The sequence below is a fragment of the Crocodylus siamensis genome, chromosome 10 (genome assembly GCF_052110815.1).
Source record: "Crocodylus siamensis isolate JL-2025a chromosome 10, ASM5211081v1, whole genome shotgun sequence".
In the NCBI taxonomy this organism is placed as follows: Eukaryota; Metazoa; Chordata; order Crocodylia; family Crocodylidae; genus Crocodylus; species Crocodylus siamensis.
The window spans coordinates 39,415,691-39,704,048 of NC_143404.1; the positions used below are offsets into that span (position 1 = coordinate 39,415,691).

The 288,358-nt window shown below is 49.1% G+C and overlaps 1 protein-coding gene across 3 annotated transcripts; it reads left to right on the top strand.

The window, feature by feature from the left end:
* Nucleotides 1–21,465: 21,465 nt before the first annotated feature.
* On the top strand, nucleotides 21,466–240,587 carry PCDH1 (protocadherin 1). Of its 3 annotated transcripts, none has more exons than XM_090065274.1 (5): nucleotides 21,466–21,732; nucleotides 29,386–30,200; nucleotides 33,591–35,783; nucleotides 105,660–105,879; nucleotides 235,948–240,587. In XM_090065274.1, the coding sequence occupies exons 1-5, from the start codon at nucleotides 21,669–21,671 to the stop codon at nucleotides 236,328–236,330; spliced, it is 3,675 nt and encodes a 1,224-aa protein (XP_089921400.1). In that variant the 5' UTR covers nucleotides 21,466–21,668; the 3' UTR covers nucleotides 236,331–240,587. The 3 variants fall into 3 exon arrangements, with proteins under 3 accessions (XP_089921400.1, XP_089921402.1, XP_089921401.1); XM_090065275.1 differs by lacking the exon at nucleotides 21,466–21,732 and adding an exon at nucleotides 22,483–22,674; XM_090065276.1 differs by lacking the exons at nucleotides 105,660–105,879; nucleotides 235,948–240,587 and having other exon boundaries at nucleotides 33,591–37,500.
* Nucleotides 240,588–288,358: the final 47,771 nt, after the last annotated feature.

Here is a 288,358-nt window from a genome sequence, read left to right on the forward strand (position 1 = left end):
TGGCGCCAAATGCAAACTTATTCCTGATCCTGGGAGCCAAGTATGTTCCTACAGTAGTTCAGGGAAGCCCAAAGCAGGGAACCCGGAACTGCAATTCAAGTTCCAAGTTTATTTATTCTGGCTCTTGGTTGCTGGGCAGACCCACAACAAGCAGCTGCTCCCCACAGCTTTGACAGAAGGTCTTGTGCAATCTCCTGCAGCTCCAGCCTGTGGGTATTTATCACTATTGGGTAACATGACATCTCCCTTGCTTTTTTCTAATGTGACTGGTTTTTGTACGGGAAAAATATTTATTTAGAGGAACATCACAAGGCAAACACAGACCAGATAAATAAAGGCAATATGATCCTTTCAGGCAGCAGAGGTGCAGTTCATGTACCTTTCATTACACTTTGCTAGTTGTCCTTCACTCTGCTGTTCTGGTCCTGGGCTCACACATACATTTGCTGGAGCCCTTCAGGTGCACAGCTGACACCAAACTTCAGTGCTGTCACATGCCACCAGCAGAATAAGGAAAAGGACAGCGCTGTCCTCTGATGCTTCTGCTCTGATACCCTCTGGCAATGATGTCCATAACTACCATCTGTTCAACTAGCTAGTTCCTATGTGGCCCCTGATCCCCTCTGCCCCCTGGAGCCTCTGTGGCACTCTCAACTTTATTATGTTTCTCCAAGCACAGTACTCATGGGGTTTTGGGTTTTTTTGTTTTTTTTTTGTTTTTGTTTTTTTGTTTTTGACTTTTAAGAGATGTTTATTCCAGGGAGGATGACAAATGCAGGGCAGTAGAAATCATGTAGAGATTGGTCCGAGGATCTGGGCCTCGAGGACAAGGCCTGGGCTCATGGCCTGCAAGGCCTGCCCGCACACTCTAGACAAAAAAACAAAAACACAAAGAACAAAAGAGTATTTACATATATACAGTTCTGCCAGTGGAGGTGCCTAGTGGGGCCTCAGGGCATCAGGGGTTGGCCTGCCTGGACAAAGTCCGAGGTCTCAGCTTGCTGGATGTGCCTCTGCACCTTGAGCAGCTGTTGGCGTCACAGGGCAAGGAGCAGGTGTCCCGCCTCAACTCGGCACAGTGCCCAGTGTTCCTCAAAGGTAGACACCGTCTGCTGGAGGACTGCATGCTCGAATTCAAGTGAGAGGCGCGCCTACACCAGCAGGCAGAAGAGCTGCAGGGCATCGTCCATCCTGGTCCCGGTGAGCCAGTTTTGCCGGCTCTTCAGGGTGGCCATCTTGGCCTGGCCCACCAGGAAGTTGTCCAGGCTGACTGTGGCTCACTCGGCCACCCCATATGGCTGAGATGTAGGTGTTCTCTGAGAAGTCTTGGCCCAGTGCCTGAAGCAGCACCCTGAGGGTAGCAAAGAGCAGCCACAGCCGGGGGCAGTCGAGGAAGGCATGGAAAAGGTCCTCTTCCAGCAACCCCAGGCAGAAGGGGCAGGCCTCCGAGGCCACTGGGTCCAGGTGGTGCACAAAGGTGCCAGTAGCCAGGATGCTGTGCAACAATCTCCACTGGAAGTCACCGATCTTGGCAGTGGGTGCCTTGTACAGCGTGTGCCATGCTGGGGTCCCGGGCCATGCCAGGCACTGCTGCCACATGGTGTCAGGGTGGACAGCCAGCACCTGGCCATGCCAGGTGTGCACCACCCATGCATAGAGTCCCTTCTGGGGCAACGTGCCAAAGGAGCAGCCTCTATTGCTGCTGGGGGGCACAGGGAGCCTAAGCAGTGTATTGAGCCAGTCAGCCAGCTCACTGGCCACCACTGGGATGACTGGCAGTGGTGTGAAGGCATCCCTGTGGCCTTCTAGGGTGGTCACTGCTTCTGTCGGGAGGGTGGCCCTAACAGCCTGCAGAAGCCGGCCTACGGTGTGGATGGAGCGCGGTGCCATCCGGGCAGCCAGGGCTTCAGGTGACAGCCAGCCCGGCTGAGCAGGGTCCAGGAGGCACTTCAGGCAGTTAGTGTGGACCTCGATGAGAGCAGCCACGAGGCTGGTGGAGGCCAGACTTGGCACGACAAGCTGCAGGGCTGGGTTGTGGACCAGGGGCTCCTGAAGCAGTTGCAGGAAACGCAGGCACCTGGCTTGGAGACAGAGATGGAAGGCAGCCCGCCAAGCCCGCACCGTGCTGCGCTAGAATGGGGGAAGGACTGCCCCGTTCAGGAAAACTCATGGTTTTTGGGCTTCTCACCTTCTTGTGCCCTTCTGCCTTCTGATGTCTACAGTGTCCTCAGTCCATCCATACCCTTGTGGCCAAACTGTACCTATGTTGCCATCCCCTGGACTCTGCCTTTTGGTGCCTGTGATGCCCTGTCCTGCTCTGCCCTAGGTACTTGTGCTGTTCCTGGACACTACTAAATAGTATTCAAGCTGCCCAGGGCCTTGTAGCAAAACTGTGACTTGCAACAGTGCTGGTATGAGGCTGAATGTTGCTGTCTCGCTGTTCAGGAGTTAGGCTTAAAGTCACCAGATCATACACTAGCACCTGACTTTTTCTTTAATCAAACCCAGAAGAAGAAAGCGAAGAAGATGTAATACTCACCTGTGTCCCTAGCCCAGAGCCCATTCCATGAAGGCCAAGGGATAAGTAGGACTCTCTTCATGTCGGAGTACTGGGAAGAACAGACATCCAGAGCTTTAATGGATCTCCTGCACTTTGCCTACAATGAAACTCTGGAAGAGTCTCCACTGCCTTCCGTGTGATTCCCTCCTGATCCCATAAGTAAGATGATGCCTATCTGGGGAGCAGTGACAGATAATAGTATGGTGAGTGTGAATCATCCTGGTGTCCATATCATTTGGAGATCCAAGCTGTCTATATCTCTTGGCATTACCAAAAGTGCTCCCAGGTACCATATTCCCCTGGGGTTCACTGTGGATATCAGGCCTCTAGTTGCTTATATTGCACTGGGACTCGCCATAGGATAGGTGTGTAGGTAGAAGCTGCCCATTCCTTCCCTGTTTACTGAGAGGAATTTACCTCCATACCCTGTCTAGTCATAATAGGTGAGCTGGAGTGTGAGTTGAACTGGCTGCCTTTTCCTCTCTATCTCCAGTGTGGACAATGCTGGGTAGAGCAGGACAGTTGTTATTCTGTCTCATCTTACTACTGCCTTTAGGATGCACAAAAGACCATGATCTCATGATTAGTGGTCATTCCTACTCCTACAGCCTCCTGCTTCCATTATATAGCAACTGAAGTCTCATTATAAAAGGCAGGGAGGGGGAAATGCTATTTTTTTTGCTAATGCTTTGAATTCATGCTTGCTTCTAGATAATTGTGGTGGGTGATGACAGTAGATACAGGGCTATGCTGGGATATTTCCCTAGGACCTCTCAGCAAGGTCATCTCCACTTAGATCAAGCAGCGGTATCTGAGTACTTCCCAGAAGGAGCAAGGATCTTGTTCACTCAAAAAATTATTTTTGTGGAGACTTCAAGGGGTGGTCTCTGAGCAAGCTCTCTGATGGCTCTGACATACTTGTGGAGTACCCTACCGGCCTAGAATTGCTAAGAAGCCCAAAGGTTGGGGGATGCTGGAATTAAGATGGTGCATCTTGAATGGTATCATGAATCCCACTCTAGGCTAGGGCAGCGGTTCCCAAACTGTGGGTCATGACCCCAAATGGAGTCGCAACATCAGCAGATGGGGTTGTAATAAACATGCCCCCTGAGATTTCTGTGCCTGCAGCACAGTGTAGGGTTGCAGCTGGACTGAACCAGCTCTAGGCTCGGACCCATTCTGGGAGGGAGTGCTGTATCACTATGGCTGCCAAGGTGAGGAACAGCAGCAGTGGCAATGTGGAGTTGTGCCCATGCTGCTGCGGAGTGAGCAGGGGGTGCCTCAGCTTGGCAGTCATGGCAGCGCAGCACTCCCCCACTCCATGGGCTCTGCCCCAGCAGTGCTGCCCAAAGTGGAGGGGAGGTGCAGGGAAAGTTGGGCTCTAAACTCTGCTCTGACTGCAGCAGCTACTGTCTCCTGCAGATGGCAGCCAGGGCTCGGGAGCTTCTGGGGCAGGCAGGGGGCTATGGGCCCTGGCCCTGGGACACCTCAGGGCCTGGGGGGCTGTGGGTGAGGAGTGAGAGGTATCTGGGGTTGTGGGATGGACCCCATGCTGAGGAAATGGGGTCATACTGAGGAAATGGGGTCATAAATGGGCTCACGCTGAGGAAATGTGATCATAAATGGGGTCATGCTGAGGAAAAGTTTAGGAAGCACTGGTTTAGGGGTTCATGGGGTGTCATGAATGTGTTCTTGTTTTTATTTCTTCTTTATATACTGGGATGTATTAGTAGGAGTGTTGCCAGCAGATGGAGAGAAGGCATTCTTTCCCTTTATTCAGCACTGGTGAGGCCACATCTGGAGTACTGTGTCCAGTTTTGAGTCCCCCACTACAGAAAGGATGTAGACAAATTGGAGAGTGTCCAGCGGAGGGCAACAAAAATGGTAAGAGGGCTGGGAAACATGCCTTATGAGGAGAGGCTGAGAAAGCTGGGCTTATTAAGTCTGGAGAAGAAAAGACAGAGAGGATTTAATAATAACCTTCAACTACTTGAAGGGTGGTTCCAAAAAGGATGGAGTTAGACCAGGGACAGGCAAAATATGGCTTGTGGGTCAGACCGCAGAGCACAGGACCACGCTGGTAGGGGGGTGTGTGTGTGTGTGTGTGTGTGTGTGCGCGCGCGTGCGCGCGCAGGCTGAGGAGCAGAGCATGTGTGTGTGCAGGCAGGCACGGGGCAGTGTGTGTATGTACGCGTGTGTGCATGTGATGTGCACGCAGGCTCAAGGGCAGTGTATGTGTGTTCAGGCACAGAGGTAGTGTGTGAAGGTTCACAGGCAGTGTGTGTACGTGTGCAGGCTCAGGGGCACTCTGTGTGTGCACAGGGGCGACACGTAAGGGGTGCTCGGGGCCACTGTCAGGCCATGCTCCCTGTTTAGCAGGCAGGCAGAGGGGCAGGCAGAAGCACCAGTCCCCTATGATTGCTGGCTGGGGATCGGGGTTGCCAGCAAAAGCATGTGTGCCACTTCCAGAAGCAGCCGTGGGAGTTTCGGAAGTGGCATGGCCACTTTTACTGTGAGTAAGATTGGCTGTGGGGCGCCCCCTGGTCTGCGGGATTGGCATACAGATAACTTTGATCTGAAGATTACGAACAAAGGAGCCAACAGAACGGATACACCTGAAAACTTTTACCGTAGGTGGGAAGAGATCAGCGACTGGCCAAATCACTGACTATGTCTCCTGGGCGTGCGTGGAGGTCTCCGCAGAAGGCGGAAATCTTTCCAAAGTTATAGTTTACTGGGTAGCCTATTACAACACACCAGGCTTGAATAATTATAGGACTGCCAATTGTGACTGTGAACAGACTCTGTGTGTTCTTAGGTTTCATGCAAGATTGACTGCGCATGTGTTTTACATTCAAGCTGGGTGGGGGTTTGGATACGGAACTATAATGATGAAATATGATATGTTAGCCTTTTGACCTTTTTGCCATCGGCATCTGAAACCAAAGATTTTTCTTTGACAGAGGGTAGTAAAGCACTGGAACAGGTTATACCCAATGACATTATGGAATCTGTTCCCTTAGAGGTTTTTAAGATGCAGGTAGACAAAGTCTTGGTTGGTATGTTATAGTTGGAGATGGTTCTGCTTTGATCAGGGGTTGAGCTAGATGACCTCCTGAGGTCCCTTCCAACCCTAGTTTTCTATAATTATATGATACTACGTACCATCATACCTCCTGCTCTGATGCTTCAGAGGGTGTGGAAAAAACAACCACAACATGGCTTCCTCAGCCATGACCGGCACATCGTGATGAGAGACATGCTGGGATGGGATGGGCTCCACCTTTCCCCTAAAGGTAAGCGTGTGTTCTCTTCCAGGTTGGTGAACCTCCTTCGGCGGGCTTTAAACTAGGCTCGTCGGGGGAGGGGGAAGATGAGGGCGGAGGAGACGATGAACTACCAGGCCCAGCAACAGCCAGCGAGCCCAGACCAATGGTCCAAAGGGAGAAACAGGTAAGCGATGGGGGACGGGGCATTGCTGAGACTAGGGGGTCAGTGGGCACAACCGTTGGAGGCCTCAAATGCCTCTACACGAATGCTCGAAGTATGGGGAAGAAGCAGGAGGAACTCGCCCTCCTCCTAGCTGTCACCAGCCCTGACATAGTAGGGATCACAGAAACGTGGTGGGACTCATCGCATGACTGGGCGGTGAGTGTCAAGGGCTATAGGCTATACAGGAAGGACAGGATAGGAAGGAAAGGTGGAGGAGTAGCACTCTACATCAAGGAGGAATATACTTCCTCGTTAATTAGCAAGGGGGTAGAGGGGGGGCACTCTGAGGTGCTCTGGGTTAGAGTAAAAGGCAGTCCAGGGGAGAGAGACTTAACGGTGGGAGTCTACTATAGACCTCCCAACCAGGGAGAAGAGCTCGACCAGGAATTCTTAGGTCAGCTTACAGAGGCAGTGAGGGCTAAGGATGTGGTCATCATGGGGGACCTGAACTTCCCAGACATCTGCTGGGAGGAGCAGTCAGCCAAGTCTGATCGCTCACGTCGGTTCTTAGCCAGAGTGCAGGACCTCCATCTAACCCAGGAGGTGCACAGTCCCACCAGGGGAGACGCCTTGTTGGACCTGGTGCTGGCCACGGGTGATGACCTGGTGAGGGGGCTGCGGGTGATGGGCCACCTGGGAGACAGTGATCATCGCTTGCTGGAATTCACCATCCAGCGTAAGGTGGCAAAGGGCTGCAGCAAGGCAACAGCCCTAGACTTTAGGAGGGCTGACTTCAACAAGCTAAGGAGGATCGTTGGGGAAGCGCTGAGGACCCAGAGGGGAAGGGAATCAGATGTCGAAGGTGAGTGGTTGCTCCTTAAGGAGACGATCCTCCATGCCCAAAGGGAGGTAATCCCAACAAGGGTCAAAGGGAGCAGGAGGGCACATAAACCCCCATGGCTCACTAAGAGCATCCGGGAATGTCTCCTTGCTAAAAGGGAGGCATATACCCAATGGATAGATGGGGTCATCACCAAGAAGGACTATGTTACAGTCGCCCGAGGATGTAGGGGGGCAGTCAGGAGGGCCAAGGCAGAGATGGAGATAGGACTAGCTTCCCGGATTAAAGACAATAAGAAGTCCTTCTTCAAATACATAGCGGGTAAAAAGAGGGTCCCGGGTAATGTGGGGCCCCTGCAGGACACGATGGGCAACTTAGTCATCACGCCAGATGACAAAGCTAACATATTTAACGATTTCTTTGCCTCTGTCTTCCTAAGTAGGGACCAGTTCAGCCACCTCCCTGCTGGGCCCCCCTCGGGCCCCGAGAGAGACACGCCTGGGCCAGGGGTTAGCGAGGAGTTAGTTAGGGTACTTCTGGAGAGGCTGGACGTGTTCAAGTCCGCTGGTCCGGACGATCTTCACCCTAGGGTTCTACAGGAACTGGCCGAGGTCATTGCGGGACCCCTGGCGCGGCTCTATGAGCACTCATGGTGCTCTGGCAAGGTACCGGAGGACTGGAAGAGGGCCAATGTGGTCCCTATCTTCAAAAAGGGAAAAAAAGAGGACCCGGGAAATTACAGGCCAGTTAGTCTTACCTCAATCCCGGGTAAGCTCTTTGAAAAAATTATCCTGGCACACATCCAGGAGGGCCTTGCGGGGGAATGCATGCTCAGGGGCAACCAACATGGGTTCATCAGTGGCAGGTCTTGTCAGACAAACCTGGTGGCCTTTTACGATCAGGTCACCAAATCATTAGACGCAGGGGTTGCTGTGGATGTAGTCTTTTTGGACTTCCGGAAGGCTTTCGACACTGTCTCTCACCCTGTCCTCATCAAAAAGCTGGGAGACTGTGGTGTCGATGCCCACACGGTCATATGGGTCGCCAACTGGTTGGAGGGCTGCACCCAGAGGGTGGTAGTGGATGGGTTCTTCTCGACCTGGAAGGATGTGGGCAGTGGGGTTCCGCAGGGCTCGGTCCTCGGGCCCGCACTGTTCAACATCTTCATCAGTGACTTGGATGAGGGGGTAGAAAGCACCCTGTTCAAGTTTGCTGATGACACGAAGATGTGGGGGCACTAGAAGGTGCAATAGGCTACAAGCTGACCTTGACAGGTTGCAACGGTGGGCGGATGAGAATAGGATGGGGTTTAACACTGATAAGTGCAAGGTGTTGCACATGGGGAGGAAGAACCGGCACCACACTTACAGGTTGGGGAACTCCCCTCTTGCCAGCACGGAGACGGAAAAGGATCTTGGAGTCGTCATTGACTCCACGATGAACATGGGCCGGCAGTGTGGGGAGGCAGTCAAGAAGGCCAACCGTACCCTGTCATGCATCCACAGATGCATCTCGAGCAGGTCCAGGGAGGTGATCCTCCCCCTCTATGCGGCACTGGTCAGGCCGCAGCTGGAGTACTGCGTCCAGTTCTGGGTGCCACACTTCAAGAGGGATGTGGACGATATGGAAAGAGTTCAGAGGAGGGCCACTCGTATGATCAGGGGTCAGCAGGGCAGGCCTTATGAGGAGAGGCTACGGGACCTGAACCTGTTTAGCCTCCACAAGAGAAGGTTAAGGGGGGACCTTGTGGCCTGCTACAAACTGGTCAGGGGGGATCAGCAGGTATTGGGGGAGTCCCTGTTCCCCCGTGCGCTGCCAGGAGTGACCAGGAATAACGGTCACAAGCTGGCGGAGGGTAAGTTTAGATTAGATATTAGGAGGCGCTACTTCACAGTCAGAGCGGCTAGGGCCTGGAACCAGCTTCCAGGGGAAGTGGTGCAGGCTCCTAGCCTGGGGATTTTTAAAAGGAAGTTAGATGAGCACCTTGCCGGGGTCATCTGACCCCGGTGCTCTTTCCTGCTAAGGCAGGGGGTCGGACTAGATGATCTACCTAGGTCCCTTCCGACTCTAGCTACTATGAAACTATGAAACAAGAGCACATCTGACCAGTTATGAATGGGGGGAAATTTTCTTCCTAGCTCCAGCAGGCAACAAACACTCTGAAGCATGTGTTTTTATTACAGCTATTGTCTTGGTACGATAGAACTGTTATGGGAATATGGAGGTCACTGGTAATCCTGTTCTATCAAGGCAGGGGATGAAGAGGTGATTCATAGGATGCAGCTACATGTACACTTTAATGTACAGTAGACTATTTTACTGAGCATAAAAGCATCACTTAAAAACCATGACATTACAAGACAGAAGGGACTATCATGACCACTCAGCCCAACCTGTAGAAAGGTTCTCAGAAACCTGATTAAATTATAGTTTTTAGAAATATATCTAATCTCATTTTAAAGACTCCAAATGATTTTGTGAATCTATCACATCCCCCTGAAAAACCATTCCAATGTTTAATCGCTCCCACTGCTAGGAAATTAAATTTTATTAAAAGGTTGAATTTGTCTAACTTCAGCCTTTTGCTACTGGATCTTGTTCTGCTTTTGTCGCAAGATTGAATAACCCTCTGCTTTCAGATTTCTTTTTTTTTGGTGCAAGTACACAGTGACTAAGTCATGTCTCAATACTCTCTTAAGCCTTATATTGTAAGGCTTTTTTTTCTGGCTATTGGATCATTTTTATAGGCTTTCTTTCAGTTCTCTAGTATTTTCACACCATTTGTAAAGTGTGGATACCTGAAGTAAATACAATACTCTGGTAGTGGTTTTACCAGTGCTATACAGAGTTTGGGAGCTGTGTGTAGCTCTGCTGGTTGAGTGACTAGGTACAGACTAAAAAGGCTGGGTTCTGTCTCAGGCAAGGGTGGTAGTCTTTCACTTCTAGCATGCCTGTGAAGCTCCCTCACCTCCTATCCAGCTAATACCAGGTGCTACCAGAAGGTAAAGTGCAGCTAGAGTGTGGTGTTGACTACATCACTTCCTCATCACGCTGAAGTTAAAGAAACAGTGGAGTCATGCTTCTGTGTCCTGTAAATGGGATGCTTTCACCTTTGTTTGTTTATACATAGAGATCACTTCCTGTTTCTGTTTGATACTTTCCTTCCTTTGATATATTTGAGGATCACATTAGCCTTTTTGCCATGGCATTGCTCTGAGGTGTTATGTTGAAGCAATTATCCACTGTGACCCACAATTTTTTTCTTAGGATATATCTACACTGTAGACATTACTAAACATGCCCTGAGTGATGCTTTGAATAAATTACCCATCCTTTAAGTGAAGGCTGTCCAGCTACTAGGTCCCTGCCCACATGGGGTCCCCAGGCTCTCACCCAGCTGCCATGTTTCCCTCTGCCCCTCCAGTTCTAGATGCAACTGCAGCTGGACTCTCCAGGCTCCCCTTCTGTCCTCTGGCTGTTGCTTCCTGCCTCCATCTCAGGAGACAGGGGAATGCAGTGTGTTGCTTAGGGAGCTGAGGGTGAGTCCAGGGCCATGGGGTGAGGGGACAAGCGGTTGCTCAGTGCAGCAGGGGTGTGGTGGGGAGTTTCTATGAGCCTGTGGCTTAGTGGCCCATGGCTCGCCTGGTGCAGTCCCTGCTGATATGACCCTCAAGGTGTTTGGTTCCTTGAGGCTTGGAAGTTGGACGGCCCTTTTATTATTATAGCTTACATTCGCATCAGATGTATTCTTGCATTTAGCTGTATTAAAACAGATTTTATTGGATTATGACTAGCCATTTAACTGGCTGATTGAACAATTATTTGTTATCATTATTTACTATGTTATTAGTCTTTGTATAGTTTATATAGTTGATAAAAATATTAAACAGTTCTGGAGGAAGAGCTGATACTTGGGGAAACTCACCAGAAATGGCTACACTTACAAATATCTCTCCATTAATAACCACCTTTTGAGACATGTCAATGAACCAGTTTTAATCCATCTAATATGTGCCCTTTGAATTCCATATGATGTAAGTTTTAATCAAAATGTCATGTGCTAGTAAATCAAATGCCTTGGAGAAATCCAAATGTACCACATCAACACAGTTGCCTTTAACAACCAGACTTGTAATCTTGTCAAAAAAAGACAACAGGCTTGTTTGACAAGACCTACCTTCCATGAAACCATGCTGACTGGCATATATATTTTTAGCTTCTAATTCTTTGTTTATACAGTCTCAAATTAACTGTTCTGTTATTTTATCTTGGATAAAAATCAGGAGGGAGACATGCCTGAGCTCAGCAAGAACACCATTTGCAGCATCTCCATACCCTTGCTCTTGATTTTAGTTTGATTTTCTCTGGAGTTTTGATTAGTGTCTGCAAATATTGGGGAGCTAGTCCAGAGAGAAAGGGAGTTGATCTCTGAGGAAAGAATGCAAAGGAGACTCATCCCCAGAACTCAGTCGATAATACTGAATGAGCAGTCTCACAATCAAACTGAAGTACAGGAAAAACATTAAAACCAAGAGGAGTGATGAATTTTGGGGTGTTGAGCTTGGGGTGTTGAGCTTGCAGAATCTCTTATTCTCCCATCATTATGAAAGCTGGGCCAGATCTGCATTTGCAGCAGCCAACACAAGCTGCTTCTGTTTTCTTATTTTTGTTATTTTTGAGAGGATATTTTAGCACTGAGCACATTCCCTCCTGTTGCCATGGCAGCCGTGACAGGGGTTATATACCGTGAGAAAAATACCAAAATTAATGAGTAAGTGAAAGTGCAGCCGAGAGAAAAACAAGGTTAAAAAAAGAGTTAAAACAGTAATAAAAACAATCTCTCAATAATTCGGCAGCAGGCATCCTGCAGGCAAGAAAAAGACAGAGAGAAAGAGAACCATTCTAAGAATACACTCCTCAACCTCCATAAAAAACCAGCACAGGGGACTCATGTTTACACCCCACAACCAATATAGTACCTTGCAAGCTACATCCCATAGTCCATGCAACACATTCTCAGTTCTACTGGGAAATTAGTACCACACCTCCTCAGCTACACCCCAGTATCAGTATAGCAATTGCCCTGCTTCCCCTCACAATCAACACAACACCTCCTGAGCTACACACCAGGCATGGCTGAATCTCCCTTGACAGCCAGTTTATTCTTTGAATCCTGGCTGAAGTCTCCAAGTCACCCCATATTTCTGCATGACTTCAATAACCGGAGCTATGCTAAGGATGAGGAAAGAGGTTTTTTTCATGTTGCCTCTTGTGTTTGGTATTTAAAACCTTCAGTTTTTAATTGTAGAAGCAAGTAAATTGTTAGAATGTCTATGTTATTAGCATTTGCTGCCCAGATCTACACTGCTACCTCTCCTGTGGAGCCCAGAGCTAAGGAGAGAGAACAGACGAGTCTTTGAACTCCTTGCAGCAGACGGCAGCCAGCTTTGCTCTGTGTGTGTGTTGGGGAGGGGGTATTTATTCTCTTGTAACGTTCATTTGTTCTCTGTGCTTTCCTTTCATCTTGCTTTCCCAGAGATTTAGCTGGGTGCTAGTCCCTTGCAGGTTTTGTTCTGACAAGGTCCCACCTGAACCAGGAAACAGCTGTTTCTGTGTGATGTCAGAGCAGACCAGCACAAAGTATCCTATACTTTGGGCTTTTTTACTTAGTCCTGTGAAAGGGTACCCCTGCACCCGTTCACAGGACTAAGAGAGCCTGGAAGCTGGTAGATGGGATTGTCATGGATATAACTATGAAAGGCCCTTGGAATTTGGGGGGTGGAGAAGGAGACTGGGTGCCAAGCCCTGGTTTGGTTGATCCCTACACTTCAAACGGATGCAGCTTTTCTAAGGACAGCAGAAGATCCAGGAACAGGGCAAGGGGGCTGCATTCCTCACACTTTCATTCTGTGGTATATATGCAATGAGCTATGAGCTCACCAACTGGTCAGGGTAGGGTCTGGCCAGAGCCCCTGCTTTCTGGCCAGAACCCAAGGGGGTAAATACTGCTGCTGTTTGCCCTTCCCCTCTGCACCTCCTCCACCCTGTAGAATTCAGCAGCAGGGGTGAGAGCTCTGTGCTGGGAACTCATACTGACTCAGCCAAAAGGGGGTGCAACCACACTGCTACACCCTCTCTGGACCACACTGCCACATCTCTGGATACACCTGTGCCTAGAGATAAAGTTGTTGTGACTAAGTACTAAGTTGGGAGGAAGAAGTGAGTGAGAGTGAAGGCAGCAGGCTGTCCTTGTGAGTCAGTTGGAATGGACAACAACCAGCTCTGTGCTTAGATCCATTTTCAAAGACAGTCTGGTAGTTCAGGGAGATGGACAAAAAAATACCACTGCCTCCCAAGCACTCTTACAATGTTACATTCATGGCCCATGTTATGGCATCATCCTGTTGTCTGCCCTGAATTAAGGACTTTGCTTGACAGTTAGCCAGGCTTCATCTCACTGAGCCATAGCTATTGTTTGCTTCTGATGAGCCTCAGTGACTGACATGCTTAACTGTCATTAAATGCCAACCAAAACACTCTTTTAGGTTGTACATATAACCACTCCTGCAAGCTCAGTTAAAGGCTGTACAGGGTAGTACATCTGTGCATAATAACACACCCAGGCAGCTGACAATGCAGTGCAGTTTATAGATTGGCACACAGGGCTCCACAAAACAACTAGCTGCCTTGTAAAACACAGACCAATGCAGTCAGCTGGCCAGTTTGCTTTGTAGGCTAGACTAGAGGAGGTACCCATAACCATGCACCCCGCACAAATCTCTGTACCATGTGACACACGTTCCTTGTGTTGCATACCTACCAAGTCTCTTTGTAGGCTGATGTGTCCATAGATAGCACTGCTGGGCCATGTAAGCCCCAGTAGATGCCTATTCTGTGTGGTGTCATGGTTGGGAGTACTGCTGTTGGTTTAACTAGCTGGTTCCTATCAGAGACTAGAAGCAGACTGCAGTGAGGTGGGACTTGATTCTATCAAAACTTTCCTGTAATGCTTTTATAGGCCAGATCAATGTTTCTAGTATGTTTTCCTGTATAAAAGTTTCAGACCTAGCAAGTGACCATACAAATGGAAGCCTAACAGGGGAGGTCAAACAAATTTCCATGAGTACATGTGCAATTATGGTAACTGTACAGGCAAATTAGCCACACACATTTTTGTAATACTGTCTAGACCTCAAGGTCTTTCTCAGATATTACTCTGTCCTGAGTTGGCAGTTGTGATTCCATAATGTGGCTTAATTTTGAATCTTAAGGACTCTGTTGGGACAGTACTTCAAGCTCTGGAGGATTTTTCCTTTCCTACTTCTAGATCTTGATTTCTTCACTAAAGCAACAGCAGTGTAATACAAATGGCTGCTAGCTTAATCCTTGCATTCTGATTATTGATCATATAGTTCACAACAACAACATAGAAGTGAAGGCAATCTGACACCTCAGAAAGGTGAATGTGGTACAAGTAGTTCTGTCCATAAATGGACTTATATCACGACTGACTTAATAACAATAGAAATGGAGAAAAATGTCCCACCTATTGAAAACATTTCACTCCTTGAGTCAGTAAGAATTACTCAAAGGGTTCTCTCTCTGAACAAGCCAGCATGTGTGTGTGTGTGTATACACACACACACACACACACACACACACACATATATATATATATATATATGGTAGACCAGACAGCAGTAGATCATTTGGAGAACAGACTGTGTTGCTATGCCTCTGGCCTATTTAGAACTCCTACCATGGCTCTGTGCTCTGAACCTCTTTTTGGACTCTCCTGCCTGTTCCTTCTTATTTCTGTTCCTGTCTTGGACTTCCCAGCCTTGATCAACCATGCACCCTTCACTGACCTTGTCTCAACTTGATATCCTGGAGTTGGCTTGATACCAGACTTGACCTTGGCTTCCACTCAGGTAACTGCTGACTTAGCATGATCCACTTAGATGAACCATCTACACCTCAATCAACCTTTATAATCTTTACTTGGGCATTAGGGGTCCTCACTAGTTAACCTTCAGTCTCCCTTTTCTGAACCTTCTGATCTCACCAGCTCCCTTTTCAGATGGCCTTGATCTGGGAGTTTGGTTCCCTCTGATTTTAGTGTCTTGTTCTAATTTGACTGTGGATTCACATACAGGGAAGAAAAACATAATCCAGAGAAATTTAAAGGTCAGAAGAGACAGGAAACTAATTCCTGACAAATTCCTCCTAAATCCCTTCTTCCTACCAACCAGGAAAGAAACTATGCTTGAGTTGCCATGCTTGTCTCTCTGCAAGGACACTGAGACTAGGAAGACCAGACCACACATCCCTAATTGGGTGGGACAGTCCCAGGATGGGATCATCATGACCCAGGCCCAGTCTATATGACTCCAGGACAGCATTTGTCTCAGATTCATAGCATCGTGCAGGGATCTGTGTTTCCCCTTGCAGGTTAGCAGCATTCCAGCCATGAATGGCACATGCCCCCAGCAGCTGTGGGGGGCACAGCTGCACTGGCAGTGGTGGGAGCGTGGCGGCGGTGGAAGCACGGTGGCAGGAAGCTGGGAGCTCCTGCAGACACCACTGGCACTGTTGGTGGCAGAGGGGGTGGGGTGGCAAGCACCAACCAGGGTGTGGCGACCACCCATAGGTGCTGCTGGCAGCAGCGGCAGCAGTCAGCAGCAATTGTGGACTGCCTGCAGATGCCGCCAGCAGTGTTGGTGGCAGGGTGGTGAGCAGCGACCACCCGGAGGCTCCGCTGACACCGGCGGTGGTGCTTTTTGCAGGAGGTCCACTGCCATACTCGGGGGTGCACGTGCACCTGAGTGCACCCCTATGCATCACCCCTGATTCCAGCCTTCAAGGGACTGCCAGGAGCAGACTCAGGGGGTGCCACATGCATGTGCGTGCCCACATTCATGCACGTGGCCCAGAAAGAGCTGGCCATCCTGGAGAGCAGCTCCCAGCAGGTAAATTTATGGGGAGTGGAGGGGGGTGTGGGGAAGGGCAGATGGAGGCCCCCATGGTGACGGGGGAGTGAGGCAGGGGCTGGGGGTGCTGCCCAGGCAAGGCAGTGTATGGACCCTGGGTCTGGGGTAGAGAGAGGGACAGAGCCATGGGCAGCTTATCCAGGGAGTGTGGGGGAAGGCAGTTCCCTGCTGCTGCTTGCCCCCACTGCCAGGAAGCGGGGCATTGAGGGGCATGTGTCGCCCAGACTTGTGCATGGGGCGAGGGCAGATGCGGGCTGCCCACTGTTGGCTCAGGTCTCCCTGTCCTGCTGCCTTTTCCCCAGGAGCCCTGTGCTGCCATGGTGATGCATCCCCTGCCTACCTGGCAGCAGCTGGGGCGGTGGTGCCATAGAATTGTGCTGCCCACTGCTGCTGGGGTCGGACTCATAGATTCATAGATGGTTAGGGGCTGGAAGGGACCTTGCAGATCATCAGGTCCAGCCCCCCTGCTCTAGGCAGGAAGACAACTGGGGTTAGGTCACACCAGCAAGGTGACTGTCCAGTCTCCACTTGAAAACTTCCAAGGTAGGTGACTGCAGCACCTCTGGAGGGAGTTTATTCCACATTCTGGACACCCTGACTGTGAAGGAATTGTTCGTGGTATTAAGCCTGAAGTGTCTTTCCAGGAGTTTGTTTCCACTGGTCCTGGTCTTCCCTGGGGGTGCCCTAGTGTACAGGTGTTCACCGAGCTCCTGATGCACTCCTCTGATATAGCAGTAAGCTGCTATCAAGTCCCCTATCAACCTTCTCTTCTTTAGGCTAAAGAGGCCCAGGTCCCTCAGCCTTTCCTTAGATGACTTGCCTTGCAAGTCCCTGATCATACGGGTGGATCTTCTCTGGACCCTCTCAAGCTTTTCCATGTCTTTACTGAAGTGCAGCACTCAGAGTTGGACGCAGTACTCCAACTGCGGTCTCACCAGTGCTGAGTACACCAAGAGTATCACTTCCTTAGTTTTACACGAGATGCATGTTATTTGCCCTGCTGACCACCGCCTCGCACTGATGCCTCCCATTCATGTGATAGTCAATCATTACTTGTAGGTCCCTTTTGGCTGTGGTGCAAGCCAAGTTGTCACCACTGATCCTCTATGTATGTTGAGGGTTGTTTGCTCCCAGATGGAGTACCTTATACCTGGAAGTGTTAAACTTCATTTGGTTCCAGTCTGCCCAACTCTCTAGCCTGTCCAGATCTGCCTGTATCTGCAACCAGTCTTCTGACGTGACCACACTGTCCCATAATTTGGTGTCGTCCATGAACTTGGCCAGCGTGCTTTTCACTCCCTCATCCAAATCATTGATAAAAATGTTGCAAAGCACCAGTCCAAGCACAGACCCCTGAGGGACATCACTGGCCATTTCGTGCCAGGACAACACAGGTCCATTCATGAGAATTCTCGCACATAGATTCTTTAATGAGTTTTTCCAGGATTTTTCCTGGGATAGAGGTTAGACTGACTGGCTTATAGTTGCTTGGGTCCTCTCTCTTCCCCTTCTTGAAGATGGGCACAATGTTTGCCCTCTTCCAGTCCTCAGGGATTTCCCCGCACGCCACAGATTCTGAAAGAGCTTTGCCGGGGTTCTGCAATGACCTTGGCCAGCTCCTTCAGCACTCTCAGACGGAGTCCAGCTGGTCCTGCTGACTTGTAAATGTCTAGCTTTTCTAGTTGGTATTGCACCCACTCAGTATCCACAGTGGGGAGGCTGTCATTCCTGGCATGCCCCTTTGAGCCTTATCTCACTTGTCTTTCCCCTTGGTCTGGGGAAATACCAAAGCAAAGTGGTCACTCAGGAGTTCAGTTTTTTCCTGAGTGTCGATTACCAGCTGTCGTGAGGTGTTAAGCAGCGGTCCCACACTTCCATTTGTTTTCCTTTTACTGCCTACATACCTAAAGACTTCAATCCTGCTGGCTGATTCGTTGACCTTGTGGTGGACAGTGATTCCCTGGGGAAGGGCAGCAGAGTGGGGAGCGTCAAGCCCAGAGTGGTGCCCCCCACTTTGGTCTGCTTGGCTCTGCTCCAGTCATGCCAGTGGGGGTTGGGGGAGGGGCATAGGCCGGCATATGTCCCACCTTCCCCTTTTGAAAAGGTGGTCACCCTAACTAAGAGAGTCAGGACTGCCAGAGATGGTTCCAGAAAAAGACCTGATCTCCAGCCCCTAGATCAGTGGTGTTCAACTTCTGGCCCACAGGCCAAATCCAGCTTGCAGAGTCATGTCATCCGGCTTGAGGGGCTCCCCATGGGTCCAGAAATCTGGTGTCCAGGGAGTACTAATTGGTAGTACTAATTGCTGCTTCCTTGCTGCCAAATTTCCAGACCCATGAGGAGCCCCATAGGACAGAGAATATGGCTCTGAGTGCTAGATCATTGGTCCATGAGGCAGGGGTGGATTCATGCCCCCTGGGAAAAAATATGGTGTGTGTGTGTGTGTGTGTGTGTGAGAGAGAGAGAGAGAGAGAGAGAACACGGGCTTTGGCTGGGATCCCAACTGCTGTGCTAGGCTCTGGGAGGAATAATCTGGCCTGGATTTTTCTGAATCTTGTTGGTACAGCAGGGTATGGGAGCATGAAGGCCTCTTTTCACCATGGAAGTGTGGTGGGAGTGGTGGCAATAGTGTGAGCTCAGAGGAGGAAGAGGAGAGAGTTAATCCTTGGGGAAACAGGTGAGCCTAGACAGATGAGGAGAGCTCTCCAGTCTACTCTGGTGCCTCTGCCCCACCCTGTCCCTCTCCTGACCTGGGCAGACCTCCTGCTGCTAAAGGTGTCTGGGCAGCTGCTCAGGGAGCAGGGATTCCCAGCAGGTGCTGTCCCTCCCCCATGTCCCCAGGTTGGCTCCAACCCCCCACTGCTGCCACTTTCTCCTGGAGAAGACTCAGCCAGGGCCCACCCCTGGGCTGTGCTGGGCATCAGGCTGAGAAAGCCGTGCCCTCATGGCTGCCGGAGCCTACCTTTAGTTTAGTGCCAGGTACCTGCATCCTCTGCTCCTGCGGGAAGGAAAAGCCTGGCAACATGGAGGGGGCTGCAAGCCACCTGCCCTGGCCGGGGTGCAGCTAGGGACTGAGTGCAGGTGCAGCACTGTGGATCAGGGCCCTTCCCTGTGGGAGACTCTGATTTTCTGTTTGCCCAAGGCTGCAATAAATCTTAATCTACCAATGCATGATGGGCCTGTGGTCACTCCATGGCTGGATCTGGCATTCAGGGCTGGGGTAGCATGCAGCTGGATCCCCTGTGCAGAATCAAGTTGATGCATTGGGTTGGGCTGGAGCATGGATGCATCCAGGCTGCAAAGTAGGCCCGTACCACTCACCCAAACTATGGGGCCAGAACACTGACCACTATTGCTCTAGAGCAGTGGTTCCCAACCTTTTTTTACCACAACCTGCTGCTGGGAGCAGAGTGCAGTGGCAGCGGTGGCCTGGGAGCAGGGAAGCTCCCGGCACACGGTGCAGCTTGCCCTTTGTGTGCAGTGCTGCAGGTATCGCCTCTGTGACCCTCATCTGGGTCACGACCTGAGAGGGTGCAATAGGCCATAAAAGGAGAGATGAACCTGTGTATGGGGCGGGGTAGATTGTGTGCTGCAACAGGTTCATTTAGCTTAGTATGAAGCAGCACTTCTCTCTGTCCATCTCTCCGTGCTGCAGAAGAGCAGAGAAGGCTGTCTGTCACTGTAGCTGTAAATCCATGATGGAGTCTGCTTCCAGAACTGGACTGCATCAGGTTGAAGCGTGAAGAATTGGCTGTCCCTGTCCCACTACACCTGGAGACCAGTCCCCCATATGTGTCCAGAGCCCCATCCTAGGTATTTTGCTCTTGCAATGTAGAGTGCACAACCTCTGTAGACAGCCATTCGTTGCCTAGGATAGGTGCCCTGCAGCTCAGCCTGGAAGTGCCTGGCTGAATGTTAAGAGTGTTCAAACCTTTGGCAAAAAGTCAGAATCTAGTCTGCAAACCCAGGCAATTGGCAAAAAGCTTGCACGCTTATTAAAGGAACAGAAGGGGCTGTTAATGCTGGAGCTGCCTGTGGATGAAGTGCATGATTATCGTAGGGGAACATGCTGTCTTTGGGTAATAGCTCTGACTACTCCCCCCATCAGGCTATAGACAGATCCCAAACAACTGACAACATGTATTGACTTAGTCCTGCTGTAGGGGTGGTGGAAGTTTGCAAAGGGGTTGCAGTGGCAGTGCAGGGGCCTGCAGCTGCTGTCTTCAACCCGAGAGGGGTCTGACCCCATCTTGTAAAACCATGACTCACTTGGATGCTGATAAAAGGGATATGATTTACAGTTCCTAGCCCAATCATCTGGTCGGGTTTGGGGTTTCCACAAGCCATTGCTTGTCATATGGCAGCAAGCCATATTCCCTGACTCTGGTAACAATGAACACAGGGATTTTTGCCTTGGTGTATATCAGGCCAAAGGAAGCCAGAAAGTTATTTATGGAAAACCTCTGGTCACTTCTTGGTTCTGAGGCTACAGTTGGGATCAGAAACTGAAATGAATGAAGGGGAGGCTACTTCAAAACCTGACTGGACTGTGATCTGATGGCCACAATACCTAGCAAAAGAGACCTCCTCTCCCACTCCTCCTGTAGTCCCCCAAGCCTTACATTGGTTACTGAAGCCAAACTGAGGTCCACTTTGCTGCAGACCACATCCGGCTTGGTCTCCTTCAGTGTTCCCGGTGCCCGGGCCAGGCGCTGCGAGGGGCAGGAGCTGCTGGGGCTGGGCCGAGCTGCGCTGCAGCAGGGTTCAGCCCGGAGACCGCATTTCTCGGCAGGCCCCTCTAGCGGCTCTCCCCAGCACTCCGGGTGCGGCTGCAGGACTCCACCTCCTCTGCTCGCACGGCTTCGCGGGGAGCCGCTGTAAATCAACTTTGCCATCAGCTTCAAGGACTGCAAATCTCCCTTTAAAAACCGTTGTGGGAAGAAAAATACGAGACTAATTCCATACGTTTCCAGGCAAGTAAACAGCCCTAATTCATGCGGTTAGAGGGGGAGGGCCTGCCGAGGGATCCATGGTGGGGGCGAGCTTCCGTATAAAATGGGAAGGCAAGAGCTGTACGAGTGGTGGCTTTTCTGCCCTTGCAGGGAGGAATGACGGGGGCCAAGCGCGGGAGCTCAGGAGACAGCCATGGGCAGGCAGCGCTCGCTCGGGGCCTCGGAGGCGCCGCGCCGCGGCCCCGGGCTCGGAGCTGGGGCTTCGGGCTCTGCGTCTCCGTCCAGGATCCCGGGGGCACAGTTTTCGGATCCCGGGAGGATTTAGGGTCGCACCAGGGCTCTTTTCTGGGCATCTCCGCAGGGGCACGGAGATGACTGGACGGGAAGTGGCTGGGGCTGAGGGTTTGGGCCGACTCCCGCGGGCTGCTGAGACGCGCTTCCTCAGGCACGATGCATGTAAAAAGCAGGGGCCGAGCCGGGCGGGGACTCCCTGCCTACTGCCGGGTTAGGAGGCGCGCAGCCTCGCGATCCGCCGGCGCGCTCCGCATCTCGCCCGGTCCCTCGCGCTGCGCGCAGGATCTGATGAGCAGCCGGAGCTCCACCTCCCCGGGCTGGCAGCAGCAAGAGGCGGGGGCAGAGGGAGGAGGCTGTGCCTGCGCTGCGCTTGCCCCGCACATCCTCACACACAGCGAGAGACGGGCAGGAGCGCGGACGCAGGCACCAGCTGGGGCTGCCGCCAGCCCGGGTCGCGGCCGCTGCGCTGGGACGTGGAGTCGCCGCGCCGGAGCCTCGGCACCGGCGGGCACGATTCCCTCTGGATTTCGCCTTCCTGCGGATAACAGTCCCGAGGAGCGGCAGGGGGCCGGGCAGCCGGTCCCGGCGGGGAGGCGGCGATGGAGAAGCCCGAGGAGCGCCGCGCTAGGGGCAGCCGCGGAGCACAGCGCTGTCCGCGCCCAAGTAAGAGCTGCGGCGGGAGCCGGGAGGGTCCCTGAGCCGCGCCGCGCCGCGGAGCCTGCGGGGAAGGAGCTGCGCCCGGTCCCCGGGCTGATGGGAGCGGGGCGCTTCGGGGAGCGCCAGCCTGGAGGAGGCGCTGGGTGCCGGGAAGAGGGACCCGGCGCGGGGGGAGCGGTGCCCGGAGGCGATACGGGGCGGGCTGGACCCGGCGCGGCGGGGGCTGCCCGCACCCCGCTCCCGGGGACAGCCGGCTTGCGGCTCGCGGCCCTGGCGGGGAGCGGGGGACGAATCCGTGGCCGGGCGCATCGCCATATGCAGACCGCGGCTCCGCGGCCGAGCCGCCTCGGTCCTTGCGGGAAGGGCGGGCGCGGGGCTGCCTGCGCCCCCGGCTCCGCCTGGCTGGGCAGCCCCGCTCGGGACCGGCGGCTGGTGCGCGGGGGCGGGGGCGGCACGCCGGTCCTGGACACTTGTTGTGTCGCCGCTCGCCTCCGTCCCTGCCCGGGCGGCGGGAGCCCGTCTCGGCCGCCGAACGGCTCTTGGCTCCCGGTCGCCCGCGGGTCGCTTTCCCTCTTCCTCCGCCGCGCGGCGGGCGTGAGATCCGCCCGTGGGGTCTCGGGGAGACCCGTGCACAATCTTGTGCCTGCGGGAGAGCCCGTGCGCCACCAGAGGGAGCGTGTGCATACGCACGCAGGTCGGGGTGCGCGCGCGTGTGCGTGCACGCGTGTGTGCGCGCGAAGCTGGGGGTGAGCGGCCGCGGCTGTGCCCGCGGGAGGCTCGGGCCGCTCCGCCGGGGCTTGGCCCACGGCTCGGGTCCTGAGCAAAGGGGCGGGAGAAGCTCGAGCTGGCGTTTCCCGTCGGCGTAGCCCAAGCTGTGCCCGGTGGCTCCCCGCGCCGTCCGGGCTCCCGGCCAGCGGCTCTCCTGCGGCGTCTGCCGCGCAGATGCCGGTAGGTCCAGCCGGGCTCGGCTGCGAGCAGCGGGGCCGCCCCGCCCCGCCGGCTCTGGGGACGCGGCAGGCGCTGCAGCTTTGCAAGCAGGCGCCCATGGGTGTTGCAGCTCCCCACCTCTTGCACCCCCCCCCCTTGCCTCGGGAACGTCAGGGCTCGCCTGGAGGTGTTACCTTAGCAAAGACGTTTGCACCTGGGAGCCACGAGCTGCCTCCTGGATATCTCGTGTCATTTTGCCTGCCTAGTTGCAGGCTGTCGGTAGCTCTTTTTGCAGCCGAGCTTGCCCAGCTTCTCTCATTAGAAGACCCTGCTTTCCACTGCTTGGGACTTCACCAAACTCATGCTGTTGGTCTGCAATTTGCACACCAGGCATCTGCCTTCTGCTGACATTTTTGGAGTATCTCAGCCATTTCTGAGAATGAAGCTAGGGGAAAACAGGCTATTTTGCCCATGTTTAATCCCTTGTTACCATTTTACTGAGAAGCCCTGGGGTTTCAGTGCCCTGGAGAAGGGGCTGGAGATTTAGCAGAAGGGTTCATGGTGATGTCATGCAGATGACTTTTGCCAGTCTTTTGACATGTAATCTGCCAATTTAGCTGTTTAACTAGACAGCACTGAGCATGCTCCATTCCCAAGCAGATCCTGTGTGTGACCACGCTGCAGCCTCCAGGCACAGGTTGAGGGACTGAGCAGGGCTCTGTCAGCAGTTGCTGCTTGCTGCTCCTTTTGTCAGGAGCCGTTGTAGAGTTGGGCACTGAAACTGAGAGGGGGAAGCCTGTCCTTCCATTCCTTCCATTACCTCTGGTGGTATCCTGGCAGTTTTGAGGGGGAGGGGAACATCCTGGCTTTAATGGAAGAAAGGAAGGAAGAAAGGAAGGGGCGGCAAGAATGGAAAGATGTTAGGCAGTATAGGAAGGAGCCAAGGAGGCAGAATGGGCAGGAACAGAGTAGGGAGGCAGAAGACAGAGATGGGGGAGAGAGAGACAGGAGCTAGGGATGAGAGGAGCGAAGGAAAGACAGAAAACAATTTCTCTATCCTAATACACTGCCTGTTGCATGTCCTTTTACAGCATCTGATAAAGCAAGCTTAAGCTCACAAAGGCTTGTGCTATCTATCTGTCTACTCTGGTTAGTCTGCAAGGTGCAAATCTTCCCTGCCTTTCTAATAGATTACAGTCAGGGTTGGAGGATAAGGGGGAGGGGACAGGGGAGGAAGGTGTGTGTTTGTATCTGTGTGAGAGAAATAGGAGAAGGGTCCGTAATGTGTAAAGTCAGGATTCCTAGGTCTCCACAATGCTGTTTAGCTATCCTTCTGAAAGCAACTAGAGAAGTTTGTTGCTAACACCTAATAATGACAGTGCATCCGGGCTCCTGTATATGGAGAACAGCCATCTATTGCTGCCGGATAAGACCCCTATCTTGCAGAGCAGAACGCTTGTATAGTGGATTCTAAAAATTCCATCCATGCTGATGACCCGTGTCGGAGAAGCAGAATGTTTCTACATTATTATTTTTTCTTTGTTTTATTTTGGCTTAAAAAATAACAGAGAAAGAAATTAATATTCCTTAAGATTCTAGGATTGATCATTTAAAAGTTAGACAATGTCTGACATAAGGTAGCCCTTGAATTTTGATGCAACAGTTTTATATATGGTATTTTTTTAATTGCATGAGTACCTACTCTGTAAATCAGGGTTGTGTAGCATAGGGGACTGTCTATAGGACTCCTGCCTCAGTCATTGCAGAATGGGGAAGATGTGTAGTAAGTCACAGGACTTCAGTGAGAGAGAGAATGGTTTCTTGGTTAAGGTACTTGAATGTTGCCATAGTGATCTGGACTCTTGTTTTCTCTCCACAATGCCCATGTGGTGCATGGTTAAACCAAACATTTCTCAGGTGATGACTGGGCTTTCTTAATCTTCTGAGTAACCAGCTTGAGACTCCTGAGGGCAAACTTCTATACATTCTGACCTGAAGTCCATGGGAGCTATGCTTTAAACATATGATGTGCTATGCAATGCTCAGTAGTCTGAAAAATCAAGCCCTAGGTGTCTCAAATTGGACATAACAATCAGTGGATATTTTTGATAATTTTGCCTTTAATCTTTCTGTGATAAAATTCTCCATGTATAGAACAGGAAAACTATGCTACTTCATTTTACAGCATTCATTAATATTTGTGAAGCATTCAGTTATTTCTACAGAGATGAACTCAGGATGAAGCTCATGAGAAAATTAAATACTTCTGTATTCAGTACATGGTTTGGATGGTGGCCATAAATAAGATGTGGAGCCACACATTCAATGATGGGGATGGAAATAAGTAATGAATAGCTGCCCATTTGGTGAGTACAGTCTTATCCTGTACACTGGGGTAGACTGGTCCAGGGGAAAAGTAGTTATGATTGTAATTAAAGGCTGTAATTTTAGGTGCATATAGAAGGGGGTTAAATTAAGGCTGCAAAGGCAGCTGCATCAAGGTATGGCCTAACTCTCGACTTTACATTCTTAATATTCCTATAACCTTATTTGGCTGCAACTCTACAGGTTTTTATAGCATATACATTATGACAGTATCCAAGAGCCTTTTAGTCATGCAGTAGTAAGTAATGACATTACCATCTCTTACACAGGGCTCATTCTCATCTTCTTTCTGTGGGGACAATTGTGTGTAGTGGAGTACTTTTGTATTGGAAGAGTTTGTTTATTCTTTTTCTTTCAGTGGTTATGCTACTTTATGCTTCTGTTAGCAAAGGCAGGTGAGAGGAGTGCTTCTGGCACTTAGAGTAGGTTTGTGATGGTTTTTGGAGTCTTTCCAGGTTTGTTCCAGGGTCTCCGTCTAGTCTTTTGACAGATTACTGTCTCTGGTACAGAGAAGTCTTACCTTACGCTTGAGGACCAGTGCTACAGTGGGTGGGGTGGATGGTGAGCATGCTTATAGCTCTGTAATTCCCTTAGGTTCCTGAATGGGAGTTTTAACTCTCCTGAGACTCTGACCCTTAAAGACCATGTTGTAGTTAGTTCAGGGCTGCCACTAGGCCCAGGACTTTCACCTTTGCCCGTGAGCCTCAGCTTTCTGAGTATTAGTAAGAAACAGTACAGGGTCATTGACACACCCAAGCCTAAAGTAAATACAGGTGAGCAAACAACCCTGCAGCAGGATTTCCTTGTTCTGGTTTGACTGTAGCTGAAAGGGCCTTACTAGGAAAGTGAATCACTCCCTACCAATTCATGGAAACTGTCTGTTTTAATCTCCCATTACCACTGATTATATGGTATCTGTCTATTTGTATCTAATATGGCCATTTTCTAAAATAATACTAAGCAATAGGGTAATAGTGAAATAGGCACCCATGCTTATAGTCAAGGCATGTATACGTGCCTACTTGTGGTTCAGGTGCATGTACTGTGAGCAGTGTCCACGTGCCTTTATTTCTTGCCGGGGGGTGCTGCTTCATTTGCCTTTGTTCCCTGTGCATTTGCCTTTTAGAGGCTTGCTGCAGGCATAGCAGGGTTGGACCTTTGTGTTCCTTATTGCTAGGAGGGATTTTTTTCCCCCCTATGACGCTTCGCTAGGACAAATACATCTGCCTTGTGCATATGAAACTCATAAGCTGTTTGTCACTACAGTCTCTGGTACCTCACACTTCATCCTGCCCAGCTCTCTTCTCCTAGCAGTGTTTCAGAGTAGTAGGTAATTTCTCAGCCCTGTGTGAAAAGCATTGAGCAAAGTTAGGCTGAACTCTGGGAGAAGTTTGGATCCAGGGACACTAGGGAAGGTGAGAGTTGGGCTGTGGAGCCATGGGCATGGGTTCAGGAGTAGGGCAGCAGAAGGTGCCCCATGGGTTTTACTTGTGCAGCTGGAAGAAGTTCACTCCTCTGGTAATGAAGAAGGGGTAGATGGGGCTGCCTTTTGACAAAAGGGTCCTGTGACCTGGCCTCAGAGCCAAGAGCTTAAGGAATGTACTTGTGAGTTTCAAGACAGTATCTGCAGAACCTGGTTCCCCCTGCTGCTGTTTATTGCCTTGTTCATTTATTGGGAATAAAACAGGGGTCTGAGGCCCATCAAGTGCCAGAGTGGCAAGGGTAAATGAGTGGGTGCTTTGTTTGTGTTGTAATGTGATGGCAGAGAAGGGACTCAGAGGGTTTCTTATTTGCTTGGAGTTTCAAAGTGTCTGGGGATATGCTGTGTTAGAACTGTGGATGGTACAGGGATGGCTTGGAGGCTTGCAAGGTGCTATGAGGTCATTCTTTGCAGGGAAGGATGACATGAGGGCTTCTATGCACTGTGAGAGGACTCAATTCTCTGGATCCTGCTATGTGTGGATCTGGTAGTGTGGAGGTTGCCTTGTGATGTGCATAGCTAACTGTGTTGGGGGTGCAGTGGGAGAGGTTTATATATGGAAGGGCCAGATTTGTCATGTGGGAGGACGAGGGGACTAGGTGGCTTGCAGTCTGTGTTCATGTGTATGGTACAAGCATTGCAGAGGGATATCTTTGTGTGTTGCAGAGATGATTGTTTATGCCTTGAAGGCCTGGAGAACTGGGCTGACAGAGGCAGACCGTTCCAGTAGGAAGAGTAGCAGCATGGTCATTTCAGTTCCGCTGAAAGAGAAGGTGGTACCCATCTGCCACACCCCCAGCACTGGAGCTGCAGCATTTCTGTTGTTTGCGTTGCTGGTTAAGCAGTTTTGCTAGCTGTAGAGACAAGGCACAGAAAAGAAAAGCTCTAAGGTACCCCCTTGCTGTGTATGCATGAGGCAGGGGGAGGTGTTTCCTTGGGGACCCTAATTCTCGACCCATTGCCACAAAGCCAGACTGTACTCGTGGACAAGCCACAGTGAGAACAGAGGGACAAATCCACACAGCTCATCCTATGTGTGCATGGAACCATACAGCAGTAAATGCTTCCACTCTAAGGGCCAGCTGGGGCGTCCATGGATAGTGCTCGTATGGGCTAGGGTAGGAGATACCATAGGCACCAACTCTGACTGCATGCTGGGCAGGGTCTGGTCTTTTGTTTTGTTGTAGGGCCAGACCTAGTTCTTTTGTTATATGGGCATTTGGGGAGAGGTGGAGAGGGCACATAAGAGATGCATGCAGATTTCTCTGCAGAGGATGCATCTTGCAGTGTTTCTCTGCAATGCAGAGGGGTGAGCAGCGTGTACAGGTGGTAAGCAGTGTTTCTGCAGTGAGAGTATGTGTGCAGTATCTCTGTCTCTACAGTGCATGTTGACAGTGCCTCAATTTCTACAGTGGTTCTGTGTATACACAGTTTTTCTGCATGTGGCTGCAGTGTGAGAAGGATGCACTTTATCTGTGCAGTCTGAAGGGGTGTCTCTGTCACTGTCTCTGAAGTGCAGTGTCTCTGCAAAGTGTCTTGCTTTATCTCTTTAGTGTGGACATATGCAGTGTCTTTTCAACTGGCTCTCTGCAAGCATTGGGATCGGCAGTGTCCCTTTCCGCAGAATTGGGGCATGAAGTATGCAGTGTATATGCAGTGTTAACGTGCATATGCACATGCCAGTGATTCTCAGCCAGGGTACTGCAGCACTGTAGGGTACCTTGAGACTATTTTGAGGGTGCTGGGTGGGGGGCATACAGTGTTAGCACTGTTAGGTGTGCAAACATGATTCATGAGATAAACCCAGAGATTTCAAATAGGGCTCCATAGTGCTAGAACCATTCTGCTCTGTTGTGGTCTTCCTGGTTTTTCTGCGACAAGATTGCTCTGTTACTTCTTGTAGTCAAACAATGAGTGAAAATGAGCTGGCACTACCAAAGGGGTGCCTTTTATCTAATGGGGTGGGGGGGAGGAGGGCACGTGCTTCCCCTAACCAGTTTGAGAACCACTTTGTATACGCAAGTATAGGATCTCTCTTTATGCAGTGCAGGGTGTGTGCAGTGTCTTTCTCTCCTGTGTCTGCCATATGGGTTGCATTTCATGTTTGTGTCTTTACGCTGCAGGAAGATGTGCAGTGTCTCAATCACTGGAGTGTGGAGCATCTACAGTTTCTTAGTATACAGTGTTTCTGTTTGTAGTGTGGATCTATGTGATGCATTTCTTTGTGGCTAGTGCAAGAGGTGTCTCTGTAATATCTGTCTTTAAAGTGTTTTTGAAGGGGCAGTGTTTCTGTCTTTGGGCAGAGGTGTGCAGTATTTGTGTCTGCAATAAAATAGTTCACTGTGTCTATCTACAATGTGAGCCTGTTCCTCTAGCTGGCTCGAATGCAGTGGTGTGGGTGAATTTTTTTCTTCTTCCCGTCTTGTTTGTACGTTTAGCTGGGCATAACAACAGCTTGTACAATGACTAATGTGGTGGACAGTGTCAGTAGTAGGTTCCTGTCAATGACGAGAGCACTGGGCTGGGTTTTGATGGCCGTGGTGCTTATTTAGGCAGGGCGTAGCAAGAACGTTTGCAAGCTGAGATCAGTTCTCCCCGACACCTGTTTCCAGGAAGCTGCTAAAAGATAGCTCTTGTGACTAGCTTGTCAAGGGTGAGCTGTGGAGGCAGGGGCTCTACATTCTATGGGTAATAGCACAGATGCCCTGAGCCAAAGGCTTTGGGACACTCCTGGGAGTACGGGTGGATTGGTGACTTGCCAGCCTGGCTGGACACGGTGCAGCAGTGAGGTGGGGCAGGGTGTGGGGAGCAGTTCTAAAGAATGGCATGTGGGGTCCCTAATCTCTGGTATCTGTGCTTCCTTGCAGTCCCCCTGTGGTGCAGAATGAAGCAGTTGGCATCATGCCTTGGCCTATGGGTCCTCCTTCAGTTCCCTGCCTCAAGTTCTGGGACACGTGTGGTCTACAAGGTACAGGAGGAGCAACCCCCGAACACACTCATTGGGAGCCTGGCTGCTGACTATGGCTTTCCAGATGTGGGGCATCTTTATAAGCTGGAAGTGGGGGCCCCCTATCTGCGTGTGGATGGCAAAACGGGGGACATTTACACCACTGAAACTTCCATAGACCGGGAGAACCTACGTGAGTGCCAGCATCAGTTCCCAGGGGATCCTTGCTTCCTGGAGTTTGAGGTGTCCATCACAGATTTGATAATGAACAGCAGTCCACGCCTTCTAGAGGGTCAGATTGAGGTACTGGATGTCAATGACAACACACCAAACTTTGCCTCGCCTGTTATCACACTGGCCATCCCCGAGAACACCAACATTGGGGCTCTCTTTCCCATCCCACTGGCCATGGACCGTGACTCAGGCCCCAATGGTGTGGCCTCCTATGAGCTCATGGCAGGGCCTGAAGCACAGGAGCTCTTTGGGCTACAAGTGGCCGAGGATCAGGATGAGAAGCAGCCACAGCTAATTGTCATGGGGAACCTGGATCGAGAGCAGTGGGACTCGTATGACCTGACCATCAAAGTGCAAGATGGGGGAAACCCTCCACGGGCAAGCAGTGCCCTTCTGCGCATCACTATCCTGGACATGAATGACAATGCACCCAAGTTTGAAAAGGCCTTGTATGAAGCAGAGCTCTCAGAAAACAGTCCTGTTGGGCATTCTGTCCTTCAGGTAAGTGCACAGGGAGTACCAGGGTAAAACTCTGATGCCAGCAAATGGGTAGCCCCCCTTTAATCAGTGATCACAATCTTCTAGTTTAGGACCTGAAAAAATATAAAGAGCTGGCACAGCAGAGAGTTATGGTTTTGTATTGAGTGACATTGATAGACCTGTGTTGTGTGTCTAGGTTGTGAGGGAGAGGTTGAGATGCATTGTCAGTCCTGTGTTGTGCGTCTAGTCCAGGGCTGAGGTGGCAGGGAGAGATCGAGATTGAGATTGCAGAGTGTCAGCAGAGTCTGTGTGGAGCCCAGGGCTGAGTGGGAAGTGTGGGTCAGGGCTGAGAGTCATTGCTACAGCTGCATATACAAAGCTTACTGAATGTCTCTGTGTTAATGGTAGCTCTAGATGGGAAATTAGACTTTCCTTCAGTAGCCAGCCCCTTTGGCTGCTGCAAGGAAACTTGTGCTTAGCTGGGACCCATGACCAAGGCTTTCCATTTGCCAAGGGGAAAAATGTGGCAAAACACGGATTTTCTCTTTTAAAGGTTTCTCTTATAAGCTGGAACTCTGCCAGCCTGAAGAGGGGCTGCTTGGGATTGTGGGGAATGGGACACAGGGAGCAGGGGTTACCATGTGCTTGTGTGTAGCCCCTGCAAGCAAGACCTGGCACAGGAAGTAGCACCACATCACCATGTTTGCTAAGGTGAGGTGTGGTGGTAGAGACGTGGACTTGTGCCCCCCTCTGCTGCTGGCCATGGTGGTGTGGTGCTTCCTCCCATTCTGAGTCCCATCTTCTGGGCTGCAGATGCAGCTCCTGCCCCGAGCTGGTCTGGCTAGGCTACAGCCCTGCACCCCATGCCTCGCTGTGGATGCAGAAATCTAGAGAGGCATGTGACCACCCCCCCCCACACAGGTCACCTATACCCACCCCACCCCCCTTCCCAACACACCCATCCCATTCCCCAAACTCAGCCCCTTCCTCTCACACTGGGTGGGGGGCAGCAGGTTGGGGGGGAGGGGCACCAACAGGACTTGGGGGTCCAGGGGGCTGTGGGTCAGGAGTGAGGAGCATCAGCAGGACTGGGGGGGAGGTAAGGGGTTTGGGTTGGGGTGAGGGGCACTAGCAGGGCCAGGGGCCTGTAGGTTGGGAGTGAGGGGCAAAGGCAAGGGCAGAGGCAGGGTACTGACATACCAGGGCTGCTCAGCACCACAAAGCAGTGTGGGGGACAGCCACAGCTGGACCTGAGTCCTGGGGAGTGAAGGGGCAGGGGAAGCTCTGATTTTCTGTAATAACCCCCTCCCCCCCCCCCCCCGAATCAAACACCAAAATATATAGGCATCTAGAATGTATTTTATTATAATGATTGAGGCTTCCAAATTGCTTTAAAATTGTAAACATATCTATAAACCTTTGTGTTTAACTGATACCTATATATATTGTGGCATTTCATTTTGATTGCAGAAAAATGTAGATTCTGGGGTTTTAATCAGAATTTTAGATTTTTAAGCAGAGAAAACCAGGACCCCTGCCCATGACACTGCTTAGCCTCTCCTATTGGCATGCCTGGGATTCCTGCCCAGTATGTGCCACCACTAGGCTTCAAGCTCCGTGGCAGCTAGAGGCCTTATTTTCCACAGATTCTGCAGAGAGAATTTCGAGCCCAGCTATAGCATCCTGTTTTCCTCCTGATTGGATGGAAGGAGAATGAGGGGGTGGATCTCTGTGTATATGGCTTGAAGGGGACACTGAGCTGATGGTAGCTGACATCTGTTTATCTGCAGCTGCCATCTTAATAAGTGGAGCATGGCTGGCACTCGTCCGCTTGCTAATTTCAATGTGAATTTTAAGAGTTCATTTTTCACTGTGAAGAGAATGCGAGCTGGAAACAGATAAGGCCATGGTGCAGTTGGGAGGAGAATGGGTCCAGGCGCTGCTGCTGCCATTGCTCAGCTTTTATCTTTCAGGGGGAAAATGACTTCCGCCTTCTTTGTGAGTGGTAGTAAAAGGTGGAATTTACATTAACAACTTTCGTTCTTTATCCAAATCTGCTGAGTGAGATAACAGGCAGAGCAGCAAATGGTGCAGAGAAGAGGCTGCTTGGAGAGATGATTAGGAAAGCAAATGTTAGACAAATGTTATATTCTTTAGAAAGCAAATAATGAACATGGAAATAGGTTTATGGTGAATGCAGGGCTCCTGAAAGTGAGCAGTTTGGGAAAGGGAAGGGTGGGAAGAGCTGTGCAGTGTATGAGAAGGGGTCTGTCCCCTTCTCCCCAAGACCTGTAATTCCAGCCTGCAGTTCCCTCTGGTATTTCAGCCCTGGGCTTCACCCTCATTTCTGCTGCTGTTCCACAATCCTGACCCATCAGCATCTGATAATGCAAGCCCTCTTGTGAAAGCTTATGTTATGCATCTCTGATTTAGTTAGTCTGTAAGGTGAAGATCTACCTTGCCTTCTGCAACAGCCTCTCTGCCATCCCAGCCCCAGTATCCTTGCACAGCATTCCAGCTCTCCTACCACTCTGTAATCCTGACCTGATTCCCCCACCCCACTATACTAGCCCAGGGTTCCCTGCAGCTGTATTGATATGCCTTGCTGCTTATTCTCAGTCCCCTGCTACCTTCCCCAGGAATCGCTAGATCAGATGCTGCTGCCTGTGCTGAAGTGACCCAAATTGGAGCTGGCTTTGGATCAGGATGAACTGGGGGCTAAGAATAGGGCAGTAGGATGCTTTCTCTGCTTTGAAACAGCACCCAGAAGGGTTTGCTGTGGGTCTTGGCATGGCCTTCTGTTTGTATCTCCAGCTCTGGGTAATGAGATTTTTTTTTATTTTTTTATTTTTTTATTTTTTTGATTTTATTTTATTTTTTTTTGGAGTATGTCTGCAGAGCTAAGTCCAGCCTTACCAAGGTGCGTGCAGGGACAGGCTGTGTATTGTTCCCATGTGATGGGAGGGCCCAGCAGGGTGAGGCTTGCTTACCTGGCAGCCAGCCAGGTAGGTGGTTTTCTAGTCTCTGGCAGTTCTTCCCTGTTGTTGAGAGTCAGAGAACTGCTCCTGGATCACTGAGCTGGTTCACCTGGAGGATTCTTTACATACCAGAGCAGGGCTGTCAGCATGCAGGGAGTGGGTGACAAGAGTTTTACCAGTCAGGCCAGTTTCACAGGAATAGCATGGACAGGATGTGACTCACCCCAAGGACAGCCTGCCAAGTCACAAGGCTCTTGCTGCATGGGTCCTGTCCACGGAGGAGAAAGCACTGGTTCTTCTTTGGGCTTCCCTGATTGATGGGGAAAGAATTATTGCTTTGGTTCCTGGGGAGGCTGATGCAAATAGTGTACTGACTCTTAGGGGTGCTCAGTCCTTTCCACTCTTGTTCACCTTCTCTTCCTCCTACTTGCAGGTGAAAGCCAATGACTCGGATCAGGGCGCCAATGCCGAAATTGACTATTCCTTTCACCAGGCCACAGACATGGTACGCCGCTTGCTACGCCTGGATAGAGCCACAGGCCTCATCACTGTACAGGGGCCCATTGATCGGGAGGATGTTAACATCCTCAAGTTCTCTGTCCTGGCAAAGGATAAAGGGGCTAATCCCAAGAGTGCCCGTACTCAGGTAGTGGTGACCATAAAGGATATGAATGATAATGCCCCCTCCATTGAGATCCGAGGCATTGGTCTTGTCACCCACCAGGACGGCATGGCAAACATTTCTGAGGATGTACCTGTGGAGACGGCTGTGGCCCTGGTGCAAGTGTCTGACCGGGATGAAGGAGAAAATGCTGTGGTTACCTGTGTGGTTGCCGGTGATGTTCCATTCCAGCTGCGACAGGCCAGTGAGACGGGCAGTGACAGCAAGAAGAAGTACTTCTTGCAAACCACCACACCACTGGACTATGAGTCAGTGAAGGAGTACACCATTGAGATTGTGGCTGTGGACTCAGGAAACCCACCCCTTTCCAGCACTAACTCCCTTAAAGTGCAGGTGGTGGATGTAAATGACAATGCCCCTGTCTTTAGCCAGAGCTTCACTGAAGTGGCCTTCCCTGAAAACAATGACCTTGATGACCTAGTGATGGAGGTGAGTGCCAGTGATGCTGATAGTGGCTCTAATGCCAAGCTTGTTTACTCATTGGTGATGGATCCTTCCTCCAAGGGTATTTTTTCTATTGATCCTGATTCTGGTGAAATCCGAGTGAAGACGGTGCTGGACCGGGAGCAGAGGGAGCGCTATGAATTCCTGGTGGTGGCAGCTGACAAGGGCAGCCCCAGCCTCAAGGGTACAGCATCTGTGGCCATTAATGTCATGGACAAAAATGACAATGACCCCAAGTTCATGTTAAGTGGCTACAACTTCTCAGTGATGGAGAACATGCCACCTTTGAGCCCAGTAGGTATGGTGACAGTGATTGATGCTGACAAGGGTGACAATGCCCGCATCCAACTTTCAGTAGAACAAGACAATGGGGACTTTGTGATCCAGAATGGCACTGGCACCATCCTCTCCAGTATTTCTTTTGACCGGGAGCAACAGAGCACATACACCTTCCGGCTCAAGGCTGTGGATGCAGGGGACCCTCCCAGATCTGCCTATGTGGGAGTGACCATCAATGTACTGGATGAGAACGACAATGCCCCTTTTATCACCTCCCCTTCCAATGCCTCTTATAAACACATCCTGCCCCACACCAGCCCTGGGCAACAGGTCAGCAAGGTCAAGGCTGAAGACATTGATTCTGGGGTCAATGCAGAGCTGATCTATAGCATTACTGGGGGCAACCCTTTTGAGCTCTTCCAGATTTCACCTAGCAGTGGGGATATCACACTGGAGAAAGAGATCTTGCGCAAGCATCATGGCCTGCACCGCCTAGTTGTGCGTGTCAATGACAAGGGCAAGCCCTCACGCCATGGAACTGCACTAGTGCACTTTTATGTCAATGAGACCCTAGCTAATCGCACTGTGCTGGAGACCTTAGTGGGGCACAGCCTGGACACACCCCTGGACATAGACATTGCTGGGGATCCTGAATATGAGCGCAGCAAGCAACGCAGCAACATCCTCTTTGGAGTCATTGCTGGCATTGTGGCTGTAACGCTTGTCATTGTGCTGGTCATTCTTGTGCGCTATTGTCGGCAGCGGGAGGCCAAGAGTGGTTACCAAGCAGGCAAAAAAGAAACCAAGGACTTGTATGCACCTAAACAGGGCAACAAGAGCAGCAAGAGCAAGAACAAAGTGAAGAAGAGCAAGTCTCCCAAGCCACCCAAGCCAGCAGAGGATGAAGAGGAGACGGGGCTGCAAAAATCCCTCAAGTTCAACCTCATGAATGACTCTGTAAGTGACAGCCCCCGGATCCATCTACCCCTCAACTATCCACCTGGGAGCCCGGACCTGGGGCGCCACTACCGCTCCAATTCACCGCTGCCCTCCATCCAGCTGCAACCTCAGTCTCCATCTGCTTCCAAAAAACACCAAGTGGTACAGGATCTGCCTGCTACAAACACCTTTGTTGGCACTGGGGACAATAACTCAACAGGCTCTGAACAATACTCAGACTACAGCTACCGCACCAATCCCCAGAAATATACCAACAAGCAGGTAGGAGAGCTCTTCCTGAGCCCAGTAGCTGCACCTCCTCTGCACAGGGGTGCCATCTGGACAGAGGTGTGGGAATAAGCACCACCCTAACTCTGCATGAATGGCCTGGGGACTTGTGAAGCCCCTAGCCATGGCATCAAATTTATGGGTCAGAGAAGGGGAGGGACTGAAGTCATTTGACCTGAGAGTTGATGTCTCTGGTAGATAACCCTTGGACTCCTCAGCAGAATGGCAGTAGACACGGGGGGGAATTGGGATCCAACTGCATTGTACTGATGTGAAGGAATCCTGCATGCCCTTGGTTAGGGACAAAGCAGTGATGAAGGGCCCAAGGAACTTGATCTGAAACCCTTGGCCCAAATAGTTCAATAGCTCTGGGCTGGAGACCTACTTTGAGAGCATCAGGGGCAGTGACAGTCCCCTCCACTTGGGCTGGTATGCTTAGGGCCAAGTAATGGGGGAGAAAGGAGTACGGCCTGGCCCCTGCGAGTGCTTTTGGCAGCCGGTTTCCTGCCCTGCCCTGGCTGGGAGTCTTCTGTGCTCAGCCAGGGTTCAGTGATGCTAAAGGCAGCCTTCATCTGGGCCAGCTCTGGGCAGGGGTGGGGCTGAGCCTCTTTCCATCCTTGTGCAAAGCAAATCTGTAACGCCTGCTTTTCTTGCATACTGTGTGGCATCTTGGAGCATGAGGAAAGTTTAGAGGGAGAGGAGCTCTTTCTTTTTCCTAGGCTGCTCTTCCCTAAATGTTGAGCCTTTTGTTTTAGTAGACATGGAGAGCAACAGGGCCTCCTTCAGTGTTAAGTGCCAGGCCATTTGCTCTGAAGCTGCAGAAGCTGCTGCTGTAACCTCTGCCAAGGCTACTGCAGAGGTGAACAGAGCCAGAATTCCCTACTGACAGTGGGAGGCTCTGATGAATCTGTACTGGGGATTGGATAGGGGTACCAGTGACTGCTGGGCCTATGAAGTGGGAGGTGGGGGGAAGAGGAAAGTCATTGCTGGAAGCCTGGGCCAGTAGGGGGATTTGCTATGTGCCAGAGGTTGGGGCCAGTAGAGTCTGTGCTATGTACTGGGGCTGGGCTTTCTGCTGTGAGTCATGCCTGAAAAGCAGGGATCAGCAAGCATGTTTCTGCTTTTTCTTGGGACCGGGGAGAAAAACTGAGCTGGGGTTCTCTGCTGGGGAGCAAGTGTGTTTCTGCCGTGTGTTAAGGCTGCAGTTAGATCTCTGCTGGGTAACAAGGGTGTTTCTGCTGTGTTTTAGGGTTGGGGTTGTGTGCTTGCTGTTTGAGGTTGGGCTGTCTGCTGTGTGACCTACTTCTTGGAGAAGTGTCAGAGGGGGAGCTGCTTGCTGGCTTGCTTTGAAGCTCGGTAGCTGGCCCTGGAGGTTGTGGGAGAGTGAATGGTGCAAGGCTTTGAGGACCTTCTGATGTAGGTTGCCTGGCCAGCTCAGCCAGCTCAAGACTCCTGTTTTGGGCCCCTGGATAGTCTATCACAGCACAGTGGGAGCCTCCCAGCCTAGGGCATTATATCCTTGGTGCCCCATGGAGTTCCAGTTGCACTGTATCCTATGTTCTACAGGGGCCACTCCTTTGCCTCACTGCACTGTATCCTGTGTCTTGTGGAGATACCTTCTCTACTGCATTGTATCTGATATGTTCAATGGGGCTGGACTCCTGCCATGGTAGGACAGACCTACTGAATCTGCCTTCAATAAAGTGTTCTATTTTTGAATGGTGTGCTTTATTTTTCAAAATGGGGCTCTTCCTTCACTCTATCCCCATCTAGCTGAGAACACTTCCTTTGGAGCCCCAGTTGCTTCTCTTCCCTTTCAGTCTCCTAGCTGAGCCCAGAAACAGTGCTAGCAAAGCCCAGTCCTGGCCAAAGAACCTTGCATTTCACCTCATCCTGCCCCAGAGCATGTGAAGGATTGCTCCTCATGGGTTGCCTCCCTTTTTCACCTGTCCTCCTGGTGCCTGGATTGCACCTGAAGAAAATTCATGCCCCCCACCCCACTCTTTGATCTCAGGCTTGTGCCCTTGTTCTTTAAGGAATCAGGGTTGAAGAGAACCGTAATAATAATCTTATCCATTCCCTGGCGTAGATACAGGTGTGTTTATTTTACAGGCATAGTGGGCCTAGGCCCACCAGGAAACTATAAGCTTTTAGTAGTGGTTAAAGCAGGGATGGGCAATTATTTCGGGTGGAGGGCCACTTATTGAGTTTTGGCAAGTCATTGAGGGCTGCATGACAGGCAGCCAGGGGTAAATTAATATTTATTTTCTAAATTTTGTAGAGACCCTGTGGGCCAGACAGAATGGCCTCATGGGCCACATCTGGCCCGTGAGCTGCATTTTGCCCACCCCTGGGTTAAAGGCAGGCCTCCAACTGAGTAACAATTGCTTTCCTGTTTTTCATCCTTTGTTCCAAGAACAGAAGTGCAGGTCAAAGGTTAGTAACTATGGTTCTGAAGGGAGACACCAAGCAGATGACACTGGCTAGAGCCCATCAAACATCTAAGCAGTCTGCAGAAGCCACCCAGTGAAATTCTGCCTGGAGATGTACATGGATAAGTGAAAGGAAAACAGCCCAACAGTCTTCTGGGTTTCTCCAGGCCAGTCCCTCCTTTCTCAACTGATAGATGAAGAGTTTGGCTGGGGCCAGGAGGAGGTTGGCCAGAAGGTCCTGGGACTTAGTGGGGCGTATGAGGAAAAATGCTGTTAGACCCTCAATAAGAAGTTCCTGAGGAGCTGGTAGAGGTGCTGCAGTCTGGTGCACTCAAGGCAGGTCACAGTCTCCTTTTGGATTCACTGTTCCTAAACCAAGCCAGACAATGCCTCTTCTTGAAAACAGCCAGTACAGAATATTCAGCAACGTGCATGTATAATAGAGCCGATGAGCCTTTTCTGCCTGTCCCTTCCCTGTGATTTCCCCTGCCTCCCTTCTTTTTCAGCTGTTGCATTTGTTCCATTGCCTTGAATATAATTCCTCCCATGCCTCTTCAGCCTTGGTCTCTGTTTGGCATGGCAGTTTGTGATGGGAAGATGAGATTTCCCTGATAAGGTAAGCCAGGCCAGCAATTCTGTGACATGCTGCTGGTGAGCAATGCAGAACTATTGCAAAAATACCTGGTTCCTCCCCATTTGTAGCCCTAGATTCAGGACTTTGCTGGCAACAGGGTATTCATCAAATGTACTGCTTTTACTTTCTTAAGGTACCAGTGGGAACCCTTACTAATGGTCACAGGGCTCACTTCCAGAAGGAGCCACATACCGCGGCTGCTGACAAGAGGGACTCAACTACACCTGAAGTTCTGTTTCACTCCACAGAGGGCAGCAAATTTCAGTATTGTGGTCTCCTGGTCTACAGCAGGGGGAGGTGGAGTAAAGTGGCCAGGTCAGGTATGGTGATGTATGAGGAATGCCAGGCCATCACGTGCAGCAGGAAGCAGCACAAGCAGGTTTGATGGGAAGGATTGTGCTGGGCATTCAGATGCATCATTTTATAGTAAGGGGCATGGCTGCCTGGAGAGAATGGTTACAGAGAAGCAGTTTATCATAGTTATCAGACAGCTGCCAAAATATCTGGTGCATCTCCTCTTCCCCACTGGGTAAAGCTGTCCTTTCACTTGGTCCCTCCTCAGCACAGGGCTAGGGTTATGCTCAGTCCCTATTTCCTGCCGAGCAGAACTTATTGTCTCCCTTGCCCCCTTATCCAAGCAGCTGGATCCTGTATCCCCACACCCATGTAAGCATGATAGTGCTTGCTTGGTGCAGGATTTTTGGTGTTTCCTTTTCTTGTGCTATCTTGGTGGGGAATGGCATCATGCTCCCTGGGGGCACCTGTCTTCTTTCCCAGCTCTCCTTGATTTCAGTAGTTACCGGAGGACACTTGCTGCCCAGAAAGTTTGTTTCATGGGAGCCAGAGCTGACCATTTCCTTTGAGCTTCCTGAGGCTGTGAGAGCCACCTTGTTCCTGTCTGAGTTTTTCACTCTCTGGGAATATCTGTCTTATTGCCTAGTTTACCCCATAAGACAAGGGGGATGCTGTGCCATCACGTGCTGGCTTAGAGCCTTTTCATGAGGAAGCATTGACTTACTTTGCCTTCACATTTACAACAGCTAGTGGCAACATCCAGAGCTTTAGTTCATAAAACCCTACTCACATGAGAAGGTTGATTGGGATGTACCTATGGCAGGTGTTGCACATGTTCTAGGCCTAACTGTAGGCCTTCTTTGTGAAGCCCATTCAGTGGAACTTAGGTGAACCTTTGGGCAGCCCAGACTAAGACATAAGCACAATAGTTTGTGTGAAGACCCAAGCTGCTGGAGCCATGGGATGGCTTTGGAATCTCTGCTTCCATGAAAAAGTAAGCATGATGTTTCTAGTCCTCGTATTTGGGAAGAATGGCAGGAAATCATGGTCTTTGCCAAAGATGCAGCTACATTTGCCTTGAGGAGGGAGACGGAGTTGTCCAGCAGATGGAGCCAAGGAGAAAGCTACTTTTATTTAGATGAGGCCAGGGGGAGAGACAGTAAGGGGGCAGGTGGTGGTGGAGCAGGCAGTGTGGGTAGCAGTAGGGATAGGTGGTGAGGAGCAGTGGAGCCAAGTGGGATCAAGCAGCTTTTCCTCTCTTGCCTGTCCCCACACTACTTGCACTCCCTGCTGCCTGCTTCCTACTGCCTGTGTGCCTTTCCCCACTCCTGCAGCTTCAGGCCCCCTTGTCTCCCCTTTCTGCCATCCTCACTGCAGTCTGGGACATGGAGCATAGTCCCAGGCAAGTCCAGTGGCAGCCACTGGAGCTGCAACTGCAACTGCAGCTATCTGCCCCCTGCCTTCCATCCCTGGCTGTCTTGTACTTTATTCCAAGTTGAGGTGCTTTTCCCCCCAGGTTAAATGAGGGAAAAAAACTCACCTTAAAATCAAGTAAATATGTTACAGGTTTCCCATGCCTTATGCATGTTCTGTATGTGTGAATTTGCTCTTATGCGATGACCCTTTTTATACCAAAAATTCATTATATGGGAGGTAAATTCACTCTTATGTGATCGGTGTGGTGGAAGCTCACAGTCAGCTACTTTGGGCGGTGCATTGTGGGAGTGACACACCAAAATATAGTCTCCCGTGTGGATCTGTCCACCTTGCCTGTTGTCTGTGATATGTGTTTCTGTGTTTGCCATCCTCATTGTGGCTTCTAAGTGTCCCACTAGCTAATCTCCTACCCCTCTCCCTGGTCCATCAATGAAGCCTTCACCACCCTCTCTTCACACCAATTAAAAATTCAACACCACCCTGTGCTTGTATGTACTGTCTGCTGTTGGTGAGTACCAAAATTGTCTTGTAAAAGTGGTAGAAATGAGTCTGGGGGTCAGTACAAAGTCTTAGAATGTATCCCTATTTGTTACATTGTAAAGTGGGTTCCCTTTAACCAAATTTGAGTTACGTGCTGTTTTTCAGGAATGCATGTACAGCATAAAGCAAGAGAAACCTGTGTTTGGTACCCTGCTGGACTATGAGATTGGTTTCAGAGGAGTTTGGATGCCACCAGGGCTCTGCCTCTCTCTTTTTAGCATTTTGTCATTATGAGTCGAGACTGAGGGAAAAATTGGTGCAATGAAAATGAGGATCCACTTGCAGAAGGTGAAAAGCTGAGACCTTGTCTTAATACAGCAGGTGGGGTGACATTTATCAGCATTGGGCATTTCATTTATCACCCTCTTAAGCATGCCAAGATATAGTCATTTCTCTCCTGTCCTTTATGCTGCCTCCCCCTCCCCCCCCAGCTCACATTACTTTTAAGTTATGTATTGCTGGGATGTTCACATGGAGGTCATATTTTTTGTAAGAACTGTTACCTTCCTGCTGCCCATTGGAACTGGACTGTGGTGAGTAGTGGACTTCACTGACCTAGGACTTTGTTCATTTCTGGACTCAGTGATGTGTGGAACTGTTTGGAGTGAATGGCTGTGAAGCTGCCCATGGTAGTTGCATCCCTAGAGTGCTAGAGTAACTTCATTGTGGGGCAGTGTCTCATAATGTAGCTGTTGTGTAGCTATGAATGTCTAGATCTGTTTGAGCACAGGGCTTATCTGCATAGGCTCCAGGATTGCTTTCCTAGCAGGGCACGTTGAGACTAGCCTTATGTGGGCACCTCGAGCGTACAGGAGGTGCTGCACCCTGCCACCACACTTCAAATCTAACACTTCATACCTTGCACAGCTGCCAGAATTGCACTCCTGAGAGAGGTGGAGCCACCTGGACGGAAGTGGGAAGGCAGCTTTGGTTAGGTGAAAATTGCTCTCTTCTCGCTTTATCCCCCCTCTTTAATTGGGTGTCTCTCTCCTTCTTTTTTTCTCTTCCATCTCTCCTTCCTCCCTCACTACTTTTCATTTCCTGAGTTTCTGTCTCTAGTTCTTTCTGTAATTATCTCCCTTTCCCATTTCTGACCATATCTTTCCCATCTCATGCAGGTCTCTGGCATACCCATTTGCTGACAATTCCCATACTGTGGCTGGGCTGAGGCCCCTGAAGTACAGTGTTGAGCCCGTACACTGGGCTGAGGCAGTGGGACTGTGGAGGGATTATTTTAATGATAAAAGCCCTTGCTGTTTTTGTGGCCACCCAATTCAAGCTGTGCTGATTGATATTCCCAGCACTGCCTCTCCCTAGCCCGGCTTGCGCATTCTCAGCTGCATTGCTGCTTTTTGGTATTCACAAGTCATTCTGAATAGAGTTCAAGAACTGGGGCCTGGTTAACCATTGCTGGGGCAAAACGAGCTTTATCCCTTCTCTTTTTGGGTGTGTCCAGGACCCTTTCTGTCACAAACCAGGTTTGTTTGAAAGGGTGGCTATATGTGGCTGGGGACAGGGTGGAGAGTTGGGGCAGGATTAGAGCTAGAAATGAGGGTTCTCTGGGGCAGGATAGAGAGTAGTGGATGTAGCGAGATCAGGGTGTTTAGGGGAAGGGTGGGCATGGTGGACAGAATGCTTGGAAACTGGAAGGGGTGGAGAAGAACATGGCTGGGCAAGGTTGGGATGCTCTAAGCAAGATCTTTCTAAAGCAGTAGTTTTTCAACAATTTAACATTTGTGGACCCTTACATTTTTTCAAATGGAGGTGGAGACCCCTTTGAATTGCAAGTGTGTGAGTATTCACATACTTTTGATTGATCATAGTCATCTTTTCTGGACTCCTTAGATAAACCCCAGGGGTCCACAGGCCACAGGTTGAAACCCACTGTTATAGAGCATTAATGAGGTATTCAGGGGCAGGATAGGTGGTAGACAAGATGGGGAAGACTGAAGAAGACAAACAGGGTCCTTGGATATGGGAATAGGAAGATATTAGTTTATTCTGTGAGGAGCTGTATGATCTCAGAATGGGGATGGAACTAGGAAGGCATGTGGCAGGGACTGCTCTTACATGGCACAGTAGAGAAAATGGACTGAATGCTGCCTGCAGGTCTCAGTTTTTCTAGGTGCTGGTGCCATGCTCAGTAGGCACATGTAGGCCAACGTTACTGGCTAGTGTAGTAAGGTGATTGGGTATGACTCCCTCAATCCTGGTGGAGTGGATGCTGGAGTGTGCTTTGTGTGACTACTAAAGTTGGGTACTTGGGGAGTCTAGGCTAACTGAGATAACACATGGCCATGCCAGGCTGGGATGCTTTCTTAGGACATGCATGGTTTGAGTTCTTGATTGTGCCTGAGGGAGGTGAGGCTGTTGAGGGACCACAATGGCAATGGGGAAGCGGGATGAGGCTATTCATTTTCTTCAGAAGCACTCAATTCTTCTTCATGCGTGGATCCCATTTATGTTGTGGGCATGCCTCATACATATGCGGAGGAGGCTTTGGACTATCAGTGTCTACTGGGACCATGACTTTGCCCTGCATGTCTTTGTACAGGGGCAGGCAAACTATGTGCCACAGGCCTGATCCAGCCAGCAGGCAATTTTGTCCAGCCTGTCGGGTCTCTCCGTAAGCTCTCTGTAAACCTGGGCCGTCACTGCCCCACAGCAAGCTGGTGCCTTCATGCAGGAGGTACAGCTCTGGTTGCTAAGTAACCCTCCCCCTTTCCCTCCCTTCCCCCTGCCCCCCCAGCCCCAGGCTAGGGGCACGGAGGCATTTCCCAACTGTCTATCTTCAAGCCAAGCCTATCATGAAATGGGTTTTTCCCCCCAAAATACCCTTTTCTCTATAGATAGGAGCTACAATCCAGACTTGCTCTTCATACTGGTGCTTCCTTCTAGGAATTGCTACTTCAGAGGCAGGTACCCACTTGATGTTCCACCTACTGGAGTCATCCCTGAGAGGAGCACTGGATTGGGGGAGATGACCACAAAAAGCACTCTTTTCTCAGAGATGGCATTCCCAGTGTCCCACCAAGGAAGGAATATGCCCTGAAGGATTTTGGTGACTAAAATAGGACCTGCAGCCTGTTCAGTGAACCTATCCTTGGTCCTCTAGAGTTCAGAACCAGCAGAGTTTAGAACTGAAACCCACTATTGCTTTTTTCTCATTAAGACTTGGTCCAGTGGGAGCACTGGTCAAAGAAGAACTCGCCATTGGTCCTCCTTCCTAGAAGAAAGAGATCGAACAAAATGAAAGCGTTATGGTTTTCTGTTTCTGTTGAACTACATGTCTTGAGGTTTGATTATCCTGGATAGACTAGTGGAGCCAGTACAGAGTGGGACTAAGTCCACTCTAACCTTGGCAACCTATTTCATTCTCATATGAACAGAACTACAATTGTCCCCTGACATTGACCTTGCCACCAATTCTCCTGGCACCAATCAGAATAAACCCTTAGTTCTGGTAGCATCCTACCTTAGCATTGAGCTGCCAGCATTATCTTGAGATCAGGCTTCCTCCTTTTCTTCTCCAAGATCCTGAGGATTCATAAGCAGAACAGTTCCCGGGATACTACCAACAAACTATGTAATTATCCCATTCTTGAGCACTCCTAAATATCCTCTAAGACTAGGATAAGCTGGGGCAGATCTAGTCCCAAGCTCCAGATAGAAGTAAGAAAGGAATTAGGCTGAGTTATCCTTCAAACTGCACAGCTGTGCCCCTGGTCTGCTTGGAGATCCTATCTAACCCTGACTCTGGTGTTTGATTTTAACTTATGACCTCTAGCTCCAAAATACTGGCTTATGGCTTCTAGCTCTTGGACTTCTGACTTATACCCTTGCAGCACAGGTCCAATCACCCGTGCTTTGGTCCATTACAGTATGGTCAGACCCTTAATGCAAGGGGTCCTGGTCTTCAAGCCACATGGGTTCCTCTAAGATCATGGGTGATTAGTGCCTCCCAAGGCTAGAAGGGCTCCAGCAGAGCACAAGACTGTCTGGAAACTGTGGCGGGAGGGGTCCCCCTATGGCCAGTTGCCGAGCACACCAGTAACATGGTGGCAGCGGAAGTGCCAGGACTTCTGCTGCTGGCACTTCTGCTGCCGCTGTCCTGCCAGTGGAACTGATTTCAGTGGGGGGCACCAGCGCTCTCCATACCCCCTAGCAGCTGGAGCGCTCACTGTCAGGGACGGCACTAGCACTCTGAGGATGGGCACATGTCCGTCCCTCCCCTCTCAACCCGTGGTTCCCCTATATGTTGCCTATGTCTAAAATGCTCCTTTTCATGAGGAATGTGGTGGCCAGCCTACAGGAATTGTGCACCCAAATGGATGCCCTGCAGATACAGAACAGGGCCTTACAGATGCAGGTTGTGACTGTATGAGAGGAGAATGCTACCTTGTGACTACAACCAGACCAACCAGCAATGGTTGGGACCCAGCCTGTGGTCACTCCTCAGTACTTCCCCAAGTGTAAGGTCCTCGTGCTAGAATGTTTAGCACAGACCCAAAACATTTCTTTGTATTTGTGAACTAGTGTTGGCTGTTGTTTATTTTGTGCTCCCAAACCTACCCAACAGGGTTCAGGTGGGGTTAGGGGGTCATCCTACTAGTAGGAAATGACTTGGCCTGGGACTTCTTGCTGCTGGAAGGTTCTAGTTTGCTACTGAGTGACCTAGGGGAGTTCCTTAAGGCCATGTCAGTGCTTTACACCAAATCCGTTTGGTCATAAACTGCTGAAATGCCTGCAAACCCTGAGGCAGGGTTGTCAAACTACAATTCAGTATGTGGCCAAGTTCTGCCAACTGGCTGGGTATATAGACTATAAGGAGACTGCACAACTTCACTTCTGCCAAGGATTCATCAAGGATTCAGTAAACCTCTGGGGATTACCTTCTCAATTTCTCCCTTAGTTTCCTACCATGGCCTAACTGGATGATCTGGGACTCCTGGGTTAGCCCCTTCAGGAATGGCTCTTCCTTTTCCACAGATTGCCTGAATGCCTTTCAGCAGTAGACAGATTAGTGATGTCAGTTGATGAGGGGAAGAGAGAAACCAAGGTACAGAGGGTACCAAGACTTAAGAGGAAGAATTAAAAGATAATTATTCTCTCCCAGGTTGACATAAGATTTTTCTTAACTCCCCGCTCATGATTCCTGCTGATCTGTCCTCTCTGACTAGGGAGATCATCTCTTGATGATCTCAAGTCCTTCCACAAGCTGTTGACACTGGATTTATGACCCAGATACCTTGTTCTGGGTGGATGCAAACAGTCAGACTGACCATGACTTCCTCCATTTGATAATAGGCAAATTTTACTGATACACTGTGATAGCAGCTAAGAATAATACAGGCAAAGCAAACAAAATAACCTCCCAATTCTATACCTACTGGTCCTAGGATTTACAGAGGGAAGGTACATCTGGCCAGAACATAAGCTTCCTCTGTGGTTCTTGAATGTAAGCAGTCAGCAGCCTGGAGGTTGAGGGCTGAGGCCCAACCCCCCTTCTCCCATGGCTCCCTCTGCTGTGGGGTTGGCAAGATGGGTTTGGTGGTATGCCCTCTATCCATAGTGGCCTTGGGTTCCATCCTTGGGGACCCTGTGCTGCTCTGAAATCCCTCCTTTTGTAGTTGTCATCTTCTCTGATGACTCTTTATTTCCAGGTATCATTGACTGGTTTCTCTGTGGTCATCATACTGTCCGTGTTCTGTTCTGTCAGCACATTCCTTTGTTTTCCACACCCATCACATGCACACATCTTAATTTGGTCATTTACCAATATCTTAATTTGAGCATACCTTGGCTGCCTAATTTGGTCTATCTACCACAATAGGAAATCCTAAGGGATCTACAGCTGGGCACTGTGACCTCATGCCACCGTATCTCATGTTGTGAGTTTTCAGGAAACAGTGTGATACATGTCTTCAGTTTCCCAGCCTGTCTGTCTGCTGGCTTCAGACACAGTGGGCCTTGAAGGAAACTTTGTCACCTTGCTTTTGAACGTGAAACTTTGTCACCAGGCTTTTTGAAACCAATTAACCTTTGCTGTTGCCCCGGACCATTATTCTAATGCAGTATCTACTTTACCTACAAGTCAGCACCCAAAAGCAAATCTCTAAATATAATTTTCTAGTGACCAAGGTACTGGGGAGAAGAGTAGACACTCCAAACAGTGAATTCTCTGTAGTCCAAATAAATATGTGATATACTGCACTCATCTCTCAGGCACATTGGTAATCAGTGTGAAATCAATAGAACTTCAGCACTTAAATCCCTTTGTGGATCTGGCCCAAAGATCCTAGAAAGCTAGATCATCACTTTCATATTATTTAGTGAGCTGTCAAGCCTCACTCAGTTACTGACCTGGGACAGGCTGTCACTGTTAATTAGCAAGCTCTCACAGAAAGCAAAAGGTCACTTGAGATCTATAGTATCTGACAACTAGTAGGTAGAATTTCCCTCCAATTAGCCTAGGGGCATCTGATACAGGACCCCATTCCCTAGCTAGAGATTATTATTTGTTTACACCCCTCAGGTTTCTTGAGATCCAAATAACCACTGAAGACTCCCATTCAAAAGCCAGACCTATTTAGCTCACATGGATGGTGTGGTACGTATTCTAAAGTAGGAGTGTCAAACATACAGCCTGTGGGCCAAATTTGGTGCATGAGGGTGGGCCATCCACTCCACCCGGCTTCTCATGAGCTGGACCACATACCTCTTCATGCTGGATTCAGTGTGTGGAGCTTGTCACCAAGGCAAATGGAGCTACTTCTGGAGCAGAGTTAATCTCCACTATTTTGGTACAGCCTTGGAAGCCAGGGAGTTATGGTCTCTCATATCCCCACTTCCCTGCCACAGAAATCAAGATTTTTAGTCACCCCTGGCAACTAAGATCAGTGATGGGCAAAAAAGGGGTGGGGTGTGACTGGTAGCAGCTTTAATTCCTTAGGTTCTGGAGCCGCACCAAAACAGTGGCTCTTGCAAATGTTGGGATCAGTGTTGCTGCTGCTTGCAGGTTGTCCAGCCTCTGGGAAGCCCCACAGTCTGGATCCAGGCCTTGAGAAAGTCTGTGGTCTGAGTCCAGCCTATGGGTCCCCGTGAGTTTGAGACCCCGCTCTAAAGTAGTCTTGGAACCAAAAGAATCCTTTTAGCTAACAGAACCAATTCTGACTTCAAACTTAATCTTATTACCAGACCTGTATACTGATCTTCTAAAAAGAAGTCACAGATCTCCAAGACAGCTCCATCCTCTGCTACTGTCACCCATCCTGCATTCTCTTCCCAGCAGCAGATTTGATATTCAGGCATGTGTCATTTTCACACAGGGATTCTTACTTTACTTCTTTTTCTTACTGCACTTCCCAGTTTGCTCAGGCACAAGCAGAGATAACTTTGAATAGTGGGTGTAGGAGCTTATTACTACCCTGCACTCCATTGGATTGTTCCATGAGTGTAGAAAAGCCATGAGTAGATACTGTTAGCAATTTATAAGACCTGTTTCTTCTCTCACTAGTCTTGGCTTTAGTGTATTGTATCTCCATCACCTTCACTAAGGTGAAGCTTGATGAGACCCAGGATGAGAGAGGGGAGTCAGACCTACTGATGGCTCTGCAGAGCTGCAGTTATCCCATGGAGTATTCTTGGTGATTTAATGGGCAGACAATGATGGAGGTGGGATTGGTGTTTTCTGACTGATAGGTATTTTAGATACAATGGAAAACGGTTGTTTGTTACTGAGACTGTAAGCAGGATCATTCCAAGCAATACCGGGGAAATGATTGTTTCTGCAACGTGATTGGAACATACCTTGGGCAGGGTGTTCTCATCATGGGATGAACATGTCTACATAGTCTGTGACAGATGTATATCAGCAGCAATAGGGACTGTGAGGTGACTGCCATCATGCAAAAGTTGTGAGTGCATTCTCAGGGTAGGGGGTGGGAGCACCAGTTTGCTGGTGAAAGGGCTACCTGTCTTGTAGGGCTCCAGCTGGATGGGGCACCACATGCAACACACCTCTCTTATGTCCTCTGACTACAAAAGGCTTGGATTGTACCCTGCCAGATGGCAGCATCAATACATGACAGGGACAAAATTCAGAGTCCAGGGTCCTGGATAGAAGCTGCTGTGGAAGTAGCTCTAGGTTACTGATCCATAGAGGCTCACAGTTACTGGAGCCCACAGGAATCAAGGAAAAGGGAAGGTGGCATGGCATGTGCCCCTGGCTGAGATGGGTGTCCCTGCTCTATCTACCAGCAGCCAACTCTTCTCTGGCTGTCTGTAAGGTGGCAATGGACTTCCCAGGAAATACTCCAAGTAACAGCGTGTGAGTCTGACACAGAAAATTCTTTGGGGGAAGCAGTCAGATGGGAGTGCACTCCTAGTTAATGACCTCCTTTCCTCTCCTTTCCTTCTTTGGCCATAATAAGGGACTCACCTCAAAACAAGTGCTTCCTCTTCATTGCTTCAGGTCTCCCAAAATCTCTGCTATACTCACAATGGCTTCTGCTATTTTCCCCATCCCTATTCTTCTCATCCATAATCCACAATGTTTATATCTCCTCTCCTCCTCCCAGTATATCTGCCTCTCCCCCAATTCAGGTTTCTTCTTGTTTCTGCCTTCCCCTCCTTCTCCTCCTGCTTGTACATTTCCCCCAGTAACTCTGAATTACCCCATCCACATCTAGCTTCTCTACTTTAATCTTCCCTTGTCCTCCTCCATCTTTAGTCCACTGCATCTGCCTGATGACCTTTACCTTCACTTTCTTAAATGTCTAAGCTTTATCTTTTCCATGTCAGCCCCCAACCAGAATAATTTTACCTCTCCTAACCAACACAAGGTTGGGGAATGGAATATCCCAATAGCAACAGTGTAGGCGGGCAGAGTGAGATCTCTCCCATGGGGGCGGTAGAGGTAGGATGGAATGGGATGTTTCAATCAGGAGCAGCGCGTGCACAGATGGGAACTCCTCCTGGCAGCAGGGCAGGAGGAGCAGGATGGAGTCTTTCCAATGGAGATTATGTAGTGGGGCTGGGATGGATTTGTCCCACTGGAGGTAGTGTAGTTGGGGTAGGACAGGATTTCACTGCTTTGGGTAGTATAGGGAACAGGACATGAAATGGTCAGGCAGTAAACATTTGAAGCCTAGCACTGAACCTTTCAAAAGCCTCCAGTGCTTTTTGAGCCTAAATATCTGTGCCTGTGACCCAGATCTCCCTGTATGTCTCCCATGGCCCCACAACCTGCTTTCCTGTTTCTTACAACCCTGTGATTTTATGATTACACAGAGGTCACTGGAAAGTAAGAACTAATGGAACAGCAAGGGAGATCATCATGAAACACAAGCCACAGAAAGTTATAGGTTCCAGGAACATCAGGGAAAGCCATGGTTACAGGCAGGCTACAGAAAGCAACAGGCTTAAGGACTGGCAGAGGCGGCCACAGTTCTTCTCCAAAGGTCATCAGGAAATCCCCCTTATAAGGCTCTCTTAGTAATGAGCTGTAGAAACTGCCTTCAAAATCCATGTTACTGGGGAAACATTTTTACTGGTGATACATGGCCTACTGCATATGCTCAGTCTGCACATGCACTCATATACATTAGGTGTATAGGGGTTATAGAATTGCAAATTGTATGTAAGTGCCAAAAATTACTCTTAAACACTGGAAAGCTGCCACTTTGGTACACAAGGGGAAATAGAGTTTCACCCCTACAGCCTTTTCTAGCTTTTCCTTGTTTATATTCATAGGGTGTAGTGTTACTGTAGTGTTGTAGATAAGTATATCATATTTAATAATCCCATTTCTTTCCCTTTCTTTGTTAACAGAGATCCAACCAGGGACCTAGTAAGATCTGTGCCTAGCTGGAGTTCAGAAGGTGCACATTTTGTCTTTCAATGCTGAATACTAATGGTCACATCCAATGACTCCTATGTCTGGGTAGACTTCACTTAGTTACCTATCACATGGCCCATAGGAAGGAAATGGCACCTCAGACTCCTAGCTGTCTGGCCTCCCTTTGTCTGCAGCCTAATACTATTATGGGCTCAGTCACCATGCATAAGTCTTCAGCTTCAGTGCTAAGGTCTTCTTTGACCAGACACAAGACGTATAAGTTGTTGTTGGCTTTGGTACCACCCTGTATTATGGCCTTAAGCACACATTCTTCTTAACCTCAACTGAAAACTGATCCTATTGGTACTAAATATTGGCACCCACCAATAGCTAGTGGATGCCAGGACTGAACCGACAATTGCATCTAGGCTGGCAAATACAAACACCATTGTCTTGGGTCCAACTATTATTCTAGCGCTAGTCATCATATGGGCATCTGGCACAGACAGGAAAACCTCCAGCTAGAAGGTCCTTAAGAAACAGAAATGGAATAATTTATGTTAAAAAACAAAACAAAACCCAAAACAAAAAAACAAAACCCCAAAACAACAGAAGGCTTCATCAAAGATGTCTTTCTTTCCTACAGAGATTCTCTGAGATCCTCCTATTGGTATTGTTGACCCTCATATCTGACCCCCTCAAAGTCGGTCATTTCACTTTTGACTCAGCTGGATAATCTTGCCACTGAGTATTTAATTTTTTTCTCTCTTCCTTTATGTCTGAGTATGTGCCAGCCAAGGTGGATCTTTTTGATTCCCCCTAAACATTCTGTGGGTCTGTTATCTAGCCCTCTTTTTGTTCCAGGACTAATACATTAGAACTCTTGATACAATGATGAAACTTTGAGGAATTTCTATACTAACCTTGGGACCCAGATCCTTTTCATTGGCCACCAGTTTTATGGACAGATCTCATGCAAGAACATCTCTAGTTACTGATGTGACTAGATATATGACTCTTAGAAGCTGTAAGGTACACCCCATATGTACTGACTCAAAGCTTTGTCTCTTCAAGTCCTCAGCTAGTTGTTGTCTTTTTAGGACCCTAGGCTGTCTCTTATCTCTTAAAAAAAATCAGTCTGACTAGGAAGGCTGGGAAGAGAAAGGAGCCCTGACAACCTATACACCCATACATACACCCAGACTCTATATGTGCCACCTCCCCTAAGGACCATGCTGGAACTTTTGTGTCTTGGTCTGATGAAGAGACAGTGCTAACAATTCCCAAGGAACATGGCACAGACTCTACAAGTATATACAAGGGGCATGGACTTAGAGTCTTCCAGTCCCTTCCCTGCTATCCTAAAGCTGAAGGAGAAGCTAGCTGTGTCCAGACACTTAAACTGAATTAGGATCACTTGGCTGTGTTTGCAACACAGGAGAGATTTAGGTGAACCTTTGGAGAGGGAGGGGCAGAAGTTGGATGTGTTTAGAACAGGGGCGGGTAATTATTTTGGGTGGAGGGCTGCTTACTGAGTTTTGACAAGCTGTTGAGGGCCTCATGGGTAGCCCCACCCCTTGAAAGGTGCCCCACCCCCTGGGACCAGAAGTCCTGCCTCTAACCTCTGACCTTTGGCACTGGAAGTGTCCCCTCCACCCCTGCTCCTGTTCCTTTCTCCACACCCACACCCCCCTTGTCCCTGGAAGTAGTCCTTTGGGGAAGAGGGTTTGCCATCTTAGGGAACCCCCCCCCCAATTATATAATAACAATCAAACACCCATAATAATATAAATTTAATTAAAAAAATATTTTGTCCTGATTTGTGTGTGTTTGTGCTGTATATGTAGAAGTGATTGCACAATAGTTCAAAATGCAGTCTTACTCGTATATTGTGTTGGGTGTGCAGGAGTGTCGGCGGGGTGTGGGTGTGTGGTTTGTGAGGAGCTGTGGGTGGGTGGGAATGGGGGTTTGTGGGGCTGTATGGGTGGGAATGGTATTGTAGGTATGGGAGTCACATGGTGCAGAGAGGCTGGTGGGTGGGCAGGAAAGTGGGGAAAGCGGCAGCGGAGAGAGGGGAAAATGGAAGTCTGTGGAGCGTGGGGCCTGCGTCAGTGTCCTGGAGCCAGCACTGGCAGAGCCCAGAGTGGGGCAGCAGGAGCGCAGGGAGTGGGCTGGGCTGGCAGCAGGGAGAGAAGGGAGCTGGCCAATGGCTTCATGGCTTTGGGCTGGTTGCGGTGCACCTTGGCCTCTTGCTCCTTCCTGCCATGCAAAGCAGAACATGCCCTTGCGGTATCCTTTGGGGCCACTGGCATGTTTGTGGTGGTCACAGGGCTTGGCAGCAGCAGCAGGGGAGGAGGAGGAGGAGGAGGATGACGAGGCAGACTTGGCTGCTGCTTCCTTCTTGTCTGTGCGCTTGCAGTGGTGCTTGTGGTGCTGCTCATGGGAGTGGCCACTGCTGACACGGTGCTCACACTGTGCCTGTCTGCTGTGCTCCACCTCCCTATACGGCTGCTGCTGCCACTCCTGCACTCACTCCTTGTGCTTGGGTTCATTGCAGTGGCAGGGACAGCAGCAACTTGGCGGAAGCTGCCCACTGCTCCAGCAGCACCCATGTTGGGAGGCGGTGCATGGCAGCCGGGCATGGCAGGAATACTGCAGTGGCAGCACCCAGTCCTGCAAACAGCACTGCAGATGTGGCAACAAGGAGTAGATGGTGCCAGTCTAGCCTACCTCATCCTTCTCCTTCGCTGTGGCTGCTACAACCATACTGGCAGCCCCAAGGTATGCCACAAGGGCTGCCCCACCTTGCTGCTGCAGTGGCAAGTGGCTGCTGCTGGGCAATGAAGCTGGGCTGCCCCTGCCACTGCCAAGTCCCTGCCATGAGCTCAAGCACTGCGGCCATTTGTGCTTGGCGCCATCTCTGCAGCAGGCCGAGGCACCTGTGGTGGTCAGGAACAGCAGCGACGGCAGTGGCAGGTGCAGGAGTGGGTGTGGAGCTGGTGGCAGCAGCTGTGTTGGGAGGCAGGGTGCAGCAGCTGGGTGTAGTGGGAGCACCATGGCAGCACCATTAGTACCACTGCAAACGCAGCGAGAAGGAGAAGACGGTGGTGGCCAAGTCCATCTTGTCTTCCTCCTTCTCTGCCACCGCCACCAAGGCCCTGTGGCTGCCACAACCATGCCGGTGGCTGCTCCACCTTGCATGGCAGGAAGAAGTGGGAGGCCAAGGAACACTGCAGCTGGCCTAAAGTTGTGAATCCATTCGTCCGCTCCCCTCTCTCCCTGCTGGCAGCCTAGCCCAGCTCCACAAATCCCTAGTAGCCCATGCCCTGTGTTCCTGCCACTCCACTCTGGGCTCTGCTGGCACTGGCTCTGGGACACCAACACAGGCCCTGTGCTCTGCTCACTTTCACTCTCCCCTCTCCCCATTGCCACTTTCTCCACATTCCTGCCCACCTACCAGCCATTCAGCACCACGTGGCTCCTGGCTGTATGACTGGACCATGGGACTCAGCAGGAGCTGGCCCAACTCTGAAGATGGGTGATCCCCGCAATTCTCCCCTGCCTCCCTGCTTTTACCTGAATTTCCCATGCCAGCTCAGGCACAAACAGTCTCATAGTCCCAAGCCAGAAGCCCCTACTAAGCAGGGGCTTTCTGCTGGTGTGTGTGTGTGGGGAGGGGAGGGGCTGCTGGGCTGGCCCTGCTGTTGCAGGAGCTTGCCGTGGCTTCCCCTGGGTCCTACTGCCCCTGGTTCCTGTCATCTTTGACAGGAGCCAGAGGCAGATAAATATTTATTATTTTTTTGGTGGCCCCACAGCCTGGATAGAATGGTCTGGTGGGCCGAATCTGGCCCATGGGCTGTATTTTGCCCATCCATGGTTTAGAAGAACCTGTACAGCTGGCTTTCTTGGTCTTAGAGTAGCCAGTTATGTGGCCATCATCCTCCTTTACGCTTTTGGCATTACATTATTCCTATTCTCAATTTTTTTCCAAAGATAAGGAAGTAGTCCTTAAGAGCTGCCTAGGAACTAGAACCCTGGTTGTTAGAGTGAGCTGATCAAAAAACTGGAGTGAGCTGATGGAGAGCTGAAGGAGCTAGTCATGTTCAGCTTGCAGAAGAAGCACTTAAGAGGGGCCATGATAGCAGTCTTCAAATACTTGAAGGACTGCCATGCTGCCATTAGGAAGAAGGAAAGCACCTTTTCTTTCTGCAGAGGAAGATGCAGATCAATGGCTTGTACTTTCAACAAAGTAAATTTAGACTGGATATCCAAACAAAAATTCTGCACTGTTAAAATACTGAGACACTGGAATACAACTTCCCTAGGCAGTTTGGTCTGTCTATCACTGGAGGTGTTCAAGAAGACAGCCACTGGTTGGGGAAGATCTAGGTGTATCTATGCCTATTTTATAATATGGGTAGAATCATAGACAATTAGGGTTGTAAGGCATCTCAGGATGTCATCTAGTCCAACCCCTGCTCAAAGCAGGACCATAGATCATCCTAGCCAAGGCTTTGCCTAACTGAATCTTAAAAACCTCCAAAGATGGAGAGTCCACAACCTTTCTGGGTAACCCGTTACAGTTTTTTACTACCCCTTGTACCCATTTGAGCCAAAACAGCTGAGATCTTATGTCTTTGGACAGAGTTGTGTTTTGGCAGCCTTCCACCATCTGTGCCCAGGTACTTTGGGTTACCTGCTCATGGTTAATCTCCCTTAACCCGCCCACCATGTCTTGATCTCAAAAGAATAAAGAAAAGGAAGATTCCTATACTGGTAAAGACTATCGTGAATGTGTTCCTATCAATGGTGTTTCTTGAGGCTCTGCCTCCTATACACACCATCCATTCACCAACTGGGACTTGATGGCTCCAGCTGTTACAGTTGTGCGTAAGCGGTATCTTCATTTACTCTCAGTTCTCTTTGTGTCAGGGTGAGCAGTACATATAAATTAATCTAGGATACCTAGGCACCTGATGGCTTACTTCATCATATGCCCAAAAGTGGTTCTGAATTGCCTGTCATGCTCAATGAATTCATGAGCATGTAGATATAAATACAGGCAATTCATAGCAGATATAATAAATAACAATCCCAATGGAAAATTCAATAATCAATTCGTCAGCTTCCTTGCTTCTGTCACATCAACTTCATTAATCGATTAGTAGGAAACTTCACTCCACATCAAGTATGCACGCAGCTCAGAGTTGTCTCTCTCCTTATCTTCGATCAGTTGTCCCCTCTGTTTAATATAAGAGGTCCTGCTCATCCTGTGAGCTGGTACCTCTACTCTAAATTTTTCCTGTTTTGGGGGGTGGGGGGGGTTACGTTAATGGAACCTTCTTGTGGAATGTTCATCTTCTGGACTTCAGCACAAGGGTTTCCGAGTGTCTTCTGAGATTTTTGTCTTTGGGCATCTGGAAATGGGGTTCCACACAGAGCTTTTTGTTGCCCTGTCCTGTACTGTCAGATGGCATGACTGGTTACCCTGCTCCCTGTTGGAGTGAATGACACAGGTGTATTGTCCTCTCTCCCCCTGCTGACTGGCATTCCTGATCTTTTAAGCTCCAGTGGTGGGCGCGGGCTTGTGATGTCACAACCCACCTGCTTCTTAATACTCAGTGTTCAGGTGTTCATAAACCATGGTGTCAGTGCTGTGTGCTGTGCCACTCTACTCCCTCCAGGTCTGCACCTGCTGGTAAGAACTAGCTCTTTCTTACTCTTGCTGGACAAAACAAGAAGGTGGTTGGTGACTCAGCCGAGCTGCCCAGCTCCAGATCACTACAGGGGCTACGTGTGTACTTTGTCACTTGGCAACACCCTTCTACTGAGAAATTCTTCCTAATAACTAGCCTACACTTCCCTTGCTGCAACTTGAGACCATTGCTCCTTGTTCTGTCATCTGCCACCACTGAGAATAGTCTAGTTCCATCTTTTTAGGAACCCCATTTCAGGTACTTGAAGGCTGCTATTAAATCCCCTCTCAGTCTTCTTTTCTCTAGACTAAATAAGTACAGTTTCCTCAGCTTGTCCTCAGAAATCTTGTGCCCCAGCCCTCCACTAGACACCGTACTCCAGATGTGGCCTCACCAGTGCTGAATAGACGGGAATACTCATTTCCCTTGATCTGCCAGCAACAGTTCTACCAATGCAGCCCAGTATGCTGTTAGCCTTCTTGCCAACAAGAGCACGCTGTTGGATCATATTCAGCTTATTGTTCACTGTAACCCCCAGGTCCTTTTCTGCAGAACTGCTATCTAGATTGTTCCAGGACCTTGCACTTGTTATTATTGAACCTCGTGAGATTTCTTTTGGTCCAGTCCTCCAATTTGTCTAGATCCCTCTGAATCCTAGCCCTACCCTCCACCATATCTACTATTCTCCCTAGCTTGGTGTCATCTGCATACTTGCTGAGGGTATACTCTCTGCCAGTGGTTCTCAACCTTTTTTGTACCAGGACCCATTTGTAAATATTGATGGCCAGTCCTGACCCAGTGCCCCTCACTCCCGACCCACTCCCTGCAGCCCCTAGCCCCCCAGTGTGTGGGGCAGAGGGTGGGAGTGGGGGCTAGGAGGGGTATGTGGGGTGAATGGGGGGCCCCAAGCTGCCCCTTGCAGGCTAGAACTCTGCCAGCCTGCAAAGAAAAGCTATGGTTTCCCACATTTTTCTCCTTTAAAGTAGAATCAATGTTTAAAGTTTGCTCAGGACCCTTTTATATATTCTTGCGACCCACTTTTGGGTTGTGGCCCATGGGTTGAGAATCATTGCGCTATGCCATCTTCCAGGTCATTGATGAAGATATTGAACAAAACTGGCTCTGGGACTGACCCCTGGGGCACTGCCCTTGATACTGGCTGCCAACTAGACATTGAGCCATTGATTACTACCCTCTGAGAAGCGTGGGTATTTCCCATGCTTCTGGCTTTGCTAGTTGCTCCCACCCCACTCCCCCTTTTTTCTGCTATATGTGTGAGGGTGTTTTTAAACCTCCCCAGAGGCATTGGGTATGGGCTACAGCTAAAGTTTGGGACTTCAACTGGGGTCTGCCTTCTGGTGGGCCCTTCCAACACATTTTCTCTGTGATTCTATGAAATGTGCAGTTTGCAACCAATTTTGATCAACCAACTTAAATGTAGCTGGAATTCTATTACCCTTTCTGAACATGTAATTGGAGGCCTTTATAAGAGTAAAGGAATGTCTGAATGTCTCTGGAGGGTAATCCTGTTTCTATAACAGGGGCACTTTTGTGCCCAGAGGGGTTAATGGAACCATTTCTACACTTCAACTGGATAACTCAAGAGTGGGTCATAAGCTGAATTTTGGTCATCCATTATTAGGTGGAATAAAATTCTTCCCTTGGTGTTTTGGTCAGTCACAAAGAAATATATAATTGGATTACCCCATATTAGAATAATGTTCTGGCTATTGTAAGCTTCATGGCCAGCTTGTACTGATCCTTAGATCTGATGAAAAAATTACCTTAATTTTCACCACTGAAAAGTAAAAATAAATGGCATGGCTCTAGTTGTGTTTCATAAGCTAGAGGTAGAAACTCATTCATCCCTGCCTCTTAGCTGAGACCTACACTGCCAATTTTGCCAGGGTATGTATGTTGCAAGTGTATATGTGAGTGTGAAAAAAAAAATCACACACCCAAAGCTGACAAAGTTATATCAGCAAAACCTCTGGTGCAGACAGAATTTCTTTTGGATTACTTCATGTCAAGACTGGAAGCCCACAGGCCACATACGGCCTGAGAGAGGTTAATGTGTGGTACTGGGCTTGGCTACCACTCCCCAAATCATCCTATACAAACCATAATCTAAATTCTGTGTAAGACTGTCATCAACCCTGACACAACACAGACCTAAAATCCTGATCTGCCACAGATAAAGTAAGGGAACCATGACAGCCAATGTCTTGTTTCTGTGAAATGTTGTCATATGTGTAAGAGATCCTGGATAGTGGCTGATGCCCCTACTACAAAGGAAGGCACGAAACCCCCACAGTCCATAAATCTGACCATGGGGTAATATTCCTCCCTGACCCCAGATATGGCAATTGGCCCGACCCTGAGCAGAGGATCAAGACCCTCTAGCCAGGAATGTCTCAGCAGGAACACTGGCACATCCCATTGGCCTTGGCTGTAGCCAACACCCAATGCCTCTGATGAAGGTTTAAAAACACTAGGGGTGCACCGAGAGATTTTTCAGGCTGATGCTGATGGCTGATTATTAACCAGCCATATCAGCTGATACCCATCTAATTGCCGATAAGCAGCCTGGCAACTTGGACAGCAGCTTCCCACCAGTAAGTCAGTGGTGGGGGGAGATTGGGGACCCCACAGTGCGGGAGGGAGTGGGACTGGGGCAGCAGCAGGGACAGGTGCTGCCCAGCCAAGGCAGGGCAGGGTGTGGGAAGGAGCTGCAGGCATCTCACCTGGGGGGTACAGGGGTGGGGTGGGGGCTGCTCCTGCTGCTGTGTGCACCCCCAGAGGAGGCATGGGGAGCATGTGCCCCAAAGATTTGTGCATGGGGTGAAAGTAGGCTGCCTGCTGCAGACTCAGGGCCAGGGACTACACCAGCCTCTTTCTGCATGGGGGCGGGGCTGGTGTGGGGCTGTGCTTACGGTGGGTGGGAGCAGGCTGGGCAGGAGCGGTGCTGGCAGGGGTGGCTATGGTGAATTTTGGGGTGGCTATAGCTCCCCCCCATAACTCCCCCTCCCAGTGCCGCTGCTGCCTGACCCACTCCAAGCACAGTCCTGGCCCAACCATCACTGGGAAGAGGTCACCACAGCTCCTGGCCTCAAGCCCACAGCAGGAAGCCCATCCTCACCCTGGGACAAATCTGGGGGTGCGCATGCCCCCCATGACTCTCCCGGGGCGTATGCAGTGGTGGGAGATGCCCCCTATCCATCCCCTTATGACACCCAGACAAGCCTCCCATGGTTCCATCCCATGTCCTGCCCCCACCCTGGCTGGGCAGCTCCTGCCCCTGTCCTTGCCCCAGTCCCAGCCAGCCCCACTCCATCTCTCACTGTCAGGGCCTTGATCTGCCTTCCCCATGCGCCTTCCCCCCTGACTTACTGGCTGGACACTGCTTGCCAAGCTGCATTTCTGGCTCTGTGCATACTTTTGAAGCCACTGAAATCATAAAATGACAACGGTACATGGAAGACAGATAGAGACATTAAACAAAACAAAACCCCTCTGAGAACTACATCTTGTTCTGTACCTTTTTCTTGGAATGCATCTGTAGGCTCTGACCCATCAGAGATTTTTGGTGAGCAACTTGTCAGCTTGCACCATCATCCTTTTTCTTTGCATACTCTTCTCCTCTCACTTACTCTGTCTAGCTGTGAGAAATACCAGTCTTTGATTAGATTGGGGTGGGCAGCCTGCTTCATGTTCATCAGAAGTGGCATGGGCAGCCTTTACGTGTGGCATGCAGCAGAGCAGGGAGGGGACAGGCAGTACAAATCTGGGGGTGCGCATGCCCCCCATGACAAATGCAGCATTTGTCAGTGGTATTATCAGGGCAGTGGAGCAACTAGCCAAGCTCAGAAGCATGGGAAATATTTACATTATAGGGGCAGGCAAACTAAAGCCCATGGGCTGGATCCAGGCTGTGGAGGGATTTTGTCCATCCCATAGCAGGTCTCTCAGTTCTGGGTAGCCTGGGCTGGGATCTGTGACAGTGCTAGACATGCCTGCCAAGAGAGCAGAGGCAGCTGCTGGCTTCCAAGCCAGAGCCCCTGCATGGAGGTGGCTGCTGCTGCCCGTGGGATCAGTGGGACCCCATTCTGGGTGCCTTGGGAAACAAGCTCAGCAGCAACTGGCTGCATTTGTGGAGCTGCTGCTTCTGATTGCTCCTACTGTGTGGCATCTGCAGCATGACCCCCACTGTGTAGCTCCCACCCGGCATTTGCCGCCCAATGTGATCTGTGTAGCCCTGCCCAATCCATGAACTGCCTCCCTGCAGCTCAGGGCCTCTGCTGATCCCCATATAGCTTCTGGATTTTTAAGGGGATGGTGTATGTGTCTGTTCCACCCCCTCCCCCAACCAAATCTGGAAACCAATACCATAATAGGATCTAAGTCTTGTGTTAATTGGCTAAGGAATCTTCCTCATAAGCCTCTTTCTTAAGTCTCTAAGGATCATTTATGCATAAAAAAGGCCTTGATAGAGATCATATTTTTAGGATGTTGAGTAAGCTTAGCAAATTACGTGACTCTACCTTATATTCAGCTTTATGCTAGCTAGTTTAGCATATATTATGGTCTACAACAAGGGTAAGCAATGTTTTTTGGTCAGAGTGCTGAAAACCCCCACAATGTCTACCTTGGAAGGTGCTGGAGTGCCAGAAAAGCAAAATGAGGGCAGGGGGAAGGGAGGGTGTACATGGCAGGATGCACTGCATAGTGGTATATTTAATAATCATAAATGTTGCCTTTGTTGTTGTGTATTCCTTTTTTGTTGAGCATTTTGCAATGAGAGAGAAAAAAGGACAAATAAGAGAAAAAAAAAGGAGAGCAGAGAGAGAACCAGACACACGCACACAGAGAACCAGAACACACCCAGAGCGGACACATGCACACATACATCCAGAACTAGACACGTGGGTGCGCACACAGACACACAGGACAAGGTAGAGGCAGACAAACAAGCACAACCAGATGTGCGGGCACACGGAGCTGGGCTCCTGGGCCACTGGACAAAGTCTACTCCGAGACGTGCACATGCCGGTAAGGAGGTAATGCTGGAGCCCAGAACAGAAGTTTGCAGCCTCCCAACTGCAGCCAGCCCTGGCTCTGGGTAGCTACTGCCAGCCATGGCAGGACTTGCAGCCACCCAGCTGCAAGCTGGGAGCAGCCCAGGCTTCGTGGCTGGCAGCGGCTGCCTAGAGCCCATGCTGTTGGTGGTGTGCCAAGCAAAATGGCCTTGCGTGCTGTGCTCAGCACACATGCCAGGGGTTGCTGACCCCTGGTCTACAACAACAAAGTGACCATGAGGTCTTCCCCATTTTAATTTACTTTCCTATATTCTTCCCAAAACTTTACTACCACACAGGGAAACACATCTCCAAATACTAAGTGTGTAAAAGTGATCTCTTTTTTTTTGATCTCTTTTTTTTTTTACCTCAGAAAGAGCAGACCTTTTACCAAAGCTAAATACTGTAGCTATTTGGCACCTATGGGAAAGATGCTATAATGTATCCATTACCAAAACAGACTCTTAAAAATAATTAGATGTTTAGACAACTGTCACCTATTAGCTAGCAAACCAGCTGCTCTTGGTTAAATGACTCACTCCATTAAAATTGAAGTGCCATGGCTTATGCAGGTTCTCCTATTGAAGATATACAAAGCAGCAGCATAATGCATTTTTCACTAGGAACTACTCTCTGGATTTAGCATCATACTCCAGTGCCCACTTAGGCAAAGCAGTGCTATAACAAATTGGTCCTACTGTCTGCCTCTAGAACACTGTGCTAATTTCCCAACCTTAGGAATGGACAGAGAACAAAAAACAAGCAAGCAAAAAGAGATTCTCTTTCATGTGTGTCGGTGTGATCCCATTGTAAGCATGCATGTGCCTCATGTGCACAATGTCAGATATATTGAATAGCAAGTGTCCATTGAGGCTGCCAAAGTGTCCTGTCCCTTCATGTGTTTCTGTATGAGGGACTGAAAGGAGAAAGGCTGCTGTTGTCTTTCACCTTCCTGTTAGAGCCTGTGGCAGTGAGGCAGAACCTGACTATTATCTAGTCTCCTTCTCTCTATGAGCTTGTCTACTCCAGCTTTGTGAAAACAATCTTTCATTTCTTCATTTGTATGCTCCAAAGAAATAGAGGGAAAAAAAAGTTTTGCACTCCATATAAGCCACCTACAGCAGGATGAGGTTTAAGCCTTGTGCAGCCTCTTATGGACTCAATGCCCTAGTTAAGGGACAAAGTTAATTTATTTTCTGTTTTGGGGAGGGCCTCATCCTGATAGGTGGTTTGCGTTCAAATTCTTTTTCTTGAGGACTAACAGGTTGAAATACAAGTGACTAAAGTCCTACCTGCTTGGGCAAACTTTGCATATTACCTCAGGCCTGGTGAAGCCAAAGGGTCATCCTAAGTGAATTCCCTTCTGAAATACTCCATGTTAAGGGGTCCAGCATGAGGAAAGAAAGACAATGTCTTTGCATTAGAAAAGTCGTCATCAGAGGTGGCAGCAGCACCTTGACTTGTAACTCATGCCAAAGGAAGTGTTGAGACCTGCTTCAAACATAGATAAGACATCTCCTCACACAGAGGAGAGGAGATATCACTCCTTCAAAGATATCCAGTTCTCTGCCAAAGCAGCAGGGCTATGCAAGCTGATAGTCCCATCACTGGTACTAAAAAAATACATTTGCACTATTGTTGATCAACAGGGATCCTGGTTTTCCCTGATAAAAAAATTGCAAATTCTCTGATAAAACCCCCAAAATCCACGATTAAAATTAAAGCCCCCCCCAACCCCTCTGGCCCTGCTGATGCCCCTCACTCCCTGCCACAATCTCCCCAGCCCTGCTGGTGCCCCTCTCTCCCCCACAACAGCCCCACAGGCACACACATAGGCAGTCACACACCCAAAGGGTAAGTGTGTGTCAGGAGAAGGGAAGGGGCTTGGAGGGGGGGCAGATTGAGAATGGGGGGTGGGGAGGGGAGTTTATATTAGTGCCCACTCACAGGAGCAGGGCCGGGGGGACCACAGCAGTGTTGCCCCTCTGTGGGCCACACACAAGCTGCCAGGGCCAAGGGGGTTCGCACGTGACAGCTGCCACTGCCACCACCTTGCCCGCCACTGCCGCACCGCACGCTGCTTAGCTGTGGAGCTGTGGAACTTGCCCGCGGAGCCGTGTGGCCAGCTGCAGGAAGTTACCATGGGGCATGGTAGTGAGGTGGCAGTGGTTCTGCAGGCAAATGGCACAGCTGGCCAGGAGGGAGGGGGCCTTGCACATGGCAGCCACCACTGCCACTGCACCACCGTGCCCATCCTGCCTTCCTGCACCTGGCTGCACATCTCCACAAGCAAGTGGTGTGGGGTGTGACAGCAGCAGCAGTGGTGTGGTGGCAGCTGCTGTGTGCGAGCCCCCTCCTCCCAGCCACCCTGTGTGTGGCCTGTGGAGTCATGTGGCTGGCTGCAGGAAGGCAGCACAGGGCGCAGCAGTGGTGGTGTGGTGGTGGTAGCAGCTGCCATGTGTGAGGCCCCCTCCCCCCCAGCCAGCTGCACCGCTTGCCTGTGGAGCCACCACCACCTTGCTGCTGCACCCTGCGCTGCCTTCCTGTGGCTGGCTGCACAGCTCTGTGGCCACATGGCTTTGCAGGCAAGTGATGCAGAGTGTGGCAGCAGCAGGTAGGGTGGTGGTGGTGGCAACCACTCCAGGCCTTTCCAGTTTCATGCGCCACTGGTCAGGCAGCCACTCTAGGGCTTCCCCCAACACCTCCCAACTCCCTGCTAGAGTTCCTGGCCAGCTGCACATGGAATGCAAGATGCATGATCGGCCCGACTGGGCTCGGCACCTCCATGTGCAGCTTCCCTTAAGGGCATGGAGGTTCCTAGCCCAGTTGGGTTGATCAAGTTGCTCGTGTTCCACGTTCAGCCAGCTGGGCACTCCAGCAGGGAGAGGGGATGTGTTGGGGAAAGTGCCTGGTTGGCAGCACATGGAATGTGAGTGGCTTGATCAGCCCAACCTGACTTGGTTCTTGTCACACTAGGTTGGAGATGCCCAGGTGTGGCCGGGCCGGTGGGGTAGGCACCGACAAGGACACGGCTTCAGTTATACCAAACTTTATTTCTACTTAACAAAATGCACAAAATACTCTGCTACTACTACTTCCCACGCTAATCTCAAAGACTTACATATATAAACAATTAAAACAATTACTGGGCTTCAGAGTTCCCAGTTTTTCCCTTACCATGTTTAAGCTCTTCAGGGCCTGCTGTTCTTGCTCGGCTATCACCCCGTCTTGTCCCTTCGGTTTCCTTAAGCCCTTCGATTTCTAGTGCCATCTGGTTATTTCTCCCTTGTAGCCTCTCATTATCATCCTTCAGGCTTTGTATCTCCTCCCTCAGAGCCAGCATTTCCGACTGTACTTGACCCTTTTCTACAGTGGTACTTGCTTCTCTGGATTGACTATCCCTTAGGCTGGTCTTAAGTGCCTGGATCTGTTCCCTGAGGGAGTCTCTTCCTGTCTCCAGGTCCTGAATCTGAATTTTTAACCCCTCGTTCTCTTGTTTTCTGGTCTCTAATTCCCCTTCAGGGGAGTGGTATTGATCATGTAAGGTCTCATAGTCCCTTATACACTTCTTTACTATTTCTAGGTCTTGTGCACTCATCGTGCTACTCTCGCCTGCTTGTGTACAGCTCTCCTTCGGATCTTCCTGCAATTGTCTGACCAAATATTCAGCCTGTAAGCATCTCCCTTGCCATTGCTCCAGGTCCTCATGTAAACCCTCTATTTGTGTCACTTGGTTGCGGGCTTCATCTCTTAAAACCCCTATTAGGCTTCTCGCCATATCCAACTTTTGCTGCATCTCCTGCTGTTCCCCTGTTGGAGCTGTGCAGATCTCAGGAGGTTGAGCCATTCATGCCTCCATCCCCTTCTGCATTTCCTGCAGCCTCATCTCCCTCTCCTGGCGCTTCTGAGCCTCCTGAGCAATTAATTGCTCCAGCCTTCTGGTTTTCTCTGCTTCTGCAGCCACTAGGCGCCTAATCTCTTTTGCAACTCCCTCCTTCTTCCCTGGTGATAACTGTCTCTCTAAGGCTACTGATTTAGCCTCCGCTCTTTCCTTCTGGGCTTTGGCTATTTCTAATTCTCATTTTACTCTAGTCAACTTCTCTGTCATTTCTTCGATTTTCAGTTGCCAGGTAAAGTCCCCCTGTCCCTGGCCTTTCGTCACTGCTTTTTGCGCCATGACTGCCCTGACCTTATCGCCCTAGGTCAAGGCCTCAGTCTTACTCTCTGAATTCCCCGCAATGGGTATCCTCCTGCAGCTCCGCCAACAAGCTGTGGTACAACCGTCCGTTTCTATTCTAGCTCCTGGGCTCGTCTCCCTTTTCGGGGACCTGGGGTCTTTCCCCGTGCACGGCCGGTGTTCCTGGCCAATGCACCAGTTATCATGGAGTGGGCCCTAGGAGCGGCCGTGATCTCCCTAGTTCCCCCTTCCATGCCAAGTTAACTGTTTAGCACCCTCAGTCTCGCCCACCACGTCTTGGTGTTATATATCTTTTAAGGGAGGCTGCCTTACTGTTCCCTATGACACGGTACTCTGTTCGTCCTGGCCCCTATCCTATGAGGGGTGACCCGGTGCGCCCCAGCCTTATGGGCTATGCGTGCCTCCAACCTCCCCTTTAGCACGCCCCAAGCCTCGCAGATGTACCAGACGTTGACTGGTCAGTTTACTCTCTGCGCCCTGACTGGCGCTCTTGGGCTTGCCACGCAACTGGCGCCTCCCGCAGGCGCTCTGGCCTTGTCACTCAACTGGCGTCCTGGCTAACGTCCCTGGGCTTGTCACGCAACCAGCACCCTTACTGGCACTCCCGAGCTTGTCACACAACTCGCGCCCTCTTACTGGTTCCCTTGTATTCTCTAGCCCACTCAGGCTGGCTCACTATGCTTGCTCCTTTAAGTTCCTCGCTAAGCTTGCCCCTCTGGGCTTGTCTATACACTCGCCCTGCTGGGCTCCTCAATAAGTTTGCCCCTGCTGGGGCTTCTCCCAGATAGGTAGTTCCCCACTAGGGTCTGTCTCACCATGGTCACCACGGGTCCTCCCCCCCCGTAGGGTTTGTCTCCACGCTCCCCACGTTTTCACCCTGACTGGGCTTCTCCGCAGTCACTGCGTGCTTCCCCACGGGTGCTACCCTGCTGGGGTTTCATCACCCGCCTCCCGCAGTAAGTTCCCCTCACTGGGGTCTTGTGTCCCTTCTGGGGCCTGTCCTGCGCTTCTCGCACTACTCGCCCTCTCTAGGGCCTGTCCCGCGCTCCTTGCACTACTCGCCCGCACTGGGGCCTTGTAAAATACCACCCCACAGGGCTGGGATCACCAGGAACCCCCACACTCTTGGGTAGCTCCCCTGAAATTATCTCACTAGCCACCCCTACTGGGGTTGGGGGTCAGGACACCCCCAAACGCCGTGCTCTCTACCGCGCTAATTATTCCGATAGTCACCCCCACTGGGGTTGGGGTCGGGCCACCCCAAAACGCAGCGCTCTCTACTGTGCTGGGAGCACCCCCACCTTACTGGGGAGCTCCCAATGAGGCCTCCTCCTTCCCCTACAGCCTCACCCGGTCCTCCGATGTAATGATAACAAACTAGCAACATAAAGCCCTGAGCCAACCGGCTACAACCCAAAAGAAGCCGCCTGGCTATAACCTAAACTGTGCGCCACCTAGGCGCTTCCTCACCTCTCTGCCAGGGTTCTCTTCATCCCCTCTCATCATTATACAAATGCTGGAGTGCTCTGGCTGCTCTGCTTAACTCTGGTCCGCTTGGCTCTGCTCTACGGCAGCAGAGCTCCTGCTCCTTGGACTGCCAGAGGGGAACTGCCTCAGGCTTCAGCCTTGTGTGTTTATATAGGCTAGGCCCTGCCCCCTGGCGGTCAGCTGACCCACTCAGTTGCTTAGGCAACCTCTGGCTGTGCTGCCCTATTGATTGGCAGCTAAGCCCGCATCGCCATCACTAGTAACGAGCCCCCTAATGCGCCGCTACACTCCTTCCCCCTTAAGTTCTTAACCTTTATTAGGAGTGGGGAACACAAGTGCCCAGTGACAATTACAAACAGTTAACAATGGGGAATTGTGTCCGTTGGGTCATGAGGTTCAGGCCGAGGCCCCTTGCATTCAAAACCATTCGTGGTTTTGGTGCAGCTGGCCAGGGCCCTAGTCTCAGACCTGGTCAATGGCTCATAGATTTCAAGAGGCTATTTGACAGTTAGACTTGCATGCTTACTACAAAGGCAAACAGGAGTGGCTTCATGGCTGGAGAACACTAGTCTCTTCGCAGAGGCCTCAAAAACCGACTCGAGATGGCGCTTGGGGAGGGGTAGCTCTGACAGGTGATCAGTCCATGGGCCCTTTGACGCTTGAAGTTTTGTTCCGAACTTCCCTCATCAGGGCTTTTCCCGCGACTGCTTTTGTACTGTTAGGCTGTAGCGTTTTATTTCCAGCGACCAATCAGTTGTCTTTTCCCTCAGCAATTTGTTCCTGGTGACCAATTGTGCGCCATATCAAAACTTTGGGCTGCAGCATTTTGTTTCAACTCACGCCAGCTATTGTTACCTTGCTTTTGTTTGTCAGGCAGAGGTCGGTGATCTTCTGCTACGTAAGGGTAGCAGACACCACTCGTCCAGAGACCTTTGCGTCGAGGCCTAGCACACTGCCGACTTGTAACATGGCCTGGCCATTCATCCGAGTGTGCCTGTGACAGTTCTCAGCCCCCTGCCCCCAACAGAAGGCAGGGACTGCTATAGGAGGAGCACCAGTGGCCTTCCCCCCATCCCCCACCGCTGCCTGCCTGCTACAGGCTCCGGCGGGGCTGGCTCCTCGTGGCAGAGTACAATCCTGGGGGGGCAAGGGGGACCCATGCCCCCCAGATCTGGGTGGGGGGAGGATGGGTGTGTGCTACGGGATCATGCTTCCCACCCTGCTGCTCTCCCCCAGGTGCTCCAGAGTGCAGTGTGTGCAACCTAGTGTGGCAGCGGACGGGGGGGATGTGCACAAAAGCTGCCTGCTGCTGCAAGCTCCATGCTGCCCAGCCTATGCTTCCTCTGCAGGTGGGGGCAGCAGCAAGGGGCACAACCCTGCACTTCTCCTGTGCACACAGAAAGCATGGCCAGGGTAGTGCAGAGCTTGCAGCAGCAGCCAGCTTTCGTGTGTGGCCCCACTGTGCCCTGCCATGTCAGTCAGGTACACTGTGCTCCGGAGGGCCTGGGAGAGGGCAGCAGGGCAGGGAACACAGTGTGTATGACTCAGGGTTTGCAGCGGGCTAGGCACTCTGGCCGGGAGAGGGGAGGTTTGCAGTTGGCCAGGAGTGGTGGGGATTTGCAGCCAGCCGAGCACTCTGTCCGGGAGCAGGGAGGATGCAAACCAACTCCCAACTGGAGTGCTCAACCAGTTGCAAAACTCCCCACTCCCTCAGCCCCTAGCTAGCTTCCCCTCCACAGTCCAGCCCGGCAACCCCCAAGCCCCACTTCCAGCAAGAAGAGCGAGCCTGAAGCAGCCTTCTGTAAGTGCCAGTGTCAGGCCCTGCCCTTCCCCCTCTCCCTTCCCTCTGGCCCAGGTTGAGGCTTTCCCACCCTTTTGGAAACAGCTCTTGCAGGCTGGAACTCAGCCAGCCCACAGAGTTCTTTGCAGAAGTGGGAAATCCGCAGATTCTTCTTCTAAAAGTGAAAATCCATGTTTTCTCTGATAAAAATGGGAAATCTGTGGTTTTCTCTGTTTTTCCATGGGAAACAGAAAATCCAGATCCCTGGACATTAGCCCTCAAAATTGCTATTCAAGGAATTGTACTCCTCATCATCATTGCCATATTATTCCTCCTCTCCAATTTCAAATCTGGGAAGGCGGGAACTCTCTGCAACCTCTAGGAAATAACCTCAGCTGTGTAACAGGGCAGTCTGTCCCTTTGAGGGAACAGACAGCTTTGTTTAGAGAGCTCTGCTACAGGTCATTTGGATAGCATTTTCTGTTAGGAGGGGTTCCAGGGACAGGACAGGAGGATTTTGTTTAGCTTGTTTTGTTTGTTTAAAAGACTGTGTTTTATTTTAGTGTACTCAGCTCTTCAGGGAGCAAAGGTTGACTTTAGAAGGAAGCAGGCTAGGCAACCTGCTTAGATATTGTGCAGAATGCTGACAGCTTCAGCCACCAGCCACTAAAAATGGATACCATAGCTGTGCCAAAATGGTTGAAGGGGTTGCATCAGCAACAGGTGCTCCAGAAACAGCAGCAGCTGTTTTATCAGTTCCAGCTTCGATGGCAGAAGTTTCAATAGAAATTGTAGGAGGATCAGCAGCACCTTATGCTTCAACAACTGGACCAGGTAAAGGCCCGCAGAAGTAGGTGGGGTCCTTATACAGATGGGGCCAGAAGATGACCTTGAGGCCTTTCTAGACACTTTTGAGTAGGTGCCTGAAAAGTATCAGTAGCCCTGAAAATAGTAGGCCCTTCAACTGGTGCCTTATCTGACAGGTAAGCATACTGGGCCTGGGACATCGTTCTCCCCTTGTACTCGGCCTTGGTGAGGCTGCAGCTGGAGTACTGAGTTCAGTTTTGGGCTCCACAATTCAAAAAGGATGTGGAGAAGCTTGAGAGAGCCCAGACAAGAGCCATGCGCATGATCAGAGGTCAGGAAAACAGACCTTACGACGACGACAGGCTGAGAGCCATGGGGCTCGTTAGCCTGGAAAAGTGCAGGCTCAGGGGTGCTCTGATGGCCACCTATAAGTTTATCAGGGGTGACCACCAGGATCTGGGGGAACGTTTGATCACCAGAGTGCCCCAAGGGATGATGAGGTTGAAAGTCATAAACTACTACAAAACCGTTTCAGGCTGGACATAAGGAAGAATTTCTTTAGTGTCCGAGCCCCCAAGGTCTGGAACAGCCTGCCATCAGAGGTGGTTCAAGCACCGACACTGAACACCTTCAAGAGTAAATTGGATGCTTATCTTGCTGGGATCCTATGACCCCAGCTGACTTCCTGCCATTTGGGCAGGGGGCTGGACTCGATGATCTTCTGAGGTCCCTTCCAGCCCTAATGTCTATGAAATCTATGAAATCTATGAGATGAGGCCACATGGGATTGTGACACTTTCAAGTCTGCCGTCACAGACTGTGTGGATTACATGGAAGAGATATATCAGCCCAAGTCCCATAAAAAGCCATTAAACTCAGGCTTGTGGCCTTGAATGGTTGCCCTGTGCCTCAAAAACACATGATGGTTGAAACCTGAGTTTCACTTAGCCACAGAGATAGAGTGATGGCCCTGGAGCAGTTTCATTAAGTATTGCCTGGGGGACCCTGACTGTGGGTTTGCAGATAACAGGTTGATGATTTCAAAGAGGCAGTCTGCCTTGTTGGGAACCCCCTTGGGACTGAATTAGATACCCTGGTGGACCAAAGAAATGTGTCCAGCAAGGCATGAATTCAAAATGAGGAAGACCTCCTACAAGTAGAAGGCCTTTTAACTGAGGTCCTGCACCCAATCTGGGAGTCCTGCCCCAGTCCCCAAGCAAACAAGGACAAGCTTAACAGTATTGGGCCACAGACTTCAGAATAGAAGAAGATCCCCTCAGGGACATAGTGCCAGGCCAAGAGAAAGGACAACTCTCAGTCTCCTTTACATGTGCACAGCCAAGTCACTTGCACAGGGATTGTCCACAGATGGACTGCAGCTATATGCAGGCCAGGATTTCTGAAGTTCAGACAGAGAACCCAGAGCAGAGAGGCTATATGGTTGTGGCCTCACACTCAAGGCATTGGGTGCCTTTGGTGGGTACTCCCTTTGAGTGGCTGGGGTAGATATATTCAGGCCCTTGGAACTGACCAAAAGTAGGTTGCGTTTTATCCTTATGCTCAAGTACTATGTTAGCCAGTACCATGAAGTGGTACTCATCTGTAACATGATGGCCCAAACAGTAGCCATAAATTATTAAAAAGTTTATCATGTGTGGGCCTCCCTCAGAAAATATTAACAGGCTAGGACACAATCTTTATGTCCTGACTACTAAAAGAAGTATGGGCTTTTTTGCAAGTCCATCCAATTGGGACCTCCATCTACCAACCTCAGACAGCTGATCTGGTGAAGAGATTCTGTTGGACTTTAAAGGGAATGCTGAGGAAGTTTGTGGCAAGTGAACCCCAGAAGTAGCATCTGCTCCTACCATATTTGCTGTTTGCAATCCAGAAGGATCCCCAGTCCTTTGTGGGGTTCTCTGTTTGAACTTTTCTATGAGAGGCAGCCCTGACGTGTATTAGACCTCATTCATGAGACCTAGCAGGCACAGGGCATGAAATCACAAAATGTCATCCAGTATGTTTTCAGATTGTGGGAATGACTGGATCTAGTGGAAGCATGTATCTGGGAGAAACTCAGGGGTGCATAGCACACCCAAGTACATCTTTATAATAAGAATGCATGACTCTGGCATTGGGTTCTGCTTTTGTTCCTTGCATCAGAGAGCAAATCGCTGGCTAAATGACAGGGACCCTATGAGATCATAAAATGAGTTGGGTTTATAGATTATGAAGTGCACCTGGTGGGGAAATGACATGGGTCCCAAATATATAAGGTAAACCTGATATCCTGCTGAACTCAAACAGCACTGAATGCCTCAACTGCTTTGCCGGCAGATACTGGAAACATGGGAAAAAACAGTGGAAACAATGTGGAAAAAACTCCCAACCAGTGAGGTTGCTCTTGGGGAAAACTTGTCCACAGCTCAACAGGAGAAGGTAACGGCCCTAGTGAAGTAATTTCCAGATGTGTTTACAACTTGATGGGGAAAGACCACCATGATTAATTAATTATAGGGACCTATTTATTATGCAGTGGGGAAACAGTGGGCCAAGCCCATTAAGGAAACTATCACTCCCCTTCCCTCCACCCTTAATGGAGACACCTGAATATATAACAGCTAAGTACTGGAGGCAACTAATGAAATAACAAGGGTAGGAGTGGGGGTCATAGGTTCATAATGAATGTTTCAAGGGGGAACACCAAGCAGACCACACTGGCCAGCACCCACTGGCCCTCAGATGAGTCCAAGGAGCCAGTTGATGCCATCCAGTGAAATTCTGCCTAGAGATATGCATGGATGAAGGACAGGAAGATGGCTCCACAGTCACTGGGGGTCCCCACCCAGCCAGAGCTTCTTTCCCAGTCAGATAAATGGCCATTTTAGCTAAAGTCAGGAGGAGGTTGAGCAGGAGGTCCCAGGACTTGGTGGGGGCAGACAGGGAGTTCATAAATGAAAAGGTATGGGGAGCAGTGCAGCCAGAACCTCATCAGGATATTCTTTAGGAGGTAATGCCTGAAAACAGTATGTCTTGTCTAAAAAGAGTTCTCCTGAATACCCAAGCAACTATGGGAATCAGTAAAGAAGGATACAGGTACTCTGGTTGCACTGAGTGTAACTTGGCCTTTCTTGACTATGTGAAAGCGTTCACAAGTGCCTGGAAGGAACACCTCCAGTGGGTCAGGGCAGTACTACAGTAATTTTAGGCCACAAGCCTAACAGTTAATCCATTAAATTGCTCGCTTGGCTGTTAGGAAACCACATTTTTAGGGCATGCACTAGGCAATTGGGAGATCAGACCCCTTGTGAACAAAAAGCCTTGGCAGAGTCTTGGTAAAGCACCTATACCCAGGACATAAAGGCCTCCCTCCTGGGCATGAGTAACTGATGCCGCCTTAGTCAGGGGGGTGCACATGCCCCCCCCCCGCCCCTCGCACCTGGTCCCCTCATGGCAGATCTCGCTGCCCAGGAGGAGTTCCCCCATGGCCGATTGCTGCAGCCACTTCTGGAAGTGGCTGCGGCCGCTTCTGGGAGAGGCTGCAGCAATTGGCCAGTGCTTGCAGGAGGGGCACTGGCACCCTCCTGCCTCCCTTGCCCATCGCCTAAGCAGCGAGTGTGGCTAGTCTGGGGGTACACCGGTGCTCCCAGGGGGTGCTTATGCACCTTCTATATGTCACCACTGTTTCTGGGATTGGCAAATTATCAGCACTTTATCCCACAGTTCTCATAAATTAATACCCCACTAACATTAGTTTCACAAAAATAGTGCCCAGAGCAGTGCAGTGGTTACCAGCATGTGCTGAGGTACTCAGAAAGAGAAAATGGGTAATGTGTAAGTGTGCACCGATAGAGATTTTGGGGGCCAATAACCATGGGTGACTGGTGCCAGTCGGGGGGGCACCATATTGCTGATGGGCGGGGGGGGGTTGTCCCCTCAGCAGCCGATCACCAAGCTAGCGGCAAAACCAGAAGTGCACTTCTGGTTTTGTGGCTGGTGCTTCCAGGGGGTGCATGTGCACCCCCTACATGTTGCCAGTGCTGGTACTGATAGATGATTTTTAAGGAGGCATATCGGCTGATGCTGATCTGATTTCCGATACAGCTGTGTTCAGCTGGTAACTCTGTTGTGGTGGAAGGGAAGGGTGGAGGGAAGGGGCATTGGGTTTGGCAGATCAACACCCCCCTGCAGTGCGGGAGGAAGCAGGTCAGGGACTGGGGCAGGATGTGGGATGGATCCAAGGCTCATCTGGGGGACACTGGGGGAGGGGTGTGGCTCTGGCTGCTGTGTGCACCTTTGGAGAGCACAGGGGTGGGGGTGCCCCCTAGATCTGCGAAGGGTGTGGTGGGTGGGCTACAGCTGCCACCTGGAGCTGGGGCTGTTCCATGTTCTTCTTGGCTGGCGCTGGAACTGGAGTGAACAGTGGCTCTGGGAGGGGCCTATGGGGGGGCTGCAGCCACCCCAAATTTTGCCGTACCCCCCTCCCAACACCCCCCCCCCCCCAAGTGCTGCTGCCGCCTGCCTGGTACAGCCTCAGATCTTCCCAGTGCATGGGTGGAGCCGGGGCTTGAGCTGGAGCTGCACCAGGCAGGTGGCAGTGGTGCTGGGAAGGGGGGTGGGGGGAGGGCTACAGCAAAATTTGGGGTGGCTGCAGCCTTCCGCGTAGCCCCCTCCCAGAGCCGCCACATGCTTTGAATCCAGCCTTCGCTAACAAGAGCCCAGCACAGCCCCGGCTCCAGCCCGCAGCTGCAACCCACCCATCCCACCCCACCTCATGCAGATCCAGGGGGCACATGCCCCCCGCCCTGTGCCGCTTGGCCAAGCCACAGCTCTGTCCCATGCCCACCCTGGCTGGGCAGTGCCTGCCCAAGCCCCTGCCCCACTTCCTCCCTCACCGTAGGGGATGTTGATTTGCCTTCCCTCCTCCGTCCCCCACAACAGACTTACCAGCTACACGCAACTGTCCAAGCTGCCACGCTGTGCTCCTCACTGCCTGCATGCTATGTTGCAGCTGCGCACATGCACGGGCATTTATCTGCCAAATTATCAGCTGCATTGGGCCGATTTCTGATACAGCCAATTTCTTTATATCAGTGCCGACTTGATATCAGACTGATGTATCGGTGCACCTGTAGTAATGTGTACTACCCCAGGCCTGTGCAGTTCAGATGTTACTCACAGTTTTATTTTACAAATGAATACATCGGGGGAAGCCTTAGGGTTATTCTCACTTCAGGGCTTTGAGGATGGAAAGCATCCCATTCTGTACATGAGTCTAAAGATCCTTCCTCAAGAGCAGAGATATGCTTTAGTCAAGAAGAAACACCTTGCTCTGAAGTGGGTGATTAAGCCCCTTCAGTATTACCTCCTTTGGGCCTCCTTTACTTACAGATCAAGCTGTCCTAATGTGGTTACATGTGATGAGAGAAGCTAAACCTAGACTAACATGTTGGTACCTGGCACTACAACCATGCTCCTTTCACATCTGCCGCTGGCCAGGAGCTGCATATGTCAAAGTGGACTTCTTGTGGGAAGGAGGGTGGCTCAATACAGAGGAGTGGGTCAAAGATTCCACTTTTGGGTGTGCGATGTGTAACTGAACAGAAAGCCCTTTCGAGAGACCCCAGTTTCAGGGCATGTGGATAGGTAGGGAGCGTCCTGCTTGGAACTTTAAAAAGCTCCCAGAACAGTAAGTGGAGGATGGGGAAACAAGCTGGGGACAGAACATGCTTGATACCAAGGAGGAGTCAGGTTGCTGTGCCGAATCCAGAACTGAAAGAGTTCCCCTCCCAGTGTCCAGGAACAAGAGAACAGGGTTTTATTTTCTTTTTTTGTTTGTTTGTATGAAAGGCTATTTTATTTGGAAGGACTGGCTGAGGAGCTTCTCAGGGAACAAAGCCTACATGCAGAAATTAGTAGGTTAAGCAACCCACTTATGAGCTGGTAATGGAGGCCCTTCCCTTAGGACACTGCTTTTCAACCTCTTTAAACTTATGGCACCTCTTGTTAGATTCAAGGCACCCCTTGTTGAACTCGAGGCACTCTTTGAAAAGTACCAGCTCGTTATTTTCACTCATTTTTTTGGACAACAAAAAATAACAAAACAGTCTTCCTGTTGCAAAACTTAGAACACAACAGGGCAGAATGGTTTTAACACAATGGGTTACTGTTTGAAATCTCTGGGTTTGTATCGTGAATCTTATTTGCACGCTTAGCAGAGCTAATATTGTATGGCACCTGACAACATCTATGAAATGGTCTCAAGGCACCCCAGGGTGCTGCAGCACCCCAGTTAAGATTTATGCCTTAGGGCATGAGTATGCACGTGGGTGAGGAGCAAGGGGTGAATCAGCAGCAACAAGGACATTACCCAGTTAATATGACACCATTGTCCTAATGTCTGTAGTGGAACCATCACCTCCTCCTTACAGATCCAGGAATAAAATTTCAGGCTTCCTAGTGGCATCTTTAGTGGCAAGGCTGAAAAATGCTGTGACATGAGGGTGACTGAAAACTTTAGGGATTTATGCACCATCCCTCTACAGCAGGGGTGGACAAAGTCTGGCCTGTGGGCTGGATCTGGCCAGCAGCGGACTCCATTTCCCAGCTGCCCATGACCACATGGCTGGGGCTAGTCTCCATGGAAACCACAGCTGCTGCACTGTGATAGCACAAGACTGCAGTTTCCATGGAGACAGCCCCAGCTACACTGGCAAGGCACCCAGCAGGGCAGGGTAGGGGGCTGCTCTGGAGCCACTGGGATCTTGTTGCAGGGGCAGCTTTGTTCAGGGCCAGGGCAGAGCCACGATCTGCTGCCTGCACACTCTGGGCAGGGGCATGCAGGCAATGGATCACAGCTCTGTCCCAGCTCAGGACCACGCTGTCACTGCTGCAAGGAGCTGGGGCAGAGCCTCAATACGCTCCCTGCACACCCCTACCTGGAGCATGCAGACAGCAGATCATAGTTCTACCCTGGCTCCTGCTGCCACCGCAAGATCCTAGTGGGTCTGGAGCAGCCCCCTGCCCCGCCCTGCCAGTATGGCTGGGGCCAGTCTCCATGGCAACTCCAGCCTTGTGCTATCACAGTGCCTAAAGAGTAAAGCACTGGCATTCTAAACCAGGGATTGTGGGTTTGTTTCATTTGGAGTAAAAATATATATATTCCTAGGTGTACCTGAGATTGGGTGCATCTACACAAGACACTAAATGTACAGTAGACTAATTCGACTGTGCGTTAGTGCCTCATGGCAAATGCTATACTATTGCACTAATGCACAGTAGAATTAATCTACTGTGTGTTGACATCACTAAAAAGGCATGCCCTGGCTCTACTGCGCAGTAGTGCTAGTTACTATGCATTGAACTAGTACCTGTTATTGCAGGTACTGAACTTAATGTGTAGTAACTATGACTCATTAATGCAGGTGTAAACATGCCCACTGGGCATATCTATATATCCATTTACTCCAGCCCAAATTTACTCTGGTGGAAGATCATGAAGGGATTAGGGAGCAGATTTGCACCCAGTTTCCTGCAGCCCTCCAATGGGCCCTGCTGCTAGGAGGAAGCTCCAGGCTCTTCCTGGACTAGCACCCAGGGGCCATAAGGGTCTCCCAGCTTGAGCCCTGTTACCACAGACCTTGGTCTGGGAGAAAAGGATCTCCCAGCCACTGCTCCCCAATCATGATCTGGGAGTAGGGGGCTTAGAGCTCTTTGCTGCTCGGGCAAGGGGCAGAGTCTGCACCTGGGCTCCTGTGGCAGAGCCCATCCTGGGAGCAGGCAGCTCTTTTGCCCCTTGGTGGATGGCTGACTGGGAACAGGGGGTTAGCAAGGAGGGGGCACAAATTAGCAGAGCATTGGGCTGGAGTCTAGGTTGAGGAGGTGGGAGTACAGACTCTAAGTTCCAGGTGGACCAACAGATGAAATCTGAGAGGCATAATCCAAGGGGCAAACCAAGAACAGAAACTAGGGATCAGAGAGCTAATGCCTCATTTTAGGGGAGATCTGAGGTCAGAGTCAGGAAAAGCCAGGACTGAATGTGGAGCCCAAAGGACCAGAAGGACAATGAACATGAAGCTTGTCAAAACAGATTGAAACTGTGTCAAGGCAGCTGCAGGTGTGCTTAAAAGGGGTAACCAGCACTTTCAGCCCCCAATCCAGTTGCTCACCTCTGCAGAAAACTGGAGCAGTCTGATTAGCTAGGGATCAGGGGCAGGTTTGATGGCTCAAGTGTTCGGCCTAGCTAGTTATGCTTGATCAGAGACCCTGACATGAAGGAGTTGTGCTGTTTGCCTGGAGCCTATATTTAAGACGTCACAGGGGGATTGCCAGAGCTCATCCATCCCTCAGACCACTGCTCTTTCCTTCTTGTCCATGCTGGCACCAGTGATATTGCTATGAGACTATATGATGCTTATTGTGGGAGGACTAAACAATTTGGAGCATGGGTTGTTGTAGCAGGACGGTTCCTAGGGGTGCCGTGACCTCCCCTAGTGCCCTTGCCTACCGTGCCAGCCTAGGGCTTGAATGCACCCTCTATCTCGCCCGCCACGTCTTTGATCTTAGTATTGTCAGTGGAGGCTGCCTTCCTACCCTTCTTGGCACAGGGCTGATCTTGCTATACTGCGATTTTCTCTGAGTCCCAGTGCTGGTCCTCTCCCGGGGCCAACTCAATGCACGCACCCCACTCCTGGGGTGGCTCTCTGACTGTGCCCCTTCTCACCCAGCTTGGACTTCTCAATGGACTTACACCCCACTTAGGGCTTCGTAACTTCCAGGAAGCGCCCCGCTCGGGCCTGCTTCCCCTATGTTCCCCGCCCGCACTCGGGCCTGTAGTTGCGCCCCTTGCGCTCCCCACCCGCACTCGGGCTCTTCCCAATTGGGGGCTGTCCCGGTAATGCCCACTCTGGGCTGGGGTCAGGACCCCACCACTGCTTAGACCCACCTTCCTGGGCCCGCGCCCTACTGGGCTTCCACCTCTACTGGACTCTTCCCGAAGTCGCCCCAATGGGCTGGGGTCGGGACAGCCCCACAACACAGCACCCTCCATGGTGCCAGGAACTCCCCCACCTTACTGGGAAGCTCCTGCTGAGGCCTCCTCCACCCCTACAGCCTCACCCGGTCCTCCGGTGTAATAGTCACAACTCAACAAAACTATAAGCCAGCCAGCTATAACGCATCATAAGCCCCTGAGCTTATAATACCAACTTGGCTCTATGCTGGCTCTCTCTCATACCTCCATCAGGGTTCTCTCTACCCCTGCATCATTGCAGCCGGTTAGAGTGGTCAGGCTGCAACTATTGACTTGGGCTACAGCTGCAACTGTCTGGAGGAAACTGTCTCTGGCCTCAGCCTTCCTTCCTTATGAAGGCCAAGCCTGGCCCCCTGGCAGTCAGCTGATTTAATCAGCTCCCATAACAACTGGCACCTGCTGCCTTAATAAATGGCAGCTAACCCATTTTCTATCTTCAGTAGCAGGCAACTCAATAACCCAGCTACAGCTGTGTTCTCATTAATACGTTGCAGATAAAGGTTCAGACAGGGACCCATCATGGAGGTAAATGTCTGGCTAAGAAGGGCATGTCAGTGTGAAAGCTTTGGATTCTTTGATAATGGGCACATGTTCTGGCAAGGAAGATTGCTATTGAGAGACAGGATCCATTTGACTAGGACTGGAAAAAGCAGTTTGGGGAATCATCTGGCTGTCCTACTTAGGGGAGATTTGGTGGGGTGTTGCATAAAAGACTTCCAGCCAGAGCAAGCAATCTAGAGGGAAGAGGACTGGAAGATGCAGTTCAACTCAGAAGAAAGGCCAGAGAGTTCTGGAACCATATAATGCAAGAGGGGAATACTTCAGAGATGTGTATAAAAATATGACTATGGGGAACAAACAAGGTGAGCTAGTAATCATAATACAGGAAAAAAATTATCACCTGATTAGGATTACAGAGATTTGGTGGGGCAACTCTTATAATTGGAATGTAAACTTTGAGGTATACACCCTGTTTTGGAAAGACAGGATAGGGAAAAATGGTGGTGGCAAATATGACAAATATACGGTTTCCCCCTTGTTCAGGAGGAAGGAAGTAGCAGGTCTGAGTGTATCTGGGTAAATATAAGAGTGGAATGGTGCGGAAGTGATATAGTGGCAGGGATTTGTTATAGATTGCCAAGTCAGGAAGAAGAGGTATATGAGGCACTGTTTAAGGAGATGATAAAATTATCCAAGAATTTTGAAATTGTACTGGTGAGGGACTTTAATTTTTTGAATACATGCTGGATGTTGAGCAAGTTCCTAACTTGTGTGGAGGACAGCTATCTGTTCCAAAAAAATTAGGATACAACTAGAGGATCATTTGTGTTGTATTTTGTCTTGACTAAATGGGGAAGAATTGGTTGAGGATGTGAAGGTGATGGGAGACTTGGGAGGAAATGTTCATAGTATGATGGAATTCATGATCTGAAACAGGGCAAGCATGAGGGCAGCGGAACTAAGACCCTGGATTTCAGAAGTGTGGATTTCAATCAGATGAATGAATTAGTGGGCAAGATGCCATGGGAGAATGGATCTGAGGGATAATGGGGCCCAGGAGAGCTGGCACCTTTTAAAGGGCATAGTATTGGAAGCCCAACAAGAAGCTACTATGATTTGATAGAAGCACAAGAACAATGCCAAGTGGATACACTATATCCAAGAGACAAATGTGGCTGCATAAGGATCTTTTTTGGATGCCTCAAAAGTAAAAGGAGAGCATACAGGAAATGGAAAGATAGGGAGGTCCCCAAGGAAGCATGGCATGAAATAGCAAGATCTTGCAGGGACACAGTCTAAGAAGCGAAGGTAAAAAAAAAAAGCTACACCTGTCAAGCAAAGTGAAGGACAAGAAAAGGTTCTATAACTATGTTTAGAAGAAAAGAATGACCAAGGAAGCTGTGGGTCATGCTAAACAGAGTGAGCTCTTCTCAAAGACACAAAGAAGCAGGGCTAACTCGACAGATATGAACAAGGATAACTTGGATAAGGACAGGAACAAACTGAGGGTTGAGGTAATGAAAGAGACACAGAGTTTTTGATTGTTTGAACAAATTTAAGTCAGTGGGGTCTGCTGAACTTCATTCCATGGTACTAAAGGAACAGGCAAAGGCCATTTGTGAGCTCTTGCCAAAATTATTTACCAAATCATGGGAAACAGGCAGGATACCAGAAGAGTGGAAAAGGGCCATTGTCTCCTTTTTAAAAAGGCAAAAAGAATGAGCTATGGAATTATAGACCCATTAGCCTTACTTCAATACTCAAGAAGTTACTGGAACATATAAGAAAGTCCATTCACAAGCATCTGGAACTGATCACAAAAAGCCAGCATAGTTTTGCCTAGAACAAATTATGCAAAATACATTTGATCTCTTTCATCATTAAAGTAACTAACTGGCTATTTGAGGGGAATGCAGTGGCTATAGTGCATCCACTGCAAAAAGTAAAGCTTTTGACAAAGCCCCTTGCGTTCTTTTTATGAATAAATTAGAGAAATATGGGCCAGACAGAAACTACTGCAAGGTGGATAGACAACTGGCCCAGTAGCTACAAGCAAAGGGTAATTACAAATGGTTCCATGTTGGAAAGGTTTTGAGTGGAGTGCCACAGGAGTCAGCATGTTTATTAATTATTTGAATGCTGGAATAGAGAGCTTCTGGAGTAAATACATATACAATATGAAACCAGAAAGGATGCTGAACGCACTGGTGGACAGGTGGTTATTTAGAAGGATCTTAATCGACAAGAAAACTGAACTAGAGGCAACAGGATTATGTCCAATGCTGACAGATGCAATGTACTACACCTCAGAAAGAATAATCAAAAATGAAATACAAAATGGATGAAAACTGGCTTCATGACATCAATGTGGAGAAGGATCTGGGAGTCTTAGTGGATCACAGACTTAAGATAGAATCATAGAAAAGTGGTACTGGAAGAGACTTCCAGAGGCCATCTAGTTCAATCTCCTACCTGAGGCAGGATCATCCCTATCCAAACCATCCTATACAAACCATAATCTAAACTCTGCATAATATTGCCATCAACCCTGACACAACACAGACCTGACACCCTAACCTGCCACAGAGAAAGCAGGGGAACTAGGGAATCCAATGTCTTGCTCCTATGAAATGGTATCAGTGTGTGCTCAAGAGACTCTGGTAGAGGGCCATGCCCTGCACTATAGAGGGAGGCAAAATCCCCAACAATTTGATCATTGGATAAAATACCTCCCAAATATGGTGATCAGTCTGATGCTGAGCAGAGGTGCAAAACTCTGTAGCTAGGAATATCCAGTTTGGTTCCAGCAGGAACATTGACACATCCCAATCAATGTTCCCAGCCTTGGCTGTAGCCAACATCCAATACTTCTGAGCAAGGTTTAAAAACACCCTAACACATATAATAGAAAGTAGGGGATGTGGGGGGGAACCAGTATAACCTAGAAGCATGGGAAATACTCCTAGTAGAACATAGGCATAGCTACACCTAGACCATCCTTTACCAGTGGCTGTCCAACCTCTACTTGAATACCTCCAGTGATGGAGAGTCCACAACGTCCCTATGTAGTCTATTCCACTGCCTCACTATTCTAACAGTGAAGTTTTCCTGGATATGCAATCTAAAATTACTTTACTGCAACTTCAAAACATTGATCCACATCCTCCTCTCTGCAGCAAGAGAGAAAAGGTGCTTTTCCTTTTCTTTATGACAGTCCTTCAAGTGTTTGAAGACAGCTGTCATGTCCCCTTTTAAGCAGCTTTTCCTCAAGCTGAATGTCTCTAGCTCAGGGGTGGGCAAAATACAGCCCGCGAGCCGCATCTGGCCTGTGAGACCATTCTATCTTGCCCATGGGACCCCTAAAAAATTTGGAAAATTAATATTTCTCTGCCCTTAGTTCCTGTCAAAAATGACAGGAACCAAGGGCAGTAGGACCCATGGGAAGCCCAGTGGGCTCCCACAACAGGGGGGCCACCCAGCCCCACCCCCAGCCAGAAGCCCCAGCTCGGGCTTCTAGCCTGGGAGCAAGTGGCTGCCCTGGCGCAGGAAGCTCAGGTAAGTGTGGGGGGGAAGACCCCGGGCAAGAAAGGAGCATGGGAGAGAAGTGCCCCCTCTCCACCCACATCCGGTGCCCTGCACTACAGCTGTTTGCAGCCCACGTGGGGCTGCCTGTACCTGCTCCAGACAGCCCCACAAGGGCTGCGGGCACCTGCAGTGTGGGGCACCGGGCATGGGGTGGGGCTGTTTCTTCTCCCCCTCCCCCCCAGCTTTTCCCTGTGCGGAGAAAAGCAGCCCCTCACCCGCCCCATGGCTGGTGCCCCATGCTGCAAGCGCTTGCAGCCCACGTGGGGCTGTCCAGAGGAGGCACAGGCAAACCCATGTGGGCTTCAAGCAGCTGCAGCGCGGGGCACCGGGTGTGGGTGGGGAGGGGCAAGGGGCCGCTTTCTCCTCCCCCCCTGCACTCAGCACCAGCTTGTAACCCGGCCCTACTGCCAGGCCGGCAGTGGGGTCGGTTACAAGCTGGTGCTGGGTGCGGGAAAAAGCGGTCCCTCACCTGCCCCATGGCCAGTGCCCTGTGCTGTAGTGACTCACAGCCTGCCTGGGGCTGCCTGTGCCTCCTCTGGACAGCCCCATGTGGGCTGCGAGTGCCTGCAGCACGGAGTGCCAACCATGGGACAGGCGAGGGGCCACTTCTCCATGCTCAGCACCAGTTTTTTCCCTGATGGCGAGCAGGGGGTTGGGGCTGTGCACTGCCCCCCACCTGTACTGGGGGGCACTGGGTATGAGAGGGCGGGAAGCCAGTGAGAGCGCAGGGTCTGCACCGTTGTCCCAGGGCCAGTGCCGGTGGGGCCCAGAGCAGGGTGGCGGGGTGGGGTCCCAGCTGGCAGAGGCTGTACGGAGCCGGGCCAGCTCCACCCCCCCTGCTGGTCCAGCCCAGCCCAGCTCCACAGACCCCTGCCAGCATGTGCCCCGCTCTGGGCCCCACTGGTGCTGGCCCTGGGACATTGGTCCCAAGACATTGGGGCGTTGGTCCCAAGATGGTGACCAGGGCATGGGGCACCTGTCAAGGGGCAGGGCTACCCATGCAGCCATCGACAGCCTCCCAAAACTGGGTAAGCAGCCCTCCACTCTAATTGCCTGCCCCTGCTCTAGCTCCTTGAGATGCTCCTTCTATAATTTGCTTCCCAAGTCCTTTATCATCATCTTTGCCTTCCTCTGGTCCTTCTCTAACTTTTTCACATTCTTTTTACAATGCGGATCCCAGAACTGCACACAGTACTCCAAATGAGGCCTAACCAATAGAGTGCAGAGTAAAGAGGCATTATCACCTCCTATGTCTTGGACCTAATGCTTGTATTGACATATGCTAAAACCACATTCATCTTTTATGTGGCTGCATCACACTGCAGAGTTTGTTACCAACCCAGACTCCTGAGTGCTACCATCCAGCCAGGTGACACCCATTTTGTATTTGTGTTTTTGATTATTCCTTCCAAGGTGTAGCACCTTACATTTACTTGTTTTGAACTTCATACTATTAGCTCCAGTCCAGCTTTCCAATCTGTCAAGATCCTTTGAAGTTCATTTGTATCCTCCATGTTTGTAATCCTTCCCAGTTTCATGTCATTTACTTAGTGTCAAGAAGCTTTCTATGCCAACCTCCAAATCATTAATAAACATTTTGAACAGCACTGGGACCAGGACAGACCCCTGTGGGACTCCACTTGAAACTTCCTGCCATTCTGACATAGACCTGTTAATAATTACCCTTTGCTTGTGGTTATTGAGCCAGTTATCTATCCACCTTACAGTAGTTTTATCTAGTTCACATTTCTCCAATTTGTTTATGAGAGGGTTATGTGGGACCATGCAAAAAGCCTTGTTGAAATCCAGCATTCCCACTATCTACCCAAAGGAGGAGATACAGCTTGACACAATTTGTTTTTCATAAATGCATGCTTGCTGCTTGTGATCAGCCTTTCCTCCTCCAGCTGCTTGTAAATGGCCATCCTTAGGATATGTTCCAGTAACTTCCTGCAGGAGGCAAGGGGGGCATGTTTCCCCTGGATTTGTTCACAGGGCAAGGGTGGATACAGTCTGCCTGCTGCAGGCTCAGGGCTCTCTGCCCTGCTGCCATTCCCCCAGGAGCTGCGCACTGGCTGTGTATCACCTGCCTGTTGCTGGATGGGCATGGGACACAGGGTCAACATGCAGCTCCTGGGGCAAAGGCAGGAGGCTGGAGAGTCCCAAGCCCACAGTGGGCAGCCTGCATCTGCCCTTGCCCCTCTCGGCTCTGGTTAGCAGCATCCCCATGCTTAAAAATGGTGGTGGTGGCACTTAAACTACAACTCATTTGGCAAACTTTAGTTCAAGCACCCCCACCACCATTTTTAAGTGCCAGGATGCTGATCCCCTGGCTGAGCCACCCACGGTTCCATCTCGTTGCCCAGCCCAGCCCTGCAGTCCCATTCAGTTCTCTGGCCCTTTCCCATAGTTAAGTTGCTTATTCCAGTCTTTTCTCCTTTGGACTGTGTGTTTTGTTACTGGAGGGTTATTGGATCTCTTCAACAGACTGATGTTGGCATCCTTATCCACAGCTTCTCCCTCAGCAACCCAGACTTCAGCACCTACAGTTTCCCCTAACATTATCAGGCTGGCAAGACCCCGAGCCACAATGCTGCCCAAACTGTTCATATGAGAGGGTTGCAGATAGGTTATTATGTTGTGAAAGTTTGCAGCAAAAATTGCATCTAATAATAATAATTGTTAATTATTAATTATTAATTAATAATAATTAGTTGGTCTAATAAAAGATATCACCCAAAGAACCATCTTTGCTTGTCTGCATTTCAAGGCCAGCTGCTGGGTTTTTTTCAATTCTTTGCTGTTGTTCCTCTGTTAGGGTGGTACTTGAGCAAAAATCAAATTCTTCCCTCACATTTTCAGAAAAAAAAAAATCTAAATCTTCTGGGACCATATTGAGCCAATTACTTTCCTTTCTGGCATCTTCATTACTTGTAAAATCTTCATGCAAAATGGAAAATCAAATCTAATTAATTTTAAGCAGGGTTGAACTTCCTTTTTATTTCCTAAGGTTTCTACTCTATCAGTAAAATCTAGACCTGGGTGCCACATTCCCTGCTTTGCTGACCCAGGCCCCTATCCAAAGATCTGATAGTCTGAGCCTCTGTCCTGCTGACCCCCTAGATGTCCCTCAGGATCCATCCACAGGTTTGGCCACTTGTGTCCTGGCTGAACCCTTGCAGCCACAAGCTAAAGTGGGGGTCCAGAGGCAGGTGAAGGTTTTGGAAAGGAAGTTGTATGAGGACAAGCTGAAAGAAAATGGCATGTTCAGCTTGCAGAAAAGGCATGTGAGAGACATTATAACAGTCTTCAAATATCTGAAGGGCTGGCATACAGATGAGGGTGAACACTTTTTCTCTGTCACTGCAGAAAATAGGACATATAGGTATGGCTTCAAAGAAGTGATCTCCAACTTCCTGGATAACTTCTGTAGACACTTGGCTTTTGTGTTAAAGCACAGACACACCTGCCACTAACTTCCACTAGTAGTGGTTTTTGTCTAGGTAGAATTATCTTGTGCTTTCCCAGGGCAAGCACATATAGAGGAACTGTGTACCTTCCCAGCCAGGGTGCAGTTTATTGCACATGCTCAGTAGCCATGTTGATGCTTAAATTCCACATTGCATGTGGAGAAGGATCACAAACTGCGTGTAAGAGCCAAAAAATGGCAGTTATATAGGCAGATAAGTGCCATCTGAGTGTGTAAAATGAAAAAGGATTTTGACATTACTCTCAGGGCAGGTAACCAAACTATCAATAGTTTGGTCGCAGTTCCATAGGAGACATGCTTCATCCACATCCTTCAGTACATACGCCTACATCACATTTCAGCGGGGCAGCAGATTTGGAAGGATTTTTAGAAGCCACATTAGTTGATCAGAAGCCAGCAACTACTTTCTGAATTCGTCTTATTCCCCTGCACCAGGATTACTGGCTGATCACTGTGGGAAACATTAGCAAGTTAGAACCATGGTCTGTATAACTTGGCTAGGTTTCTTAGTGAACTCTGGAAAATTGACATAGAAATTGTAGGGGAAAGAAGAAAAAACAACAAAACAAACAGAAAAAATATACCAACCCAAGGACAATTTCCACTCACTATGAGGACTCTTATTTCAGCTGACATCAGGACTAGCTGTAATAGTATGAACATGCCTGGCAGTGCTATACCACATCAGTGTGCATATCTGTGACACTTCTTGCCAGACCTAATCTGCCAACTCTGGCTTAGATCAGTCTGTTCTTAGGCAAAATACTTGGTAGACAAGATAGAATTGGCTTGATGGTTAGAACACACAACTGCACAGAAAATGTCCTTTTTTGAATCCACTCTTTGTCAAAGGCACTGATCACAGACACATTGGGATAGCCACGTTGGCTATCTATAGACAAATAAGGATAAGTATGAACGTTTTAGGCCTCTGACAGATCTTAAAATAATGGCACCATGGGGATCTGAGGAATTCTGTATCCCACCCAATAACATCCTGCTATGCGACATGTTTTGCATTAGGCCTAAAACTCCTCATATTCTAATCACACCACAATAGAGCTGCCCCCTGCCTGATCCTGTGGATTGGGCAGCGAGCACTCTTGTCCCATATTCTGTGGCTGCCCCATACCTGATCCTAGAGCTCAGATAAGCATCAGGTTCCAGTTCCAGGCAGAGCTGCCTCTAGCCTGATCCTGTGGTTTGGGCTGGGGGTAACTCCTGGGACCCAGGGGCGTCTGGGGCCAGTGCCAACAATCAGCTGATTGTTGGTACTGGCCCAGGCAGCCCCATGTCCATTTCAAGATCCAGGGCTGTCCCCAGTTGATGCCGACAATCAATTGATTGTTGGCATGGGATGAGACAGCCCCTGTCTGGAATATAACATATGCCACACATTCAATTTAAGGTGCCAGAAAAAACAGCCAGCCACAAAGATGTTTTACAAAGATGTTCTACATCTTTGTGGCTGGGTTATGGCACCATAAATTGGCTGAATATATGTAGTTAATGGCATGAATAATATATTAATCACACCATTAATGTGATGTATTTCAAGGTCTTTAGAGATCAGGACTATTGGACTGGCATATATGGCATCTAAACCTTGATAACACACATTTTCATTTACACCATCATAGCCATGCAAGGGATTTCTTCTGGTTTCTGATGGATTGCTGGTATAAGAACAGGGTGACGCTGATGAATCTTTACCTCCTTGAAATCAAAAACAACTTGGAAAACTTCTTGAGGAGTCTGTTAATGGCCAATTATCCTTCCACAGGTCCATCTCAGAATAACTGTTCTGTCAGCGTAGATTTCCCACGATCTACTTGTTCCCTATCAACAGCATCTTAAAATGTGAAATGTTTGTTCCAGAGGAGGCCTGAGCACAAAGTTCCTATGCCATGACTCTACTGTAGTGGAATCGTGTATACCTTTGCACTACCTTTCCTTATTCTTGGGGTGATTTTCAAAAACCAGGAAGACAAGAATACAATAATTATTTATTGGCTAAGGCAGTTCTTGTTCACAGATCCACTACACATGTTCATTCATCCTCCTGTTCAGCTCTCAGACCTTTTAGACCAGGTCTTATAGAAATATGATCAGAAGTTTTTGAGTTGTGGAGTACCACAGAAAGAAACTTCTTCCTACAGTTTCTAGAAATCCTGTTAAAAAGCAGTATGACACCTACCAGAAAAACAGAGACTTCACCTACAGTGTCTCTATACTATCATCTCAAAGAACCACTGTTACTGTGTCCTAAAAATGTTTATGACTAAGCTATGTTTTTCACCTCTGTGTATTCACACTACCCAAATGGGGTTCCTTCTGTCTCAGAGTTCTGTATAAAACCTGAGCTCTGTGTTGGTGGCAAAGGAACTGATGTGATTGAGTTGTCGTCGGCTGCAGCTGTGTTGATCTAAGGATACAGGCAGGCAAAGTTGTTTGGGTAAATGTGATATCTTTTATTAGACCAACTAATAGTTGGAAAAAAGTTCTTTGTAAGCTTTTGGGCACAAACACCCTTCTTCAGGCATTGGGGAACTCTGCTGGTGTTATGTGTTCTCTCCAAGGTAGAACTTTAGCTTCTTTTCTACCTTGGAGAACTCAGAACAACAGCAGAATCTCCCGGTGCCTGAAGAAGGGTGTTTGTGCCCAAAAGCCTGCAGAGAACTTTTCCCAACTATTTAGTTCGTTTATTAAAAGATACCACATATACCCAAACAACCTTGCTTGATATGGTTGAGGGCCTACCATTCCAATATTTATTTCAGGGCATCTGCTTACCAGAAAGGAGAATTTGGCCAGAGGTGCCAAGTGCCACATATGAAAACATAGTGGCTTGGAATGGTGTTTGGGAGCAATGGCAGTGAAGACTCAGGAAATGGCAGGAAAGGCCAAGATTATATACAGGGTATGAGAACTGGCAGTCTCTTAGAACTGCTGAGAGGGCCACAATGGGATTGAGGGAATGGCAAGGTGGTGATCAGGAGTTACAATTACTCATGGGAACACAGAAAGAAGCAGTCATTGTTCTGAGGCAGCAGGCATTCTGTGGGAGTCATGGGGAAGGCTTTAGAAATTACAGTCACTTGTTTGACATAACCTGCTAACTGGCTGTGCATGGTCACCTTTAACAAAGGACTGTTCGCTAATTTGGGGGGAGATAGTCCTTTTCATAGGCTTAGCAACTTCCTATAAGATAGCCTGGAGTTAATAAGGCACATATTTTTAATACTAAGGGGAATCATACAATCAGAGTTGGAAGTGGTCCCCAGAATTATCTGGTCCACCCTTGAGCACAAATGTAAGCTTCACTATTTCTAAACTCTCCTAGGTAGATTTATATTTAGTCTCTTCTTGAAAGCCTACAATGAAGGAGATTCTGCATTTTCCCAAGGCAGTTTGGTCCGTTGTCCTACTGTTCTTACACTTAGGACATTTTTCCTGAACTCTAATCTAAGTCTGTTTTGCTGCCATTTAGTCCCATCACCTCTTGTCGTGCCTTTTCTGGGAAAGGGAAAACAGTTGTCCAAACTTCTTCTCTCTTCCCCCCCCACCATTTTCTTTATAGCACCCTTTCAGATATTTGAAAACTGCTGTAATTTCCCCACAGTTAGTCTTTCTTTACCCAGGTGGCACACCTGGTTCTCTTGACCTGCCTTGTATGGTTTGCATTCCAATCCCTTTATCTTCTTTGTAGGAGGGTTAGAGTATCTTTTTCACTTGCTTTGGGAACTTTCTACATGATTCCTAAAATACTGTAGTCTAAACTAGACATAATACTCTAGCTGAGGCTTAACCCGCCCCAAGTAGTGTCTTCCATATAATGGTTGTATTAATCCAGCCCCAAATTGAATTTACTACTTTTGTAACATATTACAAAATAGGTAATAGGTGTAGCACTTTACATTTGTCTTTGTTGAATTTCATTTTGTAGTCTGTAGCCCATTTCTTTAGTTTATCAGGATCATTTTGAATTCTAATTCTGTCCTCCAGAGTGTTTGCAGTTCCTCCCAATTTTGTGTCACCTGCAAACTTGATCAGTAAACACTCTGTTTTTTACTCCAAGTTATTAATTAAAATGCTAAGCAGTACCAGACCCTGAACAGATTTGTATGCAATGTTAATGGAGATCTCTTGACATTCTGACATCAATCCAGTTATATAGTTACCCCCTTTTTTTTGTTTATTCAACCAACTGTCCATTCATCTAGTAGTAATACTGTCTAGCTCTATTTCTCCAGTTTACTTACAATAATGTCATGTGGGGCTGTGTCAAAGGTCTTACTAAAAATCCACTGCATTCCCATCATCTACCAAACTAGTTGCTTTGTCAAAGAAGGAAGACAAGTTATCCAAAGCCATGCTGGCTCCTATTGACTATACCTACCTCCTCAAAATGTTTGCAAAACAATGTTTATAATTTGCTCTGGTAACTTCATAGATATTGAAGTAAGGCTGACCAATCTACAATTCCTGGTCTTCCTTCTTTTCTCTTTTTAAAGATGGGAATTATCGTAGCCCTTCTTCAGCCTACTTGAACCTGGCTTGTCACCCATAATGCAAATGTTATTGTCAGCGTATCTGAGATTTTTCCGGAAACTTCCTCAAGCACTCTGGAATAAGACTCTATTTAAATTAATTTTAACTTATCGGGAGCTTGTTGATGCATGTTTTACTTAACATAATTTACAGCCCTTCCCCTTTTGTTTGTATTAATTTTGTTGTTTGTCTGGTCCCAGTTTTTTTCTTGTCATGAAGACTGAGGAAAAACAGTCATGAGCAGCTTTGCCTTCTTTGTGTCTAGCTAAATATTATTACAAAGGATGCTCCATCACAATAGGTATTTAAATGAAAATTGGATGTCTCTTACACCTGCTTCAACCACAAGTTCCTCCTCTAACACTTATTCATGTGAAGTCCACTTCTGGTGTTCATGTGCTCTAAGCACAAAAAAATGGATTCGTTTAAGCAGCAGAAAAGAATAAGTTAAACCATCCTTCGGTTCCTTCTTACCACTCATAGCTGTGAGAATTCCTGGAAGCATTCTCTACTCAGCTTGCCACATAACTAATTGTCTTCTCACAGTAACCAGGAGCCTGGCTCCCACTTTTCCTCAGCTGGCCCCTCTGTCTGCCCTTCCTGCTGTGCCAGGCTCCCGGCATCCTTAAAGAGCATTACAGATAGATACACAGACAGATTTACTAAGCCCTTTATATATAGATGTTTTATATACTTTATCAGTATATAGTTATACTGATATTGATAACATTATACAGTTATACTGGTATGCCTAACTCTATACACACAACACACACACACACATATCTAATTAGACACATCACTATAACCATATGTAACCCAGGTATACCCAAGGGTGTGCCCTATCTTTGATCAGAAGGGATGGGTAGGCAGGAGGAGGTGCTGTGAGAAGGATGGCAGAATTTAGGGCAGATCCATAGTTTCATAGTACCTAGGGTCAGGAGGGACCTGAACAGATCATCTAGCCTGACCCCCTGCCACAGACAGGAATGAATGCTGGGTTCACAAGACCCCAGACAGGTGATCATCCAACCTCCTCTTGAATTTGTCCAAGGTAGGGGCGAGGACCACTTCCCTGGGAAGTTGGTTCTAGATTTTGGCCACCCTAACTGTAAAATATTGCCTTCTGATCTCTAACCTAAACCTATTCTCCACCTCTTATTACCATTGTTCCTTGTCACCCCAGGTGGTGCTGGGGAGAAAAGGCTCTATTTATTTGCTGTTGATCTCCCCTGATGAGTTTGTAGGCAACCACCAGGTCCCCCATCAGCCTCCTCTTGCCAAGGCTGAACAGGTTCAGGTCCCTCAGTCTCTCCTCATAGGGCCTGTCCTACTGCCCTCTCACCAAGCGGGTGGCCCTCCTCTGAACCCTCTCCAGGTTGGCCACATCCGTTTTGAAGTGCGATGCCCAGAACTAGATGCAGTACTCCAACTGTGGCTTGACCAAAGTCGCATAGAAGGGGGGTATCACTTCTTTGGACCAGCTTGAGATGCACCTTTGGATGCGTGACAAGGTATGGCTGGCCTTGCTGGCTGCGGTCTGGCATTGGTGGCTCATGTTCATCTTGGAGTCAATAATGACTCCAAGATCCCATTTCACCTCTGTGCTTTCAAGGAGGGAACTCCCCAGCCTGTATGTATGCTGTGGATTCCTTCTCCCAAGGTGCAGCACCCTGCATTTGTCTACATTGAACCCCATCCTATTCTCATCTGCCCACTTTTGTAGTCTGTCTAAATCTATTTGCAGCGTCTCTCTCCCTTCAAGTGTGTCCACCTCATCCCACATCTTAGTGTCATCAGCAAACTTGGACAGTGTGCTTTACACCCCCTCGTCCAAGTCGCTGATGAAGATGTTAAACACTGCAGGCCTGAGGACTGAGCCCTGGGGTACCTCACTGCTCACATCTCACCAGTTTGAGTACAACCCGTCCACTGCTACTCTCTGGGTGCGCCCCATCAGCCAATTTTTTTAGCCATCCAACTGTTCAGGCATCAATGCCACAGTCACTTAATTTATTGATGAGGATGGGGTGAGAGAGAGTGTCAAAGGCCTTCTAAAAGTCTAGAAAGACTACGTCCACAGCGACACCATCATCCAAGGATTTAGTTGGTCATAAAAGGCAATCAGGTTGGTCAGGCAGGACCTGCCTTTGATGAACCTGTGCTGGTTGCCCCGAGCATGATCTCCGCTGCTGGTCCCCCACAGATGTGCTCCTTAATGATTCTCTCCAAGATCTTCCCGAGCACTGAGGTGAGGCTTACAAACCTACAGTTACCTGGGTCCTCCTTTCTCCCCTTCTTGAAAATTGGGACCACATTAGCCAGTTTCCAATCCCCCGGCATCTGGCCAGATGACCATGAATGCTCATACAGCCGGGCCAAGGGTACCACGATGACCCCTGCCGCTGCCTCAACACCCTTGGGTGGAGGGCATCTGTACCTGCAGATTTAAAAATGTCCAGCCCTTCCAGAAGATCCCTAACTACATCTGTACTGACTGAAGGCCTGACAGAGCTATCCCCAAGATTGTCCCTACCTCTGGTAGGTAGGATATCCTGGCCCCTGTTCAAGAAAACAGAGGCAAAGAAGCTGTTAAAAACATCAGCTTTCTTGTCTGGCGTAGCCACAATATTACCGTATGCATCTTGCGGGGGCCCTACATTGCCTGGTGCCCTCTTCTTGCTCCCAATGTACTTGAAAAAGGACTTTTTGTTGTCCTTAATCGTGGACACTAGCCTGAGTTCCATCTCTGCCTTGGCCTTCCTAATAGCCCTCCTACACTCACGGGCCGAGGAGGAGTACTCCTCCTTGGTGATTGCTCCTCCCTTACACTGGTTATTCGCCCCCCTTTTAGTCTTTAGGCATTCCTGAATGCCCTTACTGAGCCAAGGGGGTTTCTGAGTGCTTCTACCCTGCTTGCTTCTCTCAGGGACTGTTATCCTTTGGGCCTGGAGGATCGCCCCCTTAAGGTATGACCATCCTTCATGGACTCCCATCTCCTCTACCTTCTGGGCCATGAGTTCCTCCCCCACTAGTCTCCTAAGCTCATTGAAGTTGGCCCTTCTGAAGTCAAGGACTTTAGCCTTGGTGTGAGCCCTTGATGCCCTGCATCGGATAATGAAATTCAGCAGGTGATGATCGCTATTGCCCAGGTGGTCAAGGACCTACAGTCCCCTTACCAGGTCATCCCCCGTGGCAGAACCAGGTCCCTTTTTCTTCTATAGAGTTAGCCCAGGCCAAAATTCTTGACTATATACAATGTATTGTATTCCAGACATTTATATATAACACTCTTAAAATGGATACAGGTACAGAAATAGATACAAATATACATATAAAGGTCCATTAGAACAAGGAGGACATTCAGGTGAGTACCCATGCTCCAGGCCCAGAACAGGAGTGGATCCCATGACAGTCAACCCGGCATGTCTGTACCACAAGTGGGTTAACCAATAAAGACACCCTGACAGAGCCCATTATATAGAATTAACATACCCAACTTTATATATCACATTTATGACTATAACCAAACCAACAATAGCAATAGATACAAAATATGAAGCATAACTGTACCAGATATTAGGCGCACTTTATCTGGGTTCCAACCAACTTGGTCCTTCAAGTGGGCTAGGGTCTTCTCCTCCTATGCACCCTTGGGTGTCCCACAGAAACCTCTTCAGTGTGTATTTGGGGTAACCTCCCCTCCTACCCCAGGGAGTGGGGGGGGGTATGGGGCCTTCCCCCCACCCACTCCTCTCAAGGTTCCTTGCCCAGGAGCACCTCCCTTGTGGGACCCAAGTTCTCGGTAACTCACGGTCCTTCCATGGGGGGTCAGTGATCTGGCCTCTGGGTCCCCTGCACCGTCTCAGGCCTCCTGGAGCCATCAGCTTCAAGCTGGGGCCCTTCCCTTCAGGACTTGTGCACCCAGAGAGCTCCTATGGAAGTTGAGCCCTTACTGGCTCTGGTTCCCTAGCCTCACACCGGGGGTTTTTCCCCTTCCGGGCCCTGCTCTGGGCACCGGGGCTCTTTTAGTTTAATGCTGAGCAACACTGTGGGGCTCTGGCTACTTGGCCTAGAAACAGGGCTAACTTGATCAGCCTTGAGCTGATCTCAAGGTCAGCTCTCTATGTGCCAACCTGCACGCTTTGTGGGGCCCAAGCAGCCTCAAGCTGCTCCTAGGGCTGGCTCTCCATGCATCAATCCATGCACTGCCCCACCTGGCTGCTTGCCAGGTTCACAGGCTCACGCTGCCTCGAGTGGCTCCCAGAGCCTGAGCACCATGTGCTGATCTGTGTACCACTGAGCCTCAGGCAGGGTCCCAATGATGGTTTTATCCAGAACTCCTCTCTCTTTGCTGTCCCTCACCGTGTCTGCCTCGTGTGGCTCACACCACTCCTTTTATTCCCTCAGGGGGCTTCACCCCCCGAAGTTCAGTGGACCAGTTGGGTCTGGGAACTTCTCACCTCATCCCAAGGGGTGGTGCCAGATCCTCCCAACTCTTCCCCAATTGGTGGATGGGCTCCACCAATTGGAATTAAGAATTCTCAGTCTGGGACATGGCGGGGCTCGAGCAGGTAAATTCACCACATGTATTATTAGCATAGTCAGTTAGGGTTTCTTCATTTTTTTTTCTTTTGTTCTTTGTCTGCATATATATACATATACTTTTATTAATGTTTGGAATTTCTCCAGTACATTGGCTGGAGTAAAGTCTATGGAATTCAACTTACCTCTCCAGGGATGAATGATGGGCACTCAAGAGTGTCATATCCCTCATAGATGCTCAGTGATCCACTCCATAGCCAAGAAGATATATATGATTAAAAAGGCTCATTTCAAACTTTTTCTTCTGGAGTGCTCAGTGAGAGTGTTCTGAGACCCCAAATAAAACGGGTAATGAAGACTAATGAGTCTTTCTCTATCAGTGTTTTTGTGAGCTAACTCTGAGCTGCCAGGCTCATACTTCAAAGAAACCTTCATCTACAAGTAAAGCAGCTCACTCACCCTTTATCCAGTTGTCTGAAAGGGGTAGAAAAGAGCACTTTGTTTTAATAGTGATTGTATTTCCCAGGTTGCTACCCCTACAACTTCAAAAGAGGAAACAGATCTCTTCAGACTATTAAGTTAATGGGGAGTTCCAATCTGAATGGAGGCTTCTGACAAACTGATAAAACTAGGTCTCCAGGCATATCAGGCAATGGTCTTCATTTTATCTGACCTCTCAGTACTGAAATCAGGGTGTATGGCACCAATGGCACTGACACACTTGGTGCTAACTACTTCAGTACAGGTGCTTTTGCCTCCAACTTTCTTGGCATCAAAGTTATTTTCAAAACTAATAGATGTTATAGTGACTTCACAGTTTATGTCAACATTGCTTCAGCTGCAAGGGTTATTGTGCAACACCAGCTACCAGTATGGTTATGGTATTAATCAGCTCCGCTGATTGGGGAGGCCCAAGATCTCTTTTGGACTCTTGTTAGGATGTCCCTACCATTAGAGGAGATGTATTCTTTTTTCCTTCTCTTCTGAGCACACTAGGAAGGTATCTCTCACCTGTATCCTTGTTCCTATGTGTATCCCTCTTGCTGATTTGACAAATGATCTATGAGTTATCAATAGAGGCACAGATCTGTGGGATCAGAAGAGGAATATTTATGTTGCTATCCAATGACCCCTAACTACTGTATTGTGCAATTTTGGGCCTACTTGTACTTTTGGTATTTTAAACTGATGAGGAAGCCTCCTTCAATAGTCCTCTTAGATCTTCTTCTTTCAGAAAAATTTTAGAGTTGCTCAAAATACAGCTGTGCACAAGAAGTCAAGCAAAGTCTTGGACTGTGCTGGGGATAACTTTTTGACATGGACAGTAGATAAGCCAACTAGGGAAGAAGCTTTTCTTGACTTGCTGTTCATAAACAGGGAGGAATTGTTTGAGAATGCGAAGGTGGAAGGTACTTTGGGTGACAGTTCAAGAGCCTAATGGGAGGAAGGACAAAGAGCAGGAAAATAAAAATACTGGGTGTGCATCTACACATGCACTTGATCCAAGATTAGTTTACTTGCAAGTAAACTACTTGTGAGTAAATGCTCCCAGACAGGTATCAATACATGTTTGGATTTGGCTGTAGATTTGCTGCTTTTAGCACCAAACTGGTACCACTTCCTGCAACCCTGCAATGGGCTTCTGCTGCCATTCAGGGGAGCTCCAGGCTCTAAAAGCAGCTGCCAGCAGCCATCAGCCCTCATAAAAAGGTAGCCCTGGCACTTCCCTGGCCAGGAGCAGTATGCACAGTGCAGGGGCAGCACACAGCAACTCTCCTCACCACTTCTGCTTTCCTGTGCTATGGCTGTTCCAACCCCTGCCCCTGCCAGTGACGGCTAGTGCCGTGGGCTCCTGCTGGCCACCATGCTGGCCCTATGGTTGTTTGGGTTGGCTCCCCCATGTGTAGCAACCGCCTGCCCAGTTGCAGTGCGCTGTCCCAGGGCCATCGCTTCCATGCAGCTGCTGCCTGGACTTCACCCAGCTGGAGGTTCACTCTGTGGTTCTGCAGGCCATTGTGGACCACTGTGGTATCTTTGCATATGTGAGTGCCAGCTAGGCAGGCAGTGCCCACAACATCCACATGTTTCGTAACTCTTCCCTGCCAAGCCTGGTGCAGAGCAGCTGCTTCATGGCAGGGGTGCCAGATCTGCATCTGGGTGCTGTGGTGGTCTCACCCCTCCTCATCAGGTTCTCCACCTACCTGCTCCTGCCCTGGATAATGTGACCCTACAGTAGCCAGGTGGACCCCTGTCAGGCCCACATCAACCATTGCCTGGGCCAGACCCATATCCTGGTGGAGTGCACCTTCAGCTGCCTCAAGGGATGCTGATACACCCTTACCACCCTCCTCAAGTTCACTGAGGACAGGCTCCCCCGGGCCATTGTTGCAGCCTGCATGCTACATAACATCTGCAAGGCCTGGGCAGAGCTGTTCTTCAAGACCTGGGCAGAGGATGTGTGGCGGGTGGAGTCCACCTGGCAAAGAGAATACCACCTGTGTGGCGGGTGGAGTCCACCTGGCAAAGAGAATACCACCTGTGTGGCAGCAACAGTGGCAGCCCCCCCGCCAGCTGAGGCTCCAGCTGAGTTGCACACCCACCACCTGGGGTCAGGGCACCAGGTATGAGGAGCACTGGATGACCACCTCCTCCTCTTGCACTTCCAGCTGTATCTTGCCTGGACCACCCCCCCAATCCAGCCACACACACTGTAGATGCAGGTCACAATATCAAGGTTTTATTTCCCTCACATCAATCAAATTTCCCCTCCCTCTCTTGCCCCTCCTTCCCCCCTACCACAACAAAGCCCCTCCACCATACACCCCAGCCAACAACAATAACCCTCTTCCCTATGCAGACTATGTACAAAGTGCTTTCTGTACTGTCCCAGGGCCAGGGGCTGTGGGGTGGGAGGCCAAGGAGGCAGAGCCCAGGGACAGGTGGCCAGCACCCTGGTCTCTGGCTGTTCCCTGGTGCATATGCCATGGTGAGCCCAGCGGGCAGGGGCTCACTCAAGGGTGAAGACAGCCAGTGGTCCTCTGGTGTGAGCGGCTCCTCCTCCGAGAGCTGGCGTCTGGGGTTAGCAGGGCATACAGTCCTGGCCTTGCTACAGACAGCTCTGGCTCTGTGCCTGCATGGAGCCAGGACAAGAGGTGAGCCTGGGCCCAAGCTGGTGGGGGAGGAGGGGGGTGCTGGGTGGCAGGGGACCTGGGGAAGAGGCTCCTGCCAGCTGGAGGCAATGCAGGACCATAGGGGGGCCTGCTTCTGGGTGGCAGGTGGGGCTAGGGTTGGGGGCTGGGCAGTGGGCAGCATGAAGGAGACAGCCAGGGCCAGAATGGTGTCCAGTCCCCAGCTGTCATCATCCATGTCCTGCACTTCCCTGTATTTCCACAGAGCCTGCACCCACTTGTGCTCCGTGGTCAGGAGCTGCACCTGAAACTCTATCTGTCTGGCCCTGCGCTTCCTTGTGCTGGTCCCACATGTCCTCATGCACCATGTCCTCCACCCACCAGGCCCATGCATCCACCAGCCCTAGCAGAGATCAACAAGAATGATTAGGGATTTGTGAAGCAAGACTTATAGGGAAAGGCTGGAAGATTTAGGGTTTATTTAATCTGAAGAAGTGAATACTTGATTTGATTTCATGACATTCTTCAAATGTAGGATGGAGATGGGCTTTTCCTCTGTGGCCATAGGGGACAGGACTTGAAGAAACAGCCTCAAGCTGCATTAGAGAAAATTTAGGTTGGAAATTAGGAGGAACTTTCTGCCTAAAAGGGTGGTCAGGCATTGGAGCAAGCAGCCTAGACAAACTGTAGACTCTTGAACCTTGGAAATTTTCAAGAGCAGGTTGGACTGGCACTTGGCTGGGATAGTTAAGTCAGGAACAATTCTATCTTGATCAGGGGGCTGGACTTGATGACCTTGCAATGTCCTTTTCAGCTGTATTTTCCTATGATCCCAAGAGAAATCCAGTGCAAAGGCTTCTATTGTATGTTCCTGTGACAGGAGTGCCTCTTCTGGAGTCTGTCTATTGGTGACCCCGCCCTCCTGTTATGGTCCAACCACCTGCCTTCTCTCCTGCCATGCCTTGATCCTAATTAATGGATGTTAATTAGAAGGAGGCTGCCCATTTATTGCCCCCATGCCAGGGGGCACTATCTGCAGCTCCTTTTCCTCCCCTACACCGCAGCCCAAGCCTCGCAGATGATACTGACGTGGTTTGATTTGGGCCTTGCTGTAATTTGGCCCTCCCCTTGTCCTCCCTGGGCTTTCCACAGCCCTATCTCACTCCATCTCACCCTGCACCTTCCTGGTGCTCGGGCTCTCCACAGCCCTGTCTGGCACTGCGCCTTCACTGGCGCTTGGGCTCTCCATGGTCCTGTCTCACATTGTGCCTCACTGGTGCTCACCACCCCCTCTCTCTGGGGCTTCTCACCGCCCCCTCTCTCTGGGGCTGGGGTTCTCATGCTGCTGAGGGTCCCCTATGAGGCCTCCTCCATCCCCTAATAGCATCACCCAAACCACCAGTAAAAAGCAAACACAAAACACAAGCTCCTGGCCTACAACAAAAATCCAAGCCACCCAGCTAAAACGTCATTCAATCCCTACCAGGGAATACTCCATCCCATAACACCATCAGTCGCTACTCATGCAATCAGTCCTCTCCCCTTTGCTTGCTCTAGTAGAGCTCCCTTCCCCCTTGGCTACCAGCAGGGAACTGCCCTCTTGGCCTCAGGCCTGGGATTTATGTGGGAGCCAGACCCTGCCCCTTCCGGTCAGCTGACCTTAACCGGTTGTCCCAGCAACCAGCACCTGGGTTCCTGCCTCTGCTCTGAGAGTAGCAGGCACCTTAGTGTGCTGCTACACTTCCAAAGGAATAACAGAGAGAGAAAGTAAGAACACCTGCAAATGGAAGAACATTTGTTATCAACAGTAGTCTTTTTTTCCTCATCAGAGAAAATAATATCTTCTACTTTAATTCAGTCTGATAATGTCAAAATTTCCATTAACTTCTGCATCACATAGCAGTAAAAATCCCTTTGGAGACAGTGCAGGAGAAATTGAAGATAATCTTCTGGACATTAAGCACTTCTCTGTGTTCGGTCATACAATTAGTAGGGGCCTATTGGAACCAGGAAGAAAATGATGGCCGACACCCTAGGAATTCCTGGGCAGAATCAGTCCACCAAGCCCCTAGAGTGCATGCCTGGTTTTACCCACTTACTGAAACATGCCCCTGGGATCTCAAAGGATGTTTCTGTGTCAGTAGGGAAAGATGAGGTTTCTCTGCTTACTGGAAGCATCCCTGGGATCTCTGAGGATGAATCTGGGTAAGCAGGTGGCTCTGTCTTCCCCTATACCACATCCCATGCCTCATAGGTGTCACTATACTGTCACACTCCTGTTGGGGCTTTGGATTTCTCAGCCTCCACCCCTTTTCTCTAGCTGAGCCTTCTAGCCTGGGCCCAGTGTATTGGACCTTGCTTCTAGGCACCAGCTCTAGTCTTGCCCTTTTAGGCATTGAACCCCTGGCCCCTGCCTTTGTCCCTCTCAGGGCTCTGGTTTCTGCAGCCCCACACTCTGCTCTGCTCTGGGCTCTTGTCATTCTCTCTGCTGTAAGCCTGCCCCCAGCAGGGCTCAAGGCAACTACATTCCCCTTGGACACTAATGGGACCTCCAGGAACCTTGTCACAGTCCTGACCTCAAACCACCAGAATGAACTATAACCAAAAGATAAGCCCCCTGGCTATCACACAAACTCTCCTTCTGGAACCACCAACATCAACAGAACGGGGAAGCAGCACACTGCTATTTAAAAAGGAAAACCTTCTCCTTCCACCTTAAGGCAGGCAGACAAACACTTGTGGCAGTCCTCATTAAGTATCCACATAAATCCCAGCAACTGGATATTCATAGATTGTAAGGCCAGAAGGGATCTCAGAAGACCCCGCACCAAGCGGGAAAAATAACTGGGGGTTAGGTGACCCCAGCAAGGTGACTGTCTAGTCACCTCTAGTTGAGTTTATATATAACCATAAACTCTCTGAGGCTCACTGGTAATCTCAAGGCAGTTCAGTAGTCTGCCAGGCACTTTGCAGCTTTCCTAATCGGGGCTTTTCCCCCTCCAGCTGCTAGGGCCAGACTGCTTCCATGTTGGCACTCTGGAGCTGCATCCCTCCTGCTGCAATGATGTTCCTTCAGCAGCCTCTAGGATCTTACTGCCAGCTCCACTCAGGGCTTATATTAATAGATTCATAGATTCATTGATGTTTGGATCAGAAGGGACCTTAGCAGATCATTAAGCCTGACCCCCTGCCTTGGGCAGGAAAGAGCACTGAGGTCAGATGACGCCAGCCAGGTGTATGTCTAGCCTCCTCTTAAGGTAGGGGGGAGCACCACCTCCCTTGGAAGCCCATTCCAGATTCTGGCAACCCTTACCGTAAAGAAGTTTTTCCTGATGTCTAACTTAAATTTGCTCTCGGTCAGTTCATGGCCATTGTTCCTAGTTATTCCAAGGGGTGCCCTGGTAAACAGAGCATCTCCTATTTCTTGCTTCCCCCCACACCCTACCCCCCGATAAATTAGTAGGCAGCCACAAAATCACCTCTCAGCCTTCTCTTGTGGAGGCTGAATAGATCCAGGGCCTTCAATCTCTCCTTGTAGGGCTTTGCCTGCAGGCCCCTAACCATACGAGTGGCCCTCCTCTGAACCCTCTCTAGGTTGTCCACATCCCTCTTGAAGTGCAGCACCCAAAACTGGACACAATACTCCAACTGTCTAAGCCCTTGCTGTTGCCCTGGGTACATAATTGGTTCATCAATGTCATCCTAGTTCTGTGAAAGGGACAGGGGATATCAGAGGCAGAGAGACTTGAATTGTCCCAGGAACATGTGGGATGTGTTGAGTTGTGTGGGAATGCATGGGGGGGACGTGGTTCTGTGCATGGGGAAGGAGGCAGAGGCACCATGGCTCAACCTACCCTAGGTGTGCCAGGGATTGGTAAAGGTACAAGAAATAGCTTCTCTGTCCCCTGCAGAGTTCTGGGTCACCCTAGTTCTGTGTAGAGGGTGCAGGGAGCATATCCAGCAGGGTCCAGAACATCTGGGACAGGTCAAGCTATGCAAGAATGCCTCCCTCCCCTTGCACAAGTAGGCAGTGACCCAATCATGGGAACTAGTGATGGAGGAGGCATTCCTCCATGCCTTGACCCATTCTGAGTTGAGTTGCATGGGCTGAGCTGTGCAGGAATGCCCTTTGCCCCTTGCACAGATTGGGGTCACCCTGGATCTATGCACGGGGCATGGGGACAAAGGTGCAAATAGACCCTGGACCCTCTGAGAGTGTTGAAGCAGTAAGCAGCAGCAGGGTCCTTGCAGGGCTCCCTGACAGGACACTGGTGGGTGGCCACTGGGGAGCCAATGATCCAAGGGGTGCTCTGGTAAACAGAGCATCTCCTATTCCTTGCTTCCCCACACTTTCCCCTTGGAGCAGGGAAGGGAGAACAGATGACTGTAAGATACTGGGAGGGGAAGAGGGAGGGCTGTTCCTCAAGACCCAGAAAGAAGTGTAAAGCTATCAAGGCAGTGCTATAAAACTTACTGGAAGAGCTTTCTTATTGCTCTCATTTTTTTTCATAAAAGAGCTGGTTTTCTTCTGTGAAAAACCTTTTGAATCCCTTATGCTATCTTTTCCATAGTAGTGTAAGAAGATTACAACATGATGTGGGACAGATTTCCTTCTAGCAGACCCAACCAAGGATGATTGTTCACAAGCACACCCAGGAATAATCTAATCCATCCACCTAGGAGCTTCACTCCTACTTAAGTTCTCTTTTTAATACAAAGCAGTGCTGGGAAGCACATAAACTCCACCTAATTCCTCTCATTTCTTAGGAATGATCTATTAGATATAGTTGAGACCAACTTTTTCCCAATAGCCTACGGTCAAGATTATGTGCCCAGCAAAAGGAGGGCTCTACCAATCTGCCACAGATATTTTTTAACCAATTATTGTCTAATGTACAAGGCACAAACAGGGACCAGGATCAATGATTTTCCCCTGCCATTGGTATTTTGTATTTGCAAGCTTAAATTATTTTCTGCTCAGTTTATTGGCTTTTATGAACCAAATTCATAGGTACCTATCTGTCCTCATGCATTTTATCCAGAGTCTGGGTGCAAGTCTTAGGGCAGTAAATTCTACAGGACTGCTATATTTTTTTAAATTGTGTACCCTGGTTCAATGGCAAAATGAAAGGTAACAATTAGAAATAAACAAGGTAAATGGAAGTAAAAATCAATTAAAAAGGGGGAAATGGATAGCAATTACTATAAATTAGTGGTTATGAAGTGTAGAATATTGGTAAGAGACGTTAAAAGCATCAGGCAAAAATCCATTGTCAGTAAAGGAAGAGGAGCTTTTTCATGTATATCAGGAGCAAAGGAAATCCTAGCAATGGTACATACCAATTAGTAAATAGAGACTGTTAAACTGTTAATAATGGTACAAACAAGGTTGACATGTTCAACACATATTTGTGTTCTATATTTGGAAAGAAGAAGGATAATATGTCTGAATGGTGAAGTACTTTCCAGTCCATTTGCAATGGAAGAATATGCTAAGTAATATAAATTTGGGTTCTTAAATAGCCTAGACTACTGATTGTAAACTTATGGGCAAAAGGTGAGCACCAGTTGCTAGGCATACTCTGATGGTACTTAATGTTTTTAAGTAAATACACCTGGATAACTGATTAACAAATTAAGAACTGACTGACAATTAAAAAACTCAAACACCCATCAGTGGGGAGCCTTCATCAAATGATGTGTCTCTAAGTGGCGTTCCACAGGGATTGATCCTATGCCCAGTACTCCTCACCAGTAATCTGAAAGTAAACATAAAATCATGGTGATAACATTTTTGCAGGACACAAAGTTTGGTGGACTAATAAACAATGATAAGAACACAGAAATCATAGGCAGCAGCCTAGATTGCTTGGTAAATTGGGCCCATCCAAAAATATGCATTTTAATACATTAATATGTAAAATGGACATGAAGTATGGACATGCATAGGTGCTGAGGTGCAAAATAGTGCTAATAGAAGAGACAGGGCATCAAGTAAGCCTGGGGACCTTCTTTACAGGGATACTGCCAGCTGGTCTAGTGAGAGGTGATTAGGTATGGAGGGTGTGGGGACTTTAGTATTAGATGTTGTGTCATTTCATGAGTTGTTATGTAAGAAGACATTTGTGGGAGGTGTTTCTGAGGTGAGAAATGGTGTTGCTTGGGAGAAGTGAGCTGATCATGTCTGTCAGGGAGCATGGCCTCTAAAGTTATTTATTTATTTGTGTCAGTCAATAAGGCTCTGGTGCTGAAAAATGATGGCATCAATCAAGTGAATTTGTAAGGTGAGAAATATGAGTTGGAGAGAGTGTATCAGGGTGTGAAATGATGTCAGCTGTGGAACAGACTTCTGAGCTAAAGGATGATGTCATTCAGAAGTGGGAAGAAGTCTCTGAAGTGAGGTGGAGCAGAGGAAAGCTGTTAGGTGAGACATGGTTTCTGACAGTGATATAAAGAACTATGAGGTACGAGATGAGACAATCTGGGAAGCTCTGAAGCAAAAGACAGTGCTAGAGGGTTTCCTGAGAGAGAGATAGAAGAGAGTCACTTGAAGTGAAGACTGGTATCATTTGGGTGTGTGGTTTGAGGTAAATTATTAGGTCAATTATGTGGACATGAATGGGGTGGATCTGACATTGGAATGGATGCTGATAGGAGAAATGGCAATGGTGAGGGGTCACTGTGAAATGAAAGACATTTCAGTTAGATGGGAAAAGCATGGATTCCTTGTCCCTAAGCATCTATCACAGTAGTCATGTTTTGTGATCGTTCTTCAGTGGGTGATTGATTTAACTGATTCTCTGTTTTCTCTTTGTTACAGTTACCTCATCGCCGAGTGACATTCTCTGCAGCCAATCAGGCACAGGACTTGCAGGACCCCTCCCAACATAGTTATTATGACAGTGGGCTAGAGGAATCGGAGACACCCAGCAGCAAATCATCATCAGGGCCTCGCATTGGGCCTCTGGCTCTGCCTGAAGATCACTATGAGCGCACCACACCTGATGGTAGTATTGGGGAGATGGAGCACCCTGAAAATGGTAAGAGCCAGTGTCAACTCCTTTCTATAGATCCTTTTGGTGCAGCTGTTTCCCAGATACCCAAATCTAAGTCCTGTGGAACAGAGTGGGGAGGTTTGTAGCTGTGTTGGGTCAGACTAAGGCAAGGTAAAGCAGAGAGAAGAGATGGAAAAAGGTTTTGAAGGCAAGTGACTGCCAAGGATGTGGGAGGTTTCAACAAAGGCACAGAAAGGCTAGGGACAGAAGATACACATAAACTGGTATAAGTGAACAGAAACTGGTTCAAATCTATAACACAATAGAAGTTCAGTGCACATAAACTGCTTTCAAAATGGCCAAAACTGGTTTAAGATAAACCTGGATGGATGTAGTATCAGATTTAGCTGATTTAGGTTAAAACAGTCTGTAGAACTTCTGTCCCAGATCCCCTCCAGTTTCAAGTTAATTCACAGTCCCCCAGCATCACAGGATACTTTGCATCTCCCTGGCAACTGCCCCGCCCCCCAAACCTCAGGGTGTGTGAGGGGGCTAGCTGTGACCCAAGCTTTCTACTCCACCCAAGTAGGGATGAATGCTCTAGTGCTCCTCAGCTTCTGTCTTGGGCCACTGCAGGCATGTGGCTGCATTTACAGCATCAAAAGTGAATGTCTGTTCACTTGCTTATCAATTCAGTCTATGCAGCTTTGACTAACTTGAGAAGATTGTATCAATTCAGCCTTGGGCTTTTTGATTGTCTGTACTTAGTCAAAGTAGACAGACAAAACACGGTGGCAATGAGGAGAGAGGATTCAAGAGCACAACTGGGACTGGAAGGAAAGGGGCCAGAAGACTCTACTTTACGATAGCAACAGAACATCCAGAGGAAAATCAGAAGGGAGGTCAGGATGACAGTTTGTGGAGGAACTTTTAGATAAATATGATCTTTAGTGGTCTGGAACTAAAACTAGGGAAGTATCCAGATTAGTATGTATTGAAGTATTTAAGTGCTCTAACCAGATTCCAAATTCTTGCCTGGATCCAAAGGGGCAATTTGAATGGAAATTGGAGCTGAGGGGTCTGGGATCTTATGTAATCCTCAGTATATAGGTGGGCATTGGCACAATGAGTCAGAGAGGGAAGGGAAATTAGTGATATAAAATGTGGGATGATAAGCAACATGAGAAAAATGATGTAGGGCAGAATGATTATGGTAAATCCAAAAGCAGCAGGGTCTCTAATGCGGGCTTAGGTCTCCATTTTAGTTTGTTTTTCATTGCGGCCTAGCTTTTCTTTATGGCCTTGCTGAAGTTGTACTTTCCCATTTCTACTACAAGAGATTTGTTTCTTTGCCCCTTCCACTGCCAGTGATCAGTTTAGCTGTCTCCTTCTCAATTAGCCATCTCCACAATCTATCTATACCATTCATCCTAAATTGCTTCCTCCCACCCAGGCTGTGTCTATGTGCCAAACATCTGCTCTTCTCTGTCTGCTGTCTTCTGAGTTCTCATGCATGGGAGCAGTCTAGAATGATGCTCTCAAGTGGTTTTCAGAGGAGCCTTTTTTGAGGAGAGAAAGAAAGCAAAGTGTTCTTCTAAATGTTCTCCCTAATGGTGGGAGAGTTGAAAATAGCAAAACAGATAATTTATGTCTGGTAGGGCCTATAACTGAGCCTGTGACCTGTGCCTGTGAGTGAATTCAGTTAGCCTATAGCCTAGAGTGCAGGGTTGATTCCCTCTTGGATGTCTCCCCTAGGGAATACTCCTGGTGAAAGTGGTATTCTGTGATGATAAGAATTAGCAGAACCACTCCTCATGGCTCCTTGACAGTTCCCAGGATGGAAGAAATTATAACTGCATCATACTACAGTTATTCCAAGCTGTTGGATGGGCCCACGCCACTCGGTTGCTGGAATGAATCAAAGGAATGCTTATAACTGAAGTAGCCCCAGAATTCAGGAGATACTAAGGTGATATGAAGGTCCCCTTTCTCACTTTTTGTAAATATTATGTAGACCATTTCTCCCTAGGATAAAAATGTTCATCCTGAAAGGAGAGGTAAAGAACAGAAGGCCTGGGGCTAGGTTGTTTTTTGGGGTCTTTCCCATATTTTCTGTCAATGCATTCTACTGAGAACTGAGTGATTGAAAGCCAGTATTGGGGCATTCACTTTGAGTAATGCCACTCACAGTTTCAGGTACCTGAGTATGAGTCCCTGGAATATCCCTATGCTTTAATCCTGTACAACTCCTGTAATTAATCTTATCCAAGTTGGTTTCAGTTTCAATCAGTTTGTCAACATGGTGCTGGAGAAAGACCTCTTGATGGCCTGGCAGGAGGAACATGCTTGGGAGTTTGTAGGTCTTACTGTGTTGCTGCTTTTTCATATATTTAGTTTTTCAAAAAAGGAGTTAACTGTGTAAACTGGGTACACCCAAGGGTGTGCCTTATTCTCAATTGGATGGGATGGGTAGGCAGGAGGGGGTGCTGTGAGAGGGATGCCAGAATTCCAAGCAGATCCCTCTTTCCTCTGTAGAGTTAGCCCAGGCCCAAAGTTCTTAACTATATACAATTTATTGAGTTATAATATACATAATCATAAAACTAAATATAGACCTATTTACACAGTGAACATTAACCAATAGCCAAGGTCAAACCCTAAATAATGTTATTTACCCATCACAATAAAACAATTTCAGCAGCATCAACACAATACAACATCACAATACAACATTTTATTACATAATATAAGGCGCAGACAGGAACAATCTTAATAACACCTATTCCATAATATAGTCCCTGACCCATGGCAAAAGATAGTCCTCCTTCCAATGGGGTCCCTTGGAGGTGGGGGTGTCCAGGAAGCACCAGAGGCCCCTCCCCTTAGGGCCTTGATTAGGCAGGGGGCTGCTCCCTCAGCCCCTTCTCTGGGTTTGCCTGTCCCCAAACAACTTTCCCTTGTGGGACCCAAGGGCCCAATAACTCATGCTGTCTCAGGTGGCAGTGGTTAGGTAGCAGCTCAGTGGGGTCTCCTCTGCTGAAGCACCTCTTCAGGCCTCTCCTGCACCATTGGGTTCCTCCCTACCCTGTGCCCTGCTGTGGGCACTGAGGGCTCAGCTCCTCTCAACTGCTGCACCACTGCTGCTGGCTTCTGGGTGCTGGGCCTCATGCTGTAGCACTGCTATTTCCCCATGCCCTGACTTCAGCACCCAGGGCTCTTTTAGCACAGGCCAGGCCCTTCAGGCTCTGGCCATCCATCCTCACACCAGGTGGCTAACCCAAGCAGGCTCTGCTGCTCCCTGGCTCCCAAGGCTCAGGCCTGTGCATCACCCTGTGCACTGTGGGACCTGGCCACTTGCCAGTAGATGGGACCTGAGCCATCTTACTGCAGCCCCAAGGCCCTTGCCCTGTGCGCTGCCCCATGCACCATAGTTTCATAGTTTCTAGGGTCGGAAGGGACCTGAGCAGATCATCTAGTCCGACCTCCTGCCATGGCAGGAAAGAATACTGGGGGTCAAATGACCCCAGCAAGGTGTTCATCTAACCTCCTCTTAAACGCCCCCAGGGTAGGGGCCAGCACCACTTCTCTTGGAAGCTGGTTGCAGACCCTAGCCGCCCTGACTGTGAAGTACTGCTTCCTGATATCTAACCTAAACCTACCCTCTGCCAGCTTGTGACCATTATTCCTGGTCACTCCTGGCGGTGCTCAGGGGAACAGTGACTCCCCCAATGCCTGCTGATCCCCCCTGACTAGTTTATAACAGGCCACAAGATCCCCCCTCAGCCTTCTCTTTTGGAGGCTGAACAGGTTCAGGTCCCGTAGCCTCTCCTCATAGGGCCTGCCCTGTTGTCCCCTGATCATATGAGTGGCCCTCCTCTGGACCCTCTCCATGCTGTCGACATCCCTCTTGAAGTGCGGCGCCCAGAACTGGATGCAATACTCCAGCTGCGGCCTGACCAGTGCCGCATAGAGGGGGAGGATCACCTCCTTGGACCTGCTCGAGATGCATCTGTGGATGCATGCCAAGGTGTGGGTGGCCTTCCTGACTGCCTCTCCACACTGCCGGCCCATGTTCATCTTGGAGTCAGTGATGACCCCCAGATCCCTTTCCACCTCCGTGCTGACAAGAGGGGAGTTGCCTAACCTGTAGGTATGGTGCCAGTTGTTCCTCCCGAGGTGCATCACCTTGCACTTGTCTGTGTTGAAACCCATCCTATTCTCGTCCGCCCACCCTTGTAACCTGTCTAGGTCTGATATGTACATGGCTTTATGTGGCCCGCTGGCCCTGCTGGGGTTGCAGGCTTGAGCTGCCGCTTGTGGCACCAAACCATGCACTGTGATGGGCCCGAGTAGTCTCACACTGCTCCCAGGTCTGGGTCTCCACACACCATCCCTGTATGCCATCAGCAGCCCAAGTGGTCTTGCACCACTCTCAAGGCTGCTCCTCCAGTGGCAGCTTTAGGAGCCTTGGACCTATTGCGTGCCAGGGGAGACCTCCCCAGCTTTTCTTGGCTCTGCTCTTCTTGAGTCCCTTACCACATCTGCCCCTCACAGCTCCTTTTATATGCTCCAGGGCTCCACCCCTTAAGCCTTCTGGACCTGACACTTTACAGTCTTCAATCAGGTCTGCAAGAGCTCTTCTCCACCTCCTCTAAAGAAAGGGGTGTGACTCTATTTCAATTGCTGCCTCCTGATTGGTGGATGGGCTCCACCAATCAAAACAGCATGATATCAAGCCTGGGACTCAACCCAAGCTCTTAAAGGTGAGCCTACTACAACTGCAAGGAGTGAGTTAGGCCCAAGCAAGAGCAGGGGCATTTGAGTAATGCCACTCACGTCCTGAAGCACTTGATCATGAGTCACCAGAATTTTTCAAATAACAATCCCTGCCTAAAAAAGCAGCAGCTTCCTCTCTTCTTCCTCCCCCCATAACGAGACACCTTCATTCATAGCCAAGGATAGCATCCAGGCACAAACACATAAAGCCATGTACATATCATGGAAACATGTATGAGAGGGTTAAGGAGATAATGAGAGCATCAGCAAGAGATGTTTACTGTGGAGTTGTCTAATTAGCTCCGGAGTAAACATATTGTGTCTATACTTGCAGTGCTGTTAGGCAGCAGGAAACTAATAAACTCTGCTACAGGGTATCATCCCGCAGCATACTTTACTTCACAGCAAAGCGTGTGTAGATGCTGACCCAGGAGTAAATTGCTCCTGGTCAGCCCAGCCAGCAGGGGGCCACACTCCTGTCTGGTGCCTAGCCACCTGGCTCAGCAGCTGTAGGAGCCTCATGATACAGCCAGCTCCTCCACTGCTTGATGCAACCATCCACTGCCTGGGCCTGACCCCTGTCATGCCTCCTGCCAGTCTAGGGTGGCTCCACTGCCTCTACCAGCTGGAGCCTGGGCTGACGTCCATGCCCCCTGCCAGCCCAGGGCTGGCACTCAGATAGCTGTGGCTGGAGCCTGGAGCTCCCCTCTGGCTGCTGCAGGGGGGTAGAACAGGGCAGGAGCAACCCTGGCCTAAACTGCTCCTCCCTAACTCAGTTTGCTCTTGTCCTGGGCACACATGTAGATTCTGTGCCTGGGAGTAGTTTATAGGTATTAATTGCTTGTGTAGATGCGCCTAGGGAGCTCTATATTTTCACCTTGTAACATGGCAGCCATTGGTCAATCAGGCTGGACTGACTCCAGCAGCTGCTGGCATACATGCAAACCTACTATAGAGCAATGGGGATGACTGGTCAGGGCTCTGAGAAATCTACTAGAATAAAGCTGTTTTTTTGTGTTCTTCAAATTATGTAGCAAAGAATATTAACTAGGGGATGATAGTTAATATAATGATTATGATTCTCTGAGTGGTCTATTAAAAGATGCTGGAATGAAGCAAGATGCTCTATAGGTTGAGAATCACTGGTTATGCTTTGGGCCCTGAGAAAATCACAGTTTTGTGGACCACTTGGAAACTGCGAAATTCACCCTGTACTGCAATTTTTAAGGGTTGTGAGCATAGGTGGTAGAAGACTGGAGCTAATGGGCCTTAGCCTCTTCAAATATGGGGCAGTGCAGAGGGCCACAGTGCAGCTCGGGTGTGGGGTCTGAGTGGCTGCAGCAGAGATGGGGAATGGGGGGAAAAGAGGGACAGGGAGCACACGCACACAGACACAGAGCCTGCACACAGCCAGGATTGCAGCCAGATGGCATACAGCACTGCCCACCACAGCAGATAAGCCAGCTTTTGGGGCAGTGGGGTGCAGAGCCCAGAATGCAGAGGGCAGCCTGCCTCCACCCCATGCACAGAGCTGGGGGGCACAGGCCCCCCTGGGCTTCTCCCAAGGTAATTGCAATGGTGGGAGCACCCCCGCACCACTGGACCAGCTTCCCAGGCTCCATATATCTCACAACCCACCCCAGGGCCCCACTCACCCCAGTTAATGCCCCACCCTTATGCTCCTTCCCCTTCCCTGACTAACCTGCTGTGGTAGGCAGTGCTCAGCACACCTTCTGGCTGCAATCATGGCTGTGTGCAGGCTCCGTGTCTGTCTGTGTGTGCCCCTCCCCCCCTCACTGCAGCTGCCCAGAGCCCATGCTGAGGCTGCCTTGTGGTCCTCAGTGTTGCCCTGTGTTTGAGGGGATTAGTCCCGGCCTTCTGCTGTCTATGGCTGTATGCGTGCCTGCCACATGTACACAGGTAAAGTATCTTTTTTCACAAAACATTCATGGAACTACCAGGAACCATTTGCCAAGATCAATGGCAGTTCCATGAATATTCCATGAAAAAAGTTACTTTACTCATGCACATGCCACTCATTTTTTACAATAAATCCATGATTCTCTCAGGGCCGTAGTTATACTGGATCATTTTATCAGAAATTTTTCTGCCATTTTTTGCCTCCTCTTCATGCCTACATGAATCCCAAGGTAGAAAAGAACTTTGCTTCACTAAGGACATTTGTAGCCTCCCTACAAGGGTAAGAGACTAAACATCACAGGTAGTATTTTCATACAGCAGTTTACAGATTTGGACAGACCTATTCTTTTTTCATTGCTACTACAGTGGAGTGACAGAGGAATTGCTGCTTGGCTGAATGCTCCAATATCCATCACGGTTCTGCCCTACTTCTTGGGAATTAGCTGGAGGATCTTCTGATGAACCTGATATATTAGGGTGAGCTCCATTAGGGATTATATAATTTACAACAGTAGTATGCCTCAAACCAAGGGTTACCAGAGGGGAGAAAACATGCCTTTGCTCTAATTCCGTCAATTTTTCCATCTAGTCCTCTAGCACTACCATCCCAAGAAAGGCCACCTTAAGGGAATATGATTTTGTTTCTGTTAGGCTTGGATGTATAAGCCTTTCTTGACCTCAGAATGAGAAAATACAGCTGGAAAGATAAGTTATTAGATCCCACACAGCCTACCTCCTGGGATACTGTGGAGCATTGAAACTATTGTATGTTTTTGAGCATTTTTTTTGTTCACTTATTTGTTCATTTCTTCTACGGCAGTGGTTCCCAAACTCTGACAGATTGTGCACCACCAGTTTAAAATGATACAACCTTAAGTACCACCAGCAAATTTTTGTCATATAAAGTAATTATATCTGTTAACGTGTACCACTGACAAGTTGTCTGAGTACGACTGGTGGTACCCATACCACAAATCGGGAACCACCGTTCTACGGGAAGACAGAGTCCATGGTAGCTAAAAATCTGTCTAGTTTCCAGAAATTTCTCAATATATAGGTCTTTATAGATCACAATCAAGCATCTTCTTTAATATGTTATTTGATAAGTTAAATAGATTGGGTTCTTTAAGCTGTCACTGTGAACTGTATTTTCCAGCCTTTGCACCTTTCTTGTGGTTTTTCTTGGAATCTTTTTGAAGTTTTCAACATCTTTTATGGAGTGTGCATACCTCTAACTGTACCTTGGTACTCCAATAACAACCCTGTCAGTGCTGTGTACAGACATAAGATAACTTTTTGTATCATTTACCCATAAAAATCTCACTAGCTGTGTACATACCTGTGTATTAGCTCAGATTCTTTTGGCTAAAAAATATCTAATGAGGCTGTGCACTCATACTGCATGACCTTAACTGTCCCCCATCAAAACAGGGAGCACAGAATGGGTCCACCCATCAGTGCCACCTGTAACAAGGAGATGGAACGCCTAAAGTGTGTAGTTGCTACTTCAGGGGTGTAGGTTGTAGCTGTGTTGGTCTAAAAACATAGGCAGACAAGGTTCTTTGGGTAAATCAGATATCTTTTATTAGACCACCTCAAATAGTTGGAAAAGTTCTTCTTAGTGAGCTTTCGGGCACAAATACCCTTTGTCAGGTTAAAGAAGTGTCTGCAGATGGTCTGTGCTCTTCCTGGATGGAGTGGTAAAGCAGCCAGAGGCCAGTACCTATGCAAGAAAGTCAGTCAGTTAAAACGTGAATTGAGGTGGCCAGTAGGTCAGAGACAGAAAGGGGATAGGGGGTTCAGGGGGAGGGGGAAGGGGGAATGAATGTAGTTGTAGTCAAATGATGAGAGACAGGAGGGTGAGGTGGGGAAGGGAATGAGAATAGCTGGGAAAAAGTGGAGAGTTTACCTGGGGAGTCAGATGTTAGGCAGGTTATAATGTGTCATAAATCCAATGTCTATATTTAGTCCATGATTTTTTGTATCCAGTAGATACAAAAAAGATTTTAAAAAGTAGTTGCTTCTTCATAATTTCTTTCTTTCTTTAAATCTAATATTGTTTTGACTAGTTTTAGCTTCTTGCTGTCATTGTTACTTTATTTTTCTCCAGTCAACCTATGGGGAAGAAATGTTACTTAGTGCCTTTCCCCTACAGGAGGCACATCTACATGTGCATTAATGTGCAGTAACCAATGCTACTGCGCAGTAGCACCAACGCAAACATTTTTAGTGATGTTAATGTGCAGTAGACTAATTCTGCTGTGCACTAGCACATTACATGGCTTTTGACATGATGTACTAACGTAAACCAGAATTAGTCTCATGTAGATGTGCCCCGGTCTGATGAAACTGAATCTTTGGGTTTTAAAATCTGTCTTTCTGGGAGGCAGCTTTACTTTGAAATCATGGGCATATTAAAAAACACTTTAGTTTTGGAAAAAAACATTTTCCAGACAAATATTCAGTAATAACTACACAATCCACCGCATGTAGACACAGCCTCTGAGTGTGGTTTAGCATTTGAAGAGGCTACCTAGAGAGGTTATGGAACCTCCATCCCTGGATATGTTCAGAAGCAGGTTAGACAGACATTTTAACTGGAATGGTTTAGTCAGGGATGATCCTGCCTTGAGCAGGGGGATGGAGTAAATGAGCTCAGGGACTACAAAGAGAGAGGCTTGGACGTGCAGTATGTGGTGCTGCAGACCTGTCTGCAGTGCCACACACCACACATACAGACATTCCCTGCACTGCTACCTTGCAGTGCTGGGACTTCATAAGATCATAGACAAGTCAAGGCATGTTAAAAAGCAGGGAGGCCCATGTGGTGGCAGTGCACACAGCACAAAACCAAAGCCTGGACAGCTAGAGCCATATTTTGGCAGCTGCAGCCTTGGGAGGCTCCCAGGACCCCAGGTAAAGCTGCTGAGGCCAGCACAGTTGCTGGCCCTAGACTTCTCTACCCCACCCAAGGTAACCTGCCCTGCCAGCAGAGTGCGTGTGGCATGGGCATTCCCCAGGGACAAGTGGCAGTGGCACAAGGTGTGCTGCTGGTACTTGTCCCTGGGGAAGCAAACATCCTCACTCTTCTGGATGCAGCCTCAAGTTCCTTTCCAGCCCTACTTGCCTATGATCTTATGAAGTCCTAGCTAATATTCTAGTAACCTGAGATGTTACCACTGTGGCTCAAACCTCTTTCCTGAAGTTTGAGCACCAGGGACCTCACATCTTGGTTTAATAGGTCCAAGGCATACACATAAGCTTATTGCTTTGGAGTTTTTTTGCTTCTGGATGCACCACTTGAATGTGTGCCTGGGAACAAAAAACTCCAGAGCACGTTGCCCCAGTCTGGGCTTATAGGAGATCCAGGGGGTAAGCCTACCAGCCCAGAGCTGTCAGATCAGGCTACATGTGCTGTGAGGGGGCTGGCTGGAGCATAGAGTGCCTCAGCTTAGGGGCTGCCTGCTGGCTAGCCCCCATGTTGAGGCACCTTGCACCCCAGCCATGTGAGGCAATGTCTATGTGTGCACTGCTGCATATGAAAAAACTGCAGGAGGAGGGTAGTACTTGTATTTTACAAGACTACCTTGCTGCAGAGTTTATTAGTTTCATGTGCCCTAATAGAGGTGCATGTGTAGACACTAAGACGTTTGCTGCACAGTTAATTAGTCAACTGCTCAAGTATACAACTTGTGTAGATGTGCCCACAGTATAGTAGAAGGCATAATTATTTTAACCTTACAGACTAATCAAAGTAAAATATATGTGTATACCATGATATTTTGAGGGCTAAAGCTCGCTTTGTCACATGCTGTGAAAGGATGTGCATGAAGAAGTGTATAAGGAGAGAGGAATTTGGGGCCAAGCTTGAAAATCTTGTCAGCAACAACAAAAAAGTCACTAGAGACTGAAACTCTCTCTCCAGTGCCCCTCATGGGGCTGCACATGTAGGACCCACTGTCAATCTTCCACCTTCCAGAATGCCCCCTCAGTGGCCCAGCATGATTCACATTTGAATTTGGACACTTCATGTTGCAACCAAATGTGACACATGCCTGGACCAAGAAGCAGAAGAGTTGATGGGTGTTGTTGGAGTCAGCCTCTGTGAGCCAGGAGAGAGGAGACAAGAAAGGAGAGAGGGGCCATGCTAGAAGATGCAAACAAGCAAGCAATAAATCCAGAGGAACAGAAGGATTTACAAAAGCTAATCCAGGTAATGAGATAAAAATCCATAGTCTCTGTTAAAACCATAATTAACACAATCCAGACTGTGAATGATTTCTTGTTCCACGATTTCCTGTTCAAATTGATTTCTGCCTTGGAATAGCTATCCTCAGGTCAGTGATGGAATGTCCAGGGATTTTAAAATGTTCTGCCACAGGCCTCTGCATCTTTCTGCAGCTGATATCAGATCCATTTTCATTTTTTTTTTTTTTTTTTTCATGTTGGGATCACCTCATCTGTCCCATGTAGATAGCAGAGGGGCACTTTGAACAGGTGATGGCATATATGATGTTGGTAGGCTTGCAAGTGAATAAACTTCATATGTTATAGTCGGTGTTATTCAGCCCAGTGATTATATGGTCTGTACTGATGTTGGGGCACAACAGGTATCTGGGTCCATTGCAAGGCCTGGTGCCTCAGTGAAACTAGGAGTTAAGTAACTTGTTCCTTGAGAGATGCCATTTAAGATTTAGGGGCTTGCCTACACACCAGGACAAGTGTGCCCCCCTTGACTACTTTGAGATGGACTACTTTTCCAGGAGGTTTGAAGGTCATTAATGATGTGACTAAAGTGTTTAAACTGAGAGCAGCATGTGACAACCAGAGGGACTCTATTGTCCTTGTCCCAAGCCTGGTATTGTAGCAGGTTGGAATGAGGCTTGAGTCTGGCTTTGTTGATTTGAATGGCTACAGTTTGGGGATTGTATTGTAGTTCTAGAAATTCCTGCTCGAGATCCTTAAATCTGTTCTGATGCAGGTTGGTGGGATCAGAGCAGATATGGTTATAATGCAGAGCTTGGCTGTAGACAGTGGCTTTAGTGGTGTGCTTAGGATGAAATCTGGTGGCAAAGGTAGCTGTGGTTCACTTGATTTTTTTTTTTTTTTTTTTTCTTATATACAATGTGGTGGCAATGTGTCCACTGCAAACCTTCAAACCCTGGCTTGGCACGATCCTCCTCCTTCTGGTTCCACACTCCCCCCTCTTGCCTGTTCCGGGCTCCTCTTTATACCAGAATTGGAGTTCCCAGCCCCTCTCCTCCAGAAACAACTGGGTAAGGAGGGTTTCTGCTGGGTCCTTTGGGGCTGTTAGTCTGGGGCCACTGACCCTATGTTTAGCCCTTGTTCTTTTGTGCCCTGTGACTCTCTCTCTTTCTCACAGGGTGTCAGTGTATGAGAGATCCATGGTAACAAATATGGCATCAGCTGGAAGCTTGTCAATGAATGCCAGTTTCTTTAAGAAATCTGTGGTGTTTTTCAAATAGCTGGCAACTTCAGTGGCATACAGGAATAGTATAGAGTCTATGTAGCCAGAGACTCATTTCATGATGGTGTCAGTGTCAGACAGTGGGGTGGCCTGGGTTACCAGGTTTGTAGATCTTGAGTAATAAGTAAGGGTTGCCTGACTTGGGCTCCTAGGAGGCAGAAGCAGCAATCCTCTCCTTTGTTTCCTGAGGCTGATCCTGTAAGAGTTTATCCAGTTCTAAGAAGAAATTGGTATGTCAACACTGACTTATTAAATCCTGTTTGTTCCAATTGTCTGACAGACATATTTTTTCAGCTCTAGTACCTCCATATCTCAGTTATCAGTGTCTGATTTCTGCATTCAGGAACATCAGTGCTGTGGTGTGAAAAATGACTTCAGGCTGTGACAGTAGCCCCACCTGTACTGTACCGTCATACTTTCCCATTGGTAAACAGCCTTTTCCTCTACAGCCATCTTCAACATTGGTCGCATTTGTAATGCATGGTGATCTAGTCTAACACAACGATTGGAAACTGTCTCATGATTATCACTGTTTTTACTTGGTACTTACAGTGCCAATAATGAAGATATTTCCATTAATATCTATCTGCAAAAATGGAACCTAGATCTCTTCAACACCTTTCAACAGAAACATCTGGACAAATACAGATTTTTTTTAAAGAGTTTTATTTCTCTGCCTCTTCCTCACTGCTGTTGTAAGAAGTCCTTCTCTAGCACAACCTCTCATTATGTAAAGGAGGCACAAAAATAATTACTTCTCATCACATGAAACATATCAGATTACAATCTGTATGGATTCTATCATTTTGGAATCATGTACCATTTTCTTATGGACTACAATCTTGGCTCTACTAGGCCACATGGAGTCCCTATCTTTCAGTTCCATTATGACTGGATACTGGGGTGTGCCTGTCCCTTTAAGAGGGCAAGCAGCCTGAGAGAGGTTTGCAGATAGCAAAATGGGTGGTTAAGGATTCACCTGACCAACACAGGGCTGGGCTTGAGCCATATAAACTCAGCGCCTGAGCCAGTCTGACAGTCCAGCCCTGAGAGCTTTGAAGGCAGGAGCTCCTGGCAGCAGAGCAGCAAGGCTGCTGAACAGACAGTGAAACTTAGTAAGAAACTCTGCTGGTCTGGGAACAGGAAGTTGCTTGGGCAAAGAGGGGCTTTTGATGCAGGCAAGTAGCCTTGTTTTGGGTTTAACTCAGAGAGAAGTTGGGGGGAGGGGGTGATTACAGAGTGCTGAGATGCTTTGTATTTAGGTTGCACCAGTGGTTTAGCCTTGAGCCTTACTGAGGACAGCTCAAGGCAGACTCAGAGAACTGGTACTCCAGGAATTGCCTGGGGAGGCCCTGAGGGCCCAGGAGCTCAGGAGGGGACCAAGGTCCAGGAGGAACTGTAGCCAGGGACTGCCAGAACCACTGAGTCTGATCGTGATTGACCTGAGAGTGGGTACAGGGCCCAGGGGGGGCCATAGGTACAAGGGGCCAGTGCTTGGACCTGTAGTCAAGGAGGCTGGAGCCTAGAAGTCAGGTCTGGTACTGTGGGCCTGTGCTAAAAGGCCCCAGTGACAGCAAGAGCGGAGGATGCTGACAAGGCTGAGATCCCTACAATGGAGTGTGATGGTGCAATAACACCTATGAGGCTTGGGGCATGGTGTAGGGGTGGAACAGAGCCATGCAATTAGTCCTTAAGGCTACAAGTGCCTTGCAGAGGAGCAGTTAGGCCGAGAAGGCCTATTGAGCCTGAGGTCATAGCTGAGAAAAGTAGGGTGCAGGGGAATCCTGCTGGAGATTTAGTAGGACCAGCGCTCACACTAAGGCCCAAGGGTAAGCCTCCCTTATTCAGTCTTTAACAAGATCAAGTCATTGTGGGCAAACAACTAAGGAAGGGCAATATTGGAGTCAGAGCTGGGCAGGAGCCGCACGGCCACCACGGGCTGTCATGGCTGTCTCTGGGGCTCAGACCTGCCATATCCATAACTTAAAGAAACCACAGCTAGGACTAAATCGCCTCACAGCTGAACCATCCAAGTTGGTACAGCCACCTTGGCAAGGTCACCTTCATGACTTGAATCCAGAACTTCTGAATAAAGGTGATGTTCCTATGGAGGAAAACCATATCAGATTCCCCCTCTGGGAATTATGTCTTTCCCAGAGAAAGCAGTAAATCCATTAATGCTAGCTACAATAGATACTGTTTGTGACCTGCTTAAGAGGAGGCTGATAGGGAACCCTTTAACAGTTGTCCAGAATCTTTAATAAATTACTGTTTCATTAATGACCCATTTGGTGATGAGGCCATCCTTAAGCTGTCCAAAGATCTTGGCAGATTTCTGCCACACGTAGAAAAACCAACAAGAAGCAGGTTTCACTGATAAATATGAGGGTTTTTTTGTTTTTTTTTTACTCGGGCAGAATTTTGTTCCCTTCCTGCCCATGTAATTGTCCAGATTTGATCATCTACATTAATTTTTGGTTCATCTAAGTGCTAAAAATGCCACTTATGCACATATTGAAACTGTATTTCTTAGAGGGGCACCCATACATTGGTCTCATACTGGATCAGCACCAGTATAAGGAAAATTGATGGTATCAGCAGTCACCCTTTTCTTGGCTGATATGGCCAATTAATGTGGTTGATAAATGGCACATGCAGCCACAGCACAGTGTGCAGGCAGCCAGGAGTGCATCCCAGCAACATGGAGAACAGCTGGGTCCTCCTGGTAAGTCTTTTGGTGTTGTGGGGGGGAGGGCAGACCGAGGCCCCTGTGGTGAGGGAGAAAGAGGGGCTGGGCCAGTGGCAGGTGCTACCCAGCCAGGGCGGGACGCAGGACTGAGCCACACATGGGGAGAGGGCGTGGCTCCCACTGTTACATGCACCCCTGGGGGAGGCAGGGGGAGCAAGTGCTCCCGGATCTGCATGTGAGGTGAGGGTGGGCTGCCACTACAAGCTGGGGCTGGGGCTGTGCTGGGCTCTTACGGGGGTGGGGTTGGGCCAGGGCTGAACTCAGGGCAGGCAGCAGTGCTGCCTGGGGGCTACAGGGGTGGGGATAGTGCTGCAGCCACTCCAAAATTTGCCATAGTCCCCCAGCACTGCTGTCACCCACCCTGCATGCAGCCTGGGTCCCAGCCTGCAGTGGCAGTCTGCCCTCATCCTGTGCACAGATCTGGGGGCACACCCCCCACCGATGCCTCCCCCAGGGGTGTGTGCAGTGGTGGGAGCCAGTCTCCCTTCTCCTCTCCCCTCCCCCCAACAAACCTATCGCAGTTCTGCCCCAGCCCCACTCCCTCCCTTTCTGTGGGGGCCTCGATCTGCCCTCCCCCCATGCCCATTCTGTCCTTTCACACCTTCACCCCCAACAGACTTACCAGCCAGATGTTGCAATAGGATCGGTATCAGTCAGTATGGCTTGTTAAAAATTGGCATCGTTATTGGCCCAAAAAATCTCTTATCATTGCACCCTCTACTATTCCTGGGTACATAGACATTCATGTGCACAGGGCTTTGTATGATCATGTAGGCATGCAGCCTGGGCATACAAACTAGCAGCTGAGGCCATATGCACACTCCTTGTGAATGCCAAGAAGTCTTAGATGCTCAGAAATAGAGCTGGCCAGAACATACAATCAGACTTAGCCCTGGGAACAGGAAACTGGGATGGATCTCTTTTGCACTCATAGCTCAGTGTCTAAGGCACTCAAGTGAGAAGGTCCCAGAGAAGGTTTGAATCTGACTGTCTTAGACTTTGCAGTACACTTCATGAACCACCATACTGCAGGTCATCCATCATCTAGTTCCTTCTACAGAGCTCCTTTTGAAGCTGATCCACTAAAGTATTCATTGAAAAAGAATGGATAAGGGGCAGTGCAGAGGGGAAAAGGTTTTGCCTCATTAGGAGCAAGGGTCTCAACTATAACCCAGTGTCCTCCTTTCCAGGCAAGCGTCCACCTTACTGAGCCACAGAGTCTCACACAGAATCCCAGTTGCTTTTTAATTTCTGGTTCCAGATCCTCCCTCCTATGGAACTTCAAAAGGAATGCAGAGCTAGCAGTTGACCTGTGACATGGTAACTATCCTGCTGTGCTGCAAAGTCAGAAATACACATCCCCCTGAGTGAGAACACTCAGGAACTTTAGTTTCCCAAGTGAGTGCCCTGATACTTCCTCTTTCCAAAGAAAGGAGACCTGAGGAGACTACTCGAATACATATATCATTTTTATATTCAGGTAATGCTTTTCTCCATCATTACATCTTACCAAGCTTGGTAATGGTCCATATTTTGTGACATAGCAGTCTACATAAACTTATAGAGAAGTCAGGTTAGAAAAGACCGCCTTAGGTTCAACCCCCTGAGGCAAGATCATCTCTGTACAAACCGTCCTCTACAAATCCATTGTCTATCTTCTTAGCAAAACTATACAGTCAACCCTGACACAAGGCATTACTCCCTAAACTGACACAGGTAGACTGGGGGGACCAGTGTCAATGTCAGTGCTTCTATAAATGTTGTTTATATATGCTGAAGAGATCTCATGAAGAGGGCCATGTCCCACATGACAGAAGAAGGCAAAACCCCACAGTCCATACCAATCTGACCATTGGGTAAAATTCCTTCCTGATACCAAGTATGACAGTTGGCCTGACCCTGAGTAAAAGGGCAAGATCCTCTAGCTGGGAACTTCTAGGCTTAAGTCCCTGCAAGAACATAAGCACAATCCAGTTAAACTCCTTAGCCTTGGCAGAATCCTGAGGAAGGTGTAAAAACCCAATGCCTGAGGAAGGCTTAACCCCTCTCCCCCGCTCAAAAAACCCCAACAAAACCCAACACCCTGACACATATATCAGCAGAGAGGTGGGGCTGTGGGGAGGGAGGGTTGGAATTGTCCTGGGCCCATGTAGCAACCAGCAAAGCCCAGCAGCATGGAAAATACCCATAGTAGAACATAGGCAAAGCTAGGCCTAGATCATCCCTGACCAGTGGCTGTCCAACCTCTCTTGAACACCTCCAGTGACAGAGTCCATAATTTCCCAACACAGTTTGTTCCACTGCCTCACTGTTCTAACAGTGAAGAAACTCTTCTTTATATCCAATCTAGATGTATTTTGCTGCAGCTTCAAGCCATTGGTGTGTCCTGCTCTGTAACAAGAGAGAAAAGATGTTTTTCCTTCTCTTTATGGCAGCCCTTCAAGTATTTGAAAACTACTGTCATTGAATCATAGAAAATTAGGGTTGGAAGGGACCGCTAGTCCAACTGCATGCTCAAAGCAGGACCAATCCCCAGCCAAGGGTCTGCCCGGGTCTTAAAAACCCCTAAGGACCAAGATCCCCAACCTCTATGGGTAACCTGTTTCAGTGTTTTACTGGCCTCTTAGTGAGAGAGTTTTTCTTAATATCTAACCTAAACTTCTTTGGCTGCAGCTTTACAGCATTGCTTTTTGATTCTGTTATCTGCCACCACTGAGAACAGTCTAGCTCAGGGGCAGGCCTTTGCCACCTAATCCCTGGTTTTTGCCCCTCGAAGTCCCTCCCTTTGGGGTTGCCATCTGTGCCCGTTTCTGCTCGATGATTCGGGCAGCTGGTCTTGCTTGCCAAGGAACCTTGTGTAGACTCCGGAGGGTTCCTCGATTACCTTCAGAGTATCCCCCAAACTTACTTGCCACAACTTCGGATGGTCCTTCACTGAGGATGCCTCCAGAGTTGTCACGTGTCCTGGCAGATGTTCACGGGGCTCCAACCTCTCCTACATCCCGGCCACATGCCAACCAGTGAGACGAGCCTCAGGATCTTTTGCGGCTAGCCCCTGTTGAAGTTTTCCTTGGTTCCCATGTGTCCTCTCTCATGGATGGGTGCCTCGGGCTCTGGCCAGACCCGGAGGGTGTGGTGATGCTCTGCCTTCGGAGTTGTTTCTCTCGATGCCCTGCGCATTCTACAACGGGTGTTGTTTCATTGCTGCGTTCTCACGTGGTCTTTCATCTCCAAATGGGGTCTCTTAATTCCCCAAACCTGGTGTGGTGTGCTAGGTTAACTTGCTCTAGGGCAGGGAACTAAAATAGATCAGGCTAAGAAAGAAAAACATAAACAGAACACTCACCACCAGAAAACCCCATGCCATGAGAACAATCCAATATGAAAGAAGAAGGAATTAAAAACAAGACTACAAGAGGAATGAGACAAAAAGAAGAGGAGCAACCATGGGGAGAGTCCCGTGCCTCCTTCGCCCCTAATGCCCCTAGACCCATGCCTTCACCCCAGCCAGGGTTTCTCTTATCCCCTCTGGGATCTGCCTCCGCCCTGGGGTTGCGGCACCCGCTGTCTCCGGCAGGAGCTCCCTTGCTGGCTCTTGCCATTGCCGCTGCCAGCCTCACTGCTGGCTCCTTTGATCCCCACTGGTCTTCCCCAGCATGGGGATCTCCCACAGCCTTTGCTGCCACTGCTGCCGGCCTCACTGCTGGTTCCTGCTGCCGCCACCACTGCTGTCTGCAGTGGCAGGGTGCAGTCCACCCAGTGGTTCCCCGCTGCTCCTCTGGCACTTGGCATCCTCCTTCCTGTGCCCTCAGGGCCGGTTTTTATCTTCGCCAGGTGACATCTCTTCATGATGTCACCCAGCTCCAGGTGGAGATGGGCGTGGCTGATAAACTGCTGGGGCGGTTTTCCCTGGTGTGCCTCCTAGCTTCTCTGGACCCCTGCAACAGATAGGTTTTTTCCTTCTTTTATTTTCACCTGGGGTCTGCCTCTGGATGAGGCTTCTCCCTTGCCCACTCCTGCATCCCTGGGACACCATCTTAGAAACAGAAAAAAACAAATCATACACTAACAGTCAAACACCTACTATAACATATTTAAATTTTGTTACAAAAATATTTTTGTCGTGATTTGTGTTTGTGTAGTGTATATAGAGGTGATTACATAATAAGTCAAAAACAAATTTTTAGTTTTGTATATTGTGGGGGGGTGTATGGTGGGGTGTGGGTATGTGTGGTGGGTGTATATGTGGTAGGATGTGGGTGTGTGTAGGGGGGTTGTTAGGGGGTGTGGCTTCATGGGGGGCATAGTGTATGTTGGGGGGTTATGTATATGTGAGGGGTTGTGGAGGCATAGGGACCTCCCCTCCACACTCCCCTCATGGTGTAGCAGCAGGCAGGGTACTCAGGACTCAGGTGCCCGATGGGGCATGGTTCCAGCCAGCACTGCACATTGCAGCGAGGGGTGCGACCTCCCCCAGGCCACCTGTATCACTGGTGCTCCCTGGCATTCATGTGCAGCCCCTGCTCTTGCACAGCAGGGAGGGAAGCCCTGCATGCTGGAGCCAACTGCCTTCCCCACCGGGGCTGCACTGCAGGGGACAGAAGCCCCAGGCACCTTCCCCTGGAGGGGCAGGAAAGGCAGCCAGCTCTAGCATGTGGGGCTTCTGTCCTGTGCTGCACAGCCTTGGTGGGGAAGGCAGCTGGATCCAGCATGTGGGACTTCCGTCTTGTGCTGTGTGAGTTTAGGGGCTGTGCGTGAATAGCAAGGAGCACTGGTGATACAGAGGCCTGGGGGAGGCTGCGCCCCTCGCTGTGATGTGTAGTGCTGGCCAGAGCTGCACCCTGCCAGACACCTGCTCCCTGAGCACCCCACCTGCTGCTGCTGCCGCCTGCTGGGGCTGCACATGATGGGGGGAGTGTGTGGGGAGGGGTCCCCAAACCCCGGGGGGGGTCCCCAAACCCCTCATCTTCCCTTACACCCACACACTGCTCACCCCAGTCCTGTCCTGCCACCATCCCCACCCGCTGTGTGCAGGCTCCACGCTGCTTGTGCTTCCTCCAGGTCACCTACTTCCCCATTTGCCTCAGGGTTTTGGTTTCCATTCCACAGCAAATTATGTCCCCACTTAAGTTTCTTTTCTGCAAGCTGAACATAAAAATCAGAGTGAAATAGGGCTGGAAAGGACTTCCATAGGTCATCTGGTCCATCCTTCTGCCTGAGGCAGGATCATCCTTAGCCAAACCATCTATATGAATCCATATTCTAACCTCTTAGTTAAATTACCATCAGCTTAGTAAAATTGCCAAATGTCTAGCCCCTCAACCTCTCCTCATATGACTTTCTCTCCAAACCCTTTAGCAGTTTTATCAACTGCCTCTGGACCCTCTCTTACTTCTCCATGTTCTTTTTAAAATGGGGATCCCATAACTTCACACAATACTTTAGATGAGGCCTAACCAGTGCTGAGTAGAGAGGCACTACCACCTCCCATGTCTTGCACCTAATGCTTCTACTAATGTATCCAAAACTGCATTCACCTTTTTGTGTGGCTGCATCACATTACAGACTAATTGTGCCTGTGATCTACCAAAAATCCCAGATCCTTCTTCATAGTGGTTCCATCTATCCAGGTGTCATCCATTTTGTGTTTGTATTTTTGATTATTTTTCCCAGAGTATAGCACTTTGCATTTCTCAGTACTGAACTTCAGACTGTTAGCTTCAGCCCAGCTTTCCAATCTATCAAGATCCCTCTGAATTGTGTCATGCCCTTTCACATTTTCATAGTCCTTCCCAGTTTTGTATCGTCTACAAACTTTACCAAGAAGTTTCCTGTGCCAGCATCCAAATTATTAATAAATGTTCACAGCCCATAGGAATTCCTAAGGTAAACTGTTCACAGAAAAAATAGGATTTTTGTCATCCAGAAACAAATGGCAAGTTCAAGTCAGATTTGGCTAATGATTTGGATGGAATGTTTTTAGATTTTTCCACAACTACCCAAGAACACTGCTGTATTGCCCTCCCAGCAGATGTCATAGTGATTGAAGTCCCCTATGAGAACCAGTTCCTGTGACCAGGAAACTTCTGCTAGCAGCCTCATCCACCACTTCTTCCAGGTTTGGTGGTCTATAGTAGACCCCCACCAAGACATCACCCTTGTTGCTCTCCCCTCTGACCGTAACCCAGAGACTCTTAACAGGCCTATCTCCAGTTTCATACTGGAGCTCTGAGCAATCATATGGCTCTTTTACATAAAGTGCAACTCTTCCATCTCTTCTCTCCTGCCTGCCCTTCCTGAACAGTTTATACCCATCCATGACAGTGCTCCAGTCATGCAAGTTATCCCACCAAGTCTCTGTTATTCCAATCACATCATAGTTGCATGACTGTGTGAGGGCTTCCAGTTCTTCCTGCTTGTTTCCCAGGCTCCATGCATTTGTGTACAGGCACCTGAGGTAACTAGTTGATTGCCTTGATTTCTCAGGAAGTATAAGAGCAGCTTCCTTGCTGCCCCTCCTCCTTGCTCTTCCTCCAGATCTCTCACTTCCCCACTTACCTCAGGGCTTTGGACACTCACCTCAGGGCTTTTAATGCTGCTGCCACTCAACTACTTTCCTTTGCTGCTGATGTCAGCCAGGGGCAAATAAGTACCCTGATTACAGCACTGGGTAAGTAGAGGTGAGGAGGCAAGAAGTATTAATTCCCTGGATTCCAGAGCCTCACCCAAACAGCTGGAATTAACGCTGTCGTAGAGGTTCTGGCAGCATCAGTCTTGAGCCCCAGAAGCTGAATCCTGCCCACAGGCCATATATTTGTTATTCCTGTTTTGTGTCTGTGTAGATGCACACAGTAGCTGTGGGGACAGGAGGTTTGGGTGATGGTGTAGAAGAAAACTGCCATAAATGCACTGCTGTTGGGGATCTGTACCCAAAAATATTGACACTGTAAGGAAGCTGCATCTCAGCTGTGCTGCAGTATAGGGAAGTAGTGTGCAAAGAGAATGGTGTTGTAAGGAAGAACCATTCTTGGGGCATAATGCTCTTAGTGACTGGAAGGGATCATACCCGAAGGGAACTGGAGGCTGGACTTGATGATCTTTGAGGTCCCTTCCAGCCCTAATGTCTATCTGTGTAACATAAGACTATAAGCAGCTTTTAGGGAATTGCACTCAGTCCCCTGCTTTCACTTGCAACCATTTACCCAAAAATTCCTCAAAATCACCACTTCAAACCAAGATCACCACTTCAGGTAATACCAGGCACAATACCAGAAACACCAAAAACAGCAAATGAAGTGGACAGCTACCTACGGCCCTCAAGCCACATCCAGCCCACAGAGCCATTTGATCCACCCCATGGGGCTTTAGTTTTAGCAGTGGAAGACTTCAGCAGTATTCACTTTCCGTTGCTACCATGGGGAGAAATGCTTGTTGCGGGCACCTTGCCTGCAAAAGTTGGGGCCTAATGCCTACCCAGCTGGATCCTAATGCCTACCCACCTTGGACCTGAATCAGATCACTAGCTTGCAGCCTAAAAATGTTGTTGACCACTGCTGTATAGCATGCCAAAAGGAAAAGCAGTGGAGACAAGGGCACTGCAAAAACAAGTAGTTGTTGAATATATGCTCAGAGGATCCTTGATGAGTAATGTGCCCCATAATACAGTTCAAAGCGAAAGCCCTCATTGGCTTGGCATAGGGGAAGAATACTTTCCTGATCCAAAATTTGATTATCAGTATGATTATAATAGGGGCCCCTGAACCCTGTTACTTTGTAAAGAGGTAGAAGAGCTAAAGGGCAGTGCTGCTGGAGACAGACCACAAAGCAGTGCAGAGTGCAGGCTATAGGAAGGCCTGCAGATCTCATGGAAAACTCTTTGGCTCTGTCAGAAAAGTAAGGCAGACGACCAGAAGCAGAAAGAGCCAAGGTGCTTTATGAGCCTGGCTCTGGAGCTAGGGATTCATTCTGGCCCAGTTACTGAAGGGAAAAGGAGTTCTTCAGAGGGGCTTACCTAGAGATAAATGTATGTTGTATGTTATATTTATCTTTGACCCACAAGGAATAGGGTGGATAGAAAGGGAGTGTGGACACCACAAAAGGGTGCTGTTGAATGTTCTACAGAGGATAGTATCTTTGCAAAGTCACTGCAGGTGCCTAGGGAAGGCACTGCAGACTTAGTTTAGTGGAATTGGGCAAAGACTGCAGGTCCAAGGGAAACAGGTCAAGGGTGCAGACGGCAGGCCCAAGAGTGAGAGAGAGAGGGTGGTGGTAACTATGGCAAACAAGAGAGCCCTAATGGAAGATCAATAACCAGAGGCCAGAAAGAGATACCTGATCAGGATTATGATTGAAGAACTTGGCCAATTGGCAGGCCAGTGATGATCAGGGCTGAGTATGGTACCTCGAAACTCTCTGGTATTCTGAGGACAGCCTCCCAAGATTTGTTTATTTTCTATCAAGGCATAGTAGGCAAAGACAAAGCAGTACTCTGGGGAGACAGAATGAGGAGCAGGATTAGTGTGGCCACCAGAGGGCAACACAGCCACAGTTTGAAGTGGATCCTGTTGCAATGACACTGACCACAAGAGGAGGAACTTCTAGCAATGAACCTCTGAGTTTTCTAAGTACTTGCATCCCATTACTTCAGAGGAAGGTCCAAAGAACAACCCCACCCCTGCCGCCCTTGAAGTCAGCATTCTTAAGGGGTGGTGAAAGGGGAATCTGCCCTGATTCATACTGTTGACTACTGCTGTGCAAACTTTTGCTGAGTGTTTCGTTTCAAAGCTGTTTCAACGTGTTTTGAGCTCAAAACAGCAAAATTGAAATGAAACAAAAAGCGTCAAAACAGCTTTGAAATGAAATAAGGGCACTCAAAACATTTTGAAATGTTTGAGTTTTGAAGCAGCCCAGTGGTGGAAGGCAGGGGAGAGCCAGGGCTGTGCTCTGAGCGGCTCCGCAGCCCCATGGAACTCAGCCTGGCAGCAGGAGGTGGAGCGCAGCCTTGGCTCTCCCCACCTCCCACCGCCAGGCTGAGCTCTGTGGGGCTGGTGGAGCCAATCAGAGCACAGCCCTGGCTCTGTCTGCCTCCTGCCATCGGGCCGCACTCTGGGCAGCTCCACAGCCCCAAGGAGCTCAGCCAGGTGGCGAGAGGTGGAGCACGGCCCTGGCTCTCCCTGCCTCCCACCACCAGGCTGAGCTCTGTGGGGCTGGCGGAGCTGATTGGAGTGCAGCTCTGGCTCTGCCCAGCTCCTGCTGCCGGGCTGAGCACCAGAAGCCCTGTATAATGCATTTACTAGACCCCTACCATACTACAAAAGAAGTACAGGAGATTGCAAAAATATGATTACACATCACATGCTGATGACTGAAACAAAACCCGTATCTTATCATACCATCCCTTCCATAAATTTATCCAATCCAATCTTTAAAAAAACCCAAAAAAACCCCGATACACGCAGCAATTTATGCTCTTTTATATTCTTTACTTGGCTTGGGAGACCTTTCCAAACTTTACTCTTCTGATAATTGGAAATCTTCTATTTTCCAATCTAAATATGTTCATAGACAGTTTGTAACTATTTGGTGTTTTTCAAATTAAAATGGTCTCCTCTCTCCAAAATACTCACTTCACTAATAGATTTGTAAAAAAACCCCCAAAAAAACAAAACAACCCCCCAACCTTGCAGTCTTCTTTTTCTTAAGCTAAAGAAGGCAAAACTCTTCAATCTCCCTCATAAGAAAAGTTCTCCATTCACTTAACTCTTTCAGTAGTCCTTCTTTATACAAGGATCCATTTAAGTTGATTAGTTTTTAACATTGGTGTCCAGAACAGCATTCTTCTAAAAAGAATCTTACCAATGCCTTTTATACCAATGCCTACTTTTCTGTAATAAATACACCCCACCTAACATACCCTAGAATTGTATTGGCTTTTTTGACAGGCACATAGCACTGATGATGACTCATGACCCTCCTATAACTGACCAATATACCCATGACCCTCTAAGACTGCATAAATTAAGTATATCTGAGGAACAAAGTCCTTGTTACTTCATATCCATAAACCCTATACCATTTCTGATTCTATATTCTACAATATTATCTAAATCTTCCTGAATAATAATACAGCCCTCTGCTTTATTGACTATGCCTCATAGTTTAGTGTCATCTTCAGATTTAATGAATATACTTCTAGGTCTAATGCCAGGGTCACTAAGTTTTAAATAGGATAGGTCATAAGCAGGGGTCTAGGTGTTCCATTTGCTGTGGAAAAATGAGGCAAAATATAGATTTTCTCCTTTAAAGTAGAAGAACACAGATTTCCTCCTTGAAAGGAGAAAAACCGAGGAAACCGTGAGTTTTTCCTTGCAGGCTAACAGAGTTCCAGCTGCAAGGGCCTGCTTGGGGCTATGGGGAGTGGGACATGGTGGGGAGGGGGGGCAGGGGACTGTGGGTTGGGGTGAGGGGCACTAGTAACGTTGGGAGGAGGGGCTGTGGGTTGGAAATGAAGTGCGCTGGCAGGGCCAGAGGACTGCAGGTCAGGAGTGAGGGAGTGGGGTGGGTAGGAGGCTGTGGTTTGGGAATGAGTAGCAACAGCATGGGTAGGGGCAGAGTACCGAGATATCAGGGCTGTTCAGTGACACAAAACAACGGGGCGGGACAACCACAGCTGGATCTATGTCCTGGTGAGCAAAGGGGGCAGGGGAAGAGCTGATATTCTATGATTAAAAAACGAAACTCAGAAGCCAAAATATATAGGTGTCTAGAATTTATTTTATTACAATGACTCAGGCACTGGTAGGATTCCAAATTGCTTTAAAATTGTAAATATATCAATAAAATATTGTGCTTAACTGGTACCTATATATAGTGGTGTTTCATTTTAATCTCAGAAAAAATGTGGATTTGGGGTTTTTGCATCAGAGAATCTTGGAATTTTTATCAGAGAATTTTGGATTTTTAGACAGAGAAAACCAGGATTCCTGAAGACTAAGCCCTAAGGAACACCATGGGTAACTGCTCTCCAGCTAGGAAACTAAGCTTTCGATATAAGTCAGTGTCATGTCCCTTTGAGCCAGCTCCTTATCCAATTTAATATTATGATATTGATCCCTGTCTTCTCCTGCTTGACCAGTATTTTCCCCTGAGGCCCTGGGAAAAAAAAACAACAACTTTGCTTACATCCAGATAAATTAGGTCCCCTGCTCTGCCCTTATCTAATAAGTCTGTTACCCTGTTACAGAAGGAGATTAAATTAGTCTGACACAATCTTCCTCTGATAAACCAAGTAGTGTTTTGTCTCATTTTTTGTTTACCACCATATCTTTGATTATTCTTTCCTTCAGTATGTGTTCTAAGACATTACCTACTATGGGAGTGAAACTAACAGTCTGTAATTGCCTGTGACACTCTCTGTCCCTTTTTTAAAAATAGGCTCATTGCTGTTCTCCAGTCATGGAGAAAAATCCCCAAAAAACTTTCATTATTTCTTCCTTTTATAATTTTAAACACCAATTCGGGGGGCGGGGGTTGTTTTTTTTTGGGGGGGGGGGTTGTCATCACATTTTACTTCCCTGCAATTTACTAATTTATTAATATACAATGCTACCCCACCAGCCTTACTTATAACATTCCTAAATACCATAGTTTCTCACATACAATACATGCAAGAATATAAAACATACTGTATTTTTGAAATCAGAAGGAAGATTTTTTTCCCCCCAGTTATGGCTGCATAGAGCAGGGACAGAACCTAGTTCTCAGCTGACTCATCTTCCTGCTTAACTAAATCTGAAACCTGAGCTGTTGATAAAGACTGGTTTCCATGGATGACTATGATTCTGAAAAGAGCTAAAGAATTTCTTAGACTGTGAAATATGAAGACAGAGACCAGAAGTAACTAGTAGACAGCTGTAAAAATCTTAGCTAGATTAGTGGAATACTAAAACTATTAACAAGGAGAGATGATAATTAACACCATTGGAATAACGAACAGTGAACCTTTAAGTCCATTGACTTCCTCAGATGCTTGAATAGTAATGCAGCAGTTCCTGCACTGCAGACCAGGATTCAAATAGGGTGCTTCTGAGCTGGACAGAAAATCAGCTTCTCTACTTAATACATGAATCCAAATTTGGGGAGGGGGGATGATTTTTTGGGGAAAAGGAACCACGTGTACATGAGAAAATATGGTATTTCATACCTTTCAATACCTGCATTCTAACTGTGGTTATTCTATAATGTTTCTGTTAGTACTATAAGCCCACTTTTGGATCAAATACTAGGCATTCCAGTTCCTCCATTTTATTATCAAAACTCCTTTTATTAGTGTACAAACTTATATCTTTGTGGCTCAACAGTGGTGGGGAGGTTAGACTAGCCAAGAAAAAAGAGAGCAACACATAGCTAACACAGCTGGTAACTTTGTTCTGAACAGGAACCCAAAAAAGCAAACAGGGTGCTGAGGGAGCACACAAAGTAACCACATTTAAGGAAACAGTACCACATACAGTGACAAACAATATATCACACAAACATGTACGTTTTATGCATTTATCCTTCCCAAGCTTCCTAGTCGGTATATGTATGACCAACTTATTTCCACCCATAACATGCTGTTTCCTTCTATTCCGTGGCCTGAGGCTCTCTGTTACTTTAAGGGAGAAAGAGCCCAGGAAAATCCCCCAGTGGGGGAAGCTGTGAGGGAGAAGCTGGAGGACAGCAGGCCCAGGGAAGTAGGGACTGTGAGTGTCTTACTGCAGAGCGCTCATACCACTCTACCACAAGTTCTGGGGGCTGAGGAAGTGAGGATGTGTTGGGGGAAGACATCCCTGACTAGCCTTATGGCACAGCTGTCCTTGCCCCGCTGGCCCTGCTCTGGACAAGCAGTGTGGGGCGTGGTGGTGGCACTGTAGTGGTGCTGGTGGCTGCCTCATGTGAGTGGTGGCCGCCACCGACACCACACCCCTGCCATACCACCACCCACCACTGCACTGCTGCCGGTGGCTGCCCCCACACCACACCTCTGCTGACACGTGGTGGCCACCAGCACCACTGCATTGCCATGCCCCGCACCACTTGCCCAGCAGAAGGTTAAAAAATTACTTATAGCCACAGTGAATATATATATATATTTTTTGTTTTAGTTTTAACCAGTAGTTTTGGACTCTCTGGGGAAGGTAGAGGTCCCAATAGTGCCCAAGGGCATGGGAGTATCTTGTGGCCTGCCAGGAGCTAGAGGATCAAAGCACAGGGCAGGCTTAGATAGAGGACTGAATTTTGGAGGAAGTGACTGAAGCCTAGCAAGGGTTAAAGCAAGACTAGGCCAGGGGGCCCAGCCCGAGAAAGGTGAAACCAGGGCCAGGGACCCAGCAGCTCAGGAGGGGCAGAGACCAGGGCTAGGGTCCCAGTGTCCAGAGAAGGGTGAGATTAGGCCCAAGAGGCCAACACAATAGACACTGGACCCAAATCTGCAAGCCAGGATGGAGGCTTGCAGCCCAAGGAAAGGGGCAGAGGCTGAGAAGGTTGAGGTCCCAACAGGGGAGTGATTGTACAGTAACACCTATTAGGCATGAGCATGACTCTAGGGGAGGTCGGACGCCGTGAATAGCCCTTAAGGTAGGGGCAGGCAATTATTTTGGGTGCTGGAGTCATCTGCCTTCCCTCCCGGGGCTGTGCAGCACTGGAGAGAAGCCTGACACACTGGAGAGGGCTATGCTTGCCACCGGGGCTGCATGGCAGGGGAGAGAAGCCCCAGGTGCCTTCCCCGGGGGGGCTGGGGAAGGCAGCCAACTGCAGCATCTGAGGCTTCCCTCCTGTGCTGTGCAAGTACAGGTGCTGTGCATGAGTGGCGGGATGCAGATGACCCAGTGGAGTTTGTGCCCTTCACTGTGATGTGCAGCACTAGTCAGATGACCTGGTGAGGGGGCTGTGGGTGCTCGACCACCTGGGCAATAGTGATCATCGCCTGCTGGAATTCACCATCCAGTGCAAGGTGGCAAAGGCATGCAGCAAGGCAGCGGCCCTAGATTTTAGGAGGGCAGACTTCAGTGAGCTAAGGAGGATAGTTGGAGAAGCGCTGAGGTCCCAGAGGGGAGGGGAGCCAGGTGTCCAAGGAGAGTGGTCGCTCCTTAAGGAGGCAATCCTCCAAGCCCAAAGGAAGGTAATCCCAATGAGGATCAAAGGGAGCAGGAGAGCACACAAGCCTCCGTGGCTCACCAAAAGCATCCAGGAGTGTCTCCTTGCTAAAAAGGAGGCTTACACCCAATGGAAGGAAGGGGTCATCACCAGGGAGGGCTATTCTGTAGTTGCTCGGGGATGTAGGGGGAGAGATGGAACTGGGGCTAGCTTCCCAGATTAAGGACAATAAGAAGTCCTTTTTTAAATACATAGGGGGTAAAAAGAAGGTCCCGGGTAATGTGGGGCCCTTGCAGGACGCCATGGGAAACTTGGTCGTCACACCAGACGGCAAAGCTAACATGTTTAACGATTTCTTTGCCTCCGTCTTCCTAAGTAGGGACCAGAACAGCCACCTCCCTGCTGGGCCCCCCCTCGGGCCCTGGGGGAGGCACACCTGGGCCACGGGTTAGCGAGGATTTAGTTAGGGAGCTTCTGGAGAGGTTGGACGTATTCAAGCCAGCCGACCTGGATGATCTCCACCCTAGAGTTCTAAAGGAACTGGCCGGGGTCATTGCAAGTCCCCTGGCACAACTTTATGAGCACTCGTGGTGCCCTGGTGAGGTACCGGAGGACTGGAAGAGGGCCAGCGTGGTCCCCATCTTCAAAAAAGGCAGGAAGGAGGACCCGGGAAACTATAGGCCAGTTAGTCTCACCTCAATCCTAGGCAAGCTGTTTGAGAAAATTATGCTGGCACACATCCAGGAGGGGCCAGCAGGGGACTGCATGCTTAGGGGCAACCAACATGGGTTCATCAGTGGCAGGTCCTGTCAGACCAACCTGGTGGCCTTTTATGATTAGATCACCAGATCGTTAGACGCAGGGGTAGCAGTAGATATAATCTTCCTGGACTTCCGGAAGGCTTTTGACACTGTCTCTCACCCTGTTCTCATTAAGAAACTGGGGGGCTGTGTGTAGACACCCACACAGTCAAATAGGTCGCCAAGTGGCTGGTGGGTGGTAGTGGATGGGTCCTTCTCAACCTGGAGGGATGTGGGCAGTGGGGTTCCGCAGGGCTCGGTCCTCGGGCCCGCACTGTTCAACATCATCAGGGACTTGGATGAGGGGGTAAAAAGCACCCTGTTCAAATTTGCTGATGACACTAAGATGTGGGGGGATGTGGGCACATTGGAGGGATGCAACAGGCTACAATCAGACCTAGACAGGTTACAAGGGTGGGTGGATGAGAATAGGATGGGCTTCAACACAGACAAGTGCAAGGTGATGCACCTCAGGAGGAACAGCCGGCACCATACCTACAGGTTGGGGAACTCCCCTCTTGTCAGCACGGAGGCGGAAAGGGATCTGGGGGTCATCATTGACTCCAAGATGAACATGGGCCGGCAGTGTGGAGAGGCAGTAAGGAAGGCCAACTGCACCTTGGCATGCATCCACAGATGCATCTCGAGCAGGTCCAAGGAGGTGATCCTCCCCCTCTATGCGGCACTGGTCAGGCAGCTGGAGTACTGCATCCAGTTCTGGGTGCCACACTTCAAGAGGGATATGGACAGCATGGAGAGGGTCCAGAGGAGGGCCACCCATATGATCAGGGGACAGCAGGGCAGGCCCTATGAGGACAGGCTGTGGGACCTGAACCTGTTCAGCCTCCAAAAGAGAAGGCTGAGGGGGGATCTTGTGGCCTGTTACAAACTATTCAGGGGGGATCAGCAGGCATTGGGGAAGTCACTGTTTCCCCGAGCACCGCCAGGAGTGACCAGGAATAACGGTCACAAGCTGGCAGAGGGTAGGTTTAAGCTAGACATCAGGAGGCGCTACTTCACCGTCAGGGTCTGCAACCAGCTTCCAAGAGAAGTGGTGCAGGCTCCTACCCTGGGAGTATTTAAGAGGAGGTTAGATGAACACCTTGCTGGGGTCATTTGACCCCAGTATTCTTTCCTGCCATGGCAGGGGGTCGGACTTGATGATCTGCTTAGGTCCCTTCCAACCCTAGAAACTATGAAACTATGAGCCACACCCTGCCAGGCACCTGTGCCCTGAGCACCTTGCCTGCTGCTGCTGCCACCAGCTGCTGGGGCTGCGCACCATGGGCTTCTGAGATTTTTTTGGATTTTCCCGAGCTTTCCTTGATGAGTTCCTATGTTAAAGCTTGTTTTCTTAGTTGGACCAGTATTAATCATGGAGGTCTATTTCCTCACTTATTAAAGTGGAGCTCAAACACTAAGTCATCAATCTGTTGATGTCTGGCAGTGATCACCACCACCTTCCTTGTAGCCCTAGTACATTAATCTTCATTTTCTTGCCCCACCCTTTTCCTTCTCCTCTTGGCGATGGGAAAAGTTCCAGTGAGGATTACTTCAGTTTTTAGAATGATTAATGGATGCTTCCCTATATCCACTGGAATTCTCTTCAATGTTAGTTCCCATATATATTTCAGTAGACAGTACATCGTTCTGTTTTCTGTCTTTCCCTTATACTTGATTATTTATTCTCCTTAGAAGCAAGTTCTCAGTAGAATAATCCTGTCTCTTATTGCAGCTCATATCTCTCTCTGGTCTTTTTTTTCTTTCAGTCTTTCAGCTGTTCTTTGCCTTTTGATTGTCTTTCATGTTTCCTCTATTCTTTGTGGGCTGATATCACCTGCAAACTGTATTTTATCTTTTGGGATGTAGCAGGTCTGAAGGTGATCATTCAGCCACCAGGGGGAACCAGTCCACCTGCCCGATTCCAACTCCTCAGGGTACCTCCCTTTTCTGGCTCACCTGCCACACCATGATGGAGGTTTTATGTTGATTAGGGAGGCTACTCCAGGATCCCAGAGCAAGCCTCAGTCTACCTCAGTTTACTGCAATGGATTCTAAGTCCACTAGCTAAAGCATTCTTTGCCTGACTAACCTCATGGCCACTAGCCATGGCCTCTAGCTCACACACATAGCTATGTCCATGCCTCACAGGTCTGCTCTGTTTCATGTACCCAGCCATATTCATAACCACTTACTTCATAGCTACTCAGTCCAGTCCTCTGGGCTCCTGGACCTGACAGGACTGCTCCAGCTCATCAGGTTCCAAATGCTGGCAAAGCTACCACCTCTCCATCCCAGCCCTTGCAAGGTTTCTGTCCACTCATCCCACAGGGACCCTGCAGGGCTCTATCCTGGCATCCACCCTTATAGCATGGAGTGCCTCTGAGGCACCCACCATGATATCTGCCACCCCTATAGCAGGGGTCCCAACCCCCAGGCCATGGCCCAGTACCAGGCTGCAAAGGGTTGGCTGCCGGTCTGCAGGAGGGTTGGCTGCTGCGGACCAGAAGTGACTGCGGACCAGCAAACTGCAGACTGCAAGTGACAGCATACTGTGGACTGGCAGCCAACCCTTTTTTATACTGAGTATACTGAGTATAAAAAAGGGTTGGCTGCCTGCCCACAGTATGCCGGTCACTTCCGGTCCACGGTTTGCCGGTCTTCAGCATAAAAACAGTGGGAGCCCCTGTCCTATAGCCACAACCTAAACCTCCAACTAAAAAGACATAAATACAGACCAACCAATCTGTAATTTAAACTCAAATCCCATCTTGGGTTTTGATACTGCTGCAAATATCTACTGATATCTACTGGCTCCCTCCCAGCCTGCAGCTTCTTCCCACTAACAGCTTGGTTTGACTGGGATACCAATCATTCCTGAGCTCAGAGCCAGGCTGCTTGCTCTGGATCAGGGTCTAGCTTTATGTTTCCCAGGAGTATAACCTCTTCTGGTCATATTTCCTACCCCCTTTCTGAGGTTTCTCCTTAGTCTTAATCATCTTGCTTCTCTTGTAGTGCAGTCCCTACTCAACTACCTATCCAGAGTTCTGTCTTACTGAATTACAACTTGTTCCCAAGTCTGTAGGCTCATATCTCAGCCACTTAATTTCTAGCTGCTAGCTCTGCTCTAGCTGCCCACTAATTGCATTCCACCATTACATGCAATCCCTTGTTAAATGGGACTAGGTGCTCTTCTCTTCTTCCATGCCACCCCATTTGATATGATCTTGTCTGTTTCTTCTCTTCATCTAGTGACACACTAAACCAGTTCCTTAATTCTGCTCCACCTCCAATAGTCTGTTTCCTTTGCCTTGTTCTTACAATCACATCTCTTGTGGTTCCTCCTCTTCTTCTGAATGTTTCCCATGAAACTATATATTTTTCTTATCTGTATATACAACTTTACCTTTTCTTTCATCCATCACCTACTCAGAATTCTGTTTGAACTTCAAAAGTGTCTTTAGCTGTACTTCCAGCAACTTGATCATCTCCTCCTCTCCATGTAACTCATCACTACATTGGCATAGTGTCAACAGGCACAAACAATGACATCAATACTACTGTGCAGTAGTGTTAGAAATGACCCGTGCACTGCCGGGACTGGGTAGTAACAGTAGACGTGCCCCATGAGTACTATCAAGCTATACTTCATGCGTATATAGATAGCATTAGGAACTTCTGCAAAGATGATATAGATCCTACACCTTTCTGTTGTGGATTTTCCAGGGGAGCATTTGCAGTACTTTTGGAATGCTCCCTTAAGCCAGCCCAGGTGTAGCTCCATCAGCCAAGGTTATCCCCTGACTCCTTAGACTCTGGGATCAATACTTTTGGTTCCTGACTCCCTGATTATCTGTGGCCCCCACAGAAACCTACCTTTTGGCTGAGTCCCTAAAATAAGACTTTGCCTTTTTAAGGGGACAGAGTGCACCTAAAGTCACATGCAGCAAAGCAAACAACTTTTCTTGAATAAAAGAAAGCTTTATTGGTCAATGGGAAACCAACAGGTAGAGTCCTTGCATTCTGAAGCTGAGGCTAACTCATAGGTACGATTTCTTAGTGAATTACAAAAAATGACTTTTTACCCCATGGGAATCATACAATTCATAAAATCAAGTCCAGGTTAAAAGAAGGTTTCCTCTTTCAGGAAGGATCCCTATTTATAAACAAGTTTAGGAATGTTGGACCTCTGTACATATCCATGTACCTTTTACTTCTTCTGTGCTTCACCTGAGACCCATGCAGCTCTGCTCCGGCCTGTGCACTTTTTGATGAGATACCAGATGAGCAAAAAAATCTTGGCACCATCCGGTATCTTTGCAACATACCCATGGTAGGTAGAACTTGAAACATGGCCTGATCAGGTTTGACTGCTAGACCTTGGAGAGATGGATACTTAGCTGGCAATCATGTTTTTGATTCCAGATTTCATAATACCATGGTCAGATACTCCATATGTGCTCAAAGTCCCTGTACGGGACATTCTAGATTTTTGCTGGTTGAAATCCATGGTCAGGGACTGCTTTAGACAAGATATCCTAGGAGGGTCTGGATCCTATATAGATTATAACACTGCAAATCCATAAATATTTCCTGCATATGAAACATTCTGGCTTTTGTTCAGTTCCAGTAAAGTCCAGTTGATAGTAAGTACAGCATACTATCCACCTATATAGACATTTATTTTTTTTCTCACCCAGGGGCATCAAATATTGTCAAAAGCCTTCTAAACACCAATCAGAAACTTTGCTCCTACTTAGTACACCAATACCTTCCTTTCAAGACCCACATCTACTTCAGAATACTTCTTACTTTACCTCCCCCTGAAGTGACCTTCCTGTGGTTATCACTGTGGACAGGAGAAGGAGTAAGCTACAGGTCTCGTATCTGATTCTTCCTACCTGATATTCTATATGGACAATGTATAGAAACCTACAGTCAGCTTGCCTATTTTCCTCCTAAAACTTGACTCCTCATTGGAGGAAAGATGTATACACTAGAGGATTCCAGATTTTTATTCCAGATTTTTATGTTAGAAGAGCTAAACTATTCAGTTTGTCTTCCTGTTAGTTGTCTTAGCTCTTCCAAGGACCAGCTCACAAAGTGTGTGATGTCAAAATGGATAATACAGCATATCTTGCTGTGTTGCTAACTGGGTGAGGCACCTCTTTCAACAAACATCAAGATTCACTGTACCAGAGTTCAAGTGGCATTCTCTACTTTATTTATAAATATACCAGTTTCAAAGATCTGTAAAGTGCTGGCATGGAGTTTTGCTAAGCAGTGAGCACTGGATTTAGCATTACAGAAGATGCCAAGTTTAGGAGAGCAGTAGTACAGTTGTTGTTTGAATGATGTAGCTCAAGAGTGGCCAACCTGCAGTACATGTGCCACAAGTGTCATGTGCAGCCACTGTGTGTGGCATGTGAGGGGTGGGGCAGGGCTGTGAGTAAAGAAGGGAGGAGAGGGGCAGGTTGGCATCTGGGGCTATAGGGGTACATTACTTTTCACTGGGCCTATGCAGCTCTAACTGGAAAGCCGGTAGGGTCCAAGGTGGCAGAGCTCATCCTGCCTACTGCACTCTACTCACTTAGCTGGTCACTTAGCTGCTACAGTGCAAACTTGGTCGAGATGGAGGGGAAGGGCAGAAATAGCCACATGCAGCCAAGCAGGTTCTTTCAGGGAAGTTGCCCAACTGGAGGGATGGGGACAAGGGGAGGGAGGAACACTTCCATGTTGCATGTAGAGAAGGGGTGCGTACTGTTTGGAGGGGTGGGGAGAAGAACTCCATGCCACTTAGACAGAATAGGGAGGGAAAGGGAAAGAGCCCTGTACCACCCAGCCATAGGACCCAAGTGCAGAGGACAGAAACAGTAGCACCCTCCATGATGGGTGTCCTAATTAAATGGGTTTCCTCCATAATGGGTGTCCCAATTAAACCTAGCCCAAGGCTTCCAACGTCACTTCCCCACAAGGAGTCAGTAACTCTGCTAAACAACACCATGACACTAAGATCCCATGGGGTGACACTGCCTTAGAGCCAGCCCTCAGGGACACCTTAGAATTACTCAGACCCTGAGGGTGCTGCCCATCTAGGTCCTGAGCTGGTGGTGTCTAGGGGCAACCCCACTGAGAGGACTTCAACTGAGGGGGGGGTGCAGGCTATTCCAGGAGACTGCAGTGACACCTGCATACAGTTTATGTCTATGGCATACAGTTTCCTAAGGATACTTCTAAGAAAATACTTTTATTTTGTTTTTCTTTGTAATTCTCAGCCCAAGAGGTGCAAAACAATAAAATGTGTGGGTAACCCAGGGCACATATGCCACAAGCAGCTTCTGTGTGTCGCATGTGAGCCTTAGGCAGTCAGTGAAAGGGCTGTGGGATGAAGGTAGGGGCCTTAAGCCTCTGGCCACATGGAATGGAGAAGTGGCAAAAAGTTTGCAGGAAGGGCTGTCATTGCCAAAAGACAGGTTAAGACAGGTGGGCAAAATGCATCCTGTGGGCCAGATCTGGCCCACCAAGGGATTCTGTCTGGCCCACCATGAGTCCCTCAGGCCCACCCCAGCTCAGATGCAGGGGGTAGCCTGAGGCTGTGGTGTATGTGGCCAGTCCCACTGTTTCTGGGTATATGGCAGGGCAGGAGTGGCCCCACAGGCAGATTCAGCTTCCTGGCAGACTCCAGGGGCTACCAACCTTGTGGTTTTGACCCCACTGTGGCTTAACACATACACATGACATGAGTTTTGCTCTCAAGATTTTGGGGTGCCATTTCTCTGAACCCCCTGCACCTATTTCCTTGAAACATGGCAGGTTTTGTGGCTTCAGCAGGGGCTAGCATCCCTGCACTTTTGACCCCACTGTAGCTTAACACATACATGTGACATGAGCTTTGCTCTCAAGATTTTGGTGTGCAGTTTCTCTAAACCCCCTACACGTATCTTCCTGAAACTTGGCACACTTTATGCCCTCAGACGGGGATACCATTTCTGCAAGTTTATCCAAATCTGGTCAGAAATGACAAAGTTATACACTGTTTTGACCTTCCCCATTATAGCCTATGGGTGAAACATTGAAACAGCATTGAAACAGCAAAACTTTTCGACTTGCCTCGTTTCATTTCGAGGCTATTTCAACCATATCTGCTTCATTTTAATTTTGCTGTTTCAACCTCAAAACAGGTTGAAGCAGCGTAGAAACAAAAATGGTAGCAAAATTTTGCACAGCCCTACTAGACAGAGTGAGTGGGCAGTATGGCAGGTCAGTAGGGGGTGCTCCTGTGCTGAGCTACCTGCTTCACTGCACCTGACCCAAAAACCAAGCTCCGAGTGCCTACCCTGGGGTGCATACCTCTGGCTGACCCCCTCCCTGGAGCACACCCTGGGGCTGTGCTGCCACCACTCAGGTCTTTGTCTGGGCCCTGTGTTACCCGGAATACATGGACCCTGTAGACTTAAGGGTTGCTTAACAGCAGCAGGTTATATCTGGGTGCTTCTATTAGCCGAAGCATTCACCAGCAGCCTCCCACCTTAGCAGGTCCCTTCCCTCCTAAGCACACACAGTGAGGTGTGCTGAAACATAGATTTATTGATCAATGAGGGATGGGGCGGAGGGAAAGCAGGGGGAGGAAGGAATACCAATAGCAAAATACAGAAAGAAAACAAACCTTGAGCAAATCTGAGTGGCTTGTCAGCCTTTTGATATGCAACTAGATTACAGTCAACTAAGTTCCTTGTTAGGTTTCTGATAAGTTATTCACTTCTGCATCCAGAGAATGAGAGAGAGCTGCGGAGGTCCATGTTCCTATGTCAGTGCTTTAAAAATGTCTTCCTGTCTTATTCCTGGAGGGACCCTCTTAAATAGCCCTTTTGAGCTCACCACCTGGACCCAGCCAACATCAGTTATTTTCTCAGCATCACTGATGCTGACCAGTGGGTTTGAGTAAGGTCAGTTCTCACCTTGAGGAAGGACTTAGGACTGCCGTCCCAGTCCAGAAGTGGGAAGTTTAACAATAAACCTGTCCACAGGGAGAGGATAATCCCCCCTCCCTAGGGGATCCCCTAGGCAACCAGGTGGTTGCATAGCAACCAGTTTATAGACACATGGGCAGGGGAAAGAGTAAAGGGGAACAAACAACCTAAAAAGTGAGGTGGCTGGGAGGGAGTTCTTTCACAGGTGGGCAGACTCTCTATGGATACCAGCCTCAGACCCCTGCAGGCAGGGTGCATGTGGCTGGGCAGATGGACTGGGGCCATGGGCGCGTGAGGAGCAGTGTCTGGCAGTGGGACAAGCAGGCAGAGGTAGGGCCAGGATCATGGGACAGTGACAGTATGGGGCTGGGATCCAGGTCAGAGATCCACTTCCCATACATCCCTGCTTATGGAACCGGGACATGTCATACGGATGTGTGGGGAGCAGATTACAGCTCTGCCGCCAAGCCCTGGCCCCATGCTATCACCACCCTCTGATCCCAGCCCTGCCTGCTCTGCCTCAGTGTCCAGGAATCTGACTCCAGCTCCTGGTTGCCTTCCATTTGCTCTGTCTACCTGGCACAATGAGCAGCTACCTGTAGACAGGTGGAGGGGTGGGAAGCAGCCAGGAGCTGGAGCTAGAGCCCTGCATGAAGGGGCAGGAGTACCCTGCTGAAGCTTCTCTCCCTGCTTGCCTGCCCGGAGCAGCACAGCAGAGGCAAGACCAGGAGGAGGAGCCACTGCTGGAGGCAAGGGCAGCAGAACACCCCTGCTGGCCTGGGCCCCAGCTAGCACACACAGATTCCGGCAGGGCTGTTCCCAGTGTGGCTGCAGCTGGCTGGGTGCTGCTCTGGTCCTCACACCTCTAGCGGCATCTCATCATGCCAGGTGGGCAGAGTGGGTGGAAGGAAGCTAGGAGCTACAGCCGGAGCCCTGCACGCTGCAGCAGGAGCCACCTGACTGAAGCACTCCCCTGCTTGGAGCACCATGGCAGGAGCAGGAGAGGGAGCTGCTGTTAGAGGTGAAAGGAGTAGAGCAGCACCTGGCTGGCTGCAGCTGCACTGGGAACAGCCCCACCAGAAGCTGTGTGCTGGCTGGGGTTGGGGCCAGGTTGGCAGGTGCAGGCAGAAGCATTGCACAGGCTGCCCTGGGTGGGAGTGGGCAGGGCTCGGCCCCAGGTACAATGCTGCAGGACCAACTGCAGACTGCACTACTATATAGAGACTCTCAAGGAAGAAAGGAAGAGTTCCTTCCTACTTCCTATTGCCTTCCCCTAGAGTTCTTCTGTTATGCCTTAGTGGTTCAGGAAAGGACACACACTGATGAGAGCTAAATTTAAATGCTTACAGTTATACAGGTATTAAGCCCTCTGTAGACCTTCTTATTCCATTAAAAGCATGAACAGCGTATGTCCCCAGCGGCTTGTGGTGCATGGCAAGCTCCAGCAGGCAGTGGTGGCATGGTTGGTAGTGTTAAGCATGGAGCTGCCACAGACAGCCGTGGCGCTGTTGGTGGCAGGGGTGAGGGGGGTGGTGAGCACCGACCAGTGGTTGACGACCACTTGCAGATGCTCTCGGCAGTGGCCAGTGGCAATTGTGAACTGCCTGCAGACACTTCCAGCAGTGTCAGTGGCAGGGGGAAAGAGTGGCGAGTGGCAACCACTCATAGGTGCCACCAGCAGTGTCAGCAGTGCTTTTTCGTAAGGCATGCATCACTAAGCTCAGGGGGTGCACTTGCACCTGCATGCACCCCCTACGCATTGCCAATGCTTAAAAGCATGGCTTTTTCTTTTTTAGCTTGCATTTCTTTGGTTTAAAATAAACTGAGAAACTCCAGAATAAGTATGTCCAAATAACAGAAGAGGCATGTGATACTGCAGCAAAACTGTAGAAATGTAACTATTCTAATATAAAAGCCTTAATCTGTCTGTCAGTCTGTTCATAATGCTTTATTCGCACTCTGATTGGCTGATTGAAACAACCAGTCAGAGTGCAAATATAGCATTGGGACAGGAGGTGGCGGCGCAGTGGAGCACTGCCATGATGACAGGGACACAGGGGAGGCGGGGTGGGCAAGGCCACCATAGCACTGGAGCTGCACTGGCCTTGCCCCCCCCCCCGCTTCCTGGAGGTGGCGGCAGCGGAGTGGAGGGAACGGGGACTGGCTTCACCCCCCTGCCCTGCTCCCTGCAGGCAGAGAGGATGGAGCAGAAGAGGGGGCAAGGCCACCGGAGCTAGCCTTGCGCCCCCTCCCCCCCCGGCTTGCTCCATGGAGGTAGCAGCGGCAGTGAGGGTGGGAAGTGGGGTCAGGAGACTGCAGGGAACATCATCACCACCTGCAGGGCTGACACGGGCTGACACTCCTTCCCTCTCACGCCTCGCATCTGGCCTGTATTGGCTAGTATTGGTATAATTATAAAGGTATAAGTGTTAAAAAAATTTCCTTTGTAAGTCCTAACTTGTGAATAGTTACAGTACTTGGGAAGAAAAGCTATTAGATCATGGAATTTTATGAATTTGTAGTGCAAAAAAGAAAGTTCCAAGTCCAAACATTTACATTGAGGCGGACAATTATTTCAGGCGGGGGGGGTGCTTACTGAACTTTGGCAAGCCATCAAGAGCTGCATGGATAGCTCTGCCCCTTGACCAGTGCCTGATCCCCTGGTCACCATCTTGTTACCGGAACTCCCACCCCCTAACCCCTGACCTTTCCCACCAGAAGTCCCTCCCCTTGTCCCTGGGAATTACTCCTTCCAGCAAGGGATTTTGTCATCTCTGAAGCAGAAAAATGCCAAATTATATTATAAAAATCCAACACGCACTACAACATTCATTAATTTCATTTCAAAAAATATTTTTGTCCTGATTTACATGCGTTTGTTTAGTGTATATAGAGGTGATAGTATAATAGCTTAAAATGGAGTCTTACTCTTGTGTATTGTTGGAGGGTGGGGTTGGGAGGGTGTGTATAGGTTTGTGGGTATGTGGGGTATGGGGGAGGGTGTGTGTGGGGAGGGATTTGTTGGGGGTGGATAGGTGTGGGGGTGTGGGTATATGTGGAGTATAAGTGGGTATGGTTTTTGTGGGGGCTGTGAGTGTGTGGGAGGGGTGTGGTTGGGGAGGGTTGTGGCTTGTGTGGAGGGGCGGGGTTTGTCCACAGACTGCCTTGCCTCCTACCCTCCCCCACATGGCAGGCAGAGCCCCCACCAGCACTCCTACAAGCCCAGGCTCTGTGCTTCTACCACTCCTGGCCCTAGGGCACTGGCACAGGCTCCATGTTCCGGCTTGCTGCCGCTTGCTCCCTGTCTGCCACTGTTGCCTTTCTCCTGCCATTTCCTCCTCCCAGGGTGGGAGTTCCGGTAACAAGATGGCGACCAGGGGATCAGGCACTGGTCAAGGGGTAGAGCTATCCATGCAGCCCTTGTGCTACAACTGGGAACCACAGGATGCTGTAGTGTGGGGGGAGGCAAGTGGGGAAATGGCGGTGGCAGGTAGGGGGAAGGGGCAGCAAGTGGGTACATGGAGCGCAGTGACAGCCAGGCAGGAGTGTAAGGCCCACACTTGTGCCAGTGCTGCTGGGGCCCACAGCGAGGTGACAGGAGCGCGGGGACAGGGCTGCCAGGGGGTCTATGGAGCTGGGCTGCACTGCACAAGCAGGGAGAGGAGGGAGCCAGTCCAGCTCCATAGAATCCCTGCCAGCCTAGGCCCTGAGCTCGTGCCGCCTCACTCTGGGCCTCACCAGTGCTGTTCCTGGTGCACCAGTGCGGGCCCTGTGCTCCCGCTGCGCTCCACATGCTTGCTTACTACTCCTTCTCCACTCCTGGCACTGCCATTTCCCCACCAGCCAGCACCATGTAGTTCCCGGCTGCAGTGCCAGGACCGCAGGAGCTGGCCCGGCAAGCCTTGAGAACTGGGGTGATCACCCATGGTCTTCCCTTGCCTCCCTCCCCCCCTCCTTCTTATCTGTATTTCCCTTGGCACAGGGAGGCAGGAACAGTCCCAAGCCAGAAGCCTCCAGAAGCCCCTGCTAGACAGAGGCTTCTGTCTGGGGCTTGGGGTTGTGGAGGGCTTGGGGGGGGAGGGGAGTGGGGGTTTTGGGGTCAGGCCAAACTTGCTGCTGTGGCTGTTTAGTTCTGCCCCTGGCTTCCCCTGGGTCCTACTGCCCTTGTCCCCTGTCATCTTTAACAGGCAGACAGGAGAAGATAAATATTAATTTTCTAAAATTTTTAGGGGTGTGCGGGCCAGGTGGAATGGCCTGGTGGGCTGGATCTGGCCCGCGGGCCATATTTTGCCCACCCCTGATTTACATGCTCATGTTAACTTTACAATAAATATCAGCAGTGGTCTTTAATCCTCTGCAACACCACTCACATAGATGTGTGATAGGTGGGGGTGGGATAGCTGAAAGATGTGTGACAAAAGTAGATGCCTGTTTTTTTCTGGGAGAGACAGGATATGATTTTGTTGGGGGAGACCCTGTTGTGTGATTTTTATGGGTGAGGAAAGAGACCATGTATGAGACATTTTAGGGGAGGAGATGGCAGGGTAAATGAGGACATCAGTATGAAGAACATGAAAAACAGTACACCAAAGAGATTTTTGCTGCAAAATTATTGTGTTAATTAGGACAATATCAGTTAGAAATAACTACATACTGGTAATTCTTTTTCACTTTTTCTTCCATTTTAGAAGTTTTTATTTTAATGTTTCCAACTGAACCTGACATATTAAACCCAGTCCTTAAAATTAGCCTTCATAGCAGTTGCTATCAGGTGTTGTTTGCATAGAAAGACTTTTGCAGATAATTTTTTGTTTGCAACTGGTACAAACTCGTACCAAGTGCCTCTATAGCCTGGAGAATAACAAACTGACCTGGGATTCATCTGTGCTGAGCCAGTTTCTTTATTGTGCTTTTGAATAGACAAAATGACACTTTCCTCCATACAGTTAAAAAACAAATACATGCTCATTTTCCATTGTTATAAAGTATGATTGAGGAAGAGAGCATGCATCATAGCAGCCTCCCAGAACTTCCCTATTGTCAAATATATCCTGGTCCTGTCACTTGCTTTTGCATTTGTCTCCTGGAGGCTGTGAGCTATAGCAAATTCCTCAGCATCAGTGTACTGATCTCAGGTATGTTATGATTATGAGTTCAGCTAGCTTAATCTCAATTTTTTTTCAAGCTCTTTGAAGTGCTTGACTTTCTTTAAAGCTCACAATAACCATGCTGTATACCACTGGCAGGTAGTAAGGAGTTTAGTGCCATTTGAGTGTAATATAAACTCAGACTGTTTGCGCAACCACATCCAGAGTAAGTCCTGGGATTATACATTCTTCCTTCACCCCTTCTGGTCATGTCTGCTGCCTCCTTCCTACCGCATGTAAGAGAAGAGGTTTATTGCTGGAACAGAGAAAAGTGCTTCTGTACCTCCATCCCTCTGCCCTGCATTCCTAATAACTATTCTAGAATGCAACAGTAGTATTACAGTTGATTATGGCTTTTCCCAGGTTACTTGCAAGCTTTAACAGCCTGAGGGTGAATGGGATATTTTTTCTCCCCCTTCCCAACCCCCCTTCAATTTCATTTTCACTTACAGGCTCATGTATTCTTGCTTTTACACAAAAAGGTGTTTCTGCCCCAAGCCAAAACCTAACTCTTCTCATACTTCTGCTATTATTAAGCACTCTTACTGCAGAAGGTGAATCCTTCCCAAGCCTGATCACCAGGGATACAGGTTTTCTGTTTCCCATGGAAAAACAGAGAAAACCAGGGATTTCCTGTTCTTATCAGAGAAAAAATGGATTTTACCTTTTAATAGAGAAACCACAGTTCCATCCTGCAAGAGCTAATTGCAAAAGAGGCGAGAAACCCCCAGCCCTATCGAGAGGGGGAGGGAGAGGGGGAAGGGCGGGGCCTGAGGCTCTCACTCACCCAAGGCTTGCCTCAGACTCCCTTTCCTTCCTGGAGCCTGTGAGATAAGTGGGACCTGGTTGTTGCAGGGCAGGGCTGGGGGGGAAGCTGGCTGGGGGCTGAGTTGGCCATGGGGAAAGCTGGCTGCAGGAAGCTGGCTGGGGGCTGAGGGAATGGGAAAGTGTTGAGGGGAAGACATGAAGTGCCCACAGGTGTGGACCCAGAGCGGCGCAGTATTGGCTCTTCAGGGAAGCTGCACATGGAGGTGTAGAGCCCCCTCGGGTCAAGAGCGCCACTCCAGGTCCATGTGCTGCCGGCTGGGGAAGCATTCCATGTGTGGTTTTCCCCAACACCTCCCCCTCCTATCCCCCCTCCCTCAGCCCCCAGCTAGCTTCCCGCAGGAGTTTCTCTGACAGACACACACACATACTCACACGTGCAGGCATAGACACAGAAACAGTCACACACACCCCAGAAGGTAAGCGTGTGTGGGGGGAAGGGGCAGGGTGAGAGAACAGGAATGGGCTGGAGGGAGCCAGATCAAGAATGGTGGGGGGGTATGTACTGCTCCCAGGAGCAGGGCTGGGGGGATGAGAGCAGCAGTGCCCCTCTGCGGGCTGCGCACATGCCGCTTGGACAGGCAAATGGACAGGGGTTCATGTGTGGTGGCTGCCACCGCCCCACAACAGCACTGCCCCACCCTGTGCTACTTTGTTGTGGGCAGTTGTAGCTCTGTGGGCAAGTGGCCCGAGGCATGTGAGCCCCCTCCCCCATCGGTGCCCTCTGCAGGCTGCACACATGCCACCCGGCTGGACAGGGAGGCAAGCGTCGCACACTGCAGCCGCCAGAGCCCCATGCTGCTGCTGCTGCACCCCACACTGCTTGCCCACAGAGCTGCATGTGCAAGTGGCCACAGCAAAGCACCACAGGGCATGGCAGTGGTGGCAGTGTGGGGCGATGGTGGCTGCCATGTGTGAACTCCCACCCTCCTCCCGGCCGGCCAGCCAGCCAGGCAGCGTGTGTGCAGCCTGCAGGGGAGCACTGCTGCCCTCACTCCCCCAGCTTTGCTCCTGGGAGCAGGCACAGAGACACACTGCCCCCCCACTCCCTTCTTGATCTGGCTCTCCCCAGCCCCTTCCCCCCACACACATTTATCTGCTGGGGTATGTGTGTCTGTGTCTGTGCCTGCATGTCTGTGCATGCCTGTGTCTGTGTCAGTGCCTGTGTGTGTGCGGCTGTTGTGGGGGTAGTGAGGGACATGAGCAGGGCTGGGGATCTGGGGGTGGGGAGTGAGGGGCACCAGCAGGCCTGGCAAGGCTGTGGGGGGGGAGTGACAGGCACCAGCAGGGCTGGGGGTGGGGGGCGGGCTGTGGGGGGCCTTTAATTTTAATCACAGATTGGGGGGGGGTATCAGAGTATTTGCATTTTTTTTTATCAGGGAAAACCAGGATCCCTACTGATTACCAACATCCCAAAGCATTCCTGTGTCTTTGCAGTGATTCTCATAAAAAAAAAAAAGGTTGTTTTACTCAACATCTGCTTTGCTTGCACAAGGGGTTTTACAAGTGAGTGTGCTGTGCCTTTTTCATACCATCCTGGAAGCATTGCCCTATTAATTTTTACCTCCTACTTTCACTGTCTATTCCAGGGCTGTCCAAATGGCAGCCCATGGGCTACATGTGGCCCAGAAGGGGTTAAAGTGCCCTGCTGGGCACCACTTCCCCCATTGTTTGGTTGTTGCTGCCTCTGGAGCCTCCTGGCTTCCCCTGCCTCCTCCAACTTGTGCTTCCTGTCCTTGCTGCTGGGGGTGGGGTGGCATGCCTTGTCAGCCCAGAGCACTGGGATCCAAGTGCCCCTGTAAGTCAGGGCAGTCAGTATGGCAACAGGAGCTTGAGGCGGCATGTGAACGGTAGTGTGGGGGAGACCATAGAGCAGCTGCAGGGGAGATGCAGGGAAACCCACTTAATGGAGAGAGCATGTGGCAGGTGGGGGAGACTATGTTGAAGGGGGCATGTAGGAAAGCCCATGTGGTGGGGGGAGTATAGGGGAGACTGGGGCAGTGGTGTGGGAGGTGCATGAGGTATGTGGCAAGGGAAGTGTTGGAAAGATAGTGTGATGTGGGGTGTGCAGCAGGAAATGTGCAATTGGAGAACTGTGGGGAAGCCTGTGGCAGCAGCAGGGTGTGCAGTTGGAGAACTTGCACATTGTGCAGCCCAGGGGACCTGTGACCCACACATCTGTCCCTACAGCATGCAGGACCAGCCCTTGAAAAGTTGGTCTATTTCATTGTCTGAGCCTGTCACTGTGCACTAGTATCTAAGGAGTGAATTTAGTGAACTTTTCAGCTGGACCTTGTGTCTGATCTTTCCCCTCCAGAGGAAAACTGATACTTTTTATTTCAGTGGTGCTCAAACTTTTTGCCCCATGGACCTGGCCAGTGGGCTTGATCCAGTGATCGAGGTGGGTGCAGTGGGGCCTGATCCAGCCATATGGGGCGGTGTAGGGGAGCATCTTGGCCCTGATTCAGCTGTGTGCGGGGAGGAGATGTGGACCAGTTTCAACCTAGCTTCGTGGGGAAGGAGGAATAGCATTTGAATTTCCAGTTGATAAATTCTGGGTGTTCCCTGTTGGGTGTTCACTAGACTTCTAAAGTGGAACCAGTTTTGGGTCCTTGGTGTGCTTAGCTTCCTGTGATTAGGCAAAGTTTAAGGAGTTATGTCTCTCTGAATCTGTTTTTTAGGCACACACCCTATGTCCAGACCTCATATCTGATACCACTCTTGTCTGTAAGGGCACTCAGGCCTGAGTGCATCAGCCCTGATACTAGTTCCTTTTTTCTCAGTTCTCACCAGAAGCTGTTGCCTGTTCCAAAAGTTCCACTGAAACTGTGGATGCTCTACTTTAATATTTTCCCCTTCTGGGATGATGTAACAATGTAATAAAAATGCAGAGAATAGGTTCCTTTATACACAAAATAGTTTATTTGTAGGCAGGAAAAGATATATTGGCAAAGCAATAAAGCCATCAGACAAGCCCCCTCCCTCAGTTTCCTCACCCCTCCAAGATCTCTTTGGGATTTGTTAATATACTTTCAGGGGTCCAGGACTCCTCCTTTCTATTTTCTCCTCCTACACAGCCTTGTCAGCTTCTGGTCCTGATCTGTTCCCCTTTGTTTTGATGAAGCTAAATCCTTTGATACAGCTTAAGTCTTTTTTCTCTAGTAACCACTCTGATAACTTAAAGTTGGTTGTCAGGTGGTATGTTGCTTGGATACAAGTGCATCTGTGAAAAAGAATTCCTGTGATGAGTTCAGGAAATCTGTGAGAATTCAGGGCTTTTGGGGTTATATCTTTTATTGGACGAAGTATAAAGATAGGAAAGATGATAGACAAGCTTTAAGGCACAAACTTTCACAGAGTTATAGAAAAGTAGGGTTGGAAGGGACCTTAGGGACCTTATCTAAATTATAAGTACTTGTCTAACCAGTTCATAAAAACTTCACAAACAACACTCATGCACAAATACAAGGAGCAATGCCCAAAACATTAAAAACATGCTAGCTTGCCATAGGTGAAGCAAGGAGACATGGGCACTGTGAATGCCCTGCCCCGCAAGGTGCTTGTTAAATATACTCAAGAGATCCAAAGAAAATGTCAACCCCTGCCAGACAGGAGGGCAACACAGCCCACAGTCCATGTCAGTCTGAGAGTTGGGTAAAAGTCCTTCCTGATCCCAAGTGTGGTGATTGGTCTGACCCTGAATGGAGGAGCAAGAATTTTCAGATATTTTAGTCCAAGCAGGAGTATCAGCACACTCCAAAATCCCCAGCCTTGGCTGCGGCCAAGCTTCTGAGGAAGGTGAGAAACAAATCTGACACCTGTAGCAGTAGGAGGGGAAAAATCCTTCCTGGGTGCATGTAGAAATCAGTAAAACCCAGAAGCATGAGCAAAACCAAACACCCTTCATTCTACTTTGAAACCTAGGAACCACAAATACAATTCCATGCATTATATACCCTAACTAGAAAGCCAGAACTCCTTTTGCTGTCATCCTTTCCCCTCCATAAACTTATCCCACCTTCTTTAATCTTCTTTCTTAACTAAGTCAGTTGTGTGTGTGGAAGTTTTCTGAGCTTTCAACTGTTACTCTTTACAGCTCACCCCAGGCATAGCTATTTGTAGATAATCCTTGACCCATGCTTATCTAGTTTCATCTTAGAAACTCCAAAGAAGTTTCTTTTGGCAACTTCCCTAGGCAGTCTGTTCCACTGCTTCATTATTTTAACAGTGAAGAAGTTTTTCTGGATATCCAATCTACACTTACTTTGCTGCAACTAAAATCCGTTGGTCCATGTCCTCCTCTCTGCAGCAAGAGAGGACAAGTGCTTTCTTTCTTCTTTATGACAATCCTTCATGTATTTGAAGACTGCTATCACGGCCCCTCATAAGCACCTTCTTCACAAACTGAACAACCCTAGCTTCTTCAGCTTTTCCTCATACGATTTGCTTTCCAAGCCCTTTCTCATCTTAGTTGCCTGCCTCTGATCCTTCTCTAACTTCTCCATATCCCTTAAAAAATGTAGAGCCCAAACCTGAACAAAATATTCTGCATGCAGTTTAACCAGTGGTGAGTGAAGAGGCACTATCACCTCACATGTCTTGTACTTAATTATCCTATTGATACAGCCGAAAACTACATTCACCTTTTGTGCAGGTTCATTACACTGCAGACTCTCTATATAGAATCTGTAATCCATCAAGACTTCTAGATCCTTCTCTATAGTGCTGCCATCCAGCAGTTATCACCCATTTTATATGTGTGTTTTTGGTTATTCTTAGGGTGCAGCATCTTGCATTTGTCATCATTGAATCAGATCCTGTTAGCTCCAGCCCAGCCTTACAATCAATGAAGATCTTTTTGAATTGCACCCCTGTCCTCCAATGTGTTTGTAGTCCATCCCAGTTTTGTGTTATCTGCAGATTTCCCCCAAAGCTTTCTGTTTCAGTATCGAAATCATTGAACAGCACTGGGCCCAGGACAGACTCCTGTTGGACTCTACTTTAAACCTCTTGCCCTTGTGACATGGCTGTTTATGATTACCTTTTACTTGTGGCTGTTGAGCCAATTATTTGTTGGTCTTACTATCATTTTATCTAGCTCACTTTTTCAGTTTGCTTATGAGAATGTCATATGGAACTTTGTCAAAAGGCTTGCTGAAGTCCAGATCCACCATATCCCCTCTGTTCGCTCCATCCACCCAACTAGTTATCTTGTTTAGGAAGGAGATCAAGTTTGCGTGGCATGATTTCATAGATTTCATACATTTCATAGACATTAGGGCTGGAAGGGACCTCGGAAGATCATCGAGTCCAGCCCCCCACCCGAAGGGCAGGAAGTCAGCTGGGGTCATAGGATCACGGGAAGATAAGCATCCAATTTACTCTTGAAGGTGTTCAATGTAGGTGCTTGAACCACCTCCGATGGGAGGCTGTTCCGGACCTTGGGGGCTCGGACAGTAAAGAAATTCTTCCTTGTGTCCAGCGTGAAATGGTCTTGCAGTAGTTAATAACTGTTCGACCTCGTCATCCTTTGGGGCGCTCTGGTGAACAGATGTTCTCCCAGATCCTGGTGATCACCCCTTATAAACTTAAAGGTGGCCATCAGATCACCCCTGAGCCTGCGCTTTTCCAGGCTAAGGAGTCCCATAGTTCTCAGCCTGTCGTTGTAAGGTCTGTTTTCCTGACCTCTGATCATGCACGTGGCTCTTCTCTGGACTCTCTCAAGCTTCTCCACATCCTGTTTGAACTGAGGAGCCCAAAACTGGACGCAGTACTCCAGCTGCGGCCTCACCAAGGCCGAGTACAAGGGGAGAATGACGTCCCGGGATCTGCTTGAGAAGCATCTATGGATGCAAGTCAGTGTTTTGCTCACTTTACTAGCCACAGCATCACACTGAAAGCTCATATTCATCTTGTGATCAATCATGAACCCAAAGTCCCTTTAATCTGTAGTGCTAACCAGCGTAGCACTCCTGAACCTATAAGGGTGCTACAGGTTTTTCCTCCCAAGGTGGAGAAACTTGCATTTTTTGGTGTTAAACACCATCAGGTTCTCGTCCACCCATTTCCTGAGCCTGTCAAGGTCAGCCTGAATCACCCTCCATTCCTCAGGTGTGGATGCTTTACCCCAGAGTTTGGTGTCCTTGGCGAACTTGGCCAGTCCGCTTCTGACTCCAATGTCCACATCATTAATGAAGATGTTGAACAATATGGGTCCAAGGACAGAGCCTTGACGGACCCCACTGGTCACAGGGCACCAAGACGATTGACTTCTATCAACCACTACCCTCTGGGTCTGACCACGGAGCCAATTTCCCAGCCAGTGGATTGTGATGGACCCAAGGCCACAATTGGCCAGTTTCGCCAAGAGGTGATCATGGAATACCCACTCTTTGAGGTGCCCCAAGCCACATGCCCAGTATGTTAAAATGTGCCCTGCACTGCAAATTTGCAGCACGGGGCAAAATTTGCTACCAGGAAATCCTGGTAGTAAAAAAAAAAAAAAAAAAAAATCCTGAGAGAATGAGGCACAGCTGACACCACAGGAGTGTGCGCTAGCAGACATGGACACGCAGTTTTCCCTGGAGACACTCTGGCCAGAACATCTTACCTCCTCTAGTTCTGCTCCAGCATGCCAGGAGTCATTTCCCCAAAGCAGGGCATTTTGCCCCGAACCAAAGCACATATGTAGGGGTGTGTGAAGCAGCAAAAAGTAGAGGCACAAATTTGTGCTGCTACTTCTTTTCCCACTGCAGTTGTACATCCCTGCATATGGGGACGCACCCCATGAGGCCATATATTCCAACCCCCTGCTCAAGGCGGGATCATCCCTCACTAAGCCATCCCAGCCAAGTTTCTATTGAACCTGCTGTTGAAAATGTCCAGGGATGGAGATTCCACAACTTCTCTAGGTAGCCTGTTCCAATGCTTGACCACCAGCAGAGTAAGAAAGTTCCTTTTAATCCCCAGTCTAAACTTCTGTTGCTGCACCTTGAGGCCATTAATCCTAGTCATGTCCCTTACAGCCACAGAGAAGAGTCTGTTTCCATCCTCTCTATAATCACCCATCAGATATTAGAAGAATTATCAAATCCCCCCCCCATTCTTCTCTTCTTCACAGTAAGTAGACTTAGTTCTTTCAACCTTTCCTCATAAATTATACTTCCCTGGCCTCTAATAATTTTTGTCAATCTCCACTAGTTTTTCTAATCTGTCCACATGCTTCTTGAGGTGTGGGGCCCAAAACTGAATGCAGAAACTCCAGGGTTCCTGCATCATCACTGTTGCCTCACCATTCCAGTCTCACCACTGTTGAAAGAGTGGAATAATCACTTTGCTTGATTTGCAAGTGACACTCCTGTTAATACAGCATTGTATACTCAGCATGCTGTTAGCTTTTTTTGCAACAAGAGCACGCTGTTGGTTCACATTCAGTTTATAGCCCACTGTAACTCCTGTAACTGCAGCCTAGCCAGTCATTCATATTTCATAGAGAAGTAAAGCTGGAAGGGCTCTCAAGAGATTATCTAGTCCAACCATGGATCAAACTTGTAACTTTGGTGTTATTAGCATTCCCCAGTCTTTATTTGTGCATGCCATTATTCTGTCCCAAGTGCAGGAATTTTCACTTGTCTGTGTTGAATGTCCTCTGATTGACTGCAGACTGTTTTTCCAGGTCTTTCTGGATCCTGTCCCTACCTTCCAGAGTGTCTGCAACTCCATCTGACTAGGTGTCATCTACAAATTTGCTAAACATGCACGCAATCTCATTCTCCAAATCATTGCTGAAGATGTTAAATGAGGGGTGCTCAATCCCTGCCTCATAGGCCAGAACTGGCCCACAGAGACAAGTGGAATCAGTTCACAAGATCCCCCAAGGGCATGGAAATTTGGCAAGGGGGAAGCATGGCAATTAATGTGACCACAACACTCCCATCACCAAATTTCCAAGCCTTGTGGGCCAAATGACATACCTCAGCACAAAGAATCCTGCCAGCATATGCAGAGCTGGGGACAAAGCTGGGACAGTGAAGCCTGATTTGGCATGCACAGGGCTGGAGCATGCAGGGCCAGCAGGGTCCAGTCCAGTGAACAAGGCCAAGACTAGGGCAGTGGGGCCTGATGCAGCACACACAGAACTATGGCTGCTGCTATGGCAAATCAGTTGAGAACCACTGATCTAGTCTGATCTTCTCTAAAATATGACCCTTAACATTCCTTCTAGTTACCAATGTCCTGATTTCAATACTTTTATGTTCGCAGAAAATCTTTCAGGAATATCTCCAATGCTGATCTAAAGATACCAAGAGGTGAAGAATCCACTTGTTTCTTTGATACTTTCTTCTGATGCTTACCAACGCACCTGTTAAAAAAGTGTGCCTTATCAGACTTTGTCTGGCTTCAGCTTCCAGTCATTCATTTTTGTTGTCTTTTTCTGCTGGACTAAAGAGTTTTTTGGTACTGATCTTTTTCTCTCTCTGAAGACACTTGTGAAAAGTAATCAAGTCATCTCTCAGCCTTTTTTTCATAAGATTAACAGACTGAGCTCCTTAAGTCTCTTAAGTCATTAATGCATTTTCTTCAGCACTTGGAATAAGTGCAGTGGGGTGGAGTGGGATGAACTGTGTAGTAAAGCATGAAAGCACAGCTTTGAAGGCAGGATGGGGTAGTTTACTTCTAACCATTTCTAAAATGCCTCTCTTTATGGTATATGGTGCCTTCCTTTATGGTGTATGGTCCTGATCCAGTACATGATGGTCCAGCCCTATGCGTGTCAGACTGGGGACACAGACTGGACCCAAACCCACCCCGTACCATGTATCTGGTCTGTGCTGATTAAAGGTATGGCAATACTGTGTCAAACAATACAGGACTAAGGACAGACCCCCAGGGAACCCCACTAACTCCTCCCAATTAGACATTGAAACATGGATGACTACTCGTTGAACATGGTAATTCAACTCTTAGCTATCCATCCACCTTACAGTACTTTAATTTAGTCTCCATCTCCTTCTCTTGCTACTGAGAATGTTGTGGGAAACAATGTCGAAAGCCTTGCTAAAGTCAAGGCATATCACATCCACTGCTCTCCCACAGAGTACTCTCCCACTACCACATCCACAGACCCTGTCACCTTATCATACAAGAAAATTGTCAAACTCAATTGTCAACAAATGAAGTAGGGGTCCTGTACTGCATATGCATGACTCATGGCCAGGGCAGCTCTATCTTATGCATTGAATGAGGTGAGAGCTTTGTGGCAAAAAAAAGAATATGACCGTGTAATTAAAGGCTGTATTGTAATCAGGGATCCTGGTTTTTTATGATAAAAAACGGTAAATTCTCTGATAAATATTGTAAAATCCCTAATCAAAATGAAAGGCCCCTCACTTCTGACCCCAACCCCCCAGTTCTGCTGGTGCCCCTCACCCACCCTCAGCTCTAGCTGCCAGGGCTATGGGGTCGGGGACTCGGGTCCACAGCCCCCTGCCCCTGTTAGGAGGTGGAGGCTGCTGCAGCAAAGTGAAGCCCGGCTCCCCCCCTACTGTCTGCCTGCTGCAGGCTCCAAGGGTGGGACCGGCTCCTTGCCGCTGCACGCACTCTGGGAGGGGTAGTGGGGACCCATGTCCCACAGATCTATACTTAGGGCAGGGGCAGGCTGAGGGCTGCCTGCTGTAAGCCTCTGCCCTGCTGCCCTCCCCTGGGGCTGCAGCAGCCCAGCAAATGCAACCCAGCACTGCAGGAAACAGCGGAGTTGCATGAAGAAGCTGCTTCCTGCTACGAGCTCTGCACTGCTTTGGCGAGGCATCCCCTGCGCATGTGGCAGCATCAGGGGCAGTGTCGGGGGTTGTGCCCCTCAATTCCGCCATGCGGACAGGAGACTCCTCACCAGGGCAGCATGGAGCTTGCAGCAGCAAGCAGGTTCTCTATGTGGATCTGCTGTTCCCTGTAGTGCTGGGTTGTACCCACTAGGCTGCAGAGGCCCCAGAGGAGGGCAGCAGGGCAGGAAGCCTGAGCCCACAATGGGCAGCCCATGCCCACCCACATCCTGATCTGGGGGGCACGGGTCCCCCTTGGGAGAGCATGCAGTTGTGGGCAGCTGGCCCCATGCCCCTGCCCTGCAGATGAGCTGCCCCGTCCCACTCCCCGCTAGAGCTGTGTGGCCATGCATTGCGTCCCCAGGCCCCAAACCCCACACACTGCCCAGCTGGGCAGCATCCCAGATCCAGACCTGTCCAACTCCCTCCCTCCTTCTCTCCCTATGGGGGCCTCAATCCCCCCTGTCACTTACCTGTGGGAGATACTCTCCAGCCCGCCTAGTGGCCATGTGCATGTATATCCACATAGCACTCCCTGCCTGACCACCCTCCTTCTGCTCTGTCTCAGGCCTTTGCAAACTGGAACTCTGCCAGCCTGCAGAGAGCACTTTGCAAAACTGCAAAATCCATGGATTGCTCTACTAAAAATGAAAAATCTGAGGTTTTCCTCTGTTTTTTTTGTTTTCCTGTGGAAAACAGAAAACCCAGATCTCTGATCATAATGCATAGATATGGTGGGCTGTATTAAGTCTTCATGGGAAATTATAATTGGTATTTCCTGACTTAGAAGTGCTTGATTTTGCATCCCTAACAGTGGTTCTGCAGCCTAGTTTTGATAATATAATTATTATTTAAAACTGGGAGAGTTTTGAGTACTTTAAGTACTGATAACTGGTTTGGATTAGATTTCTGTCTTAGTGGTAATGTATCCGTGACCACCTCTGTGCATTGGAATGACTATGCAAGTGCAGTACAGCTAACTTTAGTTTGGATCTGTAACAACAGTAGTTAAGATATTGGTGGCATAGACTTCAGTGCAGGCTAACAACCCGCATAGTTCCCACACGGTATTGCAAAAGCTGTATACTCTAAGGAGCACTTTTGATGTATTTGGATGTTTGGGCATTGTATAAGCCATTTATTCTCTCTGGGTGCTTTTGGTGCCAATTGTTGGTGCTAGGGGATTCTTCTGGGCTAAGGACAGACATTCAGAAAGCTGACATTCAGCTTTGGCAGGTTAGTCTAACCTGCCTAGGTTGAACCAGTTTGTAACAATACAGATGTCCCCCTGGACTGAGGAAATGCAGGCACGTGCCTGCAGTTGTTCATGCCAGGAGCTGGGGGGCACTAGAGCATACCCTCGGCTGCAGAGGAGCTGTGCTGGGGAAGGGGGATGGCCAGTTTGGGCTGAAATGACCAGAAAGGGACTTAATTCCCCATTCCCTGTCCCACTGGCAGGGACCTGAACCGGGTCTGCCAGGTGCTCCCCCACTGCTGCTCCTGCCACACTGTGCAGCACTGCCAGGGACTGGGCTGAAGGAAGCTCCCCTAGCTCTGAGAGGCACTGCACAGTGCAGCAGGAGCCACAATTGGGGGCAAGGGGAGAAAAACACCCCTGCTGGGCCAAGCCAACTTCCCCTCACCTGCAGCAGTTACTCCCCCTTCCATTTCTGCTGCTCCTGAGCTGCTCCGAGAGGCAGCAGGGGCGGGGGGCGGGGAGTTTCAGCCCAGTGGCTTCTGCCCCACATATGGAGCTCCAGCTGCAGCCTCCAGATGCCTTCCACCTCCCAAGGTGTCTGGGAGCTGGAGCCAGAGCTCCACATGTGGGGCAGAAGCTTCACATGCACCTCCCTCTAGAGTGGCATGATGCGGCCGTGGAAGTGGCAGCTAAGAACAGAACAGCCCCCTGCCCCAGCCGGTCCATAGCTGCGTGTGCTGCACAGGGCAGGGTGTGTGGTGGTAGCGGCTGCTGGGCTTAGGGCCCGCCGGCACCTCTGAGCTGGCCCAGGAAGTGTGCTTCCCAGCCAGCCCTCACCTGGTGGGGCCAGATACCAGTCTGCAGGGTCCCTTGGGGCAGGGGTGGGGGTTATTCCCCTTCCCTCTGGCATCTGGCGGAGGGGGCTTATTCCTCTGCTCTCTGCCGCTCTGCGGTGGTAGTGGTCAGGGCGGGCAGACCTAGCTGCAGTCTCCATGGGGCATTGTCGGTAGAGGGGAGAATAATCCCTCCCACCCTCTGCCTCAGATGCCATGCTGGCCTGTTGCTGCAGCAATGAGGAGATAGTGCCCAGCAGACCCAGCTCTGGTCCCTGCCAGTAGGAGAGGGAGGGGGGAATTAAAGCCCTCTCTGGCCAGATCCCCACCCCTACCTATCCCTGCTTGGGCTGGGGAGCAGAGAGGCAGGGCCAGCCCTACTGGGATGGAGCAAGAGAACCCAGGGATGCTGTGGGACTCTAAGTTAAACCAGGAAGGGGTCTGGGATAGACATTGCATAAACCAGTTTGAGCCAAATCAGTTAAGTCTGATACTACATTCAACCAGATTTATCTCAAACCAGTTTCAGCCATTTTGAAGCTGGTTTATGTGCAATGAATGTCTGTACTGTTACAGGTTTAAACCATTTTCTGATCACTTAAACCAGTTTATGTCCCTAGCCCTGGTATTGTAAGTCTTATTGTTTATTCTAGGGAGTTGTTTTTATGTGTGTTTTGCTGCAGGTGTGAAGCCAGATAGAAATCTGTCTGCATTGTCAGAGTCAGTGTCCTTTGTAGATGTTATAAAATCTGGTATTGCCTCCTAGGTGCCCATATAGTTGAAGGTATGGCACTGAGTCCCCAGAACCATCTTCATAGACATCAGCATAAGTTTTGGTTTCCAGATCTGTTTGTCTGGTGTTGAACTGATGGTGTTAGGTCCCAGAAGCCATATGTTTGGGTGTTGTAGTGACAGTGTTAAGTTTGGAAAGCCATCTGTCTGGATAATGTACTGATGGTACTGAGTTCAGAAAACCATCTGTCTGGATGCTGTAGTGATATTATTGGGCCCAGTAGCCATCTGGTTGGGTGTTATAGTGATATTTTTGAAGCCACTTGTCTGGGCCTTTAACAGTAGAGCCATGTCTTTTAAGAGTTGTTGAAATGTTTGTGTTAGGGTCCTGAAAGTTCTCTTTGGGTGCTCTAGTGACTGATATAGACCCTGGGGAGCATTTTGTGTCATTGTGCTTTCAACCTCTAGATTTCTTTATTTATGTACCTGCTGTAGCACTTTGCTTCATCCTGTAAAATTAGATCCCTGTTTAGAAGCTTGTCCCAAGAACTGGAGAGTGAAATTAGTACTCTGCTATGCTGTTCTGCATACAGAGCTGTCTGACCTCTATCTATCTGCAGTTCATAGGAGCTGGGATGGTAAACTGAAGGAAGACAGCCTTGAGGCTTCTCCTTCCTTGGCTAGTAACTTTTTTATTCCTCCTGGCAATATGTGGCCCAGGTTTGCCTTCTAAATGAGGCTGTGGGTCAGGTGAACAGGCTGATTTCTGGACGGTTCAAAATGAGGGTCTGGGAATCACAAAAAGGAAATTTTCAAAAAAGACTCAGCATGGAAAGTGTTGAGAGGGGGCTTCTGAGCTCTTGGTAAACCATGCTGAATATGCCTTCCAGGTGGATCGATTTGCTGTTAGAAAGGCACATCAGTCATCAGCCTCTTACTGGAAACCCAAGGGAGAGTCCTTTAGCCCAGGAATATCAAACTCACTGGGCCTGCATCTGGACTGTTGGGTTTGTCATGGATTAGAACTGGACAATGTGATTTTCCATGGGCAGAACAGCCTGTGAGTGGTGACATTAATTCCCATGGCTGCCAGAGCCACTATTTTGGCATAGCTCTGGATCCCAGGGAGTTAATCATAGAATCACAGAAAGTTAGGGTTGGACAGGATCTCAGGAGGTCATCTAATCCAACAACCTGCTCAAAACAGGACCATCCCCAACTAGATCATCCCAGCCAAAGCTTTGACTAGCCTGGTTTTAAAAACTTCTGATGATTGAGCTTCCACCAGCAATCTGGGTAACCTGTTCCAGTATTTTATTACCCTCCTAGTGAGAAAATTCTTCCTAATATCTAACCTAAACTTCCCTTGCTGCAACTTCAGATAGTTGAAGGCTGCTATTAAATCCCCTCTCAGTCTCCTCTTCTCTAAACTAAATAAGCCCAGTTCCCTCAGTCTTTCCTCATAAGTCATGTGCCCCATCCCCCTCATCATTTTTGTTACCCTTTGCTGGACTCTCTCCAATTTGTCCACATCCTTTTTGTACTGGGGAGGCCAAAACTGAACACAGTACTCCAGATGTGGCCTCACCAGTGTTGAATAGAAGGGAATAATCACTTCCCTTGACCTACTGGCAGTACACCTACCAATGCAGCCCAGTGTGCTGTTAGTCTTCTTGGCAGCAAGGGCACACTGCTGGCTTATATTCAGCTTCTTGTCCGCTCTAACTCCCAGGTCCTTTTCTGTAGAGCTGCTGCCCAGCCAGTCAGTCCCCAGCGGGTACTGGTGCATGGGATTCTTCTGTCCTACGTGCAGGACTTTGCATTTGTCTTTGTTGAACCTGACAAGATTCTTTTTCCCCAATCCTCCAGTTTGTCTAGGTCACTCTAAATTCTAGCCCTACCCTCCAGCATATCTACTGCCCCCCCAGCTTGGTGTCATCTTCAGAGTTACCGAGGATGCACTTTATGCCATCTTCCAGGTCATTGATGAAGACATTGAACAAAACTGGCCCCAGGACTGAACCCTGGGGCTCTCCACTTGATACTGGCTGCCAACTAGACATCAAGCCATTGATTTCCCTCTGAGCCCGATCCTCCAGCCAGTTTTCATTCAGCCCATATTTCCTTAGCTTGCCTATGAGAGTGCTGTGGGAGACCATATCAAAACCCTTGCTAAGGACATGACATCCACTGGTCTCCCTGCATCCACAGACCTAGTCACCTTATCAGAGAAGGCAATCAGGTTGGTCAGGCATGACTTGTGAATCCATGGTGACTCTTTCTAATCACCTTTTTCTCCTCCGAGTGCTTAAAAATGGATTCCTTGAAGACCTGCTCCATGACTGTTTCAGGAACTGAGGTGCGGCTAACTGGTCTGTAGTTTTCTAGATCCTCCTTTTTCCCTTTCTTAAATATGTTTGCCCTTTTCCAATCATCTGGGACCTCTCCTGATTGCCATGAGGTTTCAAAGATGATGGCCGGTGGCTCTGCAATCACATCAGCCAACTCCCTCAGCATCATCAGGTGCATCCCATCCAGACCCATGGATTTGTACGTGTCTAGCTTTTCTAAATAGTCCCTAACCTGTTCTTTCACCACTGAAGGCTGCTCACCTCCTCCCCAAACTGTGCTGCCTGGTATGGCAATCTGGGAGCTGACCTTGCCTGTGAAGACTGAGGCAAAAATGGCATTGAGCACTTCAGCCTTTTCTGCATCCTCCGTCACAATGTTGCCTCCCCCATTCCTAAGGGACCTACACTTTCTCTGATCCTCCTCTTGCTACTGACATACTTAACCTTTCTTGTTATCCTTCACATCCCTTGCCAGCTGCAACTCCAGTTGTGTTTTGACCTTCCTGACTTCATCCCTGCATGCCCGAGCAATGCTCTTATATTCTTCCCTCATTATTTGTCTAATTTTTCACTTACAAACTTCCTTTTTGTGATTTATTTTACTAAAGATTTCCCTGCTAAGTCAAGCTGGTCTTCTGCTACACTTTCTAATCTTCCTGCACTCTCAGTAAGGCTTCTTTGAAATACAGCCAGCTCTCCTGGACTCCTCTCCCACTCAGCCTGGTTTCCCAGGGGATCCTGCTCATGAATTCCCTGAATAAGCCAAAATCTGCTTTTCTGAAGTCCAGGGTCCTTATTCTGCTGTTCTCTATCCTTCCTTCCCTCAGGATCCTGTACTGTATCATCTCATGGTCACTGCTGCCCAAGTTATCATCTACTAGTCCGTTCCCCACCAATTCTTCCCTGTTCATGAGCAGCAGGTCAAGAAGAGCATGGGCTCTAGTTAGCTGCTACAGCACTTGCACCAGGAAGTTGTCCACAATTCTCTCCAAAAACTTCTTGGATTGCCCGTACACTGCTGTATTGCCCTCCCAGAAAATGTCATAGTGATTGAAGTCCCCTATGAGAACCAGGGGAGTTCAATCACCATGAAGTGACCAGGAAACTTCTGCTAGCTGTCTGAAGACAGCCTCATCCACTGCTTCCAGGTTTGGTGGTCTATAGTAGACCCCCACCAAGACATCACCCTTGTTGCTCTCCCCTCTGACCGTAACCCAGAGACTCTCAACAGGCCTATCTCCAGTTTCATACTGGAGCTCTGAGCAATCATATGGCTCTTTTACATAAAGTGCAACTCTTCCATCTCTTCTCTCCTGCCTGCCCTTCCTGAACAGTTTATACCCATCCATGACAGTGCTCCAGTCATGCAAGTTATCCCACCAAGTCTCTGTTATTCCAATCACATCATAGTTGCATGACTGTGCGAGGGCTTCCAGTTCTTCCTGCTTGTTTCCCAGGCTCCATGCATTTGTGTACAGGCACCTGAGGTAACTAGTTGATTGCCTTGATTTCTCAGGAAGTATAAGAGCAGCTTCCCTGCTGCCCCTCCTCCTTGCTCTTCCTCCAGATCTCTCACTTCCCCACTTACCTCAGGGCTTTGGACACTCACCTCAGGGCTTTTAATGCTGTTGCCACTCAACTACTTTCCTTTGCTGCTGATGTCAGCCAGGGGCAAATAAGTACCCTGATTACAGCCCTGGGTAAGTAGAGGTGAGGAGGCAAGAAGTATTAATTCCCTGGATTCCAGAGCCTCACACAAACAGCTGGAATTAATGCTGTCATAGAGGTTCTGGCAGCATCAGTCTTGAGCCCCAGAAGCTGAATCTTGCCCACAGGCCATATATTTGTTATTCCTGTTTTGTGTCTGTGTAGATGCACACAGTAGCTGTGGGGACAGGAGGTTTGGGTGATGGTGTAGAAGAAAACTGCCATAAATGCACTGCTGTTGGGGATCTGTACCCAAAAAATTGACACTGTAGGGAAGCTGCATCTCAGCTGTGCTGCAGTATAGGAAAGTAGTGTGCAAAGAGAATGGTGTTGTAAGGAAAAACCATTCTTGAGGCATAATGCTCTTAGTGACTGGATACCCGAAGGGAACTGGAGGCTGGACTTGATCTTCGAGGTCCCTTCCAGCCCTAATGTCTATGTAACATCTATAACATCTATGGAATGGTACTGGAGAGGAGTAGTGCCCAGGAGTCCACTACTATGAGGAAGCAGTGCCATGAAAGTTCATTAAGATAGGCAAGCAATTCCCAGGGGCAGCAGTGCTGTAGGCAACCAATGCAGTGATTACACTGCACTGTCACTATCAGAGGAGCTGTGTCCCAGGGGCATTTCTGCAGTAGATTACAGGGTTGAGTTGGCTGCATTGTAAAGGGAGGCATACATCTTACACCATAAAGGGAGGCATTTTAGAAATGGTTAGAAGTAAACTACCCCATCCGGCCTTGCTGTGATTCTATGCCTTACTACACAGTTCATCTCACTTTACCCCACTGCACTTACTCCAAGTGCTGAAGAACATGCATTAATGAAAGACTTAAGGAACTCAGTGTTAATTTTATGAAAAACAGGCTGAGAGATGACTTGATTACTGTTCACAAGTGTCTTGAGAGAGAGAAAATAGGTACTAAAAAGTCTCTTTAGTTCAGCAGAGAAAGACAACAAAAATGAATGACTGGAAGCTGAAGCCAAACAAAGTCTGAAAAGGCACAGTTTTTAACAGGTGGGTTAGTAAGCATTGGAAGAAAGTATCAAAGGAAGGAGTGGATTCTTCACCTCTTGGTATGTTCAGACCAGCATTGGAAATATTCCTGAAAGATTTTCTGTGAACATAAAGTATTGAAATCAGGACAATGGTAACTAGGAGGACTGTTAAGGGTCATATTTTAGAGAAGATCCAACTAGATCAGTGGTTCTCAACCTATTTGCTATAGTGGGCCACACTTGAAGCTCTCAGTGTGTTATGTGGTCTTCACCCCATGGCTGAAGGGGCCCCCAGCTGTCAGAATTACAGGACCAGGGCCAGGCCCTCAGCCCCCTGACTCCCTCAGCAGCACCTGAGCCCTGGATTCACCCATGAGAGGTGAGGGTTGCTGCAGCCACAGCGTGTCAGCTTATTACCTCGGGCAGCAGAAAGCACTCTTCTTAACATACAACTGTCTAGCTGAAGAATAAGTATAAAACCCTGGCATTGGAGAAGGATTATACTCCAGTTGCAGAAATGGCTATGCCATGTACCCCAAGAGATGGGAGGATTGAGACCACTGACACCAAGAGGAAGTGATGCATGATGGAGATTGTTGATGTCCACTTACTAGGGATGGAAGCATCCATCTAACAGCCTGAGATGTTGGCTCTAGAGGTTTGCTGCATGCCAGGAGCCTTCATCTAAGATGTTATGGGAAGACTGAGGAGACATCTCCCCCTTTAGCTACTACCCTGTGCTGCTTATCCATGTGGGCACTAATGATACTGCCAGGGGTGACCTTAATCCCAGAGACAGGTTTGGAGACCCTATATATGTGGGCTTGTAGCCCAGAATGGGGTGGAGCCCCAAGGTGTGGGGGTGGGGCCCCAAGAGTGTGTGTAGGCTTGGAGCCCAGTGTGTGGGGCCTGGGGCCCAGTATGTGTTTGTGTAAAGACCCCCGTCACATGCACAAGCAGCCTATATTAGCAAGTACTAAATAACTATGCAGTAACAGGAGTTACTGTGCAGTAGCACCAGCAAATGTCTTTTAGGTGATACTACTGTGCAGTAACCTAATATTGCCAAGTAGTTTATTAGCACTGTCAGTACTGTGACACACTACTGCACAGTATTTTTCAGCTACTGTACATTGGCTCATGTAGACGCACCCACTGACAACAAAATAACAAAAGTTCATTATAATAAAGGAAGGAAGGAGAGCAGTGGAATAAAGGCAATGGACTTCAGAAAATCAGACTTTAACAAACTCATGGAAATGGTAGGCAGGATCCCCTGGGAGGAAAGTCTTAAAGGAAATGCAGTCCCAGAGAACCGACTATACTTTTGAGGTCATCTTAAGGGCATAGAAGTAGGCTACCATGATGTAACAGAAGCATGCAACAGGAGACCAGCAACAGGAAAATGCAACAGGACACCAGCCTGGTTAAACAGCCATCTTTTCAATGAGTTGAAACTCAAAAGTGAATCCAATAAAACTTTAAAAACTTGGTCATATTATTAGGAAAGAATATAAGGATATTGCATGGTCACATAAGAAAAAAACATCAGGAATGCCAAGTTACAATTAGAGATGCAATTGGTAAGGGACATATAACACAATAAAAGGATTCTACAAGCATGTCAAAAGTAAAAGGAAGACAAAGAAAATGGTCTTCCACTTAATGCAGAAGACAGTAGTTACAGGTGATGTGGACAAAGCTGAAGTTTTATTGCCTTACTTCAGTTTTCACAAATAAAGTCGGCTACCAGATCATGAGTGCAGTTGCCAGCAAAGGTGGGGAGGAGACAAGCAAGCCTAAAGTAGAGGAAGAACAAATTAAGGATTATTTAGAAAAGCTATATGCTTTTAAGGTGGCAAGGCCAGAAAGGATGCATCTTAGAGAACTGAAGGATTTAGCTGAAGTAATCTTTGTGAATTTGTGCTGTTCATCTAAGATTCTGAATGACTGGAAAAGGGGCAAATACAGCTTCCCTCTTTAACAAAGGGAAGAAGGAGGATCTGGGGAAGTACAGACCAAATCTGTCTGACCTCAATATCTGGAAAGATTATGGAGCAGATCATCAAGGATTCTGTTTCAAAGCACCTTGAGGAGTACAAGGTGATTAGCAGGGAACCTGATGTTCTCTATTTAAAAATCACAAATTGTCTGATCAAAACTCCCCAAATCCACATTTTTCTGTGATTAAAATGAAACACCACTATATATAGTGAATACAATAGTTGAATACAATGTTTTATTGATATATTTACAATTTTAAAGCAGTTTGGAAGCCTACCAGTGCCTCAATCACTATAATAAATTCTAAATGCCTATCAGTATTGGCATTTGATTTTGGTTTTTTTATCACCGAAAATCAGAGCTCCTCCTACCCCCTTCCCCCAGGAGGAGGTGGGTCCAATTGCAGCTGTCCCTGCCCTACACTGCTTTGTGGTGCAGATAAGCCCTGATATGCCAGTACCCTGCCCATGCCATTGCCCCTCACTCCCTACCCTGGTGCCCCTCTCTTCTGGCTCCCAGCCCACAGCTCCCTGCCTCCCAGCCCTGCTGGTGCCCCTGACTCCCCACCCACAGCTCCCTGCCTCCCCAGCCCTGCCAGAGGAAGACCCCAGCTGCCCAGGCTACAAGACCAGGGACCTGGTTCTGCAGCCCCCTGCCCCTTGCAGCAGTTCCTGAGTCCTGGCTGCTGCCCGTGGGAGGCAGTAGTTGCTGTGGCAGAGCAAAGTGCAGAGTCCAACTCCCCCTCCCCAGTGGGCAGCATGACTGGACCAGAGCCCATGGTGGAGGAGGGGGAGTGATGCAGGCTGCCCACTGCATGCTCGGGGCTTCCTAGCCTGCTTCCCTGTCCCCATGGCCTCTGTGGCCCAGTAGGTAAGACCTGGCATGGCAGGCCAGAGCTGGACTGGATAGGGAAGCTTGATGGTGCCACTGCGAGCCCCACACCGCTATGGCGAGGTGCCCCCTGCCTGCCCAGCAGCAGGGAGGGCCACAACTCTGTGCCCCCCACCCCACTGTTGCTGTTGGGCAGGCAGGAGGTGCCTCACCATGGCAACACAGGGCTCGTGGTGACAGCCCCGAGCTTCCATGCCTTGCTCTTCCTTGCTGTGCTAGGTCCTGCCTTCTGGGCTGCAGAGGTCCTGGAAAGAGAACAACAGGGTGGAGAGGCCTGAGCCTGCAGTGGGCAGCCTGTCCCTGACCCATGCCCATATCTGTGGGGCATATGCCCCCATGCCCCCCCAGGAGTGTGTGTAGCAGTGGAGAGAGTGCTCCCCCCACCTCCCACTGTCCCCTGACAAGCCGCCTTTGGCTCCATCCAACTCCCTGCTTGGGCCCTGCAGCCACGCATTCCAGCTGCAGGCCCCAAGCCCCACACACTGCCCCAGCTGGGCAGCAGCCCCAGCCACAGCCTTGCCCACTTCCTTCCCTCACTTGGGGGGCCTTAATCCTTCCCCCCTCCCCCTCCAGACTTACCTGTATGATGCTGCTCTCCAGGCTGCCTGGCTGCCATGTGCATGTGTAAGTGTGCATGTGCGTATGGCACCCTCTGCCTGACTGCCCTCTTCCCAATCCCCCCAGCCCCTTGCAGACTGGAACTCTGCTAGTCTGCAAAGGGAAACCCATCCTTTCCTGTGTTTTTCTCCTTTAAAGGAGAAAATATGGGTTTTTCTCTTTAAAATGAGAAAATCAGGGTTTTACCATGTTTTTCCATGGTGAATGGAAAGCCCGGATCTCTGGTAATCAGAAACCACCAGCATAGATGCATCAAGACTTGACTTTCGTAAGACTTTTGACACTGGACTTCCACATTATTCTTGTTAACAAGCTAAAGAAACACAGACTAAATTAAACTACTGTAAGGCAGGTACATGATTGGTGGGGTGCATCTACACATGGTATTAGCACAGAACAATAAATTCTGGCACGTATCATGCTAGAGTTTGTTGCTCCTGCGTGCTGTGTCTTCACGTGCATCTGGGACCGCAGCACATTGAGTTTGGTTGGAGCAGTCCCAGCTGGCAGGGGATCCAGGGGGTCAGCCTGCCAGTTTGGGGCTGCTTTGGCTTGGCTCAATGTGCTCCAGTATGGGGCTCGTCAGCAGGCAGCCCCATACTGAAGTACTCTCATGCTCCAGCCAGCCCCGTCAGCATCTACACATGCATTGCTGCACACTAAAAAACACTGCCACAGGATACTACTTGTATTTACAAATACTAATCTTCAGTGGAATTCATTAGTTTCCTATGGCCTAACAGGGCCACACATGTAGATCTTGAGACTTCACTGCAGAGTTAATTAGGCACCTCTGCAGTAAATGTCTCATGTCGATGTACCCAATGAGTCATCAATGGCTCAATGTCTAGTTGGGATGTGGTATCAAATGGGATTCCTTAGGTATGCGTCCTGAGCCCCCATATTGTTTAACATCTCCATTAATAATTTGGATGATGGGAATGAGGGCAGATTTAGCAAATATGGAGATAACATCAAGTTGGGTGCTTGCGGACACTCTGGAGGGTAGGATTAGAATTCAAAGTGACCTCAGACCAAAGAAATGGTCCATCATCACTCAGATGGAATTTAGCAAAGACAAGTGCAATGACCTGCACGGAGGATGCAAAAATTGCATGTACAAATATCAACTGGGTAAAGATTGGCTAAGCTTCAGTACTTCAGAAAAGGACCTAGGTGTTATAGTGGATCACAAGCTGAATAAGCCAACAATGTGATCTTATTGAAAAAAGAAGCAACACTATACTGGGTTATATTAACAAAAGTATCACTTGCAAATCAAGGAAAGTGATCCTTTTGTTTTATCTGGCACTGCTGAGGTAGTCTGGAGTACTATGTCCAGTTTTGGGTCCCACACTTCAAGCAAGATGTGAACAGATTATAAAGTATTCAGTGGAGAGTGACAAAAATTATTAGAAGCTGGGGAAACAGTGTTCATTAGCAAAGACTAAAAAAACTTGGATTATTAAGTCACATGCTTCCTAGAGGCTGAAATTCTCCCCCAGCAAGAATTGGGGCCCATTTCTCAAGTTGCTGTTAGCTTGGTGTCATCTTGAACTTGAATACTTGTGTTATTTAGGCTGGAGAGCAGACAACTGAGGAAGAATTCGATAACAGTCTTCAAATACCTGAAGGGCTATTGCAAAGAGGATGGAAATAGACCTCTTTCTAATGGCCCACAGAGGACAGGACTACCAACAGTGCCCTCAAACTGCAGCAGAGGTTTTTAAATTGGAAATTAAGAAGAACTTTCTCACTATGAAGGTGGTATTGGAACAGACTATGAAGGGAGGTTATGGAATCTCCATCACTGTAAATTTTCAAGGAGGATTAGATGCTTGACTGGGATGATTTAGTCAGAGATGATTTTGCCTTGAGCAGGAGACTGGACTAGATGACCTCATTAAGTCCCTGCCAGCCCTAATATTGTGTGATTTTATGGTTTTGAGACTCGTATTCCCCAATTTTGTATTCACAGATATCACTCCCTGGGCAGAATATCATTCATTTAAACTTTGAGCCCCGTTACCCCTTGTGCAAATGAATATAGCCAATCAGAAAAATAACAAATCAAAAAATGCAAGAAGAAATGCTTATTTCTTCCAGGATGTTTTCAAGGCAGGGTGGAATTTTGGGTCAGAATGAAATCACATACAAGACCTACGTAATGTACAAAATAATTGTAAAATTGTGAAATATTGTGCATTATAATGCACACAGAGAAATGAACAAATAATCCCATGTCAAACAAACTTCCAGTTAGGTGTCACTATCACTAAGATCACCCAAGTCACTTTTAAAACACCAGATCAACCCAAAGAATCCAGGTTACAAACCAGTTTGCAAAAGGCATAATCAGTCCACAACCAAGCCATGAGCAGTATTCACAGCTTCAGTCCATCCCATTCCTTTTCCTCTGACACTTTACCCTTCTGGGATTTCAAAATAATTTTACTTGGTCTGACTCAAATGGGCACCATATTCCATTCCATGAATGCACAGAACTCTGCAAAACAGTCCCAAATAATTGTTTTTGTTTCTCTGCCTGTAGTATGGGAGAAAGAAGGAAGAAAGAGAAAAAAGAAAAAAAAGTTGCTTTGGATTGAATGAAATGTTCCATTTTCAGGGCTCTATTTTTACAATTAATTTAATTAATTGAACTTTAAAACCAAACATTAATTAAAATGAAAACCCAAATTTTCAAATCTTTTCTGATTTTTAAGTAATTTTTTTTTGGTTGAAACAAAAAAATTGACATGAGTTTGCAAATAGTTTTGGTAAACCCAAGTATGCATTTTTAACCAAATAAAATATTTAGCTCAAATTTTTGCTCATCTCTATCCCAGTTTACTGAAAAGTTGCCTTACAAGTGCATGCACATACATATGCATATATAGGAAGTGGACAGACATAACATTTGACCATTCCAAGGATGTCACTGACTGGAAACCAGTTCACAGTTGTCCTGGATCAAAGATGCCTGCATGTAAACTGTGAAGGGCAAGTTAGAGGTACAGGGTCACCTTTAAGTATTGCAGTGCCATTGAAGTGCTACTAGATGGTGGTAGTGAATACCTAGCCCAATAGCAATTTTCTGCTTCCCAGGCCTGTCTACACATGCAAATGGAATTTATTGCTCTGGGCTTGCTGTTTGCCATTTGATTGTGTGCCCAGGACTGCAGCACATTGAGCAGGGTTGGAGCGGCCCTGCCTGGCAGAAGGACTGGAGGGGTCAGCATGCCAGCCCAGGGCTGCTCACCCTGGCTCAGTGTGCTGCAGATGGACTGGCTGGGGCACAAGGGTATTTCCACATGGGGCTAGCCAGCAGGCAGCCCCTGCACTGAAGCACCATCATGCCCCAACCAACCAGGGCAGTGTCTACACGTATGCTGCTGCAGAGTAATTTTTTTCACTCCACAGCAGGATAATATCTGTATATCCTGTTGCAGAGTTCGTACATTTCATAGACATTAGGGCTGGAAGGGACCTCGGAAGATCATCGAGTCCAGCCCCCTGCCCAAGGGGAGGAAGTCAGCTGGGGTCATAGGATCCCAGCAAGGGAAGCATCCAATTTACTCTTGAAGGTGTTCAGTGTAGGTGCTTGAACCACCACCGATCGCAGGCTGTTCCAGACCTTAGGGACTCAGACAGTAAAGACGTTCTTCCTTCTGTCCAGCCTGAAATGGTCTTCCAGGAGTTTATAACCATTCAACCTTGTCATCTCTTTGGGCGCTCTGGTGAACAATTGTTCCCCTAGATCCTGGTGAACACCCCTGATAAACTTATAAGTGGCCATCAGATCACCCCTGAGCCTGCGCTTTTCCAGGCTAAGGAGTCCCGTAGCGCTCAGCCTCTTATTGTAAGGTCTGTTTTCCTGACCTCTGATCATGCAAAGGGCTCTTCTCTGGACTCTCTCAAGCTTCTCCACATCCTGTTTGAACTGAGGAACCCAAAACTGGATGCAGTACTCCAGCTATGGCCTCACCAAGGCCAAGTACAGCGGGAGAATGACGTCTCGGGATCTACTTGGGAAGCATCTACGGATGCAAGTCAGCGTTTTGCTCACTTTACTAGCTGCAGCATCACACTGAAGGCTCATATTCATCTTGTGATCAATCATGACCCCAAAGTCCCTTTAATCTGTAGTGCTAACCAGCGTAGCACTGCTGAGCCTATAAGGGTGCTGCAAGTTTTTCCTCCCAAGGTGCAGACCCTTGCATTTTTTTGGTGTTAAATACCATCAGGTTCTCATCCACCCATTTCCAGAGCCTGTCCAGGTCAGCCTGGATCACCCTCCTGTCCTCAGGTGTGGATGCTTTACCCCAGAGTTTGGTATCATCAGCAAACTAGGTCAGTCTGCTTCTGACTCAAATGTCCACATAATTAACGAACGTGTTGAACAATATAGGTCCAAGGACAGAGCCTTGGGGAGACCCCACTGGTCACAGGGCACCATGATGATTCATTTCTGTCAACCACCACCCTCTGGGTCCAACCACAGAGCCAATTCCCCAGCCAGTGGATCGTGGTGAAGCCAAGGCCACAGTTGGCCAGTTTTGCCAAGAGGTGATCATGGGATACCATATCAAAGGCTTTTTTAAAGTCAAGATATATGACATCAATCTATTCTCCCTTGTTCAGGTGATAGGTCACCTGGTCATAAAAGGAAATAAGATTTGTCAAGCAAGACCTACCTGCAACAAACCCGTGCTGGCTATCCCTCAGGATGTTGCTGTCAGCCAGTGTGTTAAGAATGGCCTCTTTAATAAACTTTTCCAAGACCTTCCCTGGGATGGAGGTCAGGCTGATGGGCCTGTAGTTAGCCGGATCCACTTTCCTCCCTTTCTTGAAGATAGGCACGACATTGGCCTTCTTCCAATCTTTGGGCACTTCACCAGAGTGCCAGGAGTTCTCAAAGATCCATGCCAGGGGCTGGGCTATAATGCCCATGCCAGGGGCAGGCTCCTTGTGCCTGGGGTGTAGATTGTCAGGGCCAGCTGACTTGAAGGTGTCCAGCCTCTCAAGGTGTTACTTCACGAGGTCAGCATTAATAGAGGGCAGGGGATCTCCCTCACTTAGGTCTCCCTGTCCCGTAGTGGGCAGGGGCATCCTGTGGGACTGATGAAAGATCAACACAAAGTACCCATTTAATTTTTCTTTTTCCTGGGTGCCAGTTGTCCCATCTGGTTTAGCAGGGGTCCAATGTTGCCCTTGCTTTTCCTCTGGCTCCCCACATATCTGAAAAAGAACTTTTGATTGCCCTTGATACTTGTAGCTAGTTGGAGTTCTGTTGCAGCCTTGGCTTTCCTGGTTCGCTCCCTGCAGTTCCAGATCAGTGTGGAATATTCCTCCTTGGAGGTGGATCCCATCCTCCATCCTTTGTAGGCCTTGCTTTTTAGCTGCAGGAGGTCTGCTAGTTCCCTGGAGAGCCAAGGGGGCTGCTGTGCCCTTTTGCTGCCTTTCCTCTGAGATGGAATAGAATTAGTTTGTGCATCGAAGATCGCTCCCTTGAGGAGCAACCACTCTTCCTGAACTCCCCTCCTCTTGGGGTCATGGTCCCTTAGGGCTTCACCAACAAGCCTCCTGAGCTTGTCAAAGTTGGCTTTCCTGAAGTCAAGGACTTCTGTATTACTGACTGACTTGCCAGCTTTACAGCAGATGGTGAAGGTGATCAGCTCATTGTCTCTGTCACCCAGCTTCCCTTCGATCATTAGGTCACTGATTAGGTCGTCCCCAGTTGCCAGTACCAGGTTGAGCAGCGCTTTACCCCTCATTGGCCCGTAGACCTCTTGTGTCAGATACAGATCATCCACACATGAGACGAAGTTTTGCAACAGCTTGGATTTAGCTGAGCACTGAGTTAATTGGTTTACTCCAGCCTAATAGGGGTGCATGTGTAGATGCCGAGATGTTTACTGTGCAGCTAGTCTACCGTGCAGTAAACATCTTATGTAGATGTGTCCCCCTTTCTCATTAACATTGTGACCAAGATGTATTACTGCATATTACTTAAATAAACTCCTTCCACTGGTGGCAGTGGCGTCTTTTTGTAGTTGGGGTCCAAGCAGAACCCTGTCCCCTCTGCCCTGCAACTTGATAACCTCCCACTCCAAATAATTTTCAGTGTGCAGAACCCTGGTTAGCTGCCATCAGTGGAAGTTGAATATCTCTTTAGAAGTGGCAGAGAGCCCCCAGTGAGGGACACTGCAGGCAATAGAGATTGAGGCAGTACAGTTCTGGCTGCAAACCAGAACAAGTTGTTATGTGGGGGAGGGGTGGGAGGTTGCTAAGAAGCAGTGCACTGTGGGATGCTTGAAAGAACAAACAGACACTAATCACAGAAAGCTTGGCATCTATACATAACACTGAACTGGTTCACTGAGAACCAGTTCAAAATAATATTTGATTATCCAGGGATACTTTTGAAATAGTTCAGGATATTTAAACTATTATAAACTGTCTTGTATGTCTGGACACTTGCAGTTTAAACCACATTTTAAGTGGTCTAAGTGTTATGTCTGTCTACACTCACAGAGAATTTCAGTTGAGGGAAAGAAAGAACTAAACACTATGTCTGAGGCCAGTCAGAAGGGGCGGGGCCTTGCAGACAGCTTGCCAACTATGGGTATGTCTACACGTTTATTAATGCACTGTAGTTACTGCATAAATAAGTACTGAATATGCAGCAGCATCAGTGCATGGCTTTTTAGTGACATTAACTGCACAGTACCCTCATATTGCTGCACAGTAGCATATCAGCATGGTTTTTGGCATGACACACTACTGTGCAACAGTATGAGGCTACTGAGCAGTTTGCATCTCGTGTAGACCTGCACTGTGTGGCCCAAAAGGCAGGTGGTCAGTAAACCTGTGTGAGTTGGCAGTGATCCGATCCGGCTTCAGATCTGGCCGCTTCGGATGGCTGTGATCCAATCCAGAGCTCCGGACTGGATTTCCACCTTGATCCGGCCAAAGCAAGTCCAAAGCTTTGGAGCTGCCTCGGACATCTGGCCATAGGGTATTATGGGGGAATCAATGAAATATCTATAACGTTGTTTTTTGTCTGATTTGGATGAAATGGTAGCCTCTGCTGAGAGCATGAAACCTGCCAAGTTTCAAGATCAGTGCAGGGGTTTTGGAGGAACTGTACTCCAAATTCTTGAAGGCAAAACTCCTGCCATGTCTATGCATTACACCACAGGGGGGTCAAAACTGCAGGGGTGGTAGCTCTTACTAAGGCCATACAGCCTGCCAAGTTTCAAGACGATGAGTGAAGGGGTTTGGGGGGAACTGCACCTCAAGCTGCAGACAAGCAAAGCTCATGACATGGGAGACGCTGTGCGTGTTAAGGCGCAGCAGGGTGACAGCTGCAGGGATGGTGGCCCCTCCTGCGACCACGAAGCCTGCCAGCTGTCGAGGAGATTGGTGCAGGGGGGTTCTGGGGCCCTGCACCCCTAGCTGCTGACAGGCAAAACTCGTGCCATGGGTGCTTGTGCGACTGACTGTGTCTGTCTTGGGGCAGTTGATTGTCTGTATTGATTCTTTCCTCTCCTTAGTTTGGTTTTGTAGGTGCTAATTGACGGCAATTAACTGGCTACATTAGCTAGGTCCTGTGTATTGAGCTGATCCCTCAGTGAATCATAATTGATTGGTAGGTGGTAACACAGTAACTTAGCAGCCAGGCCTGCAGTAGTGTCTCCCATGCCCCAAGACAGAGACAGTCAGTCCCACAAGCACCCATGTCACGAGTTTTGCCTGTTAGCAGCTAGGGGTGCAGGGCCCCAGAACCCCCCTGAAGTGATCTTCTCAACAGCTGGCAGGCATCGTGGCTGCAGCAGGGGCCACCATCCCTGCAGCTGTCACCCTGCTGTGCCTTAACACACGCAATGTCACCCATGGCATGAGTTTTGCTTGTCACAAACAAGTAGTGTGTCTGTCCACAGCTTGAGGGGCAGTTCCCCCCAAACCTCTGCACCGATCTTCTTGAAGCTTGGCAGGCTTCGTGGCTTCAGCAAAAGCTACAACCCCTGCAGTTTTTACCCCACTACATTGTAACTCCTAGATATGACAGGAGTTTTGCTTTCAAGAATTTGGGATGCAGTTCCCCACAAGCCCCTGCACTGATCTTCTTGAGGCTTGGCAGGCTTCATGCTCTCTACAGAGTCTACCACCACTGAAAATTACATCCAAATTGGACAAAAAACAACAAAGTTATATATATTTTATTGTTTCCCCATTATACCCTATGGCTGGATTTCCGAGGCGTGGTCAGGTGTGGTTAGGCTCCGAAGCCTAATGAGGCCAGCGCTTCAACCGCGACGTGCTGCTTTGGACCCTGAAGCATCCAAAGCTTCTCCAGATCCACAGCTCTGTCTGAAGCCTCGCACAGCCCTAGTGCCACGTGAGAGTTACCACTGCAAGCCATGTTCATAGAAACAAGAAACTCATTCAAGGTCCTTCAGGTGCTGGACAGAATCAACCACACACGGAGGCTGCATGCACCCTGGCCATCTGCTCCCTCACCCACTCCCTGCAGCCTCTATCACAGAGGTGGGCAATTATTTTGGGCAGAGGGCTACTTACTGAGTTTCGGCGAGCCATCGAGGGCTGCATGACAGGCAGCCCAGTTCAGACTAATATTAATTTTCTTTATTTTTTAGGGGCCCCATGGTCCGAGTAGGATGGCCTGGTGGGCCGCATCTGGCCCCAGGCCACATTTTGCCCACCCCTGCTCTACCACCTGCAGCCTGCCTCCTGCAGGCAGAGGCTGCCGGGGCAGGAGGAGGGAGGGTGCAGACAGCTGCTGTAGCTCTGACTCTGGCCCCAACCTAGGCTTGGGGCTGGATTCAGAGCCACAGCAGCCACCTGGCTCCCCTCCACCTTGTACTTGAAACCAAGATGAGGGGCTTCCCACCCCACTTTTCCATGTTGAAGGGGGGGGGGAATCATCATCTTGGATTTGAGTAAGATGAAGAAAGCAGTTTCTTGTGACACCCTAGTTAAGAATCACTGCACCAGTGGCTAGGCAGGGATTCAAGCAGGAGTTAGACAATAAAACAAGCAGGATATGGAGATTAGGGTTCAGAGAGGAGCTAGAAGATAGCTACAGAGAGAGGTATCTATGGAGTGGTTAAGGAGCCAAAGAATACTGGGAAGGTAACTGCTTGTATCTAGACCATTGCACCTGTGCTGGCCATTGGGAACATCTGGAGATAGTGAAGCAGCCTGGAGTCAGACCCACATGAGTAATTAGAGCAAGCTGAGGACTAATCAGTCTGCCTGTTTCTTCAATTCCTAAGAAAAGCAGCCCATTCTGTTAGGGTAGACCAGGATGTAAGTGGTCAGTCTAGAGTAGTGGCTTTCAACCTATGGTCTGCAGACCCCTGGGGGCCCACAGACTATATGTAAGGGAGTGGTTCTCAAACTGTGGGTTGTGACCCCGAATGGGGTCACAACATCAGTGGATGGGATTGCTGGGGTGGGGAGCTGTAGGTTGGGAGTGAGGGGCCATACTAAGGAAATGGGGTCATAAATGGGGTCTTGCTGAGGAAAAATGTGGGAAGCACTGGTCTAAGGGTCTATGAAAGATGACTATCAGCAACCAAACATATGTGAATATCCACACTTACAGTTCAAAGGGGTCTCCATAGTAGCTCAGGTCAGGAGGGACCTGAACAGATCATCTAGCCTGAACCCCTGCCACAGGCAGGAATGAATGCTGGGTTCACAAGACCCCAGACAGGTGATCATCTAACCTCTTTTTGAATTTACCCAAGGTAGGGGCAAGGACCACTTCGCTGGGAAGTTGGTTCCAGATTCTGGCCACCCTAACTGTAAAATATTGCCTCCTGATCTGTAACCTAAACCTCTTCTCCATCAGCTTATTACCATTGTTCCTTGTCACCCCAGGTGGTGCTGGGAGGAATAGGGCTCTTCCTACTTGCTGATGATCTCCCCTGATGAGTCTGTAGACAGCCACCAGGTCCTCCCTCAGCCTCCTCTTGCCGAGGCTGAACAGGTTCAGGTCCCTCAGTCTCTCCTCACAGGGCCTGTCCTGCTGCCTTCTCACCAAACGGGTGGCCCTCCTCTGAACTCTCTCCAGGCTGGACACATCCTTTTTAAAGTGCAGCGCCCAGTACTGGATACAGTACTCCAACTGCAGCCTGACCAATGTCACCTAGAGAGGGAGGATCACCTCTCTGAACCAGCTTGAGATGCATCTTTGGATTCATGACAAGGTATGGCTGGCCTTGCTGGCTGCAGTCTGGCATTGGTGGCTCATGCTCATCTTGGAGTCAATAATGACTCCAAGATCCCATTTCGCCTCTGTGTTTTCAAGGAGGGAACTCCCCAGCCTGTATGTATGCTGTGGATTCCTTCTCCCAAGGTGCAGCACCCTGCATTTGTCTACATTGAACCCCATCCTATTCTCATAAGCCCACTTTTGTAGTCTGTCTAAATCTAGTTGCAGCGTCTCTCTCCCTTCAAGTGTGTCCACCTCACCCCACATCTTAGTGTCATCAGCAAAAATGGACAATGTGCTTTCAACCCCCTTGTCCAAGTAGCTGATGAAAATGTTAAACAGTGTGGGCCTGAGGACTGAGCCCTGGGGGACCCCACTGCTCACATCTCACCAGGTTGAGTATGACCTGTCCACCACTACTCTCTGGGTGCACTCCATCAGCCAGTTTTTTACCCATCCAACTGTGTAGGCATCAATGCCACAGTCGCTTAATTTATTGATGAGAATGGGATGAGAGACAGTGTCAAAGGCCTTCTTAAAGTCTAGAAAGACTACGTCCATGGCGACACCATCTTCCAAGGATTTAGTTACCTGGTCATAAAAGGCAATCAGGTTGGTCAAGCAGGACCTGCCTTTGATGAACCCATGCTGGTTGCCCCTGAGCATGATCTCCCCTGCTGGCCCCCCACAGATGTGCTCCTTAATGAGTCTCTCCAAGATTTTCCCAAGGACTGAACTGAGGCTTACAGGCCTATAGTTACTTCGGTCCTCCTTCCTCCCTTTCTTAAAAACGGGGACCACATTAGCTAGTTTCCAATCCCCCGGCACTTGGCCAGATGACCACGAATGCTCATACAGCTGTGCCAAGGGCCCCGTGATGACCCCTGCCAGCTCCCTCAACACCCTTGGGTGGAGGGCATCTGGACCTGCAGATTTAAAATGTCCAGCCCTTCCAGAAGATTTCTAACTATATCTGTGCTGACCCAAGGCCTGGCAGAGCCATCCCTGAGATTGTCCCTACCTTTGGTAGGAAGGATGTCCCAGCCCCTGTTCAAGAAAACACAGGCAAAGAAACTGTTAAAAATATCGGCTTTCTCGTCTGGTGTAGCCACAAGGTTGCCATTTGAGTCTTGCAGGGGCCCTACATTGCCTGGTGCCCTCTTCTTGCTCCCAATGTACTTGAAGAAGGATTTTTTGTTATCCTTAATCCTGGATGCTAACCTGAGTTCCATCTCTGCCTTGGCCTTCCTAATAGCCCTCCTACACTCATGGGCCAAGGAGGAGTACTCCTCGGTGATAGCCCCTCCCTTCCACTGGTTGTTCTTAGGCATTCCACCCTTTTAGTTCTTAGGCATTCCACCTCCATTCAAAATTTTTTAGGGGTCAACATATGAAAAAAAAGTTGAAAACTACTGGTCTAGGGCAGTGAGGGCCAAGTTTTTGGAGGCGTACCACAAATTAGCCCTGCACTCTCCCCAAGTGCCACTCCAATACCTTTCCTCCTCAAACTACTGCTCTGTTTTCTGTTTCTTACTCTGTGTTCTCTGCCCAGTTTCATCTGTTTTCCACTCCCTGCCATATTTGCTGCTCTGATATTTACCCCCTCCCTGATCTGCTGCGTGTCACACACAAGCTGGCCGTGACACTTGTGCTGTGGATTAGCCACTCTTGGTTTAGGAGGCTGTGGCAGGTTAGGGGGCAGGAACAGTAGCAGTCTTGGAGAAAGAGCAAACAGGACAGGAAAGGGGCAGGAACAGGGACAAACAGGAACAGGCAAGAGGGAATTTCAGAGCTGGAGGTCTCAAACAAAGATTACAGAGCCAAAGCCAGTTTAGAAGAGTTGCAACCAGACCGGGGCATGGTAAGGCAGTTTGTTGCACCAGCTTACTGCTGTCTGTTCTGAGTTTATAAAGCCTAAATAGGCAGGGCCCTTGAGGATTTAGGCAGATCTAGGCTTTTGAAAAGCAGGATGCAGGTGTGTATAGTACATCATTCCACAACACAATGCATATTTTTCTCCAGTTAAAAGGAATTAGAAGCTTTACTAATATGTTAGGGGCCTAGGGCTGTGCCAGTATTATTCAGTTTATGATCCAAGCAAAAACAACTGCCAGCTCCAGGGTGAGGCAGGTGCCAGGTGGAGGGTGCAGGGAAGGGACAGGCAGAGATAGCCCCCAGCCTGGTCATGGACAAACCTTCCCACTGCACACCCACCTAGGTCCCCAAGACACTCCACCATGGTCCCAAATTGTCCCTCACTACTCTTTATGCAGGAGGTTAGCAAAAATCAAAATGCCCCTGCCACCTCAAATGCCCGCATTTCCACTCTGTCCCCTATTATCCCACATATACCAGTCCTCGGCAGCAGCCCCACCCTATCATATCCCCAACCCATCAGACCCTGCCATGCCCTTCATCCCCCACTGAATCCTACCTTGCCACTTTACAGATTCATCCTAACCATTTACTTGACCAGGGTGGGACCCCAGTGACTGTGAGACTATTTTCCTGTCCCTCATCTGCTCGATTGTCCAAGCAGAATTTCACTGGGCAGCACCAGCTAGCTCTTTGCACTTGTTCAGTGGCTGGTGGGAGCTTGCTGGTATACTCTGCTCAATGTTTCCCCACCTTGCAGTGCTTGTTATTAACCTTTGACCTCCATCCCCATTCCCATTTTCTCTTTAGTTGTCTCCAGCATTCAGTTGCATCCATAATTTAGGAAGGCTCACAGTTTCCTTGGTGGACATAAGCCTGCTGTTTCACTGCATAACAAATAGGCTTCACAAATTCATCCCCTTCACATTCCAGCCCCGCTAATCCCTCACCATCCCCCTCATACCCCACTGAGCCCTCCCCTACCTCTGAGGACATTCAAACCTCAATGCAGCCCCTCATACCCCCAGGCCCTTCTCATCCACAATCTCTCTTGCTCCCACCCTGCCCCCACAGCCCAGTTCACCCCCACAGACTCCAGTACCCTCTGAGCCCCAAACTCCATCCACCCATCATACCACCTCACCCTCATAATGCCCCAGCTCCTCCTTACCCCACACCCCTCTACCCTACAGGCTCCCTGCCTGCAAAAGGACCCTTGGTGCCCATGACCCCACATCCAGCCAGTCATGGCCTCTGGGAGCCCCTTCCCCTTCAAAACCTCTCTCAAACAGTCCCATTCCCCCTCACCCCCCCTTACAGCTCTTGATTATGGGGCAGATGGAGAAAGGGTTCTAACTGACCCTCCCCCCACAAAAAATACACACATGCTGCTCTCCTCTCCACACAGCAAACCCATATCTGGCCTCTACCCTTATTGGGAAAGAAGCCACTAGCAGTAACCCTATCTGGAGAGGCCAACTACTCTCACCTACTCATGCCTGGCTTTATGCCATGCTGGTTGCACCTCTGGTTCAGCCTCCATCATCTGCTGCAACAAATAACCCAGGAAAAGATCACTACAGTAACTTATCTCTTCACCTCACCTTTGCAACTCTGTCTTACCTCTGACTACTGCACAGCTCAGCCTACTTTTAGACCTGTCCTTCCCTGTCTCTGATTTGTTGTGGGTCCAATCCCCTAGAGACAAAAACAGTACAGGTTTCTAAGTAGCAAGCAGCACACCCCTATTAGACATGCTGAGGGGTGGGCAGAGTAACATTACCAGGTGTAGATAACAAGCAGGATAATTGTAGAAGAAAGGCTAACTTGATTAGAAGAATATCAAGGGTTATTAACTCCCATGATTACCAGAAATGAAGTGGATAATAATGAGCCCGAAGTCAGTTACCATCTCAGCTCTACCTGAATATGTATGTGGCTGTCCTTGCTGGGTAACTTGTTTTAAACTTTCAGTGGAGCAGAAATCAAAGCTGGGGAGTGTCCCATTCCTCCCTTCCCTTCTGTCCATGCTTGTGAATGACTTGGCCTAGTTTCTGATTACTTCCTACTGGGACCTAGAACTAGATAAGATTCAACTGGGCCTAGGGGCATTAATTTCTAGCCTATATGGTCAGAAGCAGAATTCAGACCAACAGTGAAGTAACAGAACGTAGAAGATGGCGATCAGACAAAGGCACAGTTGGAAAAGACCTCACAGGGTCATCCAGTCCCTTTGCTCAAGGCAGGATCATTCTGCTTGCTTTACTTGTGACAGGTCAGGGATGCTACTGGTATTTTGGGGGCAATATGCATTGTAGTTGTGTGATGAAGTTGATTGTGTAGTTTGAAGAAAAGGTTAGACAAGCACTTGTATACAAGGATCTGGATAGGCATAATCCTGCCACAAGCAGGGAATTAACCTAAATGATCTCCTGAGGTCCCTTCCAGCCCTACTTTTCTATTATTCTACTCTCTACTTTGCACTGCAGTTTGGGAACCACAAACACAATTCCACATAACACATCCTGACTAGAGAGTAAGAATTCTCCTTTCTGTCTTCATATCCCCTCCATAAACTTTATCCCAGTTTCTTTAATCTTCTTTCTGAAATACACTAGTTGTAGAGATCTGCTTCTAAGCATGGTCCTTTCCCATTTCCACCTCTCTGGACAGCAGAGCTTTTCTCATGATCTTCAGGCTATGTATATGTGGGAGTCTTATGGGCTTTCAGTTGTTGTTTTCAACTGACTCCCAGCATTGCTACTTCTTGATTCATCCTTGACCAAGGCTTTTGCAACCTCTTCTTGGAAACCTCCAATGAAAGAGATTCTACAACTTCCCTAGGCAGTCTATTCTACTTAGGCCTCGCTGTTTTAACAGTGAAGGAGAGATCACAGAAATCCCTGGCTGAAAGAGGACTTGCCTTATCATGTTTCTGGGTCTTCAGGTAAAATACTTCTGAGAGTACAGTTGAAATTTCCTTCCCAAGAACAATAACAGTGTCAGGATTTACAGACAAACAAGACCTGAACAAGTTTCTGTAAGGACCAAGGGATATAAAAATAATTAAGCAGAGGATCCTTTGTACCCCAGAGGAAGGAAACAGCCGCTTCATCATTGACAATAAAACAATAGTTCAATAAGGTTGCTTTTTCCTATTTTTTCAGGCAGATCCACTGGTTATCAGGGTCCGAAAGCATCTTACCAAAAAACCCAGCACTGGTCCAATTTTGCCGATGTCTTCAAAAGGTTGTGCCATTTTGTGACCATCCCAGCAGCTATTAATATTAAAAAGGCCAAGGCTGAGTTGTAATATGTCAGCAAGAGGGAGAATCCAAAATGCAGAGAAAAAATTAGGAGGCAGGGGCACACATGGAGACATGATTTTTGGGGGAACAATGTATACATTTTTTTCCTGACCTTACACAACAGCTTTTTTAGATGAAAATGATTCCTGCAGTTAAAATGAAATACCCCCCCAAACTAAAGCAAATTAGTGGACAAGGCACTACAAACTGGGGAAACAGCCATGAACTTAGTCTTGTCTCCCCCTTTTCCTTGAGTGCGATGTAAAAAAACCAAAAACACTAAACTCCCTTCATCCAACCTTCTTATCTAGGTCAGGATGTTTGGATTCAGTGGGGAGTTCAGATAGTCATCATTGTCTGCTTCATCACCTTGGGGATGTCTACATCAGGGCACTCAATCCCCTACCCAAATCTGGTCCACAACACCATGTCATCCAGCCCATGGGACCCCTCACAGGTCTGTAAATTTAGTGGCAAAAAGGCAATGGCACCTCTTCCCCACTGCCAAATTTCCAGACCCATGGGGAGCCCTGGGCCCTGCACACTGAGCTATGCAGGGATGGCGTTGGGCCCCAGAACCCAGTCCCAGCATGTGGGACACTGACAGCATATGGCACCAGGTCCCAATTCTGGTATAGGGGACCAGGAGGGGGCGGTGTCAGGCCCCTGGGATCCAATCTTGGCATGTTGGGTTGAAAGGGGTGGTGTCAAACCCCTGGGGACAAATCCCAGCAGGAGGGGACAGTGCCAGGCCCCTAGTGACCAATCCTGGTGCTTGGGGCAGAGATAGAGCCGTTCTGGGTTCCAGAGCCCAATCCCGGTGCATGGGACTCAATCTAGCTGCAAACCATCTCTACCTTACATAGCTGGCCTGTGGAGACAAAAGTTTGGGCACTGCTGATCTAAACCATATCCCTGGTGCTCCCCTTGAATATGACTTTTGAGAATGCCCTGCCCACCTCTGCCTGCCCTGATAAGCCAGTCCTAGAAATGAAGCAGTAACACTGCTCTTGGGGGTGCCTCCCACCATTGGTCTCAATCACACTGAAGAGAGCTCAAGAACAGTGGCAGGATCATTCCCAGAGTGTTTTCACTGGCTCATCTCTGAGTTTAATAAACGTGAATGGGAGAAGATGAGTTGTCTGTGAGAGAGCAGTGCACCATGGGAGCACTGAGGATGTGGTTTAAACATAACCTCCCAATCAGCACAGTAGAATATGGGTTCTGGCTGCAGCATCCCCATCACTCATGGAAACAGACTCAGTTAGGTGTGGCTTGTCAATTATTCACGTTTACCCTCTCGGGAGGGAGAGTCAGCGCATTCCTGCATCGAGACCTTAGGTTGTCATGGTGGGTATGAAGGTTCCAAAGTCACGTGGCCCCACTTCCAGGCGAGGCAGGGCTCAGCTGGGAAGCCTGAGCACAGAGCCACTGACCAACACTGCAAACCTGTTCCTTAGAAGCCTGAACATCTCCACTCCTAGTCACACTCAGCAGCTCAGGGGTTTGCAAAGTTCTTTTCCTTTCAATAACAGTCACAAGCAGATCTACCTCATCAGCCTGGCTCACTTCCGCATATCCTGCACCTATTTTTGCTTACTTTACAAGATGATCCTGAGACTCCAGGACTTATTTTTGCCCAGGTACAGGCAACAGAGACATCTTTAAGGGGACTGATGGCTGAACAACTGCATATCTTCTGTAGCAAAGGGGGAATGCAGATCACAATTGCACAGGTGTAGGCTGTCTCCTGCTGGCCATGCAATTTTGCTGCACCATCCCCCCTCCCTTCTTACTAGGACACCTAGAGTCAGCAGCTTGTAAGATCCCCTCAGGTGACTGATTTCATCACATAAGAAACATGTCACAATCTCAGAGGTGGTAAATACTGTATATGCCATCCAATCTATATAGTACTTTGGACAATGATCAAGGGTTGCTAGTGTTATTTAAAGCCACATAAACCTTGTGTCTGAATAGTATGGCCCACTTGTTTCCTGCTCTTAAAGCTTAGGAGGATTGGTCTCACAGAAGAAAATATCTTTCCATAAAAAGGGCACAGATTTCAGGATCTGAATGGAAATAAAAGAGGTACATTGGTGGGGAGGGAGGGAGGGAGAGAGCCATTTTAAAATAAACAAGAGGAAAACTGGAACAAAAAGTCCTTGATCCAGAGCCCCGTCTGGACCAAACAATTTACAAACTGTTTCTGGGCCCAGGAAAATCACTATTGATTTGCTCATTTGAGAAGGAGGTTATGTTACCACAGTCAATAACATCATGCCCCTTCCCCCACCCCCCAACTAAATAAAACATTTTCTACTGAAGCAGGAGACACAAAACAGATATCAAATCCTGATTGAGGAGCAGAGTACTGAACCCTCAGAGAAAGGGAGGAGGGAAAAATAATATTTCAATGGATCTAAAATAAATAAAAATAATACATCTCCAAACTGAGAAAGACAGCTACCACATATACAAGCACAGCCTTTCTCTCATAAACTAATGCTCTCCAAAAAGAGAGGAGGACCGACGCACACAGCTGCTGCTAGACCACTTATTAGTGAACTCACCTGGAGTGTGGAAGACCTAGCTCAGAGCCCTGCTCTGAGCCAGGCAGAGCACAGACTTGAACGTGGTTGTCCCATATCTGTTCTCAGATGGGTTTCTCTCTATTTTTTCACAAAACTAATTCCAGAGGTCTAGTTTTCAGCCTGATGTATAAGGAAAAGAAATGCAGAAACCTTAAAAATATTCACAGAATGGAATTCTTGTTTTCCAGCCATCCCTACAAATGAAGCCCCCAGGCCTGCACTGGCAAGCCAGGTGCTTCCATAGTGGTACGTGCAATATATCTTGGCACTAGCACCTGTCATGTGTGAGCTCCTGCTTTTGCACCTCTAAAAAACTGGATATAACTATGATGTATGTAGGGGTGCACCGATAAAGATTTTCATAGCTGATAATGATAGCTGATGATTAACCAACCTTGTTGGCTGATACTGATCCAATAACAGATACTTAGTAATAGTGCAAGGCTTTTTAAACTAGTGACATAAATAAACCTTTTTATTCAGAGCTCCACAGAGCAACTCAAAGCATCATATCAGGCATCCTGCAGACCAGAAGCCACCTCCTGCCTACTCCAACCCTCAGTGAGGAAAGCAGTGACCGCCTTATTTCCATGCACATCGCCCCCTCACCCGCAGCTCCTATCTGCAGCCCCAGTCCCTATGTAGTCCATGCTGCCATCCTGGGTGGACAGGGCAGACCCTCATGTGGACAATGGTGCCAGGCACTTTTAGAGCCCCAGACCACACCTCTGCCTCAGCACCAGAAGGCCCCATGCAGCTGAGTTCCCACAACCACCAGGGAAAAGCCACTTTTGCAAAGATGCCCAGTGCCCAGCGGAGTGGAATGTCCCTTATATGGTGCCTTACCTCGCATGAGCACAGCCCAACATCTCTGTAGCAGCCCTGGCATGCAGGCCCCTGCTGCATGAGCGGTGTTGCCATGGCAGCAGCAGGAGAGGTAATGGTCCCTTTGTTGCTGAGCGTGGTGCTCTGTGACCACTCCTTGGCGTCCCTTCCCCCTCCTACTGTTTGCACGGACCTGTAGTCTGCCACAGGCTCAGACCGCAGGTGGAGCATGAGGACCAGATCATGCTCACCAGGGTGCTCTAGATATACGGCTATAATTATTGGCTACAATGACCAAAAAAAGTTGATAGCCAATAACGTAATTTCTCCTTTTATCGGTGCTGATCTGATAGTCAACCGATATATCGGTGCACCCCTAGATGTATGCATGTGTCCATTTATGTGTGCGTGTGTACATCAGTATACATCCAAGTGTGTCTGCATACAAATGTCCATGTGCATGATATATGTGAGCTTGTGTGTGGGTGTGCATCTATGTGGGAGTGCGAGCATGTAATCATGTAAATCTGTGTGTTTATGTCCATTTGCAATGCATGAGTGCTTGTGGCTATGGATGAGGAGCTTTGTGTTCCACTCTTTGGTTAGCCTCCTGCCCTATTCTAACTCTAATGGTAAATTCTGCTAAGAATGTAGTTTTAGCTGGAGGACAGCAGGCATAGGGAGAAGCTGAGTAATGGAGAGAGGAAAGAAATGATAGCAAAGGAGAAGAGCAGAAGAACTAAGAGCTGGCATGGATAGCATCATAGAGCCCAGGAGGATAATGGAAGGTTGAGGCAAGTGGTATTGGCTGGGGTACGGTAGATGCTAAAGGAGGTGTGTACAGGCTATCAGAGTTGTGAAGAGCTTAGAATGAGAGGGTAGTGGGAACTTTCAATGTGCAGTGTTGTTTGAAATAGTCGTGTGAAGCCTGGGTGAAGGCTAAATAGGGCCAAAAGAGGCAGATGTCTGGTGAAAGCAGGAGGTATCAGAGGAAATCTGGGGGGCAACATGCAGAGCAGGAATAGCTGAGAGGGCCAATACAGACTGGAGGGGTCACCAAAGACCACTGAAGAATGCAGAAACTGTGGGGTGAGTGGAGGACACATGCAGGACTCGTGTATCATGCACATGGACATTCTTACAGACACACACATGGACATACACTGATGTACATGCTCATCCCTGGCCTGTGTACCCTCCAGTGATCATTCGTACCTTGCATGTGTCATCCACTTTAATCCTTTTCTTTCCCCATTAGAGTCCCCTGAGATTAACAAGTTCATGGTTTTGAAGTTAACATGTATCCCTGAGGATGTAATATAAGAGAAGTCTCCAAGCAAGGGGTGACCAGTATGGGAGACCCAGCTACTAGGGTGGAGAAACCAATGGAAATGACAAAAATGCTCCAGGAGCTGTGCGGAATCAAGATGTGCTACAGGCATTCCAGGAGCTGGGAAAGCCCACTGGGGTGTAGCAACTGCCTCAGGTACCAAGGGAAACCAGTATGGGTGACATGCCTCTTGCAGGAATTGAGAAATAAGACTATTTATTGTGCAGAGGGACAGTGGGCCACCAAGAAAGCTGTAAGCCTCCCTCAGTCAGGGAAGCCACTGAAAATGCAACAGCAAATTCCAGGGGACAAGGAAAGTGAAAACAGGCACAGGAGCATTGGTCAAAAGTTAGTATCAAGTACTCCAAGGGGGTACATTGAGTAGAGAGCATACTGGCCAGTGTCCACTGGTGCTCAAACAGGAGTCAAGAAACAGGAACCACTGAGGTGTGATGCAGCTGTCAATGGCAGTGGTGCAGCCAGTGTAAGAGCCAGGGAGGGAAACCAGTGATGGTAACTGAAGCTGTACCAGTCCCTGAGAGCAGCCATGGTGCCCCCACTGGCCAAATATATCCTGTCCCACCTACTCTGGCCTCTCAAGGCTACTGCTTCATCTTCACTTGCCATACTTGTTGTACAGCCTATGTCTGTTTGGGCTTGGGGTGCTCCCTTTATAATTGGTCTGAGTCATTTGTCTTTCTAACTGCTAAATTTCTCTCTCAGCTCTAGGCCCAAGCCTCTTGTGAAACTGCCATGTCTTGTGGGCCCTAATCTTGGCTCTACAGGCTCTAAACATGCCCTGAATAAGCTGCTTTTTGGGCACCTACCCTCTTATGCAGCTCTCTGGTCCTTTGTGTTAATCTCTGCCTCCAGCCTTTACAACAGTCATGCCCATGTCTCAAAGGCCCTCCTCACTTTCACTAGGCTCTTTGGTGCTATCCTTACTTCAGTTCACCAGGTCTCTGACCCTTGCAGGGCTGCTCAGCCCACCAGGTCCCCAACAGTTGCAGGTAGGCAGGGCTGTTCCACCTATTCACGGGGCGCATCTACATGAAATTACTGCTCCGTAAACAGACACTTACTACGCAGTAATTTGTTCTAATTGCAAATAAATTTGCTACCTGTAAATACAAGTAACAAATTTACTGTGGAGTAATTATTGCACAGTGTGGCATGTGTAGACAGCTAACCAGGAGCAAATGTGCTCCTGGTTAGCTGGGCAGCAGGCGGTACAAAATTGCTTCCTGACCCAGGGAGCTGCTGCTGGCAGGGCAGACTCCGCTGCAGAGACACCTCCTTGCCCCAGCAGCAGGGATCTCCCATCCCCCACTATGATTGCAGAGCAGGAGCTGGGAGACAAGAATATCCCAGCCCCCATTCCCCAATCACAGAGTTTGGGCTTGGAGGTAAGAATCTCCCATCCCTCAATCAACATTTTCCCTGCCCCTGCCCCTGCCCCTGCCCCTGCCCCAGGCAGCAGGCAGCTCCTGGGGGCAGAGAGCAATCTCCCAGCTGTCTCCTAGCCCCATGCTCCCTGGCAGCTCCTGGGCTAGCACCCAGGGTAAGTCTAGAGCTCCCCCTGGCTGCTGCAGAGGGACAGTGCAGGGCCAGCAGGGGTGGGAGCAAGCTGCTGTCATAAGCAGCAAATCTGCTCCTGTTTCCCTGCACATGTAGACATCTGCCCAGGATGGGTTTACTTTAGAGTAAATTCCTATAGAATAAACCCATCCCAGGCATTTGTGTAGATGCACCCACTGGGTCCCTGACCTTGTCGCAGCTTCAGCCCACTAAACCCCAGATCCTTGCAGGTACTCTGGCTTCAGCTGGCACCCCTCCATGGCTTCCTCCTCTCCTTTAAGCCACCTGGAACCTCAAAGTTAAACAAAACACAAACACAAACTAATCAGTTTCTTATTCAAACCTAAAACCCTACCTTAGGTCTCTACCCTTTTCCAAATCGGTGGGCTCGCTTCCAGCCTTTAGGCTACTTTTTTAGAATGGGTGTGTGGTACCTCTTGAGTTGGGGGGGCAAATGACCCCCCTGACACCAGTCAGTGACCAGGGGGTGTGGGTCCCCTGGTGGCCAATTCTGCTAGCTGGTGGGGTGGGGTCCCTGGCAGCTGATCCCACTGACTGCGGGGGTATCATAGTTTCATAGTTTCTAGGGTCGGAAGGGACCTGAGCAGATCATCTAGTCCGACCCCCTGCCATGGCAGGAAGAATACTGGGGTCAAATGACCCCAGCAAGGTATTCATCTAACCTCCTCTTAAACACCCCCAGGGTAGGAGCCTGCACCACTTCTCTTGGAAGCTGGTTCCAGACTCTAGCTGCCCTGACTGTGAAGTAGCGCCTCCTGATATCTAACCTAAACCTACCCTCTGGCAGCTTGTGACCGTTATTCCTGGTCACTCCTGGCGGTGCTCGGGGGAACAGTGACTCCCCCAATGCCTGCTGATCCCCCCTGACTAGTTTATAACAGGCCACAAGATCCCCCCTCAGCCTTCTCTTTTGGAGGCTGAACAGGTTCAGGTCCCGTAGCCTCTCCTCATAGGGCCTGCCCTGTTGTCCCCTGATCATATGAGTGGCCCTCCTCTGGACCCTCTCCATGCTGTTGACATCCCTCTTGAAGTGTGGTGCCCAGAACTGGACGCAATACTCCAGCTGCAGCCTGACCAGTGCCGCACAGAGGGGGAGGATCACCTCCTTGGACCTGCTCGAGATGCATCTGTGGATGCATGCCAAGGTGTGGTTGACCTTCCTGACTGCGTCCCCACACTGCCAGCCCATGTTCATCTTGGAGTCAATGATGACCCCAAGATCCTTTTCCACCTCTGTGCTGACAAGAGGAGAGTTCCCTAACCTGTAGGTATGGTGCCGGTTGTTCCTCCCGAGGTGCATCACCTTGTACTTGTCTGTGTTGAAGCCCATCGTATTCTCATCTGCCCACCCTTGTAACCTGATTGTAGCCTGTTGCATCCTTCCAGTGTGCCCACATCCCCCCACATCTTAGTGTCATCAGCAAATTTGAACAGGGTGCTTTTTACCCCCTCATCCAAGTCCCTGATGAAGATGTTGAACAGTGCGGGCCCGAGGACCGAGCCCTGCGGAACCCCACTGCCCACGTCCTTCCAGGTTGAGAAGGACCCATCCACTACCACCCTCTGGGTGCGGCCCACCAGCCAGTTGGTGACCCATTTGACTGTGTGGGTGTCTACACCACAGCCCCCCAGTTTCTTAATGAGAACGGGGTGAGAGACAGTGTCAAAAGCCTTCCGGAAGTCCAGGAAGACTATATCCACTGCTACCCCTGCGTCTAATGATCTGGTGATCTGATCATAAAAGGCCACCAGGTTGGTCTGACAGGACCTGCCACTGATGAACCCGTGTTGGTTGCCCCTAAGCATGCAGTCCCCTGCTGGCCCCTCCTGGATGTGTGCCAGCATAATTTTCTCAAACAGCTTGCCTAGGATCGAGGTAAGACTAACTGGCCTACAGTTTCCTGGGTCCTCCTTTCTCCCTTTTTTGAAGATGGGGACCACGTTGGCCCTCTTCCAGTCCTTCAGTACCTCACCAGAGCACCACAAGTGCTCGTAAAGTTGTGCCAGGGGACTTTCAATGACCTGGGCCAGTTCCTTTAGAACTCTAGGGTGGAGATCATCCGGGCCGGCTGACTTGAATACGTCCAACCTCTCCAGAAGCTCCCTAACTAAATCCTCGCTAACCCGTGGCCCAGGTGTGCCTCCCCCGGGGCCCGAGGGGGGCCCAGCAGGGAGGTGGCTGTTCTGGTCCCTACTTAGGAAGACGGAGGCAAAGAAATCATTAAACATGTTAGCTTTGCCGTCCGGTGTGACGACCAAGTTTCCCAATGCGTCCTGCAGGGCCCCACATTACCCGGGACCTTCTTTTTACCCCCTACATATTTAAAAAAGGACTTCTTATTGTCCTTAATCTGGGAAGCTAGCCCCACTTCCATCTCTGCCTTGGCCTTCCTAACTACCCCCCTACATCCCTGAGCAACTATAGAATAGTCCTCCCTGGTGATGACCCCTTCTTTCCATTGGGTGTAAGCTTCCTTTCTAGCAAGGAGACATTCCCGGATGCTTTTGGTGAGCCATGGACACTTGTGTGCTCTCCTGCTCCCTTTGATCCTCGTTGGGATTACCTTCCTTTGGGCTTGGAGGATCGTCTCCTTAAGGAGCAACCACTCTCCTTGGAGATCTGACTCCCCTCCCCTCTGGGACCTCAGCGCTTCTCCAACTATCCTCCTTACCTCATTGAAGTCTGCCCTCCTAACTGCATGCCTTTGCCACCTTGCGGTGGATGGTGAATTCCAGCAGGCAATGATCGCTGTCGCCCAGGTGGTTGAGGACCCGCAGCCCCCTCACCAGGTCATCACCCGTGGCCAGCAGTAGGTCCAACAAGGCGTCCCCCCTGGTGGGCTGTGCACCTCCTGGGTTAGATGGAGGTCCTGCACTCTGGCCAAGAACCTACATGAGCATTCAGACCTGGCTGACTGCTCTTCCCAGCAGATGTCTGGGAAATTCAGGTCCCCCATGACTACCACATCCTTAGCCTTCACTACCTCTGTGAGCTGACCCAAGAATTCCTGGTCAAGCTCTTCTCCCTGGTTGGGAGGTCTGTAGTAGACTCCCACGGTTAAGTCCCTTTCTCCTCGACTGCCTTGTACTCTAACCCAAAGCACTTCAGAGTGCCCCTCCCCTGACTCCTTGCTAATTAACGAGGATGTGTATTCCTCCTTAATATAGAGCGCCACGCCCCCAACTCTCTTTCCTATCCTGTCCCTCCTGTACAGCCTATAGCCCTTGACATTCACTGCCCAATCATGCATTGCGTCCCACTACGTTTCCGTAATCCCCACTATGTCCGGGCTGGTGTCAGCCAGCAGGAGGGTGAGTTCCTCCTGCTTGTTGCCCATACTACGAGCGTTTGTGTAGAGGCATTTGAGACCTCCTGTGGGTGTGTGTACTGACCCCCTAGTCCCAGCGTTACCCTGGCCCCTCTCTCTTACCTGTTTGTTCACTTCGCTCGTTGGTCTGGGCTGGGCTGTAGTTGTGGGTGCTGTTTGGTCTGGCAGTCTGATGTTTCCTCCGCCCTCATCTTCCCCTTCCCCCGACAAACCTAGTTTAAAGCCCGCCGGAGGAGGTCCGCCAACCTAGAAGAGAACACATGCTTACCTTTAGGGGAAAGGTGGAGCCCGTCCCATCCCAGCATGTCTCTCGTCGTGATGTGCCAATCGTGGCTGAGGAAGCCAAAGCCCTCCTCGAAGCACCATTCCTGTAGCCGCCAGTTGGTCTCCGCGATGCACGTTTCATGCCGTCTGCCTTGTCCACTCACTGGCAGGATAGAAGAGAAAACGACCTGTGCGCCCATCTCCTTCAGCACGCACCCCAGAGCGTGGTAGTCCTCCATCAGGCGATGCCGGGGTGCCGGACTCACTCACAGTAAAAGAAGCCACGCCACTTCCAGAGCTCTGCGCCTGCTTCTGGAAGTGGTGTGGCCACTTCTGCTGGCGGCCCCACTCCCTGGCTGGTGCTCGCAGGGGGGGCACTGGTGCTCCTGCTTGCCCCCCCACCTGCTGGCTACACAGACAGCATGCCCTGTCAGGGGGTGCACCAAAGGCTCTCAGGGAGTACACGTGCACCCCCGTGGACCCTCTATGCATCACTCCTGCTTTCTAGGTCTGCAGCTACCTCTTTATCAGTTTAAACTGACAGGAACTCCTTTCTTTCAAAGGTTGGGGCTAGACTGAGCTCTTCAGATTGGAGGCCAAGCTTCTAGTCTGCTGGGGCTCCACCCCTGCTGGTCATATAGCCTCTAAATCATGGGTTCCCAGACCGCGGCCCGGTGCCAGGTCACAAAAGGGGTGGCTGACGGTCCTCAGGATGGCTGGCTGCCAGACGGGAAGTGACTGCAGACGGGTGAACCATGAATCGGCAAACTGCCGACTGGAAATGACCAGCATACTGTGGACCGGGAAACAACCTGCCTGCCTGCCTGCCTGCCTGCAGTATGTTGGTCACTGCTGGTCTGCAGTCTTCCACTTTGCAGTCACTTCCAGTCTTTGGTTTGCCAGTCCTCAGCATAAAAAGTTTGGGAACCCCTGCTCTAAATGACCCAGAAGTTTCTGCTTAGCTCAGTGGTGCTCAACTTTTCAGGACAAATGAGTGCACAGTGCTGAGCTGCAGGCCAGGTCAGGCCCTCATGCACCAGGATCAGGCCTGAATGCCCAGATCTGGACAACGCCACCCCTTGCCCAGCCCCACATACCAGGATCAGCGTGCTGCCCCCATATATCAGGAGGGCCCCAGGATGCTGTGCTGTTCCTGGTTGGCCCTTTGCACTGGGATCAGGGTCCTTGGACCCTGTGCCTCTGCCAGTCTCTGCATGCTAGAATTGGGCCCCATACCACTTCTACCCAACCCCAAGAGGTGCAGGCATCTGGGCCCTGAGACCTTACATCACCGCTGCCTGGCCCCTTGTACAGGGGTTGGAGCCCCAGGACCCTATGCTGCCTCTGCCCAAACCCACTGGCTGGTGTTCTCTGGTCAGTGTCCCCCCTTGGAATCCTTGTTATCAACCTGTGACCTTCACTCCCATCCCTGGTCTTTCATTTATGTCTGAAGGGATCGATTAGTATACATCTAGCGGCTTCCCTGTAATCAAGGGAGGTTTACAGTTCCCTTGCATGCATAGGAAATAGAACAGTCTTTGCATCTTGACCATGAACCCCCAGTTCCCAACTTATGGCACCAACCCCTGATTCCCAACACCCATTTTTTTAGATTTGGCCCTGATTTTATGTCATTTATTTACCTATATTGAAAGAGCCCTCTGTGAAAGCTCTATGTTCTAGATCTCAGAGCTGTGGTCAGGAAAGCAAGACAAGTAAGGAAACTGCCGATGTGGGCAAGGGGCACTGGAGCACAGAGGCATTCTGGGAAAGAGGCATTCTGTGAAGTGCCATGGGACCCTGTCTTACTAACACACACCTCTGGAGTTGTATCCTCACTAGATGCTAGACAGGGGATGTGGGAGCTGTTGTTTTTGCACTGATATAGTATAGTGTCTTTGTGTGTATGAGTACTATGTATATGTTTGTGCTTGGTCTTGCATGTGTGAATCATTGTTTGGGGGAAATACTGGTACTTTGTTTGCAGTTGTAATGGTACACTGTGTCCTCAGGATGGGAAGTATTTTAGGCAAACCCTGTCTACTGTAGTACTTCTGTGTGTGGCAAGCACTCCTTTTGTGTGTGTGCGTGTGTGTAATGTGATATAAAATGCTTTTTAAGCAGATGGAATAGAATTTTTCCCTATGTGTCTGAGTATTAGGAGGCAGGGTTTTATGTGATCATATGATATTGTGGCAGAATGTGTATATATAGGAAATATGTATGCATGTATAGTTTGGTATTGTTTTGGGCTAGATCTTATTCTAACTATGGAGTACCTAGATGGACCTAGATGCCCAAATGCAATCTTATTCCACCATGCTTGAATTCTGGTAAAAAAATGTTAATGCAAAAAATGGATGAGTCCTCCTCCTCACCGTTTTTTTTATAACTTTATCTTAGAATAAATGGTCAGCATGTTACAAAAGTAGATTGTTAATGGTTTTTCAGATACCCAAGCTGGGTGGAAGAGGAGTGTGCTTAGGCACTTAAAGTCCACCTAGGTCCATGATAAGTGAAATGAGATCTAAGTTTGTCTTTTTTAGAAGAGATTTTGTATGTGATATCAATGTGCTGTCAATGGCAGCATTTCAGAGTGGTATATTCTGTGTGGCATAGTGTATGTATATGTAGAGGTTTCATATATGTAATACTGTGTATGGGTGGGGTCTGTATTACATGTAGTATACTTTGAGTGGGGTGTGTATGAAGAGACAGGTCTGTGGCTTAGTGAAGAGAGGGTTGTACATGGAGCAGTGTATGGCTGTTGATTATTATTTATGTAGAGGTTTGTATTGGGTGTGATGTAGTGTGTATCTGATATTATGTGTGTGCGTGTGTATGTGTATGTATATGTATAACCCTGAGATATCTCTCTCTCTCTCTCAGGTTTATATATTATGGATTATTATATAAGGCCAGATTCTATTTTAGATGGACCTCACTGCTTAACTTTGAATCTTTCCTATCCTGTTCAAGTCACTGAACATTAATTAACGCATCTACTTTTGTAACTCATTGCTGTCTTATCCTTAAAACTGAATCACAATAAAGCAGTGAGAAAAAAGAGGAAGAGGAAGATGACGCAGTCATGTGTTGTGTTAACTGCTTTTCAGGTACATGAGCAGGGTGGAACACAATTGCACTTAGGCACTAGGGCTGTGTGAGGCTTCGGACAGAGCTCTGGATCCGGAGAAGCTTCAGACGTGTTGGGGTCCAAAACAGCATGTCTGGGTCAAAGTGCTGGCCTCATTAGGCTTCCCAAAGTAGTTCAGAGCTTCCGAAGTACTTCGGAGCTGCCTTGGAGATCCGGCCACAGGGTATAATGGGGAAACAATAAAATATCCATAACTTTGAGTTTTTTGTCTGATTTGGATGACATTTTCAGGGATGGTAGACTCTGCAGGGAGCATGAAGCCTGCCAAGCTTCAAGAAGATCAGTGCAGGGAGTTTGGGGGAAAGGCACCCCAAATTCTTGAAAGCAAAACACATGTCATGTCTAGGTGTTAAAACATAGAGGGGTGAAAACTGCAGGGGTGGTAGCCTGTGCTGAGGCCACAAAGCCTGCCATGTTTCAAGAAGATTGGTCCAGGGGTTTGGGAGGAAATGCACCCCAAATTCTTGAAAGCAAAACTGTCATGTCTATGTGTTACAACACAGGGGGTTCAAAACTGCAGGGCTGGTAGCCCTTCCTGAGGCCACAAATCCTGCCAAGTTTTAAAAAGATCAGTGTAGGGGTTTGGGGGGAACTGCCCCTCAAGCTGTGGACAAGCAAAACTCATGCCATGGGTGACACTGCGTGTGGTAGGGCGCAGCAGGGTGACAGCTGCAGGGATGGTGACCCCTGCTGCAGCCACAATGCCTGCCAGCTGTCGAGGAGATCAGTTCAGGGGGGTTTTGGGATCCTGCTAACAGGCAAAACTCGTGACATGGGTGCTTGTGGGACTGACTGTCTCTGTCTTGGGGCGTGGGAGACACTCCTGCAGGCCTGGCTGCTAAGCTGCTGTGTTACCAGCTACCAATCACGATTCACTCAGGGATCAGCTCAATACACAGGACCTAGCTAAAGTAGCCAGTTAATTGCCGTCAATTAGCACCTACAAAACCAGACTAAGGAGAGGAAAGAATCAATACAGACAATCAACTGCCCCAAGACAGACACAGTCAGTCGCACAAGCACCCTCAGACTAGATGATCTACCTAGGTCCCTTCCGACTCTAGCTACTATGATACTACTATGATACCCATGGCACGAGTTTTGCCTGTCAGCAGCTAGGGGTGCAGGGCCCCAGAACCCCCCCTGCACCGATCTCCTCAACAGCTGGCAGGCTTCATGGCCTCAGCAGGGGCCACCAACCCTGCAGCTGTCACCCTGCTATGCCTTAACACACACGGAGTCACTCATGGCATGAGTTTTTGCTTGTCCACAGCTTGAGGTGGAGTTCCCCCAAAACCCCTACACTAATCTTATTGTAACTTGGCAGGCTTTGTGGCCTCAGTAGGAGCTACCACCCCTGCAGTTTTGACCCCCCTGTGGTGTAACACATAGACGTGACAGGAGTATTGCTTTCAAGGATTTGGGGTACAGTTCCTCCAAAGCCCCTGCACTGATCTTCTTGAAACTTGGCAGGCTTTGTGGCCTCAGCCAAGGCCATCATACCTGCAGATTTCACCCCTCTGTGGTGTAAGACACAGCTGTGACCTGAGTTTGGCTTTCAAGAATTTGGGGTACAGTTTCCCCCAAATCTCTGCAATCATCCTGAAACTTTCCAAATTTCATGCTCTCAGTAGGGGCTACCATGCCTGCAAGTTTCATCCAAGTTGGACAAGAAACAGCAGAGGTATAGCTATTTCATTGATTCCCCCATTACACCCTATGGCTGGATCTCTGAGGCAGCTCTGAAGCTCTGGAGCCCCTTCGGCCAGATGGAGGCAGAAACCCAGTCTGGAGTTCCCAACTGTATTGGATTGGATCTTTGCCATCCAAAGCGGCCAGATCCGAAGCCAGATCGGATCACTGCCGACTTGCACAGGCCTATTAGGCACATAAGTCTACTTGCTTGCCTAATGGGTATAATAGAATCTGGCCCTTAGCATGCTGAAGTGTGTTTTATACTGTATGTACTAAGTTTGAATTGAATTTAGGGTATATGTGTGTAATATACTGAAAATGTGTGAACATTGTAGTTTTGGTGTAATGTGGGGGTGCATTTTGTATAGGGAGGTCGTATGCAGTCTCTGTGGCTAAAATGATGTACTATAGTACTGTACAGGTGGCAACCATCAATTCTTCTGGATCATGGTGTATGCATGAGAGGTCACCAGGACCATTGGCACATATGCCTATGCAGGAGCATGGAGGAATGGAGGCTGCCCAGACCTTCCACCTCCACCTTTAGACAATTGAGATAGAATCCAAAGGCCAGAACAAGTCCCAATGCTTGGTGCCTCAGTAATCCCAGTTACATGCACATCCAGAATCAAACCCAGGTCTCCACTATGATAGACAAAGATTCTGCCACTGAATCATAATAGCAGGTCATCATGGTATACAACGTATATGGTATACTCTTTACTGCAATGCATATTTCTTATTGTGATGCTACATATGACTACCAACAAGCGTCCAGTTGGAGTGGAGCTAAACTACCAAATGGATGGTAAACTGTTTAATCTCTAGTCCAAAACCAAGACTACGCCAACCTCAATCATCAAGCTCCAGTATGCTAATGATACTGTAGAGCATGCTCACTTGGCTACAGACCTTCAGGCAATCATCAAGGCATAAGAAAATGGGACTCATGCTTAACATTCAGAAGACCAAGAACCTCCATCAGGAAGCTCTTAATGAGTTTCCCCCAGCCCCAGTAATTCAGATTTATGGTGAGATTCTGGAAAATGTTGAGTATTTCCCATTCTTTGGAAGCCATCACTTGCAGAAGGCTGACATTGATGAAGAAAACTAACATCACCTCAAATGTGCAAGTTCAGCCTTCAGATACCTGTAGAAATGGGTGTTTGAAGATCATGACATAAGATTTGAAACCAATCTCATAATTTGTCAAGCAGTAGTGATCCCTACCTTACTGTACCAAACTGAGATGTGGACAAGGTACAGGAGACACCTTAAGTCCCTGGAGTAATACCATCAGCGTTGCCTATGGAAGATTTTTTGAATCCAGTGGGAAGACAAACACACCAACATTAGTATCCTCTCACAAGCAAATTCCGAGAGCATTGAGCCGATGATCATTCAGCATCAACTTCACTGAGTCAGCCATGTCATCCAGATGTCTGATTCCAGACTTCCAAAGCAAGTTTTATTCTCCCAGCTCAGCCAAGGTGTACACTCAAGAGGAGGGGAGGGAAAGTGCTTCAAGGACGTCCTCAAGGCCAACTTGAAACAAATGCAACATCACCATCAACTCATGGGAAGCTATCACCTAGGACTTCCCCAAATGGAGGAGGTCTGCTGTGAGGATCTCAGTACATTGAAACCTTGCAAGGACATCAGGAGAAGGAAAAATGGGAGTGGCAGAAACAGTGTGTTGCAAGCCAAATCAAGAATCTAGAGCCATCCACTCTGTATGGAAACATGTGCCTGATTTGCAATACTTGGATGGCCTTATCAACCATCTTTGGACCCACAAATAAGGCAGTCATTGGAAGACAATCATCCTTGAGTGCAATGGATTGCCAATGAGGATGGTATAGAGTGTGAGTGGTATAGTGTATAGCTGTGTGCTGCTCATGATATGGCATATATGGTATAAAGAGTTGTGGTGCATGGGAGGCTGATTGCATCTGTAGGGAGTAGTGTGTTTGGTTGGTGTGTATGTGGCATTTTGTATGGGAGTTTATGAGGTGGAGTGTGTGTATACGGTATAGCATGGAAGGGTACATTACATATGGGGTAGTATGCATGTGCAGTATGCGCATGGTAAAGTATGTAGGTCTTGCACATGGGGTTTATTTTGTGTGCTGTATATTGTATATAGTATAACCGTAAGTGTGGATGAGTGTACTGTGGGTGTTTCGTATGACGTTCATGTGCATATGACCAGGCATGCATGTGGTACAGTGCAATGATTAGCAGCCTTTTCAGGGTATGGGCCAGAATGACCCAGTTTAGATCACAGGTGGGAGGACAGATGGGTACTAGGAGCTGGCTGCTGCTGTCGCTGCTTCTACTCTCCATGGCAGTAGAGAAAGGGGTGCCATGCCAACATGGGCAGAACTCCTGCAGCTGTTGCTTCTCTCCATGGTGGTACGGGAAGAGTGACCATTACTGAACCCCCATGTTCCATGTCTTCCAGCTGGATTAATGGGATAGCCTGGTGGTGTTTAACTGCTGGTCAGAACCAAAACTGCAGGACAGCGCAGGCCTAATTCTGGTGCACAGGGCTGGGCAAAGGCAGCATGGGGGATGTAGGATACGGCAGAGGCAGTGCAAGGTCCTGGGGCCCAGGTCTCAGGCAGATGGGTCCAGGCAGAGGCAGCATGGGGCCCTGGTCCTGGCATGCACAGTGGTGGCACAAGGTCCTGGGGCCCAATTCCAGTGCACAGGGGGCTGCCAAGGCAGTGTGGGATCCAACCCAAGCATACAAGCCCAATCCTGGTATGCAAGAGCCAATCCAGCTTACAAAATGACCCCATGCCACTCATTTGGCCCATGAAGTCAAAAGGTTGAGCACCACTGACATAGTATGCAGGGTACTTTATGTATGGTGGAATGTCTTGTATGCTATAGTCTAATGTATCACTTCTCGGCCTCTTGAAGGCTTAGTTCAAGTGTTTATCTGTTATATTGTGAACGATATTGTGCATAGGGTTGTACTGTGTGTATACTGTATAGAGTGTCTGTGATACATCAGCTGGAGGTTTAATAATGTATGAGTGTGGTTGTGACTGCCCTCAAGTTGTAGTCCTTGGACATACTACTGCCCTCTTGTGAAGAGAGACTTGATTTTCTCTTCCAACTGTCATCTTTCCTGCCACACCGTGTTCTTCCAATGGTTACAAGCCTTCAGTACAGTTGGGAAGAAGGGTGACTAATATTTGCTCTCTGCACAGCAGTTCCTGGGTCCTGGATCATCTGCACAGTGGTCGCTGGGGCCTTGCTGGCCCACACTGCAGCCCCTTAGGCCTACTGCATCCACACCGCAGTCTCCCAGGGTCTGGCTTACCTACAGGGTTTACCTGCTTGTAGCTGTGCATATACTGGATGCATTTACATGTGACACTTACTGTGGAGCTGCCTAATTAACTCTGCAGTAAAGTCTCAGGGTCTATACTTGCAGCTGTATTAGGCAGCAGTAAATGAATTGACTCTGCTGTAGTACTTATAAACACAAGTACTATTCTACAGAGGCATTTTGTAGTGCACAGCAACACACAGGTAAACACTGATGGAGCTAGCTGTGGCACAAGGGTGCTCCAGTATGGGGCTAGCCAGCAGGCAGTTCCCACATTGAAGCACCCTCATGCCTCAGCTAGCCCCTTTGCAGCATATTGAACTGGGTTGGAGTAGCCCTGGGCTGGCAGGCTAACCCTTTGGGTTCTCCTACCAACTGGGGCTCCTCCAACTCTGCTCAGCTTGCTGGATACACATGCAAACACGGCACTTGGGAACAATAAACTCTGTCACATTAATTTCACATGTAGATGTTCCCACTGACTGGTATTTCCACTAGCAGAGCTCCTACCTCTAGGCTTCTTTCTCCTACACTGACTAGCCCCTGTGGTCCTTCACCCTGGGCTGGCATCTTTAATGGTACAGAGCCCTCTTTATAAATAATAGGGGTATTATTACACACCCCCACCCCTTTTTCTGACCCAGGAAAGCCACCCTCATCTACTTCTTCTTCTTTTGGTCTAAAGAAAAAGTCAGCATTTACATGATTTTTTTCCTGTTCTATGCTCTACTTTGAACGTATGCAGCTGCAGACTTAAATACCACCTAGTTAAACGGGGGTTATCTGCCTTCATTTGCTTCAGACACTTCAAGGCTCATGGTCAGTTATGATTGTAAACAGACTTCCTACCAAGTAATATCTTAAGGTGCCTGTAGACATTCTGTGGGAGCAGAGTAATCTAGTCTGCTGGAGTGTAGTAATTACCGTGCTCCAGCCAGCCTCTGTGTCTGGCGTATTAGCTCGATTAATCAAGTCTGCCGGAGTGTGGTAATTACCATGCTCCAGCCAGTCTCTATATCTGGTGTATTAGTGTCCCCACATTTCAAAATGGTGGCAGGGGTGCTTAAATTAATGCTCATTGAATGCATGGGGACACTAATACATAAGGTGGTGCAGCACTTTAATTAGAGCAGCTCTTGGAACTACTGTAATTAAAGTGCCCCCCTCACTCTACCCCCAAAGCATGTGTAAAAGTCCCCTTCAAGTCTCAGTGGCCCACTTTATGGCTAGGCTTTCTTTTTCTATTGTTGCATAGTCCAACTCATATTATATGCGATTTATGACTAAGTAGCCAAATGACCATCATGAATGATGGATTTCAAAGGAGTGTTTACATCGCCAGACCCAAAGGGTGGCCCTGCCCCTGCCCAGAGCTGTGTGAAGCTTCAAGAGCTGATTCAGTTTGGAGGAGATTCGGCCCAATTTGGTGGCCAAATCTCCAAATCTGAATCGATTTGGGATACCCATTAAAAGGTACGAATCGATTCAGAAGCCTCCGAATCAATTCAGAGAGATTCAGAAATTCGGAAGGTTTGCAGGAAACAGAAACTGAGAAGAGGGATGGGAATGGGGCGATCTGCCATATATGGAAATGGCCGGGAGGCGGGGAGGCGCTGCTCTGATATTGACATTTGTAGCTGGCCAGTGACTGTGATCTTTCTCTGAGTTCCCTTCCAATCACAGTGCTCTGGGGGAGAGATGTAGAAACAACATATCAAGCTGTGTCTGAAGTGATCTGTGCCTTTTGTGAGCTTTGTCTCTCTTGCACCAGCAGCATCTGACAGGCTCAGTCTTGCTATCTAGTCTGTTGGTAGCTAGTCTCTCTTGAAAATTGTATCCAATCCTTTCCTACTTACCCTTGCCTACAATCCCTTTTGTTATCCTTATCCATTCATTTCAACTTATTCTTTCCCAAAAATTCTCTTATTTGTTCTTGTTAGTCTGTGTTGATTATTTCCCCCCACAACAAGAAATCTGTGTTTTACCTGACAGTGTGTCATTACTGTGCAGGAAAGCACAAAATCTCTCTCTCTCTCTCTCTCTCACACACATTGCAGCACATCAAGGCAGGTGCCAGGTCTTCTTCCATGGGAGGGAGAGGGGACGGAGGGAGAGTTGCAAGTTCCCCCCACCCCAAACATAGATGCACCCTCTTTCCTGGTAGTGATGAGTCTTCTGCTGCTAGTGGGAGCAAGGAGGTTGGTAGCAGTACCTGCACCACCACTAACCAGCAGCAGCATGACATTTTCCACCCCAATGTCAATTCCCAGTGCAAGCCTTCCAGTGCCAGAGGAGGAGCTGGATCTGGAAGCAGAGGGGCTGAGGGCCATAGCAAAGGAAATTCTGGGGAAGTAAGAGGAATCTGAGTTTGTGCTACACACACCTCAAAGTTCGCCTAACCCCAGGTCTCCTCTAGAAGGCACTTCAGAGGAGGTTGCGGGAGCAGGTGGCTCAGCTCCTCCTCAGTGCCTCTGCGTGGGAAGGAGGGGGATAAGACAGGATCCCTACCCTCAACCCAGAAATGGTGGAGTAGTGCCATATGGGATCATTCTGAGGCAGCAGATGATCCCAGGTATGCTACCTGCTAACACTGCTGAAGGCAGATTAGCCGGGGCAAGGGCATGAAACACTTCATCACTATGGTGATGCTGCTGCATCTCAGGAGGCATCACCTCCCTGCCCTTGTTCCTCCTCAGCCTGACACCAGTGGGAACATGCCTAAAGAGAAGTCCCCCTCCCACACCAAAGCCCTAGTCCTCAAGAAGCAGAGGTAGGCCACCCTGGACCAGTGGGGAAAAGGTGAAGACAAAGGGGGGGCATGTTCCAAAGGTGAACGAGGTCACCCAGAGCGTTGGGGAGATGTTTTCTCTGGATAGCCAGCCCTTCTCCTTTGTTAAGCATCCAGGGTTCAGGGGACCCATGGTGCTCATGGCCCTATCGTACCAAGTGCCCACACACACCACCCTTAGCAAGACGGTGGTGCTCTCCCTGTATGATGCATACAGGGAATACTTGATGGAGGAGCTGTGGAAGGCAGGTCCGCAGGTAGCCTTGCACTTCACCTCAGACATCTGGAGCAGCCAGGGAGGAGATCATGCCTACCTCTCCCTCACAGGGCACTAGTGTGATCAGTCAGGGTATCAGTGGGCTCTCCTTCAAGCGGAGGTGATGGATGGATCCCATACAGCAAGTGAAGTCATGGTCGCCATGAACCGCATGGTGCAGGGGTGGCTCATTAGGCAGGGCGAGCTCACCCACAGGTTCTTGGTCACTGACAATGGGGCCAATATGGTCAAGGTGGTGCACAATGCCAACTTTGTTTCCATCCACTGTGTGGCACACAAATTCCACCTCATAGGGGTGCCTGGGAGGGGGATAGTGCACCATCACTACCAGCCAGCTTATTTGGAAATGCAAGAAGGTGGCAGGCTAAAGGAGGGCAAGATTCTGTGAGAGAAACGGGCAGAGCTGAGTATACTGCAGCACGAAATCATGCAGGATGTGGAGACTCAGTGAAACTCTACATACCTGATGCTGGAAAGGCTGGTAGAACAACAGAAGGCCATCCACTAGATGGCCTTGGTTGGGGAGATTGGGATCAGTGGCCCCCTTAACAGAACTGAGTGGGATACTATTTCTCAGAACTTGGTGGTCCTCAAGCCATTCGTCTTGGCCACTGAGAGCCTCAGTGTTGGCAATGCCCTCTTGGACTCCATAATGATCCCCTTTTATATCATCTTTCTTATATCTGCTGTCACTGGGTCCTGTAGTTTCTGTGATATCGATCTCCAGCCTTCTCTCATTACTTTTCTTGGAGGTGTCTCAGTGTTATGGGTCCCAACCCCAGCACATCCAGGCTCTTTCATAAAGGCATTACTATACTCCCTCACCAAAGATTTGGCTTATTTCCTTTGAGAGATTGTTAATTTGTCCCCCAGTGTTCCTGTAGGTTTGTTCTCGATCTTATCCAGGTTGGGGCCTAGCTCAGGGTCCTCCCAATATGGAGTAACCAACAATGCCTCCCTTTCTTTCCATGTAATAATATGTTCATTTGGTATATTTGTCTTTGCTTTTTCCTCTCTGGTTGTCTGATTTCATAATGCACAAGTCCTAAACTTCCAATAGCTTTACAAGGCCCTTGCCATTGGGCTGTTAACTTTGATTCCTGATCAGGGAGTAGCACTAAAATCTTATCCCCAATTTCAAACTGCCGGTCCCAGACTCGTCTATTGTAGGAGCCTTCTTGCCTTCCTTGAGCTTCTCGCAAATTCTCTTTTGCTGCGTCTGGCCCAGGCCCCCCCATCTTTGGGGCTAGGCCCGCTCCAACTCTGCCTCCCTGCCACTTTGGGGCCAGGGCCAAGCTGTCCCCCTGTCCATCTGCTGGCCCCGCCCCCCCATCTGCTGTATCACCACCACCTGTCAGCGGGGTGGGGGTGGAGACAGAGGCCCCAAGACCAGGCTTGGTCCCCCCACCCTCGCCCTTACCACTTTGGGCCTGGGGCTGGAGCCACTCCCCCCACCCCCACCTGGGTGGCCAGTAAGGATGGAGTCCAGCATCTGGCCCTGTGCCCCTGTTCTCCTCGTCTGGCTCCACCCTCCCCCAATTCGGACCTGACCCTGTTCCCCTGCCCCCCCACCATTGTTTTGGGCGTGACCCCATTCCCCCCCTGACAGTTCGGGTTTGGGGCCATTCCCCCTGTCCCCACCTTGCTGAGGTGACCCCAACCATGTTCTCCAGCCCCACGCTGCTGCCGCCTCCTCCATGGAGAAGATGGGGCCACTCACCGTTTCTCCCACTCTGCTGTGGGGCTGGGCCTGGTCCCTCTACCTCCCTGCCACTGTTTTGGTGCCGGGCCCGCCCCCTCCAATCTCCTCACTGCCATTTCTGGGTTGGGCAGAGCCAGGCTCCCTCTCCAGACCCTCGATTTTGGGGACAGGCTGGGCCCTGTGTGCTCCCCCCACCCTCCTCGCAACTGTTGTGGGCTCGGCGCTGGTCCCCCCATCCACCCCTCCCACCACCGTTTCGGGGCCAGCCCTGGCCACTCCCCCGCTACCCTCTATTTCAGGACTGGGCCAGGCCCGGTGCATCCCCCACCCTCGCTGCTGCCATTTTAGGGCCGGGCCCACTCCTCTTATCCCCACAACCCCCACATTGGCCTGGGCCTGCTGCTCCACCCCCCATGTCGGGAGAGAGCAGCACTGGCCTCAGCCCCCTCCCCCTTCTGTATTCACTGCCTGCAGGGGGGGGCGGTGAGGCCAGCACTGCTGGCCTTGTTCCCCCGCAGCGTCCCAGTCCTGCTCCCCCCTGCGCCACCACCACTACTTCCAAGGAGCAAAGGGGGGTGGAGGCAAGGCCACCTCTGGTGACTTCAACCCCTGTTCCATCCACTCTGTTGCCACTGCCTCCAGGGACCAGGTTAGGGAGGGAGAGGCCAACTGCTCTGGCCATGCCCTCACCTCTGCTCCATCCCGTGTCCCCACCATCATGGCGGTGCTCCACCATGCTGCCACCTCCTGTCCGAACACTGGATTCACACTCAGATTGGTTGTTTCCTTCAGCCAATCAGAGTACAACTAAAGTGTTATGGACAGATAGACGGATAGACAGACAGACAGACTACGGCTTTTATAATTTTAGAATATCCATAATTCCCCAGGGTTGTTGCCCATATAGAAGCTCAAAGGGCATAAATCCCATTGAAGTCTGTGGGGTCTCTTCCGATTGCAAACATTAAAAGTAGGATCAACAGGTCCCAGTGCCAGGGATCCTTCCTTATAAACGTCTTTATTATCCCTTTGACAGTGCAGTTAAACTGTTCCAATAAACCATCAGTTTGTGGATGGTACTCTAAGGTACATATTTATTTTAGCCTGAGGGTATCGCAGATCTCCTACTTCACCCTTGACATAAAATCCTGCCCTGATTGGACAGTATTTCATTTGGTAAGTCAACCTAGCAAAAATTCTTAGCAGTTCCCTTGAAATTTTAGAAGCTGTAACTGCTCACACAGGAACCACTTCCAAAAACCTTGCTGCATTGTCCAGTAGGTCTAGGATATATTGGTACCTGTGGCGCTCTTTTCTATGAAACCCGCTGCAACCTGCTCAAAGGGTACTTTTATGACTGGTGTTGGAATCAGTGGGGACACGACATTTCCCAGTGGCTACTACCTGACAGTCTGGGCAGGAATTGCAAAATCTGGCTACATCTGTGTGAATGCCAGGCCAGAAAAACCTTAGTACCAACCATTTTTTAGTCTTGTTCCATCCTAGGTGTCCCTTCATGGGCAGTATCCTGTACATTTCTGGGTTTTGGAGTTGTTCTAACTCTTCCCCAGGAACTGACAGTATATCACATCCTTGTGTACCTTTAACTGGGGGTAGTTCCTCATCAAGTCCAGAAGTAACACCTCCCCATTAACTTTTGCCAAGTGCTCCTTGTAGAGTTTGCTGAAGTTGTCCTCCCTTGATTGTTGAACCCTTAATTGGCTCTGATTGATGATATTTCCAACTTCCATCACCTCTGGGTCCTCTTTTTCTTTGGTTAGATGGGTTAGCCCCTGCTTCCTCTGATTCTCCTCCTCCTCCTCTCTTAGCCCCTCTGACTTGTCTAATAGTTTGCACCCTATGAGGCTTTCAGTCAGTGGCAGACACCTACCATTGGGCTTCATTTTGGGGTGATTTATCATTCCCCCCTTGCTTGGAAGTGTCTCTGGTGGTCTTCTCACAGGATCCTACAGGATTCCTTAAAACTGGGCCAGTTTCTGCCAAACAAGAGTGGGTAGGGCAGCCCATCTACTAATTATGCTAATATCTCATGGATACTCCCCTCCAAGGTAATCTTCAGCTTTATTTGAGCATAGGTCCTGGTTTTTCCATGTAAGCACAGGATCATGCATCATCCTTCTATTTCCTGTTTTTCCTCTGGGATTAATTCCATATTTACCAGGGCTTGCTCACACCCTGAGTCTATGAGGGCTGTTACCTCTTTCTTACCTATTTTTACCTTGTTGTTAACCTCTTGAGCCCCAGCTCTTCCATGCTGATCCTTCCCATCTCACATGCTCTCTAATTGCAGTCCTTTTTTTCATTGCCTAATTTTCTTTGCTCTTAGTGCTTGAGGGGGCTTCATTGGAGCTAATGAGGGTCTGCTATATCTCCAGAGACACCATCTTGCAAAATGCCCTGTGTGGCCACAGCAGAAGCAGTCTCCCGTGCTTCTACTGAGATGGGTGTGGGGGGTGTTGTCTTCCTTCCCTCATTTGGACACCCCTTCTTCCTTCTGATTCTTCCCCTATCCACTGTTAGATTTCATAGACATTAGGGCTGGAAGGGACCTCAGAAGATCATCGAGTCCAGCCCCCTGCCCAAAGGGCAGGAAGTCAGCTGGGTTCATAGGATCCCAGCAAGATAAGCATCAAATTGATGAGTGGCTTCCATCAATTACCACCCTCTGGGTCTGACCACGGAGCCAATTTCCCAACTAGTGGATCATGGTGGACCCAAGGCCACAATTGGCCAGTTTCAGCAAGAGGTGATAATGGGATACCAGATCGAAGGCTTTTTTGAAGTCAAGATATATGACATCAATCTCTTCTCCCTTGTCCAGGTGATAGGTCACCTGGTCATAGAAGGAAATGAGATTGGTCAAGCAAGACCTACCCACAACAAACGCATGCTGGCTATCCCTTAGGATGCTGGTGTCAGCCAGTCCATTAAGGATGGCCTCTTTAATAAACTTTTCTAAGATCTTCCCCAGGATAGAAGTCAGGCTGATGGGCCTATAGTTAGTCGGATCCACTTTCCTAGCTTTCTTGAAGATAGGCACCACATTGGCCTTCTTCCAGTCTTTGGGCACTACACCAGAGCGCCAGGAGTTTTCAAAGATCTGTGCCAGGGGCTGGGCTATGATGCTCGCCAGCTCCTTGAGTACCCTGGGGTGTAGATTGTCAGGGCCGGCTGACTTGAAGGTATCCAGCTTCTCAAGATGTTCCTTCAGGAGGTCAGCATTAATGGAGGGCAGGGGATCTCCCTCACCTGGACCTCCCTGTCCCATGGTGGGCATGGGCATCCCATGGGACTAATGAAAGCCTGACACAAAGTACCCATTTAATAGGTTGGCTTTTTCCTGGGCATCAGTTGTCAGCTTCCCCATCTGGTTCAGCAGGGGTCCAATGTTGTACTTGCTTTTCCTCCGTCTCCCCACATATCTGAAAAAGGACTTTTTATTGTCCTTGATGCTCGAAGCTAGTTGGAGTTCAGTTGCAGCCTTGGCTTTCCTGGTTTGCTGGCTGCAGGACCAGACCAGTGCAGAATAATCCTCCTTGGAGGTCAATCTAGTCCTCTATCCTTTGTAGGCCTTTCTTTTTAGCCTTAGCAGATCTGCTAGGTCCCTGGAGAGCCAGGGGGGCTGCTGTGCCCTCTTGCTGCCTTTTCTCTGAGATAGAATAGCCTTAGCTTGTGCATTGAGGATCGTTCCCTTGAGGAGCAACCACTCTTCTTGAACTCCGCTCTCCCTGGGGTCATGGTGCCTTAGGGCGTGAATGACAAGCCTCCTGAGCTTGTCACAGTTGGCTTTTCTGAAGTCAAGGACTTCCATGTTGCTGACTTGCCAGCTTTATGGCAGATGGTGAAGGTGATCAGCTAGTGGTCGCTGTCACCCAGCTTCCCATTGATCACTAGGTCACTGATTAGGTCATCCCTAGTAGCCAGTACCAGGTTGAGCAGCGCTTTACCTCTCATTGGCCCATAGACTTCTTGAGTCAGGTAGAGGTCATCCACTCATGATAGGAAGCTTTGCAATCGCTCAGATTTTGCTGAGTGATCCTCCTACGAGATGTCCAGGTAATTGAAGTCACCCATGACGACCATAGTCCTGGAGCATGCGGCCTTAGCCAGTTCCTGGGCGAACTCCTAGTCAAGCTCAGGACTTTGAGTGGGAGGTCTGTAGTAGAATCCCACCGTTGTGTCCCCTGTGCCGTGTTTTTAACCCAGAGGGTCTCCACTTGTCCACCCTGGTCGCCAATATCAGCTTGCAGGGACATGTAGCTTTCCTTAATATAGAGAGCTACACTCCTGCCCCTTTTATCCACACTATCCCTTCTGTACAAGGTATAGCCATCTATACCTGAGGTCCAGTTATGGGTGGAGTCCCACCAGGTCTTCGTTATCCCTATGACATCATAATTATTTGCATTGAGCAGGAGGATGAGCTCCTCCTGTTTCTTCCCCAAGCTCCTGGCATTTGTGTACAGGCAGGCAAGTGTCCCCTTGGGGACTCTTGCCTTGCCCACAGATTGTACCAGGGCTGGGGCGGGGGTGAGCTCCCTTAAGTGCCTTGGCCCACTGGCTTTTCACAGGTTGCTCAAAGGGCCAGCAGTGGCAGTAATCCCCCCATCCCCCAGCGGGCTTAATTTAAAGACTGGTGGAGCAGGTCAGCCAGTCTGGCTGAGAAGAGCTTCCTTTCCAGGGGAGAGAGACGGAGGCCATCTCTTCCCAGCAGCTCGCTGCCTCTCTCGCCAAAGAGCGGGCTGTGGTCATGGAAGTCAAAGCCTTCCCGATGACACCAGCGCCACAGTCTTTGGTTGACTACGTGGATACTCCTCTCCCTCCTCAGCCCATACCCAATACTGGGAGGATCGACGAGAACACCACCTGTGCCCCCAGATCTTTTAGCCCCGTTGCCAAATCCCTGTAGCTCCTCATGACCCGGCTGGGAGCGCTTCAAGTCATGTGCTTGATTTTGTCTTGGGGAGAGTGGGGCAGTAGCTGCAGTTGAGCCTGTGTTGCCTGTGGGAGCTGGCAACTCAGTAGGCTCTGTTGGAGCAGCAAGAGGTGTGTACCTGTTGCTAAGCTCCGGCAGGGCAGGGGCCTTGGTGCGGCAGGCTTTAGGGCCCTTGATCACCTTGGTTCATGCCCCTGACCGGACACAGTGGGAGGTCCCGGAGTCCTTCTTTGTCCTGGAGGGAGACGGTGGTCTACCCTCCGGCTCCTGGGGGAGAAGGGCCTGGCAGTAGGAGTCAATTTCCTGCTCACAGACCCTGATGGCACGCAGTCTCTGGACTGTGGCTTGGAGCTCCTCCAGCTGGCATGCCAGAGACCCCAAAAGGGAGCAGACCCCACACGGGGAGGTGGCCATGCTCCCAGCTGCCAGAGCCTGAAAAAGGGACAGACAACCCATGCAGCCGAGAGCCAGGGGCTCCGTCTGTGTGGAGCCCAGAAGGATGCACCCTGTCTGGGTGGCATTTTCTGAGGTGCCTGGGGAGTGGGCCCGCAGAGCCCGAGGGGACCCTCGGGGTGTGACACATGCCCATCCGTGTCATGCCTCTGGTAGGCTGGCTATGGCTGGGACTGTCTGCCCTGGGGGGTTCACAGGCAGGGTCTCTGGCCCTCCCGTGCACCCTTCTGTGTGAACTCTGCACTAACTCACGCGCCAGGAGGCAAGCGTGCCTGTTTGTACAGCCTGGTCGTGTGGCTCCAGTCATGTGGCTCCCTGGCGGGGCTGGGCAAAGTAGGGGCATGGGCGGGGCTTGACCCGGCCCAGCTCCACTCAGCCGCCTCCTCCCACTCAGTGTGGGGTTAACGCCCTCCCACCACAGGTCCCGCTTGCCTCCGGCTGTGCTGGGGGTCAGCGGGGGGGGGGGCTCTGTGGCTTCTGGGGGGTATCTGGAGGGCTTTGGGGGAGCGGGGGTATGGCAGTCTTCCACCTGTGCGTCTCTCGCTGCTCCAGAGCCTAACTGGAAGAAACTGGATAGGCTCTGTCTACCTTCCTCCCCCTTTACGTTTTACCTTACTACCATTGCTTGCTGTCACAAAATCCTCAGCCAATCTTACAGCCTCTTGTAAGGTGGCTGGACAGTGCCTTCTCACCCATTCTGTAGTGGCACTTCCCAAACTGTAAATGAATTGCTCTATCACTATCTTCTCTACCACCCCTTTAGCTGTCCTTGCTTCTGGGCAGAGCCACTTCTGGGCGTTGTTTTGGAGCATTTAGCTGAATAGCTTGGGGTTTTATGGTCCCTGGGTTTTGGGGACCATAAATCATTGCAAGTATGTTCTGAAATCTCCAGCCAGGCCAACAAGCCTGTTTTCATGTTTCCATAGTCCTTGGCTTTGCCACAAGTTAGTGCTCTGTACACTGGCTGGGGTTCCCCTGTCTGTAGCATCCCCATTCAGGGGGCCCAGGTGTCTTTACTCCACTGGGCAGCCATTGCTACCCATTCAAAGGCCTCAAGGAAAACTTCCAGATCATCTTCACAGGTTTCTTTTCAGGTGTAAAATTACTAAGCTCTTTCCATGCATGATCCTCTGGTGCTGCCCCCTCTAGTTTCTAAGTTATGATTTGTTCAAGTAGCTTCTGCTCTTGTATCAGTAGTGTATGTTGTGTTTCTGTTTGGTGTAGTTCCATCTTCACAATCTCTTTTGTCCTGACCTGTTGCCCCTGTTCTACCTGCAACTACCATTCTTGATTTTTTGGGGATTCCTTCATTTCCCACTGCTGTTGTTCCAGCATATCAGCCTTCAGCTGGGCCAGCATCCTTAATATAGCTTCTACATAAGGAGGAGGCCAGATGGAATGCACCCAAGGGTGCTGAAGGAGTTGGCTGATGTGGTTGCAGAGCCACTGGCCATTATCTTTGAAAACTCATGACTATGAGGAGAGGTCCCAGATGATTGGAAGAGGGCAAACATAGTGCCAGTATTTAAGAAAGGGAAAAAGAAGGATCCAGGGAACTACAGAGCAGTTAGTCTCACCTAATTATCTGCAAAAATTATCAAGATATTTATGTCTAAGCACTTGGAAGAGAAGAATGTGATTAGGAACAGTCAGCATGGATTCAACAAGGGCAAGTCATGCCTGACCAACCTGATTGCCTTCTATGATAAGATGACTGGCTCTGTGGATGCAGAAAGACCAGTGGATGTGGTATACCTTGATTTTGGCAAGGCTTTTGCTATGGTCTGCCACAGTGCTTTTACAGGCAAGCTAAGGAACTACCTGCTGGCTGAATGGAGTATGGATGAATGGTAAGGCGGATAGAAAACTGGCTAGAGTATTGGGCTCAGAGGGTAGTAATCAATGGGTCTATGTCTAGTTGGCAGCGGTATCAGGTGAAGAGCCCCAGGGGTCAGTTCTGGGCCCAGTTTTCTTCAGTATGTTCATTAATGACCTGGAAGGCGCCCTAGATTGCACCCTCAGAAAGTGTGCAGATGACACTAAGCTGGGGGGAGCAGTAGATATGCTGGAGGGTAGGGCTCAGATTCAGAGTGACTTATATAGATTGGAGGATTGGGCCAAAAGGAATCTCATGAGGTTCAAGAAGGACAACTGCAAAGTCCCGCACTTAGGACAGAAGAACCCCATGCACCAGTACAGGCTGGGGCTGACTGGCTGGGCAGCAGCTCTGCAGAAAAAGACCTGGGGGTTACAGTGGACAATAAGCTGATTATGAGCCAACAGTGTGCCCTTGTTGCCAAGAAGGCTAATGGCATACTGGGCTGCATAGGCCCAGAAGTGTTGTCACCAGGGCAAGGGAAATGATTATTCCCCTCTATTCAGCACTGGTGAGGCCACATCTGGAGTACTGTATTAAGTTTTGGGCCCTCCACTACAGAAAGGATGTGGACAAATTGGAGAGAATCCAGCAGAGGGCAACAAAAAGGAGAGGGGGCTGGGGTTCATGACTTCTTAGGAGAACCTGAGGGAACTGGGCTTATTTAGTTTAGAGAAGAGAAGACTGAGAGGGGATTTAATAGCAGCTTTCAGCTACCTGAAGGCTAGTTTCAAAGAGGATCATGCTAGGCTGATCTCTGTGTTGGCAGATGACAAAACAAGGAAGAGCAGTCTCAAGTTGCAGGAAGGAAAGTTTAGGTTAGGTATTAGGAAGAATTTTATCACTAGGAGGGTAGTAAAAACTGTAACAGGTTACTTAGGTGGTGGAATCGCCATCCTTGGAGATTTTTAAGACCTGGTTAGGCATAGCTTTGGCTGGGATGATCTAGTTGGGGATGGTTCTACTTTGAGCTGAGGGTTGGTCTAGATGACCTCCTGAAGTTCCTTCCAACCCTAATTTTCTATGATTCTATTTCTCTGGCCACAGAGTCCTTGTCCTCCAAGAGGGGATTGTTCCCCTGACCTTTTCCCAACTAATGCTCCAAACAGCAACCACCTTTGAGCTGTAGACCTTGGGCGTGGTACTGCACTCTGGTGGAGAGGGTCTAGGCTTGCTCTTCCAACTATCTGATAGCACAGTTGTGGAGAGGGGTGACTAATATTTGCTGTCTGCACAGTGGTTCCTGGGGCTTTGCTTTTCTGCACTGCAGTCCCTGAGGCTGGTCTTGCCTGCACTATGGTCTCTGGGGCTGGGCTTTCCCATACTGTGGTCACTAGGGCTGAGCTTACCCGCACTATGGTCCCTGGTGTCAGGTTTGCCCACACTGCTGTTCTTTGGGCTTGGCTCACTCACACTGTGGTCCCTTGCCTGCGCTGTGATCCCTTGGGCCTGGCTCACCTGCACTGCAGTCTGTGAAGCCATGTTAACCTGCACAGCGGTCCCTTGGGTTTGACCCACTTGTGGCTCCACACATACTGACTGCTATTTCTACTAGCAGAGCTCTTACCCCTTGGACAGGCATCCTTGAAGATACAAGGCTTTCTTTGCAGGTCTGGCCCATCCTATCTTGTGGAACCTGCAGCCACAGGGGGACCTGCAGGCAAGGGGCCCTGCAGAGCTGGGCGGAGGGGCCGTGGCCCCTCCCATGTTTGGCAGTGGCTTCCGCATTTGTGGTGTAGCCCACCCACTTGTGCAACAGGTTGGATGTTTGTTTAACTGTTCCAGCCAAAAATTCTGGCCTCCACCCCTCCCTCCATGTCCAGTGTACCAGGACAGTCATTTACTCATGTAAGTGTCCCATCGCACAGGAAAGGGGGCCCCGCACAGACTGATTTGCCCTGGGCCCTGCACCCTTCTATGGTCATCTCTGCTGATGGATCAGGTGGCCTCAAAACTGTATCTTTCAGGGGACCCCCTAAAACTGGACTGGTCCTGCCTCTTTGTACATAATAAGGATAGGAGTCCCCTATTGCAGTGGTAAATTTATGTAATTTATATGTTGCCCTTTCCAAAAAAAGCTCAGGACAGCTTACAGTAGGAGAATAGAACAACTTAGAAGGTGAACTAGAATATCATACTTAAAACAGAGACCCACTAAAAAATAGCTTGGCCTAGCTTTGTTTGCTAAATTCCTATCCAGACAGGAAGATCTTACATTGCTTCCAAAAGATAGTCAGGCTTGGATGCTAGCAGGCCGAAAGATGCTAGAGTCTCAGAGCTAAGGAGCAGCTGCTGAAAATGACATCCTACATCTTTTCATAAAGTGGATTTGGTGTACTGATGGTACTTCAGGAGGCTGCTCTTGGCTGATCCTAGGGCTTGCAATAGGGCATAAGGGAGAAAGAAGGTGGTCTGTTATGTATATAGAGTTCAGACCACTTAGGACCTTATAGGTAGGGACCTACCTGATTCATGGAAGCTGCCCCTGGATTTTGCAGTCTTGGTGCAGCATCAGGCACCATTTTCACACCTCTGATTGGCTAAGGGAACCTGGAAGTCCTGTCCCTCCGCAGAGATTGACAGATGGCCACCTATCAATCTCTGAGGAGGGGCAGGACTTCCAGGGCCCCTCAGCCTATCTCTCCCCATCCCCTCTCTACCTCCCCCTATGCTCTAAGACACCATGGCTTCCCTCCCTTTTCTGTTTGCAGCTGTCCTCTCCCTCCCCCTCCCCCCCAGCCTCACTGCTGGTTTCTCATTTTTTCATGGTCCCAGAGCTTTTTTGAGGGGACTGGCATTTTTCATGGAGGACCTACCAAATTTGAAATATCTGCAAAAACCACAAAATTGTGAATTTGGTAGGTCCCTACTTATAGGTTAAAACCAACACCTTGAATTGCACCTGGAAAGCTGTTGGGAGCCATTTTAGATGCTGGAGTACTGGAGTTATGTGCTTCTGTGATCTGAACCAGCTGCATCTTCCAGACGGTTTTCAAAGGCAGTGCTATGCAAAGTGCATTGCAGTAGTCTAGCCTTGAGGGTTACATAGGAATGGATGATGGTGGCCTGATCAAAGTCTGAAGGAAAGGATCACAACTTTCTCACCAGATGGAGTTGGTGAAAGGTGGTTTTAGTTATGTTCGCCACCTAAAGTTCCAAGTCCAGCAGAGAATCCATGAGCATCCTATGGCTGCAGACCTGAGTGACAAGAGGGGGTTGAACCCCATAAATGATAGGTGACCCAATCCTAAGTCTAGCAGCTTACATACCAACATCACCTCTATTTTGTCTGGATTCAGTTTCAATTTCTTTATCAGCATCTAGTCCCCAACTGCAACCAGGCACTGGGAAAAGACTGAGATGCCAGGGCTGGGGTCAAAAGAGAAGAAGAGACAGAGTAGGTGTCATCAGCATACTGATGAAACCTCACTATATCACTGCACAGTCTTGCCCACTGGCCTAATATATATATTGAACAGGAAGGGCAAAAAAATGGATCCCTGGGAGAAAGGTTCTGAGGGGATGATGAGCACTTGTCATCAGTAACATCTGGGACCATCTTGCTAAGAAAAAGTTGAACCCATTTAGAGCAGTCCCATGAATACCCACCAGGTTCTGTAAATGCTTATCAACACCTCATGGGCAACTGTTTTAAAGGCTGCTGAAAGGTTGAGTAAGGTCAATTGCCCCAGTCAATTTTCAGGCAAAGATAATTGACCAAAGCAACAACTGCAGTCTTTGTGCTATATGCATTATGAAATAATGGAAAAAATGGACTGAGAAGGGTCCGAGAAATCAATGCCACCAGAACTGGTCTGAAGCTTCTGGGCAATCTCCCATTCAATGACCTTCCCAAAAAGGAGAGGTTGGAGACAGGGCAATAACTCACTGGGAAGTCAATGTCAAGTGATTGTTTCTTGAGTAGGGATTGGACTATCACAGACTTAAGAATTTCTGGCACCCTACCCTCCTGAAAGGAAGTGTTGACAAGCCCTGCCAGCAGTGGCCCCAGCTTCTTCTGGCTGGCTTTTACAGGTGAGGATGGCCATGGGTCCAGTTCATAACTGGTCACAATCATACATTTAAAATGTTCCATATAAATAGGACAAGACTAGGTTTCTTCAATGCCAAACTCTGACTGTACAGAAAAGGTGGTAATCCTTAAGTCATGCCAAATGCAGGAGATTTTGACTGTAAAGCAGGTGGAAAATTCATCATAGTGGATTCAAGATGACTCCATTTTCAGGCAGAGACAAACTGGCTTAGCCAGGCCATTCACCACCCAGAACAGTTTCACTGGATGATACTTTGCGGATGAAATAGCAATGAAGTAGAAAAGCTTCTTCACCTCTGTCACTGCTATGCCATAATCCTTTAAAAAAGATCTATGCTACAGTTGGTCAGCTTCAGCACAGGTCAAGAGTCACCTGCACTCTAACTGCCTCCTTTCCCACTTAAGCTACCTCAGCTCCTCATATACCAGGGAACCTGTGCCACCACAATGGTGGGGGCAGGCATTTGTCTGTGGCCAGGTCAATGTGCTATTCCACAGAACAACCAGGCCATCAACAGAGAAGCTGTCAAAGTCAGTGGGAATGTCCTCCAGTAAGTTCTGGAATCCCACTGGCTCGAGTCTCTGGGGGAGACCAGCCTAGCTTGTCCACCACCCTGACAGGGATGATGGAGGACAGAGACCTGTGCCTCAAGCAAACCATGACAAGGTTTCTTCAAAACATACTTGTTGTATCTATCTAGTGTTTTATCTACTTAGGTACAAACTAGTAGGTCCAGCATGTGCTCCATCTCATGGGTCAGCCCAATTACTATCCAGCTCCGTGGTTAACAGAGAAGCCCTGAAGTTCCATTCCATCACTGAAGAGCTGGCCTCAGCATAGATGTTGAAGTCCTCCAAGATAATAATTCTGAGCGTCTTCAACACCATCTCTGGGTTTAGCAGACATTTTGTCTGCTAAAGTCAACATGCATGATATAGTGTGTTTGTATACTGTGAATGACCTTTGCTTTTTGTTGTGTAGTGTGTAAGTATTTACATGTGTATCTTGTAAGTGTGGCGGTATATATTCTGTGGTATTGTAAGTATGTGCCATAACTGGGGTTAATATGTTCAATATAATTTGTGTGTGGAATAAAGTGTTGCCCGTAGTATATGTACAGAATAATATATGAAGATATGCATTTGGTATGCATTTGGAAGACATGCATTAGGTATATTGTGTGGAGGGAGTACTATCTGTATATTTTGCAAGTATAGCGTGTGTGGTATACTGTAAGGGTGTATTTGTGTGGTGGAGTCTTCATGTACGTTGTATACTGTGAAGGGTGGTTGTATACTGTGTAGGGTGTGTAAATGGATATATTATGGGGGCATGATAAAGTATCTGTGAGTTAAAGCATGTGCAGGAGGTATTCTTGGTGATGTGATGCGTATGTGGCATACTCGGCTGGGGTTCTAATGTGTGTGTTGTTTAAGGTATACAGGTTTACCTCATTTTATGCAGGTTCTGTATATGCAATTTTGCTCTTATGCAATGAGCCTTTTTACACCCAAAATTCATTAAATGCAAGGTAAATTCATTATATGCAAGGTAAGTCTGTAAGGGAAGGGGCAGGGGGAGGGGTGCAGCATACCCCAGTGGCTGCAGGCAGGTGGCGTCAGCTGCTCCCGGGCAGCTGCAGCAGGGAGCAAAGCGTAGGGAACTGTCAGTGGGTGCAGGGCGCAAGACAGGGAAGCATGGGTCTTGCTGCTACGCGCACCCCAGGACGACTGCGGGCTGGGGGGCTGCATCTCCCTACCCCATGCAACCCCTTCCCAGCCCCACTCACCACCATGGGAATATATCCCTATTTGTTACCTTATAAACTAGGTTCCCTTTATGCAAATCTGAGTTATGTACAGTTTTCCAGAAATGCATCTACTGCATAAAGCAAAGAAAACCTGTATATGCAATATTGTGTACTTCAGTGGTGCTCAACCCCCAGGTTGCAGGCCAGTTCTGGCCCTTGGAATTGTTTCATCCAGCATGCAGGACTCTCCACAGTCTGAAAATTTGGTGACAGGGGAGCAGAAGCCCCTACTACCAAATTTATGGACCTGTGGGAAGCCTTCTGGGCCAGATAGCATGGCCCTGTGTCCAGGGAAATTTGATTCCAATCCTAGCAGGCAGAGCTGGGAAGAGATGGCATGGTGCCCCAGTTCTGATCGTAGGGCATGGGGCCAAGTGGGAGTGGCACAGGGATCCAGGGCCTGATCCTGGAATATGGGGCTGGGTGGAGGCAGTGTGGGGTCCATTCTCTGTGTGTGGGGATGGTATGGGGTCCCAGGGCCCCAGGGCAGAATAGAGGTGGTGCATGGTGCTAGAGCCCAATTGTAGCCCATGGGGCCAGGCAGCGGTAGTACAGGGTTCTAAGGCCTGATCCCAGCACTCAGAACCGGGTGGGGGCATCATGCAGCCCCAGGGCCCAATTCTAGTGCACAGGAGCCAGCTGAGCCAATGTGGAGCCCCATTTCCAAATGTGGGGCCAGGCAGGGGCAGCATGGGGCCTGCTCCTGGCACACAGGGCCAAGAAGGGGTGGCATAGGGCCCCAGGGCCAGAATCCAGCATATGGAGTCCAGTCAAGGCAGAACATGGCCTGATCTAGGCATGCAGGGCCACGCAGAGGGAGTGTTTATCTCAGTCCTGGCACGCAGGGCCCAATCTTACCCACAGACTAATCCCATGCCATTCATCTGGCCCATTGGCTTGGAAAATTGAGCACCACTGGTGCAGTGGAAATTACTGTGCGTGGCAGTTTGTGTATGGTTGTGGGTACATCAGGGGTACGTGCCCAGGCCTGAGTTCTACCCTAACTAGGATTGTCCTATAGCTACTGCTGCCTCTTGTCTTTCTTGCCCACCTTGACTTGCTGTAAGTTTAATTCACATAACAGGAGGCAGTTCACCATTATTACACGTAATTCTCCCGCAGGTAGGATTTATCACTTGCAGTAGTCACCATCAAAATTGGGGTCTGTCCCTTTAAGGTCTGGCCAGACTCACTCGTTCCAGTGCCTGGGAACTCCACCACCCCTGCACTCCCTCCACACCCACTAGTAATTAACAGAAAAGCTTGGGACCATTTGCCCCTCTTACCCATGCCTAGGTGCACTACAGCCGGGAGCATCCACTCCCTCTCGGCTCCTTCCAGTCAGCAACAGCTTCCTTTCATTCTCTGTCCAGACAATTGACAACCAATCTGCTGGCCTCTCACCCCCAGGTGAGTTCATTTGTGTGTGGGGTTTCCCCATAATCTAGTCTAGGCCGGGTTTTCTGTAAACCCAGCAACCGGCAGTTTCTGTGTTTGCTCCATGCTGCAGGGCATGGAGGGGTCTGAGGGAGGGGTACATTCCCCCCATGCTAAATTTTGCAACCCCTCACTCACCATTGTAATGTCCATCTTTTGTCATCTTCTCTCTTTCTGTCTTTGGAAAATCCTCACACGTTGTGGTTTTGCTGCTCTTCTTCATGGATACATGAGAAGAAGTTAGTGACTATATGTTCCATCCCTGGCCTGTGCTCTACCTGGAATTTATAAGGCTGTAGAACCAAGGACCACCACATTAGGTGAGCATTATCTGACTTTGTCATTTGTAGCCATTTTAAGGGCTCATGGTCTAGCTTGAACTCTCTTCCTAGAAGATAATATTGGAGCACTTCAATACCCCCCGTTTGATCACTAAACATTCTCAGTCAGTGCTGGAATACTTTTGCAACTCATTCTTTTGCAACTTTCAGCTGGTATATGCTATTGGTAAAATCCCTGCCTTGGCACCTCTGTGCTAAGATGGCCCCAAGGGCTATTTCTAAGGCATCCGTCTGTAAGGAGAAAGGCCTACTAGAGTCTGGTGTGAAGTTAGTGAGCTCTTTGTATAAAGCCACTTCGACTTTCTCAAATGTTCGTTGCATTTCTTGAGTCCACACCACAGGCTTGGTTCCTTGTCCCTTCATCAGGTCCATCAAGGGAGCTATCAGCTCAGAGAAATGGCGTATAACCTTATGATAGTAGTTTGCCAGCCCCAAAAAAGACTTTACCTGTTTCCTTGTCTAAGGGACTTTATATGTTCTTAGGGCCTCCATCTTATCCATAAGGGGCTTTATCTTGCCTTGTCCTACCAGACATCCCAGGTACTTCATTTCCTCCTGTCCTAGGGCACACTTGCAAAGATTGTCAGTAAGGCCAGCCACTCCTAGTTCACCCAATTTAACCCTCAGGTGTTCTGGATGTTATTGCCAGTGATTTAAGAATTGAATAACATAATCAACGTAAGCCGTGGCCCTTGATTGGTGTGCGATCAGGATCTGGTCCATGAAACATTGGAACATTGCTGCTGCTCTATGGAAGCCAAATGGCATTATCTGAAACCCAAACAAACCCCACGGAGTCCTGAAGGCCTTCTTTTCACAATCCTCCAGTGCCATGGGTATTTGCCAGTGGCCTCTGGTTAGGTCTAACTTGGATATAATTGGCCATGCCTATCTTCTTGAGCATTTCATTGTCCCATGACATGGGAAAAGCATCAAATTGGGCCATTGCATTTACCTTCCTGAAATCCACATATAGCATCAGGGACCCATCCTGCTTTGCCACTACCACTAATGGGCTTTACCATTGACTTCTTGAATCCCTAATAATTCTCTTTACCAACATCTGTTCAATCTTGCTTTTTATCTTGTTGTGGAGACCCTGGAACAATTATTCCCAGTGCTCCCATACCATACTACCTGGCCCACCAGGGACTTGATCTTGTGTACGGCTCCCCTAGCCAAGCCAGGCTAAATACATCATTGAACATCCTTACCAACTGTCTTAACTGCCCCTACTGCTCCTATGTAAGGTGTGCCCTCATGAGTACACAAGGACACTCCTTTTTCCCCACTGTCCACTCCTCCAGAGACTCCAGCTCCAGGGAATCTGGATACAGAGCCATCAGCCATCCTTCTTAATTTTTCAATTTCTTCAGAAGGTTAATGTGGTAGACCTGGAGCTCCTTCTTTCTATGCCAGATGACACACCTTATAGTCCATGGGACCCACCTTACAAATCACTTCAGATGGGCCTTGCCATCAGCAGAATAGCTTGCTTCCCTTGTCTGGGAGTATCGCAAGCTCCTGCTCACCCACCACTAGATCTCACTCTTGTGTCCTGCGATCATAGTTTTCCCTTTGTCTTGGGATTTTCATAAATTATCTTGTGCCAGCTGCTGCGCGTTGTGTATATTTTCCCATAACTGTACCACATAGTTTGGAATCGTGGTCACCCCACTTGCCTGACTCTTTCAGCCTTCCCTGATTATATCTAGGAAGCCTCAGGGCTGGTAACCATACACTAATTCAAATGGAGAAAACCAAATTGAAGCTTGTGGGGCTTCCCTTACTGTGAACAATAATGGGACCAGAACCTAATTCCAGTTGCAGGGGTCACCCTGAATGGTAGCCCTTATCATCCCCTTAAGAGTCTGTTAAATCTCTATATTAGGCCATCTGTTTGAGGGTGATATCTGGTGGTACACAACTGCTTGATATGGAGCATAGTACACAAGCCCAGCATTATGCTGGACATAAAATTAGTCCCCTGATCCATTCAAGTCTCTTGGGGCAGTCCTAGTAAGGAGATCCACTTAATCAATTCTGAGGCTACCTAAGAGGTCACCACTGATCATATTGGTATCACTTCTGGGTACTTTGTAGCATAATCCATGATCACTAAAACATATTGATACCCTGCTGTGCATCTGGGGACTGGCCCTGTAATGTTGAGTCTGATCCTTTCAAATGGCTTTCCAATTATTGGCATTGAGATAATTGGCGCTTGAGGAGGTTGCACTGACAATACTTTTTGGCAGGCTGGGCACCCCTCACAAACTGTTCTACTTCCTTGTATACCTGGCTGAAAGAACTGTTTTAGCAGGTGAGCTCCATCCTGTCTCTTCCCAAGTGCCCTCCCAATGGTAGGGTATGGGCTACATGTAACAATGACTTCATATAACTTCTCCACCAGGGGATGACCTGGTGAGGAATCTGCAGGTTCAAGGTAACCTAGGGGATAGTGACCATTGATTCATTGAATTCACTATCTGGCAAAGGGTGGGTAAACTAACTAGCAGGGCTGAAGTGTTAGACTTCAGAAAGGCTAACTCCAGTGTGCTCAGGAGATTAGTTAGTGAGGTGTTAAGGCTCAAGAGCGTTGGTGAAATGGGGGTCCAGGAAGGGTGGTCGTTCCTCAAGGGAGCGATCCAATGGGCACAGGAGACAATCCCATTGCAAATAAAAGGGGGCAAAGGGGCCAAGAAGTCCTTTTGGCTGAACAGGGAAGTCCAGGAAAGCCTAAGGGCAAAGGAAGAGGTATACAGGCTGTGGAAACGGGGTAGCTACCAAGGAGGAGTATACCTCCCTGGCTCACACTTGCAGGGAATCAGTTAGGAAGGCCAAAGCAGGATTAGAACTTAGGCTGGTGACAAAAATTAAGGACAACAAAAAGTCCTTCTTCAGGTATATAGGGAGCAAAAAGAAGGCCCAGGGTAGCATAGGACCCCTACAGGACAAACTAGGGCAATTGGTGACAGAGAAGGGGGACAAAGCTGAGATCTTCAGTGAGTTCTTTGCAGCTGTATTTCTAGACCCAGACCAAGACAAATCTCCCAGTTGGATCACAGATAGACACAGGAGGGACACCAGCCCACCAACTGTTAGTGCAGACTTAGTGAAGGGGCAGTTGGAGGGGTTGGATGTGTTTACATCAGTGGGCCTAGATGAAATTCATCCAAGGGTAAAAGAATTGGCCAGTGTCTTGCTGGCATGGCTGCTCAAGCACTCATGGTGCTCCGGTCAGGTCCCAAAGGACTGGAAAGAATTAGTGTGGTTTCTATTTTCAAGAAGGGGAGGAGGGAAGACCCGGGAAACTATAGGCCAGCTAGTCTCATCTCTATCCTTGGAAAAACTGGGAAAAATCATTAAGGATCACATTTGTGTGAGCCCAGTAGGGGAAATAATGCTGAAAGGAAATAAGCATGGATTCATTGCAGGTAGATCCTGCCTGACTAATCTTGTTTCTTTTTATGACCAGGTCACAATATGCTTAGATGCAGGAGTCAAGGTAGATGTCATCTACCTAGACTTTAAGAAGGCCTTTGATATGGTATCTCATTCTGTTCTCATAAATAGACTGACAGACTGTGATGCAGATGATTACATGGTAAGGTGGGTGGCAAATTGACTTAGGGGGTCATACCCAGAGGGTGGTAGTGGATGGGTTGAAATCGACCTGGAAAGATGTGGGTAGTGCAGTCCTGCAAAGCTCAGTCCTTGGCCTGGTGCTGTTCAGTGTCTTCATCAGTGACTTGGACAAGGCCGTGGAGAGCACTCTGTTCAAGTTTGCAGATGATACCAAATTATGGGGCAAAGTTAACACACCAGAGGACAGGAAATGGATCCAGGCAGATCTGGACAGGTTGGAAAAATGGGGAAGATGAAATAGGATGCAGTTCAACCAAGGCAAGTGGAAAAAGAACCACCAACACACTTACAGGCTGGAGGATGACCTTCTCAGCAGCACAGCAGCAGAAAAGGATCTTGGAAGCATAGTTGACTCCAAGATGAACTTGAGTTGTCAATGTGACAAAGTGATGAACAAGGCTAACTGCACTTTATCATGCCTTAGCAGACGCATGACTAACAGATCCAAGGAGTTTATGCTTCCCCTCTATGCAGCACTGGTCAGGCTGGAGTTGGAGTACTGCGTCCACTTTTGGGTACCAGACTTCAAGGGGGATGCGGAGAATCTTGAGAGGGTTCAGAGGAAGGTCAGAGGCCTGCAGACAAGGCTCTACAAGGAGAGGCTGAGGGACCTAGATCTCTTCAGCCTTTGCAAGAGAGGGCTGAGAGGTGATTTTGTGGCTGCCTATAAATTCATTGGAGGGGGGGCAGCAGGAAATAGGAGATGCTCTATTTACTAGGGCATCCCCTGGAGTAACTAGGAACAATGGCCACAAATTGACAGACAGCAGATTTAGGCTGGACTTTAAAAAGAAATTCTACACCGTAAGGGTTGCCAGAATCTGGCATGGGCTTTCAAGGGAGGTGGCGCTCTCCCCTATGCTGGGGGTCTTCAAGAGGAGACTGGACAAGCACCTAGCTGGGGTCATCTAACTCCAGTGCTCTTTGCTACTCAGGACAGGGGTTGGACTTGATGATCTACTGAGGTCCCTTCCAATGCTAACATCTATGTATCTATCAATTTTGGGGTACTAATGTCTGAGTCATCTCATTTCCTCCTTGTCAGTCTTATACAGGATGTCATTCCTTACCTCGAACTGTGGCTTCTGCTCCATAAGCTCTGGTTGCAGGACTTCTACATTCCAGCTGGCCACATTGCTTTCATAAACATGCCAAAATGCATCTTCCTGCCACTGGTTCACCCAGATCTGTCCCAGCCCAATCAGGTACTGGATATCCAGGGGCTCCTTGGCATTTTCCCCTAAACCCTCTGCTTCTTCTTTCTGTTCTGTCAGCCCCTCATCTGGCCAGCAACAAGGCTGTATGATTTTCAATACTTTTGGTTTGGCAGCTGTCTCTTGGAGGTTCTTTCATAAATGGCCAATCACTTCCTCATATCATGGGATTTGGCAAACACATGAAAAACCCTACTGGCAGGTTGTGGGTCTTCCCCTGCACTGTTAAATGGAGTCTCCACCACTTGTAGGCTGTGGTGTCCCCATGTAAGCATATCATTGTTATTGCCCCACTTGGTTCCCTGATGCCAGCCAGGATTAGGGAGGTTTGCACCATGGTCTGGGTACAACCAGTAGGACTGTGCAAAACAGCACCATTCTGCTTTGACTTGCATTTCAATGTTTCATTTCAAGTTTCATTTCTTTTCAAAAGTACTGTTGCGGTTCATTTTGTCGAAACTGTTTCACTGTTTTAATACTGTTTCAACGTTTAGCCCATAGACTATAATGAGGAAGCATGAAACTGTCTATAATTTTATCATTTCTTGCCTCATTCAGATGAGACTTGCAGGGATGGTAGCTCCTTCTGAGGAAATGAAGCCTGCCAAGTTTCAAGGTGCAGAGGTTTTTGGGAAACCGCACCTCAAGGTGTTGACAAGCAAAACTGTCACTTGCTGTCGGTGGCAGCCTCCTGCCATCCAGCAGGCAGATTGGGGGCCTGCACCCCCAAGAGGAGTCCAGCAGAACCCCACAGCCCTCCCGAGGGTGTAGGCAGACCGTCCATCTGCCTGTCGGATGACAGGAGGCTTCTGCTGCCAGCTGGGACCGGCACTGGGCGCAGCCCACACCCAGCATGGAGAAGATTGGTGCTGCTGGCCCTAGCCGGCAGCAGCAACCTCCTGTCATCCAGCAGGCAGATCAGGGGTCCACCCGCAGCCCTGGGAGGGCTGCAGGGGCTGTGCCAGACTCCTCCTAGGGGTATAGGCAGCCCCGAGTCTGCCTGCTGAATGTCAGGAGGCTGGTTCTGCCACCTGGGGCCAGCAGCAGCACAAATCTTCCCCTCCGCTGGGTGCAGGCTGCGCCTAGTGCCAGTCCTAGGTGACAGGAACAGCCTCCTGTCATCTGGCAGCCAGATCAGGGGCCTGCACCCCTGTGAGGAGTCCAGCACAGCCCTGCAGCCCTCCCAGGGGGGCGGGCAGACCCCCAATCTGCCTGCCAGATGAAAGGAGGCTGCCAGCACTGGGTGCAGCCCGTACCCAGCACTGGGAAGATCAGTGTTGCCACTAGCCCCAGTCAGCAACAACAGCATGCTGTCATCCAGCGCATAGATTCGGGGGCCTGCACCACTGGAACGGCCCCTGGATCTGCACCAGGTGACAGGCTGCTGCTGCAAGCTGGGACCAGTGCTGAAGTGAAATAAGTCCAGCTTTAAAACTCAAAATGTTTCAAAACGTTTGAAATGTTTTGCATGCCCTTGTTTCGTTTCAAAGCTGTTTCGAAGGCTTTTGGTTTGTTTCAGTTTCACTGTTTTGAGCTCAAAATGCATTGAAATGAAACACCTGAAGAAGTTTCACACAACCCTAGCAACCAGTGTCAACTACTGCATGGAGAATTTGTGCTCCTAACTACTTGCACTTCAGGTCTTAGTGGGCCTCAGTGGCCCTCCTTACAAAAACTACAGTCCATCTGCTCTGGCTTCTTGAAAGCCTTTTTGTCATTATTATTAGCATACAGTATCTCCTTTAGAGGCCAATGTTCCCCTTTTGCCTGGGGGCAGTGACTTGCTCTGTGGCCAAGTTCTCCACAACTATAGCATCTATCCTGCCTTCCCTCACCACGACCTCATCCTTCTTTTACTCCACCGGGTCCTCCGGCTATTCCTCTTCCTATGGCTAATAAAGCTTTATGCTTTTGTCTCTCTCTGTGCTCTTTTCTGCTTCTGCATAGGCCTCCATTAATCTTCAGGGCCTGCATCTCTGTCTGCAGTTGCACTCACTTCTGGGTTCTCTTCTCCTGGTCCCCAATAAATTGCTTGAGAACTATCAAGTTGAGTATCTCTTCTACATTATGTTTTTCAGGTCTCACCACTTCCATGCCAGGTGCCAAAGCAGCTGTAGTAAAGTTCAAGGTTTTTTCTCCTCCGGCATCTTTCTCTGGTGAAATTTCAACCTGTAGTTCTCTGTGGATACCTCCAACTGATACAAAATTGCTGCTTTCATCTTCTGGTAGTCCCCATCTTCTCGAGAAAGAGCCCTTTAAGTTGCCTGAGCTTTGTCTGTCAGGAGAGAACCCGGCTGATAGCCCTACTTGCCTCTATCACATACTGCTGCTGTTGCCATTCTCTTGAAAGCCTTAAGGTATGCCTCCAGGTCTTCCTAGGGCATGCAAAATTCCTCTGTCCTGGCTCCTGGTGTCCCAGTGGCATCTATGGTCTACTCATTCAAGGCCAGCTGCTGAGTAAACAGCAGTTTGTGGGTCTCATTCTCTTCCCATCTGGACTGTATCGGCTTGTCTATCTGCTCAGGCCACCCCTGCAGGAGGCATAGCAAACCCTCCTCCATCTGCCACCAGGTATCCATGTTTTCTGTGGTGGTTGGCATTCCCTCCATCTAAGCTGGGTCACTGTTTGCTGGCCAGTGTACCAAACTGTGGACGCATTACGGGTAGGTGCCTAGGCCTGGCTACCACCCTGACCCAGGATTGTCCTATGGGTGCTGCTGCCTCCTGTCTTTCTCACCCGACATGACTTGCTGTAAGTTTAATTCATTTAACAGGAGGCAGTTCACCGTTATTAAAATTAATCCTCCCACAGGTATGATTTATCACTTGCAGTAGTTGCCATCCAAATCGGCACGTGTCCCTTTAAGGGTTGCCCAGGCTTAATGGTTTGGTTGCCCTGTGTGTTTAAACTAAAAAGAGCACCTCTGGCTGGGAGCTCCACCATCCCTACACTCCTACACCCACTAGTAATTAACAGAAATATACAATAACAGAAAAGGCTGGGGCCATCTCACCCATGCCTGGGAGTGCTGCAGCTGGGAGCCTCTGCTCCCTCTCACTTCCTCCTTCTGGTTGACAACAGCTGCCTTTCATTCTCTGCCCAGACAGCGGGCCCCTCAGCCTGCTGCCACTTAGCCACACCCTCAGGTGAGTGCATTTATATGTGGAGTTTCCCCATGATCTAGTCTGGGCTGGGTTTTCCCTCCAACCCAACAACCAGCAGTTTCTGTGTTCCCTGCTCTGCCAGGGGGCATGGAAGGAGCACAGAGCTTTACTCTTCAGTCTGCTACAATTGTATAATTTGTTTATTATGTAGCATGTAGGTATATTTATATGGCACAATTTGAGTCTGGGACAAGGTGTATAAGGGATAGTTGTTTAGGGTTATATTTTGTGAGTCATGTTGTATGTATGTGGTATAGTGTGTGGTAGACTTATACATGGCTGAGTATACTTACAGTATATGTATCAGTGCTTTAATGCATCAGGAAGGATGATAAATGGGGTAGTATATTGCAGGTGTGCTTGTGTATACGTGGTTTACCGTGTAGAAGAGTTTTAGGTGTGGCAAAATAGGTGTGTCTGGTACACTGTTTGTGGTATGTGTGTTGGGCATATTGGGGGCCACTGTATGTAGGGGATCATGTATATGTTTGCTCTCATCTGTAGGTGTTAGGGGGCATAGTGTTTGTATTTGTTAAATTCTATGAGGTATTATGGGCATGAGCTACATTGATGTCCCAGTAAATCGTGGAGGGGATTTATTTATTTATTTTGTTTAGCATATGGAGTTTAGGCCAGTGTGAAGAGCTTGAAAGCCACCATGTAGCACTGTAAATGGACATGAGTCCACCATGTGTTTGAACTTGTCCACAAGGGCAAATGTTGTCATTGCAAAGGCCCAGTTGGTATAGGTTTGAGGCACAGTGACCTCGTCCAGTTCGAAAACAGTTGAGAAGTACCCAATAACAGCATGGCCAGTTATATCCTGGTTGACTGACTGTAGGGTCAGAGATAATGTGGTGACTGATTAGCATTTGTGCTGACCGTTTTTCATCGAGGGGATAATCAAGGGACAAAAGAATATGTGTCATGGTGGTTCTGGCTCTGCAAATCAGGGCAGACTTAGAACAGAATTCTGTTTCACTTCATGTACCCAAATGGCGTTTTCAGGCTGTGATTCTGTTACCCATACGATGTGCACTTGCAAATATCCATGCAGGTACTGAGCATGCACTGGAGACTATGTAGTGGCTGAGCAAGTACATGGAAATCCCCAAGGGGAGGGGGCGCATTTTTAGACCCAATAGCAGAGTGTTTTTGGCACTTACCCAGGATATAGCCCCCTCCGCCACCCTCCACTACGAGGCAGTTTGAAATTTTATTCCACACACTGACTTCTTAGTGTAGTGCTTTGGTCACAGGCCAGGCATTATCCAGTATTCTTTATAGCTCTCCTCTTGAAGCTGAGCCCCTGCACCTTGTATTTAATAATCATTGGATTAAATTGATGGAGAATAGAGAAACTTCTGCCCCAGTGAGAGGACAGCCTCAAACCTGTCATTTCTTTCCTAGCTCATGTAGTTTCCTTTCTTGACTGCCCAGAGAGGTGATTTCAAGAGGGGAACTGGAGAAAAGTATTCATAATGCCTGACATGGTGTTGTGGTTAAAGCAGTGTTCTTTGAAGTTCAAGTGAAGTTTATTAAGGAGGCCATCCTTGATGGACTGGCCCAGGCTAACTTCCTAAGGGATAGCCAGCACGGGTTTGTTGCGGGTAGGTCTTGTTTAACCAATCTCATTTCCTTCTATGACCAGGTGACCTATCACCTGGACGAGGGAGAAGAGATTGATGTCATATATCTTGACTTCAGAAAAGCTTTTGATCTGGTATCCCATGATCACCTCTTGGCCAAACTGCCCAGTTGTGGCCTTGGCTCCACCACGATCCACTGGCTGGGAAATTGGCTCCGTGGTCAGACCCAGAGGGTTGTAATTGATGGCAGTCATTCATCGTGGTGCCCTGTGACCAGTGGGGTCCCTCAAGGCTCTGTCCTGGGACCCATACTGTTCAACATCTTCATTAATGATGTGGACATTGGAATCAGGAGTGGACTGGACAAGTTCGCCAATGACACCAAACTTTGGGGCAAAGCATCCACGCCAGAAGATAGGCGGGTGATCCAGGCTGACCTGGACAAGCTCAGCAAATGGGTGGACGAGAACCTGATGGTGTTTAACACCGAAAAATGCAAGGTTCTCCACCTTGGGAGGAAAAACCTGCAGCATCCTTATAGGCTCGGCAGTGCTACGTTGGATAGCACTACAGATGAAAGAGACTTGGGGGTCATCATTGACCGCAAAATGAACATGAGCCTGAAATGCAATGCTGCGGCTAATAAAAACGACCAAAATGCTGGCTTGCATCCACAGATGCTTCTCGAGCAAATCCCGGGACGTCATTCTCCCCTTGTACTCGGCCTTGGTGAGGCCGCAGCTGGAGTACTGCATCCAGTTTTGGGCTCCACAATTCAAAAAGGATTTGGAGAAGCTTGAGAGAGTCCACAGGAGAGCCACATGCATGATCAGAGGTCTGGAAAACAGATCTTACGATGATAGGCTGAGAGACATGGGACTCTTTAGCCTGGAAAAGCGTAGGCTCAGGGGTGATCTGATGGCCACCTATAAGTTTATCAGGGGTGACCACCAGGATCTGGGGGAACGTTTGTTCACCAGAGCGCCCCAAGGGATGACAAGGTCGAATGGTCACAAACTCCTGCAAGACCGTTTCAGGCTGGACATAAGGAAGAATTTCTTTACTGTCTGAGCCCCCATGGTCTGGAACAGTCTGCCAGCGGAGGTGGTTCAAGCACCTACATTGAACACCTTCAAGAGTAAATTGGATGCTTATCTTGCTGGGATCCTATGACCCCAGCTGACTTCCTGCCCTTTGGGCAGGGGGCTGGACTCGATGATCTCTTGAGGTCCTTTCCAGCCCTGATGTCTATGAAATCTATGAAATCTATGAAGTGGAGCAGGGTCAAATCCTCTCAAGGGAAAGGAAAGAGGGGGGCCTAGACTCTGTGTCTCCCATTTCCTGGGAAAGTATACTAGACTGTTGGGGCTAAAGCAGGGTTGGACAATTACTTTGGTTGGTTAAAGAGTTTTGGTGAGCTATCAAGGGCCACATACGCAAAATCTTTTAGAAGATATCATTTAACAAATTATAGATTAAAAACAAATCACATGCTAAAATATCTACTATAACATATTTTAATTTTATTGAAAAAATATTATTTGTCCTGATTTGGGGGTTTTTTTTGAGTAGCTTATATAGAGACGATTGCATAATAGCTCAAAATAAAGTCTTACTCTTGTATATTGTATGTGGGGTGTGGATGTAGGGGGTGTACACATGTGGGGGGTGCTGCTTAGGCGCTAGGTCCCAGGAGCCAGCATGGGGGGCAGAGTGTGCACAGCAGAGCTTACCTGGGTGGTGCAGTGCAGGTACAGTCCACAGCTGTGGAGCCAATTGATCCTGGACAATGGGGCTGTTGGGGCAGTGAGCTTGAAGAGGGGGGGCTGGGATTCAGGATTCCCAAATTGTATTCCTCCCTGAGGCAGTGACTCCCTGCATGGCATTGGACCTACCTTGACCACAGTTCTCATTTTTTCCAGGCATGGAAGGATATTTTTCAGCTAAGCTTCTGGGTGATCTTCCTTAGTATGATTATCCAATCCACCAGGGCAGCATGGCTGTGAACGCTTGGGAGTATTGTTGTTACTCTCTGTGACTGGGGGCTGGGAGCGAGATGGGAAGGGTCCATAAGATACCCATGGCAGTCCATACTTTCCACCATGTGAGAGGTTCCCACAGAAACCCTACCAGTGAAGCGGTCCAAGAGTATCATGGGCTTACCTTTGGTGAGGGTAGGACAGTACAGTGCCTTGGGGGACTGTTCCAACAGCAGCTTTCTATCCTGTGGACCTTGTGCTCATTTAAGTTTGCTTTAACTTCCATTCTCCACAGATCTCCGGCCTCTGCCTGATGTAGCCATGACTGGGACCTGTACTCGAGAATGCACAGAGTTCGGCCACTCTGACACCTGCTGGATGCCTGGCCAATCCTCCCCAAACCGCAGGCCCAAGAACGCCCTCAAACTCTCTACCTTTGTGCCTTACCAAGACCGAGGGAGTCAAGAGCAAGTTGGGAATGGCAGCCCCAGACTCTCAGAAGAGCGCAGCACCAAAATGGCCAACCTCCGTCTGCTCCCCACGTACAGTGCCTTCAACAGTAGCCATGAGCCCTGCAAGGACTCCCCCATGGAGGAAATTCCTCTCACCCAGACCTCGGACTTCCAACCAGCCACCACCCCCTCATCCCAAACCACCAAGAGGGAGATCTACCTGTGAGGCTGAGCCTGAGGGGCAGGGAACAAACACATTTCTGAGGCCAGTGTCCAGAGGAACATTTGAAACTTTAATGCTTTATCGCTCCTGCAGCCGGTTCTCCAGGTTGTTCCCCAATTCCTACCCCACTGAGCAAGAAGCCCTAACTGGGTTCTGAGAATAGAGGGCAGGGCAGGGCAGGGGAAGAAGACCACCATTTTAACTCGGTTGTTTTTTTGGGGGGTGGGAGGGAAGGTAAACAGATAAAAACCTAAGGAATTTCTGAGCACTTGAGAGTGCATCTCTGAATTGCTGTGTCAGGGATGGCTGGGTGGGCTCCCAGTGCAGTGGACATGGCTGAGGTGAAGGGCTTAGTTACCAAAGGTCCATGCAGAGCTGGTGGAGTTCCTGGGGCACAGGACAGAGGTGTGTCTCCACGCACAGGGAGCAAGCTGCCTGTCTCTTTACTGTAGACTCCTGTAAATATAAATCTTAGGAATGACATTCAAGTCTGCCTGATTTAAACTTTTATTGTCCTTGAAACAAAAGACATTTGAATAAAACAAACCACAGGGAGCAAGTTCCAGCTTTGAATGGTTTGCCACATGGAAGAGCACATGGGAGCACAGCTTCCAGCCCACACTCTTGTTCTATATTGTAAATAGAGATGTGATTAGTCCCTGAAACAGCAACTGAGGAGCAAGAGAAGGGCAGCAGCCATGTCCTATCTGTGGAATTGTGAGAGCTTGACATTTTTTTCAGCTGAGACTTCTTTCTGGACATTGTCACTGTGCCCACAGATTTTAAGGTCCCCAGGTACTGTGTAGAGCCAGAATTCAGGGTCTGTATTGAGTGGTCTCTTTTGGCTCTATACCCTATGAATGCTTAAGCTGAAAGAGCTAGGAGCAGGCAATGGGAGCCCCATTCAATATTTACATCATTGTCTGTAGAAGCCCTTTGCATAGCTCTTCTGGTGGGGAAATGTCACAGGCCATCGCACCTCAGCCTGTCATCTTGCACCTCCTTTGGGGCAAGAAACTTCCACTGGGGACATCTGTGCCATGAATCTGACCGTTGACATGTCTGCCTGTAAGCCACCATTGCCTTTGTGAAGAGGAGCTTTGTCTCAGGGTCACGCTGGGGGCTGTTGGGTCCCTGGGCACTGGAATCCCATTGCCCTTAGGCCATAGGGCCACTCTCAAGGCCTTCCGCTTTCTCTTCCAGTGTCAAAGGCTGGCCAGTCTCACTGGCATGGCATCCTACTGCCCGTCCCCAGGCTCTGCCCGGTCAAGTGCCAACATCATTTGAACTTCCTTCTGCAGGGTACCAAATCCAGTGAGACATTATACAGTAGAGGGACAGAATGATAACAGCTCCAACAGGTACCCAGAAAGGTGGTCTTTAGTTTGGTCAGCTCTAGCAGGGTATGCCAATAGACCTCATTTTTGAGCTCCCATCCTCTGGAGCCTTAGGAGCTGTTCTGCTAATTTGGTCTCTGTCCCATTCATAACTGCTCCAACTCTGGCCTGATCCCAGTTCCAGATAACTGGGAAGTTCTGTCTAGGGTGGTGGTAATTCATTCTTTATTTTCCTTTAAGTAATCCTTCTTCCTTTTCTATTGGGGAAGCTGGGACAGGGCGTGCTGCATCATTGTTCTTCCCTTTCTCTTCAGCAGTTTTCATTGTTAGGATCTTCCTTAGGGAGTTAATCCAATGGTAGCAGCCTCCTTTCTTCATTGTTAGTCTCTATTTGATCTTTAAACATAGGGAGAGAGGAAGGAGGAGGGATCCCTGTGTACCCTTGTTGGGACATTGTGTATATGGGCAGTGGCCTGCAGGCATATTTTCTAATGTGATACTTGTGGTTAGCTCTACAGGCTTTACTGGCACAGTGTGAGGGCATTGTAATACTTGTCTCATCAGTCAGTGAGAATCTGAGACTCCCATGAAATTTCTGCAGTTATCTTTGAGGGGCTAAGAGCCATGGCATCAAGGGCCTTTCCCTTCCAGCACCTTCTTTTCCCTACTGATTATCCAGTATGTCTCTCACTAAATCGTTCTTCCCTTTTTGCTTTGGGCATGGGTGGTAGGAATGTGGTCAGTTCCTTGATGTAGCCACCCTCAGGACTTTGGGAACAGAGGGATACAAGCTGAGCCAAGGTTTTTCCCAAGGAGATTATGACCCAAAAGTAAAAAAACTACATGGAAGGGTGGCAGCAGGACTGGTTCCCAATCACCCTGCCCTGCTTGCTCCCCCAGTGTCCTGGTTCTCAACTCTTTTCTTTCCCCAGGTGATGTGACAAGGGACCATACTGTTCAGCATTGAAATGTACAGAGGTGCCACTTGGAGGAGGCAGGACCTTCCTCCTAGCCTCTCCTCTAATTACTCTTCTCTATTCAGGACACATGTTCCCATGGTCCCATGGGGAAAATAGGTGGCCTCCACATGGCCATCAAGGCATTCCTGTTTTACCCTTCCCCGTGGTGGTAGTATTTGAGGGCCCATGCTCTCTCTGGCCTGGCTGCTTGAGCATGTCACTTAAACTTGTTCTTGTTTTAGCTCTGTAGTTTCAGAGCCTAACTGGGCAGAATGTGCAATTTGGCCATGTAGGCCAGGATCTTTGATTCCTCTGCCAACTCAGCTGCTCACTCCTCCCACCTGGACTGGGATTAGTGGCAGCAATCCCCTCTGAAGAGGGACTCCTCGGGAGACTACCTAGTGCAGAGCTGAGGAACATTAGCCTTCAAGACAGATAAAATGGAGCCTGGGGTTCCTCTGGACCTGGCTTGCATGATGGCTGTAGTTCTGAAGGAGCCTTGGAGCTTAGGGCTCTTCAGTTTGATTTGGGAACCAGGGGTTGCCTGAGGCATCATTACAACTCCCTCAGTCTGAACCATTGTGCGTCTCAGGCTAGTTTGGGAATGAGGAATTTGCCCTGAAAAGTCAAGGCAGAGGTATTACTAGGGATTTGTCCCTGATGGTGAGGCTGAAAACAGATGATGTTGGGAGTCGCCCCCTGGCAAGGTGTAAGGGACTGACTCCCAAGCTGAGAGCAGAAATGTTACTAGGGCAAGAACAGAGATCATTTTGGAGATTAGTCTGAGAGACAAGGGTGGAGATGGTGTTGGGGATCAGCATGGGGGAATAAGCTCTGGAAATTAGCTTCAGAGATCAGGGCAGAGCTGTCACTAAAACTCAGGTCCCAGGATGAGGTAAGGAATTGGTGCTGGGGATCAGTTCCTGGGACAAGGGTGGACCTGCCACTAAGGATCAGTTCTGGGGATGAAGGCAGAGATAAAGGTGACACCTATTTTCCAGGGCATAGGATGTGTTGGGAACTGGCCCCCATGGCAAGAGCAGAAATGACACTTGCCAGGATTCCTGAGGGGAACATAGAAATGGTAAGAGGCATCAGTCCCCTGGATCAGGTCACAGGTGTAAGTGGAGATCTGTCTGTGGGGCAAGAACAGAGATGGCACTGGTGACTGGCATCATGGTGAAGGGATCAGGTCCTGGGATTAGGACAAAAATGGTGCTGGGAGTCAGTCCAGAGGCAAAGGTGGTGTTCATGCTGAGGATTGCAGCCCTGCTAGAGGGTGGAGATGCTGGCAGGGAGAAGCTCATTTGCACAACTATAAGAATGAAAGATAGCGCCTCTGTGCATGTGGGGGAGAGAAAGCTCCAGTCTAGACAAGCACAGTGAAGGAGGAATCTGGGGGTACCAGAGCCTCTGAGGAGGGGGTTCACTGTATCTATACTGCACTAGGACAAGCCAAGGGGTAAAACCAAAGGTGGGAGCCAGGGAGCAGATGGGCTGCTTAGGAAGAATCCAAGTGACCCCTTTGTAGCTCTTCGGTGTTGGTTCTATTTATACAAGATTTAATTTCCTTGCTTGTGATGCCTTGTTTTTTGTACAGTTTTATGTACATGCAGGTGTAGCTTTTCTAAAGGAGAAATCCTATGGCAAAGTAAATTACCCAACTATTTTTCAGATGGTGACCTATGTCTAAGGCAATGCCTCTTGCTAAGGTTGTATTGCTCTCAATGTGTGATGCATTTCCCTGTGCAGGGAAGGCTTTGGGCCTTGGGTTTGATTTTCCCCAGGCGCTGTGAGCACAATTGATTCCCTTGTATTTCTTTCTGTTTGGAGCAGTGAGCATGACACCGTTGTGAGCCCCTTTTTGTTCTCTCCTGTTCTGTTTGTTTGCTGAGCTGTCAGATGATCAACTCCCTTGTAATTAACCCTTCCCAAAGCTTTACAATAAAAGTGTGAAAACCTGGGTGCCTGTGCCTGGATTTTTCTGGCATGTTTGTGTCTTGTCGTGTCTTACCCTATGTTCTAAAGGTTCTTGGAGAAGAAACTCTCCAGTAGCTTAGGGCTCCGAAGAAAAAATAAATTCCCCTAGACTCTTCCCTGGACTGAGTAGAGGATCTCACCCCTGGCCCAGGCCATGAACCTTTCAGTACTTACAAAAATGAGTTAGCCAAAGGTATAATATGATGCTTTGCAGAGAATGCAAAAAAGGGACTCAAGCAATGTCATTTGGCAGATTGGGTAATTTCCACATGCTTGGCAGTCCTGGGGTGCATTCATTGCTCACATGTCCAACTGGGCAGCAAGAAACCCCCTGAAGTGCTAGGACATTGCCATTGTGCCTTTCCACAACTTACACACAGTTGGCAATTCTATTTCCCCAGAAGTGTAGACATGTAAACATGCACATGGCTGAGCATATGCAATTGTGAAGTTTGTGCAGTATTGAGAGAAGGATCACAGAGTTGTAAGTCAGGGCCTATTCCAGTCCAGGCCAGCATCTATCTTGCTGACCCACACACCCTGTAGCTTGCTCTTTTCTTCCTGGCCCCTCATATAGAGTCATAGAGAAGTAGGGCTGGAAGGGACCTCCAGAGGTCATCTAGTCCAACCTCCTGCCTGGGCTAGGATCGTCCCTACCCAAACCAGCTTATACAAACTCTACATAAGACTGGTTTCAACACTGACACATCTGAAACATAACACCCTAACCCAAGGGTGGGCAAGTACTTTGGCTGCTTAAAGAGTTTTGGCGAGCTGTTGAGAGCCGCAAGGGTAGCCCTGCCCCTTGACAGTTGCTCTGCCCCCTGGTCACCATCTTGGGCCTGGAAGTCCCCCCCAACCCCTGACCTTTGCCATCAACAGTCCACCCCCACCCCTTGCCTCTAGAAGTACTGCTTTTGGGAATAGGGGATGCCATCTTGGAACCAGGAAAAAAGCAAATCCTGTAGTAAAAATCAAATATCTACTATAATGTATTTTAATTTTATTTTAAAATATTTTTGTCCTGATTTGTATGCATTTGCCTAGTGTATATAGAGATGATTACATAATAGCTCAAAAATAAAGTCTTACTCTTATAGATTGCTGGGGGGGCAGTGTGTGGGAGTGTGGCATGTGGTTAGGAATGTGTATTTGTGTGTATGATGGGGGATGGTGTGTGTGTGTGTGTGTGTGTGTGTGTGTGTGTGGGGATTTGTGAGGAAGTGTGGCTGTATGTGTGGGGTGTAGAGTATGTTGGGGGCTATGGGTGTGTATATATGTGGGAGGGTTGTGGGGGTGGGGTTTGTGAAGGAGTGTGGTTGTGTGTGGGGGTATAGGGTATGTTGGGGCTGTAGGTATGTGTATATGTAGGAAGGTTGTGGGGGAGCTGGGCAGGGTGTGGGTGTGGTTTGTGGGGTGTGAGGAAGGGTGGGGGGTGTGGGGACCCCCCACATGTCCCCCCCATGGAAAATAGTCCCTGCTACTAGTGGCAGCAGCTGCAGGCCCTTGGGATACCTGTGGCCTGTGTAAGCACTGCCTCCTGGCAGCATGCAGCTCTGGCCATATCCAGGATCTGTACATGGTGGCAAGGAGAGGGGCCAGTCTGGCCCACCAATATCTCATGCTCATATCCAGCTCCCAGGATGTGTATGCCACCAGGAGGAAGCCCTGCATGATGGAGCCAGCTGCTTTTCTCCCTCCTTGCAGTAACATGCAGTTCATGCAACTCTACCAGGAAGCAGGAGGGAAGGCTCCCCAACACTTCCGGTGGAGTCCCGTGAGCTTAACATGGTGACAGCAGGTGACTTCATCATGCAGGGCTTCTCCCTGGTGGCATGCATGTCCCAGTAACTGCACATGAGCCCCACATGATAGAGGTTGGGCAGCCTAACTCCATTCCTTGCCGCAACATGCAGCTTCCAGAACTGGCTGGAGCCATGCGCTGCCCAGCAGCTGTGCTATTTAGGCCATGAGCACCCCAAGGGCCTGTTGTCTGCTACAGCTGCCACTGCTGGCAATGGCAGGGCTGTGCGCCATAGGGAAGGCATGTAGGGAGGTTCCCCCTCCCCTCTTCACACCCCACAAACCACACCCACTCCCTGCCCACCCAAGCATTACCACCACCCTGCTGGGCATGGGCACAGGGCTCCGTGCTCCTGCCAGCTTCATGCCTCACATTCCCACCCAGGTGCAGCTTCCATACCTGGTGCCCAGAGCAACTACTGCAGCAGAGACACAGGACGAGCTGCTGGAGTCCAGGGAAACTAAGCAGGTCCTGTGGCAGCTGCAGCAGTGGCAGCAGCAGCCCCACTTGGAAGCTGTACATGCTTGCCAGGGCTGGGGCCCTCCACAGGAGGGTGGGGATGAACCCTGTGGATTGGGCAGGGTTCAATTAATTGGTGGGCACCCATAGGCTGGATAAAACTGCTAGCAAGCCAAGTCCAGACTGTGGGCCATATTTTGCCTGCCCCTGCCTTAACCCGCCACAGGTAAAGCAAGGGAACCATGGCAGCCAAAGTGCTGCTTCTATTAAATGTTTTCAGTATATGCTAAAGAGGTCCCAGGTAGAAGGGCACACCCTCTGCTCTGGACAAAGGCAAAAACCCCCACAGTCCATACCAATCTGACTATTGGGAAAATGTCTTCCTGACCCCAAATATGGCAATAGGTCTGACCTTGAGCAGAGGGACAAGACCCTCTAGTCAGGAACCTCTAACTTGGTCCCAGCAGGAGCACTGGCACACCCTAGTCAGAGTCCCCAGCCTTATAGTTTTATAGTAGCTAGGCTCAGGAGGGATATGAACAGATCATCCAGCCTGACCCCCTGCCACAGGCAGGAATGAATCCTGGGTTCACAAGACCCCAGGTGATCATCCAACCTCCTCTTGAATTTGCCCAAGGTAGGGGCAAGGACCACTTCCCTGGGAAGTTGGTTCCAGATTTTGGCCACCCAAACTGTAAAATATTGCCTTCTGTTCTCTCCAGATGAGCAGGGCCATGAAGTTTGTGGTGCCACATACTTCTTTGATGTCCCAGTAGCAAAACCCCCCCCAAAAAGTATGAGGGAAAAAAACAGCATGGAGCATGCTACAATAGCATGTACCAGAACAAATGGAAGTCTGGTCCTCCAGGGAGATGCTCTGGCTGCCAGCCAGAGCATCTCTATTTCTCTTGTGCCCTGGCTGCTCCAGCACACCAGGAGCTGGAAGGAGGTGGGAAAAGACAGTTTGCCCAATGTGGGACAATTTGTTCCTCAACAGAGTGCACGTGCAGGGGTGTGCACTGTGGCACAAAGTAGCGGCATAATTTTGTGCTGCTATTATTTTTCCTGTTGCAAGCACACACCCCTGCTTATCTGGATGTGGCCTTTCTGGCCATCTACATCTTCATAACTTAGAAGCAAGTAAAATTAAAATGCGTACATATGCATAGCAGCCTGCCAGTGTGTAGCCTATTACACTTGCTTAGTCTATGTATACACACTTATCCATCCACACTGCAGGGGAAAAAGAAATGCAGCCTGTGCATAAGGAGCAAAAACATGACTTACACAGCTGGAAAAGTACCATTTTAATGCACAAAGGGAAATAGAATTCCATTTCAGGGGACTAAATTGATTTCTCTGCTAACACCCCAAACAACAGTAAGGAGAGAGCAGCTCCCAGGAAAGGGGAAGGTGCAAGGGAGAATAGAATGGGAGACAGGAACAAAAACAAAGGGGTCGGCATCTCCACCGCTGGTGCAAAGATAACCCCAAAGGCTCAAACTGGAGGTCACCATTCTAGACAAGGGTTGTCAACCGGGTGGGGGGAGGTATGTGTACCCCTGGGTGTACTTGGGAAGATCCTAGGGGGTATGCAGCACTGGCACAGAGAAGTGTGTGGCGAGGCTGCCAACACTTTTTGCTTTTGTTTTCACTGGCACTGTGCACCACCGGTGTTTCTGCTCCCATGCACCGCTGGCACTTTTGATTTTGCCATTGCACACTGCATGGGTGACATGCTCCCCCCGCCCCCATGATAGATTTCATAGACATTAGGGCTGGAAGGGACCTCAGAAGATCATCAAGTCCAGCCCCCTGCCCAAAGGGCAGGAAGTCAGCTGGGGTCATAGGATCCCAGCAAGATAAGCATCCAATTTTCTCTTGAAGGTGTTCAGCGTATGTGCTTGAACCACCTCTGATGGTAGGCTGTTCCAGACCTTGGGGGCTCAGACAGTAAAGAAATTCTTCCTTATGTTCAGCCTGAAATGGTCTTGTAGTAGTTTATAACCGTTCAACCTAGTCATCCCTTGGGGCGCTCTGGTGAACAAACGTTCCCCCAGATCCTGGTGGTCACCCCTGATAAACTTATAGGTGGCCATCAGATCACCCCTGAGCCTACGCTTTTCCAGGCTAAAGAGTCCCATGTCTCTCAGCCTATCATCGTAAGATCTGTTTTCCAGACCTCTGATCATGCGTGTGGCTCTCCTCTGGACTCTCTCAAGCTTCTCCAAATCCTTTTTGAATTGTGGAGCCCAAAACTGGATGCAGTACTCCAGCTACGGCCTCACCAAGGCTCAGTACAAGGGGAGAATGACGTCCCGGGATTTGCTTGAGAAGCATCTGTGGATGCAAGTCAGCATTTTGGTCACTTTACTAGCCACAGAATCATATTGCAGGCTTATGTTCATCTTGTGGTCAATGATGACCCCCAAGTCTCTTTCTTCCATAGTGCTAGCCAGTGTAGCACTGTCGAGCCTATAAGGATGCTACAAGTTTTTCCTCCCAAGGTGGAGAACCTTGGATTTTTCGGTGTTAAACACCATCAGGTCCTCTTCTGTCCATTTGCTGAGCCTGTCCGTGTCAGCCTGGATCACCCGCCTGTCTTCTGGTGTGGATCCTTTGCCTCAAAGATTGGTGTCATCGGCGAACTTGGCCAGTCCACTCCTGACTCCAATGTCCACATCATTAATGAAGATGTTGAACAGTATGGGTCCCAGGACAGAGCCTTGAGGGACCCCACTGGTCACAGGGCACCACGATGAGTGACTGCCATCAATTACAACCCTCTGGGTCTGACCACGGAGCCAATTTCCCAGCCAGTGGATCGTGGTGGACCTAAGGCCCCAATTGGCCAGTTTTGCCAAGAGGTGATCATGGGATACCAGATTGAAGGCTTTTCTGAAGTCAAGATATACGACATCAATCGTTTCTCCCTTGTCCAGGTGATAGGTCACCTGGTCGTAGAAGGGAATGAGATTAGTCAAGCTGGTCTGGTCCTGCAGGGAGCAAACCAGGAAAGCCAAGGCTGCAGCTGAACTCCAACTAGCTTCAGGCATCAAGGACAACAAAAAGTCCTTTTTCAGATATGTGGGGAGCCGGAGGAAAAGCAAGGGCAATGTTGGACCCCTGCTAAACCAGATGGGGCAACTGACAACTGACGCCCAGGAAAAAGCCAACCTATTAAATAGGTACTTTGCGTCAGTCTTTCATCAATCCCATGGGATGCCCATGCCTGCTATGGGACAGGGAGATCCGGGTGATGGGGATCCCCTACCCTCCATCAATGCTGACCTCATGAAGGAACACCTTGAGAAGCTGGATACCTTCAAGTCAGCCGGCCCTGACAACCTGCACCCCAGGGTACTCAAAGAGCTGGCGAGCGTCATAGCCCAGCCCCTGGCACAGATCTTTGAAAACTCCTGGCGCTCTGGTGTAGTGCCCGAAGACTGGAAGAAGGCCAATGTGGTGCCGATCTTCAAGAAAGGGAGGAGAGTGGATCCGCCTAACTACAGGCTCATTAGCCTGACTTCTATCCTGGGGAAGATCTTAGAAAAGTTTATTAAGGAGGCCATCCTTGATGGACTGGCCCAGGCTAACATTCTAAGGGATAGCCAGCATGGGTTTGTTGCGGGTAGGTCTTGTTTAACCAATCTCATTTCCTTCTATGACCAGGTGACCTATCACCTGGACGAGGGAGAAGAGATTGATGTCATATATCTTGACTTCAAAAAAGCTTTTGATCTGGTATCCCATGATCACCTCTTGGCCAAACTGCCCAGTTGTGGCCTTGGCTCCACCACAATCCGCTGGCTGGGAAACTGGCTCTGTGGTCAGACCCAGAGGGTTGTAATTGATGGCAGTCATTCATCGTGGTGCCCTGTGACCAGTGGGATCCCTCAAGGCTCTGTCCTGGGACCCATCCTGTTCAACATCTTCATTAATGATGTGGACATTGGAGTCAGGAGTGGACTGGACAAGTTCGCCGATGACACCAAACTTTGGGGCAAAGCATCCACGCCAGAAGATAGGCGGGTGATCCAGGCTGACCTGGACAAGCTCAGCAAATGGGCGGACGAGAACCTGATGGTGTTTAAAACCAAAAAATGCAAGGTTCTCCACCTTGGGAGGAAAAACCTGCAGCATCCTTATAGGCTCGGCAGTGCTATGTTGGATAGCACTACAGAAGAAAGAGACTTGGGGGTCATCATTGACCACAAGATGAACATGGTTGATGGAGGGCAGGTGATCTCCCTCACCCAGACCTTCCTGTCCCATAGCGGGCATGGGCATCCCATGGGACTGATGAAAGCCTGACACAACGTACCCATTTAATAGGTTGGCTTTTTCCTGGGCGTTAGTTGTCAGCTGTCCCACCTGATCCAGCAGGAGTCCAATGTTGCTCTTGCTTTTCCTCTGGCTCCCCACATAACTGAAAAAGAACTTTTTGTTGTCCTTGATGCTCGAAGCTAGTTAGAGTTCAGTTGCAGCCTTGGCTTTCTTCGTTTGCTCCCTGAAGGACTGGACCAGCGCAGAATAATCCTCCTTGAAGGTGAATCCCATTCTCCATCTTTGTAGGCCTTTCTTTTTAGCCTCAGGAGGTCTGCTAGATCCCTGGAGAGCCATGGGGGCTGCTATGCCCTCTTGCTGCCTTTCCTCTGAGATGGAATAGAATTAGCTTGTGTATTGAGGATTGCTCCCTTGAGGAGCAACCACTCTTCCTGAACTCCCCTTCCCCTGGGTCGTGGTCCCTTAGGGCCACACTGACAAGCCTCCTGAGCTTGTCAAAGTCAGCTTTCCTGAAGTCAAGGACTTCAGTGTTGCTGACCAACTTGCCAGCTATATCCAGCTTCCCATCAATCACTAAGTCACCAATTAGGTCATCCCCAGTAGCCAGTACCAGGTTGAGCAGCGCTTTACCTCTCATTGGCCCGTAGACTTCTTGAGTCAGGTAGAGGTCATCCATGCATGATAGGAAGCTTTGCAACCACTTGGATTTTACTGAGTGATCCTCTCACGAGATGTCCGGGTAATTGAAGTCACCCATGACAACCATGGTCCAGGAGCATGCAGCCTCAGCCGTTTCCCGGGTGAACTCCTGGTCAAGCTCTTGACCTTGGATGGGAGGTCTGTAATAGACTCCCACCATTGACTCCCCTGTGCCATGTTCCCCACGGATTTTAACCCAGAAGGTCTCCAGTCATCCACCCTGGTCACCATCAGCTTGCAGGGATGCTTAGCTTTCCTTAACATAGAGAGCTATACCCCCACTCCTTTTATCTACTCAGTCCAATCCCTCCTGTATGGGGTATAGCCATCTATACCCGTGGTCCAGTCATGGGTGGAGTCCCACCAGGTCTCTGTTATCCCTATGACATTGTAATTATTTGCATTAAGTAGGAGGATGGGTTCCTCCTGCTTCTTCCCCAAGCTCCTGGCATTTGTGTACAGGCAGGCAAGTGTCCCCTTGGGGGCTCTTGCCTTGCCCACAGATTGTACCAGGGCTGGGGTGGGGGTGGGCTCCCTTAAGTGCCTTGGCCCGCTGGCTTTTCAAGGGTTGCTAAGAGGGCCAGCAGCGGCGGTAGTCCCCCCCCCGTCCCCAAGCGGGCTTAGTTTAAAGCCCGGTGGAGCAGGTCAGCCAGTCTGGCTGAGAAGAGCTTGCTCCCCAGGGGAGAGAGGTGGAGGCCATCTCTTCCCAGCAGCTCGCTGCCTCTCTCGCCAAAGAGTGGGCTGTGATCATGGAAGCCAAAGCCTTCCTAATAACACCAGCACCGCAGTCTTTGGTTGACTACGTGGATATTCCTCTCCCTCCTCAGCCCATAGCCCGAGACTGGGAGGATCGACAAGAACACCACCTGTGCCCCCAGACCCTTTATCCCCACTCCCAAATCCCTGTAGTTCCTCATGACCCGGCTGGGAGTGCTCCGACCTGTGCCACTGGTGCCCACATGAATAAGAAGCACGGGATAGTGGTCTGTGGGCTGGAGAAGCTTAGGGATCTTCTCCACAATGTCTCAGATGCGAGCCCCTGGGAAGCAGCAGACTTCCCAGGCTAAGGGCTTGGGGCAGCAGATTACGCCCTCAGTCCCCCTCAGGATGGAGTCTCCCACAACAAACACCTTACACTTTGTCTTGGGGAGAGCAGGGGCAGTAGCTGCAGTAGTGCCTGTGTTGCCTGTGGGAGCTGGCAACTCAACAGGGTCTGCTGGGGCTGCAAGAGTTTCATACCTATTGCTATACTGTGGCGGGGCAGGGGCCTTGGTGTGGCAGGCCTTAGGGCCCTTGACCACTTTGGTCCATGCCCCTGACTGGACAGAATGGGAGGTCCCGGAATCCTCCGTTGTCCTGGAGGGAGACCCTGGTCTGCCCTCCGTCTCCCGGGGGAGAAGGGCCTGGCAGTAGGAGTCAATCTCCTGCTCACAGTCCCTGATGGCATGCAGTCTCTGGACTGTGGCCTGGAGCTGCTCCAGCTGGTGCACCAGAGACCCCAGTAGGGTCTGCTCCTCTTAGAGAGATGCATCCAGCATACTCCCCCCTTCATTGATTGGCCTTCTGTTTGTTGACCATGTGCTGGGGCTACCCCAACCATAAAAGGTTGAAAACCCCTGTTCTAGGCCATCTACTTGGCTATGGGCAAAACTCTGGGTTGGATTTCAGTGACTGGAGGTCCAGAGATCCCCCAAGGATCAGCCTCATGGACAAACTTGTACAGGGAACTCCTTTCACAGTCATTCTCTCCATCAGGAGCCACAGGAATTCTTCATGCTCAACCTTTAAAACTGTCAGGCAAAAGGATACATAATTACAAACCTCATCAGCAGGCAACAGGGGGCACTGATCTCCCAGTATCAGCCTCACTACACCTCCACACCCATTACACAAGCCCTTGTGTTGTTATCCTCCTCTTCACACTTCATCAATTCCTCCCTCATTCCCTTGCCCTCTCCCTTCTGCCTTCTTTGTTCTTACCCTCCTTTATCCTTTCCACCTTTCCCACACTATCCCCTCAGTTTGCTCTCATGGTCTCTCTCTCCCCACACACATCCAGCCATCCCTTTCTCCCCTTCATTTTTCCCACATTCTGCATTTCATCCTCATCTCTGCATCTTTTTTCACCCACTTCCTCCCTTAGCCTCTCTCTCCCATTGTTCTGCCTCTCTTCCCTTGATTATCCCTCCCCACACAATTTGCCCATACTACCATATTCTCCTACCTTCTCTGTTTTTAAGTAAACCCCACTCCTCCACACTCCCCTTCCACTTCCCCTAGCCCCAAAAAGTGTCCCTCTGACAATCAACCCCAGGACTGCACTCTCCTCCACTTGTTTATCCTTTTCCTTCCACAATTCCTTGTGCCACTCCTTCCCCTGCATTCTTTCTCCCCACTCCCTAGTCTCTCTCTTGCCCCATATTCTCTTTCCACTCCACTCCCTGTAATTTCCCCTCCCCGACACTCTTCACTGAGAGGAAGGACAGGACTCTCTCTGACTCAGCTCCCCCAGCTCACAGGCCCGCATAACTGTTCTGTTTCCATGACAACATATATTGATTGCACTGGCTGAGAGGGACTGCTCTGGCATGAATGCTCCTGGCAGAGCCTAGGTTGATGGAAGGGATTCCATGGGGCCTATGATCACAAAGGGGTTTGGGAGACAGCACTGGAGGACATGCTTTGGCTTGTGATGAGTTCAGAGCTACATGTCACTAGGGCTCCTTCTGACTTGAGCATCCATGCAGCCACCAGCTGGGGTCACCCTGCCCAGCCAATGAAGAGAGACAGGTGAGGGCTGTAAGATAAGAAAGAAAGGAGAGGTGTGAGGGGAGAAGGGTCAATTTCTCTATGGAAGGAAGGGTCTAGGGGCAAGGGACAGATGGTCATGTCATCAGGGTGGTCAATGTTACTACTAGAGAAGAGAGATAGGAAAGAAGCAGACTGAGCCAGACAGGGATCTCAAATGGTGAAAGTCAGGGTATCTAAAAGGAAAGAAAGAAAATGGATCAGATCAGTTCTGTGGGACAGGGGGGTCCAGCTGTGCAGGGCTTCTCATGAGGTGGGGTAACAGCTTGCCTGCATGGCTGCCAGAGCTTTTTCCTTGATGTGGCTCTGAAACTCATGAATAAATGCTGTACTGTTTTCCCCAGCCCCTTTCACCCTACTGCTGATTTTTGTTGTCAATAGCAACCAAAACCCTTGAATTTGGTGGTCGGTAAAGGGAGCAGGGTGAGTGTCAGTTGTGTTCACCTCCCGTGTTCTGGAACCATGGGAGTACAATGGCTCTGACAGTTGTTCCAATAAGCCCCATGGACCAAAATTTAACCACTCACAGGTTGCATGCAGTCAGTTGAATAGCTCTGCTCTAGGGAATACATGGAAGTAAAAAGTCAATATATCCGAGGATGAGGGAAGGGTCAGTATCTCTAAGGGGAAACTGGGAGGTGGATAGGTTGGGTTAATGTCCTCAGGGAGGGGAGTATGGTGGATTAGTCTCTCTAAGGGACCAGGGTCAATATTTTTACAGAAGAGAAGGAAGGTTGTATTTCTGGGAGATAGTTGGTCAGGCTGGGTCACAATAGTATCGCTTTGGAGCAGGGGTGGGCAAAATGTGGCCCATGGGCCAGATGCAGCCCACCAGGCCATTCTATCTGGCCCTCAAAATTTAGAAAATTGATATACATCTTCCCCTAGCTGCCTGTCATGTGACACTCTATGGCTTGCGGAAACTCCGTAAGCGGCCCTCTGCCTGAAATAATTGCCCACCCCTGCTCTAGAGCATTAGCTTTCCCCAGCTGCACCTGACACAGAAGAATCATGTGAGAGGTTGCTCAGATGATCATTCCCACTTTCTGTGAGCCACATCTAGTTATGGGAACTGAGATAGTGCTGAATCCTGGGCTGGGAGGGAGTTAGCCTTATGTTCACTTGCAGCTGCTGTTGCCATCCCAAATCCTAAGGCACTGTCTGACTTATCTGCTCACATCAGTTTGGGGCTTATCTGCATTCCTTTCTCTCTGCAGTGCACTGCTCTGGGGTGTGCCACTCTGGAGTGTGGTTTGCAGATGCCTGGAGCAGAGCATCCCCACCAGGCAGGGAAATACCGCTCTTCTCTTAGAGCATGTGTAGACAATACATTTCCCATTTACTTTGATGCAACTGCGTTTATGTTTGCATGAACTGGGATTTCCCACTGCTCTAAAGTCCATTTAGCACCTTAAACTAACACTATTTAGAGATGAGTTAATTTGCTGCGCCCTCCAGTTACGATGCTCCAACTGTGGATTTGTTCATGCAAGCAGCCAGAGACTCCAAGACTTCTAATTAATCCCCTTCACCATAAGGGGGTGCTGTGTTCTGGCCTTTAGCCAGTAGGTGCTCCTATGTGTTCTTTTTTACCCTCCTTCACTTTTCACTCCTCCCTCATAGCATGCAGTTTGGGTCTGGACGGGTCCGCTTAGACCAATTATTATTTTAAAATGGGAGAGACACATAATTCCTTAATTTTCTACCCCCTCTTAATTCTTCTGCCACCCCACCACCTATAGTGTATATCCTTCCCCTCTGCCCATGTACCCTCCACACCTCCCATCATGTGCTGCCACTGCAGTGGACATAGCTCCCAATGACAGCTGCAGCATCACCATAATGGTAAGTTTTCTGCAAGTAGTTTGAAACGTTGGAGTGGTTACGTGACTTCCTTCAATATTGCAAACCTTCTGAACTTCATCACATTCCATTTCAGTATCATGAACAAAAGTCCAGGGGCAGGACACTGCCTGCCAGACACAACACCCAGGATATACAGCATCCCAGGTGATATTTAGGTAATGCGTGTTTGTGTGTGCATGTGGGCCCAACGCCCAGGATATATGACATTCCAGGTGATAGTTAGGTAATGCGTGTGGCGGGGGGGACCAAAAAGTCAGTTTTTTCAACTGTGCGCTGAACCCCCCTCCCTTTCTCTTCTTCCTTTTCCCCACTCCTCACAGAAAACTGGAGGGCTGCACCCAGAGGGTGGGAGTGGATGGGTCCTTCTCAACCTGGAAGGACGTGGGCAGTGGGGTTCCACAGGGCTCGGTCCTCGGGCCTGCACTGTTCAACATCTTCATCGGTGATTTGGATGAGGGGGTAAAAAGCACCCTGTTCAAATTCGCAGATGACACTAAGATGTGGGGGGATGTGGGCACACTAGAAGGTAGCATCAGGCTTCAATCAGACCTAGACAGGCTACAAAGATGGGCGGATGTGAATAGGATGGGATTCAACACAGACAAGTGCAAAGTGATGCACCTGGGGAGAAACAACTGGCACCATACCTACAGGTTAGGGAACTCCCCTCTTGTCAGCACGGAGGCAGAAAAGGATCTTGGAGTCATCATTAACTCCAAGGTGAATATGGGCCGGCAGTGTGGGGAGGCAGTCAGGAAGGCCAACTGTACCTTGTCATGCATCCACAGATGCATCACAAGCAGGTCCAAAGAGGTGATCCTCCCCCTCTATGTGACATTGGTCAGGCCGCAGTTGGAGTACTGCATCCAGTTTTGGGCGCTGCACTTCAGGAGGGATGTGGACAACATGGAGAGGGTCCAGAGGAGGGCCACTCACATAATTGGGGACATCAGGGCAGGCCCTATGAGGAGAGGCTATGGGACCTGAACCTGTTCAGCCTCCACAAGAGAAGGCTGAGGTGGGGAGGGATCTAGTGGCCTGTTATAAAGTAGTCAGGGGGGATCAGCGGGCATTGGGGGAGTCCCTGTTCCCCCGAGCACTGCCAGGTGTGACCAGGAATAATGGTCACAAGCTGGCAGAGGGCAGGTTTAGGCTAGATATCAGGAAGCGCTACTTCACAGTCAGGGTGGCTAGGATCTGGAAACAACTTCCAAGAGAGGTGGTGCTGGGTCCTACCCTGGGGGTTTTTAAGAGGAGGTTGGATGAACACCTTGCTGAGGTCATTTGACCCCAGTACTCTTTCCTGCCATGGCAGGGGGTCGGACTAGATGATCTACTCTGGTCCCTTCCGACCCTAGAAACTATGAAACTTTCATGGGGAGAACTCACCAGGGGTGGCAACCAGCCCATAACCCAGTGACGAGGAGAATAGAGTGAAGAGGAGTAGAGTGAAAATATTTCCAGTTTTTGGGTGGTTTTTTGTACATTTTGTATATATTTTATATTGTTAAGTTGTATATAGTTATTATTAAAGCTGCAGCATTTTCAGTAAAGTGTTTTATTTTTGCTCTCTATACGTGTCATGTTCTCTTTGAGGTGGGTGGTTTATGGAGTCATGGCATTATTGGAAAGAGTTGCAGGGTAGGTTATTGGAGGGAGGGAGGTTAAATGCTTGTTAAGTGTGAAGTTAGGGTGTGATGCAGCCAGCATGTCTTGTAAGAAAAAGAAAGACTAAGCAACCTCACCCCCAGCAGCAACCAGGCAATCTTCAAAACTTCTCCATGCATGGACCTCCCAGGGCCTTTAGCAAAGTCTTTAAAGACTTCAGTAAGTCTTTAATGTATTATAATGCACTTTATATGCATGGTCACCAAGAGGGGTGGGGGTTTGGGGTTAATGCCTACTGCTGCAGCTCCAAAACAGCTGCTTTTTTTTTGAGTTTTCTCTTTGCAGGCTGTACTGTTATGGGAGGTGCAATGCAAAAATGATTTTTTTTCTAGTGTTTTCTTTGCAATGCAATGTTTTCTTTACAAAATCCTGCATGCAGCACCTTTCAGAACCAGGTTTGCAGACCACTCCCCCTCCCCCTTACACAGCCACCTGCAACCCGCTCCTTCCCTGGAGAGAGCTCATCAGATTTTGTTCAGGATTGCTTTGTCCTCCCTTGCCATATTTCTCCTCTCAGCCTTCTCAAAGGACAGGGAAAAGGTGAGAGGGAAATGAGGAGCAGCACTCTCAAGGCAGACCAGGGTAATCTCTTCAGCTACCTCTAAGCCTTTGCAGAACCAAGCGTGTTCAAAGAAAGCATCATTGTGGGAGAACTTCTTTTCATCCAAATTCAAGAAATTTGTAATACCTCCTTCTACACTGGGCATTGGCATGGTCTCATCAGATGTATCTCAGCCAAGCAGGGAGCCGCTAATTCACCAAGATCAGGGTTTCAAAAAGCACTCTGCTACCTATAGAGACACCAGAAGTGTTATGCAGCAGGTGGCTATCCCCAGACATATTATTGAGGTGCCTGGAGGGGAGGCCAACCAGTCTGAAATATGGGGCTTGACCAGCTATGTGTCCAGCCTGAACAGCTACTGCACTCCCACCCCAGCCAACTGAAAATGCCTCCCCTGCTCTCAAGTCCATGCCCTGAAATCAAGTAGGAGCAAGTACAAATCAGAATTTTTTGTTCCTCATCTTTATTTTTTTCACAATAAACTGAATTGCAATCAGTTGAGAAATCATATAAAACTAAAACTGTATAGACTTTTTTCTTATTCAACAATGCCATTGGTAGTCAACCGGTGAATTTTTTTTTTTTTTTTAAAAAACACACAGTACAGCCATTGCCAGTAAATACAATACAATAGGATAAAACACCAATTCACAATATGCTCCCAAGCTCCCTTGAGCAGTTCCTTGATACGATATGGATGAATGGACGACTACATGGCAGCAGGATGAGAGCAAGGGAGTCAAATAGGCAGCCAGCCTGCTTGCTGGCCCTTCCTGGTTACTGATAACCACACAACTTTTATGGAGTCATAGCATTACTAGAAAGCTGCAGGGTGGATGGTTTCAGATACAGCAGGGGTCAGCAACCCCTGGCATGCGTGCCCAGTATGGCACGCGAGGCCATTTTGCTTGACACACCACGGCCAGTCCCAGTTCCGGGTAGCTGCTGCCAACAGTGGAGCCTGGGCTGCTCCCAGCAGGGCTTGCAGTATCCCAGCTGCCTGCTGAGCCCGACACAGCTGTTTGCACTCTGCCCACTGCTTGCTGCAGCTGCTCAGATCCCAGGCTGGCTACAAACAGCTGCACCGCACTCCTTACCTCTGTGCTGGGAGAGGGGGAGAGACCAGGTCTGTGCTGGCTCAGGCCCCTCTCCCACTGCCCGCTCCAAGGTGCGCCTGCATGCGCTGGTGTGGAGCTGATGCCGAAGCCCAGCACAGCTGTTTGAAGCCTCCTGGCTGCAGCTGGCCCTGGCTCTGGGGAGCTGCTACCAGCCAGAGTCCCGGGCTGCTCCCAGCAGGCAGCTGGGATGCTGCAAGTCCTGCTGGGATTAGCCCGGGTTCCAGCAGCCACCCAGAGTTGGGGTAGCTGCAGGCAGCCAGAGCCAGGGTTGGGGGGCAGCAGGGCTGGGGGACTGGGGCTTTGGGTGGGGGGCAAGGGGCCCAAGCAGGGCATCCTGCCATGTACCCCTTGCCTTCATTTTTCTTCCTGCCATGCTGGCACTCCAGCACCTTTTGAGGTAGGCATTGTGGTGTTTTTCGGTCAGTACTCTGGCCAAAAAATGTTGCCTACCCCTGGGATAGAAGGAGGTTGAATGCTTGACCAGTACTAGTGTGCAGCCAGCACTTCTTGCAAGAAATAAGACTAAACAAACCCACCCACAAAGCTTAGCTAGGGAGGGAGGGGCCCCATGATGTGGGGGTCCCCAGGCACGGTACCCTAGGGGCCCCCCTCAGGTGGGGATGTATGGCCCAGCTCAACTGGCTGGCTAAGTCGGGCCATGGGTGAGTGGGCTGTGGGAGAGGGAGGGAGGGAAGGAGGGAGGCATCCTGCACCCCCTTCCTGGTTACTGAACATGTCCTGGCAGGAAGACAGCTGGGTCAAAGGATGGGGCAGGCATGGCCCCCTAGAGGCCCCCTCATGTGGAGACGTATGGCCCAACTCAGCTGGCTGCAGAGGAGGCATCCTGCACCCCCTTCCTGGTTACTGAACATTAGGTCTCTGCGAAGTTTCACTGGGCGTTTCATTTTGAAGCTATTTTGATGCATTTCAAGCTCAAAACAGTAAAATTGAAATGAAACAAAATGCTTTGAAACAGCTTCAAAATGAAACAAGGGCACTCAAAATACTTTGAAACATTTTGAGTTTTGAAGCCAGGCTTACTTGGCTTCAGTGCTGGTCCCAGGCAACAGAGGCAGCTTCCTCTCATCCGGTGTGCAGATCCATGGGCTTGCACCCCCAGGAGGAGCCCAGCACAGCCTGGCAGCCCTCCGAGAGGTGCAAGCCCCCAGATCTGTGTTTTAGATGGGAGGAAGCTGTCTCTCCCACTTGGGACCAGCGCTAGGTGTGGGCTGCACCCAGCATTGGAGAAGAATGCTGCTGCTGCCTGTCCCAGGTGGCAGCAGCAGCCTGAGCCTCCTCTCATCTAACACGGAGATCCGGGGGTTCACAGCCCCAGGAGAAGTCTGGCACAGCCCAGCAGCTGTCCCAGGGGTGCAAGGCCCCAGATTTGCACACCAGATGAGAGGAGTCCCAGGCAGCAGCAGGAATCTTCTCCTGTGCTGGGTGCAGGCTACGCCCCACACCAGTCCCAGGCAGCAGCAGCAGCCTGAGTCTCTTCTCATCCAGCATGCAGATACAGGGACCTGCACCCCCCCAGAGGAATCCAGTACAGTCCTGCAGCCCTCCCCGGAGGTGCAGGCCCCATGATCTGTGTGCCAGATAAGAGGAGACTGCTGCTGCCGGCAAGTGTCAGGAGTTGTGTTTTGAAGAATTTGAGGTACAGTTTCCCAGAAACTGCTGCACCTATCTCTTTCAAAATTAAAAGACTTCATGCCCCCAGAAGGGGCTACCATCCCTGCAATTTTCATCCAAATCAGGCAAGAAATGACAAGGTTTTACGCATTTTCATGATACCCCATTATAGCCTGTGGGAGAAACATTGAAATGTGTCAAGGCAGAGAAACAGTTTTGATGAAGTGAAATGATGAAACAAAACAGTCCTTTTGAAATGGCAAAATGGATGTCAAAATGAAATGATGGTGTTTCACACAGCCCTACTGAACATGTCCCAGTAGGAAGATGGCTGGGTAAAGGAGCAGGGGGGCCCAGGCATGGCCCCAAAGGGGCCCCCTCAAGTGGAGATGAATGGCCCCACTTTGCTGGCTCGCAGAGTTGGGCCGTGCTACTCTGTTACATTGTAATTTTGGAATCTTTGCCAGCCCCAAAGCTTAGGTAGGGAGTGAGGGGGGCCCTCTCAGGTTGGGGAGTGTGGGACTTTCTACTTTCTGTTAGCTTTATTTAAAATCTTCCTTCCTTCCACAAGTCAGAGAAGAAACTCAAGGAGACAGAATGGTAGGTGAGTGTAAGAAGATATTTTACTCTAGTCTGAATTTGCTGGAACATGGCCAGTAACCAGGAGGAGAGTGAAAAGACTATGAAATGGGCCTGCAGAACTTGTGCAAATTGATCTGATGCTTGGACAAACGCTAGTGAAAAAAGCTCAGCTTCCTTTGTGACCAGCAATGATTTGAAAGTTACTAGGGTGCAATGGAGAGGTGCAAGGCAAAGGTAGGAACATGGGAGCAAATAGCCCACAGGCGTGGGCCTACTATCCAGACCTTGGATAGTAACAAGAAAAAAGCCTCTGCAATTCAGAAAATAAACTCAAGCCTCAGCTTCTGCCACTGCAGCTTGCTTTGTGGCCAGCATGATGTGAAAGTTCCAAGGGTGCAACAGAGAGGTGTAAGGCAGAGGGCAAGTGGGACAAAGAGCCTACTGCCCAGACCCCAGAGGTCTTAGCCAGCAACCAAAAAGAAAGCCTCCACAATTCAGAAAAGAAGCCTTGGCTTCCTTACTGGAAGGCTCCACCTGCATCCCGAGCCTTCTGCAGTAATGAATGAAATGTCCTTGCAAATCTTGTCTAGCTCATTCTGATGCAGGACATAGCCAGTAATGGGGAGGAGGGCAAGAAGACCATATGAAGTGGGCCTGCAGATCTTGTGCAAATGGAGCTGATGCTCGGGCCAAAACTAGTGAAGAAGCCTTAGCTTCTGCCACTGCAGCAGTCATAACTCAGGAGCACAGCATGCTTTGTGGCCAGCAATGATTCAAAAGTTACAAGGGTGCAACAGAGAGGTGCAGAGGTGGGCAAGTGAGGCGAAGAGCCCACAGGCCTGGGCCTACTACGCGGACCCCAGGAGGGAATTTGCCGGAGGTCTTGGTCAGCAACCAACAAGAAAGCCTCTGCGTTTGTGGCCAGCAACAATCCTCTAATTACAATTCCATAATATGCTCATTAGCAAACAGGGCTAGCAATCAGGAGGAGGGCAAGAATAATAGGAAATGGATCTGCAGAACTTGTGCAACTCTTGCCATACTCAAGCTGATGCTCTGGCCAAAGTCTGTGAAGAAAGCCTCCACAATTCAAGTAGTACACACTAGACAAACCTCAGCAGTACTTGTGGCCAGCAACCAGGAGGAGGAAATACAAGTTCAGTAAGGCTAGTATGTAGAGCAGGAAGGTATATAGTGCTTCTCCAAGGGAACAGAGGGACCTAGGGAGGATCTTGAACCAAGAGGTGGATATTGCCTCCCCTCTCCCCCATAGGGAAAGAAGTAGGGAGGGCTCATAATCACCTACCTTATGCTCAGTATCTGCTTTCTTATTATAAGGCACTGAATTGTAATTATAAGTCTACATAACATAAGTCTATATCATACATTGGATATATGCCTCATCACCCTCCATAAATCACACACAGCCTGGTCCTCCACCATATATATACTCCGAGCTTCTGCAAATGCTGTTTACCTGGGGATTACTGCTGCAATGCTTCAGAAGGATAGGAACTGTGCTATAGTGTTCACTGGCAAGTTGTGTTCCTGGTTTAACAGCATTAATGACAATAAGAAGATACAGGTACCCAAAAGATTTGGAATGCACAGAACAAAGTGAAGAAGTGGAATTTCACTGGGCTCTGTTGAGAAACCGGAAGAGGACCAGAATCCTCATGGTGTGGGCCTGGGAGAGCACCTTGGACTGGTGGGAGCAAATTGTGCTGATGACTTTGAATGACCAACAGTGGCTGGAGATGTTTCAAATGAAAAGGGAGATATTCTATCATACTGTCTCAATTCTGGGGCCCCAGATCACGAGGCAGGACACTAACATGTGTTGAGCCATGCCACAGGACAAGAGGGTTGCAATGGCCATCATGAAACTGGCCAGCCCATCCAGCCTCCACTACATTGTGAACCGGTTCGGTGTGGCTACCTGCACAGTTGGACTGGCAACTTGTGAGGTATGCCAGCTGCTTAAGGAGATCACTGCAAACAAAATTATCCACCTAGCGAATCTGCAGCAAGTCATAGATGGCTTTAATGAGAAGGGGTTCCCAAACTGTGTGGGGGCTTTAGACAGCACTCATATCCTAGTGATGTGCCTTGCAGGGAGGGGTTTCACAAACAGGAAGGAATATGCCTTCATGATCCTGCAAGCTGTGGTGGACCACAGGGGCTGGTTCATGAACATTTATACATGGTGGGCCAGCAATGTGAATGAAGTGTGCATGTTCAGAAACTCCCCTCTGCCTGGCCTCGTAGAGAAAGGACACTATGCACCAGATGTGGAAGAGACAGTGATCCGCAGTGTCGCTTTTCCTTCAGTTATATTAGCAAATGCTGCCTACCTCCTAAAGCCCTGGCTTATGAAGACTTACTGCAGAAGCTGGTTTTTAACTACCATCTGAGCAGTTGCAAGAGGGCCGTGGAATGTGCGTTTGGCCAAATGAAAGGACGATGGAGGACGAAATGAAAGGACGATGGAGGACGCTTACGTGCCGGCTTGAGATGGAGCAAGAAAATATCCTGGCCTTTGTAGTGATAGTCTGCATACTGCACAATATCTGTGAGAGCTGTGGAGAAGTTTAAGGAGTCATGGGAAGAAGAAGCACAACAGGCAATGGCCAGACAACAGAGACATGTCTGGGCAGCAGCAGCAGCAGCACAGGAACTGAGGAGATATCCTCAGGGAGAAGCTGGTTGGGCAGCCCTTGTGCCCGACTGTTTGGCAGGATATATTGCTGACAACAACACCTAGGCGTGCTTTGTTCTTTCTCTTGCTTATGTTAAAATAAATTCATTTACACTTTAAATCTGTGTCTGTCTACAGGGGCATGTGGTGTTGTGGAGCGGGGGTGGAAGGGAGAACAGTCAGGGGAAGAGGGAGGAAATCTTGACTGGACTAGGGGTTTGCTGCTTCCAGATGGCGAGTGGTTTTGGGGAGGGAGGCATTATGCACCATCACCCACATCTGAATGAGCCTCCCTTCTGTAACATGGTTGAGAAGGTTAACTATTATAGCTCTTGGCGGGCTAGGTGGGTGGGGGACCAAGCCAGACACCAATCCATGTTTTCAAAAACATTCCAAAAACTTTTATAAAACAATTCACAACACACCTCCAAAATCCGTATGTGGCACCACACAAACAGATTGATGGTGTACCTGGGCAGGGATAGGAGGGCTCCAATGGGAGCCCCCATTGGAAACTGTATGAAGACCAATGAGCTTGGGAATGCTGAGAAATGTAGTCTAAAAAAGAACAGAGAAAAAAGAAAGCAGAAGAGCTCGCCACCACTCCCAACATTGACAGCAATCACCAACCAACCAGGCAGCAACAAACACCCACTCACCCACCCGCTACTCTAAACCCTGAACATTTTATGATATCATAGCGGCTATAGTAAATAAGAGAAAAAACATGTATATATGTAACATGATGGAATGGAAAGGGAAGGGAAAGTAATGGGAGGGGAGAATTCAAGCAACTTGTGTTTGGGATTGGGACAGTGTGTTTGGGATTGCGTACCGATGGAGAGAGACCAAACCGACTGAGCATAAATGAGTGCAAGTGAGAAGGATTTTGGGGTGACCATGACTGTGCCCAGGGGAGACTCCCAGCGAGAGTCAGGACTGCACAGTGAGAGTCTGGGGAGCCCAGGTGGTTTATATTAGGAAAGACATTACAGGGGGTAAATCAGTATTTGACTCCCCATCCCGAAATCTGCAGGAAATGACACGAGGCTTAACTCGCTTGAAAGCACCGTTCATGTGAACACGAATGCCATGTCTTGTAAACAAAAATGCACCACAAAAATAAATAAATAAATAAATAAAAGCCATGTTAAAATGTTCAGGTGCTCTCCATTAATGCCTGTCTTGTCTACACACTGCCTTAGACCCCATTTCTGGCAGCTTAAATTGTGTGGCTCCCTGCCTACCAAACTCTTGGATTCTGCCCCCTAGGCTCTTCCTTCTGGTTTCTTTACTTTTCCCAGCTGCCATGCTTAGGTAACTGAACATATAACATCTTATGGGCCCTGGCCTAACCTCTCCCATTTTCAGGGGTATTTCATATGCAGTGGCATCCCATAAGTCTCTTGTGCTCTCAGCTAGAATATTGTTCATGGACAGGGATGCAAGGAGGGAGCTGGTACCTGCTGCTTTGGAGGCTTGAAGAAACAGCTAGGAATTGCCTTCCTTCTGCTAGATTCCTCACCGTCCCTGCCCCCCTCTCTGAAGAGCAGGTGGAGATGGACACCACTCAGTTGTCTGGGCCTAAGCAGGATAATTTTCATCTCCAATGGTAGCATGGCAGAAGGATGGTGAAACTGAGGGATTCCAGTGGAATTTGAGCTAGAAGCTTGGCCATAACAGAAAGAAGGATCAAGAAAAGGGCCAGAAACATCAAGAGGGAAGGGGAAACATTCATTAGGTTGAAGAGAAGGGACAAGAGGAAAAGGAACTCTGCAGATAAAAGAAATCTGGCAAGTCAGGACACCTGGGTTCATGGGCAGCTGGTACCTTCCAAATCTCAGGTGGCACCAGATGGCCACTGGGGGACCCCCATCAGCTAATTACTGGCTGGGAGGGGAGGGGGGGGGTCCCCCTGCGTCCGATTGCCAAGCCAGTGCTTCCAGAGGGTAAACAGCTGATCTCAGAGGGTGCACATACACCCATGTGCACCCCCTACATGTTGCCACTATTCTACTATTGTCACCTCCCTGTGCCTCAGCTTCCTCCTATGGGAAAGAAGGATGATGATACTAAGTGGCCTGCCAGTAAAGATCACATGAATAATGTGCTGGAAACTTTAACACCAGAGAGGGAAAGAAAGAGAAGCCATCCGTTACACCACAGTCACTGTCTGTTTTTTTTTTTTCCTATGGGTGCTTGATATGCACCAGAAAAAAAAATCAGCTTTAGCTTTAGCTTAAAGCTCCAAAAAGCCCTACTGAATCACCCAATCTACACAGACACTGTAGAGCTGGGTTAAGTAATGCACTTCTGCTTTTGGTAAAGCACTTCCCCCCCCCACCCTTTTTTTTTTAAACATCTGAAAGTAGCTCTATGGGTGCCGAGCACCCACTGATGTTTTTTAGTGGGTACTTGAACCCTGGAGTACCCACTGAGTCAGCACCTATGCTTTACACAGTAACATGCTCATTCAGGGCAGAGTTCTGTTTCACTTAGTGGATGACTAAAGTGCAGCTTGAAACTAACCAGGGCTGCCAACTATCCATCACACGGTCAGGGAGAAAAAAAACAAAACAAACTAAACTCTTCTTTCTGTGAAGTCTGTAAAATAACTGGCCTGTCAGTATAATTTAAGAAGCCCTGAGCTCACTTCCAGATCCCTCCCCCAAGGGAAACCACATTCAGGCATCCACACCAGAGAGAGAATAGCGCCATCTGGAGCTTAAGTGAGAACGCTGCTCGGCCCCCTGCAGTGAACCGTCTGTCATGGAATTCTGGTCCACTGCAGTAGTTCCTTTTTCCTTGCTATCTTAGCCAGGTGCTGCTGCTGTGAGTCCTGACCACCACATGTAATATCCCTTGTAATGGTTGCTCAGTGCTCATCCCAAAGGTATGCAAGGCAGGAGGAAGATGGTGCAACCAGGACATAGCTACAGCACCATGAGGGGTGGGAGGAGAGGTGGGAGGTTGGGGTCCATACCAAGACTGGGTCAATGGGGCTAGTAGGGGTAACACTGTGAGAGGAGACAATAGTGTGGGATACAGTTGGAAAAGAGTGTAAAGGTATGTGGACAAGTAGGGAACCCCAGGGCAGAGGCGGGGGAGCATGGTGTAAACCATTGCTGCAGTCAAGCAGTGTTGCCAACCCATGATTTTTTTTTTTAATTACAAACTTTTATAGACTACCAATTTTTTTTTTTTTTACTATAGTTTTTGTTAACCCCCTAAGATGTAAAACAGAGTCCTTCCAACTGCCTGGCAGGAAAGTGACATTTTTATTATATAAAATATGTAACAGTAAAAACAACTGGATGTCAGTAAAAAGCTTGCAGATGGTCAGTACAAAACATGTTCTTGGTTTGGAAGTCCTGAAAGCAACTCTGGATTACTTGACTAAAGTGTAAGAATGCACCCCTATTATAGGAATAGGCAGATCTTTGGAGGGCAACCCTACTCCCACAGTGTGCCCAGAAGGGGTAGTGGAATCACTTTACTTTTGGTCACATGAATCAGAGTTGATTGTAAGTTGTTTTTTGGTTGTGTACTAGCTAAACACAATTCTACCCCCAGTGAAGACCTGGGGACAGAAAGCATTAGGCAGCTTTAACTATTACATATGCTCAGTCTGAATGATGTATAATATAAGGCTAAGCTGGAGTCCCTGGCATGCACTTAGTTTGAGAGGGAAGAGATGAATTGACAGGAGCCATGGCCAGGTGAAATGCAGACTAGAATTAGGATGTTTGGGCAAAACTGACAAGGGTTACAACTGACTGGTACCACCTTGCTCTGCAGATACCAATTCTCTGCCAGTAAAGGGGAAATGTTGTGATTTCTTAGATTAGCTGCTGTTTGCAGGCCCCAGCCTTCTCTGTATCTGCTTTTGCACACAGCCTGTACTGCAGCCTGGGCCCACTCCCTGCCACCAGATGCAGATCCTGGGACTCCACTGGGAAGCAGGGAACAGGGCTCCCTGCCACTTTCCGTGGAGTTCTGGGAGCTGCATATGTTGGCAGGGAGTGGGGAAGGCAGCCAACTTCATCATCCTAGGACTCACACCCCACCCAGTGGTGCACAAATCCCAGGAGCTGCACATGAGCTAAGGGGAGCCCCAAATGCTGGAACTAGGCTCTGCATTCCCACCACCCTTCTGGGTGCAGGATGCAGGCCCCAGCCACCACACTCCTGCCAGCCCCAAACCCACACTCTATGGCACACTGTGCATGATGGACAGGGCCAAATCCAGGGCTGGGGCCAGGGCCAGGCTGAATGGGATACAATTAATTGGTGGGTGCCCACAGGCCAGATAAAAATCACTTCATGGGCTGGATCTGGCCTGCAGGTATTTTGCCCTCCTCTAGTGTAACAGCTGCAAAGGCTTGCTTGGCTGCAATCTGAATGGGTGAGCTGTGCCCAAGAACTTTACAAGAAGGGCAGAAAAACATTTTCAGAGAGTGCAATAGTTTTTCCAGGTACAAGGGTAGGGTGTGCACAGTGCATGGTTTTATAGGAATATTTGAACTGTGACCAGAGCCCCCATTGCATACTAAGGGCTCTGATTGGATGCTATTGAACCATAAAAATCTGAAGCTGGAAGAGAGACAAACACCAGCCTGGAGAGAGGGGCAGAGACTCAGCCCACTTTCCCCCCATGCAGAGGGAACAGAGCTGAGACTTGTCTGGGGAGCAGACATCAGGACGGAGGAGAGTCTGAGCCATCCCAGGAGATGATTCCCCACTCAGATTTGGAGCTGTGCAACTAGAGACACAGGTGCCAGAGAAAGAGGGGGAGGGTCTGGCTAGGAGCTGAGAGAAGCTTCCTGGTCAGAGACTTGAGGAGGGAAGTTCCAACCTGCAGAGGGAATCCACTGCCTGTGGGTGAAGGTGCTGGTGGAGAGAGCCAGTCAGAGAGGCAATGAGAATCTCAAACCCGCATGGGTGTCTGAGGGGACACTTAATCCCTAGTGTTTACAGGAGGTGTATTTTTCTGAAGGAAACAAAAGGCAAAGAAGCTTATTACCTGCAGTGGTGATCAGAGACTTGTTTTGCTGGGTTACCAGGAAGGATCAAAGGAAGCCACTTTCCCAGGACCTGCAGAAGCATTGCTTCCGCCATTGAGATACTACAGGTCAGGTTACAGGGCGGTGAGGGTGAAAGGGACTTGGTAATGGGGGTCTACTACAGACAGTCACACCAGGGGGATGAGCGAGACCTAGAGTTCGAGGCAGCATGCTCAAAGGACCTGGTTGTCATGGGTGAATAACTTCCCAGACTTCTGCTGGGAGAAACAGGCAGCCAGGTCTGCCTGCTCATGAAAGTTTCTAACCGCCTTACAGGACCTTCACCTATTGCAGGAGGTACGCATTCCCACTAAGGGAAATGCCTTACTAGACTTGGTACTGGCCACAGGGGAAGGCTTGGTGGGGGATCTGCAGGTGCAAGGTAACCTAGGGGACAGTGAGCACCTATTGATAGGGTTCACTATCTGGAGAAAGGTAGGGAAGATAACTAGTAGAGCAGAAGCACTAGACTTTAGGAAGGCCAACTTCAACAAGCTCAGGAGATTCATTAGGGAGGGACTGACTGATAAAAGCCTTGGCGAGGTGGGAGTCCAGGAAGGGTGGGTGTTTCTCAATCAACTAATCCTGGAGGCATAGAAGAAGGACCATCCCAGTACACATAAAAGGGGGCAAAAAAGTAAAGAAACCCTCTTGGTGGAGCAGGGAAATCCAGGAGAGCCTGGAGGGGGGGGAAAAAAAAAAAAGAGGCCTACAGGCTGTGGAAGCAGGGGGCTGCCACCAAGGAGCAGTATACCTGCATGGCTGAAGCTTGCAGGGAAACTGAGGAAAGCCAAAGTGGAAATGGAGCTTAGGCTGGCAGCAAAAGTTAAGGATAACAAAAAGTCATTTTTTAAGTACATAGGAAGCAAAAAGAAGGTGCAGGGTAACTTAGGGCCCCGTCAACTGTTTGTGCTGACCTAGTAAAAGGGACATCTGGAGGGGTTGAATGCATTTAAGTCAACAGGTCCTGATGATCCTCATCCTAGGGTACTTAGGGAATTAGCTGGAGTCATAGCGGAGCCACTGGCACAACTGTTTGAGTACCTGTGGTGCTCAGGACAGGTCCTGGAGGATTGGAAAAGAGCCAATGTGGTCCCTATTTTCAAGAAGGGGAAGAAGGAGGAACTGGGTAACTATAGGCCGGTTAGTCTTACTTCTATCCTTGAGAAAATTGTTAAGGATCACATTTGTGGTAGACCAACAGGTAATATGATGCTAAGGGGCAATCAGTATGGGCTCATAGCAGGCGGATCCTGCCTGACTAACCGTTTCATTTTATGACTGGGTCACAAAATGCTTGGATGAAGGAATAGAGGTAGATGTTATTTACTTAGATTTTAAAAAGGCCTTTGACACAGTGTCGCACCCAATTCTTACAAATAAACTAAACAGTTGCAATGTAGATTATTACACAGTCCGGTGGGTAGAAAATTGGCTTATGGGATGCACCCAGAGAGTGGTGGTATGCGAGTCAGTTTCTACCTGGAAGAATGTGGGCAGCGGAGTCCCCAAGGGCTCTGTCCTGGGACCAGTACCATTCAATATCTTCATTAGTGACTTGGACAAAGGAGTAGAAAGCACCCTGTCCAAGTTTGCTGATGACACCAAACTATGGGGTGAGGTACACAAACTAGACAGCAGGGAGTGAATCCAGACTGATTTGGATAGGCTGGGGAAATGGGCCAAACAGAATAAGATGCAGTATAACAAGGATAAGTGGCATGTGTTGCACCTGGGGAGTAAGAATCAAACACTTCTGTAGCCTGGGAGGGACCATTCTAAGTAGCACAACTGCGGAAAGGGATCTTGGAGTCATAGTCAACTCCAAAATGAACATGAGTCACCAGTATGAGGCAATAAGTAAACCTAACTGCACCCTTTCTTGCATAAGTAGGTGCATCACAAACAGGCCTAGGGAGGTGATACTTCCGCTCTATGCAGCATTGGTCAGGCCACAGCTGGAGTACTGCATCCAGTTTTGGGCACCACACTTCAGGAGGGGTGTGTGATGGCCTGGAGAGGGTTCAGAGAAGGACCACCTGTCTGGTTACAGGCCTACACAAAAAACCTTATGTGGACTGATTGGGAGACCTGAACCTCTTCAGCTCCCACAAGAGGAGGCTGTCTACAAATTCATTGTGGGGAGGGGGAGCAGCAAGAAATAGGGGATACAGTGTTTACCAGGGCACCTGTTGGGGTAAATAATGGCCACAAACTGGAAGAGAGCAAATTCAGATTGGACAATCAGGAAAAAATTCTTTACAGTGAGGGTTGCCAAAATACGGAATAAGCTTCCAAGGGAGGTGGTGCTGTCCCCTTCCTTGGAGGTGTTTAAAAGGAGATTGGACAGACACCTGGCTGGGGTCATCTGACCCCAGCACTCATTCCTGCCCAGGGCAGGGGGTCGGACTTAAGGATTTAATAGATCCCTTCCAGCCCTAACATCTATGAAACTATGATTTAGTGGTGGATCATAGTTAAAGCTGTGCTGCCATTTAATGTTATGGGAAGGGGATTGTGATCAGCAGGGATCCTGGTTTTCTTCGATTAAAAAAAACAAGCCGAATTTTCTGACAAAAGATGGCAAATTCTCTGCTAAAACCTCCAAAAATCTGTTATTAAAAGCCCCCCACACCCTCTCCTAGCTCTGCTTCTGCCCCTTAATCACCCCCTAAGCCCCTCCCAGCCCTGCTGATGCCCCTTAGTCACCCCCACAACAACCCCCCTGCCCTACTCATGCCTCTTGCCACCCCAGCCCCTGTCCGAGAGGGGCCCCACCTGCCAGGGCTATGGGGCCAGGAACCCAAGTCTGCAGCTCCCTGCACCCAACAGCGGGCAGCTGCAGCAGAAGCAGCATGGAGCCAGCTCACCCACTGCTGCTGCCTGCTCAGGCAGGGTGGGGGCGGGGGCAGGGGCAGCTCCTGGCTCCCCTCCAGCCCTGCCAGTGCCCCCAGCCATTACCCGCAAGCCCCCAGCCCTGCCAGGAGGGGCTCCCAGCCCCCAGGAGCAAAGAGTGAGGCTGGGCTGAGCTGAGCCCAGCCAAGCCTTGGCTGACTGAGAGCCTCAGGCCCTGCCCTTCCCTCTCCCCTTCCTGGCAGGGCTGGGGGTTTCCTGCCCTATTTGCAAACAGCTCTCCTAGGATGGAAATCAGCCAGCATGCAGAGCTCTTTGAAAAAGCAGGGAATCTGTGGGTTCCTCTGCTAAAAGGAGAAATCCACATTTTCTCTGATTAAAAGAGGAAATCTGTAGTTTTCTTCATTTTTTCCATGGGAAACAGAAAACCCAGATCCCTGGTGATCAGAGGGAAATCAACTGGGCTATGGGGGGTGGGGGGGACTGGTTTAAAGGGTTATGACCAAGTGAATGTAATTATTGAGGTTGTTTGATACAAGTGGGACCACCAAGTGTTGGAGTTATCCATCTAATATTGCAGTTGTTATTTCTGTTTAAATTGATATTTTTATTATTAACCATTGTTATTATGTTTTTAGTTATTTTTTTTCTGTATATAGAATGTTTGTGTATAATAAAGAATAACCTGTTCATCGGGTTCAGAGTGAATTCCTGGGTGGTCAGGGTGAGGCACACACCTCTTCACAGGACACCTTAGTCAGCAAACCTGCCTGAGGGGGCTCCCCTGGCTACTGGCACCCTAAGGACCGTTACTCTGATTTGGTTGCAAGACACCATGTCTTATCACTACATTGTCTTCAGCCCACTAATGCACCTCTCTCTAATTCAGTTTTGGCCCACCAGGTCCTACCAATCCTCAGCTTCAGTCTTTGGCTTCTCCTCACCAAGTACTGTCACTCTAATTCAGCCTTAGCCCACCAGGCTGCAAGCCTGTACACCCCACACCAGACCCTTGAGCACCACTGTCCACCAGATAGTGTTTAGGGATTGTTAAAGCACAATTAAACCTTAAATGGAACATGAAATATGAACACAGACAACCTAGTGTCCTAAAATCAAAATCTAACTTTATTAGTACAACAAATATTATCTTATCAGTTTCTATATTCAGAGAGAGAAAAAACACTCAGTACAATGATCTTACCCAATCCCAGATGTTACTTTGCTCAACAATTCCTGAAGCAAAGGGTGCATCATTGGCTGGGATGGTCCAGATAGGTGTTGAAGGCTGGATTTATGATGACAATGACAACAACAACACACTTAACTTTCTTGCTACTCCCTTTTATGCTTTTCTTTAACTTCACTCCTTTGAGGACTCCTAGCTTTCAGATTGGTCTCGCTGTAGTCAACAGATTGTCCATATTTTAATCTTGTCAGCATATTCTTTTGTTCAAAAGACTCATCATGAGCAAACCTCTTAATTTGGCCTTTTTCTAATGTTTTACTTTGGGCATCATCCATTGGTGTCCCTTACCACCTTTCATTAACTTACCCAATCATTTCATCCCTCCGATTCAGCCAGTTAGTGCCAAGTTCAGTTAATTTGATCTAGTAACAAAAATATTACTATGTTGTGTTAGAAAAACTTCTCACAGTGACAGAAAAGGAAAGAAACATAATGCGAGCAAACAAGCCCACAAGCTGCTTGCACGAGGCAAGGCCAGTTGATATTGCAGACACCAGCAAAATGAGAAATTCATATAATAATGAGGATGTACAGAATTTAAGCAATAATTAAATAAGGCTAAATATAAAAGAAAACTTTAAACAATACTGTAATCACCACTCTATAAACAGGTGCAACTTCAAAGCATAAAATATGACAACCTACCTTAACAACTCCTTGATTGTCTCAGGCATCACTCCACCCTAAGTCCACAGCCTTAACACAGAGTGTTTCACTAGCACCCATCTGTGTCTTATTTTTCCTTTTAAGCCACTCCTGAACCTCATAGTACAAAATAATCTACCTGGGTACACTCCCCACAGAAAGGATCCTTCCTCATCCCTACCAGCTGGCTTCAGGGTTACCTGATCCTTAGCTCATCCAGCTTTCCAGGGAGCACTTCTTCTCTTAACACTTAGGACCAGGGTATACCTCTGGCCCTAAAGCCAAGACTGTATCTCTACAAATTCCACTGGTTTTCCAGGTACCTAATTCCTAGTTCAAAGAGTCAGGTGCAGGGGGTTCAATCAGTCTAGGCTGGCTTTATTATTGCTCACCTCCCTGCAACCCCACAGCCTTGTGGCCAACTATTCCTGATCAAGCAGTCTCCTTACTGCCTTACAGCTTTCAGGTCTGTGGCTGGGTCTTACTCGAGGCAGCAGAAGTTACTCCCTTGCCTACTGACCAGCAGAATTCTCAACTCTGCTACAGTTGCCTTTTACTCCACCCATAGGTGACTCACGCCAGCTTGCTACACCTAAATGTTTTCAGTATTTCTGTGGCTGTTTAGCTGCTACTCTGCTTGTCTGCTGCCTATTCCTTCCAGTCGCCCCCAGACAATTGTCTCTCTCCTCCCCTCAAGTAACAGGGTGTGTAGGCCCTTTGTTGCAACTCACTTCAGCTGCTTTACCAGCCCTCGCCTCCCTCGGCACGGTACCGCTGAACTCCCATCGTTGAAATGTTTGATATTGTGCTTTCATCACACTAAAAGTCACAGTTAAAATATCAGCTTTTTCCCATGTGCTCATTCTGACAGATGAGATAAAACTGACCATTACACAGGACATAACTCTCTGTACAAGGGAGAATTTCAGAGGGACTTAGTGCAAACAGAGCTAATGTGATTAGCACCAATGAGAATTATACGTTCTGTTACAGCTTCTGTCACAAAGTGGGAGAGTACTCTTGATACAGTTCACCATAGCAACCTCTTTCTCTTTCTCTCTCTTCTCTATCTTTATCTAATTTCTACAGATAAAGATTTCAATTTTCATATAATTTCAGCACCGATAATATTAATAAACATCAACCATGCTGACTATAATAAAAGTCAGAGACACCATTAATAATTTCAGGCTTTACTCTGAAGACAACTGACACAGACATAGTACAGAAGATTTCTTGATGTCTTGGTTCTCATCCCTTTTCCTCCCAGACCATTTTAGGTAGCTACTTTCCACTACAAAGCCCAATTTTCAGCCCCCTAAGAAATTTGGTTTAAAAAATAGGATTGACCTGAAAATTCCCAAATCGATCCTTATGTTAAAGGAGAAATACTCCTCCAAAATTTGCAAATAATGATTTGCAATATCCCCCTCTATCTCCAAAAGAGCTTGCTGCAGCTTCTGCTCTAGGGAATGTCTTCATGGCAGGGTCAACTGGGGCAAGTGACATCTTCGGCTGTGCACCCAACTTAGGTGAGCAACCGAAGTCCGAGGCCATCTTTAAGTGAGAGCTATGTGACTATATCCTCACTGCCACTGAACTAAATTATGTCAGTGGTCATGTCTGCACATGTTCATTTACTGTGCAGTAACAGAAATTACTGCACAGAATGGGCATGAGTCTACATATGCATGCTTATATTGTGTGGTAAATATGACGACTTATACCAATATGAGCATAAATTTGATACCTGCATCATTCAGGTATCAAATTAATGCCCAATTAGTTACTGCACAGTAACACATTACTGCAGTAGTGCAGGGGCCTCCCTGCTGGATCTGCCCAGCCACTCTCCTGCTCCAGGACTGGGCTGCTCTCTGGCAGCCTCAAGCTGCAAGGTATAAAAGCCTGCAGCCATTTTGTGCCTTGGGGGCCTGCAAGACCTGTGTGCTCCCTGGACAGGACAAAGACTGCTCATCCTGTTCACTAGCCAGAGATCCTCCTTGGCCACAGGTTCATGAGACTGCACCTGCTGATCCCCTTGCCCAGCCCTTGGATTGCCTCAGGGCTCCTTCCTGGATGGCTGTGGCAGGAAGGCAGCACCAGCCCTCTGTTCCTGTATACCCCCAGCACTGTCTCCTGTCTTTGAAGCTATGCGGATAGGCTGTGGCACACTTGCCTCTGCCACATGGCTTCCAGGTCCTGGCTCTGCCATGCTGCTGAAGGCTCCTGACCACTGGCCAGGGCTGGCCACACAGAGGCAGTTGAACAGGAGCCCAGAGAGCCAGCATAGGAGGCACCACTACCATGTTCTCTCTGTCCTTCCTGGTTCTGCCCAGCCCTGCCTACATGCACACACCCATGCTGAGCACCCAGAGCCCCAACTGGACCCAGAAGGAGGTACACGACCTCATGGCTCTCTGAAGAGATGCAGAGGTACAGAGTCAGTTTGCGCTGGGTGGGCGCTTGACCTCCCATGTTTATGAGGCCCTGTCATGGGGGATGCATGAGAGAGACCACTCCCAGTCAGCATGGCAGTGCTGCATAAATGTCAAGGCCTTGAGTACACAGTGAGTGGCCATGACTGACTACAACTGTTGGTCCAGTCATGTCTACAAAACTATGCCCTTTATGCAGGAACTGACCAACATTTTGGCACTCTCTGCCTGGTTTGCTTACAATCCCATGGCCCCAGGGCCCTATCCCACAGCATGCAGCATGCAGAGAAGCAGGACACAGTTCAGAACTTTATTGGGCAGCGCATGTCCCCACAGCTGGGCAGGCACAGGTCTCTCACACCCCAAGGAAGGGGTCATTGCCAGCGGTGATGCAGAGGCCCTGGTGAAGAGCATCTTATCTCTGAACTGTTGCAAAATATCACAAAAGGCTTCTATCTCTTGCCTCTGTAAAGCCAACATCTGGATGCTGGAGAGAGGCCACCAGCCCCAGCAGTGATGCAGGGTCCAGGTTGCCACCACCCACTGTTGGAGCTTTCCAGATGCACTGGCACTGGCAGCAGTGCACCCAGGACCAGAATATCCTGCTTGAGCAGCTGGTGGTGGTTGCCAAGGACTGAGAGGCATGGGAGCAGGAGTGGGACCAGGCATGGGAAAAGTGGGAGAATATTGCCGAGGAAATGTTCCAGTGGGCAATGCAGAAGCACTAGGACTGGATGGAGGCCTTCAAGGAGTGACACATTGTGCTCCTCAATCAGAAGGCCAAAATCCTGGGCAGGGCAGTGATTGCCACAAACACTGACTGCCAGGCCCTGGATGCCCTCCTGGGTCTGGAAGGTGCACTTATGCTCTCAGGTGCCAGGCCCCTGGGCCCAGACCCACAGGGTCCCTTGCTCAGGATCTGGGAGGAGATCCTCTGGCATCTCCTGCCTGTAGGGGCCCCTGGCCCAGCCCCTGCCCTGGCCCTGCTGCTCACCCCAGCTCCACACAGCCAAGGAGCTGGGCATTCCAGGTGTGTCCCCAGCAGGAGACACTGGCCCTCTTGGTCCTGGACTTGAGAGTATAGGAGGTGGGGCCTCCGGGTCTGCAGGAGCAGCAGCTACCTGTGCTGCAGCAGGAGCCTGCCACCAACTGCTGTCTCCATGGCTTCCAGACCCACAGATAAACTGTTCAGGGATGAGGTGCTGGCCATCTGCCACTGAACCCTGCACCCTAAGTGGCCCCAGCCCTAGGTCTCCTATGCCAGGACTCAGGGAGCAGGTCAGACATTTAAATGTAGTTTTCAGTTTGGGATGTGGGGTTTTTACTGTGGGTGGGTGGGGAGGGTGATGGAAGGGCACTGTTGGTAAAGGTGGCCAGAGGGGGCTCTGTTTGTTGAGGGGGGAGGGATGGGGGTTGTTTGGGAAATTAAGCTGTTTTGTGTCACTCATGTGCATGTCCTGGAGTGGTGCTGGAGGTAGCTAGGGGGTTGGGGCTGTGAGGGGCAGCAGAACAGGTGCACTGGAACAGGGAGTGCAGGAGGAGGGGTTTGAGCCTCCCACAGCCAGTGTCCTGGGCCCAGCTAACAGGTGCATGGCTATCCTGGGGCCTGGGTCAGGAGATCCTGATGGGGCAAGCAGGGCCAGCACCATGGCCAGTAGGAGCACAGGGCCTGGTTGTTGCTGGTAGAGGCAGAGGCAGGGCAGCCATGGCATGGAGAGGCTGGGTTGGCAAGAAGGGAGCTGTTGAGTGTTGCCTCTGCACAGGGCATGCAGTTCCCAGACAGGAAAGGGGCTGGTCAAGGATCAGAGGGTGAGGGCAAGCTTCTAAGATGGCTGCCAAATACTGCCAAGTGCTGGCAGCCATGTTACAAGAGGCTGGAGCTCCCCTGGTGGCCACAGAGTCCCATTGCAGGCTGCTCTGACCTGGGACTAAAGTTAGTCCTAGGTCGCCTGCATGCACAGATGCCTGCCTATTCCCACTTACTGCATAGCAATTTACTACACAGTAAATTTAAGCTGGCTTGAATGCATGTATAGACATGCCCAGTAGGAAGTCTGGGGCAACATCTCCTATTTTTGTGCTGCAATGAGCTGAGCCACTTTATTATACATTCCCAAAGTGGGAAACTTGCTGATCTTCTGGCTATTGTGGGAAGACACTGGAAAACTATAAGCAATTATTGTTGTTATGTGATTAGGAGTCTTGAGGCTGGATGCCATGGTGCTGGGGGATATACAAACAGAGAACAAAGAGCTAGGCCCTGCTCAAAGATATCACAAACTCAAGCTGTTTAGCCTGTGCAAAGTGGGCAGGTTATCTCTCTGAGTATTACCAACCAGAGTGAAAGCAATACCTGGACTATAGCCTCTACCACAGCCAGGCCAGCTAGCTTGAGTAGAAAGCATTATTCTGTAGAGGCAGAGCTGTACTAATACCCAGCATGTCCACAGGTGGTAGTAAGTAGAATGACCTTCATGAAAATAAGGTCAATAAGCAGGGATAACTCTGACAAATAAGCAAGTCATGGGCCAAGCAGCAACAGCACTGCCAGGCTGTGGTGAGGACAGCAGATGGCAATGGTTTCTCTCCTAAAAAGCCACATATACCCCTTGACAGTGCTGTGGGACGATGAGTAAAGGTCATCACTATAATGAACCTGCCCAGCCCCAGCCATGGGTCTGCAAGTCCTCAATGGTGGAGCAGGTGGAAAAAGATGTTAGAATCTCAACAGCTGAGAAGGTGGATGAAAGCTGCAGCAGAAAGAGATCTCCGGTTGCCTTCATCTATTTGGCATTGGATCATAGTCACATTCTGTCAAGAGCCATGTGGAAGCTGATGTGCAGCAGGTTCTCCACAACAAAAGAAGTCATACATAGGTATCTTCCATCCCAGCACATTCCTCAAGCACTTTGGCAACCAGCCATAGGCGATTGGTAGGGAGTGTATGGGGGTGTACATGCCCTCCCGATGGGGCCCCCTGACAGCTAACAATGATGCTGGTGGTAGGGCTGGTACCCACCCTGACAGGGCTGCTGCCATTTGTGGCTTCTGTGGGCACCGCCCCCAGATTCGGGAGGCACTAGTCACTCATACAACCATTTTAATGGTGACAGAAGCAGGATTGTGAGGTCTGGAAGCTCCTAGTCTTGAACTGGCACAAAGTGGCAGTTACAAGAAGGTCGTCCAACACTAGAATGAGACAGGAGTGTGATTCAGCAGCTATAACTGTGACTGAGTCACCCTCTTCAGTATCTATTCTGCTCACCCCACGTGCGGAAGGAGCTAGAAAAGGTGCCCTAAGCATAGTCTGTCTAATACAGTATTCTATATTTCTTCCTGACTGGATAACCGCATCCAATAGGATCAACTTTACTGTGGTAAAAAATACCAGTGAAGATGCACCATTATTTTCAGGACCTGGAACATCAGGACCCTTATGGACAACACTTATAGTGAATGCCCAGAGCACTGCACTGCAATTGTGCCCCAAGAACTCAGATGACACAACATTGATGTCACTGCACTGAGTGAAATCCAGTGAGTGGGAGATGAAGGAGAACGCCACCTTCACAGAGTTGGTTTTGCTATTAAGAATGAACTCATAAATGAACTCAATGAATTAATTAACTCCTCATGGCTCTCCATCTTAAAATGGTGGGGAGCCAATATGCCACTGTCATCAGAACATATGCCCAGACCCTTGACACCTCCAATGAAACCAAGAAGGAATTCTACACCAAGTTTGACCAAGTCCTTTCTGATGTTCCACAGGTAGACAGACTTACTCTTCTCAGTAATTTCAGTGCCAGAGTTGGAAAGGGCTCTAACCTCTGGAATGGAATCATTGCCAAGGAAGGAGTAAGAAAAGTCAACTCCAATGGCATTCTCCTCTTGACCAAGTTCATGGAACATGGACTCACCCTCACCCTGTTCCACCAGAAAAACAGGCACAAGACTTCATGCCAACACCCAGTCTAAGCATTGTGCCCAGGATCACAAAGATGTCCACATCACCCAAGCTATGCTAGGAGCTGATGATTGCTGGACTAATCACCAACTCATCTTCTTGGTTATGTGACTCAAACTGGCTCCCAAATGACAACTGCAGCAGAAGCAATGCTGACAGAAGATCAACACTAAAGGACTCAAGAAAGTGAGACCTCTTCCACCAGTACTTCAACAAAAAACTGGTGAATTCCAATCAACAGCAATGAGAGCATGCCAGCAGCATGTGGGTGCCCTCAAAGCCATTGTCATCACTGTTTGTGAAGAGACACTTGGCTTCTCTACTAGGAAACATCAAGACTGGTTTGATGAGAACAACTGGGAGATCCAAGAGTTGATTGATTGCAAGTTCAAGGTCTTTTGTGCTTGGCAAAATGACAACAACTCCAAGCCAAAAAAAAAAAAAATCTCCAACAAGCCAAGGCAGAGGTCCAAAGGCAAACATACAATATGAAGAACAAATGGTGGGAAGACAAGGCTAAGGTGATTTGACATCTGGATGACATCAGTGCTACCAGTGTGTGGCTTCTTCAGTGACACCAAAGCCATCTATGGTTTGAGCACTCAGGGATACACCACCTTGAGACCTAATGGTGGAGGAAACCTAATCAAGGAAAGGGCAATCATCAATGCCCGTTGGAAGAAGCATTTTTAAGACCTTCTCAGTTGAGATTCCTACACTGATGAGAGTGTTCTCAACTCCATCCTGCAACACCCATCAGAAGTGATCTTGGAATCCCTCCAACCCTTGTCAAGGTGAGGAAAGCTATCAGGCAGATGAAGAAGAACAAGCATACGGAGTGGGTAGAATCCTTACTCAAATGTTAAAACAGGAGGAAGAGGAGCTTACATCACAGCTTCATGCCAACAGGTTAAGGATCTGGCATGATGAGGAAATGCAAAGTCTACTGCCTACCCGGAGCAAAGATTCATGACGTGACAGGGATGATCCAGGCCGTGATCCAGCCCACCAATTACTACCCCATGGTCCTAATCCATGTGGGTACTAATGATGCGGCCAGGAGAAGCCCTGATCACCTGATGGCGGACTACCATGCTCTGGGGGGCATGGTGAAGGAGATAGGTGCACAGGTGGTATTCTCTTCTGTTCTACCAGTGAGCAGACATGGAAGACAGCATGAGACTTGCATCACAGAGACCAACTGGTAGCTTTGGGAATGGTGTCTTGAGTCAGGCTTTGGCTTCCTTGACAACAACCCGCACATCATGATGAGAGACACGCTTGGGTGGGATGGGCTGCACCTTTCCCCTAAAGGTAAGTGTGTGCTCTCTTCTAGGTTGGCAGACCTCCTCCGGCTGGCTTTAAACTAGGCTCGTTGGGGGAAGGGGAAGATGAGGGAGGAGGAGCCTTGGACCGCTAAAGCAAGCAGCACCCACAAGTAGAGGCCAGCCTAGGCCGACGAGTGGAACATATACTCAGGTAAGCAACAGGGGCCAGGGCAATGCTCTGATTAGGGGGCCAGTGCACACATCCACAGGAGGCCTCAAATGCCTCTACACAAATGCTCGTAGTATGGGAAACAAGCAGGAGGAACTTACCCCCCCGCTACCTGACAACAACCCAGACACAATGGGGCTCACTGACATGTGGTGGGACCCAACGCATGACTGGGAGGTCAATGTCAAGGGCTATAGGCTGTACAGGAGGGACAGGATAGGGAGGAAAGGCAGGGGTGTGGCGCTCTACATTAAGGAGGAATACACATCCTCACCAGGTAGCACAGAGTCACATGAGGGGCACATGGAAGTGCTCTGGGTTAGAATACAAGGCAGGCAAGGGGAAAGAGACTTAACGGTGGGGGTCTACTACAGACCACCCAACCAAGGGCAAGAGCTAGACCAGGAATTCTTAAGTCAGCTCACGGAGGTAGGTAGGTCAAGGGACGTGGTCATCATGGGTGACCTGAACTTTCCAGACATCCGCTGGGAAGAGCAGTCAGCCAGGTCTGACTGCTCACATAGGTTCCTAGCCCAAACGCAGGACCTCCATCTAACCCAGGAGGTGCACAGCCCCACCAAGGGAGATGCCTTGTTGGACCTGGTGCTGGCCACGGGTGACAACCTGGTGAGGGGGCTGCAGGTGCTCGACCACCTGGGCGACAGTGATCATCGCCTGCTGGAATTTACCATCCAGAACAAGGTGGCAAAGGCCTGCAGCAAGGCAGCAGTCCTAGATTTCAGGAGGGCGGACTTCAATGAGCTAAGAAGAATAGTTGGGGAAGCACTGAGGTCCTGGAGGGGAGGGGAGGCAGATGTCCAAGAAGAGTGGTCGCTCCTTAAGGAGACGATCCTCCAAGCCCAAAGGGAGGTAATCCCAACATAGATCAAAGGGAGCAGGAGGGCACAAAAGCCCCCATGGCTTACCAAAAGCATCCGAGAATGTCTTCTAGCTAAAAGGGAGGCATACATCCAATGGAAGGGAGGGCCCATGACCAGGGAGGATTATACTGCCGTTGCTCAGAGATGCAGGGGAGCAGTCAGGAAGGCCAAGGCAGAGCTGGAACTGGGACTAGCTTCCCAGATCAAGGACAACAAGAAGTCCTTTTTTAACTACATAGGGGGCAAAAATAAGGCACCAGGTAACGTGGGGCCCCTGTAAGACAAGCTAGAAAATTTGGTCGTCACACCAGACGAAAAAGCTAACCTATTTAATGACTTCTTTGCCTCCATTTTCCTGAGCAGGGACCAGATCAGCCGCCCCACCAGGCCCCAGGGGAGGCACACCTAGTCCAAGGGTCAGTGAGGGCATTTCTGGAGAGACTGGATGTGTTTAAATCAGCTGGTCCGGACGATGTCCACCCCAGAGTGCTGAGGGATTTAGCTGAGGTCATTGCGGGACCGCTGGCACAGCTTTATGAGCACTCGTGGTGCTCTAGTGTGGTGCCAGAGGACTGGAAGAGGGCCAATATGGTTCCCATTTTCAAAAAAGGGAGGAAGGAGGACCCAGGAAACTATAGGCCAGTTAGTCTTACCTCGATCCTGGGTAAGCTTTTTGAGAGAATTATCCTGGTGCATGTTCGCAAGGGGCCATCGGGGAAATTATGCTTAGGGGCAACCAACACAGGTTCATTAGAGGCAGGTCCTGTCAGACTAACCTGGTGGCCCTCTATGACCAGGTCACAAAAGCCTTAGATGCAGGGGTAGCAGTGGACTTAGTCTTCCTGGATTTTAGGAAGGCCTTCGACACTGTCTCTCACCCCATTCTCATTAAAAAACTAGGGGACTGTGACATCGACACCTACACAGTCAAATGGGTCACTAACTGGCTAGATGGCTGCACCCAGAGAGTGGTGGTGGATGGTTCTTATTTGACCTGGAGGGATGTGGGCAGTGGGGTCCCCCAGGGCTTGGTCCTCGGGCCCGCACTGTTCAACATCTTCATCAGCGATTTGGATGAGGGGGTAAAAAGCACCCTGTTCAAATTCGCAGATAACACTAAGATGTGGGGGGATGTGGGCACACTAGAAGGGAGGAATAGGCTACAATCAGACCTAGACAGGTTACAGGGGTGGGCAAATGAGAACAGGATGGGTTTCACCTTGACAAGTGCAAGGTACTGCACCTTGGGGGGAAGAGCCAGCAGAATACCTATAGACTGGAGAACTCCCTTCTCATCAGTGCAGAGGCAGAAAAGAATCTTGGAGCCATTATTGATGCCAAAATGAACATGGGCTGACAGTGTGGGGACGGGGTCAGGAAGGCCAACCATACCTTGTCATGTATCCACAGATGCATCTCAAGCAGGTCCAAGGAGGTGATCCTCCCCCTCTATGTGACACTGGTCAGGCCGCAGTTGGAGTACTGCGTCCAGTTCTGGGCGCTGCGCTTCAGGAGGGATGTGGACAACATGTAGAGGGTCCAGAGGAGGGCCACTCGCATGATCAGGGGGCAGCAGGGCAGGCCGTAAGAGGACAGGCTATGGGACCTGAACCTGTTCAACCTCCACAAGAGAAGGCTGAGCGGGGATCTAGTGGCCGTTTACAAACTAGTCAGAGGGGATCAGCAGGCACTGGGGGAGTCCCTGTTCCCCCGAGCACTGCCAGGAGTGACTAGAAATAACGGTCACAAGCTGGCAGAGGGTAGATTCAGGCTAGATATGAGGAGGCGCTATTTCACTGTCAGGGCGGCTAGGATCTGGAACTAACTTCCAAGAGAGGTGGTGCTGGCTCCTACCCTGGGGGTCTTGAAGAGGAAGCTAGATGAACACCTTGCTGAGGTTATTTGAACCCAGTACTATTTCCTGCCATGGCAGGGGGTCGGACTTGATGATCTGGTCAGGTCACTTTTGACCCTACTAACTATGAAACCCCCAAGGTAGGGGAGAGTACCACCTCCCTTGGAAGCCCATTCCAAATTTTGGCTACCCTGACCATGAAGAAGTTTTTCCTGATATCTAGTCTAAATCTGCTCTCTGTCAGTTTGTGACCATTGTTTCTTGTTACCCCAAGAGGCACCCTGATGAACAGGGCATCTCTGATCTCTTTCTGTGTCCCCCTAATGAATTTGTAAGCAGCTACAAGATCACCTCTCAGCCTTCTCTTGCAGGGACTGAAGAGGTCCAGGTCCCTCAGTCTCTCCTCATAGGGCTTGTCCTGTAAGCCCCTAACCATACAAGTGGCCCTCCTCTGGACCCTCTCAAGTCTATCAACATTCTTTTTGAAGAACAGAGCCCAAAACTGGACACAGCACTCCAACTGCAGTCTTACCAATGCCACATAGAGGGGAAGTATCACCTCCTTGGTTCTATTTGTCATCCATCTGCTGAGGCATGATAAAGTGGGGTTAGCTTTCCTGATGATTTTGTCACGTTGACGACACATGTTCATCTTGGAGTCCACTATGACACTGAGATCCTTTTCTGCTTCTGTGTTGCTGAGAGGGTCACTTCCCAGCCAGTAGGTGTACAGGATATTTTTTTACCCTAGCTGCAGCACTCTGCACTTATTGTTGTTGTACTGCATCCTATTGTGTACTGCCCACTTTTCTAACCTGTCCCGGTCTGCCTGCAATCATTCCCTACCCTCCAGAGTGTGCACTTCACCCCACAATTTAGAATCATCCACAAACTTGGACAGAGCACTTGACACCCACCCCACATCCAAGTTACTGATAGAGACATTGAAGAGTACAGGTCCAAGGACTGAAACCTGTGGGGCCCCACTACCCACAACCTTCCAGGTCAATACCAACCGTTCTACTACCACTCTCTGGGTGCGACCGGTAAGTCAATTTGCCACCCACTGGACCGTTTAAACATCTGTCACAGCCTCTTAATTGATTTATGAGAATTGGATGAGATACCATACAAAGGCCTTGCTAAAATCCAAGAAAATGACATCCACCTCTACTCCTGCATCTAAGCATTTTGTGATCCTGTCATAAAACGAAAGCCGATCAGTCAGGCCTCATCTACCTGTTATGAATCCGTGCTGGTTTCCCTGCTGCATTATTTTTCCTGCTGGACTCCCACAAATATGATCCTTTGTAATCTTTTCAAAAACCTTTCCAAGAATGGAGGTGAGACTGACTGGCCTATAATTACTTGGATCCTCCTTCCTCCCCTTCTTGAAAATAGGGACATTGGCTCTTTTCCAGTCCTCCAGGACCACAGATGTACTCTCGGTGCATCAACAGTTGGTGGGCTCCTATCCCTCTAATGCCCATCTATGAACCCATTAGTAGACTTACCCTGAGCCCTGTTCAGGAACACCTAGGCAAAAAACTCATTGAATAGCACAGCCTTATCCCCCCTGTCTGTCACTAATTGCTCCTTCTTGTTCAGTAAGGGTCAGATGCTGCCCTGTGCCTTCCTTTTATTCCCTACATACCTAAAAAAAAAAAAGCCTTTTTGTTGTCTTTAATTTGTATTGCCAACCTCAGCTCTGTAGTTGCTTTGGCCTTTTTAGCTGCCTTCCTGAAAGTGCGGGCCAAGTAGGTACACTCCTTCTTGGTAGCTTCCCCCTGCTTCCACTGCCTATATGCCTTCTTTTTTGCCCTTAGGCTCACCTGGATTTCCCTGTTTAGCCAAGGAAGTTTTTTGGCTCCTTTTCCCCTTTTCTCTTATACTGGGTTAGTCTCCCTCTGCACCCAAAGGATTGCTTCCTTTAAGAACAACCAGCCTTCCTGATCTCCCATCTCACCAATACTCATCCTTCAGTGCATCATTGACTAGACTCCTTAGCGCACTGAAGTTATCCTTCCTAAAGTGAAGCAGTTCCACCCTACTAGTTATCTTACCCACCCTATGCCATATGGTGAATTTGACTGATTGGTGGTCACTGTCCCCAAGGTGACCATGAATCTGCAGCTCCCCTACCAGGTCCTCCCGCATAACCAACACCAAGTTCAGTAAGGGATTCCCCCTAGTAGGACTGTATACCTCCTGCATTAGGTGAAGGTCCTGCACAAAGGTGAGTGTGGTGGGATTTGGCTGACTGCTCCTCCCAGCAGATATCAGGGTAGTTTAGGTCCCCCATGACAATCATGTCCCTAGACTGTACAGCCTCTGAGAGCTGCTTGAAGAATTCCAAGTCTAGCTTTTCCTCTTGTGTGATGGTCTGTAGCAGACCCCCACCACCAAGTCCCTTTTCCCTTGACCTCCATGTATCCTAACCTACAATGCCTCAACTTTCTCCTCCTCTGATCCCATTTTGATTAGGGCAGATGTATAATGCTCCTGTACATAGAGAGCAACCCCACCCCTTTTCCTCCTACTCTGTCCCTTCTGTACAACCTGTAGCCTTCAATGTGTACCACCTAGTAATGTGTAGGGTCCCACCAGGTTTCCATTAGCCCCACTAAATCAAAGTTATTGTCTGCAAGCAGGAGTGTGAGTTCTTCCTGCTTTTTCCCCATCCCCCTAGCATTAGTATAGAGGGACTTGAGCCCTCCAAATGGTGCCTTTGGTCCCACCTGTTCTGATGCCCAAGGGCCCCTTTGGTACTTACCTGGGGTGTACTGCTGCACGTCTCACAGTTTGTAGGTTCTAGACTTTCTCCATGTCCTGCCTCCCTGTCCCCCATCATACTTAGTTTAAAGCCTGACATAGGGCATCAGCCAACCTGTAAGAAAAGAGAGTCTTACCTTTTGCGGAGAGATGAAGCCCATCGCACCCCAGGAGGTCCCTTGCATGGAAGTATGGATCGTGGTCCAGGAAGTCAAAACCTGCACGATAGCACCAACTCCAGAGCCATGGGTTAACTTGTCTGACACAGGTGACATGATGCCTACTGTGACCGCTGACCAGGAGGATTGATGAGAAGACCACCCCGAGTCCTCACAAGTGCCTAATCTTTTAGGATGCTTGTGATGGCCTGGTTTTACCCCCCTGCCCATTAGGTCCTGTGCTTCATGGGTAGTGTTAAAGTCCCTGCCAGGACCAGACAAGAGGGAACTGATCATAAACCAGCTCATCTTGTCCATGCTCTGGCACCAGTTCAACATCTTGCCCATGCCCTGGAAGTCTGGGTCAGCCTCCAGAGGCAGGTGCTGGGGCTCTTCTGTCCAGGACAGCACTGGGTCTCTGCAAGTGTCCTGTGATTTTCTTTGTGTGAGTGGGGACAGGGCCTTATATGCATCCCTAGCCAAGATCATACCTGTATTCAGGCCCTCCAGAGAATATTTTAGAGTTCCTGTAGTCAGGTGGCATTGTGCCTGATTGGGGAGGATTTCCTCTGTTGCTTCTGAGGGTTCTGATATAATCAGCATCTCTTCAGACATCTCCCCATACAAGGCTTTGGCAAGCTGCTGGATTTCTACCAGGGCTTTTTTGTGCCAGCGATGAAAGTGTCCTGGGTGCACCGGAGGATGCTCTTGGCCAACATAATTTGTATTGGAGATATTCTGGTCTTTGCCAGACAGGGGTGGGCAGACCCTTCTGTGCTGGCCCGTACCATGGATCTTCACACCTTGTGGGTGCCTGCCGCTTATTCCAGAATTCAAGGCTTCCCTGCTGACCACTGCCTTTGTCTATATCCAAAAGGCCCTATGTGATGGGCCAGTAGGGGGCGCTGCTGTGTTGAGCCGCCCACCTCCCTGTGCCCGACCACCTTCCAGACTCCGAATGCCTCCCTAGGGGCGCCTTATGCTTGGCCGACCCTTCTCCCGGAGCACATTCGCTAGTCTGGGGGAACATCGCCGCCACCACCCCGAGAAGGGACTGTCTCGGCCCTGTGTCCTCGGGGAAACACAGGCCTAATAGTCTGATGGGTACTCGACCCAGTACAGGCACTTGGGGCACTTCCCCAAGTCAAGGGGGCAAAAAGTAAAGTCTCCCTTAGTCCACAGACCTAAGGGGTCTCTTAGGCATAATTTAGACCCACCCCTCAATAAGTCTCCCACACCAGTCAAAAAGGAGAACTTTATTGATTAAGAGGGGTAGGGGAAACTAGGGTACAGGACTGAGCAATATCTTAGAAATCCTAAAGAGCAAACAGTCTGGCTGAGGTAGCCTTTTGATTATGCATCTGTGTTACTGCCAGCTAAATATCTAATCCGATTGAGTAGCTTACTCACAAGCATCTTCCAGAGTTCTCCAGTTTCCCCTCCGGAGTCTTGGGGTGAGAGAGAGAGCTAGGTCCAGATGGTAAGGCTTCTCTGTCTCCCCTGCTTTGCTGCTGCTTCACCTCATGGCTGAAGAGAGAGAACCTCCTCCTCACCCCAACCTATATAGCCCCTGTGACCTCATTCACCTGGTCCAGTGGAAGTCAGCCCCAGTTGGCTGTCAGCCAACCAATTTGTAATACATCACCTGTTACCGGGCAGATTCCAGCTCCCCAGGTAGATGCCACTCACCCAGGTAACAGATGCCAGTCACGTAGCCAGAGGGAGCAGGTTTTCCCCCTCCCTCAGGAATGCAGCCAGCTCAGGTTACCTAAAGAGACAGGCTGAGGTGTGAATCCTCTGTGCTGGCCCATCGAATCACATAGTCACAGGGCAGAGATTTTGGGGAGAAACCAAGGTGGCTTTCTGCCACACCCTACACAAAGGCAGTCTCCACCTGCTGATATACTCCATCCCTCTGGAACTTGTTGTGGGGCCCATGCCTTAAGAGATCCCATGGCACTTCCCATCATGCTACCCTCAACAGCCCATCACTGCCATGATTACATGTTTTATGCTCCACACCATGTACCATCCTGCACAGACACCAAATAGTAATTAGTATATCTTCAGAATGGTGAAGGCCCTGTGTGGACCAGCTTGTATTCTACCCATAAACTACCAGAGACTTAGGTTGGAGATTCTACATGGAGGTTTCTGCACAGATGTGTATCTGACATGCTTTACTGAATCTCCTGACATCTCTCACTTCTGCTGTCTGAAGAAGACTCTAGAGCAGTGGTTGTTAAGCAGGGGGTATGTGTACCCCTAGGGGTACTTTAAAAGGTTGCAGGGGGTATGCAAAATGAATGAGAAAAATTACTGTTTTAAAATGATTAACTTTATTCAATTTTTTTCTAATAAGTGTACATTATTGGTTATTTTTTATTGTATGTCATGCAGTATATTTTCAAATTTTTTACTGTACACATGCATAATATGTGGTGGGTGTGTTGTGTAGATACTGTAGTGATCTGGCCCTGCCAGCTTGGATGCAGACTCCAGGTATCTGCAGCAGAGGTGGGGAGGGGTGCACATGCACTCAGGATCACAGCCTGCATGTGGATCACTGGTTACACAGTATGGCAGGCAAGTACCAGGCTATTCTATGAAGGGGAAAGGTCTGAGGGGATCAGATCAAGGCCCCTGTGGTGAAAGAGGGAGCAGGGCACAGGAGGGGCAGGGGCTGGGGTGAATGGGGCCCTGGCTAGGCCATGTGGTGGGACAATTGGAGCCAGTGTGGCTCATCCAGAGCATGGGGGGGAGGGGTCCTACCACTGTGCACACCCTGGTGGAGGCCCAGGAGGCATGTTCCCCCCAATCTGTGCACGGGGTGGAGGTGGCTACCACTGCACGCTGGTCTTTGTGCTCAGCTGCAGCTGCCCTGGGAGTGGCATGACATCACGTGCCTGTCACCACAGGGCTCTACCACACCCCCTGTCTGCCCAACACAGCTGGTATCACACTGCTGTCAAGGCAAAGTCCAGTGCACAGCACCAGCTGCTTCCACCCCATTCCCCCCAGACCTCCGCTGGGGTGCATGCAGTGGCAGGAGCCCCCCCACACCTCTGGATGAGTTGCCCAGGCTCCAGTTGTCCCACCTCTTGGCCTGACCAGGGCCCCATTCATCTCAGCTCTTGTCTCTGCCCCTATGTGTACCCCACTCCCTCCCTCACTGTGCGGACCTCAATCTGCCCCCTCCCCACTTCCTCCACAGACTTACCTGCTGGGCGGGGATGGGTATGGGGGTGGGGGCATGCACTTAACACCCCCAAATAATTTTTTATCCCTCCACCTATGACATATGTTTATGCACACGTGCTCCCTACAGAAATGAGTTTATGCAAACACTTCATTAAGAGTTGCAATATTGTTTCCTATTATGTACTAATCCAGTAGCATACCAGACCCAAACTGTTGTGGCATAACTATGATCTATATAGTTAAGGCATATATTAATAATGCATTTGATGTTAATTAGTGTAGCCTGCCTTATATCACATAATTGGTAACACTGAAAACAAGAAAACAATATAAGGGGGTAGATGAGCTGAAACTTTGAGATAGAAGGGGTACACATGTTAAAAAAAAGTTGAAAACCCCTGCTATAGAGCATGTCTACCTCAGGTATGCCAGGTTGCAGCCCCTCCATTGCCTCCTCAAGAACTTTCTCCTGTGGTTCTGGCTGCACTTCTCCCTACACCTTTTATTTTGTGCATTCCCTATTGATGGTCCCACTAAGTCCTGGTCAACTTATTCCTGGCTCTGGCCAAACTCACCATCTACCAGACCAGGAAGGAGGCCCTGTCTAGGAAAAACCAGGGTGACCGTAGAGATGTTTTCCTTTCACTCCTTCATGCACACCTCTGCTCAGAATTTCACTGAGCAGCATCTGCTGGTTCTTTGGATACATTCTATTATTCTGGCATTTAGTGAATAACAATTCCTATTCACTTTATTTGCATCCTTCATGATTTTAAAAATTTATATCATAACCCCGTCTCCTTCTCCCTTCCAAGACATGCTTTTTTTGGTTATAGAGTTAACTGGGAAACTTGGACGAACAAATAGGGAGGAGTATAAGAACATTGCCTGGGTATGCAAGGATGAAGTCAGGAAGGTCAAAGGCACATGAAGTTGCAGCTAACAAGGGACATTGTGGATAACCAGAAGGGTTTCTACAAGCATGTTGGTAGC

Excerpts from the sequence above, each read along its gene's own strand:
- PCDH1 (XM_090065274.1), top strand. The coding sequence starts at position 21,669 with ATGGAGAAGCCCGAGGAGCGCCGCGCTAGGGGCAGCCGCGGAGCACAG. Across the intron at positions 21,733-29,385 it reads ACAGCGCTGTCCGCGCCCAA|TCCCCCTGTGGTGCAGAATG; the intron begins GTAAGAGCTGCG and ends GCTTCCTTGCAG. Across the intron at positions 35,784-105,659 it reads AGAAATATACCAACAAGCAG|TTACCTCATCGCCGAGTGAC; the intron begins GTAGGAGAGCTC and ends TCTTTGTTACAG.